Below are 288358 nucleotides of genomic sequence, written 5' to 3'. Positions count from 1 at the left end.
AGTGCTGGGATTACAGGCGTGAGCTACAGTGCTCGGCCTCTAAATTCCTTTTATGGAGCCCCATTTTCATGGCTAAAATGTCCTGAATTGACTGTGGCCTGTTGGGAGGTGGGATGGAGGAAGCTCCTTATGGAAAATAAGCAAGGAAGGGAAGCACACCGGAAGCAAGAAAGCGTCATCAATGTTTACATCAAACACTCCACGAAAAAGAGAAAGCACAAGTAGCCTGTTTTCATAACTGACCATCGGACTGCGGACTGCACCTGCATCTACCAGATTCTTCTGAACAGTCCCTATTTTAAATTTTTGACCTGATATTCCTGAACACAGTGCTACTGGGCAGACCTTTGTCCAGGTTTAAGCTTGAGAAAATAAGGTCTTCATCCAGTGGGAGGCCTGGTGAGGGTCATGATTCTGCCCTGGGGCATCTGCCGCTTCTGCCCTGGAGGTAAGTTGGCATCTGCTATTTACCTCCACACTTTAACAGCCAAGGACGGGCTGAGCATAGTGGCTCACACCTGTAACTCCGGCACTTTGAGAGGCCAAGGCAGGAGAATCACTTGAGGCCAGGAGTTCAAGACCAGCCTGGGCAGCATAGTGAGACCTTGTCTTTATAAAAACAAACAAAAAAACAAAATGGAGGATGGGTGGGTGGCAGGGAGCAGATTAACCTGGGAAACCATTAATCTGAGAGCTGGAAGGAACCTTAGACCAGCCCCTCATTAACAGATGAGACTCTCCCCTGGGACTATAGCCTAACGCAATGCATTGAGCTTCTCTAGAGATTTGAAAATAATCAATCCTGAAACCCCCAAGCATACTGCTACTGTTTGCTATCTAATGTTTTCTAAGCCAGGCGTGGTGGTTCACACCTGCAATCCCAGCACCTTGGGAGGCTGAGGTGAGCGGATCACCTGAGGTCAGGAGTTCAAGACCAGTCTAGCCTACATGGTGAAACCCCGTATCTACTAAAAATACAAAAAATTAGCCAGGCATGGTGGTGCACACCTGTAATCCCAGCTACTCAGGAGGCTGAGGCAGGAGAATCGTTTGAACCCGGGAGGTGGAGGTTGTAGTGAGCTGAGATAGCGCCATTGCACTCCAGTCTGGGCTACAAAAGTGAAATTCTATCTCAAAATAATAATGATAATAATAATGTTTTCCACAAGGAAGGGGTTACTTTGTACTGCGAACTGGTGTGAAGGGATCCACCACGTGTAAGCTTTTGGAGCTGATTTTATTATCTGTGTTGTCCCCAGTTGTGAAGGGAAGATGGGACACCAAAATGGGGGCATTGGTGCCAGTGCCTCAGGTAAACAGGCATCTACAGATCTGAGAACAGACTGCTACCATTCGTTATAATCAATGCTACAATAACCTTGTAGGTTTGGTCCTCCTCTTCAGAAATTACAATGTCTTCCCTACAGTTATGCATAAACATCTTTTATGTACAGGTGTTGGGAATTTTAATCTCCAGATACAAGGCCATGGAAAAGGTTTTAAATATGCTACATATTATTCAGCAAACATTTATTAAACTGTCCATGGGCCAACCACTGTTTTAGGCCTGTGGGACAGAAAGATCAATAAATACGAGGCCTTTGGCTAGAGAAACTCACAGTTCTTGGCCTGGAATGAACAACCAACAAATCATTGCAATTCTAGGTGATGTGCATTATAGTAGCATTATAACGATCTTTTCTTTTTTGTATTTTCCCCCAACTGACAATGGCTCAACAAAATGTAACTGGTGGTCACAGAGATCCAACATCTAAAACAATTCTTCTATGCTGCCTCTCCGGGTTCCCCTGCCAAGATGCAGGTACTCCAAGAAAGACAACGCCTTTATCAAATCCACTCTCTCTTACTTGAAGTCAGCCTGAGGTCGTAGGATGCAACTTTCCCCAGATAATTTTGCCCCATCCTTCATAAACCTTCAAATCTAGCCTGTGACAGGTTTCAAAGACAAAACAAAACAAACAAACAAAAAACCATTTTCCTGTTATTCACATTTTTAAAAACACCTGTGACTTCATCACTTTATTCTTTTTCCACCAGTGTAGAAACCACAAATTGGCTTTGAAAATAATATATAATTAATATCATCAAACATCAAAAATATCAGGCAGAAAAAATAACTTTGAAACTATAGAGTTTGTCTAAATAAGACATTTGAAAAGGCAAACTTTTAAAATATCCTAATAGAAAATTGTTCAAAATACGGTGAAGCAAACAGAAAAAAACTTAGCAACCAGTATCATGAAAAGAAAATAAATACAGTGAGCTGAGTTTTGGGTGTGTTTGTCATGAAAATGGAAAATGAGAAAGAGCCAGTATGCAGTGATCTGAATAAAATATGTTATTACTAACATATTTTAATAGTAAGCGAACTGAAATATATTCATCCATTCATCTACTTGATGACCAAAAGGAATAATGCTTTAGATTTGGGTAACTTTGGTTAAAAGGATGAAAAACCTTTTGAGCTATTTAAAAAGCAAGTAATTGGGCCAAGCGTGGTGGCTCATAATCCCAGCACTTTGGGAGGCCAAGGTAAGAGGATCACTTGAGCTCAAGTATTTGAGACCAGCTTGGGCAACGTGGTGAGCCCCCACCTCTACAAAAAAATTTTTTAATTAGCCAGGCATGGTGGCCACACCTGTAGTCCCAGCTACTTGGGAGACTGAGGTGGGAGCATCTCTTGAGCCCAGGACTTTGAGGCTGCCGTAAGCTATGGTTGCACCCCTACACTTCAGCCTGGGTGACAGAATGAGACCCTGTCTCAAAAAAAAAAAAAAGTAACTGAAATTAAATGACAACAACTGTAGGATTAATTTAATTTAATTTGGAGTAATTTAGGAAAACATGTTTCCTAAAGAAATGATAACCAAAGAATGACAGACACTTCCTTAAACATCTAAAAAACTTCTGATGTCTTTGTTTAGATAGCTGTCACTGATAAAGGACTGAAAATGATGGCTTTTACTTTTATAAAAAATGTAAGACTTCGGGGTAAAGATGGCGAAATGAAGTTAAATAACAAGCTCCACCTCTCTTAACACCTAAAGACAGCAGAAAAACACAAGTCACCTGGAGTAACCAGACACAGAAACAGGTCAGGCTGTAAACTTCAGAAGGAGACTATGGTCAGCAAAAGAGAAAGAAAATGTTGGCAAGGCCCACCCAGGTGCCAGACCCACTCCCACCAAAGAAAAGAGGTCTGGAGCCACTGGGCAGTACCCTACAGACAGTGTCTAGGGCCGCAAAGCCATAAGGACCTCCAAGGACATTTCAGATCTGAAAAAAATGCTATCCTACCAAAATAAAAAATATAAGAATAAAAATTAATTAAAATGTTAGGTCTGTACTATAAAAACCCTTTCAAAAATTTTATAGGAAAATTATATTTAGGCTGGGCGCAGTGACTTACACCTGTCATCCCAGCACTTTGGGAGGCCAAGGCAGCTGGATTGCTTGAGCCCAGAAGTTCCAGACCAGCCTGGGCAACATGGCGAAACCCCATCTCTACCAAAAACACAAAAATTAGCCGGGCATGGTGGCACACACCTGTAATCTCAGCTACTCAGGAGGCTGAGGCGCAAGAATTACTTGAACCCAGAGGCAGAAATTGCAGTGAGCTGGGATTGCACTACTACATTCTGATCTGGGTGACACAGCGAGACTGTCTCAAAAAAAAAGATTAGCATTGACTTCACTTTTACGGAAGTCATTTTTTTCTGTTAAATTCAAGTAAAATACAACCACCCAAGTAAAAAAAAAAAAAAAATCTTGTTGAATTAGCTCAACGGTAGAATGGAGATGATGAAGATGAGAATGGAAAACAGAAATGACTCAATCTGAACAGAGAGATATGGGCTGAAAAAAATGAATAGAGTCTCAGGAACCCTTGAAATAACAAAAGTTCTAGCGTTCATTTCACTGGAGTCACACAAGGAGAAAAGACATCATGAGAAGCTGAAAAAAAAGCATTTGGAGAAATAACAGCTGAAAACATCCCAAATTTAGTGAAAGACATAAGTCTTCAGATTCAAGAAAGTCTGGGTGAACCCCAAGTTAAATAAATCCAAAGCAGTCCCTACCGAGACATCATAATCAAACTTCCGAAAGCAAAAGGCCAAGAAAGCAATCTTAAAAGCAATCAGCAAGAAATGAAACGTTTCCTGCAAGGGAACAGCAACCCGAATAACAACAGAAATCATCCAAAATCATAGAGGCCAGAGGAGGTGACATGACAATTTGCAAGTGCTGAAAGAAAACATCAACTGTGCATTCTATATTCAAAGAAAATATTCTTCAGAATGGCAGGGGAAATAAATGAAAACACACCCACACCAAAGAAAACAAAGAGCATTTGTCACGAGCATGCCTACCACTAAAGAATAGCTGAAGTAATTTTTCCAGATAGAAAGGAAATGATAACAGAAGGCCAAGAACTTCAGAGGAAAGAACCATGGAATGAGTAAAAATAAAGATAAATATAATAGACTCGCCTTCTTCTTATGAATTTCTGAAATCATATTTGATGACTGAAGCAAAAATTGTAACAGCATATGTTGGAATGCTCAATATAAAAAAGGAAATATTTGAAAGAATTATACCTAAAAAGTACAGAGGATAAAGACCTAAATGAAAGTAAGTTTTCAATGCTCCACTGCAAGTAGTTAAATCTTGATAGCAATAGGCTAAGTTATAGATATATACTGCAATACCTAGAGCAACCACCAAGAGAACTATGTAAAGTGATATGCTCAAATACAGTATAAATTAAACAAGATGGATTTTAAAAGTGATCAAGTATCCCATGGGAGACTAGAACAGGGAAACAGGATAAAAACAGAAAACAAATAGTAAAATGGCAGAATTAAGCTCTAACACATTAAGAATTACTTTAAAGGTACATGGCCTAAGTACATCAATTTACCTTTGATGTAAAGGATGGAGATGGCAGTTTAAAGAAAATAAAACATAACCCAACTACGTGCCATCTACAAGAACCTCACTTCAAACACAGCATAGCTAAGTTGACACACACAAAAGAAAAAAAAGAAAGAAAAGAAAAGAAAAAAGATATATCATGCTAACATCAGTAATAAACAAGAGTTGACCAGGTGCGGTGGCTCACACCTGTAATTGCAGCACTTTGGGAGGCCAAGGCAGGTAGATCACCTGAGGTTGGGAGTTCGAGACCAGGCTGACCAACATGACGAGACGAAGCCCCGTCTCTACTAAAAATACAAAAATTAGCCGGGCGTGGTGGCACATGCCTGTAATCCCAGCTACTCAGGAGGCTGAGGCAGGAGAATCATCTGAACCTGGGAGGAAGAGGTTGCAGTGAACTGAGATTGTGCCACTGCACTCCAGCCTGGGCAACAAGAGCGAAACTCCGTCTCAAAAAAAAAAAAAAAAAAAAAAAAAAAAAAAAGCAAGAGTGCTTGTATTGATAACAGATAAAATAGATTTCCAAAAAAGGTTAATAAGGACATTACATAATGTAATGAGAAACATTACATTATAATTTAAAAATCATTATGTAAAGAGACACATTACATAATGATTTAAAAATTAGCAAGAAGACGTAGAGATACTAAATGTGTATGCATCCAACAACAGAGCTTCAAAATGCAAACAAATGCAAATTAATGCTTTTTATACAAATGAGCACTGTAGTAGTCTCATTTATGCAGAATTATTTTTGTCTATCCATCTTTCCTCGTCTATTTTTCTTTTTTCTTTTTCTTTTTTCTTTTTTTTTTTTTTTGAGACGGAGTCTCACTCTGTCGCCCAGGCTGGAGTGCAGTGGCCAGATCTCAGCTCACTGCAAGCTCCGCCTCGCGGGTTCACGCCATTCTCCTGCCTCAGCCTCCCCAGTAGCTGGGACTACAGGCGCCGCCACCTCGCCCGGCTAATTTTTTTGTATTTTTAGTAGAGATGGGGTTTCACCGTGTTGGCCAGGATGGTCTCGATCTCCTGACCTCGTGATCCGCCTGCCTCAGCCTCCCAAAGTGCTGGGATTACAGGCGTGAGCCACCGCGCCCGGCTGAATATTTAAACTTTTTATTGACATTTCAAATTAGATTCTAATTAGATTTTAGAACAGCATCTCATAGAAGCAGATGTACTCGATTATGTGAACTCTGCGGTTTCATTTCAGCAATCTGTTTTGTGAAGGGACACAAATCCAACCAGATTTTAACAGTGTATGAATACTTATTACTTAAATTACAATTACAGTACCCTCCACTTGCCATTTGAATAAAGGAGAGCATCCTGTCTCTGTTCTGGGGCACCGACTATTACAGGTGTGTGGAAATACCGATGCCCTCCTCGGCCGTGGGGCAGGCTCATTGGGACCTGGAATGCTGGAGCCCTTGGGCCATTCACCTCTGGTCACAAAAGCCATTGTCCGTTTACCCCCAACTGCTATAGAAATATTATTTTCAGCGGTTAAGATGCAAAAGAAGCAAAGCAGGGGGAGATTTGTTAATCCTTTACGTATAAGTTATGTTAGTAAACAAAGTGGACTTTCTGGCCAGGCGCAGTGGCTCACGCCTGTAATCTGAGCACTTTGGGAGGCCGAGACGGGTGGATCATGAGGTCAGGAGATCGAGACCATCCTGGCTAACATGGTGAAACCCTGTCTCTACTAAAAATACAAAAAATTAGCCAGGCGTGGTGGCGGCGCCTGTAGTCCCAGCTACTCGGAGGCTGAGCCAGGAGAATCGCTTAAACTCGGGAAGTGGAGGTTGCAGTGAGCCAAGATCATGCCACTACACTCTAGCCTGTGCGACAGAGCGAGACTCTGCCTCAAAAAACATATATAAATAAAATAAAATAAAAAATAAAGCAAACTTTCTCCTGGCTTAACTAAAAAACTATACTAGTATTTATGGCTTTTGGAAAATGGAGATGCTAATTTAAATATTATGAAGCAGAGCAACTGATTATTAGGTAAGAACCAATTACAACTGCAGAATTGTAGGGGTTATGGGTTACATGTATACAAATATTTCATAGCAATAATCTTTTAAGACTATGTGATGAGACTCCACAGTTAAACAGAAATTAGAACAGAATTAATACTACTGTGTATGCTCTCAGTTCACCAATTTATCAGAACTAGCTTTATGATTCAGGAGGGCATCTGTTCTTTTGCAATTGGAAGAAAAAAATATTTTATTTTTCTATTCTTTAGATTTTCTTCACTAAGAGTATTTCCAAGGCTAAGTGAGGGAGTTACAAGTAGCACCAAGAGAAAAAAGCAGGGTTGAGCAGCCTTTAAAACATGGTCTTAAAATATAGAAAATGGAGCCAGGTGTGGTAGCTCATGTTTGTAATCCCAGCACTTTGGGAGTCTGAGGTAGGAGGACTGGTTGAGGCCAAAAGTTTGAGACCAGCCTGGGCAGCACAGCAAGATCCCTATCTTTACAAAAAGAAATAATAATTCTTTTAAAAAATAGCTGGATGTGGTGATACATACCTAGAGTCCTAGTTACTTGGGAGGCTGAGGTAGGAGGAGCTCTTAAGCCCAGGAGTTCAAGTCTGCAGTGAGCTACGATTGCACCACTGTACTCCAGCCTGGGCAGCAGAGTGAGACCCTGTCTCTCTCTCTATTTTATATATATATATATATATATATATATATATATATATATATACACACACACACACACACACACACACACACGTATATAATATGGAAAAAGGAAAGGGCCAAGAATATCAAAGACATTATTGAAGAAGAGGAAAGATTTGTCCTGCCAAATATCAGAACTTTTATAAAGCTACAGCAATTAAGACAGTATGGTCTTAACTGAAAAACTGACCAATGAAGAAGAGAGCTCCCTAACAAATCTCCACAAATTTAATCTTTGATATGTGATGTTGGTGACACGGCAGATCAGCAAGGAAAAGAAGGACTTTTCTTTTATTTTTTTTTGAGACAGAGTCTCGCTCTGTCACCGAGGCTAGAGTGCAATGGCGGGATCTCAGCTCATTGCAAGCTCCGCCTCCTGGGTTCACACCTTTCTCCTGCCTCAGCCTCCCAAGTAGCTGGGACCACAGGCACCTGCCACCAGGCCCAGCTAATTTTTTTTTTTTTGTATTTTTAGTAGAGACGGGGTTTCACCGTGTTAGCCAGGATGGTCTTGATCTCCTGATCTCGTGATCTGCCCATCTCGGCCTCCCAAAGTGCTGGGATTACAGGCATGAGCCACCGCACCCAGCCGAGGACTTTTCAATAAATGGAATAGAAAAGTAATGGTTATTGATCTAGGAAACAAAATGAAATTATATTCCTACATCACTCTATATACAAACATTAAATTCCAGATGGACCAAAGACTTAAATGTCAGAAACAAAACTTTAAAACTTTTACTAGAAAATGTAAGTGAATGAGACACAAAAAGGCATTTAACCATTAAAAAAGATTAGAAATTTTGACTATCACAAAATTAAGAACTTGTTACATCAAAAAGTGAAAAGATAGGCTGGGCACAGTGGATCATACCTATAATCCCAAAACTTTGGGATGTTGAGTCAGGCGGATCACCTGAGGTCAGGAGTTTAAGACAAGCCTGGCCAACATAGTGAAACCCCATCTCTACTAAAAATACAAGAAATTAGCCAGGCATTGGTGGAAGACACCTGTAATCCCAGCTACTTGGGAGGCTGAGGCATGAGATTGTCTGAACTAGGGAAATGGAGGTTGCAGTGAGCCACTGCACTCCAGCCTGGGTGACAGAGCGAGACTCTGTCTCAAAAAAAAATAAAAATAAAAAATAAATAAAAAGAGTGAAAAGATAAACTATAAACTGGAAGAAAATATTTGCAGTACCTAAAACCTACACAAGATTAATACCATATCAACAAAGCATAGGGAGCTCCTGTGAATTCATTTTTAAAGTAGCAACCCAACAGAAAATTGGGAAAAGATATTAATAGGGATTTCACAAAAGAGAAAACAGCCTCCAAAACATAAAAATTTTCTCACCCTCATTGGTAATCAGGAAAATGCACAAGATACTGCATATCTATTCTCTCCACAAATATTAAGAACTCTAACAATACCAAATCTATTAGTCCATTTTCACCCTGCCGATAAAGACATACCCGAGACTAGGAAGGAAAAGAGGCTTAATTGGACTTATGGTTCCACAGGGCTGGGGAGGCCTCAGAGTCATGGCAGGGGATGAAAGGCACGTCTCACATGGCAGCGCCAAGAGAAAATGAGAAGGAAGCAAAAGCGGAAACCCTGATAAACCTATCAGATCTCATGAGACTTATTCACTATCACAAGAATAGCACACGAAAGACTGGCCCCCATGATTCGATTACCTCCCCCTGGACCCCTCCCACAACATGTGGGAATTCTGGGTGATAAAAAAATTTAAGTTAAGATTTGGGTGGGGACACAGACAAACCATATTATTCTGTCCCTGGCCTCTCAAAATCTCATGTCCTCACATTTCAAAACCAATCATGCCTTCCCAACAGTCCCCCAAAGTCTTAACTCATTTCAGCATTAACCTAAATGTCCACTGTCCGAAGTCTCATCTGAGACAAGGCAAGTCTCTTCTGCCTATGAGCCTGTAAACACAAAAGCAAGCTAGTTACTTTCTAAATACAATGGGGGTATAAGTAATTGAGTAAATACAGATGTTCCAAATGGGAGAAATTGGGCACAACAAAGGGGTCACAGGGCCCATGCAAGTCCAAAATCCAGCAGGGCAGTCAAATTTTAAAGCTCCAAAATGATCTCCTTTGACTCCATGTTTCACATCCAGATCACACTGATGCAAGAGGTGGGCTCCCACAGCCTTGGGTAGTTCTGCCCCTGTGGCTTTGCAGGGTACAGCCCCCCTCCCCAGCTGCTTTCATGGGCTGATGTTGAGTGTCTGCAGCTTTTCCAGGCTCACAGTGCAAGCTGTTGGTGAATCTACCATTCTAGGGTCTGAAGGATGGTGGCCCTCTTCTTACAGCTCCACTAGGCAGTGCCCCAGTAGGGACTCTGTGTAGGGGTTCCGACCCCACATTTCCCTTCTGCACTGCCCTAGCAGAGGTTCTCCATGAGTGCCCCACCCCTGCAGCAAACTTCTACTAGGACATCCAGGCATTTCTGTACATTCTCTGAAATCTAGGTGGAGGTTCCCAAACCTCAATTCTTGACTTCTGTGCATGTGCAGGCTCAACACCACATGGAAGCTGCCAAGGCTTGATGCTTGTACTCTCGAAGCCACAGCCTGAGCTCTATGTTGGTCCCTTTCAGCCATGGCTGGAGTGGCTGAAACGCAGAGCGCCAAGGCCCTAGGTTGCACACAGCACAGCAATCCTGGGCCCAGCCCACAAAACCATTTTTTTCCTCCCAGGCCTCCAGGCCTGTGATGGGAGGGGCTGCTGTGATGACCTCTGACATGCCCTGGAGACATTTTCCCCATTGTCTTGGGGATTAACATTCAGCTTCTCATTATTTATGCAACCAACTTGAATTTATCCTCAGAAAATGGGATTTTCTTTTCTGTCACATTATCAGGCTGCACATTTTCCAAACTTTTATGCTCTGCTTCTTTTATAAAACTGAATGCCTTTAACATCACCCAAGTCACCTCTTGAATGCTTTACTGCTTAGAAATTTCTTCCACCAGCTATCCTAAATCATCTCTCTCAAGTTCAAACTTCCACAAATCTCTAGGGCAGGGGCAAAATGCTGCCAATCTTTTTGCTAAAACATAACAAGAGTCACCTTTGCTCCAATTTCCAACAAATTCCTCATCTCCGTCTGAGACCAACCCAGCCTGAACCTTATTGTTCATATCACTATCAGCATTTTTGTCAAAGTCATTCAACAAGTCTCTAGTAGGTTCCAATCTTTCCCATATTTTCCTGGCTTCTTCTGAGCCCTCCAAACTCTTCCAACCTCTGCCTGTTGACCAGTTTCAAAGTCGCTCCACATTTTTGGGTATCTTTTCAGCAACACCCCACTCCACTGGTATCAATTTACTGTTTTAGTAGTCTGTTTTCACACTGCTGATAAAGACATACACCAGACTGGGAAGAAAAAGAGATTTAAGTGGATTTACAGTTTCACATGGCTGGGGAGGCCTCGAAGTCATGGCAGGAGGCAAAAGGCACTTCTTTCATGGTGGCAGCAAGGGAAAGTGAGGAGGAAGCCAAAGCAGAAACCCCTGATAAACCCATCAGATCTCATGAGACTTATTCACTATCATGAGAATAGCACAGGAAAGACTGGCCCCCATGATTCAATTACCTCACCCCGGGTCCCTCCCACAACATGTAGGAATTCTGGGAGATACAATTCAAGCTGATATTTGGGTGGGGACACAGCCAAACCGTATCACCAAATATGGAGAGACTGTGGATCAACAAGATTATCTCGAACTAATACAGGAGGTGAGAGTTTAAATTAGAACAACCACTTTGGAAAACAATTTGGATTATCTTATAAAGTTGAGCATTCTCACATGTTATGACACAGTAATTCCTCTACCATAAGCCCTGGAGAAACTCTTGCCCATGTGTACCAGAAGCAGTAAAAAAAGAAAAGAAACACTCATGTAATGCCATTCATAATACCAAATTTCTGGAAATAAGCCAAATGTTCATTAATAGGAGAATGAGTAAATTAATAAGAGAATGGGTAAATTAACAGGAGAATGGGTAAATAAATTATACACTTAAAAAACTGAATAATATGTTATTTAGGGCAATCATATATATACAATAAAACAATTTTATTTTTTAAGGAATGGAATCCTAAACATAAATTCAGGGTAGTAGTTACCCCTGGGGCTGAAGGGTGTGAATCAGGAAAAAGGACAGAAGAGGAGCAGATGTTAGGATCGGATCCTAGTTCTTGGGTTGTGTGGTGGGCTCACAAGTGATTACCATTTTATTCAAATATATTTACATAGAGGCTTAGGCACAGACAAGGATGAAATAGGAACCAAGGTATGCTATGAGCCAAGGATTATGATTAATCCAGTTTTTGCACTTTAAGTCATTTGAAAAACAGAAAAGCAAAACAACAAAATAATTTTATTTGTTTATTTATTTATTTATTTATTTTTGAGACAGAGTCTCACTGTTGGCCAGGCTGGAGTGCAGTGATGCAATCTCGGCTCACTGCAACCTCTGCCTCCCAGGCTCAAGTGATTCTCCTGCCTCAGCCTCCCGAGTAGCTGGGACTATAGGCATGCACCACCATGCCTGGCTAATTTTTTGTATTTTTAGTAGAGATGGAGTTTCACCTTGTTAACCAGGATGGTCTCGATCTCCTGACCTTGTGATCTGCCCGCCTCAGTCTCCCAAAGTGCTGGGATTACAGGCATGAGCCACCGCGCCCGGCCCAAATAATTTTTAAGAAATTGAATATAGGGTGCTATGGTCTGAATGAGTCCTTCTACAATTCATCACCAGTGTCATAGTATTAGGAAGTAGGGCCATTAAGAAGTGATTCAGTCATGAAGGGAGAGTCTTCGCGAGTGGATTTAGGGACCTTACACAAGGACTGGAGGGAGGGAGCTTCCTGTTTTGCCCTTCTGCCTTCTGCCATGTGAGGACACAGTGCTCAAGGCGCCATCTTGGATGCGGAGAGCAGGCCGTCACCAGACACCACTCCTGCTGGCACCTTGATCTTGGACTTCCAGCCTATGGAACTGTGGGAAATACATTTCTGTTGTTTAGAAATTACCCAGCCTAGTGTATTTTGTTATATAGTAGCACAAATGCACTAAGACATAGTGCTTCTTGTCGTTTTCTTATTCTACAATTTTCTTTGTGGCCTCTTTAGCAGTATGTCATTTTACATTTGATTCTTCATAATATCTCTTACTTTTGGTTTTTCACATTTCTGTTCCAAGTGTGTTCTTAGATATTGTTCACTGTTTGTTAGTAACCAGGTCAGAGAGTCCAGAATACATTCTTTTAAGGGTTCAGTTTCTGCAACAACATAAGTATCAATGCCTCCTGTAAACCAGGTATTTCCTTGCCAATTGCAACTGCCATCTGGAAGCAAAGTGGCATTATGGTCATGAGTGTGGGGTTGATTTTTAATGTCTCTGGGGTATGGTTAAATGCTGCTTTCTAATCACACAGACTCATCGATGGCTCGGCACACTCGGCACATCTCTATTTTTCCATGCTGTTAGAGAGGGAAAGTACAGACTGTGAAGTTGGACCAGCTGTCACAACCACAACATTTGGGGAGCTTTGTTTTTTTTTAACCTTTAGCTGCTTAACTGTCACACGTAGCAGCTCAGGTGAAAGGCTGGGGACTTTCCCTTGGTGCTCTGTGGCGCAGAAGAGCAGACCTACGTAGCAGCATTGAAGTATTTTGTGCATCAACAGGACATTTAAAGGAACAAATTTTTATTGTACCTTTTAGTTCCTGAAGACAAAACCACAGTGACAGTAACTAGGTCAAGGCATTGTACTCAAAGCGGGTCAGCCTTGGTCTTTGAGAGTGAGTCCCCTTCACCCCACTGTCAAGACTCATTGGCCAGACGGGAAAGTTCAGGTGCAACATGCAGTGAACAGCAAACACGGTGGTGGGCGCTTGCTGTCACATGCTGCCATGCCTGCCACGGTCAGCAGACCTGTCTTCTCATTGACAACAGGCAGGTAAACAGATGTTTATCAACCGAGAAACATCTTCTTGGAGAGTTTCTTGATTCTTCCCAGTCATGGCAGGATGGAGCTCAGGACGACTGTTGAACAAGACAGAAACACAGGTGGAATTGTACTCCTCAGCAGGCCTAGGTTAGAGCAGCAGGCCTATCATTGTTCCTTGAAGCTCAGCCACTCCTGGGACATAGCATAATGCCCCTAATGATTTGAAATGTGGTGGAGAGTGGGTTGCTAATCCCTGTGTCCAGGGACAAAAAGAGACATAAAGAGCAAAAAGTTATAAAATAAGTGGGACTAACATCTGCTTATAGTGGGAGGTAGGGATTCAAGATAGAAGAATTTGGCTGCATGTGGTAGCTCACACCTGTAACTTCAGCACTTGGGAAGGACAAGGCAGGAGGATCGCTTGAGCCCAGGAGTTTGATATGATCCAGGCAACATGGTGAGTCTCCATCTGTACAAAAATGTTTTTAAAGAAAAGTAGCTGAGTGTGGTGGCACGTGCCTGTAGTCCCAGCTACTTGGGAGGCTGAGGCAAGAGGATCACTTGAGCCTGGGAGATTGAGGCTGCAGTGAGCTGTGATCGCACCCCTACACTCCAGCCTGGGTGAGACCTTGTCTCAAGAAAACAAATAAACAAACAAAAGAACTCAGATTTGACACGAGGTACTAAGCAGTGAGGTTTTTTTGGGTTTTTTTAGAGACAGAGTCTCGCTCTGTCACCCAGGCTGGCGTGCAGTGGCGCAATCTCAGCTCACTGCAACCTCCATCTCCTGGGTTCAAGCAATTCTCCTGCCTCAGCCTCCCAAGTAGCTGGGATTACAGGCGCCCACTACCATGCCCAGTTAATTTTTGTATTTTTAGTAGAGATGCAGTTTCGCCATATTGACCAGGCTGGTCTCGAACTCCTGACTTTGTGATCCGCCCACCTCGGCTTCCCAAAGTGCTGGGATTATAGGTGTGAGCCACTGCACCCAGCCAGCAGTGAGATTTAAACAATGTTTTCCACTGATGGGCCCCAGTGTGAAACCATGTCATTTCATGAGTGTGCAAATAACTGGGTAGACCCTCTCTTATTTGCAAATGATAGGTCACATCTCATATATATTATAATCCATCGGTCGCCAACCTCCGGGCCACAAACTGGTACTGGTCCATAGCCTGTTAGGAACTGGGCTGCACAGCTGCACAGCTGGAGGTGAGTGGCAGGCAAGCGAGCAAAGCTTTTTCTGTATTTACAGCTGCTCTCCATCCTTCACATTATTAACTGAGCTCAGCCTCCTGTCAGATCAACAGCAGCATTAGATTCTCATAAGAACACAAACCCTACTGTGAACTGCACACGGGAGGGATCTAGGTTGCGCACTCCTTATGAGAATCTATTGTCTGATGATCTGAAGTGGAACGGTTTCATCCCAAAATTGTCCCCCACCCCTCCACCCGCTGTGGAAAACTTGTCTTTCACAAAACCAGTCCCTGGTGCCAAAAAGCTTGGGGACCACTGTTATAATCCATAATATGCCATTATGATCCAACGTAATATCATTTAGCTCCTGTATATTCTGCCAAAAGTATCTAGAAGACCCAAAGTCCTACAGATTAATGTTTCATGCAGGGAGAGTGCTTATTTTTTTTTTTTTTTTTTTTTTTTTGAGATGGAGTCTCACTCTGTCACCCAGGCTGGAGTCCAGTGGTGCGATCTCAGCTCATTGCAACTTCCACCTCCTAGGTTCAAGAGATTCTCCAGCCTCCGCCTCCTGAGTAGCTGGGATTACAGGTGCACACCACCACGCCCAGCTACTTTTTTGTATTTTTAGTAGAGACGGGGTTTCACCACGTTGGTTAGGCTGATCTCTAACTCCTGACCTCGTGATCCACCCACCTCAGCCTCCCAAGGTGCTGGAATTACAGGCGTGAGCCACTGTGCCCAGCCGAGAGTGCTAATCTTTAAAGCTGTAAATTTCATATTCACAAGAGCTGTAGGCAGGGCTGATCTGAAGACATATCATGGCAAGTTTCTTTCTCAAAATGCCATTTTGATATTTTCCTGGATGATGTGAGTAGTGGAAGCATTGTTGATGCTATAGGGCTTTAAAAACCCTGTTCACGGCCTGGCGCGGTGGCTCATGCCTGTAATCCCAGCACTCTGGGAGGCCAAGGCAGGTGGATCACCTGAGGTCAGGAGTTTGTGACTAGCCTGGCCAGTGTGGTGAAAGCCCTTCCCTACTAAAAATACAAAAACTAGCCGGGCATGGTGGCACACACTTGTAATCCCAGCTGCTCAGGAGGCTGAGGCAGGAGAATTGCTTGAGTCGGGGAGGCGGAGGTTGCAGTGAGCCGAGATCATGCCACTGCACTCCAGCCTGGGTGACAAGAGTGAAACTCAGTCTCAAAAATAAATAAATAAATGAATAAATAAATAAATAAATAAACCCTGTTTACATCATCCTATAAAGAGCCCCCCCGCCCTTTTTTTTTTTTTGGACACAGGGTCTCTGGAGTCTCCAGCCATCCTCCAGGCGTGCACAACCACGCCCAGCCTATTCACTCTTTTTTATTTCCTACTTTCTTTTCTTTTTCCTGGCCTATTCACTTTTAATGACAAGGTATTTCCAACACGGAATAGTCTTTGACAGTATTAACTGACAGATATTTGTGTATGAGTTGCTTCTGTTCATCCCGAAAAGACACAATTACTAAAGCATACATTTGCAACAATAACATTTTGATTTGAGTAGGTTAAATCTGAATAACTAGAAATATCCTTCAAGGAGAAGGATGAGCTGCATTCTTTGTCTTGAAAGTTTTTCTCACTCTGTGGATCTGAAAAATAGGGCAGCTGGCCCAGTACTGTCGGGCCACACCAGAAAAACTGTGGAGCTTCTGAATCATGTGAAATTATTCTCAGAATCCCATCTTCCTTCCTGTGTGCCAGGCCATGACTTAAATTAGTGAGAAGCACAAGTAAATCCTTTGGCATTGCCAAATGACCATCTAAGTAGTGCCAAACAGAATTTGGATACTAAGTTAGCCTGACAGTTTGCTAAGTATTTCCTCCTCTGAATTTGGGGTTGTCAGAGAAGACTGGTTATTTTTTTCTTTAAATCAAGGGTCCGGTCTGAGAATGTGGAACAGCAGAGACTTGGATCAGAGAGCTAGCAATATAGTCATTACAGAAGAAGTCTTATAAGGGCCATCTGGATATATTAGCTCCCCCAGAAGAGCTACCGTTTTATTATTGTCATTAGCCATGAATTACCCCAAAGCATAGCCAGTGTAACGGAAAAATGTTAAGTTTTTCTTAGAAAAAACAGTCCCCGCTTCAGGAAGAACAAGCTCTGTTGCTTGGGGTACCTTTGCTGACAGGGCAGAAGTGGAGCCAAGGGTTTTTTGTTTTTTGTTTTTTGTGGTGTTTGGCTGGAGTAGAGTGGTTATTGTCTAAAAGTTTTCCATCTTGCCAGGCTACCCGTTTCCTGGTCCTTAGCTAGACATAGCAGGCTTTCTTTGGCTTTTTATTTTTATTTTTTTAATCCATGCCCATTGGTGTTTCTGGGTTGCCAGCTTCTCCAGTGTGTGACCCACGATACGGGAGACTAAAAGAAAACTCAGTGACTCACTCACTGCCGTGTCGTGACCTGCGTTCCCAGGTCCCCACATAGCCTTCCTTGCTCCATCCACTTTCAGAGTCTTCTTATATTTGTCTTGCAAATAATGTCTAGGCTTTCTAGCTACACTTAGCAGGAGGAATACAGAGAAAAGCACACACTCCCTTTTGGTCTTGTAGTATTTTTATATCAATTAAATGGGAATTTCACTGGGGGTGAGAAACACAGCATCAATTTCAGTTGTCTCTAGAGACACAGAGTGATCTACTTCAGGGTTTTCTCCAGTGGAAACTCTGTATCTGGTTCATTTTTAAAAATCAACTTTACTGGGGTTTGATATTCATACAATAATGGATACTTTACATACAATAAAATGCACTCATTTAAGATTAGTTTCATGAGTTTTCACAAATGTTTACACCTGTGTAGCTATTACCACCACCAAGATATAGGACATTTCCCTGACCTCTCCAATCTCCCTGTGCCTCGTTGTAGCTGAGACACTCCTAATCCCTGCCCCAGGCAAGCATGCATCTGATTTCTCTTGCTTTGGCTTGGTTTTTGCCTTCATATAAATGAACTTCTAAATAAATGAAATAATAGAGTACGCACTCTTGGGTCTCTTTGATTCAGCAACGTAATTCTGATATCCATCCACATTCTGTGTGTTAGTAGCTCGTCCTTTTTGACTGGTGAATGCCATTCCATTGTATGACTATACCTCAATTTGTTTGTCCATTCTCCCCTGAGTGGACGTTTGTGTTGTTTTCTTTTTGTGCTGTTATGAATATGGTGCTTTAAACATTCATGTTCAAGCCTCGTAGATGTATACTTTTGTCTCTTTTGAATAGCTAGGAGTAGAGTGGCTGGCTCATTCGGTAAGTGTATGTTTAACTTCACAGCCAAACTGAATTCCCAAGCGGCTGCCCAATTTTGCATTCCCAAAAGCAGTGCATGAGAATTCTGATGGCTTCGTATCCTTGGGGTCTGGCTCTGGTCCCAGCACTGCTGAGAATCCCTCTGAAGCCAGCATGGTTCCAGTGCTCAGCTCAGCCAAAGGTACCACTTACTAAAACAAGTGCACACAAACACCATCTCACTCTTCATATTCCCACGCACTGGAGACCTGGGCTAGGACAGGCTATGGGATCTGCCCCGCACACGCCAAGAGCCACTCTTCCCATTTGACTTTTAAAATCTCGGTTTTTAATCCCACAATTCTTTCTCAAGTCTACTTAGTCATCACGGGGCGTCTTCCCTAACATAAAACTCACACTATCAAGTTTCACTAAAAAGCTTAGCCTAAAAGAGATATAGACATCATTTGGAGGGGTGAGGGTAGCGAGGAAAAGCAGAGCTATCTGATGTCAGTCATCTGCACAGAGAAAAATAAGGAAGATAATTTTGTAGCCGTTTTAATTCAAATAGACCTTGAGAGGCTTTGTAAGCTACTTACCTTCAAAATGTGGTGTGCCTCATGGAGGTTATTAATACAAATACAAAATCTATTTTTCTATTACAAATGAGAAAAAAGGGAGCTAGGTACAGTGGCTCACAGCATTTTGGGAGGCTGAGGCAGAAGGATCGTTTGAGCATGGGAGATCAAGACCAGCCAGGGCAACATAGTGAGGCCCCATCTCTACAAGTAATTTTTTAAAAAAAATAGCTAGGCGACCGGGTGCAGTGGCTCATGCCTGTAGTCCCAGCACTCTGGGAGGCCAAGGCGGGCAGATCACCTGAGGTCAGGAGTTCAAGACCAGCCTGGCCAACATGGTGAAACCCCATCTCTACTAAAAATACAAAAATTAGGTGGGTTTGTGGTGCGTGCCTATAACCCCAGCTACTCGGGAAGCTGAGGCAGGAGAATTGATTGAACCCAGGAGGCAGAAGTTGCAGTGAACTGAGATCATGCCAGTACCCTCTAGCCTGGGCGACAGAGCAAGACTCAGTTTCAAAAAAATAAATAAAATAGCCAAGGGTGCTGGCATGCACCTGTAGTTCCAGCTATTCGGGAGGCTGAGGCAGGAAGATCGCGTGAGTCTGGGAGGTTGAGGCTGTAGTGAGCTGTGATTGCATCACTGGACCCCAGCCTGGGTGACAGACGGACACCCTGTCTCAAAAAACAAAAAAAAAGTTTTTAAAGATTTTACACTAACGAAATTCTCCTCAATTCAACTAATTAATTCAACTTCAAGTAATTTGAAAACAGTTTTCACCAATGTCTCTTCACAGCTGTAGTCATTCAGGAATTTAAATGTTGGGTGGAAAATGTCCCAGCCATCCACACTAGATAGTCTGTTTCCCATTTTCTAGCTGTTGCCCAGTTGCTAGGAATCCTAATGAATTGATACTTCTCTCCTCTGACAGCCAGGCCCAACCAGCCCATGGAAATCTCAGCCAAGGCAGCACTACAAGAGACCCAGAGCAGGGGCTGCATGAGCTTGGTCCTTTCTGGGTCTCAGTTTCCCCATATTTAGATTGAGGGTATTTCCAAAATTAGATCTCAGGCCCTGTGCCCCGTGTTCCTCCGGCTGCACACTTAAGATGTTCTGTCGGGGCCGGGCACGGTGGCTCAAGCCTGTAATCCCAGCACTTTGGGAGGCCGAGACGGGCAGATCACGAGGTCAGGAGATCGAGACCATCCTGGCTAACACAGTGAAACCCTGTCTCTACTAAAAATACAAAAAACTAGCCGGATGAGGTGGCCGGCGCCTGTAGTCCCAGCTACTCAGGAGGCTGAGGCAGGAGAATGGCGTGAACCCGGGAGGCGGAGCTTGCAGTGAGCTGAGATCCGGCCACTGCACTCCAGCCTGGGTGACAGAGCGAGACTCTGTCTCAAAAAAAAAAAAAAGGCAAAAAAGATGTTCTGTGGGGCAGACAGCAGGGCAGGGTCTGGGATGGTGAGATGCTGTCTCAGGGTATGACGCGTCCCAGAAAGACGACATTCTCACAGTGTGTGACATCTGTTATTTTTGCCAGGATTTTGTAGAAAATGCAAATCTGGCAAGAAGAAAATTCACCTGGTGGATTTCCAAGTGAATCAGGAGCCGATTCCCAGGCATCTTCCTAGCGTCATGAAGGCGTGGCCCCCAGTCCTCTTGGAGCTGGGCATGGCTAAGCAGGTCTGGGAGGCAGAATTCGGAGGTGGCCCCCAAATCCCTGCCCCCTGGTGGGCATTCCTGGGGTGCTTGCCTCCCCCTGCAAGTGGGCAGGACCCTGGATCAGGGTAGAGGCTCTCTGGCAGAAATGAAGAGGTTTTGCAGATGTAACTAAGGTCTCTCATCAATTGACTTTGAGTTAATTTTTTAAAAAGGAAACGATCCTAAATGAGCTTGACCTGATCAGGTGAACTTTTTAAAAGAGTCCAGGCCTTCCTGGAAGGAAGCAGGTGTTTGAAGTGAGGAAGATCCTCCTGCTGAGCTTCAAGAAGCAAATTGCCTCATTGTGAACTGCCTGTGTGGGGCCAGGTGGCAAGGGTGAGGGCGACCTGCAGATGCTACGATGGGCCCTGTCCAACAGCCGTAAAAGAACAGAGGGACTTCAGTCCCACACTACAAGGAAATGAATTCTGCCAATAACCTTTATGAGCTTGGAAACAGTTTATTCTGGAGTCAAACCTCCAGATGAGAACACAGTCCCAAGGCCAGGCACAGTGGCTCACCTCTACAGGGCCCAGGCACAGTGGCCACCCCTGTAGGGCCCAGGCACAGTGGTCACCCCTGTACAATATGTAAGTCTGGCAAGAAGAAAACTCATTTGGTGAATTTCCAAGTGAATCAAGAGCTGATTCACAGGCTTTTGGGAGGCAGAGGTGAGAGGATTACTTGAGGCCAGGAGTTCAAGACCAGCCTGGACAACATAATGAGACTCCTTCTCTACAACACACACACACACACACACACACACACACACACACACACACACACACACACACACACAGAGCCCAGCCAGTACTTTGATTTTAGCTTGGTGAGACTGAACAGAGGATCCAGCTAAACTGTGCCTGGACTTCAGGCCACAAAAACTGTCAGAGGCTAAATTTGTTTTAAGTTTGTGGGGTAAATCATCACCCATCACTAGAAAATGAAACACAGCAAGGCTCTTTCAGTGCTAGCATTCCCCCAGTTCTCTGCAGCAATTGTTTGCACCTTGACCTCACAGCACTAGCACGTGGGAGGGCAGGGAATCCAACCTCTCATGAGCTCCAACGATCTGATGGAGACCACGGAGGATCCCGTGGGAAGTAAAGGAGCCTTAAAGCAGGACAGAACTGACTGCCTATTAAGTCCTAAATCATGTATTTCATACGCATATTTTATCTTCACAACTGCTCTGCAAGGATGGAAATGAGGTTAGTTATGATAATCATTTTAGAAGAAAACTGAGGTTAACTAAAATGCCCAAGGTCATGTAGCGAATGAGTGAAGTCAGGATTCACAGCTTGACCTTGCTGACTCCAAAGCCCTTGAACTTTCCAGGTTACAATGCTGCTTCCTATTTCTCTCCTCCACTTTGTTTCGGAGTCCCAGGCCACACCATACTCTACCCCGGAGTCCCCGTACCCAAGTCTGCTGTGTGCCTGTGTAGTTACTCCTTGCCTAGAGCTATGTGTGTGGCCAGAACTGTCCTTGCTAGAACTCTTGCTCCTGTTCTTTTGCTGATACCCACACCCAGCACCATGTGGTGAGCCCAGCTCAGCTCCCTCAGCTGTAGCAGCTGTTGCTTCTTTACTTTCTGCATCCTAAGGTGACGGATAAGTAAGAAAAGAATGGCATTGAATGGAAAATCAAGAAGAAAAGTACAAAAATATGATGTTTTAAATTTGTTGTCAAGCAATTCAGAGATTTAGTTAACAAATCAGTATATGCATCGAAGAATAGGGACCTGCCAATTTTCAACCAAAGTTGACTCTCCAACCTATAGCAGAGAGATGATGGACACTGACTCCCACACAGTGAAAAATCCACATATAACTTTTTTTTTTTGAGATGGAGTTTCACTCTTGTTGCCTAGGCTGGAGTGCAATGGCACGATCTCGGCTCACTGCAACCTCTGCCTCCCAGGTTCAAGTGATTCTCCTGCCCCAGCCTCCCAAGTAGCTGGGATTACAAGCATGTGCCACCACACTCAGGTAATTTTGTATTTTCAGTAGAGACAGGGTTTCTCCAGGTTGGTCAGGCTGGTCTGGAACTCCCAACCTCAGGTGATCCGCCTGCCTCAGCCTCCCAAAGTGCAGGAATTACAGGTGTGAGCCACCGCGCCTGGCCAAAATCCACATAGAACTTTTTGACTCCCCAAACTTAAACATTAATAGCCTACTGTTGACTAGAAGCCTTACTGAGAACATAACCCATTGATTAACCCATATTTTTTGTTATACATATTATATACTATATTCTTACAATAATATAAGCTAGAGAAAAGAAACTATTAAGAAAATCATGAGAAAGAGAAAACGCATTTACTGTCCATTAAGTGGAAGTCGATCATCTGAAAGGCCTTCATCCTTTTCATCTTCATATTGAGTGGGGCGAGGAGGAGGAGGAAGATGAGGGAATGGTCTTGCTGTCTCGGGGGTGGCAGAGGCAGACGAGAATCCATGTGTAAGGCCCTGTGCAGTTCAAACCCATGTGGTTTAAGGTTAGTGTTTAGTGCCATGGTTTGAGTATGTCCCAACCGACACTCATGTTGAAATTTGACTCCCAAGGTGGTGGTGTTGGGAAGTGGGAAGGTGTTGGGTTAGGGGGTAGATCCCTCATGAATAGATTACGTCCTCTCTTGGGAATAAGTGAGTTTTCACTCTTGCGGGACTGAGTTTCTGAAAGGCAGATTGTTATAAAGTGAGCTCCACCTCTCGTACCTGTCTCTTTTGCACACACCATGAGTTGAACAGCATGAGGCCCTCACTAGGTGTGCTGCTAGCCTCTAGAATTGTGCATGAGCCAAATACATTTCTTTTCTTTTCTTTTTTTTTGAGACAGAGTCTCGCTGTTGTTGCCCAGGCTGGAGTGCAATGGCACAATCTCGGCTCATTGCAACCTCCGCCTCCTGGGTTCCAGCAGTTCTCCTGTGTCAGCCTCCCAAGTAGCTGGGATTACAGGTGCCCACCACCATGCACGGCTAATTTTTGTATTTTTAGTAGAGATGGGGTTTCACCATGTTGGCCAGGATGGTCTTGAACTCCTGACCTCAGGCGATCCACCTGCCTCGGCCTCCCAAAGTGCTGGGATTACAGGCATGAGCCACCATGCCCGGCCAATTTCTTTTCTTTTTAAATCACTCAGTGTCAAGTATTCTATTACAGCAACACAAAGCAAATTAAGACAATAGCTTTCCCACTCTATCCTGGGACTAGGTTAACTTCCTTTTAATTCATTTATTTTTAAGTTCTAATAAAATTTAGTAATAAAAACTTTACCTATTTATCATGCACACAATATGTTTTCAAATATATGGTTTTGAAATATATATACATTGTGGAATGGTTTGATTGAGCTAATTAACATATGTATTACTTCACATATGTATCATTTTTTGTGGTAAGGACACTTAAAATGTACTGTCTTAGCAATTTTTAAGAACACAATACATTATTATTAACTGTAGTCACCATATTGCACAATAAATCTCTTGAACTTACTCCTCTTTGGCTCTCCTTTAAGTTGGTTTATTTAAAAGGTGGCCATATAGTTCTCTGGCCATCTTGAAGGCAGCCATTAGAAAACAGGGTCTCGGCTAGGCACGGTGGTTCACGCCTGTAATCCCAGCACTTTGGGAGGCCAAGGTGGGCGAATCCCTTGAGGTCAGGAGTTTGAGACCAGCCTGGCCAACATGGTGAGACCCTGTCTCTGCTAAAAATACAAAAAAGTAGTGGGGTGTGGTGGCATGCACCTATAATCCCAGCTAGTTGGGAGGCTGAGGTGGGAGAATTCCTTGAACCCAGGAGGCGGAGGTTGCAGTGAGCCGAGATGGCACCACTGCACTCCAGCCTGGGCAAAAGAGCGAGACTCTGTCTCAAAAGAAAACAGGAGAGGAGGGGAGGGGAGGGGAGGGGAGGGGAGGGAAAAGACGAGGTCCCTGACATTGATTCAGATGGTTCGTAAGGACCGGAGATCATCTGCTCTTCTGCTCTTTTGTCCAGCTCCTCTAAAGGAAGGGCCATTCTGCGGCCCAATCCTTCCTGACCTTCTATCTGCTTGGCTAATGCTTCCTACGCGGGCTGCTCACAAGGCCGGAACTCTAAGAACCGGATGTGAGTTGTACCCTCAGGCTGTTTTACAGGCGTCTGCTGTCTGCTAGACCCTGGCACATGCTTTGGCTTGTGTTTGTAATTTAGTGTCCTTTTTGGGAAGCGTGTAGTGGGGGACTAGTGAAAAGAGGAAAGCGATGGGAATCAGAAACATCTGGATTCATGTTCCAGCTCCACCACTTACAGCTGGGTGACCTTAGGAGTGTTCTTTAACCTCTGGGCATTCATTTCCTCAGTTATAAAATTGGGCTAATAATAGTTTATAAGACTCGAGTGAGAATTAAGGGAGATGATGTTTATAAAGTGCTTGGCATGGAGAAGAGTAACTACAATGACAAGCATGTGTGGCAAAACGATGTTAGCTGACATGCCCTCATCACCTGCATGCCCTCTTCCTTCTACTCTTCTTCCTACTCCCACGCTGCCAGTTTGGCTTTTAGGCATGAGACCTTCATGTCCCCCAGGAGAATTGTCTCAGCAGAACTAGAGGACAAGGGCATTCAGTTATTGGGTTTCATGTTTAACAGCCAGGTGTGGCACAGAAAGATAACACAGACCTGATTCTACCCACCCCTGCCCAGCCTGCCTCGGTAAACATGCTCCAAGCAGGAGAGGGAGAGGACCTGGGGACAGGAGCACTGGAGTGAGTCACTGGTGTGGGCCTCAGAGCTCAGTCCACGCTGAATGGACTGAGCTTGACCTGACTGACAAGTTTTCCACGAATGAGTCTCAGGTAACTTGACTGAGAAAATTGCATTTCTGGGATGCTGGAGCTGGTGGATCGAGAAATGCGTGCTCACCATGCAAAGAATGTTATCACCTCCTGCAGAGCAGGGATCACCTATAAAGATCTTAGACGCTGCTTTTTGGGCCATTTGCTGCCAAGAATGGGCAAATTTGGTAATGCAGGAAACCGTGCTGCTTCCCTTCAGGAATAATGCAGGGGACTGGCTGGGAGCTCCTTGCCTTTGATAATGTTTTCAAAACTTTCCCATCATATTATGAGACTGGGTCTACCTTGACAGGTGAAGGAAGAAAATATGAGTTGCCAGGTCCAAGGCGAGATGCTCGTCTCGTCTGATCTGTGTAAGATGGGGGAAAATACCCCATTAGACTTTTGAGAATAGTAGCAATAATAATAATGGCTTTCATTTATTAAGCACTTATAAGTCTACACTTTTCTTTTCTTTCTTTCTTTTTTTTTTTTTTTTTGAGACAGAGTTTCCCCTTGTTGCCCAGGCTGGAATATAGTGGTGCGATCTCGGCTCACTGCAACCTCCGCCTACTGGGTTCAAGAGATTCTCCTGCCTTAGCCTAGCAAGTAGCTGGGATTACAGGTGCCTGCCACCACACCCAGCTAATTTTTTGTATTTTTAGTAGGGACAGGGTTTTACCATGTTGGCCAGGCTAGTTTCAAACTCCTGACCTCAGGCAATCTGCCCGCCTTGGCCTCCCAAAGTGCTGGGATTACGGGCATGAGCCACTGCACCCAGCCACAGTCTACACTTTTTTTTTTTTTTTTTTTCTTGAGACGGAGTTTCACTCTCATTGCCCAGGCTAGAGTGCAATGGTGTGATCTTGACTCACTGCAACCTCTGCCTCTTGGGTTCAAGTGATTCTCCTGCCTCCGCCTCCTGAGTAGCCGAGATTACAGGAGCCCACCACTGTGGCTGGCTTATTTTTGTATTTTTTTAGTAGAGAAGGGGTTTCACCATGTCGGCCAGGCTGGTCTCGAACTCCTGACCTCAGGTAATCCACCTGCCTCGGCCTCCCAATGTGCTGGGATTACAGGCGTGAGCCACTGCACCTGGCCCTGTCTACACTTTTTAATGAGTAAACAAATATCCATTCTTTCTTCCACTAATGACATAAATTTAAGGGAATAAAAATCTATAATTGCCTTATTTTTTTATCCCTGACGGACTAGAATCCTGAAAGTAGGTGGCTGAACTGAACCTTTGAGTGAGTGTACACCCAGGCATATGCAAACGCATGCACATGTGCACACGCATGAGCATGTACATGCCAAGTCAGCCCACTGCCCCTCCTGGCCCTACCAGCCTCTGCCAGCACAGCCCTCTGTGCAGCCCCCATCAGCCCTTTCCTTCCTCACAGGACATGGTTCTTACACTTGAGTTAAAGGAGGTCTACAGCAAACTCATGTTCAAATGGCAGCTTAGTCTCTTTATATACACAATCCTATTTCAAAGCAATCTAAGAAATAGAAAGCATTGCTTTCGCTCTCATCTGTGATATTTGCCTCCTTCTGGAACGTACCTTTGCCCAACAAATTATCTAGCGTAAGTTAGGTCTGATAAGCTGCTAACTTTAGCTAGAGAAAAAGCTCATTTTGAAGACTTCAGGTGTGATTTTTTGAAAAAATTATTCATATTGACTATTTGGAAACTAAAACTACGTCCTTGCTGAAACTTTAGACAAATGCTCCTTGTTGACAAACAAGGATATGCTTGAGCTGAAGGTGATGTGACTGACGTATTTATCAGGGAGGCAGTGGCACTGAAACCACAGAGGACAGCGGCGGCTGCCTCAGGCTTTTCCTTGCAGGTTGTATCTTTGGTTACTTTTGCTGGAATAGTTCTAATACTGACCTTTTAGTTACAACTAGAAAATACACTGCTTTAACCTCCTCTCTGTCAACAGCTGAGCTGGAAAGAGCTGAGCGGCTCGGTGTCCAGATGGTGAATTAAAAGAGCACACCAAGACGAAAGTGACGATCCAGGCTTTCATCACCTCCGGTGGTGGCGTAAGCAGGAGGCAAGTGGCGAGAGTGTCGCCTCCTCCACATTTTCTTTTTCCCCCAGAACAGCACCAGGAGCAGGTCAGATGGATCAACAGGGGTCATCTCACCACTGAGGCAAGCGACCCCGGCAAAAGGCTCTTGCAGATTTGTTGGGGAGGAAGAGGAGGGTGAAGGACTAGGGGTGTTAAAATACTGAATGCTGAGTCAGAGTGATGAAAAATGTCTTCGTGGCCCCCAAGAGCATGGTCTCAGTAGAGACCCCAAGAAAGACCTCAGCTCATGGTCTGCAGATAAGGAAGTCTCTGAGTTGTGTGTCTGAGCTAGAAATGCAGACACGTGCAGCGTCACGGCTGGCCAGGGGGACCCATACTGTGGGTCGAGTCTGCGGTGAGGAGGGCAGCTCTCCCCGCCCAGGCCTACCAGAAAAAGCCTTTGGAATTGCCTCAGGTTGGGCCTGAAAAATCACATATAAGATTTTGGCTTCCTGGCCTTTTGGCCAGATGCCTTACTCCTCAGCTTGCCTCTCTTGGGTTGTAGAACCCAAGGTGTAACCGGATGTGGAAAGAGACTTATGACACCACACGAAGGAATCCAGAATGTCTTACTGAGTATCATTCTGAAACCACCTTTGCAAAAATTATAACTGAGAAAATGACGACAGTGAAAGAGATCTGACCTCACTGACTCCATCTTGCTTCTGACCTCCAGGCTGCCCTTGTTCATTCCCCGGCATAGGCTGAACTGACTTTGAGAGGAGTTTAGTTTATGGTTTGATGATAACACGATAACAGCCCTTTCCCAAAATAAGTCCCCCTCTTGCCTGGGGATTAAACTGTCCTTATAGGACTAACACATTAGCCATGAGATTAGAAATGATGGTTTAGGAGTCATTGTTGAAAACCCTCAGGTCAGTGCTTAAGATATTTTGCAGACCCTGCATTCCAGTGCACCAGCTGGCACCACCCAGATCAATAAACTAGCTCATCAGGTCTTGTGGCCACCTTCCAGGAACTGACTCAACTCAAGAGGACAGCGTGGACCCCCTATGATTTCATTTGTGAGTCAACCAATTAGCACTCCCCAATTTCTGATTCCCTACCCACCAAATTATCCTTCAAAACTCTGATCCCCCAGTTTTCGGGGAGACTGATTTGAGTAATAATAAAACTCTGGTCTCCCCTAGAGCCAGCTCTGGGTGAATTAAACTCTTTCTCAATTGCAATTCCCTAGTCTTGATAAATCAGCTCTGTCTGGGCAGTGGACAAAAAGAACCAGTTGGGTGGTTACAATTCTGTGTCCTAGACACACATTTACTCATCTGTTGATTTTTTCCGCAGATACTTCCTACAATAGAAGCGTTTCCCAAAATAAGTGTTTCCCATATGATCTTGATCTTTTTTACAAATACGATATTTTTCCTTAAAAAACAGGCTGGGAGATCTCTCAAGATGGCCGAATAGGAACAGCGCCAGTCTGCAGCTCCCAGCGAGATCAACGCAGAGGGCGGGTGATTTTTGCATGTCCAACTGAGGTACGCAGCTCATCTCATTGGGGCTGGTTAGACAGTGGGTGCAGCCCACAGAGGGTGAGCCAAAGCAGGATGGGGCGTTGTTTCACCCCAGAAGCGCAAAGGGTTAGGGAACTCTCTGTTCTAGCCAAGGGAAGCTGTGAGGGACTGTGTGGTGAGGGACAGTGCACTCTGCCCCCGATTCTACACTTTCCCATGATCTTTGCAACCTGTGGGCCAGGAGATTCCCTCCGTTACCTACGCCACCAGGGCCCTGCTTTTCAAGCACAAAACTGGGCGGCTGTTTTGACAGACACCGAGCTAGCTGCAGGAGTATTTTTTCTTACCCCAGTGGTGCCTGGAATGCCAGCAAGACAGAGCCATTCCCTTCCTGGAAAGGGGACTGAAGCCAGGGAGCCAAGTGGTCTAGCTCAGCGGATCCCACCTCCACGGAGCCAGGCAAGCTAAGATCCACTGGCTTGAAATTCTTGCTGCCAGCACAGCAGTCTGAAGTTGACCTGGCATATTGGAGCTTGGTGAGGAGAGGGGCGTCCGCCATTACTGAGGCTTGAGTAGGCAGTTTTCCCCTCACAGTGTAAACAAAGCTCAGGAAGTTCAAACTTGGAGGTGCACACTGCAGCTTGGCAAAGCCACTGCAGCCAGACTGCCTCTCTAGATTCCTCCTCTCTGGGCAGGGCATCTCTGAAAAAAAGGCAGCAGCCCCAGTCAGGGGCTTATAGATAAAACCCCCATCTCCCTGGGACAGAGCACCTGGGGAAAGTGGCAGTTGTGGGCACAGCTTCAGGAGACTTAAACATCCATGCCTGACAGCCCTGAAGAGGGCAGCGGCTCTCCCAGCACAGTGTTCGAGCTCTGCTAAGGAACAGACTGCCTTCTCAAGTGGGTCCCTGGTCCCTGTGTCTCCTGACTGGGAGGCATCCCCCAGCAGGGGTCAACAACCACCTCATACAGGAGAGCTCCAGCTGGCATCTGGCAGGTGCCCCTCTGGGACAAAGCTTCCAGAGGAAGGAACAGGCAGCAATCTTTGCTGTTCCACAGCCTCCGCTGGTGATACCCAGGCAGTCTGGAGTGGACCTCCAGCAAACTCCAGCAGACCTGCAGCAGAGGGGCCTGACTATTAGAAGAAAAACTAACAAACAAAAAGGAAAAGCATCAACATCAACAAAAAGGACAACCACTCAGAAATCCCACCTGAAGGTCACCAATATGAAAGACCAAAGGTAGATAAATCCATGAAGAGGGGGAGAAACCAGCACAAAAAAGCTGAAAATTCCAAAAACCAGAATGCCTCTTCTTCTCCAAAGGATCACAACTCCTCACAAGCAAGGAAACAAAACTAGACAGAAAATGAGTTTGACAAATTGACAGAAGTAGGCTTCAGAAGGTGGGTAATAACAAACTCCTCTGAGCTGAAGGAGCATGTTCTAACCCAACACAAGGAAGCTAAGAACCTTGAAAAAAGGTTAGAGGAATTGCTAACTAGAATAACCAGTTTAGAGAAGAACATAAATGACCTGATGGAGCTGAAAAACACAGCACGAGAACTTCGTGAAGCATACACAAGTATCAATAACCTAATCGATCAAGCGGAAGAAAGGATATCAGAGATTGAAGATCAACTTAATGAAATAAAGCATGAAGACAAGATTTAAAAAAAAGAGTGAAAAGGAATGAACAAAGCGTCCAAGAAATATAGGACTATGTGAAAAGACCAAACCTACATTTAATTGGTGTACCTGAAACTGATTGGGAGAATGGAAACAAGTTGGAAAACATTCTTCAGGATATTATCCAGGAGAACTTCCCCAACCTAGCAAAACAGGCCAACATTTGAATTCAGGAAATACAGAGAACACCACAAAGATTCTCCTCGAGTAAAGCAACCCCAAGACATTTAATCGACAGATTCACCATGGATGAAATGAAAGAAAAAATGTTAAGGGCATCCAGAGAGAAAGGTTGGGTTACCCACAAAGGGAAGCCCCTCAGACTAACGGCAGATCTCTCTGCAGAAACCCTACAAGCCAGAAAGTTTAACATTCTTAAAGAAAATAATTTTCAACCTAGAGTTTCACATCCAGCCAAGCTAAGCTTCCTAAGTGAAGGAGAAATAAAATCCTTTACAGACAATCAAATGCTAATAGATTTTGTTACCACCAGGCCTGCCTTACAAGAGCTCCTGAAGGAAGCACTAAACATGGAAAGGAACAATCGGTACCAGTGACTGCAAAACCATGCCAAATTTTAAAAACCATCAACACTGTGAAGAAACTGCATCAACTAACAGGCAAAATAGCCAGCTAGCATCATAACGACAGGATCAGATTCACACATAACAATATTAACCTTGAATATAAATGTGCTGAATGCCCCAATTAAAAAACACAGACTGGCAAATTGGATAAAGAGTCAAGAGCCATCGATGTGTTGTATTCAGGAGACCCATCTCATGTGCAAAGACACACATAGGCTCAAAATAAAGGGATGGAGGAATATTTACCAAGCAAATGAAAAAAAATATGCAGGGATTGCAATCCTAGTCTCTGATAAAATGGATTTTAAACCAACAAAGATCAAAAGAGACAAAGAAGGGCATTTCATAATGGTAAAGGGATCAATGCAACAAGAAGAGCTAACTATCCTAAATATTTATGCACCCAATACAGGAGTACCCAGATTCATAAAGCAAGTTCTTAGAGACCTACAAAGAAACTTAGACTCCCACACGATAATAGTGGGAGGCTTTAAAAGAGCCCACTGTCAATATCAGACAGACCAATGACACAGATAATTAACAAGGCTATCTAGGACTTGAACTCAGTTCTGGACCAAGCAGACCTAATAGACATCTACAGAACTCTCCACCCCAAATCAACAGAATATACATTCTTCTCAGCACCACATCGCACTTATTCTAAAATTGACCACATAATTGGAAGTAAAACACTCCCCAGCAAATACAAAAGAACAGAAATTATAACAAACAGTCTCTCAGACCACAGTGCAATCAAATTAGAACCAGGATTAAGAAACTCACTCAAAACCACACTACATAGAAACTGAACAACCTGCTCCTGAATGAGTACTGGGTAAATAACCAAATTAAGGCAGAAATAAATAAGTTCTTTGAAACCAATGAGAACAAAGACACAATGCACCAGAATCTCTGGGACATAGCTAAAGCAGTGTTTAGAGGGAAATATATAGCACTAAATGCCCAGAAGAGAAAGCAGAAAAGATCTAAAATTCACCCTAACATCACAATTAAAAGAACTAGAGAAATGGCCGGGTGTGGTGGCTCACACCTGTAATCCCAGCAATTTAGGAGGCTGAGGCGGGTGGATCACCTGAGGTCAGGCATTCCAGACAAGCCTGACCAACATGGTGACACCCCATCTCTACTAAATACAAAAAATTGGCCGGGTGTGGTCCTGCATGCCTGTGATCTTGGCTACTTGGGAGGCTGCGGCAGGAGAATTGCTTGAACCCAGGAGGGAGAAGTTGCAGTGAGTCAAGATTGAGCCATTGCACTCCAGCCTGGGCAACAAAGCAAAACTCCATCTCAGAAAAAAAAAAAAAAAAAAAGAAACAAGAGCAAACAAATTCAAGAGCTAGCAGAAGACAAGAAATAGCTAAGATTAGAGCAGACCTGAAGAAGATAGAGACATGAAAAACCCTTCAAAAAGTCAATGAATTCAGGAGCTGTTTTTTTTAAAAAGATCAACAAAATAGATAGATCCCTAGCCAAACTAACAAAGAAAAGAGAGAAGAATCAAGTAGACACAATAAAAAATGATAAAGGGGATATCACCAATGATCCCACAGAAATACAAACTACCTTCAGAGAATACTATAAACACCTCTACACAAATAAACTAGAAAATCTAGAAGAAATGGATAAATTCCTGGACACATACATCCTCCCAAGTCTAAACCAGGAAGAAGTTGAATCCCTGAATAGGCCAATAACAAGTTCTGAAAATGAGGCAGTAATTAATAGCCTACCAATCAAAAAAAGTCCAGGACCAGACGGATTCACAGCCAAATTCTACCAGAGGTACAAAAGGAGCTGGTACCATTCCTTCTGAAACTATTCCAAACAATAGAAAAATAGAGACTTCTCCCTAACTCATTTTATGAGGCCAGCATCATCCTGATACCAAAACCTGGCAGAGACACAACAAAAAAAAGAACATTTCAGGCCAATATCCCTGATGAATATTGATGCAAAAATCCTCAATAAAATACTGGCAAACTGAATCCAGCAGCACATCAAAAAGCTTATCCACCATGATCAAGTCAGCTTCATCCTTGGGATGCAATGCTGGTTCAACATATGCAAATCAATAGATGTAATCCATCCCATAAACAGAACCAATGACAAAAACCACATGACTATCTCAATAGATGCAGAAAAGGCCTTTGACAAAATTCAACACCCTTCATGCTAAAAACTCTCAATAAACTAGGTATTGATGGAACGTATCTCAAATTATGAGAGCCATTTATGATAAACCCACAGCCAATATCATACTGAATGGGCAAAAACTAGAAGTATTCCATTTGAAAACTGGCACAATACAAGGATGCCCTCTCTCACAACTCCTATTCAACATAGTATTAGAAGTTCTGGCCAGGATAATCAGGCAAGAGAAAGAAATAAAGGGTATTCAAATAGGAAAAAAGGAAGTCAAATTGTCTCTGTTTGCAGATGACATGATTGTATATTTAGAAAACCCCTTGGTCTCAGCCCAAAATCTCCTTAAGCTGATAAGCAGCTTCAGCAAAGTCTCAGGATACAAAAATCAATGTGCAAAAATCACAAGCATTCCTCTACATCAATAATAGACAAGCAGAGCCAAATAATGAATGAACTCTCATTCACAATTACTACAAAGAGAATACAGTATCTAAGAATACAACTTACAAGGGATGTGAAGGACCTCTTCAAGGAGAACTACAAACCACTGCTCAAGGAAATAGGAGAGGACACAAACAATTGAAAAAACATTCCATGCTCATGGATAGGAAAAATCAATATCGTGAAAATGGCCATACTGCCCAAGGTAATTTATAGATTCAATGCTGTCCCCATTAGGCTACCATTGACTTTCTTCACAGAATTGGAAAAAACTACTTTAAATTTCATATGGAATCAAAAAAGAGCCCACATAGCCAAGACAATCCTAAGCAAAAAGAACAAAGCTGGAGGCATCATGCTACCTGACTTCAAACTATACTACAAGGCTACAGTAACCAAAACAGCATGGTACTGGTATTAAAACAGATATACAGACCAATGGAACAGAACAGAGGTCTCAGAAATAACGCCACACATCTAAAGCCATCTGATCTTTGACAAATCTGACAAAAACAAGCAATAGGGAAAGGATTCCCTATTTATTAAATGGTGTTGGGAAAACTGGATAGCCATATGCAGAAAACTGAAACTGGACTCCTTCCTTGCACCTTATACAAAAATTAACTCAAGATGGATAAAGACTTAAACGTAAGGCCTAAAACCATAAAAACCCTAGAAGAAAACCTAGGCAATATCATTCAGGATATAGGCATAGACAAAGACTTCATGACTAAAACACCAAAAGCAATGGCAACAAAAGCCAAAATTGACAAATGGGATCTAATTAAACTAAAGAGCTTCTGCACAGTAAAAGAAACTAACATCAGAGTGAACAGGCAACCTACAGAATGGGAGAAAATTTTTGCAATCTATCCATCTGGGGCTAATATCCAGAATCTACAAAGAACTTCAACAAATTTACAAGAAAAAAACAACCTCATCAAAAAGTGGTTGAAGGATATGAACAGACACTTCTCAAAAGAAGACATGTATGCAGCCAACAAACATATGAAAAAAAGCTCATCATCACTGGTCATTAGAGAAATGCAAATCAAAACCACAATGAGATACCATCTCACACCAGTTAGAATGGCAGTCATTAAAAAGTCAGGAAACAACAGATGCTAGAGAGGATGTAGAGAAATAGGAGCGCTTGTACACTGTTGGTGGTAGTGTAAATTAGTTCAACCATTGTGGAAGACAGTGTGGCAATTCCTCAAGGATCTAGAACCAGAAATAACATTTGACCCAGCCATCCTGTTACTGGGTATATACCCAAAGGATTATAAATCATTCTACTTTAAAGACACATGCACACATATGTTTATTGCAACACTGTTCACAATAGCAAAGACTTGGAACCAACCCAAATGCCCATCAGTGATAGACTGGATAAAGAAGATGTGGCACATACATAACATGGAATACTATGCAGCCATAAAAAAAGGATGAGTTCATGTCCTTTGCAGGGACATGGATGAAGCTGGAAACCATCATTCTCAGCAAACTAACACAAGAACAGAAAACCAAACACCGCATGTTCTCACTCATAAGTGGGAGTTGAACAATGAGAACACATGGACACGGGGGGGAATATCACACACCGGGGCCTGTTAGTTAGTGGGGGGCTAGGGGAGGGATAGCATTACGAGAAATACCTAATGTAGATGACGGGTTAATGGGTGCAGCAAACCACCATGGCACGTGTATACCTATGCAACAAACCTGCACTTTCTGCACATGTACCCCAGAATAAAGAAAAAAAGTAAAATACAGGATGGGCACGGTGGCTCATGCCTGTAATCCCAGCACTTTGGGAGGCCAAGGCAGATGGATCACAAGGTCAGGAGTTCGAGACCAGCCTGGCCAATATGGTGAAACCCCACCTCTACTAAAAACACAAAAAATTTAGCCAGGTGTGGTGGCACAGGCCTGTAATCCCAGCTACTTGGGAAGCTGAGGCAGGAGGATTGCTTGAATCTGGGAGGCAGAGGTTGCAGTGAGCCGAGATCATGCCACCGCACTCCAGCTGGGCAACAGAGTGAGACTCCGTCTCACCAAAAAAAAAAAAAAAAAAAAAGTCTTTGAATTCACCTATAACCTGTAGGCCCATGCTTCCAGATGTCCTTCCTGCCTTTCCAGGTCAAACTGTTACCAATGCCCTGGGTTCCTGTAATGTCCCATGTTAGAAATCAAGACAGATCACCAGACATAGCAGCAAAGAGAAAGTTTACCTGAGCTTGTGCTCAAGGGAGCCAGCATTGAGAAACTGCGAAGAATGGGCCGCTCCCCGAGATCAGCGTGTGGGTTAGTTTTGGGGTCTTTGTAAAGGAAAGGGTTACTTCAGGGCACATATAGGAGGGGCTTTTCTCGTGCTTGCACCGTGGTTCAACATGCTTCTTCATATGTCGTATGTAGTTCAACATGCTTCTTCATACGTCGTATGTAGCCTTCGTGTTTTAAATCTCCACCCCTGAGTATGAATTTTAGTCTTAAAATGAGGAAGGAGTAATTGTATGTTGGAGTTTAACTTTACATGTAGGGCTCTGTGGAAGTCCCCAGCTCCCCTGAAATAAGAGCTTACAGTTAATCGCTCCTTGGGTCTTTTGTGGCTGACTGGCTGAGAGTTAGATAAGCTAGAGCTTGAGTGGGGGCCTCCTTATGCTTTTCCTCCAGACCATCTTAAAGTAGGAAACCAACCTGTCTGCCTGTCTCAAAACTGATGTTTATATGTATTGATTTACATATTTGCCTGTAACTCCTGTCTCCCTAAAATGTATAAAACCAAACTGTAACCTGACCACCTCAGGCATACTTTCCTAGGTCCTAATGAGAGCTCCCTGGGTCATGGTCACTCATAATGGCTCAGAATAAACTCCATTAACACTAAGGAATGAATTCCAAGCATAAAACTTTCACCCCAGATCTGTTTCTTTCTACCACTTACTCCACCATTGTGATAGTTCTTCCTCTCCACACCCTACTGCTTTGTAAATACCCAGCGGGGAAATCAGTGTTCCTTCCCAGAGCAAGGTCTAATCCAGGATCCCACATGGGTGTTAAGATCAGTCCCTAAAAAGCTGAGCTATGCTGGCTTAGCTTGGCCTGGTCCCTGTGTAGTCTGGGCGAAGCAGAATGTGCCATCTCCTTAAGACCTCCATTCCCCAGGGTGCTTGGGTCCAATTAAATGGAGTTGAACGTAGCCCTTACACTGACCTGCCTCGGGATTGACCAGAATCATGTATAATTTTTTAAGCTCTTGAGTCACCAAGATTTCTCTTTTTTTCCTTTTCCTTTTTTTTTTTTTTTTTTTTTGAGTCAAAGTCTCGCTCTGTTGCCTACGCTGGAGGGCAGTGGCATGATCTCAGCTCACTGCAGCCTCTGCCTCCCCGGTTCAAGCGATTCTCCTGCCTCAGCTTCCAGAGTAGCTGGGATTACAGGCGTATGCCACCACGCCCAGCTAATTTTTGTATTTATGGTAGAGATAGGGTTTCACCATGTTGGCCAGGCTGGTCTTGAACTCCTGACCTCGTGATCTGCCCTCCTGGGTCTCCCAAAGTGCTGGGATTACAGGCGTGAGCCACAGCTCCCAGTGAGTCACCTAGTTCTCTTTTGCTTTCCTTTTTGACAGATAAGTAGGTAGAGTTTAGGAGGCTGGCCAATTCATTATCTAGGATAAGGTAGAGTTTAGACTTCTCATTCTCTGGAATTTTCTTGGACTCAGTTTACTCCTCTTGACCTGGAATGAAGAGAAAGCATCTTACCAGGTTGAGTATGGAAAAACTCAAAAATATTTTTCCTCAGCTTTCCCGCAACACAGAATATTTCTGTGCCCAGATGTGTGAGGTTTCCCCTCGCACCAAGCAATTCTACAGCAGCCAATAGCAGCTGAGTGTCCACTAATTCAATTCTGACGCCATCCTCCTGGAAACAGCAGATGGATGTTGTGGGATCAGATCCCACAGGTCAAGGACTCAGTCCCCACGACTGTCCTCCCCGCCCCACTTCTGACGATAATCGGAAGCCGCAGTTTGTTTCGTCCGTGCTTCTGACTGACCTGCTACCAACTGGGGTTTGCACACCCCCTTGCTGGGCTCAATTAATTTGCTAGAGTGGCTCACAGGACACAGGGAAGCACCTACATTAACAGATTCATTATAAGGAATATTACAGAGGATACAGGTGAAGATATGCATAGGGTGAGGTATGAGGAAATTGGAGGGCAGCTTCCACGCCCTCCCTGGGCACCACCCTACAGGAACCTCCATGTGTTCAGCTCTCCAGAAGTTCCTCAAACCCTGTCCTTTTGGGTTTTTATGGAAGCTTCGTTACATAGATACAATTAATTCATTGTTAGCCATTGGTGATCAACTTAATCTCAGCCTCTCTCTCTTCCCAGGAGGTTGGCGGTGGGGCTGGAGGTCCCAACTCTCTAATCCTGCCTTGGTCTTTCTTGTGCCCAGCCCCTATACTGAAGCTACCTGGGTGCTGCCAGCCTTCAGTCAACTCATTAGCGTACACAAAGACAGCACTTTGGAGGTTCTAAGGGTTTTAGCTGTATGCCAAGAGGCCATGGAAGACCAAATATATATTTTACAGGATCATGTAGGTGTTCCTTGTTTGTCTCACCAACCATCTGACAGGTTCCTCGAGAGCCTGAGATGAGTCTCTCCACTCTATAGCCCCAGCACCTAGCACAATGCCTGGTAAACAAATTGTAAGCACTCTATAAGTGTTGAATGGAAACTTTAGATACCTCACGGATTGTCTGTACGTTTAGGGCTAAACCTGCTAACACGGCTGCCACAGTAACACAGGATCTCTCTCTCTAGATGGCTTAGCGTGGTGGCTCAGAGCACAGAGTCCACAGTAAGACTCTTAAGTTCAAATCCTGACCCTGCCATTTCATAATACACTGTGACCCTGGTCAGGTTACTTCAGTTTTCCCTCAGTGAATTAAGGATATCTCCTAAGGTTGATAAGAGGATTACATGAGTTAATGTTTAGAAACCACTCAGCATAGAGGCTGGCACAAAGCTGAGAGCTATATCAAGTGTTGATAAGTACATAGAACAGTTTTCTTAGCCTTACTGACATCTTTAATGGTGTCAAACTGTGGGGGATATTTAGAATAATTTACATGGTTCTATAGTACTTTAACTTCTTAGACATCTTTCCTGCTGTTATCTCTTTAAAAATTCTCATATCTCTTCTACTTCGAAGGAAGATTATTAAATGAGTTATGGGCGCTCACTGCCTTGGACTGAGCTCCTGCATCAGGCCCACCAGACCAGACCAAACCAAACCAGAATGGAGTTCCTCGTGCTAGGTGCCACATAATCAAACTGAACTTTGAATGGGCCAGTTTTCAAAAAACACAGGAGATTCACAGGAACCAATCAGAAGGGGCCTAGTTTCCCTGAGCCAGCATGGCAACAAGTTCCCTCTGTTTTCACTCTATAAGGAAAGTAACTTTGAAATGACCAATCCACTGTTTGTTCCCTGTTTCAGCCCCTTTTTGCCTTTAAAGCTGTAAATGAAAGGCAACTGAGGCAGGTCCCAATCAATTTAGAAAGTTTATTTTGCCAAGGTTTAGGATGTGACTGTGGCACAACCTCAGGAGGTCCTGACAACATGTGCTAATTTGGTGTGTGGGACACAGCTTGGTTTTATACTTTGCGGAGACGTGAGACATCAGTCGATACGTGTACGATGTATGTTGGTTTGGTCTGGAAAGCTGGGACAACTCAAAGTGGGGGTTTTCTGGTCACAGGTAGATTTAAAGATTTTCTGATTGGGGATTGGTTGAAAGAGTTATTAAATAGGAAGGATGTCTGGGTTACAATAAGGGGTTGTGGAGACCAAGGTTTTATCATACAGATGAAGCCTCCAGAGGACATGCTTCAGAGAGAATAGATTATAAATGTTTCTTATCAGACTTAAAGAGTCTGTTCTATCCGTAATTCCAAAAGGGAGGAAGGTATAATGAAGAATATCTGTTTCCCTCTTCCCATCATGGCCTGAATTAGTTTTTCAGGGTAACTTTGTAATGCCCTTGCCAAGAGGAGGGGCCTGTTCGGATAGTGGGAGGCTCAGAATTTTATTTTTGGTTGCTCAGCCCATCAGAGCACCTGTCTACTTTTACAGAGATGCTGTCTAATTCATGAATTGCTAATTAATCGAATTAGATCTTTATGCTAAATTTGTTGTAATTTTGTCTTTTGACAATATTAGTGTTTCTATTTTAGGGAAGCAGAAACTGGAGTTCAGATTGGGTGTGGCAGCCACCTAAAGGATCCCAGAGCCGTTATTAGCCAAACTACACAAAACCCAGTCGAGAAAAGGTGGAGATGGGAGCTGGGGCAGGGAGGGGAGGATTCTGAGTTGAAATGAACTGTGATTGCAGTTTGTGAAAAACATTTTTTCTTTTTTTTCCTTTTCGAGATGGAGTTTCACTCTTGTCACCCACGCTGGAGTGCACGGGTGTGATCTCCGTGATCTCTGCTTACTGCAGCATCTGCCTCCTGGGTTCAGGGATTCTCCTGTCTCAGCCTCCAAAGTAGCTGGGATTACAGGTACCTGCCACCATGCCCAGCTAATTTTTGTGTGTGTGTATATATATATATATATACACACACACACGCACACACACACACACATATATATATTTTTTTTTTGTAGAGATGGGGTTTCACCATGTTGGCCAGACTGGTCTCGAACTCCTGACCTCAGGTGATCCACCTGCCTTGGCCTCCCAAAATTCTGGGATTACAGGTGTGAGCCACCACACCCAGCCTGTGAAAAATATTTCTTAGTCATAGTTTGCCTGTGAGTTTCACATGCTGAAAAACGAGGTGCCCAAGAAACTCCAAAGAAAGTGCAGATGTCAACTTGGAATTTTCTGGAATTTACTTGACACAATTTTCAATTATGCCCCTCTCCATGGAGGTTTCATAGTTGGTATCAGTGCAGTGACATGAGGGACATTTACATCAGGGCTTGAACATAAAGTAGATGGGCCTATGGCTCACAGATAAATGTTCACAAGCTTCCATCAGTGACTTGGTTGGCAGTGGTGGGAATTTAGGAGAAATTTATGAAGAGAATTTTAAGAGAGCAGTCAGGGTGGTAGGAAAAATTATAGGAAAAGGATGCAAACCTTCTCGGAAGGCTGGGAGTTTGCATAGCTTCAGAAGAGAGTCTGGCTGAAGGCAGCTGAATTCGCTGAAGAGCTTAGGTTAGGTAAAAAGGGGATGTAAAGAAACTGATCTAGATAAGTTAGTTTACTTAGGCCTCAGAACCTGGCCTTTAATCATCCGCGTGGGACTACTCTCTCTGGGAAGGGTGACCATGTTAATTACCCACAAGTGTGTTGACCCAAAGCCTTTGTCATTAGATCTGTACTAAATAAATGCCTGCAGCACCAACTTGCCAGGGCCAGGGCTGCTGACTCCTTACAGCACCCTCTTCAGGGTCTGTGCACGGCCTAGTCCCCTAGCCCGCTCTTTCACTGGATACTGGTGTCTTGAGTGTATTCTTTCATCTGTCATTCAGCCAGCGTCTGTGGGTTGGACCTGGCAAGAATCCATATAAATCATGTTAATATTTTAGTAGGATAACGTTAGGGACACAAATGTATTAGAGTGGCCCTGAGTCTAGCCCATCTTTCTTTTTCATGAGTTCGTTGAATGAACCAAAATGTTACCAGAAAGGGGTCCCAATCCAGACCCCCAAGAGCGGGTTCTTGGATCTCGTGCAAGAAAGAAATCAAGGTAAGTCTATCAAGTAAAGTCAAAACAAGTTTATTAAGAAAGTAAAGGGGCCAGGCACCGTGGCTCACACCTGTAATCCCAGCACTTTGGGAGGCCGAGGAGGGCGAATCACAAGATCATGAGATCAAGACCATCCTGGCTAACACGGTGAAACCCCGTCTCTACTAAAAATACAAAAAAATTAGCCAGGTATGGTGGTGGGTGCCTGTAGTCCCAGTTACTCAGGAGGCTGAGGCAGGAGAATGGTGCGAACTCAGGAGGTGGAGCTTGCAGTGAGCCATGATCACGCAACTGCACTCCAGCCTCGGTGACAGAGTAAGACTCCATCTCAAAAAAAAAAAAAAAAAAGAAAGTAAAGGAATAGAGAATGCCTACTCCACAGGCAGAGCAGCCGCTTGAACTGCTTGACTAAGGATACTTATTGTTACATCTTGATTATATGCTAAACAAGAGGTGGCTTATTCATGAATTTTCCAGGAAGTGGGGGGAACTGAGGGTTCCTCCCCTTTTTAGACCATGTAGGGTAACTTTCTGACATTGCCATGGCATTTGTAAACTGTCGTGGTGCTGGTGGCAGTGTCTTTTAGCATGCTAATGTATTATAACTAGTACCTAATGAGCAATGAGGATAGCAAGAAGTCACTCTCGTCTCCGTCTTGGTTTTGGTGGGTTTAGCTGGCTTCTTTACCGCAATCTGTTTTATCATCAAGGTCTTTATGATCTGTATCTTGTGCCAACCTCCTGTCTCATCCTGTAACTTAGAATGCCTCATCTCCTGGGAATGCAGCCCAGTAGGTCTCAGCCTCATTTTACCCAGCCTCTATCCAAGGTGGAGTTGCTCTGGTTCAAACGCCTCTGACAAAAACACTGTTTGGTTCAACTATTTCAATGTTTCAATTCTGCTCTATATTTGAGGATGTGTGAGGGGCTGGACTGGGATAGGGAGAGAAGAGGGATAAATCAAGTTCCAATTTTGTATGATTTTTGTACTAATACTAGACATTCAAATAAAATATAAAGGATATTTAAATGGAGTGAATATCAGAGAGATATGCCTTGACAGTTCATAATGTCAATCTAAAGAAAAAAAAAAAAAAACAGAAGTAGCATTAATATAGAGTTTATTTGGTCCAGGGTGGACGACATCTGCACAAGACACACTTCCCATTTGCCCTGGAGAGTGCTTCGTTCAGCCTTTGTTACAAGCAGATTTTTCATTGTTGTTTGTTTTGTTTTTTGTGGGGGTCAAACCACTTTATTGAGGGGAATGGGGTGGCAAAGCAGCAAGGACGATGAGATCTGACGTCCTTGGCTGGGAGCTCCCGGGATCTTCAGGTGCTGAAAGCTACAAGCAGATATTTGAAAGGCAAAGGGGACAAGTTGTGGGCTGATACAAGTTGTATGACAGGAAGTCTCATTGGTTTACAAAAATAATATTAATGATTGGCTATACATTGTTAAGCTATAGTGTGTGGGTTATAGCGTCAAGTACATTATTATTAGGTTAATTTGTAGCTATTATGGCAACAGCAAGAAGTTTCAGAAGATGAATATATCACTCAAAGGGGAAGTACAACGTGATTGCTGGCTCATCTTAATGTCTCTCTGGGCCTCACGCAGTGCCTCAGGTCTATAATCCCAGCACTTTGGGGGGCTGAGGTGGGCAGATCACCTGAGGTCAGGAGTTTGAGACCGGCCTGTCCAACAATGGCGAAACCCCATCTCTACTAAAAATACAAAAATTATCCAGGTGTGGTGGCACGCCTGTAATCCCAGCTACTCGGGAGGCTGAGACAGGAGAATGGCTTGAATCCAGGAGGCAGAGGTTGCAGTGAGCCAAGATCGCGCCACTGCACTCCAGCCTGGGTGACAGAGCAAGATTATCTTAAAAAAAAAAAAAAAAAAAGTCTCTCTGGGCCTGATAATTTTAAAGGACTCACCTTCCTTGAATAAAAGCTATTTTCTTTCCTCATTTATAAAGACAAGATTTAAAAAAATTTTTTCAGACTACAAAGTTGATTAATAAAGTGACAGAAAGTAAATTAGAAAGAACAAATCTGTCCATTAAAAGCAGATACTTTTTATTTATTTATTTACTTACTTTTTTATTTGAGACAGAGTCTTGCTCTAAGCTCAGGCTGGAGTGCAGTCGGTCATGCAATCGTAGCTCACTGCAGCCTTTGATTACTGGGCTCAAGGGATCCTCCCACCTCAGCCTCCCAAGTAGATGGGACTGCAGGCAGCACCTGGCTGATTTTTAAATTTTTTTTGTAGAGATAGGGTCTTGCTATGTTGGCCAGGCTGGTCTCAAACTCCTGGGCTCAAGCAGTCCTCCTGCCCTGGCCTCCCAAAGTGCTGGGATTACAGGTGTGAGCCACTGTGCCCAGCAAAAGCAGATTTTAAAATATTTACATCATTTAATTTTTGTATCAGCCAGGTTTAGGGTAAAGGGATTGTAGAGGCCAAGGGAAAACTTCTTCACCCACGAAGGTTCACTGAAAAATCAGCTGACAAAAGGCAGATTAATAGGCGAAAGGGCATCTGAATGTATTAATATGTATGGGAGTCCTACAAAATAGAAGAGCTCAAAGAAATGGCCAGATGGTTGACCTTTCTATACCGTCTCGAGGTTAGGGAAAGAATGGGGCCTCAGAGCATGGCTAAAAACAGGTTATGGTGGTAAATCAGTTTCTAATGGCAAGACAGGTTACGGGAGGGAGAGAAGACGAGGCCTGGTCTGCAAAGGTGGTCTTGTTATGTAGATGAAAGCTGGCAGGTGGCAACCCTCAGAGAGAATAGATGGGAATGTTTCTTTCAGCTGTTTAGAGGTGTCACTCTCAGTTAATCTTTTCTAGATCCAGACAAGGGAGGAACTCAAAGCCTGACTGAACCACTGCTGATTTTCCCGGCAGATGCAAATCTCCCCCACCAGAGACCTTTGCAGGGCTGCCCATGCTCGCAGGCCCTCTGAACAGCCATCTCAAAATATGTCAAAGAAAGGTATTTTGGGGTGAAATATTTTGGTTTCTTTCAGGGTGATGAGTTAGACCACAGGTGACATGCACACGCCAGACAAATCTGAACTGTTTCTCATTCCAGGGTCTTGAGTTCATCGCAGGGGGCAGGTAGCCATGGGGGGCGAGCAAGAAATGGGGAGGGCAGGTAGGAGCTCAGCGAGGTTTTGGTACCCGCTGCTTCTCTCTCTCACCCCCTGCTGTAATGTAACTAATTCTCACAGACTTATAAACAATAGAAACTCTCAACAGAAACCACTTGCAAATTTTATTTCTCAGTCCTTTCTGTTTGAACTACATCAGCAACACTCTGGAGGCAAATGTTCAAAACAGAGACACAGCTGTATTGGCTGGAAACAGGGAACTATTTCTATATGGTGCTTTCGACTATATTATGTTCTGAAACAAAAACCCTATTTTTAGCTTTTTAGTAGAATCATCAGTTAATTTTGAAAGCCTTAAAAATGGGGAAGGACCTTGGAGAACTTAAAGGTCAAAAAATTAAATACTATTGTAAACTGAAGTGTGATGACATTTATAAATTGGGAAAGGGGAGCTTGCTTTCTCCTAGAGGGTTGCTGCCTGCAGGCAGCCATTCTGACAGGCTGGAAAGCGTAGCCTTGGGCCAGAAGCTGGAAACACACACTTCAAAAGTGGGGTAAAGGGAACAGGAATTTATGCTGAGCAGGTTTAAGTATACATATTCAACCGATTACAGGAGGAGCTATGAATATTCAGGAAGAGGAGGCCCCTGCATGTGTAGTAGGCTAACATGCATGCAACACGTGTCCCATGTTCACTTTGGGGTGGAGACTTAACATTTAAATGCATTACAATTAGGCCTTATACATCACAAGATAAAGCAGGGACACACAGGCTCTGTGTGTGCAGCCTCTGAAGACTGTCCGGAACCACGCTGGGTTGGGGGTCTCTTATCAGGAGGGAAGCTGGTTAATTGTTATGTGGACACTGCGAAAGGGTGGGGAAGCCTCAGGTAGTTGTTGATATCAGCACTGGAGTCTTTTGAAGGAGCCGGTTTTGGCTGGGTGCGGTGGTTCACGCCTGTAATCCTAGCACTTTGGGAGGCGGAGGCGGGCGGATTGCCTGAGCTCAGGAGTTCAAGACCAGCCTAGGCAACATGGTGAAAATCCATCTCTACTAAAAATACAAAAGAAATTAGCCGGGCATGGTGGCACGTGCTTGTAGTCGCAGCTACTCAGGAAGTTGAGGCGGGAGAATTGCTTGAACCTGGGAGGTGGTGGTTGCAGTGAGCCAAAATTGAACCACTGCACTCCAACCTGGGCGATAGAGCAAGACTCCTCTCCAAAAAAAAAAAAAAAAGGATAAGAAAAAAATATAAGGAAAGAGCTGGTTTCTGTTTATCCCCTAGGGAAGAAAGCCTAATGGGGTTAGCAAGGTGGGGATGTGCAGCAAGTTACATCTGACCTCTGACCTCCCATCCCCTCACAGCCTAGAAATTAGTTTTCAAAGTTACATGGGGAGTCCCCTTGACCAAAATAATGTGAACCCAGAAAATCTGAGACAGGTCTCAGTTAATTTAGAAAGTTTATTTTTTCAAGGTTGGGGAATGCGCCCATGACACAGCTTCATGAAATCCTGACGACACATGCCCGAGGTGGCTGGGGCACAGCTTGGTTTTATACGATTTAGGAAGACATGAGACCTCAATCAGTATTGGTAAGTACATTGGTGTGGTCTGGAAAGGCGGGACGGTTTGAAACAAAAGCAGGAAGACTCAGGCGGGGAGGGAGGGAGCTTCCAGGTCACACGTAGGTAGATACAAACTGTAGCATGATTTTGAGTTTCTGATGAGCCTTTCCAAAGGCGGCAATCAGATAGGCCTCTATCTCCGTGAGCAGAGGGATAACTTTGAAGAAAACGGGAGGCAGGTTTGCCCTAAGCAGTTTCCAGCTTGAATTTTCCTTAGTGATTTTGGAGGCTCAAGGTATTTTCCCTTCACAATGGGATCCATTTAATCAGTTGTGGGGGGCTTAAGATTTTATTTTTATTTCTCACTATAAGTGAACATAGGATATGGAAATATAATAAACTCCCATAGAAGACTGTTAGATTACAGATGTTTAACAGAGTATTAGATTTTGTCTCGTCTCTGGCATGTCCCTTGCTACCACCTTCCAAGACTTCAAATCTCCATCACTTCTCCAGCATGGGGTCCTCCTTCCCCCATTCTCCACCTTCACTAGGCTCTTCTGCACTGGCCAGTTACATTCAGCTACTGAACAAAATCCCTAATCCCAAACTTTCTGGAGACATGAACTTGAGGTTTCCTCCTGTCTTCTTGTTTGGTGGCCCTACGATTAAACCTCTTTCTCTGCGGTCGTCTTGGTGTGCTGATTTGATGCATGCATTGTAAATACTGCCTACAAGTAGAAAGACGAGTCCTTAGCTACAGGATATATATATTTTTATATATAGTCATTATCTTAAGCAAATTAATGCAGGAAGAGAAAATCAAAGATGGCATGTTCTCACTGATAAGTGCGAGCTAAACACTGGGTACTCATGGACATAAAGATGGCAACAGCGACACTGGGGACTCCTAGAGGGAGGAGAGAGGGAGGGGGCAGGGGTGGAAAAACTAACTGTTGGGAACTATGCTCACTCTTCGGATGACAGGATCAGTCACACTGCAAACCTCAGCATCATGCCATATATACCCATGTGGCAAACCTGCACATGTGCCCCCAAATCTAAAATAAAAGTTGAAATTATATTTTTAAAAAGCATATATATGTATCTGGTTTTTGTCCCTGTTCCTGGCACAGAGTTCCTGGCACAGAGTTTCCTAAATCCTTGGAATTGCCTAAGCGATGGGAGTCTTTTTTTCTTTTTTCTTTTTTTTTGAGACAGAGTCTTGCTCTGTCACCCAGGCTGGAGTGCAGAGGCGTGATCTCAGCTCACTGCAACCTCTGCCTCCCGGGTTCAAGCAATTCTCCTGCCTCAGCCTCCCGAGTAGCTGGGATTACAGATGCCTGCCACAACGCCTGGCTAATTTATTTTCGTATTTTTAGTAGAGATGAAGTTTCACTGTGTTGGCCAGGGTGGTCTGGCCTCAAGTGATCCGCCCGCCTCAGCCCGCCAAAGTGCTGGAATTACAGGTGTGAGCCACCATGCCAGGACTCATGGGAGTCTTTTGTTATTCATAATGAATTCCTTTTGATCACATCTGCATTTATGCTAATTAGGTGGTCTAGAGTGTGGCCCCTAGGTACTCAGGATGCGGCTGGTCATCAGAAAGACTAAATGTTTAAAAGGTTGGAATTTTCACTCTGCCCCTGACCTTTGCCTTATGCAAGGGAAAGGGGAAGCTGGAGATTGAGCTGTATAGAAACTCCAGGCTGGTGAATACATCGGTTTTGGAAGGCTGGTGCCTGAGAGGTGGCAGGGCTGCTCCATGCCCCTCCCCTACACCTGGTCCTATGCCTCTCTTCCATTTGGCTGTTCCTTAGTTGTATTGTTTATCTTAAGTTGGTAAATGTAAGTAAAGTGTGTTCCTGAGTTCTGTGACTCATTCTAACATGTTTTGAAACCTGAGGAGGAAGTTGTGATGAAGCCATCCCCACAGCATTAACAAGAATGAAACACGGTTATATTTCAGCATCTATCAGGCTGCGCTCTGGCCCCTTCCTCATTGCTTAAAGTCTCGTAGCACCTGCCACTGATCATTTGCATTCCCATTATTCCTATAGACAGGATCTCTGACATTAGAATCATAAGACTTTTGTTTGAGGATTGCTTAAGATGTTTTTCTCAGACCCTGAATTTCAGCGAAGCAGCTGAAACCAACCACTGTGAAGACCCCCACAGAGGAACCAAATCAGTGTGAGAATACAGCTTCTTCATCTTCCTGTCCCATGACTTCACACCGCACTACTCAGCCAATCCACCATCTACACACTTCTGCCCACTCCAAAACCCTTAAAAGCCAAACCCAGGCAGGGCGTGGTGACGCAGGCCAGTAATCCCAGCACTTTGGGAGGCTGAGGCAGGCAGGTGGATTACAAGGTCAGGAGATCGAGACCATCCTGGCCAACATGGTGAAACCCTGTCTCTACTGAAAATACAAAAATTCGCTGGGCATGGTAGCAGGCGCCTGTAATCCCAGCTAATCGGGAGGCTGAGGCAGGAGAATCGCTTGAACCTGGGAGGCAGAGATTGCAGTGAGCTGAGATCACACCACTGGACTCCAGCCTGGGGACAGAGTGAGACTCCGTCTGAAAAAAAAAAAAAAAAAAAAGAAAAAAAAGCCCACGCCCCAAACTCCTTGGGGAGATGGATTTGAAGGTTTCCTCCTGTCTTCTTGTTTGGTGGCCCCACAATAATACCTCTTTCTCTACGCAGCTGGGGGTCTGGTGTGCTGCCTTGATGCCTGCGTTGGGTGATGGACCTACTACAGTTTCAGCAGGAACCCCTGAATTATAGCCAGTGGGTCAGAGGTGCAGGCGGCCAGGCCTTGCAACGAGCATCTGAAGTTGTGGGGGTCTTGTGGGAACGAGCCCTTAACCTGTGGGGTCTGTGCTAACTCCAGGTAGACAGTATTAGAATTGAATGTAGGATATCCAGCTGGTGTCTGGAGAATCAGAGAATTGATTGTTGGCATTGAGAAAACATTCCAGACACCATGAAAGTAGGAGAGAGGCAGATGGAAGTTTAAAGTCCAGACCTGAGTTAAAGAGAAATAATAAAAACTGCTGGTCAATGCAGTCTTCTCACTTGGTTCATGGGTAAGACAGAAAGGACTGTGACATAGACATCAGCAGCGTTTCTTCAGGTGTGATCCTAGGAACAATGGCATGGGGATCACCTGAAGTGCTTGTTAGATCCTGAGGAAGATTCTCTCCCTCGCCGACCTCTAAGCAGGCACCTCTGAACTCTCTTCTCCACGAGGTTCTGACTTCTGGACTTCTTTGTTCACCTTTGCACTGTCCAATTATAGCCAGAAGCCTGCTAAGTCAGTTTAGCCAGAACGCCCCAACCTTGACATTCGATTGGGTTCCTCGTCCTCCACCAACCCCCAGGTGATGTCTGATCACTCTGGCCTGCCTTCAGCAAGAAGCCTGTTAAGAGTCGATTTAGCTGGAATCCCCCTGTATCCCTGATGTCTCCTCTGATCCTCCCGCCACCCCCACCAACTCCTCAGCTATAAATTCCCACTCTTCCTTGCTGTATTTGGAGTAGAGCCTAATTTCTTGCCCCAAATGACTGCAAAACCCCTTCGTGGCATTCTCTACAGCTATCGCAATCCTCCCCCTGAACAATGTCTGCCTTATCCTTCTTTATCAAGTGCCATGTACACTTTTTTTCTTTAACAACATGAAGATTCCTGAATCTCTGCATCTCTTTAACAACATGAAGAACCAGAATCCCAGAGTATGAAGACCTGGCATTGTCATTTTTAACATGATGACAATGATGTATGTTAAAGTTTGAAAACTATGGCCTGTCAAAATGAAGAGTTGCGGCCACGTGTGGTGGCCCACACCTGTAATCCCAGCACTTTGGGAGGCAGGAGGATATCGTGAACTAGGAGTTTGAAACTAGCTTGGACCAACATAGCAAGATCCTGTCTCTTCAAAAATTTTACAAAACTGGCAGGGTGTGGTAGCACACACTTGTGGTGCCAGCTACTTGGGAGGCTAAGGTGGGAGGATAAGTTGAGTTTGGGAGGTTGAGGCTACAGTCATCTGTGATTGCGCTCCTGCATTCTAGCCTGGGCAACAGCAAGACTCTGTCTCAAAAAAAAAGTACAGTTGTGAACAGTCTCTACACACTCAAAGTGCCTTTTACTTTTTTTTTTTTGAGATGGAGTCTCACTCTATTGCCCAGGCTAGAATGCAATGGCACAATGTTGGCTCACTGCAACCTCTGCCTCCGGGTTCAAGTGATTCTCCTGCTTCAGCCTCCTGAGTAGCTGGGACTACAGGCACCCGCCACCATGCCCGGCTAATTTTTGTATTTTAGAAGAGGTGGGGTTTCACCATGTTGGCCAGGCTGGTCTCGAACTCCTGACCTCATGATCCTCCTGCCTCGGCCTCCCAAAGTGCTGGGATTACGGGCGTGAGCCAGTGTGCCCAGCTGCCTTTTACTTTTATATACAATATTAGAGCTGAAAGGGCCTGAGTCTTCAAATGTGGACAACAGAAGTTGTAATTTGGCCAAGATCACTTTATCAGTGGCCTAACAGGCTAGAATCCAAATATCCTAGGCCACACACCCACATGCGTACTGCATTTGACTTGAATCTGTTATCCATTATTTCTTAATCGTCTATGCAATGGACCCACAGACTTTCACACGTGAACATTCATTTTTTCTTGCTCTGGATCAACTGAAATTCACACAAATCTGAAAAGAAATGAATTAACTTGGAGTGTTTATTTTATCTATGGAAAGTTCTGACATCTCACTGATAATGATGACACAATAATCGGCACAATGAACATGTTTTGTAAAAGGGTTTCTAAGGGACAGTTCAGTGCCATTTCTAGTCATGGCTGCTTCTCACTGCCTGAGTCTCACCAAGGAGGGAAATTTCTTGAGTTCAAGTTTATTTCAAGTGGTAAGTGAAATTTTATTTTAGTGGATTAGAGTATTGCTTCCCGAATGCGGTTTCAACCTGCAAAAGGTTAGATCCTGAGGAATGTGTGGGTGTGTGCATGTGTGATAAGCCTTTCCTTAGAAGTATTATCCTTTTTTTTTTTCTTTTTGAGACGGAGTCTCGCTCCGTCTGTCACCCAGGCTGGAGTGCAGTTGTGCGATGTCAGCTCACTGCAAGCTCCACCTCCCAGGTTCACACCATTCTCCTGCCTCAGCCTCTCGTGTAGCTGGGACTACAGGCGCCCACCACTACGCCTGGCTAAATTTTTGTATTTTTAGTAGAGACGGGGTTTCACCATGTTAGCCAGATTGGTCTCAATCTCCTGACCTCGTGATCCGCCCACCTCAGCCTCCCAAAGTGTTGGGATTACAGGCATGAGCCACCGCGCCCAGCGTATTATCCTTTAATCTGGGATTATGTCTCTACTTATTTGGGGGTTGAGAGGAAAATGAGGAGGTGGGAGTTAAAATGTCTTTCTTGTTATGAATAATGGTTGACTGCTTTAAAAAATGTTGTCTGGCAAAAATGAACAATGGATTTTTTTCAAATCCATAAAATCAAAAGTTTGTAAACACAACTAAGTTATATCACATTATCTTTTTTTTTTGAGATGAAGTCTCACTTTGTTGCCCAGGCTAGAGTGCAGTGGTGTGATCTCGGCTCACTGCAACCTCTGCCTCCCGGGTTCAAGCGATTCTCCTGCCTCAGGCTCTTGAGTAGCTGGGATTACACATGCCCACCAACACGCCCAGCTAATTTTTGTATTTTTAGTAGAGACAGGGTTTCACCATGTTGGCCAGGCTGTCTCAAACTCCTGACCTTGCTATCCGCCCTTGCTATCCGCCCGCCTCAGTCTTCCAAAGTGTTGGGATTATAGGCATGAGCCACCGCCCCTGGCAACATCATTTTATTACTATGTTCCCACATACTGAATCTCATTTTAGCATAAAATCAATGTCCATACAGAAGAGCACACACCCAACATCGTCACCCTTAGTTCACATCATTTCTATAATGGTCTCTTGATACCCCTTCATTCTTCTTAGTCCCACCATTTTCATGACCAAACGTGTGCCCCTCCAATTCAGACAACCTGTTTCTGACCACAGCCCCCATCATTTAGTGTTAGTGTTCCACTCCTCCCACAACAGTGGATCTTCACGTCCATCAGCGCTATCGGATCATGGATCACATGTCTTATTCCCTATTAGTCCCTTCATTTCTCTGTCTATCCAGCTTAGAGTCCATGGTTCATCAATTCAGAAAATCATTTTGCAGTACTCCAAAATCTGTGGCTCCTCTGTCTTTTTAAAATCAGTGTGGGCAAAAGCCCAAAGTTGGACAAAGCCAACACATGCGATATCCATGGCAGCACCCAAACAGCCGAGTGTCACCGGGTAGATTCACACAGCCGCACAGCCTGGAACCACTGCACATTTGTAACCGTTGGTTTCAACCGGGCCCCTACACATGGCCCAGCGACCTTACTAATCTCTGGTCAACTCCCATTCGTGACAATGATTGTTTCAAGCCTGCCTTACTTTTCTAGCCCTCGATCTATCATCTCCCTAACTTTGAACAGAGTTCTGTCTTCTGCTTCACAGAAAATACATAAGTTACACTAAGGGAACTTCCTGCCACAAAACTACAAATTTAACTTCACACCAGCCCATTAAAAAAAAAAAGGTTCTTTGCCTCTTTACACCCCACCCCCAGCTATGCTAGAATTTACTGCTTGGGGTTCTTAGGAACCCTGTACTGTCAGTTACCTTTCCCTCTAGTATTTTCAGTCTTAATCTCCTAACTGGATCCCCACCATCTGCATTAAACCTATTCAAATCTCTCACTTAAAACAAAACCCCCAAGTCTTTCAACTTACCTTCTCCTCCAGCTCCTTCCCTTTCTCCTGTGTGGAAGCTCCAGTGTATCTAACCTGTCTCCTTCATTATCCGGGCAAACCAGCCCCTGATATTTCATGTAGGTTCTTTTCTATTTCCCTAAGTGTCAGCCGGTCTGAGAAATAAAGGGAAAGAATACAAAAGAGAGAAATTTTAAAGCTGGGTTTAAAGAGGAATTGACAGCAAATTCCTCTGTCAAAATCCCAGCACCCAGAGAAGGCCATCAGTAAACATCAGCGGCTTGTTGTACAACCTCTTAGGTTGTTCTTCCCATTAGACACATTTAAAATTTATCTTGTGGAAAAAGTTTCAAATTCACAAATACGGTCACATGTAAGGCCTGAGATCTATGCAAACAAAGTATCTTCCTGGCATTGTGGTCATTTCAGGGTCAGGACCTTCTGCGAGGACTTGGGAAGCGTAAGTGATCTGTCGGCCCTGTTTAGTAACTGCCACCACCTCAAAAACTAGGCTAGAGTTCTGGTGCTTCCTCTTTGACTCTTCCAAATCATGCTTCTGATTAAAAACATGTTAACTTCCAATTAGTAGCACAACATCAAAAACAACAGCAACAAAAAACTCAAACACATTGGTAATTTTAAGTTTGAATGTGTATTTTGAAATAAAAATGGAAAATAGCAAATTTGTACAAAATTGTCACACAGGAACACACTTTAATGAGATACCATTACATGCTACGTGTATTTAGAAAAGTTACAGATCTAGTAAGAAAAACAGTCATTGACAAATGCGAGTTCATTTTTTGAGCAACAAGAAATCTCCCGTGAAATGTCAGACTGGAAGCCAGTGAGACTTGGTGAGTGACGGCTCAGCACATGTGAGGCCTGGAGCTTGCCTCCCAGGCTGGGTGCTCAGCTCTGGCCTGCGGCTGGATACCATCTAGAGTCCTATGTGGTCTTTTTCTTTCAGTAAACAGTATAAAATATACTATTTTCCTTTGATTGTAAACTTCAACAGAAAATAACATGCTTAAGAATTGTGCTACAAAGAGTACTATGATTTTTTATTGTAACTCACCACATTTAGAACATTTCCACTTCACAAGTTTCTGATTTGCTTCACTTTCTTACTTGGCAATGGTGCCCTGACGGCATCGTCCACACACACCAGTGTGTATGGAGAAGCGTGCTGCAGGCCCTTCCTGAAACCATGCTCCATGGCTCTGCCTTCACGGAACAGGCCGAGTCCTGTCTCTGCTCAAGATCAAACCATCTGCTCGCAAGTTAGAGGCAGCTCAGCCCATCCATTTATTGCTTTCCTTATATTCCATTTTTTATTATTTAAGTTGTATTTTCATATGTCCCTATATAATTTACTCACATTACCTGGCTAATAATCAACAGTTTGGGCTTTTTATATTACAGCTCTTCAGATACACTGCTGGTATGTGAAGCTCACCTGATCTGCATAGGGACAAATCAGAAGGTATTTTTGCTGGTAGATCAGCTGCACTGTAGCACCTTACAGTTAAAACTCCATCCTCTAGGAGTGTTATGTTTTAGTCTTAAAAGAGTCAAGTTTGTTCACACTTCCTCTCACATAAAATACTTAGTTTCTTTCTTAATATTAAACATTATTATTATTTTTTTTTTTTACAACAAAAGTGTTCAGGACAGACATCGCAAAACCATAATCCCAGATAAATGGTCTAAAAATGCAGTTCGGTCACCTTTGTATATCAATACTAAACAAAAGGTTTGAGCCTTTGACCATGCCCATAGACGCCTAAGTTCTTCCACATCATCATTTCTATAGTTTGACAAAACTAGAATACACAGTCTTAAGTGGGGGGAATATCATAAAAACTCATTACTTCAATGTTTAACTTTTTCACGATTACTTGAAAATTCATAGCACAGCATCACTGCAACTTGCTAATCATGAAAGCTGTAAATTAACAATCACTGCCTCTCATAATGACTGCACCAGTATCCATTTTTATTTATTCCTAATTTAATTCAATTGCAACTACCTGGCTCTAAGTTTGAGGTAGCTTCACAGTGGTTCCACCTGATGGAAGGAGTATGACTTAAAGTACCCTCTGCAGTATGAGACTAGGTCAAAATGAGAGGGAAATAAGTACCAAATATACCGTCTTCTCACTTGGCATACAAACTGAAAAAAACCACCAACCAACCATTTCTTTAGTGATAAAAATACAGTTCTTTTGTGAGCATGGAAACAATACATGGAATCTGTTTCTTTGCATGAAAAGTAGCATCAAGGGAAAAGGACTCAAATTCTGTTGCCACCTTTCGGTTAACCCGGGTAAGAATGTGCATAAATTCAAGCTTGTCGGCGTACTGTTTCAGCATGGCACAAAGCGACTGGATGAACCAGGAGCCATCCTTTGAATTTCGCCAAGAATAATAACCTAAAAGGCAAAATACAACGAAAATACCATGGATAGCTGATTTTAGTTGATTCTATAAATTATTATGTAGTCATAAAGGCAAGAATAAGCATAAACCCACAAGTCTTATTAGTCAAAGAAAAAAAAAAGACACCTTTGGTTTCAGAAGAAATGATGCTGAAGAAGGAAGAATGTGTGCTATGCGTACAGCCCCTGCTTTCAGCAAAGACAGGGGCCGGGACCAGCTTCACGAACACTGAATTATTCAAAGTTTTACTTTTTGGACTCCCCTTTCAATAGGCAAGAACAGCAAACACACAGAAGATGCAAAAGTAAAGATGTATAAAAAGGATCATTTTAAGTAGCACAGTGTTCCAATCAGATTTCACCTTATTTTAATACTGACTTAGTCTAGAAATAAATTGCTTTGAGTGTCCTGCTTGTCTACAGAGCATCTGAATAAAGTATAATAAACACACTACCGAGTATTCAAAAGTTCTAAAAAGGGAAAATAGTGTATTTATCATACTTTGTTTTCTAGGTTAAATGTTAGACCCACTGCTTTTAACTTAGAGGTACTTTGCTTGGAAAGATGCCTAGAGGATAAAATAAACCATATTGAGCATATTTTAAAATGCCACACTGCTTAAGAATACATTTACTTTAAGTTTCCAAACTCTGACACCCTGAGTTAGTTGTGTAAGTAAATGGTGGTATAATCAACAAATATTTATTTAGACGATGTGCAGCGGAACTGTAAAAAAGTGGAGGTTAACGGCATATTCATGTATCATTTTTTACCTTCTTTATTTTCTCCCACTCCACATCTATCCTCTTGTATACTAGTCATGTTTATCTTTTTTATTTACTACCTTTCAAATAATTCCTGAGAAACATACCTCTCTTCTTCTATAAGATGCAGCGGAAGCTCTGACTTGGCCTCTGTTGCCACATAAGTCCAATGAATGACATCGTGCTAGTCTACTCTATGTATGCATATTTTTTTTTCTTTTTTTGAGACGGAGTCTCGCTCTGTCGCCCAGGCTGGAGTGCAGTGGTGCAATCTCGGCTCACTGCAACCTTTGCCTCCCAGGTTCAAGCAATTCTTCTGCCTCAGCCTCCCAAGTAGCTGAGATTACAGGCATGTGCCACCACACCCAGCTAATTTTTTTGTATTTTTAGTAGCGACGAGGTTTCACCATGTTGGCCAGGCTGGTTGTGAACTCCTGACCTCAAGTGATCTGCCTGCCTTGGCCTCCCAAAGCACTAGGATTACAGGCGTGAGCCACTGTGCCTGGCTATGTATGCATATTTTCTAGCCAAACTTTTGGCTAAAGATAACTTTTTGAGACTTCTCTTTGATGAAGGTTCTCTAAAATATAAACAAGTTTTGATATCTTTAGGGATATCAAAATCTTGACAGTCTCTGAAACACACTCTTCATTGTATAATTCTGATTAGTCACAGTGTAATTCATTTAAAATCCACATGTAACATTCATTATGTGTAACTTTCTCACCAGGTGCTGTGGAGTATGCATACAAGAAGTCGGCCTCCACTGGGATTTTATGACACGCCATGTCATCCTCAACACCACTGTCTGTCTCAATGCCACAGTCCAGTTCTGTGCCACGGCAGGCCTGGGTGTTAGAAAATAAATATTTATTTATAAAAATTTGTGTGTGAACATGTAACTTATTCCTAAAAACGTTATGTAAAAATGGATGTTAATTATGCTGAGCCTTTTTGATATAAGTATAAAATTAAAATTTACTCTGTATCTTTTAAGTGGTAGTTTAAATAAATGAAAAATAACAATAGTTCATTAACTTCAGGAAAAAAACCACAAATCCTTTGGATAATTTCCAATTAAGAAAAGTAACCCCTGCTTAATCATCAACAACCAAATCACTCAGTTATACATTACCTGAATAATGAAAAGTTTGGGTTTTCCAGTTAGACTTCTACAACAATCCCCTCTGAAAAAGCTTGTAATTTTTTTCAGGTCAAGAGGTCCATTTGTTCCAAAAATTATTCCTTCTTCACCATGGCTCAGAAGCACACAAACAAAACTGCTCCTTTTGCTGTGATCTTCTTTAGAAACTGGAAAGACATTTGCAAATAAAAGGAAAAAAATCCATGACTTTATTCAACAACTTCAGATATACTGTATGGGAACATGATGAAGAAACTGAGAATAAAACTGAGAGATCATCTTAATCTAACCTGGGGCACAGCAACACATCTCAAACTATTTTAGGAAGTTGGCATAAATAACTTTTTTAAAATTTCTTACTAAAGTATGTAAGATTAGGGTTATGTACAGTATAATTCCACAATTCTCATATTATACATGTAATTATTGCTAGACCATAATATAAAATTGTACAATGAAGTTCACTCTTCTAATTGTTTCTTCTTACCATTACGCATCAATTCCACAATTTCTTCACGTGTAAGATCGTTTTTATTCCTGACTTCATATTTCAAGTTTATGAATGTTTCCCTGAGGTTTGCTGCATCAACATCTGTACCAGACCGAGATGCCATTCCTTGGAACAGAAAGAATTACTTTTAATTGTATTGAAAGCAAAGAATAACTACTTTGAAATGAAATTAACTACCTAGCAATTCAAAAGTCCACAATAAATTCTTCCTTTTAAATGGTAAGAGAACTCTAACTACTTTGAGTTTGGTGACACAAAATCTCTTCAACTTTGTAGCTTATATTTTATAATATAAGCTTATCAGTGTTATAGCCAAAATGATCTTTCACAGCTGTTTAGGCAGGTGAAAAACAGAAACAAATGTCTAACACTAGGGGCTTGGTTAGACAAGTTACACTCACTTATATAATGGGATATACTATGTTGTCATTTTCACAGATAAAATGTTGCCATGGGAAAATCATCATATTTAAAAAAAATAAAACTAGAAAACAATATGATCCTATAATACACACACACATCTGTTATACTCAGAGGAACTGCATGTCTCTGATTCTAACTTCCCAACAATTTTAAGATAGCATTACAACATTTATAGTGTCTTCAAGGAAAACCCCCAGACATTATTACGGTTCATCAGGTATTCTGCTACGGGTAATCTCTATCCTTCCAATCACCATGAGAGTTGTATTATTACTAGCTTCACTTGTGCAGATGTGGGACATGTACTAGGGTTAACAAACCAGTCTAAAGTGACAAAGCTATGCTGGGCCTGTAGCCAGGGCTCCTGGGCTTTCTACCACTCCACTAGAGAACCTTCTACATTAATATACAGATGGACTGCATGATGCACTCAGATTTCAAAATGCTAAACCTCGGTGGGAAACACCCCTCAGAATTGAGTGAATTTGATGGTATGAAGACTAAATATAAAAAGTCTACACATATCTCCAAAACGTTGTTGATTATCTCAGCTGTGTGACAAGGTCACTGGCTTCTGGTGCTGTATTGGCTGCCTTTTTATTTTTTATTTTATTTATTTTTTAGACAGGATCTCACTCTGCGGCCCAGGCTAGAGTACAGCAACCACAGCTTACTGCAGCCTCAACCTCCCAGATTCAAGCTATCTTCCCACCTCAGCCTCCTGAGTGGCTGGGACTATGGGTGCACACCACCACATCCTGCTACCTTTTTTTCTATTTTGTACAGATGGGATTTCCCTATGTTGCCAGATTGATCTTGAACTTTGGTGCTCAAGGATCCTCTTGCCTTGGCCTCCCAAAGTGTTGGGATTAGAGGGATTAGAGGCGTGAGCCACGGCAGCTGGCCCAACACCAGCCTGCCAGAGATCTCATGAGAACCCAACTTTTACATTGCAAAGTAGGAAAAGAGCTCACTGAGGGCAAAACCCAGACTGCTGGTCTAAATATGTGGGGGAGGTGCTAGTGGTAGTGGAATGATATACTTGTTTTTGGTTTTTTAAACAATAGAGCCAACAGTGCAAAATTCTATAGGAAGAAGGTATCCTAAAACTAGAAATGTGAGGCAGAATATCTGGAAGTAAATTTCCAAATATGCATAAAGCAAAAGTAAACAAGGTGCTGTGTTAATGGTCGAAGGTGGCATCTCAACTTATAGCCAAAAGCAATAAAAGTGGTGCCATTTAGAGCTCCATTTTCAACTATTCTCTCCTCACTCCTTATAACTAATCTGACACAAACCCTGCTATATTCCCAGTGTGATCTGGCTTCCTTCCCTTTCTTTCCACTACCACTCTGATAGGTACTGGCCCACATTAGATCTACTATAGCTTCTCTAATTAAAAATTAACTCTAATATGATTAATATGCCAATTCAAAGAATTATCACAGCATCAATTTAAAAGGGAAACAGCCATAATGTCCATTCATACAGTAAATTTTTGAAATTAAGTGAATGGTATTTTGGGGGATGCAGTATTATATAATCACAATAACAGATATGAAAATTATGCAGCCATATGAAAAATGCTATTACTTTAAGTGAAACAAGAAGAATACAACATTGCTTACATGTTATGAATAAAAGCAAGCTTTAAAAAGAACTGTCAAGAAAAAAATATCAATACACCAAATATTAATTAGCTTTTCTGGCACTGTGAAGGATTTTATTATCTATATTTCTGAAAAAAATTCTCAAATGTAGTACTACATTCAAGTTGTACCTAGTACAGAAGTCAAGAGGGGAATCTGGTGACAAGGCCATGGTAAGTTTAATGCGAGCAGTTTCAGCAGTAGAGATAGAAAATAGAAAAAGACTCAAGAAGGAACAGAAACAAGTGAAGAGTACAGGCTTAAACTACAGGTATTCAAAATTTAAGGAAGAAGGGAAGGAGATAAAATATCAAAGGAATTAAAAGGAGCAGAGTAAAAGAAAAGTCTCTCTAAGATGGTGAGCTTTGTAGGGTAAGGGAAGACAGGCAACAGAACACATGAAGATACAAGGAAGTGAAGCAGAACAGAAGACGGATTTAGATTTTGGGCTTTGGAGCCACACAGACCTAGCTCTGCCGCCATACTGTGTGACTGTGCAAGGTTTTTAACCTTTCAGAATTTCATCGTTACTTTCCAGGTTGTCATAAAATTAAATAAGGCAATGCTTGTGATATGTCTTGCAGTTTCTGGGGAAAAAAATAAATACTACCACTTAACTGTTTTTTGAGAAACTTACGGGTTCAAAGAGGGAGTAGAAAGAAGAAAAAGCAGCAAGGACTACAGAGAAGTCAGGGAAGCAGCAGCCAAGCATACAGATAGGAGGCCAGCTGATGGAAAAGGAGGCTGTGACGTTGAGCAGAAGAGGAAGCATTCACATGTATCACAGGACCTGTAGGTCCTGCCCAATCTCTACTTCACAACTAGTCTGTGTCACAGTTTACTGACCAATAATACCTCAATAATACTCCTTTTAGTATCAAATGTAAATGGCGCAAATATTTGAAAAGGATTAAAAATTACGTAAGATACGTACCAGTGCTTTTATGAAAATTCTTATTATTAATTATTATACATAAACCCATCTCAGGATAATCCATTTTATAACTGTTGTCCAGGGATATTCCAGAGTCCACTGATTTGCTTCCATGTATGATTTTTCTGTTTAGAAATCAAATAATAACTTCATAAAGGTAGAAATGACCACGCTTTCTGTTTACATTAGTGCAATTTTTATAACTCACAGTCACAGTTAACACTTGTTGAATGTTATAAAACAGGCTGGCTGTCTTCATTTCAATTTCACATCAACCATTATACAGATGAGAAAATGACCTGACATGAGGCTAAGAAATGTGCTAAAGGTTATGCAAATATTGTGTCACAGCCAAGAAGGAAGGAAAGTATCTGTTGGACTTCAAAGTTCAGGCTTCTTTTTTTTTTTTTGAGACTAAGTCTCACTCTGTTGCCCAGGCTGGAGTGCAGTGGTGCAATCTCGGCTCATTGCAAGCTCCGCTTCCAGGGTTCACACCATTCTCCTGCCTCAGCCTTCCGAGTAGCTGGAACTACAGGTGCCCGCCACCATACCTGGCTAATTTTTGTATTTTTAGTAGAGACGGGGGTTTCACCTTGTTAGCCAGGATGGTCTCGATCTCCTGACCTCATGATCCACCCACCTCGGCCTCCTAAAGTGTTGGGATTACAGGCATGAGCCACCGTGCCTAGCCGAGTTCAGGCTTTTAACTTCCATGTTTTACATTTTCCTCTAAATTCCATCAAATACCTTTATAATTTAAAAATTACTTATTAACTTTGTGAAATATTTTATCCTTTGAGGTAAAAGTAAAAATCTTAAAAATTACCCTGAAATGATCGGAAATCAACAAAATGCAAATATAACTCAAAGCACAATATTTATCACAATTCATAAATTATTCCTTAAACCCCATGAGCTTAACAAATTAGTAATTCATGAATATATAAAAGCATTATTGTAAATAATTGAAACTATCTGTCTGGAAGTCACTTATCTAAAAAAATCTCTGCTATCTAGATTAGGGATCAGTAAACTTTTTTTTTAATGGGCTAAATATTAAGTGTTTTAGGCTTGTGGCCATCTGGTCTCTGTTACAGCTACTCAATTCTATTTTTTTTTTTGAGACATGGTTTTACTCTGTCACCCAAGCTGGAGTGCAGTGGTGCCATCATAGTTCACTGCAGCTTTGAACTCCTGGGCTCCAGTGATCCTCCTTCCTCAGCCGTCCAAGTAGCTACAACTACAGACAGGCATGCCCCACAATGCCCAGCCAATTTCTGTATTTTTTTGTAGAGACAGGATCTCGCCATGTTGCCCAGGCTAATCTTGAACTCCTGGCCTCAAGTGATCCTCCTGCCTTGGCCTCCCAAAGTGCTGGGATTACAGTTGTGAGCCAATGCGCCCAGCCATAGCTACTCAATTCTGGTGAAATGGGCTTAGGACAACATGTCAGGGAATGGGTGTGCCTATATTCCAAAGAAATTTGATAAAAACAGGCGTCAAGCTTGATCCCAGATCTAGACTAAAAGTCAGGAAAAAACAGGTCTAGGAACTGCCAAACACTAACACCTACAGTCCATATACTCATGCACTTAGAGTATCTCACATTATACACAATTCCAAAAATACCGTTGGAAAAAGATTAAATGTAGTAAATTAAAGGAGTCAAGGTCAGAAAGCAGTTATTATTTTTAACTAGAAGTGAAGAGCTTCACATTTATAGATTAAATTTAAATCCTAAAAGCGTGACTTGACCTTTGTCATATAGATAATGGATCACAGAACTATAATTCCCAGCTCCCAACGTCTATTCCCCACTTGCTCTGGCTGCCTCCTAAGGAGGTAGGTACTTTACAAGCATATGATAGCTAGTCCAAGAGGGGATACTCCTAACAAATGGCAGAAGCTGTGAAAGCCGGGAATGTGAGGGCAACTTATCACAGAATCAAAACAACCCTAAACCTGTCTGGGGCTCCCGTACAACTCGTTATTGAAGTGGTGTTCTGTATGACATGAAAAGGGAGGGCCAGGCAGGGTGGTTCACGTCTGTAATCCCAGCACTTTGGGAGGCCAAGGCAGGAGGATCCCTTGAGGCCAGGAATTGGAGACTAGCCTGGGAGACACAGCAAGACCCCCATCTCTACAAAGACAAAAAACAAAAATAACCAGGCATGGTGGCACATGTCTGTAGTCCTAGCTACTTGGGAGGATTACTGGAGCTCAGGAGGACAGTGAGCCATAATCACATCACTGCACTCCAGCCTGGGTGATAGAGCAAGACCCTGTCTCAAAAAAGAAAGAAAGAAAAAAAGTAGTAGGAACATGTGTAAATCACTTTCAAAGGATTTTTTAAAAAGAGATGGGGTCTTACTCTGTTGCCCAGGCTAGGGTGCAGTGGTGCAATTATAGTTCACTGCAACCTCTGGCGTGTAGCTAAGACTGACTACAAGCACACATACCACGGTGGACTAATTGCTTTTGTTTTTTGTAGAGACAGGGTGTCATAATGTTGCCCAGGCTGGTTTCGAACTCTCCACCTAAAGTGATCCTCCTGCCACAGCTCCCAAGTAGCTGGGATTACAGGAGCAAACCATTACACTGGCTAAAATGATTTAAATAACAACAACAACTCTCTAAAATGGGACTGCATTTCAAAAGCTTACTTTCTAGAAAAATCCCTTTGCTAAACAAAAATTGTGAAATCTTTGCTGGTAACTTGTTAATAGTATTTCTGTAATTGTATTGTTTAGTAATAAATTAGTTTGTAATTTCCAGGGCAGCCGAGAATAATAATACTGGGTTTCAGAAATAAACTTTCAGAATTTAAAGTATTACAAGAGATTCCAAATAAATAATAACAGACATGAATTAAAAAGCGAATTTGAGTTTTATCTTTTCCCTTTTTCCATCTGCTAGTTATTGGAAGCATTAGTAAGCAGAATATTCCAAAAAGACACGGGGAAAAAAAAGGGTAAAATTCATCCATAACTAGGTAATTCCTTCCTGGACTGCAAATCGGCATTGGATTTTAGTCATAAAAACTCATAAACAAGAGGTCAAAAAACTCCTCCCAAACCCAAACCCTCTAATCCTATAGAGTGATTCAGGAGGGTAGAAAGCACCTGGGCTTGGGAGTCCTGCCTCTCCTGTAGTGTCCTTTTGGTTCCAGGACTAGGTTTCCAACTATGGGTCACACACCCTACTAGGCCTTTCCTTTCATCTTCCCTTCAGTTCTGTAAAAGCTTTAGCTCCATGTTAAAGACAAGGTTTAGAGAAGAGGTTAGTTTACGCAAAGCCACACAGCTGTCTGAGGTAGGAAGTCAGCTTGGTCTCTCTGGCCTGAAAGAGAGACCACTCTCTTTCTGCTTTTCCCACTCCTCAAGGTTTGCTGTATTACACATCCCCATCTTTGTCTGATTATAAAGAATTCCATTTAAATACTCACGGTTCCAAACTTTTAATGGATTTTGAATCCACTGAGTTTTCAGTGTTCTCCATGGATACCTTTATTAACTAGAATACAAAGAAAATAGAAGTTAATAAAAAAATCAGTCATAAAACCACTGCATTATATTAATTATCCCAGTGATTATTTTTCCAAATTAATGCCTCAGTTCCACCTCTACTGTTAAAGGTGTATGTGAGTCAGTTCTGGGGATAATGATTTCTTAGCAATGGTACATACAATTTAGCCTCTCTCTCTTTTCAACTGAGCTATGAATTATATATAGTGAATTACATAAAGCATATAGATAGTATACAGCTCGATTTTTTATATTTACATGTCCTCATCAGATTAAGATATAGATTACAGTTTATTTCTTTTGTAAGAAAACACAGCGGGTCATTTCTAAGAACTGCAACTCAACACAGTTAAAACAAAAATCAAACACTTCCCACCACAATGGTATAACTCACATAACACAATTCTACAATGCTTAGATTCCCAAGATAAAGTATCAAGATGTTTCAAATCTCCACCAATTTTTTTTTTTTTTCTTTTGAGGCAGGGTCTCACTCTGTCACCCAGGCTGGAGGGCAGCAGCGCAATCACGGCTCACTGCAGCTTCCACCTCCTGGACTCAAATCCTCCTGCCTCAGCCTCCCGAGTAGCTGGGATTACAGGCGTGCACCACCGTGTCTGGCTAATTTTTGTATTTTTTGTAGACATAGGGTCTTGTTGCATTGCCCAGGCTGGTCTCCAACTCCTGGGATCAAGCGATCTGCCCACCTAGGCCTCCTAAAGTGCTGGGATTATAGGCAAGAGCCACCGGACCTGGCCTAGTCTTTATTTTTAAACTGGGTTTTGGAAACCCAGCATCTCATTTAGGGTAGTAAAATGGCCCACGAAACGTAAAAGTAAAAACTACAGTTTCTGCTTTCATTCTTCCATCACACAATTATATCTCACAAGGTGAACCTGTTCTTATAAGCAAAGCAACGATCACTTATTGAGCACTTAATATACACCAGATGCTCTGCAAGGCACTCATTTTTAATCTTTTCAAAATTCTAAAGGTCAGAAAATCCAACTTCTGGTGGTTAAGTGACTTTGCCGACAGTCACAAGCTAAGTGACGGGGTCCTCTTCCCACTCTGCTATGCTGCCTCTGAAGAAGCCAGCTCCTTATACTTTTCTGCGGTTCTACCAGGCATTCTCTGGCTTTTCAGAAGCAAAGGTACTTCCCATGGCAATCCACCTCCCTAAATAGAGGAAAACAAGACCAAAGGCAAAACAAAAAACAAGAACAAAAAATATTGAATGACCATCTCCAGGCTCTAGAAACCCTGACAATGTTAAAAATTCCAGTCAAAATACAACTTTAACCTCACTCCTACGATACAATCAGAAATACCAAAATAATACACGATCCTCTAACAGGAATTGCTAACCCACAAAAGTCCTTCTAGAAAGTCCTAGGTAATGGCCGGGCGCGGTGGCTCAAGCCTGTAATCCCAGCACTTTGGGAGGCTGAGACGGGCGGATCACGAGGTCAGGAGATCGAGACCATCCTGGCTAACACGGTGAAACCCCGTCTCTACTACAAAATACAAAAAACTAGCCGGGCGAGGTGGCGGGCGCCGGTAGTCCCAGCTATTCGGGAGGCTGAGGCAGGAGAATGGCGTAAACCCGGGAGGCGGAGCTTGTAGTGAGCCCAGATCCGGCCACTGCACTCCAGCCTGGGCGACAGAGTGAGACTCCGTCTCAAAAAAAAAAAAAAAAAAAAAAAAGTCCTAGGTAACTTCCCCACTTTTAAAATTTTAATCTTTAAAACTGTGGTAAAATAGACTCAAAATTTACCATTTTTAAGTGTACAGTTCAGTGGCAGTGAGTACAGTTACATTGTTGGAATCCATCCCAGAACTTTATCTTTCCAAACCGAAACCATTACCAAGGTCCCCAATTTCAAGGTCTCTTGGAAAACGTAATTTCTTCCCTTCTATTAAGACAAAGCTAAGCTCCTTCCTCCCCTCTCTCCCAGTTTTGTGTGCACCCCTAGTGGGGAAAGGTGCGTTAATAATACAGAGGAGAGCCAGCGCCACCATCTCAATTTAAACACAGGAGACGGGGATGTTTGACCTTCTCCAAGAGCCAGTCTATGCTCTGCATTTCGACGAAGCCTTTGCTTTTCTACCGTCTTACCTCCTGTAGGCCTTCTGGAAAACCAAGGGAAGATGTGAGTGTAATTGGGATAAATAATCTTTCAGTTTGTCAGTCAACAAATACTTTATGCCAGATATCATCCTGGGAAATAGGAAGAGTGGAAGACAAGACAAAGTTCCTATCTTCCAGAAGTTCTTACTTTAGATAGAAGAATAATTAAACAGTAGTATACCTGCGGGGCAGGGGCGGGAGGTACCTCCCAAGTCCCCCAGTAGATGCTTGAAACCAAATACAGTACTGAACCCTACATGCAGCATGTTTTTTCCTACAGATACAGACCTATGAAAAAGTTTAGTTTATAAATTGGGCGAAGAAAGGGATTAACAACAAAAACTAATAAGGGTTATGTGAACATAAGCACTGCCATACCACGACAGTTGATCTGATAACCAAGACAGCTACTACGTGACCTGCCATTCGTCACTCAGTACATACTACATATTAACATATTTATTAATAGTGGCTGTCTGGGTGATGGCATTACTGACAACTACCTACTCCTAACATTCCTCTATATCTTCTATTTTTTTCTGTAACATCTGCATTTTTTAAGTCAGAAAATAGCAACAAATATTATTCTATAAAATAATATCAACAAAGGTCAGGATTGTTCTAGCCAATTTCAACTCTTGACCCTGTTTCAAGAGTGACAAAAATAAGGGTATTCTCCTATCAAAGTAACCACCCTTCCTTGCCTCTATCATGCTCAGTACCATGTTCCCGTCTATCTGCCTTTCTTTTTTTCTTTTATATGTACAATAAACATGTATTAGGTAGCAGGAAATCTCAAACTTCCTTGAACCATAAATATCATAGAGACCAACTTGTCCCATGCACATCAATTCAAAGCGGACAGACCACAGACAAAATCATTAGCCACCTGTGGTTGAGAAACAAATTGTGGTTGACTTGATTAACTGAGAGAATAGTACAGGGTAGCTAATAAGTCTGGAAACACAGGTGAACACATAATAGTTTACTGATATTGCATTATAATCCATGAGAAAATAGGTTTGTTTCAAGACTTTATGGCCAATCTATAGAAAATCTAAAGTGAAAATCCAGTGGGCCTCATCAAAGATACACAGATTGCACATAATGGGCAATGCGAATTAAAGCAACATTGAGATATCACCACACCCCTAGCAGAATGGTCAAAATCCAGAACACCACGAACACCAAATGCTGGCGAGGATGTGGAGCAACAGGGATGCTCAGTCAGTGCTCGTGGAAATGCAAGACGGTACAGCCAACTTGGAAAACAGTTTGGCAGTTTCCTACAAAACTAAACGTACTCTTACCATATGATCCAGCCATATGGTAAATACGCACTCTTTGGTTTTTACCCAAAGGAGCTGAAAACTTATGTTCACACAAGCCTGCACACAGATGTTTATAGCAGTTTTATTCGTAACTGTCAAAACTACAAGAAACTAAGATGTCCTTCAGTAGGTGAATGAATAAATAAACTATGGTATATCCAGAGAACAGAATATTATTCAGCGCTAAAAAGAAATGAGCCAGCAAGCCATGAAGACATGTAGGATACTTTAAATGCATTATTACTAAGTGAAAGAAGCCAGTTGGAAAAGTCCATATATACTGCATGAGTCCAACTATCTGACAATTTGGAAAAGGCAAAACTACGGAGACAGTAAAAAGATCAGTGGTTGTCAGTGGCTAGGAGGGAGGGAGACAGCACAGATAATTTTTGTTTTTTTTTTGAGATCGAATTTTGCTCTTGTTGCCCAGGCTGGAGTGCAGTGGCACGGTCTTGGCTCACTGCAACCTCCGCCTTCAGGTTTCAAGTGATTCTCCTGCCTCAGTCTCCCAAGTAACTGGGATTACAGTCGTATGCCACCATGCCTGGCTAATTTTTGTATTTTTAGTAGAGATGGATTTCACTATGTTGGCCAGGCTGGTCTCGAACTCCTGACCTCGTGATCCGCCCGCCTCAGCCTCCCAAAGTGCTGGGATTACAGGCTTGAGCCACTGTGCCCGGCTAGCACAGAGAATTTTTAAGGCAGTGAAACTACTCTGTGTGACACTATAATGGTGGATACACGTCCTTGTAAAATTGTCCAAACACACAGGACAAACACCACCAAGAGTGAACCTGATTGTGAACAATGGAGTGTGGGTGATGATGACCTGTCAGTGTGTGTCAGTGTACACACTGGTGCAGGATGTTGATAATGGGGGAGACTACGCATGTAGGCGGGGGGTGGGCAGGAGGGATATAGGATATCTCTGTACGTTCTTCTCAGTTTTGGTTTGAACCTAAAACTGCTCTGAAAAATGAAGTCTAATTTAACTTCTGAAGCTGAGCTTGGAGCTCCTGGCAGTATCCTTTCTAGCCCCCAGTCTGCCTCAGATTGGCTCTCTGAATGCATTTGCCAAATGCAGGGCTCACAGTCTGTGCTCAGGAACCCCCGAATGTGGACCAGCTTACAGACAACCAAGGCTCTGAAGATCTCTTTTCAACACTTCTGCAAACAGTCTAGTAATTCTCACACCGAAATACTGACTTTCAATAAACTTGTGTCTTTTGCCAGCAATAAAACTGTGGGATAAAATTATTCTCTCCTTGTGACTGGTAGTGGAAACTTTAAATAGTGACCAGCTTTTCAGAGTACTTATAATATTTGCTTCTTGGCTCAGACCAATCTAAGATCTCCTCTAAATATTAGGTGACTTAACTTCAAAGTCATTTTCTTTCTATACATCAAGTTAATAAAGTTAAAAAAGTCAGAGAGACCAATCAATACAAATAACTATAAATTAATCATTTCTGATATTAGACACAACAGATAATTTGTTTTAGTAAGAGAGCTGGTCACTGAAAGAAAAAACGAATTCTTCTACAACAGGATTTAAAATATTGTCTATTTGATAAAGATTTCTCAGGGACAAATACTACAGTGCACTTCATCAACTTCATCATTAGTATCTGAACAACCTACATTGCCTCAGTGATCAGTTTATTTTGATACACTTCTAAAAATTTATATGATGGTAAATGAAATCCTTACAGCATCAGACATGCGCACATTTGCTCTCTACGTGTCATCATCCGCTTTTTCCACATGAAAGCACCAAATCCACACTCCTGGGAGCAGAGCTTTGGTTCCCACAAGACTCACTAAAGTGCTGCTTAGCATGACATCACCTCCATTAGCTAGTGCCCAGTGGAGTACAAATTATTCTGAGGAAGGTGATCTCATCTTAGAAGGATAAAAAAATCATATCATATGGGACATATTCACTGCCTTAAATGAAAACAGAATTTAGGTTTTCAGAACATTCTTATTTGACAAAACATAAACAGGAAAAATAATTGGGATTTTAAAAGTTTATCCTGGCATAGCAATGGACTTAACATGAATTGTTTCTTACTGGGCTGATGTAATTCTTTTCATCAATTCAGGATGCTGCTGCTAAGAAAGGAAATTTCTGAACGCATATGTTTATGGCAAAGTTGTCAGTAGACCAACTGATATTACTTAGAAACCTGGAACTCAGGTCTCAGAATCACTTGTCTAGTTCCTGGATCCCTTAACACTTGCCACCAACGCTGTAACAGTCAGGTCTTCAAACACTAAAAAATACTGTCAGTATAAATTTATTTCACTCTAAAATAGATATTTAGATATTTCAAGCTGTGTTTTCCTACACAAGTAAAAAACTGGAATGTTCTCCCTATTTACATGGTGGCAAGCCAACTACTTATTACAACAATGAAGTAAAGCAGAATGCAACATCTACAGCATTAAGGCAGAGAAATAAAAATTAATTTCTAAAGTGAAATTTCTATATTAAGCTAAAAGTATTAACAATTTGAAACAACCTGTTATTGAAGAGTGAATGTGTGAAAGTGTGCCTGTGGTGGGGAATTCAAAAGGAGATGTTAAATTAGGATTGCCAGTCTCTAAAACAGTCTCTAAAACTGGCAATCCTAATTTAAATTTTAAATCTCTAGAATTCTTAATCAGCTCATCTGTTACCCATCATTAGGCTATTGCTGGTTCCTGTCCTACAGGGAAACTCTGAGGTAAGAAATAAAATCTGGTTTCTGCCCTAACGGTTTTTAAATCTCAAAATGAGACCTAAAAAACAACTCTGTTGGTTTCTGAATCATGTCCACGAATGTAAATGCTTTTAAGAAACATTTACTAGTAAAGATTTACCAAGACAGTAGCCAAAGGAAGAACAGTGCCGCATGTGACGTGAGAGGTGTGTGCAAAACGCTGTGTGATGACTGTCCCTCTTACTGCTGGCTCAGACAGGCTGGGTACTGAACTCAAAGTACAAGCGTATTATTCGTGAGTCCTCCCAATGACACTCTGAGGACTAAGGATCCCCACTGCAGAGTTCAGGTGACTGAGGCTAAGAGAGGTTAATGAACTTTAAAGCGGCACAGCCAGGATTCAAACTAGGATCTTCCCAACTCAAAGAGGGAAGACTCCCACTATTCTGTAGACAGTTTAGTACTATATGAGTGATAACACTTAATTTCAGGGAAGGAAACAAAAATCCATAATCTCAGAAGCTTTAAATAAGACAAAGAACATAAATAACATGATAGAAAGTTACTGCAGAGATACCAAAATAACACAATGCACTGAATTCTAATGAAGGAAAAAATGGCAAAAATGAGTATGGCATTTCTGATGCGACTAGGTAGTTTATTTTTATTTTTTCTTTCCTTCTTTTAAAAAAAAATTTAACAAACTCTGCATGTGGCATTCAATTTACTTCTAAAGTGAAATAGGCCAGACATGGTTCGCGCCTGTAATCCCAGTGCGATCCCACTTTGGGAGGCCAGAGAAACCCCATCTCTACAAAAAAGTTAAAACAAGTAGCCTGGCATGGTGGCACACACCTGTAGTCCCAGCTACTCAGGAGGCTGAGGCAAGAGGATCACTTGAGTGTAGGAATTGGAGGCTGCAGTGAGCTACGATCGCACCGCTGCACTTGAGCTTGGGTGACAGAGCAAGACTCTGTTTCTAAAAATAATAATAATAAAAGTAAAATAATTGGTTTTATGCTCAGCATTCCGTATAACTCATTAAAACATATTTCCTATATCTCTGTGTTCCTCGAAAGGAAAAGTGAAGCCTGTCCAATAGGACTTCTGGGGAGATTACACTTCTGTCAAACAACTTGAAAAGTATCAGGATTATATTTATTACCTGTAGAGAGGAAAAAGTCCCAAAAGCAGTCACGTTTCCAGATTTAGCAAATGAAACAGAAAGAACATCTGTTTCACAATAGTCTGGACAAGAAAAGACTTCAGTTGTAATGTACCAGAGGTTTTATCAAAATCTTTCCCCATCTGGTCTCTGAATTCATTTGGGTACATACAAGAATTATCAAACTGGCTATTGTCACTGGACCTGGTGACGTCAATCTTTTAATATTTACTACGTAATTAAGGTAAAAATATGAGAACAGGAATGTAAAATCAAATACAGAATAAACTGAAATAAGTTCCATTGTACTATACAAACAAACCATCCTTTCCTTTTCTCTGGCATGGGCCATGTGACCAGGAAGACAGTATAGAGCACTCCCCACTATTCAAAGCCTCCGAGTTTACGACACAAGTCAGAAAGAATGGCACTTACCATGTGCAAAAGGTCTGTCCTCCCTGTGCCAAGTGAAGTCCTAGGATAGTGTTTTTGGAGGGACAAAAGGAGAAAACGGGAAAGCCTTCACAGATCTAAATGATTTATATAAGTGTAAAATGGAGGATCTTGAATGCTTTTTTATAAAAATTACAGATAACATTAAAGGCTCACCACTCCCACCAAGAATGACTACTTTGCAGAATCAGATTCAGGTTTAAAACCGCTTGAAGAAACCCTACTGTCTGGAAGACTGAAACTGCCAAAAGTCAGATTCAGTAGCATCTATTCATTTGGTATTTGCACCATAACAATTTACTGAACACCAACTGTGTGCAGAGTACTATACTAGACCCTGAGTGTATCAAGCAGTGGACGAGACAAACCCTATCTCTATGCAGGGCTTATACCGATGCTCACTGGCATTCAAAAGTGGCTCAACAAAGCAGATGCCAGACGGTGTCCAATACATATCAGGTAGCTTGATTGCATTATTGTAATGCAAAGAAGCCCTACAGGCAACATGTGAAGGTAAGAACAAAACATGCAGAGAAAGAACATTATATAAATCTAAGAATTCTCACATCTTTTTTTAGGCCCAAATACCAGTGCTTCCTATCTTTGGGGCAGAGCTTAAACATCTAATAGTAGGCACCAGAAGCAATGTAATATATCATTCATGAAAATAAAGACTGCTTTGTAGGGGGATGAAGCAGTAGGAGATTGTGTTAAATGAGGTCTGAAAGCAAAACAGTGAAGAAGCATTATAATTGCCTATATCAGATGCCAGCCTCTTCAAAAGGCAAGAGGCAAGGCCTTTATTCAGGATAGCAAAAGCAAACCTGATTTAACTAGGTACAATGTCTAATGTCTCTTACTCTGAACAGGTTTTATTGCCATACTCCAATAAACTGTTCGTGCATTCACTAAAATATATTTTCACTTTCAAAAACCTTCTTTTACAAAAAGGCAAAGCAAAACCAAAGCCCAAGCATCGGGCTGTGATAGAGATGATTTAAGCTTTACATTTCACTTTTAGAGATGATGTAACCACAGCACGCACACTCACAGTGGCTGAGCCCATTTTGATACAGTCTAGTCTAACCACCTTTCCTGGCCCTCTTTCTGCTATCTTGCAGGTTTACATGGTTTCAGTGACTCCATGTCACCTCTACCATTTCTTTTCTAACTATTATTTGCTAAATAATCCTAAACCAGGTCTACTTTTTCTAGATAGAGCATAAAAGTAAAAACACAACGGATGGGCATTCACTGCGTTGTGCCAGGGCCCGCATTTGGTGAAAGACACTAAGGACACCAAGATAAACCAAGTCCATCCCTCCTGGAGTTTGCTTGCAAATCTAGCAGGGAAGACAGTAAACAAGCAACTGCAGAGGATATGACACATCTCTCTTAGGGAACGCTGGCTGCAGAAAGAACACAGTAGAGGAAGATTGAACCTTGAACTGTTTTAATGAAAACAGAAGTTTAAGTAGCAGCTCTTACTTCTAATCAAATGTGATGGCGGGAGAAGGGGAATGCAGAGGTGTGGCAGACACTAGCTATGAAGGTCAGCATTGCTGTGCAGAAAGTGAATCGGTGCTAAAGATAGGGAGGGGTGGGGGCACTCAGGACCCAACACGTACTGGGGTTTGTCAGCCGTACTGGGGTTTGTCAGCCGTATTAAGTGCTGGGTTTAACCTAAGGGCAAAGGACGCGCTTTCTAGACTTTCGTTTCATAAAGATCCCTCTGTGCTGTGAAAAGTGGACTACAAAGGAGCAGGCGGGTCTGGAGGTGGAGAGACCAGGGAAGAGGCTGCTGTGGAGACGGAGAGACGTGGACAGATCTGGCAGACGTTTACAAGGTCGACAAGGCTTGGTGACTAAGCGGGAAAAGAAGGAGGTGGGCGAGAGGGGGGCGAGAAGGATGTTTTCCGGTTTCCTGCTTGGGTGCCACTTACTGAGAATGGGGGAAAGACGCAGGTGCAGGGCACACCCACTGAAAACAACAGCGCCGAGCGTGAGCAGGGCTCGCTCACTCCTCACGGCCTGGGATTTCAAGGCGACGCCAATCAGCTGTGGCCACGGAGACACAGCCACAGGGATGAGCTGTGAGCACTCACGAAACTCTGCAGGGCCGAAAAGGAATTGGATTTTAAACCCTGCAACTAGCTCTCTGGAAGAGCTAAACCACACAGTCAACCCGGGATAGTCCAGGCCCCAGGCATGGAAGGCAGCAGAGACGGAAGCCTCGCCCAAAATTGGAAGGATCAGCCCCGAGGGCGAGTCCCTCACAGTCAGCACCCGGCCGCCCCAGCCCTCGCCGCACCGCTTCCCGGGGCCACTCCTCCGCCGGCGGTAGCACCGTCTGCTTTCCAGCTTGCCGCTGCCTCCCGCTGCCTGGCCCGGCCTCCTGGCCCCAGGCCCGGCCGCCAGGTCTCTGGCCCTCGGAGTTCGGTGCCCCGTGCCCGACCTCCCGGCCCCGACCTCGGTTCCCCCGGGCCGGCCTCCCGCTGCCTGGCCTCCCCGGCCCCAGGCAAGCCTCCCGCCCCCGGGTCAGGTCTCCCCTCCGATGACCTGAGGCCTTTCCTTAGGTTATTCCCAGGTCCCTCTCCCTAAATCAAAAGCCTTAACCCGCTGCCTGGCTGCCCCGGCCCCGGCCCCGGCCCAGCCTCCCGCCCCCGGGCCAGGTCTCTCGCTCCGCGGGCTTCACTGCTCGCTGCCGCCCCGGGTGAGGTGGCAAAACAAAGGCTCCGCCGCCCAGGTCCCCGGGCGGGCGCTGGGCCTGGGAGGACGCAGGGAGCGGGGACAGGGCTGACCGCCCGGAGCGAGCGCGGCACTCACCGCACAGCCTTCTCACACCTTCCACAACCGCCTCACAGCAGCAGCCACCCGTTACGATCCGCGTCTGCACCGCTTCAGCGGCCCGCCGCCGGGGTAAGTGCTCCAGCGCTAGCCCCGCCCCCGGCCCGCCCCTGTCGCCCCGCGCGCCCCCTCCCTGGGGCCCGTCCCCCAGCTCCCGCCCGCCCGAGAACCCAGGGCCGGGCTGGGCCCCAGGAGCCGCCAGCCCGCTGCAGCCCGCGCCCGCGCCCGCGCCCGCGCCCGCGCCCGCGCCCGCGCCCGCGCCCCGAGGCCCCGCGCCCGCGCCCCCGCCCCCGCGCCCCCGCGCCCCCGCCCCCGAGGCCCCGCCCCCGAGGCCCGCCCCCGAGGCCCGCCCCCGAGGCCCGCCCCCGAGGCCCGCCCCCGAGGCCCGGCTCCGCTCCCCCGCCCCGGATTTGAAAGCTGGGTCTTCCTGAGAGTCCGCGGGCTTCCGCTCCCAGCGCGGGATTCTGGAGGTAATTTGAGGAAGACTTGGAAACCGCGCCAGGCCCAACGGGGACCTAGAAGGGAGACAAGGCCAGGCCTGCTGCCCAGTGTGAGCTCTGAGAAGAAGAGGAGCGGGCCGGGACGCCCTCCGGTAATTTCCGTCCCCCCTCCGGTGACCTGAGGCCTTTCTTGGGGTTACCCCCAGGTCCCTCTCCCTAAATCAAAAGCCTTAGCCTCCTGTCGCCAGGGTGCCGGGCCAGTAATAAGCAGGTCCACGCATGCTGGACACACGGGCTCAAGCCACTCCGCGCATCAGTCAGTACTACAAACCGTACGCAGTAGTGTACTTAATCCATATATAAACGTTACAAGTTAAGCATCCCACAGCAAACAAAGTAGCATTTAACATCACGAGGAAAAAAAGAGATAGGACAAAGAGATGAACAACCAATCCAGAGGGAGTGAAGAAGAGAAAAAGAAGCCTGGTTTGGGCCCGAGAGGTCCTTCTGCAAACACAGCGTCAATTAAGACTGTTTGGAGCTGCCGAAGGCAGAGTCCTGGGTGAGAACTGACAGTGGAAGAGGGCGCTTGTTTGTGTCCTTATGGATGCGGACTAGTTTTTTACTTGTTTATTAAAGTATAGTATCCTTGTTGGCAAATGCCCTATGAAATATAAAATGGGGTCTTTTCCTAAGATGGAGTTATTAATAGTTACGTGAAGGGTGTGCTATACACTGCCGTACTGATCCCCTTCCTATTTTGGGTCATGAACTCATTTTAGACCCTGAAGCAAACTGTGAATCGTTTTCGCAGAAGAATTCTCCAACACGTGAGCACGACATTCTGCATCAGATTTCAAAAGGTTCTTGACATTCAGAAGTCAGATCAGGGACCCCATGGCAGAGCCTATTTCTAACGCTTGCGCCTATTCGACTATAGGGACTATATTCTGCACAGAAATATACTTAGTTTTATGTATCGTTACAACTTGCTGAGAGTTTATTGCATGCTTTTACATTTTCATAACACATTTGTTTGTTTCATCCTTTCAACAATCCCTCGGGGTAGGAATTACAATTTAAAGAGTTTAAGGCCAGGCGCGGTGGCTCATGCCTGTAATCCCAGGACTTTGGGAAGCCGAGGCAGGTGGATCAGGAGGTCAGGAGTGTGAGACCAGCCTGGCCAAGATGGTAAAACCCCGTCTCTACTAAAAATACAAAAAATAAAAATAATAATAAAAAAAAATTAGCCGGGTGCAGTGGTGGGTGCCTGTAATCCCAGTTACTTGGGAGGCTGAGGCAGGAGAATTGCTTGAACCCGGGAGGCAGAGGTTGCAGTGAGTCAAGATTGTGCCACTGCACTCTAGCCTGGGTGACGGAGCAACACTCCATCTCAAAAAAAAAAGTGTTAAGTAGTTTGCTGTTGCTGAAAAAAGAGTCACAGGAGTTAAACTCAGATCCCACAAATACGACTTAGGCCTTTCTTTATCCCTCCCGAATTGAGTGAACACAATATTTGACAGTCTTTTTCTGCCTCAATAAAACTCAGAAATAGGACCCACTCCCAACCCTAACAGTGGCTCTGCAGAGCAGTAATTTGCGAAGAGGGGACTAGTGTGGTTGAACTAGTCCTTATCCCATTGTGATACCCAAACCCCTTCCTGTGCTAAACTTTCTTGCCAAAATGAGCAAGCATCAGCAGCAGTTTTCTGGATTCCTGTAAATCATACTAATTTACTTAGTCTACGAACTTTTATTTTTGAGACAGAGTTTCACCCTTGTTGCCCAGGCTGGAGTGCAGTGGTGCAGTCTTGGCTCACTACAACCTTTGCCTCCCAGGTTCACATGATTTTCCTGCCTCAGCCTCCCAAGTAGCTGGGGATTACAGGTGCCTACCACTAGGCCCAGCTAATTTTTGTATTTTTAGTACAGATGGGGTTTCACCATGTTGGCCAGGCTGGTCTTGAACTCCTGACCTCAGGTGATCCACCCACCTCAGCCTCCCAAAGTGCTGGGATTACAGGCGTGAGCCACCGCCCCCAGCCAAACATTAATTATAGCAAAACAGTAGGCTGGAGGCAGTGGCTTCTGACTGAAGCCAGTAATTTCTCTTTACAGGGGTATCCCAGAGGTGACAGAACTTGATCTGGGCCTGGAAGGGGAAGAATTCGGGAAGGGCAACGTGGGGCATTCCAGGTAAGAGAAATGTGTGCCGGGTTGGGGAGGTTTCTGGAGTGGCTCAGGACAAAGGAGAGGTCATTATCAATTCATTTGGTGAGATGGTGGAAGAGTAAGAAATGAAATAGGTAAATGATTTAGGGCCAGATTCTGGAGGGGAGTTTAGACTTCATGACGTTGGTTTACCTGTGTGAGCTGAATGTTGCTATGAATCATTATCCCTGTGAAAAGTGATGAAAATGGTTTTAAGGGTGATTGGTCTGCCTGGCAGAGTTACGCTGTTTGGATGGGAGATCCTGTGGGGAGGATAGAAAGGAGGAACTGGGAAAAAAAAAAGCACAACATATCACTGTGTGTTTTCTTACTCCTTACAAGAGGATTTGGGGAAATTTAAATATGAGTTACTTTTGCTGAAGCGTAGAAAGGCAAAGTGACTGAAGCAGGAGAAAAAAAGAAAATCCAGTCACTTATACTTAATTTCTTAAGGTGTTATTCATCCAGAAAGTGAACTTATATAATAATATTTTTGTAAATGCTTTTTGATCACATACTTTATAATAAATACTTTAACAGTGGGAGAAATAGTACAAATGTATTCCAAGAGGCTAGAAAAGGGATTATATTAAGAAAATACTGTCAAATACCAAGATATTACCAAATCGTAGAACTAGAGTATTGGCAGACAACACAAAATACTGATGAATCTAATCTCAGGGTAGAGGGAGAAGTTGGAGTTGGGGAATAGGAATTGACCAGTGATGAGAGAAAAAGAAAAGAAAAGAAAAAAGGGAGGGAGGAAGGAAGGAAGGAAAGAAGGAAAGGAAGGGAGGGAGGGAGGGAGGGAGGGAAGGAGGGAGGAATAAAGATAAAGAAGGCAACTGAGAGAACTAGGCTAGGAAGAACCATGACCAGGCTGGCTTCAGGTCCCCCCAGAAACCAGTAAATATGAAGTATGTGCCCCCTCCTTCAGCTGCTCCTGGGATCCATGCCATCAAGTGTCACAGCTGGGCAAGTCTGGGCATAAACACGGGAAAGCTGGGGCTATTTAGGTCAGCGTCATCTCACCCCTTCCATCCCCGCTGCCTCTTCTCCCACTGTAGTTACTTGAAAAGGACTAACATAGCCTTTTTTCTAGCTCAACCACCTTCGGTTGAAAGATCGGTATCAACCACGCTTAAATAATCAAACATGGTTAAACAAACATTCTGTACAATGCTAAGAAGTAAATAATAGAAACTCTCTGAGCCCAATCTTTAATTTTATTTTATTATTTTTTTTTAGTAGAGATGGGGTTTCACCATGTTGGCCAGGCTGGTCTCGAACTCCTGACCTTGTGATCCGCCCGCCTAGACCTCCCAAAGTGCTGGGATTACAGGCGTGAGCCACCGCACCCGCCCTGGCAGAGCCCAAAATTTTAAAATACAATAAATGTTTTCCTTTGGAACTTGGAAACTATTACCAAAAACAGTTACAGTCCCGGAGTGGAAAGGAGCTTTGATACAAAATTATGTAAAAGAAAGACAACACTCTTTCACCACCGGGAATTAAAAGCATTTCTAATATGGTGACATATTCCCCCAGAGGGGAGGGATAAGGAATGTGATAGTCCCAAACCAGAATGCCAGATGCCTTCCTGTTCTCCATTTCCTTGGCTTTTTGTAATTCAACCCTCCTGCTGGGACTAGACCGAGCCCCAATTGTCTTCTGATCTCACCCCAGCTGTTAAAATTTTCAGACTGTGCAGACATGAAGGGGGCATGGTATGTACTGAACTTCTCTTTCTTCTTCTGTTGACGCTCATCGTTTCCCCAGTTCAGTGAGTCTTAAGCTGTTTTTTCATTGTGACTTCATGATGTTCATGTATGGCATACTCCCATGGTCCTAAGGGAGGAGACCACCCCTCATATTGCCTTATGCCCAATTTCTGCCTTCTAAGAAAGAAGAAGTAAAAACTAAAAGGCAGAAATGAAATCCACAGGCAGACAGCCCGGCGCCATGCCCTGGGCCTGGTAGTTAAAGACCGACCCCTGACCTAATTGGTTCTGTTTTCTATAGATTACAGACATTGCATAGAAAAGCACTGTGAAAATCCCTATCTTGTTTTGTTCCGATCTAATTACTGGTGCATGTGTTATGCCCAGACCGTTTATTCCCCGAAGAAGACCACCAGAGTCCAGAGTCAAAGCTAAGCAGCAAGGATCTTTATTACAGGTTCGAACCTGGAGCTCTCACTTGCTCGTGAAACGAGACGGGCAGGAGAGCTCCCCTACTGAGCTCCGAACAATGTTATATAGTCTAAGGAAAGTAGGCATAGAATCATTATACAAATTAGAGGTATGATTGGCTGGAGTTTGAACAAAGCGATTTGGCAAACTATGATTGGTTCCCGCCATTTCTGATATTTCAGTACAACCCTTGAGGCGGAAGAGCAGTTTTACACAAAGGCAATTAATTATATTGCATCAGGTTGCACGACCAGTTTATGGCTATCTTGCTTAAACACACCTTGTGACCTGGCTATCTTACTTAAACATTCCTTGTGACCTGGCCTCAGAAAGAAAAACATGTACTTACAGAACTTACGAAACCTTTGGTACGTGCAAAGATTAGAGAGCAGAACAAGGGTGTAGCGGGTGGGGGGCGGGTACACATCTATCTTTGTGTCCTTTCATTTCTCCCTTCTCATAAGTAACTGGATGTCCAATCTTGGATTTCCAGAGTCTTATAATATAGCCTCACTTTCTGGGTGCAGGAGAGGCTGGTGATGGCTACGGAGGACCATTAGTTGGATGGTATCAAACCTTTCTCTGACAAATTGTAAAATTTTATTTACCACACAGGGGCCTATAGTGAATAGAAGTAGTAAAGACATTAGGGGGCCTAAAAGGGGTGCCAGAAGGGAAAACATTGAAGAGCTCCACCAATTGTTAGCGGCTGTAGTGAATTGTTGCTTTTTCATTTCTAAGCTTAGTTCGTGTAGGCGTTGGACTCTTTCCTCAACTAACCCTGACTCATTTATATAGAAACAGCATTCTTCTTTGAGGAACATACAGGTACCTCCTTTCTCAGCCGTGAGTAAGTCTAAGGCTCTGCGGTTTTGAAGTGTGACCTGTGCTAGGGAGGTGAGCTGCCGCTGAAGCGAGGCTAGGGAATAGGCGGAGTCTTCCATAGCAACAGAGAATTGTTGTAACAGCTTGTCGTTTTCTATCATGGAGTGTTGTAGGGCCCCTCCTGCTAACCCCGCTGCGACGACAGAGGTGGTTAAGGATATTCCGGCAATTAGTGGTAGAAAAACTGCTCGTCTATGTCGCGCAGTTTTAGTTGGGGCGGTCCCTGCCCAGCCTATGAACTCTGCCGGGGTTAGCAGTGTCAGTCGGGGAACTAGGGTAACAGGGATACACAACTGTCCGTCAGAGATGCTTTTGGACAGAGTTTTTAACAGAGTCATATTACACCAGAAGAACACACCAGGGGGAGCATATATGGGACTATTAGGGTATGTAGCCGATTGGTTGCAGAGGCTGTTGCTAAATGCCGAATAACAATAGGGGTATTTCTCTTGGTATGGGTCACAGTACAGGGCTACATCGGGTATCGTGACTATCGATGAGTTAAAACCTGTATAGTTTGTGGGAGGGGAGGATAGAGGAACAGCCGTTAATGGTGGTCTTCCTAGGGTTGCACACATAAAGCAAGAGGACAGGTCGCCTAAACCAGTGAGGTTGGCGAATGCTAGCCCTTCCCGTAATAGAGTTAGCCAGGAGAAGGGCTGCAAGTCTTGTGATAGCTTGGTTTCTTGCCTGTGGATTTGTGTGTGGATTAAGGGTTGAATCTGGACTAGACTTCTCCACAGATATAAATGGCTACTGGGCCAGGTACTAGTTGATGAGTAATATACTCCCCCATGTTGTGGGGTTGTCCACCGAGAGTCCCATGGGTCTCTAATTATCCAAGTGTAAGTGACGGGAGACTCAGTTTTGTAAAAATACCACCCTTGTCGTTCTCTCCAGTATCAGACAGAGTGCGTCTTACAGTAGCTATATGGGCAACCTGCACTCTGGTGCCACCAATAATTTTTACAATTATATTCAGTTTGATCATATTCAAAACAGATCATGGGTATTGCTGGTTGGGCAATCTGGAACCTAGTGAAATTGAGGTAAACTATAGTATTACACCCTGAGGGGGGGCAGTCTGCGCTAGCTAGCAGTTTACCCGCTTGGGGGGTTTCCCCGGGGTGAGTTTTGTTCTCATAGAGCCAGAACCTCCAGACATAGGGATTAGACGGCGCAGCAGTGAGGAGAGTCAGATGCATAAGGCATAAAAGCATAGGTAAGCTAGACATGGTTACGGCTATGGGGATGACGGCGCAGGGTTAGCTTTAAGGGATTGTTCTTAGCTTTGTCTAAAGTCCATGTAACCGGTGCTCCAGATGGCTCGAGAAGGTCGGATGTTGGGTCCACTGGTTTGACGTGTGTGTAGTGGATCCACGAAGCGATGCCTTCTACTTTGAGAGCGGTGGGAGTAGTCAGGAGTACTTGCAGTGGTCCTTTCCACCTGGGTTGAAGAGTTTCTTGCCGGTGGCGCTTGACTAGGACCCACTCTCCCGGCTGGAACGGATGAGGCGTCGGCGGAGGTCCTGCCTCGTACAGTTCTCGTAGTCTGGGCCAAATTTCCTGGTGAATTTTCTGTAAGGCTTGTAAGGAGAACAGGAGCTCAGAGACATTTTCAGTTTCAGGTTTGAGTAAGTCATCTTTTAGACTGGGGACCAGGGGTGGGGGTCTGCCATACATGATTTCATATGGTGTGAGGCCCAGTCTCTAAGGGGTATTTCGGGCCCGGAACAGAGCGTAGGGGAGAAGTACTACCCAATTAGCGCCAGTCTCCATGGTCAATTTAGTTAAGGTCTCCTTCAGAGTCCGATTCATCCTTTCTACCTGTCCTGAGCTTTGGGGCCTATAAGCACAATGTAATTTCCAATTTGCCCCCAGAATGGAAGCCAAATCCTGACTTACCTTAGCAACGAAGGCTGGTCCATTGTCTGACCCTATTTGGACGGGAAAGCCATACCTGGGGAGGATTTCTTCCAAAATTTTCTTTGCTACAACCTGAGCAGTTTCTCTCTTAGTTGGGAACGCTTCTGTCCATCCTGAAAAAGTATTTACAAAGACGAGTAAGTACTGATACCCATATTTTCCAGGCTTTATCTCAGTAAAGTCTATTTCCCAATAGATACCAGGCCTAGTTCCTCTACACCTAATTCCTGTGGTGGTCTGGGTTTGGGGGCAAGCGTTGTTTAGTTGGCAGGCTTTGCAATTTGTTGTGACATCGCTGGCCAGTTCAGCTATGCGCCTGATTCTAAACTTGGCGTGCCTGATTAAGTCCATCATTCGCCGGGCACCCAGGTGGGTTGTCCGGTGGATGTGTTCCAACACCTGCCGTCCTAATTTTTCTGGTAGGATGGTTTGGTCATTTATATCAGTCCACCACCCATTTTTAACCTGTTTTAGGGGAAGCGTGTTCATCCATTCGCGATCCTGTTCGGTATAGTCGGGAAAACATAGCAAATTTCGTGGGCCAGGATCGGGGAGCTGGAGCGCGAGGAGCTGACTGGGAGCTTTTGCTATGCTCCTTGCGGTTTGGTCGGCTAAGAAGTTGCCTCGAGCAATTGGCGTAGTTGGTTTCTGATGCCCAGGGCAATGTACAATAGCCAATTTCTTTGGTTTCCACAAAGCAGTTAATAGAGCTAGGATCTCTTGCTTGTTTTTTATTTCTTTGCCTTCGGCTGTTAATAGTCCCCTTTCTCTGTAGATGGCCCCATGTATGTGCGCAGTAGCGAAAGCATAGCGGCTATCCGTGTATACTGTTAGTTTTTTCTCTGCCCCTAGGGTGAGGGCCTGTGTAAGGGCTATCAGTTCGGCTCTTTGGGCCGATGTCCCTGGAGGCAAGGGTTCCGCCCAGATTACCTCAGTCTCTGACGTTACAGCCGCTCCTGCATACCGCTGGCCTTGGTGGACATAGCTGCTGCCATCAGTGAACCAGGTGAGTTCTGTGTCGGGGAGCGGACGATCTTGCAGGTCCTCCCGCACCCCATGCACCTGAGCCAGTATCTCAGTGCACTCATGGGACGGGGCGTCCAAGTCTGGATTTGGCAGCAGTGAAGCAGGGTTTAAAGAGGTTGGGGGCAGAAAAGTTATTCTGAGGGGGTTTAACAGCAGTCCTTGATAGTGGGTGAGCCGGGCGTTACTCATCCATCGGTCCGGCGGCTGCCGGAGGACGCCTTCAATGGCATGCGGGGTTATAACGCGCAACTCTTGCCCCATGATAAGTTTATCAGCGTCTCGGACCATTAGGGCGGTCGCCGCGATTATCCGGAGGCAGGGTGGCCAGCCAGCAGCCACTGAATCTAATTTTTTTGACAAATAGGCAACTGGCCTCTGCCAGGGGCCTAGGTACTGTGTTAACACGGCTTTTGCAACACCCTTACTTTCATCCACGTATAAGTGGAAGGGCTTGGAGACATCAGGGAGCCCCAGCGCGGGGGCTGATAACAAGGCAGTTTTGATTTGCTGAAAGGCCAGCTCAGCCTCTTCCGTCCAATTGAAGGGCTGCCGTTCCTTTGTTGCCTGGTATAGGGGCTTGGCTAACTCAGCAAATCCGGGTATCCATAACCTACAGAACCCTGCCAACCCCAGGAATTCTCTCACTTGCCGTGTTGACTGGGGTCTAGGGATGCGTAGGACTGTTTCCTTTCGGGCTTTGGTTAGCCAGCGTTGCCCCCCTTTTAATAGGTACCCCAGATAAGTTACCTCCGACTTGCAGATCTGAGCCTTTGTTGCTGAGGCTCGGTAGCCTAGCTCCCCCAGAGTCTTCAGGAGGTTCTCAGTCCCTCGAACACAAGTTTCCGGGGACCTGGCTGCTATTAAGAGATCATCAACATATTGCAAAAGAGTTATTTCAGGGTGTTGCCGCCGGTACTCACCCAGATCTTCATGAAGGGCTTCATCGAACAGGGTTGGCGAGTTCTTGAACCCTTGTGGCAGTCTGGTCCGTGTTAGCTGACCGTTGATGCCCCTCTCAGGATCCGTCCATTGAAATGCAAAGAGTTCTTGACTTTTGGGAGCCAGAGGAAGGCTGAAGAAAGCGTCTTTTAGATCAAGAACGGTATACCACTGTTTTTTGGGATGTAAGGCACTCAGAAGGGTGTATGGATTGGGCACAGTGGGATGTATGTCCATGACCCTTTTATTAACTTCTCTTAAATCCTGTACTGGCCTGTAGTCTGTACTGTTGGGTTTACGAACAGGTAACAGTGGAGTATTCCAGGATGAGTGGCAAGCCCGTAGGACTCCCTGGTCTAGGAGTCGGCGGATATGGGGCGTAATTCCTTCTCTTGCCTCCAGGGGCATAGGATATTGCCGAACCCGAACCGGGTCCGTCCCTGGCTTAACTTCCACAAATATGGCAGGTCGATGTTTAGCTAGCCCCAAGCCCCCAGTTTCTGCCCACGCTTCAGGGAAACGCTGGAGCCAAGAGTCAATTCCCTGATCGGGGGGCTTTTGCTCTTGATGGAGTTGGTACTCATCTTCTAAGGTGACAGTCAGGATAGATATTGGCCTGTTTTGGGAATCAGTTATCTTGGGCCCTTCTGGCTCAAAGTGGATTTGGGCCCCCATCTTTGTCAGCAAGTCCCTCCCTAGTAGAGGGCCGGGGCTCTCTGGGATGACTAGGAAGGAATGGGAGACTTTTCCCGTTCCTAAGTCTACAGTCCTCTGGGTTGTCCAGGGGTATTTTTTGATGCCTGTGGCCCCGTGCACCCAGGATGTTTTCTTAGATATTTTTCCAATTGGTTTGGTTAGGACTGAGCGTTCCGCCCCAGTATCGACCAAGAAGCGAACTGGGGACCCCTCCACTTGCAAAGTTACCCTGGGTTCGGGGAGGGGGTCCGAACCCCGTCCTCCCTAGTCAGAGTCCTGGGTAACGAGTACGGAGGTAGGGTTAGCTGGTCTCCGTTTCTTTGGGCAGTCTTTAATCCAGTGGCCACGTTCCTTGCAATAAGCACACTGATCTTTTTCTAATCCTTGCCTAGGGCCTTGCTTTTTCTGCTTTCTGTTTTGGCCATTTCCTGCCTGGGGGAAAGCTGCTACTAAGACTTTGGTCATTTCTTTGGTTGCCTTGAACTGTTTTTCTTCTGGAGTATCCCTATTATTATAAACTCGCTGGGCCATCTGAAGGAGGTCCTGAATCTGCTTTCCCTCTAAACCTTCTAATTTCTGGAGTTTTCTTTTAATATCTGGTGTTGCCTGGTTTACAAAGGACATTACTACCGCTGCCTGATTTTCCGGTGCTTCCGGGTCCATAGGGGTAAACTGTCTAAAGGCTTCCATTAATCTCTCTAAATACACAGCGGGGCTTTCTGTCTTACCTTGTAACACAGAATATACTTTAGCCAAATTGGTGGGCTTGCAAGCTGCAGCCCGGAGACCCGCCATTAGAGTCTGGCGATAAATGAGCAGTCGCCCCTACCTTCTGCCGTGTTGTAGTCCCATCTGGGCCGGGTCAAAGGAAAAGCCGCGTTAATGAGGTCAGGATTTGCAGTTGGCTGGCCGTCATCTCCTGGAACCAGCTTTCTGGCCTCAACTTGGATTCTTTCCCACTCCTCCGTTGTGAACAGGATTCGGAGGAGCTGTTGACAGTCATCCCAGGTCGGCTGGTGAGTAAACATGACACTGTCTAACAACGAGGTTAGATCTTTGGGATTATCTGAGAACCGAGCATTTTGGGACTTACAATTGTATAAATCACTGGTGGAAAAAGGCCAATACATGAGACGGGAGAGCCCGGTATCATCGAGCGATCCTATTTCTCTGAGAGGCAGGGCTACAGTGGAGTCAGGGAGTCGGGAAGCTTGGTCCCGCTGTACGCGGCCTCGTGTTCGGCTGGCCGGCCCCCCCAGGTTACTTTCGCTCTCGGCTGCTTCCGCTTCTCGGTTTCCCTCTACGGAAGCACCACCCTGGGGGACTGGGTCCTGCGGGATAAGGTGCGGATATGGTGGGGGAAATGTGGGTTCTAATGTTAGGGGGTCCTGGCTGTCCAGCAGCACAGGGGCCGAGGGAGCAGAGGGAGTCTTTTGTCTTGTAGGTTGCGTTACTAGGACTTTGCAGGGCTCAGGGATGAATGGAGTTATCCAGGGTGGTGGGTTTTCCACAAGATCCTGCCACACTAGAATATAAGGAATTTGATCAGGATGTCCTGACTGCCCTGGCAGGAAAATCTTAGTTTTTACCTTAGTAATAATAGAGAGACAGAAAGTTCCTTCGGAGGGCCACCCTACGCCGAAAGAGGGCCACTCCGAACGGCAGAAAGTAACTAGCTTTCCCTTCTTTAGTTCTACGCTTAAGTTACGCCCCCGAGCCTTCACATCCTTAAAATTGGTAACAAGGAGTGAGAGCGGCGTGCTCTGGTTGTTGCCCATCTTTGGACTGCTCCTACAAAGAGAAGGGGGGACGAAAATGAGTGTGAAGCAGAGGGGAGTATCCGACAGGTCCGGTCCTGGAAGGGGAAGAAAAGGTTTTATGTTTCGTTTTGGGCTTACACTTAACACTTAACAATAACGGACAGACAGTAATAACGATGAGCATTCGCGAGCGCGTGTCGGACTTCCGACCTGAGTCAGACGGGGCAACCAAGGATGGAGGCCCCCAGATGGGCACTGGGGAACGTCTCCCACCAGTCCCGAGTGGCTGTCTTCTAGCACGTCCGCCAAGACCGTGCCACTTACAGAACAGACCAATACAGATTACAGATTACGGATTTCGCGAAATTTCAGGGAGACAGACAGAGACAAAGACAGAGACAGTGACAAAGCCGGCTTACCTACAGATTAAGATCCGTTGACTTGGGGGTCTGGTGGGCTTGGGGGAAATCCCGGACGAGCCCCCATTTGTTATGCCCAGACCGTTTATTCCCCGAAGAAGACCACCAGAGTCCAGAGTCAAAGCTAAGCAGCAAGGATCTTTATTACAGGTTCGAACCTGGAGCTCTCACTTGCTCGTGAAACGAGACGGGCAGGAGAGCTCCCCTACTGAGCTCCGAACAATGTTATATAGTCTAAGGAAAGTAGGCATAGAATCATTATACAAATTAGAGGTATGATTGGCTGGAGTTTGAACAAAGCGATTTGGCAAACTATGATTGGTTCCCGCCATTTCTGATATTTCAGTACAACCCTTGAGGCGGAAGAGCAGTTTTACACAAAGGCAGTTAATTATATTGCATCAGGTTGCACGACCAGTTTATGGCTATCTTGCTTAAACACACCTTGTGACCTGGCTATCTTACTTAAACATTCCTTGTGACCTGGCCTCAGAAAGAAAAACATGTACTTACAGAACTTACGAAACCTTTGGTACGTGCAAAGATTAGAGAGCAGAACAAGGGTGTAGCGGGTGGGGGGCGGGTACACATCTATCTTTGTGTCCTTTCACATGCAGCCCCCAGTCATGTACCCCCTGCTTGCTCAGTCATGACCCTCTCACACGCACCCCCTTAGAGTTGTGAGCCCTTAAAAGGGACAGGAATTGCTCACCTGGGGAGCTCGGCTCTTAAGACAGGAGTCTTGCCGATGTCCCCGGCCGAATAAACCCCTTCCTTCTTTAACTCGGCGTCTGAGGAGTTTTGTCTGCCGCTCATCCTGCAACAGTCCCACCAAGATTTTTACAAAATCAAACAATTTTTCATGATAAAATTTCAGTGTCACTAAGTACGAACATCCACATAGTCATTTGTAGTCAGTTATCGGTTAGATACTAGCTAAATTCAGATGTGATTACATTCTGTATTTATTTTCTTCACTAATAATCAGTGGACTTTGTTAAAAGTTAAATTTCATTATAGAAAGTCAGTTTCTCAATTAGGTTTATCTAAGGGTAGCAGATTTTTAGCTGTATGTGAAGCAGATCAAAGTAACTCAATACTCAGAATCTAGCAATAAGGAGCAATATCACTTTGTATTGACAAGTTAAAGCAGTTTTTTTTTTTGTTTTTTTTTTTTGAGACAGAGTCTCGCTCTGTCACCCAGGCTGGAGTGCAGTGGCACTATCTCAGCTCACTGCAAGCTCCGCCTCCCGGGTTCACGCTATTCCCCTGCCTCAGCTTCCTGAGTAGCTAGGACTACAGGCATCCGCCACCATGCCCGGCTAATTTTTTTTGTATTTTTATTAGAGACAGGGTTTTACGTGTTAGCCAGGATGGTCTCTATCTCTTGACCTTGTGATCTGCCTGTCTTGGCCTCCCAAAGTGCTGGGATTACAGGCGTGAGCCACCGCGCCCGGCCAAAGCAGTTTTTTAAAAAATTGCTTCATCTCCTCAATCCAGTTGAATTGATATTTTTCCTAAGCATACCTGTTATGAAATTTATGTTAGTACCTTTAGAATTATATTTCTGTTTCCTAGTTTATAATTTTTATGTGAATTAGGTAGAACTCTGAGAGAATAATCTTTCTTAGGTCTGTTATGATTGATGTCAGATTTGAAATCTGTGGATAATATGCGTTTTTTTTTTTTTTTTTTCTAACAAGGTCATGATGTTCTACCCCCGCCCTTTTTTTTTCTTTTCTTTTCTTTTGAGATGGAGTCTTGCTCTGTTGCCCAGGCTAGAGTGCGGTGTCATAATTTCAGCTCACTGCAATCTCTGCCTCCTGGGTTCAAGCAATTTTCCTTTTTCAGCCTCCCAAGTATTTGGGACTACAGGAGCCCGCCACCACGCCTGGCTAATTTTTGTATTTTTAGTAGAGACGGGGTTTCACCATATTGGTCAGGCTGGTCTCAAACTCCTGACCTCAGGTAATCCGCCTGCCTCTGCCTCCCAAAGTGCTGGGATTACAGGCATGAACCACCGTGCCCGGCCTACCCTCTCTTAATCTTTTTTTTTTTGAGATGGATTCTTGCCCTGTCACCCAGGCTGGAGTGCAGTGGTGCGATCTTGGCTCACTGGCACCTCCGCTCCCAGTTCAAACTATTCTCTTGCCTCAGCCTCCCAAGTAGCTGGAATTACAGGTGCCTACCACCACGCCCAGCTGATTTTTGTATTTTTAGTAGAGATGGAGTTTCACCATCTTGGCGAGGCTGGTCTCGAACTCCTGACCTGATGATCCACCCGGCTCAGTCTCCAAAGTGCTGGGATTACAGGCGTGAGCCACCGCGCCTGGCCCCCTCTCTTAATCTTTTAGGGAGATTCTGGTTTTCCTTCCAGGAAATACTCGTTTGCCAATGAGTTTGTGTTGCTGCAAAGTTTTCTGCTAAAATTCAAGACGATGTTTATCAACTCAATAAGCACAAACGTATTCTGTTAAATGATTTAGTACATATTATTTCACTTAAGCCCTAATATATCTATTTTCCACATAGGTAAATTATGGCAAAGATGATATTAATGAAGAGAGAAACTCTATTAATTACCTGTTTCTATGTCAAAGCCAGCCCCAAACTTACTGGCTTAAAAAAGACGAAACAACCAAATTTATTTTTTCTTATAGCTCTGTGGGTTGGCTGGGCAGTTTGGTAGGTCTCTGTGGGACTCAGGCTTACTAATGCATTGAATTCAGATGATGGCTGGATGTCTGGAATGGCCCAACTCATGTATCTGACTGCTTATGCTGGCTGTTGGCTGCAATTCCTTGGTTCTTTTCCATGTGGACTTTCATCCTCTATGAGGCTAGAGTTATGGCATGGCAATCTCAGGGCAGGATTTTAGGATAACCAAGTCTGCTGCAAAGGCACTCATTAAACCTCTACTTGCTTCACTTTTGTCAATGTGATGTTGGCCCAAAACAAGTCATATGTCCAAGCCGAGGGTCACTATGAGAGTGAGTTTAGGTGCAAGGAGTTTGTGGCAAGGAGTTTGTGGCTGATTTGGCTGTTTTTAATCTAGAGTGAAAGTTTTCCCACTCTTCTTCTAAAAACCTATTCTTTTTCTTTTGTAAATGAATTATAATCCCAAATTGGAAAATTATTGCCTGGCACCCTTACTCTGGTATGGTTGACATGGAAGTATTATATAGAAAGAAAAATCATCCATTACTATAGACATCCAAAACTAGCCAATATTGTAATTCCCGTTCATATTCCCAACTAAAAGTTGTGTTGAGAGAGAAGAGAAGACATGGACAGAAACAGAGGAAAAGGGAACGAAGAGCTGTACGTTGGTATCTAGAAATGAATTCTACCCCGAGAAATAATAGCACAAGAATGGTGGACAAGGTCATAGCATGTGATACAATAAAATGGGTATAGTAAAAACCATAATGATACAAAAAACACATATATTTACATGAGGCTTTGTAATTTAGAGATCATTTGCTTATGTCTTATGACCTTTCTATCTTCAAGGTAAGTATATAAAGTACTCAAGATAATATTGATTCCTATTTTTCAGTTGATTAAATAAGATTCAGGGAGCTTCATTAACCTGTCCAAGGTCATAATACCGTTAGAGGAAGAACCAGGTTCTAAGAATTTCTGATAACCATCCTTGCTCTCGTTCTGTGGTAAAACTTCATGCCAAGAATAAACAAGGAAATAAGTGTCAGGAAGTGAGTTTTGAAACTTTATCAAACAAAATATATTCTAAATAAAGAAATTAATGGCCTTTTTGTTTGTTGTTTGTTTTAGTAGTAATTGATAGAAATATTACATGGGATAGGATTTATTCTCTCCGTACTTCTGAACCAATGAACAGAAAATGGGAAGAAAAACTGAAGCAAATTGAAGAACGAGCATCTCATTATGAGAGGAAACCATTGTCCTCAGTGTATAGACCAAGACTGTCCAAGCCAGAGGAACCACCCTCCATTTGGAGACTATTTCATCGACAAGCTCAAGCTTTTAATTTTGTTAAAAGCTGTAAAGAAGTAATTTCCTCCTCCTCCTCTTCTTTGTCCTCCTCTTCCACTTCCTCCTCTTGTTTCTTCTTCTTCTTCATTATAATTTTTTTTTTTTAAATCTATTATTTGTCTTCATTTCAGGCCATGTATTCTACCAAGAGAATTTAATGGGAATCTTAATGGCATGTGATTTAGGAAAAATATCCCTGTGAATCATTTACCATTTAATTTATATTAGTAATGAAAAAGAATGACACGTCCAGTGCCCATTAGATTTTAAAAATTGTAATGACATTTAAATGAAGCTTTATGCTTAGAGGGCGGGGAACCATGTTTTTTTCAACACATTAAGCAAGTGGGAGAAAGGAGTGTCAGCCTTTCAAAGAACATGGTGCTCAAAAACAAAAATCACTAAATCAAGCAACAGATGTGTATTTCACATTCTTTTTTTCTTGGGCACTGTGGGGAATATAAAGAAATGTGAAAGAAAAGATAAGATGCATATATGATAGCAGAAATGTACTGTGAGTCTGATCACTGTTGCTGTCTAAAAGCTCCAAGTGCTGGAAGTTTTAGAAGGACCTCTTTTCTCTAGTCAGGATATGCTTACTCAAATCTCATGAGAATGGTTTAAGAAATACCTTTCTTAGTCATTTTGGGTAAACCTAATTCAAGCAGCAGCAATTAAAATACTGACAGATTCATCTGAACTTGAATTGTAAAAAGATATAGATAGGGGTGTGCTTGTTGGACTTGCTAATCACCAGTCTGTAAAATTTATTTCAAAAAGATTTTTGTTAGGGTTAAGTAACTGAGTCCTGTGATTTTTTCACTCATGAAAAGAAAAATATGCTCACCAGCTACCTTTAGCTAAGAGGAAACAAAAGAACTTGTGGATGTATTGCTCTATTAGAAGAAACTTTATGGCAGGAGGCATGGACAATTATATTTAAACCACTATCACAGTAATTAACCTTTAAAAAAATGGTTTCGGCTGGGTGTGATGGCTCACGCCCATAATCCTAGCACTTTAGGAGGCTGAGGCAGGCAGATCACTTTGAGGTCAGGAGTTCGAGGCCAGCCTGGCCAGCATGGTGAAACCTTGTCTCTACTAAAAATACAAAAAATTAATCAGGCATGGTGGTGGGCGCCTGTAATCCCAGCTCCTTGGGAGGCTGAGGCAGGAGAATTGCTTGAACCTGGGAGGCAGAGGTTGCAGTGAGTCAAGATTGTGCCACTGCACTCCAGCCTGGGCGACAGAGTAAGACTCTTGTTTCAAAAAAACAAAAAAAAAGTCTCCTACATACATTTTTATATGTACTAGGGAATTTACTAATTAATTTTAGCCCAAATCATTAAAAGATAAGTTTAATTTCATAAAACTATCATAGGAAATCAAATGAGTAATATTTTTAAGAGTGGTTTCTCTTCTTTTTTCTCTTCGGTCTGCATATTCTAATTGTTTTCACCTTTTATATGAATGATTAAAAAATAGGTATAATTAGATTTTGAATGGCATAAACCTAGTGACTATTTGTCTTGTATTTAATAATACAAATGTTCAAATTACAGTTTCTGAAAACTTGAATGAAAAATTCTTTATGAACATTCAATAGCTACAGTTGAATTTAGGTTTGCATTTTGTGAATTTTTCTAATCTTTTTTGATTTTATTTAGGACGTTCACGTATTTGCTTTGGAATACAAAGTAGGAGATGGACAACGTATTTACCTTGTGACAACCTATGCTGAATTTTGGTTTTACTATAAATCCAGGTAGGTGGCATGCAGCAGAACCACACATTAAGCTAGAGTTCCATTTCCTTTGCCTAGGAATTTTGGTGAAATTAGTTCAGGCTGAATTGGCCTCCACAGTTTGTGACCACACTATTAGTTGCTCCTTTACTCTCAGAATTGAAATCTGGAGTTTTCTTGTCATAGCAATGCTTGAGTATCTCACCAGGTGCTGGGAGAAAATAGTCATGCACGTACATAGTCATGCATGTACACGAATATATGTGTGTACTCAAAGGGAGTTTTGAAATCTCTCTTTTGCAAACAGGTATTAAATTATACTATTAATCACAAAGGAATATTTATGTTATTTACCTAGTAATAAAGAAATATCTGCTTTATCTTGACTTTATTATTACTATTTTAAATTGTTATTAGCTTTTTTATTTTTTTAAGACAGAATTTCACTCTTGTTGCCCAGACTGCAGTGCAGTGCCATGATTTGGCTCACTGCAGCCTCTGCCTCCCGAGTTGCTGGGATTACAGGTGTCTGCCACCATGTCCGGCTCATTTTTATGTTTTTAGAGATAGGGTTTCACCATGTCGACCAGGCTGGTCTCTAACTCCTGACCTCAGGTAATCCACCCACCTCGGCCTCCCAAAGTGTTGGGATTACAGGTGTGAGCCGCTGCACCTGGCTTATTAGCTTTATTTTAACTGAGTGATCTACTCAAGTATTTCTCTTTTTTTCTTTCTTTTTTTTTATTTTTTAAATATTTTTGAGATGGAGTTTCACTCTTGTTGCCCAGGCTGGAGTGCAATGGCATGATCTCGGCTCACTGCAACATCTGCCTCCTGAGTTCGAGTGATTCTCCTGTCTCAGCCTCCCAAGTAGCTGGGATTACAGGTGCCTGCCACCATGCCTGGCTAATTTTTGTATTTTTAGTAGAGACGGGGTTTCTTTATATTGGTCAGGCTGTCTCGAACTCCTGACCTCAGATGATCTGCCCGCCTCAGCCTCCCAAAGTGCTGGGATTACAGGTGTGAGCCACCGTGCCCAGCCGTATTCAAGTATTTCTCAGACTTGTGTAATGTATGGAAAAGGAGAGTAAATTGTTATGTATGCCCTATATTGATTTAGAATACTTTTATTCGAAAGTTGCTAAGTAGCTTCAAATATGAAACTGGATTTATTTATGTTTATATACATGCAACACCAGTTAGAGTTGAATGAAAATCATTAGGATAACGTGACAGATGTTTTGCTGAAACTGTCTCATCTTGCAATGTAAATATGGTACTGACTGCTCCAGGATGTGTATGGGTGTATGTGTATGTGTGTGTTGAGTTCCTCCACTACCTGTGCCACCTGATGATACAATTTTCACATAACTTTTCCCTCTTCAAATTACTACAAGTCCTTAATTTGTATAGGGTGCCATCTGAACTTTAGTCCAAATTATCATTTGCAAATTAAGTCAGCATCTCTCCCTATTTAACCCATGTCAAAATCATTCCTCTTAATGCCAGAAAGAATGTAACTGCAAACAGCCTTGAGAGCTTATCAAAGTCAGGTGATTCAGAATTTTTTAACCAATTTTTAAAATATTATCTTCCAATGAAAATACAGAATTTAAAAATTCTCATGGAAAATTAATGGAATCTGAAGAATATGGCATCCTGAAAAGAACATTTTTTTTTTCAAAGAAAATTTGTTTCATGGTGACACTAAAAACAAATATAGAGGTATTACACAATATCAAACTCATCTGTAAATAAATAGCACTGTAAGATTGACTGTATTTTCCAGTTAAATAATGTTACAGGATATAATTGTTGCATTTTGCTTGATGGAAACCCTTGATACGATGAGCCATAAACCTATGGTGAACAGTTCACTTTATCATGTTCTTATTTCATACTTGTATGTAGTGAAAGCACAGTTAACACAGTATTTGCAATGTAAGATAAACTGCCACGATTTAAAAGGAATAAGATAGAGGCTGGGCATAGTGGCTTACACCTGTAATCCCAGCACTTTGGGAGGCTGAGGCAGGTGGATCACCTGAAGCCAGGAGTTCAAGATCAGTCTGGCCAACTTGGCGTAAACCCTGTTTCTACTAAAAATGCAAAAATTAATCAAGTGTGGTGGCACGTGCCTGTAGTCCCAGCTACTCGGGAGCCTGAGGTAGGAGAATCGCTTGAACCCAGGAGGAGGAGGTTGCAGTGAGCTGAGATAACACCACTGCACTCCAGCCTGGGCAACAGAGCTGACTCAGTCTCAGTCAATTAATCAATAAAGGTATAAGATATCAATTTAACAATCTTGAATTATTCAATTTAGAAAAAATCTCTTACACTGCTATGAAGTTATTCCTGAAAATGCTGTGTGCAAGCTTTATTTTGATTTGGAATTTAACAAACCTGCCAACCCAGGAGCTGATGGGAAAAAGATGGTTGCATTACTCATCGAGGTAAATGGCCGACTCAAGTTTTCCTTATTTCTATCTATTCAGCTCTTCATTGGCTTATTCATTCAGTGAATTCAACCTACATAATATGTAAGTTCTGTATCTCTTCTTTTTCTTGCTACTGTTCCTTTTGACTTTGATTTTTTAATATTACTTCTATGAGTAAACTGTGAAAAGGAAGGAAAGTTCAATTTATGTTCATATAGTTTGCGATTTTACTGTCTGGTAAAAAAAAATGCTTTGAAAAAGATGTCAGTTTGGAAGTTTTCTATATATTAAAATTATATATTAATTGTCTGAATTCCATTACAAATAGCTGACTTTGGTAAAAGCCAGGCAAAATAATTTTTACTGTAAAAATTGGGTACTGAGATGAACCTCAAGAACACTGACTACAAACAGTATCAGATTTTTGGAGCTTGTAGGAATTTTGGAAATCATCTTATCTTGTCCTTTTCGAAATGAGGAAATTAAGGCCCAGACGAAACGAATTCCTATTCAAGGCCCTACAACCAGTATTGGTAAAACCTTGTCTATAAATATAGTTATCACTGTTTTTAACTAAGAGAAAAATATTGTAGCTCTTTATTTTTGATTTAGCTGTGTCAACCAGGAAGTTACTAATAAAAGGAATAGCATGGACCTGTGCAGCTAAGTTCTATTAGGATTATTTCAAAAAAATTTTCAGATTGTATCACAGGAAGTTGTGTTAAAATTGTACTGACTATTCTTCAGCCTAAGTGTAGGTGCTGACACTTATTGACTAGCTGTTTTTCTTTTAAATGTTAACTGAATAATAATGTTATAGATTACCCATTTTATAACTTTTAAAATATATCCAAATTAAAATGTTTTTGATAAAGAGTATCTGCTAGTATTCTGTGTTGGACCTCTACATGCTTGATTTTAAATCTTTTTGAAAATGTATGTGAATGCTATTTAAAAAATATACAGAATATTAGCTTTATCCTGGCTTTGAAGCAGAATAAATACATATAAATTCCCCCACCTCCCCCCAAAAAACCCCCAAATTATGTTTTTCTTAAAATAGCCATTGAACCCTTAAAAATAAATTTAGATGCTTATTTCATTACAGCTGGTAAATTCTGTTTAATTTTTAACCTAATCATTATTATCATTATTATTATTATTTTTGAGACAGAGTCTCTCTCTGTCACCCAGGCTGGGGTGCAGTGGTATAATCTCAGTTCACTGCAATCTCTGCCTCCCAGGTTCAAGCAATTCTCCTGCCTCAGCCTCCCGGGTAGCTGGAATTACAGGTGTGTGCCACCATACCTGGCTAATTTTTGTATTTTTAGTAGAGACAGGGTTTTGCCATGTTGACCAGGCTGGTCTTGAACTCCTGGCCTCAAGTGATACACCCATCTCGTCCTCCCAAAGTGCTGGGATTATAGGCGTGAGCCATGGTGCCTGGCCTAATTATGTTTTTAATAATTCATAAATATTGACTTTCTTCTAAAGTCTAAAGTAAGATTTCTTGTGTAGTTTCTCCGTGGGCTACAAGGAACCTCGATTCAGATATTTTCACTGCCACTTAACATTACATATTAACAAAGAAGTACCACATTGCATTAGAAACTAGAAATATTTATAATGAACACTGGAGGAAATTTCATTTGTAACACTATTAATAAACACTGGTATGGCAAAGACTATGTAGATGTTTAGAATTTTTTTCTCCTTATTCTTTATACCACTTTTTCCAAATGAGTCTTGAGTAGCTAATCTTTTGCATCAGCAAAACTGTTGGAAGAAACTGTATAAATCTAAGTTCAAAATTATACAGCAGTTTTATTTAACATGTTTACCATGTTGATAGAACTGTTCTCATTGGATTACTTAATATAATGCTTTTTATAATGATTGCATTGAAATTAATTTCATTTATTGGTTACTTTGTATGCAATAAGTTTATAATCCAGTAAGTACTTTTTCCTTTGAGTCTTACTGTGAGGAGGCATAATTAGGTTAGCTATTATGTTAATTTAGCAGATGGTTAATAATAATTAGTGATAATGTAAAATACCCTTTGGTTCAGTAGCTAAACTGGCACATTTCAATAAGCCACTTCTCCCCAGTTAGAATGAATTCTGGTGCTAATGTATTTTATTAGGACCACGTTTCGGGGCAACATTATCCAATCATATAAGTTTAACTCCTGGATTTTATAATTTAATTATTTAAGTAACTTAAAGTTTTAATTAAAGTTAATCTTGGGAAAGAGAATTTAGGAGTGTATGATTACTTGTCCTACCTAAAGTGTCACTGAATTTATTCTCTGTGGCTCCGAAAGTACAGAAGTCAACTTCATTCATCAGTTTTTAGTCTCTACTAAGTGTCAGGCACTGTGCCTAGGCACTAGGATTATCAAGTGGTAAGTCAAAGAGACATAATTTCTGATGGCATACACTTTGTAGTCTAATGGAGGATAATAAATTAGGATAGATTTAGCTGCCATAATAAAGACCCAAAATTAAAGTGGCTTAAACAAGACAGAAACCTGTTTCTCCCCCAAGTAATATCTAATGTGGCTCTGTACTGTTAGGGACTAGGCTTGTTGCTTTGCTGTCCCTAAGATGTTGCCCTTCTTCCATTGTCCAGGATGGCTCATACCACTGTGTCTGCATTCTAGACAGTACAAATGGAGAAGGGGAGGGCATGCCCTTTGCCTGTTAGAGGATCACTTAGAAATGGCATACTTTCCTTCTCACATCCCATTGGCCGACTTAGTGGCCATACCCTGCTGTAGAGGGACCTGGGAAATGTAGTCTTTGTTCTGGATGGCCTCCAATCTAGCTAAAAATCGGGATTCTGTTTCTACAGAGGGAGAGAACAAATATGGAGGAAGAACCTCTGTAATATAGATAAAACATGTCAAACTAATCACATAAATCAACCTAAAATTGTAGCTGTGTAAGTCTATAAAGAGAGAAAGAGTATATAGGGGGAATTTGATGTAGAGAGGGAAATCAAGGAAGCCCTTTCTGAGAAAGTGAGAATTTACAGAAGAGTAAAGCCAGAGAGCATGAGGGGAGTGTGGTGTTGTAAGAATGCCCGAACATTATTAAAAATACAATTTGTGGCCTAACTTTTAGGTATCCAAAGTGACGGCAGTTCATAAACATTTTTGCTCATGTCAAGATAATATTGCATGGTAGTTCTTAGTAGCTTCATTTTGCAAATGAGAAGATTGAAGCTTTAGGGACTTGTCCTAAGACTGCACAACCAAAACTTTTAAGCAGTTACATGTGCCAGGCACTGTGCTAAAAATTTCATTTTCTTGTTTGTTCCTTACAGCCAGTTACATGTGCCAGGCACTGTGCTAAAAATTTCATTTTCTTGTTTGTTCCTTACAGCAACTCCAAAAGGTAGCTGCTATTGTTATTCCGGTTTAGCAGCTGGGAAATGTTAAGGTTTAGATTTGACTAAAGTCATAGAGCTGGCAGATGGCAAAGCCCAAACTGAGACTGAGCTGTCTCTGACTCCAGCCCCGTGCTTGCTGCCTTTCTACTGTGCATGGCCTTCTTGCTCAGTGCCATGTAGTCTCAGAGGCTGTATTCTTAGAGCTGAATTCAGGCTCAGTATGAATTAGACACTTTCTGGTAAATAAAACCATTACAAAATAAATTAATGACTTTTTTTTTTTTTTTTTTTTGGAGACAGAGTCTCTCTCTGTCACCCAGACTGGAGTGCAGTGGCACCATCTTGGCTGACTGCAACCTCTGCCTCCTGGGTTCAAGTGATCTTCCTGCCTCAGCCTCCTGAGTAGCTGGGATTTACAGACACCCGCCACCACGCCTGGCTAATTTTTGTGTTTTTAGCAGAGACTGGGTTTTACCGTGTTGGCTAGGCTGGTCTCAAACTTCTGACTTCAAATAATCTGCCCGCCTTGGCCTCCCAAAGTGCTGGGATTACAGGCATGAGCCACTGTGCCTGATCAGAAATTAATGACTTTTTAACTCATAGATTATATTTAAAGAGATGCTTATTTGCTCATAGAAAAATTTTAAGACAAAAAATATAAATTATTTGCATTTTACTTGTGTTTTTAGTATGTGTGTAAAGCGCTTCGAGAGTTATATGGTGTTAATTGCTCAGCTGAAGATGTTTTGAACTTGGATTCTAGCACTGATGAGAAATTCAGCCGGCATTTAATATTTCAGCTCCATGATGTGGCATTTAAAGATAATATTCATGTTGGTAAGTATACTGCTTTTTAAAAACCATGGAGTTGTATTCAAAACTCATATGCTCTTGTTCCTCTTAAAATTTTGTGCATACATATCAACTTTTATGGTCATTAACTTATCCTAAAAAATGTGATGTGGGCTGAGTGCAGTGGCTCACGCCTGCAATTCCAGCACTTTGGGAGGCCAAGCTGGGCGCATCACTTGAGGCTAGGAGTTTGAGACCAGCCTGGCCAAGCTGGCAAAACCCTGTCTCTACTAATTAGCCGGGCATGATGGTGCATGCCTGTAGTCCCAGCTACTCGGGATGCTGAGGCACAAGGATTGCTTGAACCCAGGAGGCAGAGGCTGCAGTGAGCCAAGATGACACCACTGCACTCCAGCCTAGACAACAGAGTGAGACCCTGTCTCAAAAAAAAAAAAAAAAAAAAAAAAAAAAAATGGCAATGTGTTTCTTCATGTTTTCAAGATGTTCCTTTAGCTTTAGACCTGCTTTCTGTTCTAGACACATCAGCCTATTCAGGACTTCTTTGGTATTTGCATCTCTAATCATAGATACTGGGATGGCTATCCATGTCCAGATAGTGGTTTCTGCTCCAACAGGATTTATTTCAGTTTCCTGGAAAGTTCATGAGAGGCCTTTCCATTTCAAGCCTTATCTGCAATGTTGCTTCTGGATTTCTGACCTTTGCTTCGGCCTTGCTTTGGGGCTTCGGTCCCAGGTCGTATCAAAGATGACTTGTTTATTGTTCCAGGCAGAGCTTCAGGGTTGGGATAATTCTAGAGGTACAAGTCTGAAAGTGAAACTAGATTATTTATCTCAGGCCTGGGCATTTAGAGATGTAGGCCCAGGTGTTAAACATTAAGCCAGTCCAAAGGAGAAACACAGGTAGAATGGGAACTCCATAATGGAGGTCTGAGCAGAAGCCAAATCCTGAGAGCTTATCAAAGCAGGGATAGGGCAAGGGTCCAAACAGCAGATGATTGACTGAAGCTCAGGTAACAGGTAATTCGGTTCAGAGCTACTAGTGTCTTAGAGTTTCACAGCCACCTACAATAAAAGGTGTGGACATAGTCACTAAAGCACTGGCATGAAAGTCAAGAACCTGATTTCTGGCTTAGGGGAAGGTGGCCACAGAAACCCAGCGTGCTGTTTTCATAAGGCTCTCATCACCTGCCTGTTTCCTGTTAGCTCAGCTGGACGTTCCATCTCGGTCTCTCTCCCTAATCCTGTGAGAAACACACTCACCCATCCAAACCTAAAGAATGAACTTAGAGGCTCGGAGAACGGTGAAAGTGAGACTTTTTTTTTTTGAGACGGAGTCTCGCTCTGTTGCCCAGGCTGGAGTACAGTGGCACGTTCTTAGTTCAGTGCAACCTCTGCCACCTGGGTTCAAGTGATTCTCCTGCCTTAGCCTCCCGAGTAGCTGGGACCACAAGCGTATGCCACCATACTCAGCTAATTTTTTGTATTTTTAGTAGAGATGGAGTTTCACCATGTTAGCCAGGATGGTCTTGATCCCCTGACATTGTGGTCTGCCCGCCTCGGCCTCCCAAAGTGCTGGGATTACAGGGATGAGCCCCTGGCCTGTTAGGACTCTGTCGCCATCAAACTGTGTGAGAAGCTGTTTCTGTCACGTCTGAAACCCTAGGCCTTACTTAGATTAGTGTTCCTCTGGGTTGCAGAGAATGTCCAGAGTTATTGTGTCAAAGCATTTACCACTTCCTATGGTCATTTCCTGTTTTCTTTGTCATCTCCTCTATTCTACTTAATGTTTCTCTAGGGCAGGGACTGTTTCTTACTTTTGTATTTCCAGAGCTTAGCCCATAATAAAAATATCATTATCAATAGTATTACTAATATTATTAATATAAGAATAACAACAACAATAGTAAATACAAGTTGGCAGCCTCATCTCCCGCCACCCTGCCCTTTTCATTCAGCTCCTATCATGGGCCACATTTTCTGTAGTGCTTGGGCCTCTGCACTTGCTGATGCGGCTGTCTAACACGATGTGGTCTGTTCACCTGGTCCTCCTTACTGTTCGTGCATTCATCCAGAAGGTATTAATAAATACCTTTAGGGACTTGTCCTAAGGCTGCACAACCAAGGCTTTTAAGCAGTTACATGTGCCAGGCATTGTGCTAATTTCTTAATTTCATGTTCTTGTTTACTGCTTATAGCAACTCCAAAAGGTAGGTGCTGCTGTTATTCCTGTTAAGCAGCTGGGGAATGTTAAGGTTTAGATTTGACCAAAGTCACAGAGCTGGCAGATGGCAAAGCCAAAACAGAAACTGAGCTGTGTCTGACTCCAGCCCCCGTGCTTGCTGCCTTTCTGCAGTGTGTGGCCTTCTTGCTCAGTCGTATCTGAATAAATCCCTTCCGAATGAACGCGTGAATAGTGAGGAGGCACTGCTGTCAGGGTGTGGAGGCAGAGCACCAAACAGGCTATTTCTTTGCTTGCTGTTTACTGGTCATCATCTGCTCTATGACTACTAGCCACAGGCCGAAAGCTGAGAATCTCTTGCTCAGGAAGGAGAGAATAGAAATTTGTGAGGTACCAGCAGTTTTTGCTACAGGTATCTTCTGAAAGCAGATGGCATTCATCTGGGCTTTCAGTCAGATTTCATTGTATAGTCAAAGGTAAGAAAGGCTTTACAGTCAGAACAGCATAAGCAAAGCTATGGAGATAAGAGTGTGTGGCTAATAATGGGGGACAGTGAATGGTCTAGTGTGGCTGGAGAGATGTGATCAGGCCTGGTAACTGGGCTGTCACCTCAGCCCCTTTGCCCTAGAATTAGGAGCTGCCAGAGCCAGAGGTGCAGAGAATATGAAGTGATTCAGAATTTTCCCTTTTTTCTTCCCTTAGTGTATCTTTGGATGACATTTCTAGTTGCTGTTGTCAGCCTTTCAGAGAAGAGAATTCAGTTACATGTAAGAGATCCTAGCTCTTGATCTGCCTAAAACTACTCTTCTGCCAGTTTGCTGTCATAACTCAAATTTCTGACTGACTAGTCTTTTGAGTTATTTCCAGCAAATAAGATAGTTCCTGTCCTCATGAGGGTTGGGAGCAATAAGATCCTGGAAGGGAAGTAGAAAGCAGTGTGGTTTGCTGGGGCCAATGTGTTAGCATTGATGCTGGTGACAGGCCTCATGTCATGGTCCTGGCCATGGTTGCTCCATGCCAGGGTTCCAAGGCCTGTGGCCTCCCCAGCACTGCCATTGCCTCCGTTTCTGCAACCGTGCACTCTCTTCTCTTGTTGTGTGGGGTCAAGTAACTGCAATGTTAAGTTTTCAGGAAAATTAGCTTTATCAGTTTGGGTTTAGATTGCTTTGTTGTCCTTTGATGTGTTGTGATTTCTTTCCACTTGGTGTTTACTTTCTCTCCCTCATTCCAGAAGGAATCCATCCCATACCAGCATATCATTGCGAGACCAAATGCTTTCGCTTTGATTTTGACATTTAGTGCTTTGTAAGAAATTGGATTTGTTTCTTTGAGTAGGGAAGTAATTTTTTTTGTTGTTTTGTTTTTGTTTTTTTGTGAGACAGAGTCTCACTCTGTCACCTAGGCTGGAGTGCAGTGGCATGATCTTGACTCACTGCAACCTCCTCCTCCCAGGTTCAAGCAGTTCTCTTGCCTCAGCCTCCAAGTAGCTGGGATTACAGGTGTCCAGCACCACGTCCAACTTATTTTTATATTTTTAGTAGAGACGGGGTTTCACTATGTTGGCCAGGCTGGTTTCGAACTCTTGACCTCAAGTGATCCGCCCACCTCAGCCTCCCAAAATGCTGGGATTACAGGCATGAGCCACCACAGCTGGCTGAGTAGGCAAGTAATCTAATGTGAAGAAAGAAAATTTTGAATTTAGAGCATGCATTTGTTATAATGTAAGGACCCAAGCCTTTCTGGTAAATAAAGTGAAGAATGAATCTAAACAATAACAGTTCTACAGATTAAAATTAAATTTTTCTTACAATATTGCATTTCTTAAGTATTGGTATACGTGAAGCAACTTAATAGCCAAATTATTTGATTTCATGGTGTAAAATGTGAGAGTTCGAAGAAGTTCTGGATTTTCTTACCAACTTTTCATGGTACAGATAGGACTACTGTTACTCAGAGTTCTTAGAATAAATGTTGAAGTACAGTAAATGTATCGAATTGCTTTTGTTGTGGATGTTAGCTCCGAGGCCGTAGTCCATTTTGTGTCCAGTTTGAGGCAGAGGTAGGAGCAGCAGCCTGGGGGCTGACGGCTGTGAAAGCCAGGGTTTGCAGGGGCATGTCGTGGCAGGTAAAGGAGAGAAAATAAGCTCTTAAGAAATTTGCCAGCACCCCGACTCCCTGAGATTTCCTCAGTGCTTCTGTCTGTTAGCTGAGCAGCAGTTTCCTTATATAAACCTTCATTCTTCATTATTATTATTTTTATGATCCCTTAAGGGCACGAGGCCCTTCATTCTTTAATCATTGAATGTCCCAGTATGTGTTAATAAGTAGTGTTTTCTGGATGACAGCCTCTTAGGCTCAGGCCCCTACCGGCAGCATTGACACATCTTCTCAAATGAACTTTCCCTTCTAAGATGATTTGTTTACATCTGACACCAGGCTCCCAAGTCAATGGACTTGAAAAGGTAAACGATTTCACAAAAGGAAGGAAGTCACAGGACTGGCGTGTAACAATTTATAGCAACTTGGTTTTGAAACCAGAAATTAAAAAATGGTTTTCTGTATAAAATTGTCATGTGTGGATTCATGGCTAGACCTTAAGATATGGTGTGTGGAAAAGAAGAATCGGGTGAATCATAACAGCTTTTTTCCTCAGGTAATTTTTTGAGAAAAATTTTGCAGCCTGCTCTTGACTTGCTTGGCAGTGAAGATGATGATAGCGCTTCAGAGACAACAGGCCACGGATTTCCCCATTTTTTGGAAGCACCTGCAAGACAAGGATTTTCTTTCACAGAGAAGGCTACAGGGGAAAGCTGGACATTGAATTCAGAGAAACTGGAGATGCTGGGGTCAGCTGAGCAAAGCAGTCCTGACCTTTCGTTTCTAGTTGTGAAGAATAACGTGGGAGAGAAGCATCTTTTTGTGGATCTTGGTAAGTAAGATTGACAGCTGTCTCTATCAGACGGTCCTGGTGCTTTCGTGAGTGACAGGTTGGTGCCCACTCGTCACCGTGCTTGGGATTCTCGCTTCTTCCACTGCCCAAGTCCCCAGCAGGATGCAAGCAGCGAGTTCAGGTGCTGGGAATCTGTGAGGTTTTTCTCCAGAGATCTTAGAGGGGTCCAGGCCGGCCTGAGCTCCAGCAGAGGATGGCTGTGGCTGCCTTCTGCTCTGCGTGTCCAGAGGATTCCTGTTGAGGGAGTTTTACAGGAACAGTTGGACCAGCTTCTTCCAGGACTGCTGAGAGGTTAAGTCAGAGTACAGACATTTAAAAAACAGACCCAGTGTAAAAGCAGTACTCACGTGGCGCAGTGAGCCTGGCTGCTTTCCTCGCCGAAGATCTCAGTGGTCGTGGCAGGGCCCATTTCATCAGCTTTCGTGCTGTGTTGAAACCAGTGATTTCTTAACCCAGTGTGGCTTTGCTAGGCCTTGGTCTCAGAGCCTGAGGATGTCAGAAGCCCTGGGCTGACAGGACTTGAGCATAATTCAACAACAGGCCAATCAAGACCCTAACACAACAGCTCCCATTTGGTGAACTGCACCTCATTTTTATACTGAGGCTCTAGCTTGTGATTTCAAAAGCCATGACAGCAGCAGGTTTTTTCTTTTTCTTTCTTTCTTTCTTTTTTTTTTTTAAGACGGACTCTTGCTCTGTCGCCAGGCTGGAGTGCAGTGGCGCGGTCTCGGCTCACTGCAAGCTCCGCCTCCCGGGTTCAAATGATTTGCCTCCCTCAGCCTCCTGAGTAGCTGGGATTACAGGTGTGTACCACCACGCCCGGCTAATTTTTGTATTTTTAGTACAGACAGGGTTTCACCATGTTGGCCAGGCTGGTCTGAGACTACTGACCTCATGATCTGTCTGCCTCAGCCTCCCAAAGTGCTGGGATTACAGGTGTGAGCCATTGTACCGCCAGACAGCAACATTTTTGCTGCTGGCTTTGAACACCTCGGAGAGCTTCAGTGTGTAAAGGCTGAGGGAAGGTAGGTTTAAGGTATAGGTCAGAATCCCAGGCCAACAGTGTACCGAGATTAGGGACGTGTTCCTGCTAGACTTCATGTTTTTCTAGCACCCCTGGCAATCGAGCACCAGAACTTGGAAAGACAGAGGAGTGTGAGGTGGAGCAGTCACACAGGCAGAGGCTCCTCCTTCCAAGCCTGACAGGTTTTGCTTTATGAGCAGGATGTCGTCTCCGGGCGGGACTAGCCTGCAGTCAGTGAGGCCGAGTGCAGAACAGGAAGTTGATCCAGGGAGAGCAGCAGTGGCCAGCACCTGTCTCTACTTCTACCCCAGTATAACACAGTACCCCAGGTCACAGCACACCTAACCTTGGAAGTCAGGCTACCGGACTAGCAAGAAAATCTCCCTGGTCCTCTTGATACATACGCCTGGATTTACTCACATATCCAGAGAGGGTGGGGAAGTCGTTTCCTAAACCATCCTTGGAAAGTTCAGAGATTTCATAGTATATGCTGAAATCTTGTTAAGAAACTTTTTTGTTGAAGTATAACATTTATACAGAAAAATATATACTTGATTACAGAATAAACACCCCTTGTCACCACACTACCCAAGACAAGAGATAGATGACCAGGACCCCCAACTTCATCCCCCTTCCAGTCAGGACCCCTCCCTCTGTCCCAGGGTAACAACTATTCTGTCCTCTAACTGTGTGCGTTAGTTTTGCCTGTATTTTACTGTGTAATTGGAATCACATACAGTTGACTCTTCAACAATGCAGGGCTTGGGGAACCAACTTCTCTGTGTAGATCAAAATCCATGTATAACTTTTGACTTCCCAAAATCTTCATTACTGATACCCTACTCTTTTTTTTTTTTGAGACAGAGTCTTGCTCTGTCGCCCAGGCTGGAGTGCAGTGGCGCGATCTCGGCTCACTGCAAGCTCCGCCTCCTGGGTTCACGCCATTCTCCTGCCTCAGCCTCCCGAGCAGCTGGGACTACAGGCGCCCACCACACGCCCGGCTAATTTTTTGTATTTTTGGTAGAGACGGGGTTTCACCGTGTTGGCCAGGATGGTCTTGATCTCCTGACCTTGTGATCCACCCGTCTCAGCCTCCCAAAGTGTTGGGATTACAGGCGTGAGCCACCGCGCCTGGCCAAGGATCACTTTTGACTGTGAAACGCAATTGATTGGTGTAATGACCTGCTCAGATGGAGAGGACTGGCATCAGGCCGTCTTGTAGGCAGATACCTGAGCTCACTGCAATAGCAAGAGGAGGCGGCTAAGAAATTATTGTGGTAGTGTAGTATGTACTATGGTTAATCTTACGCAGTTATGATTTAATACTCTGTCTTTACATTTGTTTAGATTTTTCCCAACTGTGAATGGCATCATGTACAGTCTGCAAGGGTGTGCATATGTTTGGATAAATTTTAACTTTTTTATAACAGACTTATGTACATTTTATGGCAGTAAATGATAACTTAGACTAGCTATCTACATATATTTTATGCATTCATGAACACTTAACTTTTTCTAATTATTTTTAATTATTTTCTAACGTTTTCTAATTTTTTAGGCTATATGGTTCATCTGTGAGTTTTCTCAAATTGTTGTAAGTCCCCCCAAAAGTTTCCAGTATACTTATTGAAAAAAATTTGGCTCACGCCAGTAATCCCAACACTTTAGGAGGCCAAGGCAGGTGGATTGCTTGAGGTCAGGAGTTCAAGACCAGCCTGACCAACATGGTGAAACCCCATCTCTACTAAAAATACAAAAATTAGCCCGGAGTGGTGGTGCATGCCTGTAATTCCTGCTACTCGGGAGGCTGATACATGATAATCACTTGAACCTGGGAGGCAGAGGGTGCAGTGAACTAAGTTCGTACCACTGCACTCCAACCTGGGCAACAGAGCGAGACTCAGTATCAAAAAAAAAGAAAGAAGAAAAAAAAAATCACATATAAGTGGTGCTATTTAGCTGAAACCCTTGTTATTCAAGGGTAAACTGTAGTGTATGTTTGTGGTTGTCTTTGCACCCTTAGTCATGTCTTTGAGGAACATAAGTCATTAAATAGTAGTAGTAGTCTGATTTTATCAGTGTTTTCCTCTATGGTCAGTGTTTCTTGCATCCTGTTAAAAAAAACTTGGCCTATCCCAAAGCCATGAAGGTATTCTTTTGCTTTTCTTCTTTATCTTCTAAAAGCTTATTGTTTTGCCTTTTATGTTTATGTTTAATTCATTATTTTTTAGAGACAAGGTCTCATTCTGTTGCCCAGGCTGAAGTGCAGTGGTATGGTCCTGCAGCCTTGAACTCCTGGGCTCAAGCAATCCTCCTGCCTCAGCCTCAGCAGTAGCTAGAACTACAAGTGCATACGACCACATTTTTAAATCAATTTCTTCCCTCCCCTCCCTTCCTTTCTCTCCTCCTTTCCCTTCCCTCCTCCTTTCCGTTCCCCCTTCCCTTTCCTTCTCCCTTTCCCGTCCCCCTTCCCTTTCCTTCTCCCTTCCCTTCCCTTCTCCCTTCCCTTCCCTTCTCCCTTCCCTTATCTCTTCACTTCCTCTTCCCGTCGCTTCTCTTTCCTTCCCCTTTCCCTTCCTCCTTCCCCCTTCCCCCTTCCCTTCCCCCTTCGCATTTCCCTTCCCCCTTCCCCCTTCGCATTTCCCTTCCCCCTTCCCCCTTCGAATTTCTCTTACCCCTTCCCTTCCCTTTCCCCTTCCCTTTCCTTTCCCCTTCCCTTCCCCCTTCCCTACCACCTTCCCTTACCCTTCCCTTCCCCTTCCCTTCCCCCTTCCCTTCTGCCCCTCCCCTGCCCTTTTCCTTTCCTTTCACTGTCCCCCTCTCTGTCTCTTTCTCTCTCTCTCTCTCTCTAAGTATCATAGAGCAACACAATTTTTTTATTTGTTTATTTTTTGTAGAGACAGGGTCTGCTATGTTGCCCAGGCCTCAAGTGATCCTCCTGTCATGGCTTCCCATAATGTTGGGATTACAGGCACAAGCCACTGTACCTGGCATGGCTTTTATGTTTAGATTTACAGTCTACTTGGAAAGGATTTGCTTATTGAGTGAGGAGCAGTCAAGATTCATGTTTTCTTTTGTGAATATCCGGTTGGCTCAGCACTGTTTGTTGAAATGACTGTCCTTTACCTACTGCTCAGCAGTGCCACCTTTGCCATATACAGTGGCTGTATATATTTTGGTCTGTTTCTGGACCCTGTTCTGCTTCATTGTTCTATTGATCTATTCGTGTCTAATATAGTTTTATATATTAGATAGGCACCACACTGTCTAATATGGTTTTGTTGTAAGTCTTTATATCTAGGAAAAACAATTCCTCCAAATTTGTTCTTTGGAATTTCTTGGTTATTCTTGAGCTTTTGCACTTCTGTTTAAATTTTAGAGTCAGTTTGCCAGTTTATGCAAACAAATCCTGCTAGAATTTTTATTTGGATTGCCTCGACTCTACAGATCAACTTGGGGAGCGTTGACATTTTTATAATACTGAGTCTTCCAATCTATGCACATGGTAGGCCCATCTATTTACTTAGGGATTCTCTAATTTTTCTCTATAATGTTTTATAATTTACTGAATAGAAATCTTATCCATATGTTGTTAGATTTATTCTAGATATTTGTTTGATTTTGGTCCTTCCCTTTTCTCTGGGATTTGGCATGGCACAACCTCACTGTCTTAGAAGCTCTCTGGTTGTCTCAAACTTTCCAATACCTGCATCCAGCTTTTCCATTTGTTTCAGTTGCAGAATTGCTGCAGAATAATTGAGTTTGCTATTTCAGAATGTGGCATTCCTCCATGCTGACTGCAGTTTATTTTAATTTATATAGTGCTTTAATTTTGTTTATTTTGTTTACAGCTACATGTAGAAAATACTTATTTCTTTTATTAATGCTATATAAAAATTGAATATTTGCTGACTATAAAACTAATCACAGAAAACATGCTTTCATATTGTTTTATTACTTTTTGATGTAGGAGTTTATACAAGAAATAGAAACTTTCGGCTATATAAATCATCAAAAATAGGAAAGCGTGTGGCTTTGGAGGTTACTGAAGATAACACATTTTTTCCTATACCGTCAAAGGATGTTTCCGACGAATATCAGTATTTTCTCTCTTCTTTGGTCAGCAATGTCAGGTATGTAGTAGCAGCATGAAACCATTTTGTATTCATGAATATTTATTTATTAAACAGTGAATGGCATTGTGTATTACTAAAATGTAAATCATCTAAATTCATTCTACCTTAAGAAAAAGTCAGTTCTTACCGCTCTTTTTTTTGAATACAGAGTCTTGCTCTGTCGCCCAGGCTGGAGTGCCGTGGCATGATCTCGGCTCACTGCAAACTCCGCCTCCCAGGTTCATGCCTCAGCCTCCGGAGTAGCTGAGACTACAGGTGCCCGCCACCACACCCAGCTAATTTTTGTATTTTTAGTAGAGATGGGGTTTAACCATGTTAGCCAGGCTTGTCTCGAACTTCTGACCTCAGGTGATCTGCCCACCTCGGCCTCCCAAAGTGCTGGGATTACAGGCGTGAGCCACTGCGCCCAGCCAGTTCTTACAGTTCTAAGTTAACCTTTCTCTTTTCTCCATTAGCTAAAAGATAATAGTAAAACATATATTTGAACACTTAATTTTCTCTGTATATCTTTTTAGGATTATATTTAGTATATTTTCCAATTTTTCTAAAATGATTATCACTTCTGTAAAGAAGAAAACAGTACTACTGGTATTGCATTTGGAAATATTTTACTATTAAATGCCTCATTTTCTTTTCATGTATGCACATACATATAATTTGTATAGCTCCTTTATTCAAAAAATATTCTTGAGATTATTATTTAGATGATTGTCATTTGTTTTTTCTACTTGATGTTATGAATATTTGTTAAAAATTTGCCAACAATTAATTGTAAATAAAACTTCTAATGCCTGTGTAAAATTTCCATTATATTGACACTCTGGAATTTATTGTGAGTTCTATTGTTGAAACTTTAGGTTCCCATGTTTCGTTCATTTTTTAAAAGTATTTAAGTTGGCTGGGCACAGTAGCACATGCCTGTCGTCCCAGCTACTCAGGAGTCTGAGGTAGAAGGATCACTTGAGCCCAGGAGTTCAAGGCTGCAGTGAGCTATGAATGCACCACTGCACTGCAGTCTGGGTGACAGGGTGAGACCCCATTGCTAAAAACTAAAATAAATAAATAAAAAAAAAATAAAATCTGTGAAAGTCATCTTTCAACAGAAATACTGTAACAAGTCATCATTTGATGTTGATAAGTTATTGGAAACTGAACTTTAAACAAAGTGATGTATGATGAATCCAGTTGTTTTTTCTCATCCATGTTATAAGGCAGTGGTCGCCAGGCCACAGACCAGTGGTCTGTGGTTAGGAACTGGACCCTACAGCAGGAGGTGAGCAGTAGGCGAGCGAGTGAGCAGCCACCTTCCCACCTGAGCTCTGCCTCCTGCCAGATCCACAGTGGCATTAGATTCTTATAGGAGTGCAAACCCTGCTGGGAACTGTGCATGGGAGGGATCTAGGCTGCACGCTCCTTATGAGAATCTAATGCCTGATGGTCTGAGGTGAAACAGTTTCAGTCTGAAACAAGCCCATCTCGCCCCCGCCCCACCCGTGGAAAGATTGTCTTCCAGGAAACCGGTCCCTGGTGCCAGAAAGGTTGGGGACTGCCGTTATAAGGAAATGATGTTGAACAAAAGAACATTATTCAAAGACCTGCTAGATGTCATTTCTCTTAGAGTTGCAGTTTCCAAGAATCTATCCATGGCATTAAATGAGGACTTACTGTATTTGCCTTCATTCCCCATTTTTCTAGGCTGGCAACTTTTTCAGCCCAAAAAATGGTTAAGGTTCAGACTAAATTACCATCACCTTGCCGTAATTCTTTTCCTTTTGCCTTTCTAAATATAATTTTTTTTTTTGAGACAATCTTGCTCTCTGGCCCAGGCTGGAGTGCAGTGGTGTGATCTCAGCTCACTGCAACCTCTGCCTCACAGGTTCAAGCGATTCTCCTGCCTCAGCCTCCCAAGTAGCTGGGACTACAGGTGTGCACCACCACACCCAGATAATTTTTGTATTTTTAGTAGAGACAGGGTTTCCCCATGTTGGGCAGGCTGGTCTCAAACTCCTGACCTCAAGTGATCTGCCCACCTTGGTCTCTCACAAGTGCTGGGATTACAGGCGTGAGCCACTATGCCCGGCCACTTAAATATAATTTTAAGGAAAAGTTCTCTGGAAATTAATTTTAGTAATTGTCTAAAATACAGTGCTGTAGGGATAGTTGTATCAGGTTATACAGTTAACAGCCGTTACCCAGGAGGATGGAAGATGCATTGTTTTTCTTCATATATATATTTGTACTCTTTGAGTTCTTTTAATAACATGTCTCAGAAGTAAGGTCTGAGTTTCCTACTTTTAAATGGAAATGATACTAACACCTACCTTACAGAGTTGTCGAGAGCATTTAAAAAGTTAAAATTGTGCACATAAAACATATACAGCTGTGCCCAGCTCATGGCATCTGCTCAGTGAATGTTGTTGGTAGCGGTAGTAGTATCTGAGATTCTGAAAATGGGAAGTGCCATAGCAGGAGTGTACAAATTGTATATTTCCTGCCACCCCCTGTGGGCACCAGAATAAGGTCACATTCTTTCTACCACTTATGGAGAAGTGCGAAAAGCAACATTGTTAGTTCTAGCTCCTATGGGAAAAGCAACTACAGCCGGAAGTGCAGGTAATCTCCCGATTACCCAATCCCGTTTCTTTCGCAGTTTAAATACGAATCTTACAGAGGTGGAGGGTTCTTCTACTGAATACAGTCACCTTGTCTTTTGTGTATTCCAAGTCAGTACCAGGTATTTTACTTCTTGAAATAAAGGCTAAATCCTTTATGATTATGAATGTACCTTTTCTTTCCGTTAATTTTAATCTGTTTTTCCCTTTGCTCTCACCCCTCCTTCTTCCTTCATTTCTTCCTATAAGTCACACCTCTACAATTGTTGTAACAAAAAATTCAAAGGCTCTTTTATGTTTGGTGAATAGAGTTATATAGTCGTCACCTGGTGTCTGTGGGTGATTATTATCCCAAGACCCCTGTGGATACAAAAATCTGCATATATAAAAGGATGTACTATTTTCACGTAACCCACACACATCCTCCATATATAATACTGTAAATCCTGCTAGATTACCTATACCTAATACAGTACACATGCCATATAGTTGTTATACTATATTGTTTTTAATTTGTATTATTTTTATTGTTATTTTTATTTTTTATTTTCACTTATTTACTTATTTTTTTGAGACGGAATCTCACTCTGTCACCCAGGCTGGAGTGCAATGATACAATCTCAGCTCACTGCAACCTCTGCCTCCTAGGTTCAAGCAGTTCTCCTGCCTCAGCCTCCCATGTAGCTGGAATGACAGGTGCCTGCCACCACACCTGGCTAATTTTTGTATTTTTAGTAGATGGGTTTCACCATGTTGGCTAGGCTGGTCTCGAACTGTTGACCTCAGGTGATCAGCCCATCTCAGCCTCCCAAAGTCCTGGGATTATAGGCATGAACCACTGCATCTGGCCTATTTTTATTGTTTTTTAAAAAACATACTTTTGATCTGCAGTTGGTTAAATCTGCAGATGTGAAACCATAGACACAGGGCTTCAGCAGTCCTAGAGTCCCTGATCCATTCTGTAATTGAGGATAGTATTATAAGTAATCACCAACCTACTCTTTAAAAAATTATTTTCTTTAATTGACAAATCATATTTTTTATATGTGTGGGGTTCGTGGTTTTGTGGGCAAATGTGGAATAAATGTCCTGGAACAATTATCTGCTGAACAAAGGATTTTAATGAGAAACTATTAGGAATTCAGCATCCTTTCTGTAGCCAGGCCTTGTAGTTCCAGTGTAATGGTGCTTTGTTTCTTTTACCCATTTCTTCTTCAGGTTCTCAGATACTTTACGAATTCTTACATGTGACCCGTCTCAGAATAAACAAAAAGGAGTTGGATATTTTAACAGTATCGGCACTTCAGGTAAATTTTTTGATGTTTGTTTTCTTTTTAAGACAGCATGTCTTTGTCACCCAGGCTGGAGTGCAGTGGTGCCATCTCGGCTCACTGCAGCCTCCTCCTTCCAGGCTCAAGCCATCCTCCTGCCTCAGCTTCCAGAGTAGTTGGGTCTACAGGTGTGCACCACCACGCCCAGCTAATTTTTGTATTTTTAGTAGAGATGAGATTTCACCATGTTGCCCAACTGGTCTCAAACTCCTGGGCTCAAATGATCTGTCTGCCTCAGCCTCCCAAAATGCTGGGATTACAGGTACAAGCCACTGCACGCAGCTACTTCAGGTAATTAAAAAAAAAAAATTTCCTATCAAAATGTAAGGATACAGAATCTGTTTTGCCTTTAAAATCTTAAATGTTAAGTATTTATAATCACTGATCTTTCAAAAACTACCTCTAGCCAGGCACAGTGACTCCCACCTGTAATTCCAGCACTTTGGGAGACTGAGGCAGGAGGATCACTTGAGCCCAGGAGTTAGAGACAATCCTGAGCAACTTAGCAAAACCCTATCTCTACAAAAAAATCCAAAAATTAGCCAGGAGTTGTGGTGCATGCCTGTCGTCCCAGCCACTCAGGAGGCTGAGGCAGGAGGATCTCTTGAGGCCAGGAGGTTGAAGCTGCACTGAGTCTTAATGGTGCCATTGCACTCCAGCCTGGGCAGCAGAATCACACCCTGTCTCAGCCAGTCAGTTAATCAATCAATCACTCATCTACTTCAGGGTTTCCATCTCAAACGCAAAAAGTATGAAAAAGATGTTTATTAAGAAGTATTCGCGGCCGGGCGCGGTGGCTCACGCCTGTAATCCCAGCACTTTGGGAGGCCGAGACGGGCGGATCACTAGGTCAGGAGATCGAGACCATCCTGGCTAACACGGTGAAACCCCGTCTCTACTAAAAAATACAAAAAACTAGCCGGGCAAGGTGGCGGGCGCCTATAGTCCCAGCTACTCGGGAGGTTGAGGCAGGAGAATGGCGTGAACCCGGGGGGCGGAGCTTGCAGTGAGCTGAGATCCGGCCACTGCACTCCAGCCTGGGTGACAGAGCGAGACTCCGTCTCAAAAAAAAAAAAAAAAAAAGTATTCGCTGGGCGTGGTGGCTCATGCTCTAATCCGAGTACTTTGGGAGGCCGAGGTGGGTGGATCACCTGAGTTCAGGAGTTTGAGAATAGCCTGGCCAACATGGTGAAATCAGTAAAAATATAAAAATTACCCAGGCATGGTGACAGGTGCCTGTAATCCCAGCTACTCGGGAGACTGAGGCAAGAGAATCGCTTCAACCTGGGAGGCGGAGGTTGCAGTGAGCTGAGATCGTGCCACTGCACTCCAGCCTGGGCAACAAGAGTGAGACTCCATCTCAAAAAAAAAAAAAAAGTATTATTCACTAATTTTCATTTTATGGTGTTTTTCAAAAAACTACAAAAATAATGTAAGTTATTTGTATAAAATAAACACATAACAAAATGAAAACTTAAATTTCTTTTTCACCCTTCTGTCCACGATCAGTCAGGTAAATACTGCAGTCAATTTTCTATTTAACCTAGAAGAGCTTTTCCTATGTTTCCAATATATGTAGAGAGATCTTCCTCAGTCTTTTAATGGTTGTGTAGTTTTTCATGGTACAGCTCTGTCATAACTTACCCATTCCTCTATTGAAGAACATAGAGCGTTTTTTTCAAATATTTCTTACATAAACCCTCCAGTAAACATTTTTATACACATATTTTCGTATATTGTTGTTATTTATAATAGTGAAAAAATGAAAGCAATCTAAATGGACAGCAAAAGTGAGTTGGTTATATACTATGAAATCCTCTAGCTGTTTAATTTAAATTTATGAAGCCTGTATAATGTGGAAACACCCATTTGTGATGTTAAAAGAAAAAGTAGTCTCTAAAATTATGTGTATAGTATGATTACAAACTTACTTTAAAATATAGATAACATTTTCTTATGTTTATTTTCTTCTGTTTCATATGTATTTATAGACATTGATTTAGAGTCCACATCTCACATTTCCACATTAATATGTTTTCCAATATTTCTCCAATTATATATATCATTTTAGTAAGTGAAACATAAACTTCATTTAAAGCAAACTTGGATCACGAGGTCAGGAGATCCAGACCACGGTGAAACCCTGTCTCTACTAAAATTACAAAAAATCAGCCAGGCGCGGTGGCGGGCACCTGTAGTCCCAGCTACTCTGGAGGCTGAGGCAGAGAATAGTGTGAACCCTGGAGGCGGAGCTTGCAGTGAGCCGAGATCGCGCCACTGTACTCCAGCCTGGGTGACAGAGCAAGACTCCGTCTCAAAAAAAAAAAAAAAAAAAAAAAAAATTATACTGGCTGGGTTCGGTGGCCCATGCCTGTAATGCCAGCACTTTGGGAGGCCAAAGCAGGCGGATCATGAAGTCAGGAGTTTGAGACCAGCCTGACCAACGTAGGGAAACCCCATCTGTACTAAAAGTACAAAAATTAGCCAGGCGTGGTGGCGGGTGCCTGTAGTCCCAGCTACTCAGGAGACTGAGGCAGGAGAACTGCTTGAACCCGGGAGGCGGAGGTTGCAGTGAGCCGAGATCACGCCACTGCACTCCACAGAGCCAGACTCCGTCTCAAGAAAAAAAAAAAAAATTAAGCGATACTTAAAATAGGTCATTCTAAATTACTACAGTAGCTTTTTAGAAAATATAATTGGATTGTCAGTACCTGCCAGCTAAAGGCCTCAGGGCACACACCTGTAGCAGGTCAGCTGAGTGTATTGCCAGGGAAGCGATGGCCAGCACACACCACGGGGAACCTCAGTAAAGTGGGGCATCTCAGGAAGAGGGGTTGGAAAGGACCAGGAGGATTGGATTTGGGCTTGGAATGGGTGGGCGGGGGGAGCACACCAGGAACCCTGGGGTTTGTTCTGCGTTGGGTGTTGTCAGGCACAATTCTATGACTGGTTTTCTTAGTAAAGCTTAACTGAAGGGAAACCAGAATAGAAATTAACAGTGTAATTTGTTAAAAACAAACGAACAAACAAAAACCAGTTGCTTATGTTCACTGAGATCGGGGTGTTGGTCGTTTTTGTGGTTTGGAAGATGTTCCTGTTTTGGCTGTGTTGGGACATGATCACCCAGGGGTTATCTTCGTTCCTCGAGTCCTCATGACCACAGGGGCCTTATCTGTTGTTGACGTTCTGTGAGTGCCTGTGTTCACAGGACAATGCCCAGGCTGAGGTAGGCGTGCCAGGCTAGCGCATGGCAACACCAAGGCCTGGCTGATGGAGCTAGGCCTGTTCCGGATGTGAGGGACTGCCTTTCTGTTTGCCAAAATGAAGACAGCAGTTGAAATTATTTCAAGCGCTTTTTATGAAATTAGTTAACATTTGACCTAATTGAGAGGTTTGACTTTTACCTGCTTCCTTGTAGTATAACAAACATGAATTGACTGAAATTGCAAAAAGTGAGGGAAGGCCGAGAGATTGCAAAACCCATGATTGTACTCAACAGCATTTAATCAAAATGTAACTTCTCAGCTTTCAGCTATTGTAATTTATACATCATTCTCTCTGTTGCAGTAGAAACCATTGAAGGTTTTCAGTGCTCTCCCTATCCTGAAGTTGATCATTTTGTTCTTTCTTTGGTGAATAAAGATGGCATTAAAGGAGGTAAAGTTAATCTCATCCTTTGTTAACTGTTATATGATAGAGTGATAGTACCTTTAGAAACATTATTTGCATTTTAGGAATTCGGCGTTGGAACTACTTTTTCCCAGAAGAATTACTGGTTTATGATATTTGTAAATATCGGTGGTGTGAAAACATTGGAAGAGCCCATAAGAGTAATAATATAATGTAAGTAATATTAATGATTTGTGTGTATTTAACCAATATTATATTTTAAATGTTTATAACTTTAAAGTTGAGACTATGAAAACTATTTTGTTTTAAAAATAAATTTAGTTGTTTTAAATTTCTTTTTTTTTTCCCAAGACGAAGTCTTGCTCTGTTGCCCAGGCTGGAGTGCAGTGGTGTGATCGTGGCTCACTGCAACCCCTGCTTCCTGAGTTCCAGCAATTCTCCTGCCTCAGCCTCCTAAGTAGCTGGGATTACAGGTGCCTGCCACCACGCCCAGCTAATTTTTGTATTTTTAGTAGAGACGGGGTTTTACCATGTTGGCCAGGCTGGTCTCCAACTCCTGACCTTGTGATCCACCCGCCTCAGCCTCCCAAAGTGCTGGAATTACAGGCGTGAGCCACCGCGCCCGGCTGTTGTATTAAGTTTCTATTTGTTGTATATGGTTAGCATTACATAATATTTAATTTCAGTGTAATTATTGCATCGCTTCTAGCACATCAGCTTTATGTGTACTTTATTTGCTAAGATAATAACCGCTTAGTATATCTGGAAAGGACAAAGGTGGGGTTGAGTAGGGCTGGGAGAAGGCTGTGGGCGGGGTGCAGTGGGGATGGGAAGCGTGCCTCTCCTTCCTGTGGCCCTTGCCACATTATGGACTCTGTGTTGAAAGTGCGCAGGTTTAGGCAAGAAGGTATCTCCTCAGTTATTGTGAAGAACTGGAGCTAGGATTGTGTTAACTTGTTCAAGACACTGCGTGGTATTGAGGGAACTAGTATTTATTGAATGCTTGGTATATATGCCAGGCCCTGTTTGAGAGATTTTCTTTAAAATGCCCATGGGAAGAGGAGGGAAAGTAAGGGATGAAGTAAAGCCAGAAGTAGGACTTTAAAACATAAAAGGATGATTAGAATAGAGATAAATAGATACCCAGTAGTTATCAGTTATGATGTGAGAAATTTTGCTGTTTTTTATTTCATGTCAAACCAACTCCTGTATCATCGAGCATATGTGGCCTGTGTGCTGGAGGTGGGGAAAGGATCGGGACGCTCTTTCTGGGAAGCTGGAAACACATTGGGTAGCATGGTTCGGTGCCATACTTGATGTACTTAGATTAATTCAGTTTTAAAAAAGCTTGCAAAAACTGTAGGCTCAGTACACAAAGCTGTAACACAGAAAACACGAAGGAGATCAGTGCCACAGTCAGGACATAACCGCAACTATCAGTTGACATATCTTCTGTTCTTTTTTGTATGCATATTAACTTACCAAAAAATCATTATCACATGGTGATCATAACACCTTGTATTATGTCTCCATGATCTATTCTATTTTTTACCCGTAGAATGTATGTTACGTACAAAAGTATAGATAACACACTTTTTTTTTTGTTTTCTGAGACAGAATCTCGCTCTGTCGCCCAGGCTGGAGTGCAGTGGCATGATCTCAGCTCACTGCAACCTCCACTTCCTTGGTTCAAGTGATTCTCCTGCCTCAGCCTCCCAAGTAGCTGGGATTACAAGTGCGTGCTACCATGCCCAGTTACTTTTTGTAATTTTAGTAGAGACGGAGATTCACCACGTTGGCGAGGCTGGTCTCAAACTCCTGACCTCAAGTGATCTGCCTGCCCTGGCCTCCCAAAGTGCTGGGATTACAGGTGTGAGCCACCTCACCCAGCCGATAACACACTATACGCACATTTTAAAGACTAAAATGACCACCTGTTGTATCTGCTACCCACCTTAAGAACCAGAACCTGATCAAACCTCAGAAGCACCTGTGGGCCCCAATTTCCCTCTCTCCCTGGCCCTCCAAGATGGTGGCCAGCGTCCCTATTTGTGTTCATCTTTTCCTTGTTTTTATGATTTTTCCATGTATGTTCATATCGCTAAACAATATACTGTTTTCTTTTTTTTTTTTGAGACAGTTTCACTCTTGTTGCCCAGGCTGGGGTATAATCATGCGATCTCGGCTCACTGCAACCTCTGTCTCCCGGGTTCAAGCAATTCTCCTGCCTCAGCCTCCCGAGTAACTGGGATTACAGGCGCGCACCACTATGCCCAGCTAATGTTTTGTATTTTTAGTAGAGACAGGGTTTCTTCATGTTGGTCAGGCTGGTCTTGAACTCCCGACCTCAGGTGATCCGCCCGCCTCGGCCTCCCAAAGTGCTGGGATTACAGGGGTGAGCCGCCGCGCCCGGCCATAATTTTGAACTGCATCCTTTCCCTCGCTTTGCGGCAGCATGTCTGTGATTCTCACCCACGTTGCAGCGCGCGACTGTTGTTTATTCGGGTCATTGTTGTGCCGCATGCCATGTACGTAAATAGAAATATGCCACAGTTTATTTTCCCACAGTGGACATTTGGGTTGCTATTATAAACCATGAAGGTGGGAACCTTCTTGTACATAGCACCTAGGATACACGTGCAAGACTTTCTCAAAGTGGACTTGCTGTGTCATGGAATATGTACATATTTAATTTTACTAGATCATAAATTGTTTTCCCAAATGGATGTGCCAGTTTATAGTCCTGCCAGCAATGTTTTGAGATTTTTCTACTGTTCCATGTTCTCACCAACACTTTTGTATTGTTAGGATTAAAAAATTGGTTTTGCTCATCTGGCAAATATAAAACAATATTGTGGTTTTCCTGGGAATTTCCCTGATTAATGAAGTTGAGGACTGGGTAATCAAATTACATCCACGCACATCGGAAATCTTGCCCAGTGTCAAGCTTTACTAATAATGTCAGAATACAAGGAATGAAAAGGCACAAATGGGGCAGAGCAAGGCCCAGGGCATCTGCTCTTTCTGACTCACGCGGAAACCCGAGGCAGAAGTGCGCAACCCTGCGCACAGCGGAAGCGCCAAGGTTATGACTCACCTGCACTGTAGACTCCAGTCGCACAGCTGGGTGACATTTCCGGAAGGCGTGCCTCGTAATGCATCCATTCCAGACTGACTTACCGATGCAATTCTAAAATCAGAAACTTCCCGCAAAGAGCATTCTGTAGGTAAGGACTGAACGCCTAGCATTTGGTCCAGAAGTTCCCAGATTTTCTTGGTTCATGGTTCCCCTGGTGTCTTTGTTTTTTCACGTTTTCTCTGAGGCCGAAAGAAATACCTGAGCTCTGGTAATGAATTTCAAACAACTTGGTAAGTGTTTATGTCCTAACAGTTTAGTGGCAGTTTGAATAACAGTATCCATTAAACTAAAACAAACAAACAAAAAACCAAACTTTTATTTCATTCTTAAATACTATTACTTATTAATGGGATGTATACTCTCCTTTTTTTCATGTTTTTGAGACAGGGTCTCACCCTGTCACCCAGGCTTGAGTGCAGTGGCATGGCCCAGGCTTGAGGACAGAGTGCAATGGCTCACTGCAGCTTTCATCTCCTGGGCTTGAGCGATATTCCTGCTTCAGCCTCTCGAGTAGTTTAGACTACAGGTGTGCCACCATGGTTGGTTAATTTTTAAATTTTTTGTAGATGGGGTCTCTCTCTGTTGCCCAGGTTGGCCTCGAATTCCTGCCCTCAAGCTATCCTCCCACCTCAGCCTCCCAAAATGCTGGGATTACAGGTGTGAACCACCTCGCCAGGCCTATGTATGCACTCTTAAACTTTGGAATCAGATTAGACACCGGCCTCCCTAACTCATACCTTGTTCTCCGTTGATGTTAATGGTGCTTTTTTGAGACGGAGCCTTGCTCTGTCACCCAGGCTGGAGTGCAATGGCGCGATCTTGGCTCACTGCAACCTCTGCCTCCCGGGTTCAAGCAATTCTCCTGCCTCAGCCCCCTGAGTAGCTGGGATTACTGGTGCCCACCACCACGCCTGGCTAATTTTTTTTGTATTTTTATTAGAGATGGGGTTTCACCATGTTGGCCAGGCAGGTCTCAAACTCCTGACCTTGTGATCCACCCACCTTGGCCTCCCAAACAGGTGTGAGCCACGGCGCCTGGCCTGATGTTAATGGTGCTTTTTATTATAACCACACCCCAAAACCCCGCTCTACAAAGATGCAGCTGTATTTTTTGGTGAATACAGGTTGAGAATTGTTGTATCTTCCTGGGGGAACTTTTGTATCTACTTTTTGCCCTGCAGTTCATTTTGTGTGATTTTTGGCAACCACTGTTTTGGTTGATATATATTTTTATCCTTTCACTTTTTAATTTTTCTCCATCTTTGTAAGTTTTAGGAATATTTTTTTGGAACAGCATGCAGCTGGATTTTGTTTTCTACCCAGTCTGGGTATTAATATTACTTTTTTTTTTTTTTTTAAACAAAGGATTCTGGTTGATCTGAAAAATGAAGTTTGGTATCAAAAATGTCATGACCCTGTATGTAAAGCAGAAAACTTCAAATCTGACTGTGAGTTACTAATTTTTACATGTACCACAAAGTAAAAATTAGATAGCTATAATATGTAATAGCTTTGCTGTCTTTCTGATTCAGGTTTCCCATTGCCTGCTGAAGTATGTCTCCTGTTTCTTTTCAAAGAGGTAAGTACAGATTTTAGTCTTTCTCCTTACCAGGGAGTTATTGGTACAATAGTATACCTGAGCCATGAGTGTCCAAATAGCTTTGAAACCCATTTGGTACCTTGTTTTCACTTATGACTGTATTGTAGGAATATATTGTAGTGATTTTCCCGTTTCAGCACATACCTAATACACACCTTGTTTTTCACTGCTGCTTGAGAAGGTGTACAATTTCATCAGTCCCAGGCATTTAAGAAGTTTCCCATATTTTGCTTTTCAAAGTAACAAAATACCCATCTTTGTGTTTCTTTGAACATTTGTATCTGTAGGATGAATTTCTAGAAGTAGAATTGTGTCAAAGGGCATATTCAGTTTTAATTTTGGCAGGTATTACCAGAATGTCAAACCAACATTTTTCTCTTAAAGATTTTTATTTACCCAAATAATTAACATGCATTGTAGAATGAAATGAAAATACATAAAATTAGGTCAGGCACGGTGGCTCAGGCCTGTAATCCCAGCACTTTAAGAGGCCGAGGCAGGCGGATCACTTGAGATCATGAGTTTGAGACCAGCCTGGCCAACATGGAGAAACCCCATCTCTACTAAAAATACAAAAATTAGCCAGGTGTGGTGACCCATGCCTATAATCCCAGCTACTCAGGAGCCTGAGGCAGGAGAATCCCTTGAACCTGGTAGGCGGAGGTTGCAGTGAGCTGATATCATGCCACTATACTCCAGCCTGGCAGACAAGAGTGAGACTGCCTCAAAAAAGAAAAAAAAAAAAAAAACCATAAAATTAGGAAATACACAAAAAGCAAAAGAGGAATCTTCCTCACTCATTTGACCAGAGATAAATGATACAAATGTTTTGGCATGTACCTTTGAGAATTTATGTGTTCATTGTGATAGCACACATACTATTTCAGTTTTTTTTCTACTTGAAGTATCACAAATATCTTCAGTGGCACAAATTGCTTTCCATGCAAAGTATAGGATATTAGACCTCCACAAATAATTTGAGAGCACCTATTACCTCACACTTTGCCAACAGTGCTTGTATACCTCGAATCACTACTCATCTGGTAGGCAAAAATGCAGTACCTCAGTTTTAATTTGCATTTCTTTAATGAACTTTTTTCAGATTCACTATTAGTATTTCTGTAATGAAGTGTGTGTACCTGTCCTGTATCCATTTTTCTGTAACTTTTTTGCAATAACTTAAGTACTCTTTTTGACATATTTCTTTTACTTTTAGGTTTTAGTTTGTGTTTTTGTTTTTTTTGGTCACATCTATCAGCTTTTTCCTTTATAGTGTTATGGTTAGAATAAAGTTACCTGCTACAAGCAGAACAAGTGATTGGGTTTATAGTCTAGAAAATTCAATCTGGTATCTACTCAAGTTGTAACACATGTCCATCGAAAAAAACTCCATCCGTTTGAAATGGTGGAAATTCCATTCTTGGTCTGCAAGAGCTGGACATAAAATAACTGATAGCCAAATTCTCTGGCAAAATACCAGGTTAAAATGTGTGTTGAAATAAGAACAAAGTAAATTTTAAAAAATAAACTGTCTCCCAGAGGAGGAGGATTTTATCATCCTTGTTGGTCTGGATTGTGATTTAGGTATTTGTGGTTGCAGTGGATTTTTAAGCTTTTTCCGCTTATCCAGTAACGTGTCAAAAATGCCAAGTTGAAAGTACCATTGGGGTACAGTATTACTACTTGGACATAACTGTTTAAAATAATAAAAGATATATAATGAACACCCATGAACCTATCACTTGGTTTTCAGTTAACATTTTGCCTCGTGCTTCATCTGGTTTTTAAAAAAATATTTTAAACTAAATTACCAGTTGGTTTTATTTATACCTGCTTTTCTATTGCACTGATCATTTTATTTCATTGGTGACCTGATTTTAAATTTAATATAAAGGTCTGACCTACAGAAATGTACAAGAATAAGGAACTCTGCTGTCTGTCCTTCATTGAGATTTGCCATTTGTTAACATTTGGCAACATTCGTTTTCTCCTTCTACTGTATATACATATGCATTCTTATTTTTGATGACTCAAACTGCAGACATCAAAACCCTTCATCTCCTAATATTTAAGCACGTAGCTGAAGAATAAGACATTCTGTATATTTTTTAATGAGAGGGGGTATCATGTTGCCCGGGCTGGTCTCAAACTCCTGGCCTCAAGCAGTCGTCCTGTCTTAGCCTCCCAAGTAGCTGGGATTACAGGCACGTGCCACTGCACTGAATAAGGACATTCTTTACATAAATAATTTTTTGAGAGGATCAACTAAATGTCTATACTGATGACATTCTATGGTAAAATAATTGATACAATACTATTATGTAATATACAATCCAGTCATATTTTGGCAACTGTTTTTAATCTTTTTTCAATCCATGTTTATAATTTTCTAAATACTTTAAAATTTAGAGCATAGGTAGTTAAGTCCATTGTAAAGGTAGCAAATTTATCTTGATTTGTCTTCAGCTGGACTGTCCACTTGTTAAAAAATTAAATCTACTCTTGCTCTTCCTCCATTGGGGAATATTGAAAAGTATGTGTCACAGCACTGCAGGTAATTTCAAATTTGGAGTTTCAAGTGTGTCTGAGCTTCGGTGCAACAATGTTTGCCTCAGTGCACTCATTCCCACGGTGAGATACCGGAGACAGCATTCCTTCAGCATATTCACTTTAGTATCTGTCACTTAATACCTTACTTCAACATAGAGTATATGGTTAAATCACATATCCTGAGTAAATATTTTCCTGTCCCACTCTCTCACCCTTCCCCACTGAAATAAAGGAAGAAGAGTTGACAACAGATGAAGCAGATGAAACTAGGAGCAATGAAACCCAGAATCCTCATAAACCATCACCTAGCAAGCTGTCAACAGGTGCATCTGCTGATGCTGTCTGGGATAATGACATTGATGATGCTTATTTTTTAGAAGCTACTGAAGATGCTGAACTAGCTGAAGCTGCAGAGAACAGTCTTCTCAGTTATAACAATGAAGCGGATGAAATTCCTGATGAGCTAATTATAGAAGTATTACAAGAGTAGCTAATTCACTATGGACACTTTTGTCACCAGGCTATAATTTGCCTGATGTCTGTGAGATTTGATAAATATATCATTCAACCTGATAAGTTTTATCACTTTGCTTTCCAATTTTTGTTTTTTACTTCTATAAACCAATTTTATTAAAAATTACCTTTGATGTACTTAAATTCAATAGAAATCGCCTTAACTAATCAAAATTACATTCACATCAACTTAATTTTACAGGTTTATTACAGCTCATATCTGGGGCTGATTAAGGTGTCAACATTTTTAAATTACTCAAGATATTAACCAGAAAAGATGATTATGGCCTCTAAAACTATTGGACAAACTGATGCTATTTAACATTGTTCACAGCCATTTAATTTGAATAACAAATTTTAGATTCTGGCAAGTAGGCCATAACTTCTTTGCAAAACAATTTATTTATAAAAGTACAGTTTCAGACGGTAACAGCATGAGACTAGTCTTCCTATGGGCACATTTTAGTAGATTGCTCTTCTCATTCCTGGTCAAGGAGCTTCTCTAACTGATGGTTGATATTTCGCAGATGGCTTTCGGCTCCCAAAAGTGTTCTTGCTTTAAATAACAGGGCTGGAAGGCTGGATGAATCATACTGTTGAAAGAAAAAAACTTATATAATTAGCAATATCAAAAACTTACAACCTTGTCGTCACGTAGCCCAGTCTTAGGACCAATGCAAATTTTGATTGAGCTTTCCATTAACTACTCCTCCTCTCATTTTTAACTAGGACCATTAAGACAACTGGTTTTAATCCATTTCCTTAAAACATAATTGATCACGAAGTTGCTAGGGAGCTGCTCTGCAAAGCTTGAACTGATCTTCTTATCCCAGAAGACCAGCTGATTCAAAGAACTGTATCATCTCTATTACTGAAGACAGGAAATCATGCCTGGGACACGTCAAGGCTTGGTTTTGGCAAGTCTGCTCGTGCTGTGTAGGGTCTGCTTGATATCATGTCTATTTTAAAACACTGAAAACTGTAAGATAGGTTTTACTTTAACTAAAGAACTAATGGAATGAGGACACCAGATCCATAAAAGTTCTTAAGAAAAAAAAAAAAACCCAAATCATCTCAAGAAATTATTGGGAGAATCAATTAAATGTCTCAAAGGTTACCAATCCAAATGTTCTTAATGATTAAAGTTAAAATTAGAACACAAACCCAACATAAAATAAAACACAACATCCAACTCATGATTTTGAAATAATTAACATTTTGAGACGGAGTCTCACTCTGTCAGCAGGCTAGAGTATACAGTGGCGTGATCTTGGCTCACTGCAATCTCCGCCTCCTGGGTTCAAGCAATTCTCTGCCTCAGCCTCCCGGGTAGCTGGGATTACAGGCGCCAGGCCCGGCTTTTTTTCTTTTTTTTTTAATTTTTTAGTAGAGATGAGGTTTCACCATGTTGGCCAGGCTGGTCTTGAACTCCTGACCTTGTGATCCACCCGCCTCAGCCTCCCAAAGTGCTGGGATTATAGGCGTGAGCCACCATGCCCAGCCCCGATTTTGAAATAATTAACAAAGTCAAAATTCCAGTTGCAAATTGTATCTAAGGGTGCATGATTAAATTCCCCTTACAGAATTGTATCATACTTTGATAGTTTGCTGTTTAATATCATGTTTTCAAGATGACAGCAGAAAAGCTGTCATGCTGTGACTACCACACATGATAATGAAATTTTATACAAATATTTGACAAACTAATGTGTTCAAGCTCCCATGGGCACCTGCTCTAGAGAGGGATAAAGGGGAAGAAGTCACATTTGTCACTAAATGTTTAGAGTAAGACATATGCCCAAATATCTACACTCAATAAGGCAAAAGTGAGAGTTACTACAAGAGGAGTGCAAGAAGGCACTGAGGTCATGCCAAGAACAGGATGCTCATCCAGTGGTGTTTTCCAGACAAGGCAGAGACACTAAACCTCGCTTTTAACTAAAGTATTATGTTCAAGCTGAATCAATGCTACAGGTAACTTCCCCAAATTTAGTAACCAAACTCCACATCATAAGCTTTGGACTAGTGAGGTAATTTAAAAAAAATACCTTTAAAAGCATTCTATTTCCAGATCTCTAATATATAAACAAATCTTAGGCTCAGGAAAATTAACTTAGATCAGTGTCAAAACCTTAACATTGAATTTAGAAGTGAAGAATACAAATCTGGTCATAAAATATGTATATATTACATATAATTATACATATTTTATATAAAATTATATTAGGGTATACAAATTTTTTCCCTAGAACTTAAACATTTCTATTAATCTGAGGCAGATGGCCTAACAGTAGCAAAGTCTGCAGTAAAAATCCAGAAGCAGCTACAAAACGTATTAAAACAATAAATATGTTTTCCCATTATATTCCCTTTTAATGTTTCTTAACTTTTTTTTTTTTTTTTGAGACAAGGTCTTGCTCTGTCACCCAGGCTGGAGTGCAGTGGTGCGATCACAGCTCAGTGCAGCCTGGACCTCCAGGGCTCAAGTGATCTTCCCACCTCGGCCTCCTGAGTAGCTGGGACTACAAGCACGCACCACCACACCTGGCTAGTTTTTGTATTTTAGTAGAGAGGGTTTCACCATATCGCCCAAGGCTGGTCTTGAACTCCTGGGCTCAAGGGATCTACCTGCCTCAGCCTCCCAAAGTGCTGTGATTACAAGTGAGAGCCATCACACCCGGCCTGTTTCTTAGCTTCTAAAATCATACCTACCACTTATATGGAAAAACAGCTTGTTTTTCACATGTAAAAGACGCTGTGAACATGGGCTAGACAAAACAGAAAAGGTTGGTCTTTCAAACATGGCTGAGTGGTCTTATATGAATGAAAATTATAATACAGCAGAGTGTGATTTTTCAGTTGAGATTTATACACAGAATATAAACTTCCCTTGATGAAATTCAGCTGTCCGAGTGAAAATATCTTACACGAATCAGCAATTCTGGACATTACTTCTCCAGCCTTCATTAAGTAGCTAAGAAAAGTGCTGATATAATGAAGTTTCACTGGCTTACAGCGGTACTATTTTAGGTGGACTCTGTAATTCTGTCTCTGCACTTGTCTTTCCCCAAAGCTTCTGATACTCTAGCATGAAAATGCCCTCCCGCAATCATCTTCTGAAGCATGGTAAAAAGTAAAATTGGAATTACCGTTTCCTTTATGTTTGGTTCTTTTGCTTGAACATCCGAATAATCTTGATAAAGCTGTTTTAAATTAGATAAGAAATATGCTGCATTCCTAAGGGAAGACTTTCTCTCTCTAAGTTCATCATATTTTGTTTGTAGTTGTTTCAGCTGTGGCTCTAACCTAAAACAAAAATAAGTGACATATAATAAAATGTACCAGTCTATCGTGTGTGAAACTGAGGTTGTAAGTACACTGAGCGAGTGTGAAGAACCGGGGTTGGCCAACTAGATGATTTGCTTTGGCTCTGAAACTATGAATGTGTAAAAGATTCTGGGTTTCAGTTTAAAATGTAGGAAAAAAAAAATCTCTGAAATACAATGCACAATGAATAATTAGCAGTGACATTCACAGAAGAATATTCCTTATAAATGTTGAAATTCATCAAGCCATTCAAGTCTTCGGAACTACTGGATCAAATGTATGTTTGGCTAACATTCAGAGGCTCGTGCCGGAGGAGCCAGGCACTACAGTCTAACACAGAAACCACGGACAAAAAGCTTTCCCAGTGCTCCTTCCTCTTATCAAATCTTGTCCACTCTCCAAAGTCTAATAAAACCAGTGGAAGACGTTCAGTGCCTGGATGAAAACATGTGACCTTGGGCAAACTGTTTCATCTCAATGGCTGAGTTTCTTCACCTATAAAATAAAAAGGTATAACTTGGGTTTTATAGACCAACAAAAAAAATGAGGGGCAAAGGCGGCAAATTTTGTATTTTGCCAAATAAAGATTTAAAACACAACTATTCTCTAATATAATTTCATAAAAACGTCTTTTTTTTTTTTTTTTTTTTTTTTTTTTGAGACGGAGTCTTGTTCTGTCACCCAGGCTGGAGTGCAGGGGCATGATCTCAGCTCACTGCAACCTCCGCCTCCTGGGTTCAAGCGATTCCCCTGCCTCAGCCTCCCAAATAGCTGGGATTACAGGCGCCCACTACCACGCCCGGCTAATTTTTGTATTTTTAGTAGAGATGGGGTTTCAACATGTTGGCCAGGCTGGTCTCAAAACTCCTGACCTCACTGATCCACCCGCCTCAGCCTCCCAAAGTGCTGAGATTACCGGCATGAGTCACGAAAAGTCTTCCTTAACAATTCTTTACATTGAACAAATGCAGCACTGGGGAAAACTCACTACTGAGCTGGCAGTCGTGGTCAGGAGTGCTGAATTTGGAGTCAGTCAGCTGACAGTGAATCCTGGCTCCCCCACTACCTAGAGCTGCGCCTCTGGGCAAGTTACCTCCCTGTGCCTTAAGTTTTCATATGGCAAGTTAAAATAATGATATACCATAGTTTTTTTTATTACACCTTTTCAAAATACACTTCTCAACTTCTAAATTTATATCTAGAAAAGAAACAAAAGCCTGTGCTTTAGGTTTTCATATAGCAAGTTAAAATAATGATATACCATAGTTTTTCTTATTATGCCTTTTCAAAATATACTTCTCAACTTCTAAATTTATATCTGGAAAAGAAACAAAAGTCAGTCTTTAAAACATGTCTCAGGCCGGGTGCGGTGGCTCACATCTGTAATCCCAGCACTTTAGGAGGCCGAGGCGGGCGGATCACGAGGTCAGGAGATCCAGACCATCCTGGCTAACACAGTGAAACCCCGTCTCTATTAAAAATACCAAAAAAAATTAGCCGGGTGTGGTGGCGGGCGCCTGTAGTCCCAGCTACTTGAGAGGCTGAAGCAGGAGAATGGTATGAACCTGGGAGGCGGAGCTCGCGGCGAGCCCGAGATAGCGCCACTGAACTCCAGCCTGGGCGAGAGTGAGACTCTGGATCAAAAAAAAAAACACAAAAAAACTCATCTCAGTAGTCTCACACTGAAGACAAGTGTAACCAGGCACGGCCTGACTATAGCTATAACCACTTGTCTCATAGGACTGTGATGATGAGTTAGCATAGAAAGCGTTTAGGAAAGTGCCCTGCCACAGAGGAAGCTTGTAAATGTCAGCTTTCCTTGTTATATTTGCCTTTAGTTTTCTTATTTTGGCCTGGGTCAATGAAAACCTTACCATAGGCCAGCACCTGTCCAGAGACTCGATTTAGAAACCAACAGATTAGACAACTGCTTTCTCCCCCTTAAACTCCTGTGGCAGTCTCTCTTTTCTTTTTTTTTTTGAGACACAGTTTCACTCTGTCACCCAGGCTGGGGTGCACGGGCACGATCTTGGTTCCCTGTAACTTCTGCCTCCCAGGTTCAAGTGATTCTTGTGCTTCAACCTCCCCAGTAGCTCAGATTATAGGCGTGCGCCACCACACCCCGTTAATTTTTGTATTTTTGAGATGGGGTTTCACTATGTTGGCCAAGCTGGTCTTGAACTCCTGACCTCAAGTGATCCTCCCACCTTGACCTCCCAAAGTGCTGGGATTATAGGTGTGAGCCACTGTGCCTGACCTAGCAGGCTCTTTTTAAAAACTTAGTTTTGAATGAGTTTTTAAAAGTTTCAACTTTTAATTATACACATTATTTTCTGACAATATCACTTTCTTTCTCAAGCTATTTTTAAGCCCAGGAACAGACAGCACATCTAGCACTGTTTTATTACCAAGACTCTAACTCTCATGACAGCCATGGCCTCAAAACATACTTGTGGGCTGCCACCTGATGTGCGTTCCAGTCTTCCTAACCAGAAATTGGGGGCAGCCCTGGCCTGCAGGGCCTGGTAAGTTCACCTGGCCCACACTTGGGAGTGGATTCACATGCATGCCACTCCAAGGCATACCCTTCGACCGTAACAACATAAACAACAACTGTCAACACTTACACAGCACTTACTGCGTGCGCCTGTCCCTGTGGCGCACTTTCTATATATGTGCTCATCTAATTTCCACAGCACTTTCTATATATGTACTCATCTAATTTCCACAGCACTCTATGTTTTTCACATGTGAGCAAAAGTAACCAAAGACAGAGGCAGAATTTGAGAATACCGAAGTCTAGGTATGATAATGATGACGCCTATATACAAAAGAGGCAACTGAGACACTGGGACACCAAATAACTTGGTCAAGGTTGCGCAGCCAGTAAGTGGCAGAGCTTGGGTTCAACCCAAGCAGTTCAATGCGTAGATTCTAGAGTTCAACCCAGGCAGCTGAATTCTGGAATCTAGGCATTATATCTCTTAAGGCCAGAGCTGAGAAATCTGTGGAGATAGATCAGTGTGGAATTCTCCTTTGCCAAAAGGTGGGGCAACTAGGCAACATACCCTGCCTTCACTGAGTATCGGAGCTTGAAGATAACCTGGGCTTTAATACAACACAGCAGCAAGTGTCACTCCCCTAAATGACACACCATAATTACATCCTTTTAGGTAAGTGCTCAAACAGGATTTGATAGTATCTTACCGAAGCAGTTCATCCTGGACTTCAATCATACGCTGCCTTTTCTTTTCGATATCTGAAATCATCTAAGTAACACAATCATTTGTGTTAAAATTAATTTGTAACTGTTTGAGCACTGCCACATACGCTGCCAGGTAATGAAGTGCAGTGGAAAACAAGACAGACCCAATTCTTACCATCACAGACTTTGGTCTAATGGGGAAGACAGACATTACACAGAAACAATATGTATTTACAACCTGTGATATGTGCTATAAAGGAAAAGAAGAGAGAACTCTGGAAAAGAAAAGCAGGGGCCAGGTCTTTACTGGACCCTGTGACCTGTAAAGTGAGGAGATTTTATCTAGGTGCACTAGGAAACTATCAAAGCAGGGGAGTGTTGTGATCCACTCTGTATTTTAAAAGGAACATTTCAATGTATTTTATTATCTCAGTCATCGAGTCACTTTTAGTGACTACGTAATACTCCACTGTTAGACATTCATAATGTTCCCATTCAGTAATAAGTAATGCAGAAATGACCAATAAAAGATTAAAACTGAAAGAAAAACAAAAACATCCCAGAGCTTGCAATCACTGGAAGGAAAATGTATGTATTTCAAGTCTAGTTCTATTTTAAATGCAGAGGTGGTCTTCCACTCCTGGATTCACCTCTGACGCTCAGAGGCCATTTGGTCCAGCCGTTTCCAGGTAAGCAAAGGAGACTCTCGTGTTGGCTGGCTTGTCGCCCACTGCAGACCCAGTGGTGTATAGTTTATAGGTGGTATAGCAATGAAGCAGCAGAGCCAGGACTAGACATGAGGTCTCCTGACCCTTAACCCAGTATTCTTCCCAGGCTGTCCTACCTGGGACAGTTCTTTATTCTAAAAGGTTGTGCTTTTCGACGTCCGCAAAAGCAATAAATATATATTAATATTTATCCATATAAGTGGTCATCTTGGACTTGGTAGTCTTTTAAAAGCTAACTTTGTGACATTAATAAAAGGCTTAAATTTCTGTCTTTAATTATAAAAACAATTATTTTGACACTTGTGCAGCCTTAGGAAACAAAAGTGACTAGGATCCCCATTCCTTACCTTGCATTAATAATACCAACCATATCAACCATGAGATCAACCAAATAAAAGCCTGACAAGATTATGAAATCTACTCACACTCTAAAGGCTGTAAACCCAAAGTCAAGTCTTTACATAACTCTACATGTTAGTATTGACTCTATGACTCTAATCACATACATCATTTACCTTAGCATTCTTCCTTTTCAGATTTTTCAACATCTGGCTTTCTTTAAGCTACACAAAACAAAAAATACATATGTACATTATTTTCCAAAAGTAAATGTTAGTTTCACATGTATCACATTCAGTTAAAAACAGTTATGTTTTTATGAATAGTTATGAATAGTTCTAATGAGTTTATTACCATACTGCCAACAAATGCAAGCTTTTCTAAGACAACAATATGCTGCTTCAGGATTAGTGAAAAAAACCTTAGACCAACAAATTCATGTCAGTGAGCTTACCAATTTGATGACTTGTTCTTTAACATTAACGTAAAATGTGTCGATGGCTGCCCTACAAACTTTAGATTCTGTTCTTTCTCTGTAGAGGAATTAAAAAAAAAAGTCTAAGTACCATGATGGATTTTGAAAGGTGTTTCATTTGCTTAGCATATAAACAAACATGTACATACAATTTGGCATATACCTTTTTTATTTTAAAAATATCTTTAATCTCATTTTTTTATAATTTCAATTTTTTAGATTAAGGGATTTGTTATATGGGCATACTGCATGACACTGAAGTCTGGGGTACAACTGACCCCATCACTCAGGTAGCGAGCATGATACCCAACAGGTTGTTTTTCAGTCCTTGAATCCCTATTCCCTCTAGGAATCTCCAGGATCTACTGTTGCCATCTTTATGTCCATGTGTACCCAATGTTTAGCTCCCACTTATAAGCGAGAACACGCAGTATTTGGTTTTCCGTTCCTACAATAATTCACTTGGGATAATGACTTCCAGCTGCATCCATATTGCTACAAAGGACATGATTTTGTTCTTTTTTATAGCTGTGCAGTATTCCATGGTCTACATATACCATATTTTCTTTATCCAACCCACAGTTGATGGGCACCTAGGTTGATTCTGTCTTTGCTATCATGGATAGTGCTGTGATGAACATATGAGAACACCATTTTAACTAACTAAGATGGCAATGTTCAGCCTGAAAAAAATACTGGAAACACGTATCAGCAAAAGAAAAAGAACAAGTACATTTTTCTGTAAGCCCTCCGGTACGGGGCCATCTTAATTCCCTGATACTAAACAACCTCACAGGTGATACCAAGTAAGGAAATGCTTATGGCTAATCCCAGTCTTTTCCTACTACCTGAAAGACCCAGCAGACTTTATTCCCTCCCTCTCTGCCTGTTAGCAAAAGGAGGAGCAACTGTGTAACACATTTGGACTAGCCAAAAAGTAGCCATAAATCAGGTGATAGTTCTTCAGAAACTATAAAACTGACTAAAAGAAACTGCCTCAGGTCTCTGTCGCTGGGGAGAAGAGATCTGGTGGCCAGTCTCTGATTCTTCTGGCTTGGCTCACTCACCCATTAAGATGGCTATTATTTTAAAAAACAGAAAACAACAAGTGTTGGTGAGAAAGTACAGAAATAGGAACCCCTGTGTTGCTGGTGGAAATGTAAAACGATATAGTCACTGTGGAAAACAGTATTGGCAGTTCCCAAAAAAACAAAAAATAAAATAAAATAATTAAACATAGAACTACCACATGATCCAGCAATTCCTCTTCTAGGCATATACACAAAAGAATTGAAAGCATGGACTTGAATATCAATTGTACATCAATGTGTGTAGCAGCATTATTCACAATAGCCAAAAGGTGGGAACAACTCAAGTGTCCACTGATAGATAAGTGGGTAAAGAAAATGTGTTAAAATCATGACCATATAACAATGTCTCAGTCAACAATGGATGGCACACACAATGGTAGACCCATAAAACAATGGAGCTAAAAATATCTTATCACCTAGTGACACTGTTGCCATCAAAATGTCATAGCACAATGCATTATTCACATACTTTGCCGTGATGCTGGTGTAAACAAACCTATAGTGTTGCCTAGTTGTGTATATAGTTAGGTATACTGCATAAAACTTGATAATAAATTACCAAGTGCCCCAAACAGGCATAACATTTTTTATTATTTATTTATTTATTTATTTTTGAGATAAGGTCTTACTCTGTCACCCAAGTTGGACTGAGTAGTGCGATCATGGAGCACTGCAGCCTCAAACTCCTCGACTCCAGTGATCCTCCTGCCTCAGCCTCCCGTGTAGCTGGAATTACAGGCATATGCCACCATGCCTGCCTAATTTTTAACTTTTTTGTAGAAAATGGGTCTCATTATGTTGCCCAGGCTCATTTTTTATCTTTTATACCATATTTTTACTGTACCTTTTCTATGTTTAGATACACAATTTACCATCATGATACAATTACCTACAGTATTCAATACAGTGACACAGTATTGAATGAACTTGCTGTCCAAGTGTGTATCCTGGGAGGAACAGGCAACACATCATATAGCCACGGCATGTACTAGGCTACACCATCTAAGTTGGTGTAAGTACACTCTACGTTAACACAATGACAAAACTGCCTAAGGATGCAGTTCTCAGAACACATCCCTGTTGTTAAGAGACATGAATGGGTATTCATATGACTGAATATGATTCCACCTTAAAAAGTAAATTCTGACACATGCTATGACATGGGTGAGCCTTGAGGACATCATGCTGAGTGAAATAAGACAGTCACAAAAGGACAAATATTGTATGATTCCACTCATATGAGGTACCCAGAGCAGTGAGATTTACAGAGACAAAGTAGAATAGTGATTGCTGGGGGAGGGAGGAATGAGGAGTCATTGCTCAAACGGGTACAAAGCTACCGTTTCATAAGGCTTTAGTTCCAGAGATGGGTTGCTTAACAAAGTGCACACAGTTAACACACAATAAAGAGAAAATATTTCTACACTTCACACCTATCACAATGGCTAAAATAAAAATTAGTGAGAACACCAAATGCTGGCAAGGATGCAGAGAATCTGGATCATACACTGTGGAAAACAGTCTGTCCCTTACAAAACTGAACATGCAATTACCATATAACCCAACAACTGCACTCTTGGGCATTTATCCCAGAGAAATGGAAGCTCAGGTTCAAACAAAAAAATGTATACAAATGTTCACAGCACTGTGTGTGTAACAGCCCAAAACTAGAAACAACCCAAATTCCTTCAATGGGTGAATGTCAAACCATGGTATATCCATACCATGGAATGCTACCTAGCAATGTAGTGGAATGGAATCATACAACAGCTTGGATGAATCTCCAAGGCATTATGCTGAGTGGAAAAAAGCCAATCCCAAAAGGTTGCACACTATAGAGTTTCATTTATATAACATTCTTGAAATGATGAAATGACAGAAATGGAGAACAGGTTAGTGGTTTCCAGGGCTTGGGGCTGTGGGTGTAGCTATAAAAGGGCAACATGAGGACAGACGGGGCATGAGGACACAAGAATTCTGGCAGTGATGCAATACACAAACCTATACATATGATAAAATCCCTATATTATTCCTCACAACTGCATGTGATTCTACAATTATCTCAAAAGACATTTAATTAAAAAAAAAATAAAGTTGTAACTTGTTATTACACATTGAACTAAACAAAAAAATTCATGAATAATGAGGTATTTCTATAGATGCATGTTCATAGCAACATTATTCACAACAGCCAACAGGTGGAAGCAACCCAAGTGTCCGCTGATGAATGAATGGGTAAACAGTGAATGGAGGAATGGTCATCTGTGTACACACAAACACAGCCTTAACAAAGAAGGAAATTCTGATGCATGCTATCACACAGATGAGCCTTGAGGACATGCTAAGTGAAATAAGTCAGTCACAAAAAGACAAATACTGGATGGTTCCATTTATGTGAAGTATTCGAAGTAGTCAAATTCATAGAAACAGAAAGTAGAAGGGTGGTTGCCAAGCACTAGAGATGGGGTGAAGAATAGAACATTGTGATTTAATGGGTACAGAATGTCAGTTGTGCAAGATAAAGAAGTTCTGGAGACTGGTAGCACAACAACATGAATATACTTAACACTACTGACCTGTGCACTTAAAAACACTTAATGGCAAATTTTATGTTATGTGTATTTTAGCACAATTAAAAATTTACATAAGTCCCACTTAAAAAAAAAAAAAGAATTTCTAATGCAATATAACTATCAAATCATTATTTTCAGATGTTAGAATATTTTTTAAATATAGCCAGTCATCATGGCACATGCTTGTAATCTCAACTACTCTGAAGGCTGAGGTGGGAGGATCCCCTAAACCCAGGAGTTGGAGACCAGCCTGGGCAACACAGTGAGACCCCATCTAAAGAAATTTTTTTTTTTAAATAAGAAAAGCTGGTCAGGCCTCTCCGCATATGGCTTGTAATGATAAATCGATAGATTCTTTCAACCACAAAGGTGATGGTCTACACAAGACAGCTCTTCCAAATTCTAGCAACTTAAACATCTGGCAAAATTCAATTAATTGAATCAGCTATAGACTATTCTAAGCGTTTGTAATGTTGCATTTCATGGCATACTTCCCTACTTATACATAAACTGCTTATCGTCAGTTTATACTGATATAACAGTGAAGCTATTCAGGTCTGAGTGCTAGGTACAGGATATTAAAAACAGATCCTTAAATAGTTGTTGACTTAATTTTGAAAGAGTGAAGTGTTTCACGTGGCTGAGAACACCACATTGTCAAGGAAACAAAATGAGATCAGTGATTCACCAGAATTCTTATTTGGTATGACAAAAATACAAAGTTGTACTGCAATGTTATATAAGTCTAAGAAAAATACTATGCCTCTTCTAAATCATTTCTTATATCAAGAACTTACTACCCACTGCAGCAACTCAGACCTGTCCCTGTGTCCTTACTACCCACTGGGTAGTAAGTTCTTGACGTAAGAAATGATTTAGAAGGGGACAATGCCATTTTCCCTAAAACATCAGAAATCTATAATAAGCTTCCTATAAGAGATTTGTGAATAGGAAAAGGATAACACAAGCAAGATGGTCTTGGGTGTGTTAACTGTGCTAGTTTTAACAGGAAACTGGCTCTGGAATATACAGAAGAGTAAAACAGGTACTTCCCACAATGATGATGATGAATTGGCATGACAGGCTGGCTCCTTTCCCCAAGCTCACCCAGAACTACAGAGGGAATACCACAGAGAAAATGGAGAAAGCTGTGAAAACCCTGAGGGTGAGGTCATGTAGAGAGGATGACTGCTGTGAGGAGTGGCGCTGTGGCCAGGGCAGGAATAGACAGCTGTGGGAAACTGACTCCTGCCTCTTCCCATCACCGATCTCATCAACAGTGTGCCTGCTCCACCCCCGCTCCCCTGCCCCCTGCAGCAACTTAGACCTCGGTCCCTGTGTCCTCATCAAGACTGAAACGGGGGTTGGACTTGGGCCTAGAGAAAAACATGGGAGGCTGACTGACTTTGGGCAGCTATTTCCTCACCTGTCCCCGGTCAAACCCCCATGCTGGAGAATGATGACCCACAGAGTCCATCTTTTCTTCCTGCTGCTCCTCTCTGGAGGGTGAGGAGTGAAGTACTGACCTGACAGGCTGTTTTGTGAGATGAGTAGCTGAGGCTGCCCACCCTAGGGCTTACCCCACCCCCTGCACTCACAGGCACTAACAGAGACTGGAGTTTGGCCTTCTTCTGTACATACTGTCTGACAGAAAGGGACAGGCCCAGGGGAAAATAAACTCAGAGACTGGAATAACAAGATGCTGGAGGAACCCAACCATTTCAAAAGGAAAACACATATTATATCCGAAACCTTACCAGAGCAGGTATTTTAGAATAGCTGATCCAATAATTTGAAATTAGCTCAACAGATATTCTAAGGAAGATATTAGCAGCATAAAACACAAATACAAGACACAAAAAAAGCAGCAGAAATAGCTGGACATGATGGCTCACACCTGTAATCCCAGCACTTTGGGAGGCAACAGTAGGTGGATCACTTGAGGTCAGGAGTTAGAGACCAGACTGGCCAACATGGTGAAACCCCGTCTCTACTAAAAATACAAAAAATTAGCTGGGCGTGGTGGTGGGTGCCTGTAATCCCAGCTACTAGGGAGGCTGAGGCAGGTGAACTGCTTGAACCCGGGAGGTAGAGGTTGCAGGGACTGAGATTGCGCCACAGCACTCTAGCCTGGGTGACAGAGTGAGACTCCATCTCAAAAAAAAAAAAAAAAAAAAACCAGAAAACAAATATAATAGAGAACTCAACAGATGGGACAAACAGCAGACTGGATATTTCTAAGAATAAATTAGAAAATCTAATTTCTTAGATTGAGGAAATCTCCCAGTGAATGAAGCAAAGGATAATAAGATAACAAAAAAGAAAATTAGGATAAAAATATTTTAAATTCTTAGAATTAAAAAAAGTAATTTGTTCAGCAGCAATAGATTAAAAAAAATTTTTTTTAAACCTTGGAATGAAAAGGTCAGGCTCAATATAGTGAAATTTAAGAATATCAAAGAAACAAAGTAACAGTTGAGAGAGCTAAACAACAGATCACATTCAAAGAAATAAGAATTAGATAGACATCAAATTTTACAAAAGCAACACTCGATGTAAAAGAATATAAAGTTTCCAAAGTATTTAAGAAAATAATTTAGAACATAAAATATTATATCCAGCTAAGCTGTCATTCAAATTCAAGGGTATAATAAAAATAATCAGAAGGTTTAGAAGTTTTACAACATAAAGAGCCACACTGTGGTGTTGGATGAAATATTTAAATAAGAGAAAATACTTATCTACAGGATATTGCAAGAAAATATCTGAGATAAAAGTGATCAAATACCTAAGTAAATTTTGTTATTGTCTTAAAAAGAGACAAACACACACAACAGAAGGGGAAATTCTATCTACCTTAATTTAGAATTAAAGGTGGTGAGTTATAAATACAATTTTTTTAAGTTAAAAAAATTCAGAACATCAAAAAGTAGAATAAAAAAGTTAAAGAAGTAACAATATATTAACATATTGTTCAAGATATATCAATAATTACAATAAATGCTAATGGACTAAACTCGAGTTGAAATTCAAAGACTGATACACTGGATTTAAAAAGACGAATAAAGAAATTAAAATTTAAGGTAGCAAAAAGGTTGGAAGTAAAAGAAATTAAAAAGAATGTAAAATCTGGCCAGGCGCAGTGGCTCACGTCTATAATCCCAGCACTTTGGAAGGCCAAGGTGGGCAGATCACGAAGTCAGGAGATCGAGACCATCCTAGCCAACATGGTGAAACCCTGTCTCTACTAAAAATGCAAAAATTAGCTGGGCATGTTGGCACACATCTGTAGTCCCAGCTACTTAGGAGGCTGAGGCAGGAGAATTGCTTGAACCTGGGAGGTGGAGGTTGCAGTGAGCCGAGATCTCACCACTGTACTCCAGCCTGAGGACAGATCGAGACTCCATCTCAAACAAACAAACAAAAAAAATCTGGCAAATGCTAGCAAAAGAAAACTATGATGCATATTAGTATCAGGTAAAATAAATTTTAAGACAAAGTATGTTTAGGAATAGAGTGCGTGACCAACTAAAATGTTCAGTCTGCAAGACAGAGCAATTTTACACACGATTTTCCTAATAGTCTCTAAACATATACAGCACAAATGAATAGAAGTACCAAGAAATACTGAACATAGATCCAATAATTAGAGTCTATCTAGATCCAATGATTAGAAATTGCACACAGATCATGTACCAGGTCATAAAGAAAGCCTCAAAATTAAAAAAAAAAAAAAAAAAAATTATCACCAGACCATGATCTTTGACCACAACATATTTAAGATAGAAGGTTAATACACAAATATAAATTTAAAAGTCTACATATTTGGAACATTTAAAAACATATGAATTCTTCAAAGAATTAAAGAAACAATTATAATAAACGTAAAAATATCTAAAACAATGACAATGAAAATAGTACATAACAAAAACTGTATGATGAGCAAAAACAGTGCTTCAAGGGAAATTCATCAGGTAAATATACCACATCATCAAAAGACTTACTTATGCTCTAGGTGGGTTTTCTCAAATTCAGGCAAAACAATATTCAACTCTTTGATGTCACTGGTTTTCATTCCTTCTAGACACCAAATGTCCACAGTGTCAGAAGTATCTAGAATATTAAGATAAGTTAACATGCTGGTTATTCATATTTTGGCTGTAGGTCCAGGGTTCTGAAAGCCTGCCACAAAAATAGTCTCACCAAATTGTAAAAGATAGCTACAGCTGAACAATCAGACAGGAGGCGCCGTACTCACTTCTTACCCCTGTGCAGTCTTGCAAACCCCTACATATACTTTCACTTTAACTGCTATCTTGCTGGTTCTCCTACTTTTGCTAAAGCAACCAAAAGCATTGCTGCCTTTTAATCACCTTACTGTATCTTTATTTAGTAGTGTGCTGTTATTTAACATCACTGGGGATAAGCTCTTCATTGTTAGCTGTATTTTCTGAATTTTAATCTATCTGATAGGCCTTTAATAATCTTGTAGGATACAGCAAGATTATTCAGTGTATTAATTTAAATAATTGTAGTAATAAACAGTACTATCCCACACAGGGATCTGAAGACAGATCTTGGTTCTAGTTTGAGCTTCTTTCTTACTAGTCATAAGATCTCAAGCAAGTCAGTTAACCTTCCAGAGGCCATTTCCTCAATGATAAATGGAATAAAAGAATGCTCTCCTTTTTATTATGAGACTCAAGCAAGAAAATATCTGTGAATGCATTTATAAAAACTATAAAATACTATACATCTGTAAGGTGTTATTATCAATTTCCAAAGCATACCTCAATTTTTTTTCTTTAAAAAAATTTTTTTTGAGACAGGGTCTCACTCTGTTGTCCAAGCTGCAGTGCAGTAGCATGCTCAGCACTCATTACAGCCTTGAAGTCCTAGGTTCAAGTGATCCTCCCACCTCAGCCTCCCAAACAGCTGAGACTACAAGTGTATGCCACTATGCCTGGCTAGTTCTGAAAATTTTTTGTAAAGGTGGGGTCCCACTATGTTGCCCAGGCTGGTCTTGAACTCCTGGGCTCAAGCAGTCCTCTCACCTCAGCCTCCCAAAGTGCTGGGATTACAGGTGCACCCATCATTCTCAGCCCCCAGTTTTCCGTATGTTAACAGAAGCCATTGGCAGGAAAGTCTACTCTTCTTCCATAATTCTTTGTTTAATACTACAAAACTGACAAACATACTGAGAGTTTGTCTCCAGATTCACAATGACCTGAGTGTAACTCTTGGCTCTGGTGGATTAGTAACAGCCACCAATTCTTTCCCACTCTTCCCTACTTCCATTCCCTTGAATCTGGGATAGCCCCCTATAACCGGCTTGATCAACAGAGCATGAAGGAGTGAAAGGCCAGGTCTCAGGGTATCTGCAGCTTCTGCTTTACACCTCCTGCAATGCTCCCTCTTGGACATCAACTGTCACATGAAATTCTGACTACTGAACAACAGGCAAGCCCAAGCTAGCCACTTAAAAAGAGGCCACATGCAGGAGGAACAAGGCACCAGATAGATGAAAACAGTCATCTTAGACCTTCCACCCTAGCTCAGCCATTAAACGAACAGAATTGCCCAAAGCAAAACTGTAAGCAAATAAAACGATGGCCATTGTCAATCAGGGGCTGGCAAACTTCAGTGAAGTGCCAGAAGGTAACTACTGTTGGCTTCATGGGCCAACTGTTCAACTCTGCCATTGTAGTGTGAAGGCAGCCACAAACAATCCACAGAAGAGTGAATCTGGCTGTGATCCAATAAAAGTTCATTTTCAAAAACAGGCAATGGACTAAATTTGAATTGTAGATATAGATTTTTTTTTTTTTTTTTGAGACAGAGTTTTGCTTTTGTTGCCCAGGCTGAACTCTGCTTCCCAGGTTCAAGTGATTCGCTTATCTCGCCCTCCCGAGTAGCTGGGATTTACGGGCATGTGCCACCATGCCTGGCTAATTTTCGTATTTTCAGTAGAGACGGGGTTTCACCATGTTGGTCAAGCTGGTCTCGAACTCCTTACCTCAAGTGATCCACCCGCCTTGGCCTCCCAAAGTGCTGGGATTACAGGTGTGAGCCACCGTGCCCGGCCTACACATAGTTTTTAGATTAGTAAGTTTTAAGGTAGTTTGTTAGGCATTAATACACCCAAAACACTGGCTGAACCCACTTATGGCTGTGTAAGCTCAGACAAGTTTTTTAACCTAAGACCTCAATTTTCTCACCTGTAAAAATGGGGGAAATAATATCTATACTTCATAGGTTTATTATAAGAATGAGAGAGAAGATAACATTAAACACTCAGTATAATGACTGGCACATAGTAAATACTTTGCTGTCTTTGTTGCTACTAATTTATAAAATAGAAACAGTAGGAACAGAAGTTAGTAAAAAGTATTCCAATAATACTTCCAGGCCAGACCCATAACACTGTTACCCACAATTCTGCCACCACCCCAATATACATAAATCCTTACTCACCTAAACTCAGCTCACCATGATTTTTAGAAAAACCAGTAATCTGCAAAAAGTAGTTCTGCATTTATTTATTTATTTATTTATTTATTTATTTATTTATTTATTTATTGAGACAGAGTCTCGCTTTGCCGCCCAGGCTGGAGTGCAGTGGCACGATCTCAGCTCACTGCAAGCTCTGCCTCCTGGGTTCACGCCATTCTCCTGCCTCAGCCTCCCGAGTAGCTGGGACTACAGGCTCCCGCCACCACGCCCGGCTATTTTTGTATTTTTGGTAGAAACAGGGTTTCACAGTGTTAGCTAGGATGGTCTGGATCTCCTGACCTCGTGATCCGCCCGCCTCGGCCTCCCAAAGTGCTGTGATTACAGGCGTGAGCCACTGCACCTGGCCTAGTTCTGCTTTTATAAAAGACACAGTATCTAAAGGTCTTATTAGTTTAAATAAAATCTTCCTTAAGCTCTCAGGACCAACAGATTTTTTTTTTAAGTTTAATTAAGAACCGTATATCCAAGCTATCTACTCTTACTGAACATAACATTTATTTTGGCATCAGAATTGATCTATGATGAGTTATTTTATACACGACAACATTTATATATGCATAATATAAATATGCATAATAAAAGGGTTGCCCATAGGACCACAGTACAACTTAAGAAGGAGAGCACTGGTCAGGTGTGGTGGCTCACACCTATAATCCCAGCACTTTGGGAGGCTGAGGTGGATAGATCACCTGAGGTCAAGAGTTCAAGACCAGCCTAGCCAATATGGTGAAACCCCCTCTCTATTAAAAAAAAAAAAAAAAAAAAAAATCAAAAAATTAGCCAGGGAGTAGTGGCGGGCGCCTGTAATCCCAACTACTCAGGAGGCTCAGGCAGGAGAATCGCTTGAACCTGGGAGGCAGAGGTTGAAGGAAGCCGAGATTGTGCCACTTCACTGCAGCCTGGGCGACAAGAGCAAAACTCGGTCAAAAAAAAAAAGAGAGCATTAATAAGACACTGGAAGCACTCTGCGTACCTGACTCCAATGCCTTCTGAACTTTGTGTTTATCATATTACTCTTTGTTATAATTTTATTGTACACAAATATATTCCTAAACAATGTGGAGTTTAGAATGTTTTTGACCTTTTTACAATTGCTTATGCACCAGTAAAAGTTCTGCTTTTGTATTCCACTCCATACGTACACAGCAATTTATCTATCAATTCTAATGTGATAAGTTGTTTGCAGTACTTTGCTAGCATGAAAGACAATGCTAAGAGCACTCATACACATGATACAGACACGTTCAAGAATTCCTCTAGTAAATACACCCACCAGCAACTGCTAGGTTTCAAAGTCTGCATGTTTTTTCAACTTTGCCAGAGAATGGCCAAAATTATTTTCAAAGTGCTTATATCTCTTCATATCTGCAGTGATTAAGGATCTCTACTGGTGACATCCTCATTAAATATAGACTCTTGAGAGGCTAAAATATGTGTCAAACTAGGAGGTGCAAAGGAGTGTCTCACTGTAGCTGTGAATTTAAATTTCTGTGATTAGGAATGCACTCCCTCCAAATGTTTATTTTACTATTTCCTCTTCTGTAAAAATGTTGGTGTCATCTGCCCATTTTTCTACTAAGTTGTCTTTTTATTGATACTCCTTTATTTTCTCCAAAAATTGTCCAATTTTACCTGTCATATTTAAGCCTTCAATTCAGAACTGTTTTTGTGTGCTGCAAGTCAGAGGCAGTCTCATTTCATTTTTCTACAGGGAAAACACTGTCACAGAACCACCTTTCCCCACGGACCAGCAGCCAACATTTTTGTCATACATTCATCAAGTTTCCATACATGCAGGGTCTCTTTTCTGGTCTATCTTTTGGTGTCACGGTCCCTAAGATTAGAATTAAATGTCTGTTAGACCAGGGGTCCCCAAGCCCCCAGCCACAGACCGGTATCAGTTTGTGGCCTGTTAGGAACTGGGCCACACAGCAGGAGGTGAGTGGCAGGGTGGGGGGGCGAGTGAGCATGACCACCCGAGCTCCACCTCCTGTCAGAGTAGTGGTGGCATTAGACTCTCATGGGAGCACGAACCTCATTGTGAACTGCACATGCGAGGGATCTAGGTTGTGAGCTGCTTTTGGGAATCTAACGCCGATGATCTGAGGTGGAACAGTTTTATCCCAAAACCATCTCCAATCCTCGTCCACGCAAAAATTGTCTGCCATGAAACCAGTCCCTGGTGCGAAAAAGTTTGGGGACTGCTATATTAGACCTGCCTATAAAACTATATAGAATTGAGGAGTTTTTGTTAGTTTAATAGAAAAATTTTAAACTAGTGTTTGAATTTGATAGTTACAGGATTATTTCAGTTTTCTTCTTCAAAATCCAGCTTCATTAGCCTTGCATTTTTCTAGATATTTATGTGTTACAATATGGGGGAGAAGAGGATATCCCCTTTTCCTCTATTTTGGCGGGGTGGGTGGATTCACTTTTAAATTTTTGTTTTTAATTGACACATAGTAATTGTACATATTTATGAGTACAGTGTGATGTGTCAATACATATATGTATTGTCTAAAAAATCAAATTAGGGCATTCAGCATATCCATCACCTCATACATTTATCATTTGTTTGTGGTAAGAAGACTAAAAATCCTCTCTTCTAGCTGTTTTGAAATGTGTAACAGTGTTAACCATAGTCACCCTACTGTGCAAGAGAACACCTGAACTTATACCTATCTAACTGTAACTTTGTACCCGCTGACCAGCCTCTCCCTCTCCCCGCTCCCCACTAGCCTCCCCTATCTATTTTAAATTTATTCACATGAAGTTGTTCATTATATTCTTAGTAACATTTAAACTGTGCATTTAAACTTCTGGTAGGAGTATAAAATTATGTTATACAACCACTTTGGGAATGCAGTTTGCAAAGTTTGGCAGTTTCTTGTAAAATTAAACATATGCCTACCCTATGACTCAGCAACTTCACTCCTTTTTATTTACCCAAGAGAAATGAAAACATATGTTCACAAAGAAATGTGTATAAAAATGTTCACTGGCTGGTTGCAGTGGCTCACACCTGTAATCCCAGCACTTTGGGAGGCCAAGGCAGGTGGATCATGAGGTCAGGAGATTAAGACCATCCTGGCCAACATGGTGAAACCCCATCTCTACTAAAAATACAAAAAATTAGCCAGGCGTGGTGGTGTGGGCCTGTAGTCTCAGCTACTCAGGAGACTGAGGCAGGAGATTTGCTTGAACCTGGGAGGCGGAAGTTGCAGTGAGCTGAGATCAAGCCACTGCACTCCAGCCTGGCAACAGAGCAAGACTCAGTCTCAACAACAACAACAAAAAGTTCACGGCAGCTTTATTCAAATAGCCAAAACCTGAAAACAACTCAGCTGTCCATCAGTAAGAGACTGGATCAACTGTGGTGTAATCACACAGTGGAATAAGCTCAGTAATAAAAATGATACCAAACAACATAGATGGATTGCAAAAAAACTATGCTGAGTGAAAGAAGCCTTACACAAGAGAGTACACACTATGAGATTCCATCTACACAAAATCCCAGAACAGACAAAACTAATCCATAGCAGAAAAAACATCCCTGAAGCCACTGCCTCCGGAGATATGGGGTGGGGACTGACATGAAAGAACTTTCTGGAGTAAAGACTTCACATGTTGACAGCGGCTTGAGTTACACATTGTACTGCATGTACATTTTACATTCAAAGAAAAAACTGTAAACACACTGAACTCCAGTTAATCATGTACATAAGTATTCCAGAGGAAGTACTGATGTCTACATTATTTTAAAATGCCTTAAAAACTGCATTAATGGATTAATACTAACTTTACTACCTATCTAATAAAGTAAATAATAAAATGTTAACTGTAACATCTAAGTAGTGGGTATATAAATATATAAATTTTTTTTCCATCTTAGTTGTATGCTGAAAATTTTCATGACAAAATGTTAGAAAAAAATGTTACTTCAAAGTCACATATTCCTAATTTTTAAAAGTGGCAATTTTATGTACTTACAATTTACAACTATAACAAATTAAGAATAGGGTCTTATTTCTCTCATGAAATTCCTGAACGAGTGACAAAATATAAAACATCATTCTCTACCTGAGCCTACGGCTTTACTTCTTGATTTCTTCTTTTTGCCATGAGACATCTTCCCTTTTTTCTGAGTTTTCTACAAAAAAAAAAAAAAAAAGCATTAAGGTTTTAAGAAGTTTTCTTTCTCTTAAAACATAAGGATTAAGACTGTTACCAAACTGTCATTCAATATTTTAGCTGGGCATAGTGGCTCATGCCTGTAATCCTAGCACCTTGGGAGGCTGAGGCAGGCAGATCACTTGAGGTCAGGAGTTCCAGACCAGCCTGGCCAACATGGTAAAACCCCACCTCTACTAAAAATACAAAAATTGCCAGGGTGTGGTGGCGCACGCCTGTAGTCTCAGCTACTGGGGAGGCTGAGGCAGAAGAACTGCTTGAACCTGGGAGGAGTCAGAGGTTGCAGTGAGCTGAGATTGCACCACTGCACTCCAGCCTGGGTGACAGAGCGAGACTCCATCTCAAGAAGAAAAAAAACTTTAGCTATAATTCTCATTTAGTTGTAAAACAGATTAGTTATATAAATTATCTACATTAATATAAGGAAGCATTGCAAACAAAACCATCACAAAATAAGAGCAAATAAAACTTTCAGTTGACTTATAACAATTGTTGCCTTGATGGGAAAGTTGAACTTTTATTACTTAATAACATGTGGAATCAGCTCAAATTTCTGTTCCAGCTACGGTGAAGTAACAGCTTCCAAACTAGCTCTCTTGCCATAAACAACCATAAAATGGGGGAAAAGGGGTGGCAATTTTATTCAGGCATTGGACAACAGGCAATACAAGACTGAGTTCCAGGAGAAAGGGGAAACTTGGAAGGTGAACCCTATGACTACCACCCCCACTCCACGCACACAGAGTTTCTAAATGGGGTATAGTGAGCTGAAGTCTAAGCAGGGCATGACAATCCTACCCAGCTGAGAGGCACTTGGAATAAGCTGCTCAGGAGAGCACAGGTGCCTGTGGAGCGGGGGTCCTAAGAGGCCTTGTCTATGTACTGCCCATGTGCCGGGTGAGACCACATAAAGCCTGCTAGAAAACGCTATCGTGAGGATAACAACATAGTTGATAATGAAGGGCAAGCAGCATTGGGGGCACAGGACAAGGTAAATGTATGTGGGAAAGAGACAACTCACGGCTCATCAGAAACCATGGAGACCAGAAGACAACAGAATGGTATAAAGAGCTGGGGAATAAATCTGTCAACTCAGAATTCCACAGCCAGTGAAATATCCTTCAAAAACAGAGTTGAAATAAAAACACTTCCAGATAAACAAAATCTGAGAGAATTTGTCACCAGCAGACCTGCCATGAAAGAAATGCTAGAAGATATTCTGTAGGCTGATGGAAAAAGATAACAAATGGAAACTAGTATCTATAGGCAGGCAATCAGTGAACTGGAGAGAGGAACAGGTAGAAGACTACAGAGCTGCTGCTTCTCATATTTTTTTTTTAAAAAAACAACTCTTTCAAGCAGAAATGACAATACTGTAAGGTTAGATTTGTAACACAGAAGTAAAACAAGACAAAACAGCACAGAGGATGGGGATGGATAAATAGAATTATACATAATATTGTTACGTAATTACATTTATGTAGTGGGAGGTAGTTAATTGTCAAGTAGAATGTATGAAGTGATAACACACTGATTCTAAATAGACTTTGTTAATTTAAGGATGTACATTTTTAACCCAGGAGCAACCACTGAAAAAAATTTAAAAAGGTACAGCTAAGAAGTCAATAGAGAAAATAAAATAGAATACAAAAACAACGTTCAACTAATCCAAAATGAGTTCTAAGAGAGACAGAAAATAGGAGCAAATGGAAAACAGAGTATGGTAGATGTGAACCTCACCATATTTAAAATTACATCAAAAGTCAATGGACTTTTAGCAGAAGTTAAAAAAATACCTCCTCTAAGTAACTGATGGATCAAGCAGACCATCCCCCATCACCAAAAACAAGAGTAAGGAGACAAAATCTCTGAACTACACTTGACCTCAACTGACATTTACAGAACACAACTGCAAATTCAAGTGCACATGGGATGTTCACCAAGACAGATCAACAACAGAGATCATAGTTTGCTTCAATTTGTGTAAAGACAGGAAATAAAAATAAGAATATACATTCGTACTTGTTTACATGTACAAAAGGAAATTTGAAAGATATATAAGAAAGTATAAGGTTACCTGTGTGTATGTTTAGCAGGTGGAAAGGTGAAGAAGACAGGGTAGCAGGGACAATTTACTATACTTCAAAAAGTTTTCAAACATGAGCATAAATTATTTATTCAATTAAGTCCAAATGAATTAATCACATATTTAGAACTTGCCAAAAGATATTATATGTCAAGAATTTTAGAACCAATAAGACCCAGAGTTCTTTGTTTTTTGAGACTGAGTCTCACTCTATTGCCCAGTACAGTGGCACAGTCTCAGCTCACTCCAACCTCCGCCTCCTGGGTTCAAGTTGATTCTCTTGCTACAACCTTCTGAGTAGCTGGGATTACAGGAATGCACCACCACACCCGGCTAATTTTTGTATTTTTAGTAGAGAAGGGGTTTTGCCATGTTGGCCAGGCTGGTCTCGAACTCCTGACCTCAGGTGATCCACATGCCTTGGCCTCCCAAAGTGGTAGGATTACAGGCATGAGCCACCGCGCCTGGCCTAAGACCCAGAATTCTTATCAGTAGTTTTTTTCTAAGGAAATGATCTAAGGAATGCACGAATATTTAGCTACAACAAAATTCATCAAAGCACTTATAATTTTTTAAATAGCAATTCTTCATTAGTAAGAGATTAACTATGGCATGCCATGAATGGAATGTTACGCATTGTTGAATACTTAATAACAAGTATATGATCTCAGGGTAATTAAAGCTCACTGAAAGGACTGAACAGCATAGACCAAAAGACGTGGTTATTTTGGGTTATGGAATTATAGGTGATTTTATCTTCTTTTCCATACCCTCTAGTTTTTTTTTTTTTTTTTTTTTTTTTTTAAGACGGAGTCTTGCTCTGTCACCCAGGCTGGAGTGCAGTGGTGCAATCTCAGCTTACTGCAACCTCCGCCGCCTGGACTCAAGCGATTCTCCTGCCTCAGCCCCCTGAGTAGCTAGGATTACAGGCATGCGCCACTGCATCCAGCTAATTTTTGTACTTTTAGTAGAGACGGGGTTTCACCATGTTGCCCAGGCTGGTCTTGAACTCCTGACCTCAGGTGATCCCCCTGCCTCGGTCTCCCAAAGTGCTGGGATTACAGGCGTGAGCCACTGCACCCGGCCATACCATCTAGATTTTCTAAAACACACATTTTTATTACATTAAGGAAAATATAAAATTTATCTTTGAAAAGATATGAAGGAAAGAGAAAATGCTTCATTTTCTTCCCCAAAATTTTTCAATAAACCTTTTTTGCTCTCCTTGGGGATGGCTGACATTCTTACCGATTGACTTTCTAGTGCCAAGTTCTCTTTTTCAACAGAGGGCTGGGCACTAAGGGGTCCTGTCTTTTTAGAAGTGACCGACTCAGCTGGTTTCTCTGAAAGTTCTGAAGATGCTGTAGTTGGAATAACCTCATGACGCTGTATATTTGTTTTCTCTGCTGATTTAACTTTTCTTCTTGTATCACTTCCTTCAGTGCTTTCAGAGTCATCACTAATGGGCTTGAGCTTTCTTCCTGGCTGTGTAAAAGAAAAAAACAGCAGTACTTATTTAGAAAATAGAAATGCTTATAATTCTTACTGTAATAGTAGAAAACATATATACAGTCCACATTACTCACTTCTAAACTTCAAAACTGAACATAATAGGAAGACAGCAACATAATTAATGGATAGGACAGGAAACCTAAATCAAAGGTTACAATAAACACTCCCAACAATTCCCTCTGCCTTTTAAAATCACGACCTAACCACAGTACAAGAATGCTATGAAAATTGACAAAGTACATAGAGATGTGAGACCTCTTTAATGAAAAACACTTCAGATACAAAAATATTTTGCTTTTTACTATAAAAGTATATTCTAAAAATAGAACTTTATGAAAAATGTTGCTATGGAATATTTTCTCTATTTGCATCCAATCTAAAGAGGAAATGAAATATTTTACAGAACATTTTCTATTTGAATCCAATCAAACTATATTACAAATTAAAATAGAGCGAATACTCCTACATACCTTTTTTGCACTAATTTTTACAGATTCGATTGCACTTGCTTCATTTCCAGAAGTGTCTGAACTGTAAAAAGTACAAGTCATCAGTATCTTGTACACATTCCATTTATATTCGCATGTCTTCTCTAACTTGCTCATCCAACACGAAAACAGACTCAATTTAATGAGGAAATATCCTACTTGTCACATACAAGCCTGCCATGTTCCCAGGTTTACTGCTGCCTCCCACATCTTCCCATACCCAGGCCACATGAGTTTATCCCAGGCAAGCAAGTAACCTGTTCCATTATTGCAGCACCTGTGGTGATGTCTGAGGATTGCACTTTTCTCCAAGTTACCAGTCCCAGGCATATGGGCCATCATTTGTACTAAAAGCTAATCCACTAGGCCCATCCTTAGGTGATAGAAAAGGGAACACATTTTATCCTTTAAAAAGGAAAAAAATAGTCCTAACTTCTGATGGGCTATGAAAATTCATCTTTTCATTTTGTTCAATACAACAAATTTATTTAACACCAACCTCAAAATACAAAGTACAGTGAATAAAATTACTTCAAAATTGAGAGGTTTTCCTTCAAAGGGTTCACTGTCTAGTAGGAAGGCCAAAGATAGTGCAGAGTGATGACCTGGCAAGCACCTGACAGAGAAGATGATGTGGAGACATGGCTTGGGTATTAGGAAAGGCATCACAGTTATGACACTTGGCGGTGACTGGTAAAAAACTTTTTTCAGGAAAACAAGTGTGGAGAAGGACATTTAAAGCAGATGGAAAAGTTAATGTAAAAGCATGGTGGTATAAAACAGCCTGGCACGTTCAAGAAACGTGCAACAGAGCACGGATAAAATGTATTTTCTAAGAGAAGATAACAAACGCTCGGGAAAAGCCAAAGGCTATGACTGAAGGGCTGCAGGGTACCCACATGGGCATGCTGCATGGATCTCCTATGGTCAGCGCCAGCCTCCAGCTGCAGCGTCTTCTAGATCCACTGCAGCACCTTCTGGATCCACTGCAGCATCTGGGCAGAGACTATAGCTGTGGGCAGTCTCTAGCCAACAAGTAAGCACAGTGAGGGTCTGGGGCCTCGACGTTTCTGCCTAATACAGGTCAGGCCTCCTTTTAACAGCCCTCACTCCTCCAGAGCTCCGCAGTGGCTTGTTCAGAACTGTAGGCACTGCAGTGCAATTTGAGGCCATCTCTGCCCCATCCTGCTTCTTCCAACTTTACCCTTCACAGATATCACTAATAAGCCCCTTCCATTCCTAACTGCCTCAGTGTCTACTCACCCAAGGATCCAAACTGGCACAGGGGCCCTCTATGCCATGCATACAGACAAAGGAGAGCCCTAACAGGACGTGGACGTAGGAGTAAGACGAGACTGGGGTTTCAAAAGATCACTCTGGAAGGTGTATGGGAAGGTAGGCCAGAGGGAGCTGGCACGAGAGATAAGGACACCAGACAGGAAACTACCGCAGGAATGCTGGTAAGAGTGAAGTCCCCAAACCATGGCAGCCACAGGGAGGTGGCAGGGGTGTGGAAAGGAAAAACGGATTCTCAAGGCAGTCACAGGCCAGAAAAATAGGACTGGCCAGACAGAACATACCAGGACTGATTCCCAGATTGCTGGATTGGAGGGGACTGGGTGAATGGCAAGACTATTAACCTAGAGAATACCAAAAGAGTTCACTGACACTAGATGAGAAGGAAAAGGAGCTCAGTTTTGCCTTTGTTGAGTGAGGTGCCTATGGGCATCTAGAGAAATATGGCCAATGTGCAAGACATCTTGGAACTCAGGAGAGGGTCTGGACAAGAGACAAACTTGAGAAAAACGGTGGCACACAGGTAGTTAAAACCATGAGCGTGAACTGGGGTTAGATGGAGAAGAGAGGGCCAGAGAAGAGAGGGCTGAGAACAGAATCACCTACACATAAAGAAAAAAAAACAGGAGAGGAAACAGCCAGGAGCAAGATGGCTGAACAGAGGGCTCCACTGATTGTCCCCACAGGAACACCAAGTTTAACAACTATCTACGCAAAGGGAGCACCTTCACAGGAAACAAAAGTCAGCTGAGTACTCACAGCGCCTGTTCTTGACTTCCTATCGCTGAAAGACGCACTGAAGAGGGTAGGAAAGAGTCTACAATCGCTGACGCTACCCCTTCCCCATCTCCAACAGTGGCTGCGTGGCACAGAGAATCTGTGCTCTTAGGGGGAGAGCGCAGTGATTTTGCAGCTTTGCTTTGTAATCAACGCTGTCCTTTAACAGTGGAAAGCAGAACCAGGCTGAACTAAACTGATGCCCACACACAGAGGGAGCTTTTGGACTAGTCCTGGTGTGAGGGGAATTGCCCATCTTAGCAGTGGGAGGTAGAGCTCTGACAAGCCTTGCCACTGTGGGCTAAAGTGCTCTGCGGCCCCACGTGAGCCTGAGGGGCAGTCTAGGCCACAAGGATGGTAACTCCTAGTGCTGAGCTGGGCTTGGAGCCAGTGGACTGTGGGGGCATGAGACCTACTGAGACACCAACCAGTGTGGCTAAGGGTGTGCTGGCATCACCCCTCTCCCAGGCCCAGGCAGCACAGCCCATGGCTCCAAAAGAGACCTCTTTCTTCTGCGAGAGGAGAGGAGAGAGAAGAGTGGAGAGGACTTTGTTTTCCATCTTGGATACCAGCTCAGCCACAGTAGCACAGGGCACCAGTCAGGGTCATGAGACCCCCTAATGCAGATCACAACACCTAAGTCCTTTCAAATATCTGGAAAGCCTTCCCAAAAAGGATGGATCCAAACAAGCCCAGACTCCAATGACTACAATAAATACCTGACTCTTCAATGTCCAGACACTGATAAACATCCGTAAGCATCAAGACCATCCAGTAAAACATGACCTCATCAAATGAACTAACTAAGGCACCAGGGACCAATACTGGGGAAACAGCAGATACGTGACCTTCTAGACAGAGAATTCAAAATAGCTGTTTTGAGGAAACTCAAAGAAATTCAAGATAACACGGAGAAGGAATTCAGAATTCTATCAGATCACTTTAACAAAGAACTGAAATAATTTTTAAAAATCAAGCAGAAATTCAGTAGTTGAAAAATGTAGCTGACATATTAAAGAATACATCAGAGTCTCTTAATAGCAGAATCTATCAAGCAGAAGAAAGAATTAGTGAGCTTGAAGAAAGGCTATTTGAAAATACAGAGGAAAGAAAAGAAAAAAGAAAAAACAGTCATGAAGCATGCCTACAGGGTCTAGAAAAAGCTTCAAAGGGCAAATCAAAGAGTTACTGGCCTTTTAAGTTACTTTCTTTAGAAAGGTAGAGAAAGGCGGGTAGAAAGTTTATTCAAAAAGGTAGTAACAGAGAACTTTCTAAACCAAGAGAAAGGTATCAATATCCAAGTACAAGAAGGTTATACAACCAACACCAAGCAGCTTTAACCCAAAGAAGACTACCTCAAGGCATTTAATAATAAAACACCCAAAGGTCAAAGATAAAGAATCTAAAAGCAGCAAGAGAAAAGAAACAGGTAACTTACAATGGAGCTCCGATATGTCTGGCAGCAGACTTTCAGTGGACACCTTACAGGCCAGGAGAGACTGGCATGATATATTTAAAGTGTTGAAGGAAAAAAACTTTTACCCTATAAGAATATATCTGGTGAAAATATCCTTCAAACATGAAAAAGAAATAAAGACTTTCCCAAACAAAAGCTGAGAAATTTTATCAACTCCAGACCTGTCCCAAAAGAAATGCTAAAGGGAGTAATTCAAGCAGAAAGAAAAGGACATTAATGAGCAGTATAAATCACCTGAAGGTATAAAACTCACTGGTAATATTAAGTACACGGAAAAAGATAACACTGTAGCTGATGTGTGTAAACTACTCTCATTGTAAGTAGAAAGACTAAAAGATGAACCAATCAAAAATAACTTTTCAAAACATAAACAGTACAATAAAAGTAAAAACAAAAAGTTAAAAAGTGGGGGAGCAAAGTGAAAGTGTAGAGTTTTTATTAGTTTTTTTGTTTGTTTGTTTATGAAAGCAGGGTTAAGTTGTTAATGGCATAAAATAATGGGTTATATGGCAGTACCTGCTAGCCTCATGGTAACCTCAAATTAAAAAAAAAAAACAAATACATAAAAAGACCAAGAAATCACACTGCCAGAGAAAATCACCTTTACTAAAAGCAAGACAGGAAGGAAGAAAAGAAGAGAAGGCCACAAAACAATCAGAAAACAAAAAATAAAATGGCATGAGTAAGTCCCTGCTTAGCAATAGTAACACTGAATGTAAATGGACTAAACTCTCCAATCAAAAGACATAGAGTGGCTGGATTGGGGGGGAAAAAAAAGACCCAATGATTTGTTGCCTACAAGAAACACATTTCATCTATAAAGATACACACAGACTGAAAATAAAGGTATGGAAAAAGATATTCCATGCCAATGGAAACCAAAAAAAGGGCAGAATAGCTATACTTATTTCAGATAAACTAGATTTTTGAGACAGAAACTGTAAGAAGAGACAAAGAAGGTCACTACGTAATGACAAAAGAGGTCAAATTCAGCAAGAGGATACAACAATTTTAAATACACATGCACCCAACATTGGAACACCCAGATAGATGAAGCTAATATTATTAGAGCTAAAGGGAGAGACAGACCCCAATACATTAGCTGGAGACTTCAACACCCCACTTTCAGCACTGGAGAGATCTTCCAGACAGAAGATCGATAAAGAAACAGCAGACTTAATCTGCACTGTAGACCATATGAACCTAACAGATATTTATAGAACATTTCATCCAACAGCTGCAGAATACACATTCTTTTCCTCAGCACATGGATCATTCTCAAGTACAGACCATGTGATAGGTCACAAAACAAGTCTTAAAACATTTTTTAAAAACTGAAATATCAAGTATCTTCTCTGTGGAATAAAACTAGAAATCAATAACAAGAGGAATTTTGGAAGTTATACAAACACACAGAGAAAAAATGTTAATGAAGGACCAGTGGGTCAATTAAGAGATTAAGAAGGAAGCTGAACAATTTCTTGAGACAAATGATAATGGAAACACAACATACCAAAACCTATGGGATACCACAAAAGCAATACTAAGAGGGAAGTTCACAGCTATAAGTGCCTACATCAAAAAAGAAAATCTTTAAATAAATAACCTAATGATGCATCTTAAAGAACTAGAAAAGCAAGAACAAACCAAATCCAAAACTAATAAAGATCAGCTTTTATAAATAAATGTATAAATTTACCTCAACCCAATAAAGATTGTAACTTTGCTTTTAACTTAACAAGTAGCTCTTAAAAGTCATTTAAAAAAATGAGAAAACAATGAGAAAAGTTGCATTTATACCTCACAAGAATAGAAAAGATCAAGGATTTTAATACAAATCATACAAGTTCTAAAAGAAAACATGAAGGGAGACATCTTCCTAACTATGACTCAAAATCCCTAAATGCTAAGAGTGATAAATATATCACCGTATCTAAATAAAACTAAACATTTTCTATGTTGGAAAAAAAAACACCACCATTAGGTGTTTTGTCAAAAGACAGATGAACCAGTTAAAAAAAAAAAAACTGTAACATAGGGCTTATCTCACTAATGTTTAAATGAAGTCATGAAGAAAATGACCAACATCAACTATAGTAAAAAGGATATAAACAGTTTGCAGAAAGACAAATTCAAGAGCTTTTAAATAATTGCTGTTCAATCATTCCTAAGAAGAATACAAATTAGAACTAGGCTGGGATAGCATTTTTGACCTATCACATTGGCAAAAATCCAAGTTTGATCTCACTTTGGTGGCAATAACTATAAAAATGACAAACACATTTCATTTGACTCAGAATTTCACTTTTATGACTATATCCTATAGATACACAAGCACAAGTGTGAAATGGCACTCCCAGTGGCACTGGGAGTGAGAGCACAGACTGGAAACAGCCTGACTGCCCATTCATACAGGACTGGATAATCACACTAAGGAACACTCATGCTGTGGAAAGGGTAGAACAATGTGAAAGCTCCACGTGTATTGACATGTAAAGATCTCTAAGATGTAGTAAGTGAAAAAAGCTAGGTAGCAACCTATGCTGCCTTTTGTACACAAAAAAAGGGTTAAAATGTGTTTCATATTTACTTTTATATGCACCAAGAAATTCTGGAAGGACATATGAGAAAATAATAAGGGAGAGGGAAGAAGTGGGTTCTAGGAGCTAGATGGATAGTAGACATGATATGAAGACTTACTATACACCTTTTTATATTTTTAAACCATGTGAATGTTTACTCAAAGTATTCCTCTTTAAAAATTACATTCACCACTATTTAGAGTGCATGTTTTCCAAATGTATGACTTCTACTGATTTTCAGTAACATATAAAACTGGAGTCAGCCAGGAGCGGTGGTTAACACCTGTAATCCTAGCACTTTGGGAGGCCAAGGCGGGCAGATCACGAGGTCAGGAGATCAAGACCATCCTGGCCAACATGGTGAAACCCCATCTCTACTAAAAAATACAAAAATTAGCTGGGCATGGTGGCATGCGCCTGTAGTCCAAACTACTCGAGAGGTTGAGGCAGAAGAATTGCTTGAACTGAGGAGGTGGAGGTTGCAGTGAGCCGAGACAGCACCACTGCACTCCAGCCTGGTGACAGAGTGAGTCTCCAAAATAACCAAGTACTATAAAACTTCCATAGTATAGACAATCTCAAAATGACTTCTCAGATTTCTGCCCAACTGGAATATTTGTTTTAAAACTGCAGTTTTGGCCGGGCGCGGTGGCTCACGTCTGTAATCCCAGCACTTTGGGAGGCCAAGGTGGGCGGATCATGAGGTCAGGAGATCGAGACCAGCCTCGGTAACACGGTGAAACCAGTCTCTACTAAAAATACAAAAAAAATTAGCTGGGCGTGGTGGTGGGCGCCTGTAGTCCCAGCCACCCGGGAGGCGGAGCTTGCAGTGAACCCAGATCACGCCACTGCACTCCAGTGTGGGAGTCAGAGCAAGATTCCATCTCAAAAAAAACAAAGAAACAAACACTGCACTTTTGATACTTGCTAAATACATTTAGTAACTAGAACTGACCTATTACCCAATAGAGGTCCATAAGTCAAAGGGCTGCTCTAGATAACAACTTAAAATGCGTACTACAGTTATCGAAGAGTTCTGCATTATATAACTTGCTCCCAAGTTTTCTCTATGAAATCATTTTTATAGAGATTTTCCTGACCTATACGTTCACATAAATCTGAAAGACTCAAACCAATGCGCCTCAGGAACAATGCATCTGAAACAGGCTTTGTATTGCTTTGTAATCATCACCTACCATATACAAGGAAACATCTCATTTGTGATCATTAGTTTGTAAATGAAAGAGACCTCCCAAAAATCACCTAAAATTTTATGCTCATAAAATCTTTCCCTCCTTTCTTATTTGACTCAAAGCTAAACTATCTTCCTAGGCATGATTTCTAGGATAATCAGGTGTGAATTCTGTCAGTTATCACAGCTATTATAATTATCGTAATTGTCAATTATTAATAAAGTTTTTATGCCTCAGTTCTCTTGAGAAAAAGCATAACAAGTTGGCTCAAAGTATCTTAAAACGCTTTCTTTTTATTAGCTTCTATCTCAGAAATCCCATTAACCATGAATAAACAATTGCTTGAAATATACCAGTACCTTATTTTTGCTTCTTTTCCTGGAGGAGTTGAAGGGATAGATAGTCCACCAAGTTTGGAGAATTCTTCTTCATCAGCATATATAGCTGTGCTATGTAAAGGAGGATCTTTCAAAAGACAAAAAAGAAGACAACTTTAAAAGTCTGGCTATTTGGGCAATACTGAAGTTTATTCCCTTACAATGGAGTACAAAACAATCTTTGTTCAACTAACAAAACCAAAATCAATTAAACAGGCCACTTCCCAAATGTTTTTGATCTCACACCTCAACAATAAAAATTTTAAACCCTATCACCAACAAACACATGAATATTTATGAATAATAAACCTTTATTACCGCACTTATATGGAATTATTTTTGGTGTTTGAAACAGGGCCTCACGCTGTTGCCCAGGCTGGAATGCAGTAGTGCGATCTCAGCTCACTGCAGCCTGGAGCACCTAAGCTCAAGCGATCCTCCTGCCGCAGCCTCCTGAATAGCTGGGACTACAGGCACATGCCACCATGCCCAGGTAATTTTTAAATTATTTGTAGAGACAGGGTCTCACTATGTTGCCCAGGTTGGGGAAATTTTAATGAGATAAAAATATAAATCGGAAATCTAACATTTTCTTTCCTCATCCCTGTCAGGTGTCATACACTCTGCATTAGAGACCACTGCATTAAACTATAAACTCTACAGGCCTAGAGAGGTCACCTCACAAAGTGCCCTGCATATAGCGGTCATACAGTATTTTTGAATGAAAAGCCCTTTGGGGAGATTCCAGGCCTCCCTTACTTCCTCTCTGCTTTACTCTGGGATGCCAGAGCCTTTAGATAGCATATAAAGGTACCTTGAATGAGGAAGAAGATAAAAGAGAAGGAGAGCAAATGGACTTGGTGGAAAGGCATAGAAAAGAGATGCTAAGAGGAGAAAGATGCGCCTAGCGGGTGCTCAGGAAAGAGGAGTAACAGGAGAGATCCAGGACTTATCGCAGGGGTAGAGAGCTTGAAGAAGAGGTGGCCAGTGTGACAGAACTAAATTGCTGTAAGGGGGCCTGGTAAGAGCCAAGCAACCATTTCTTCATGCTCAAAGTTTAGCACGACAGTGCAAACTTCAACATTTTTTCAACTAAACAGCTGCTTAAATAATGAACATATCAACTGCACAATTTTTAAGTTAGTAGTATACTTTGTATTGCCTTCAACAAGGCAAAGGGATTTATTTACTTCATTGCTGTGAATAACAAGGGGGGGAAAAGAAATAGAACAATCCCAAATGTTCACAGATAACCACTCATATAAACTGGATTCTCACAACTTCACAATAAAAAGACAAATAATCCAATTTAAAAACGGGCAAAGGGTGAACAGAAACTTCTTCAAAGAATATGCAAATGGCCAGTAATCATGTATAAGAGGGTCAAAGGGGAAAAAAAAGCAAATGGTCAGCCATAAGCACACTGAAAAGGTGCTGAACACCATTAGTAATTAGGGAAATATGAATCAAAACCATAATGAGATAGTACTTCACACCCTAAGCTTAGGCTATTATTTAAAAAACAAAAACAAACACACACCCAGAAAATGACAAGTGTAGGCAAGGATGTGGAGAAACTGAAATCCTTGGGCACTGCTGGTGGGAATACAGGCACTGCGGAAATGGTGACTCCTGAAAATATAAAATATATATGATCCAGCAATCCCATTTCTGGGTAAACGCCCAAAAGAGGGGAAAGCAGGGACTCAAACAGCTATTGATACACTCATGTTAGTATTAATAGCAGCATTATTCACAGTCAAAAAGCAGAAGTAACCCAAGGGTCCATTAACAGATGAATAGATAAATAAAATGTGGTACATACAGACTGTTCTTCAAAGTAAAAAGGAAATTCTGGCTGGGCGCGGTGGCTCATGCCTGTAATCCCAGAAATTTGGGAGGCCGAGGTAGGTGGACCACCTGAGGTCAGGAGTTCAACGCCAGCCTGGCCAATATGGCAAAGCCCCATCTCTACTAAAAAAATAAAAAAATTAGCCAGGCATGGTGTGGAAGGGAGGGGAGCGCCTGGAATCCCAGCCACTCGGGACGCTGAGGCAGGGAGAATTGCTTGAACCTGGGAGGTGGAGGTTGCAGTGAGCCGAGATTGCGCCACTGCAGTTCAGCCTAGGTAAGAGAGCAAGTCTTTGCCTCCAAAAAAAAAAAAAAATATTCTGACTCAGGCTACAACACAGATGAACCTCAAAGACATTATGCTAAATGAAATAAGCCAGTTACCAAAGAACCAACTATTGTATGCTTCCTTTTACATCAGATTCCTAGAAAGCAGAATGATGGTTGCCAGGAGTTGAGGGGAGGGGAGAACGGGAAGTTGTTTAATAGATAGAGCGTTTCAGTTAGGAAAGATGAGAAAGTTCTGGAGATGGATGGTGATGATGGTTGCACAACAATGTGAATGTATTTATCTGCTACAGAGTTAATACACTTAAAAAAGGTTAAAATGGTAAACTATATTTTACTACCCATACCCCCACCAATACACTCACACCCACAATGAGGTGCAGGGATGGCTAGAATAAAAAACTCGGTAAGTTTCAGTGAAGCTGTGCAGAAACGACAACTCTCATACACTGCCATGGAATTATAAAGTCATGTAGCTGCTTTGTAAAACAGTTCCTTAAAAAGTTAAAAATAGAATTACCGTAGGACTCAGCAATTCTGCTCCCACTATATGCCCAAGTGAAAAAAGCCCACACAAAAACTCATACACAAATGTTCATAGCAGCATTATTCATAGTGGCCAAAAAATAGAAACCACCTAAATGTAACTGATAAATGGATAACAAGTTGTGGTATATTCAAACAATGGAGTATTGCTGATCTATAAAAACGTGTAGGAATGAAGCAGATACACACTACAACATGGATAAACCCTGAAAACACAAACTAAGTAAAAGAAGCCAGTCACAAAGGACCAGAGTCTAGGATTCCACTGATATGTACAGAAATGGCAAATCTGCAGAGACAGAAAGGAGATTCATGGCTGCCAGGGGCCTGAAGGGGGAAGAGGGAGTGACCACTCATGGGTACAGGGTTCTCTACAGGATGATAACAATTTTCTGGAACTAGATAATGCAGACAGTTGTACAACCTTGTGAATAAACTAAAAACCAATGATGTGTACAGTTTAAAAGGGTGAATTTTATGGTATGTGAATTCATTTCCATTTTTTAAATTATGGGGTTTTAGGTTCAGATCTTTTAGAGTTAGATTTTAGACAAACAGGACATTTTTATCAAGTCATAATAAAAGACATTATTCTGGTGAATATATTTCACCTTATAAAATGTGTAATATTTTCTTTTATTAACAAAAAATTAAACCAAAGCCTTCAAAATTCTCTTAAAACTTATTCCAGCAAAAATGCCTGACTACTACAGTTCTAGATGTGGGGGCACATGGCATTTTCTCTGTCATTTCTGGCCTCTGGAGTGCCCAGTGACACAAGCAGCCCACCCTGACAACTCACACACTCCTGGCCAGCCAGGTACTGACCTTTTAGCTCATACTCCAAAGGAACACAGGTGAAGCTCTCCCACTGGCTCTCCCAAAGCATCCCCTGCCTCCATGAGTTTAGGACAAAGGAAAATTACCCATACTCTTCTCCTCCCTAAATTAATGGCTCTATCAAACGGTAGAATGAAGTGAGAAATGTATTCTATGCTCCTCTTGTTACAGAGTACTATAGTAAGTGTCCTCATGTGACTGGATTGTTAACGAATACCACTAGAAGAGTGCCACCACTTTGATAATGTTCTTAGTTTCAATGTACCTAGACGTGAGAAAAATTAATTCAAATTATCAAGTACTCCCCAGAGAACATTATATTTACATGCAGGCAACTAATTTTTATATTTGAAGATATTTCTAATTTTTATTATATCTGGCCTAAATGTTGTTGCTTTAGAGTTATGTTAGGATAAAGATTTAAAGTACTAACCAAAGGTCTCATCAGGTTCTTCATCTTTCTCATTTTCACCCAGCCTGCCAATGCTTGAGACATCAGAATTATCAGGAAAGTCAAACACGTCAATAGGCTTGCACTTTTGACCAGCTTTCTAAAAGTGAATGAAGTTGAAGTTACTGAGTTGGCTCTCACAAAGAACAATAGGCTGATTTATGCAGCAAGAATATTCTTGTAATCACTGCTGCCTAAGGAAGCAATCCTTAAGCATGGGGTGATGGATTCACTACCTACCCCGATTGGGTCATTATACAACATAGACATGTATGGCAAGATCAAATCATACCCCACAAATGTGTACAGTTACAATGTTTCAGGTAAAATAAAAAGAAAGAAGCAAGCTAACACTTTTTGGGGACACAGACTCTTTTGATAACCTAAGGCAAGGATTGGCAAACTTTTTCTATAAAGGACCAGAAAGTAAATTATTTTAGGCTTTGCAGGCCATAAGGTTTCTCTTTTGACTACTAACTCAACCACTGTCATGTGAATGACGACAGTAACCACACAGAAAAGAATGAGCATGGCTGTGTTCCAATACAATTTGACTTTTGAACACTGCAATTTGAATTTAATATCATGTTCACATGTTATGACATAGTCTTTTCATTTCAACCATTAAAAAATGTAAAAACCATTCTTAGCTTGCAGGGATATACAAAAACAGGTGGCAGGCTAGATTTGGCCCATGGACCAGTTTGCCTACACCTCTGACCTAGGGAAAGTGATGGGTCCTATCTCCGGAAATATGCCCATATACTCAAAAGTTCATAAACAGTTTTAAGGGTACACATTGGTTAACAACTCCTGACTAAAGGACACCAGGGTTTACAGTTCAATATACTGATATGCCCATGAAGTCTGCTACCCCAAATCTAATGAAACATGGAAACATATATAAAATGAGAAAAACTTTCATGGTAGTTCCGGACAATGTGGAAGGGTAGTATTAACAGATACGAAAATAAGAAAATTCTGGCAGGTATAAAGGAGGTAAAATAAAATTGGCAAACCATATACAAACTTGACCATTCAGATGCCCCCAGTAAACGAATCATTCCTGGAGTGCTTGTGGGTGGAATGCAAAGAGAGCTGGCAGGTCTTCCAGCCCCTCCCAAGGCACAGGGGGCCTCCACATGTAAGGCACTGCCTTGCAGAGGGAAGGCCAGGAAAGCTGAATCCATTCCAGGAACTCTGGGCTTCCAGCTAAGGCTGGAGCTTAGATAAATCCCTCCGATGCACACTGGACTTTGGCTACTAATGGCAGGGGCAAGGCAGGACAACTGAGAGAAACCCACCCAAAGAACCCGCCAAGTAATGCTGGGGTGGGAGCAGAGCGCTGAGCAAAATCCTGCAGGGTGATCCCAGGGTTTCCCAGAGGGGAAGAGAGCTATCCTCTTCAGGCTGGGGTTAAGGACTATGCAGGACAAAGAAAGCCCAGGGCAGAACAAGCAGAAGTAACTCCTTCCAGGGTGCCTGGCACTGTCATACACTGTTAATGTGAGATTACAATGCCAATCACACAAGCCACTGGAAAAAATATTGGAATTAGCAATCAAGAACATTAAAGAAATGTACACACTTTTCACATACATTTATTCTAGGACTCTACTCTAAAGAAAAGTAAACCTGTAATGTGAACTAAGTGGAGTATCATGAAATCATAAACAATTCTTGAAAAGTACAACGAGAAATGGCTTTAAGTGAAAAAAGTTGACAGCAGTGTACAATTTTTACATGAAGCCAATTATCTAAACGAAAATAAAACCAACCTAGGCTCAGAAATAAAGGAAATTCTAAAACATTAACAGAAGTCATTTTATCCACTATACTGGAAAAAGTGTGAGGAAAATGAACACACTTTTTCACTACAAGAAACATTGAACTTGCCAAGTGAAGTCTACAAAACTGAGGTACTCAAAAAATGTTATTTTGTACTGTTAATTTTGAGAAAACTACAACACAAAAAGATAACTTACATCTTTCACGGAATGTGTTCTTTCTAAAGTGTTCTTCGAACGTCTTGCACTATTAAACAGTAAAAAAAAAACCACAAGAGTTATGAAATAGTTAAAATAACTGAGGAAACACCATAGTTATGATCCTTTCCACACATTTTTACAAAAAAAAAAAAAAGAACCCATATTCCACAAATTTATTTTTTATAGGTCAAATCCTATCACCAATGTTATAAAATAACATACCTCTCCCCCTCAGGGACATGGAAAAGTTGGAATCTTGCTGTTAACTTTTTCCCTGAGGCCTTAATCAATCAGCAGTAATTGACTTTCTCTGCAGAGCTGAACAAAGGGGAGGTAGGCTAATGCTAAGTCCGGACACCTGCTCCATCCTGTGCCTGGCTCTCGTATGTCCTTTTCTCATTTAATTCTAACAGTCCTATAAGGTAGAAGTGAATCCCATGTTACAGATGCATGCTTGCCCACAGCAACACGGAGCCAGGAGGGAGACAAGCCTGCATTAACATTTACATCAGTTCAAATCCAGGGCCTGCCCTCGACCTCCCTTCACACTCTCTCAGTTGGGCCATAGCTTCAAACGATAAAGTTGTATATATATCTTCAACAAGCTTCAAGGAAACAGATGTAACAATGGTGACTAGAATAAAAACGAGAAATAACAGTGGCAGGAATTATATATTATTATTACTAATAGTGCCAGGAGTCAGTGAATATGTACAGACTATCCTCCACCAACCAGGCATCATACAAGGGTACGGGGGGATACTCTGGAATAATACAGTACATAATTCCTGACTTTAAAATATGCCATGCAGATTGTAGCCATATTTTTCTCATTTGTAGATAGCAAAATCAGCTTAGTGAGTCTAAACCAATGTTTTAGTATCCTTTTATTTGATATCATTTCAAGCTCACAGAAAAGTTGCAAACAGTACAAGGACCTTCTGTATGCCCTTTACTCATTTGCTGTGTGCGTGCGTGCGTGCGTGCGTGTGTGTGTGTGACTGGAGACACTGTGCACCTCTACCCCTAAATACCATAATATGTCTTTCCTAGGAGGGCATTATCCTGCATATTCATGGTACAATTTCTAAAATCAAGGAATTTAACACTGATACCATAATCTAATCTACAGTCCATACCCAAATCACATCAATTGTCCTATAATGTCCTTTTAAGATTGCCAGGCCAGCATTTTAAAAAAACAAACAAAAAAAAGGAAAATATAAAATGAAACATTGCACTGGATATACTATGTTCATAAGCCTTTTGTTTTGTTATGTGTGGATGTGTGCGCATGTGTACTAAGTGTGATATAAAACATCATTACTGTGAATCACTGTTTAAAAAAAAAAAGTTAGAAAACTGTTCAGAGCAGTGGTTCCCAGACTGGAGTGTCATCAACATTCTCAGCAGGGCTTGTGAAACAGGTTGCTCAGCACCACCCCAGGAGTGTATGATTCAGTCCCTCTGGGGCATGGCCTGGGACTCTGCATTTCTAACAAGTTCATGATTTATTTACTTCATGAAACCTAAGGAAGAAGGTAGGACAAGTACTGGTTTGATGGCAATTTTATAGATGATGATTCCGGGGTTCCTAAAATTTAAGTGACTTATCAAGGGTCACAAAGCCAAGTAACAGAAACACAACAAAAACTAGACCACATAAACTTCTTCATCTAAACTCTTTGAGCTGTCTTGTCCTTTCTTGGGGGGGAAAAAAAGTCAAGGTTCCTCCTTGCCCTAGGTTGCAGTCAAGGTGGGGCTTCTGAGAGATAGAAACCTCTGTGACAACCCACAGGTAAAATTTCTGGGCCAGGTGCGGTGGCTCCCGCCTGTAATCCCAGCGCTCTGAGAAGTCAAGGCGGGCGGATCATGAGGTCAGGAAATCGAGACCATCCTGGCCAACATGGTGAAACCCCATTTCTACTAAAAATACACAAATGAGCTGGACGTGGTGGCTCACGCCTGTAATCCCAGCTACTGTGGAGGCTGAGGCAGGAGAATCGCTTGAACCTGGGAGGCGGAGGTTGCGCCACTGCACTCCAGCCTGGGCTAGAGTGAAATTCCGACTCAAAAAAAAAAAAAAAAAAAAAAAATTCTGTTGTATGTGCATTAGTGTGTTCTGGGAGGAGGCCTGAACAGATTTCATGAGTCTCAAACCCAAAAATGTTAAAAAAATAAAAATAAAGACAACAAAAACCACTAGCCTTTCGGATAAACTCTTTTCAGCTGATATTCAAGGCTGACATTCTTTTCTAATCCTCTTCTCCACTGGCCCCAGGAGTCTGGTCTCGGTTTCCCCACCTACCTGCGGTGTCCTGCTCCAGCTTTCCACCCTAACCCCGCATCTGCCAGCACCACCTTCTCCAGGCAGCCTTCCCCGCCGGGGAACTCCTGTTGTCTTCAGACCGTCTTGGCGCACGGTTTTGTGCACGGTCTGCAGCGAGCCGAGACCCTTCCCGCCAGATCCAGGCCGGGCCTTGGATGGCCCTTCGCCAACCAATCAGCGACCAGCATTCTAGAGCGCGTCTTGCAACCGACCAAACGCGCGCTGGCTTTGACGAACAACAACCGCTCCACCCACCCTGAAGAAAGCAGGCGGCAGCTCGCTCCCCCAGCCACACTTGTGCTCCGGTCTGTGGTTTGCAGTCCGAAAACACCAGCGTCTTCAAAATAAGAAAACTGATTCCCGGAGAGTAAACTCCACTCACATTAAAGTCTGCCAAATCGTAGGCAATAAGTATTTGCTGAATGTTTTGCTTTCAAGCTAACACTTCGACACTCACTACTCTGGACGGCACTACTGCCCCCTACAAAACGACACGACACTGGCTAACGTCTTCCCGCCCGCCAGGCAGGGTTAGGCCCGTGCGGGTGGGAATCACTCTTATCCCCACTAGTCTGACGAGAAAGCCGGGACCCGGGCGACTGGCCACTCGGGCGAGCTCCACAGTGGAACACGAACAGCGCCCGGAGGCGCAAACCGCGGCAGGCGAGGAAGCAGTTCAAGCTGGTCTCCGGCCTCGCGTTCTGAGGGTCGGCAGTACTTACCCCTCAGGCCTGTGAGGCCGCGACCGCCGACGCCTCCCCCGCGGAGCCATGATGTCGCCCTCCGCTCCCGAGCGACTGGAAGCTCCCGCCAAGCCCCTCGCCGCTCCGAGCAGCCAATCCGGCCCGAGCACGCGCGCGTGCGCAGAACTTCCTGAGCGGGCCCCGGGCTCCTCCCCGCCTTGGAGCGTGAGGGAAAACTGGGCCTGGCTATCACACCGCAACGGAACTGAAGTCCATGCCGCACAACCAGTTGCCTACGGTCCATGTCATGCCAAAGTTTTCCGGGCTTTCCTCCCACCCGCATCGCCAGTTTTCCAGAGCCCGAAAGCCCCGGAGCCACGTGGGACCGCCCCTGTGGGTGGGGAAAGGGGAGGAGCTAGTGTCCTTGAGCCTGTGGGCAGGTAAGTGGGTGGGCGCAGACCAGCGATCGCAGCTGGTGCCGCTGAGGCCACAGTCGTCTTGACAGACCCACAGGATTTGGCTTGCAGCCCCTGCTGCCTTTATCAGCTGTCTGAGCTTAGCACGTTACTTTACCTCTATCCCCGCACCTTCATTTGTAAATGGTCAGGGATCCTTTTGTTCTTTTATTTTGTTTCTGTTTAAAAATGTGTAATGCAGAAGAATGAAATTGAACCCTTACCTTACACCGCGTATAAAAATTAACGCAAAATGGATCAAACACCTATATATAAAGGCTAAAATTAAAATTAAAACTCTTAGAAGAAAACAGAGCAAAAGCTTCATAACATTGGACTTGGTGGTATAATTTCTTGGATATGATACCAACAGCAGTTTGGGATGATGAAAACGTTTTGGAAATAGTGGTGGATGGATGCACAAGATGAACGTACTTGATGCCACAGAACTGTAAACTTACGGTTAAAATGCTAAATTTTGTTGTGTATATTTTACTATGATAAAAAATTACGTTTCATGCATATAAAAGAATATAACATGTGTAATGTAAGGATAAAAACAAACATCCGTGTAACCAGCACTGGATGGGGATATGAATCATTATTATATATAACTCTTGGGTACCCCTCTGAATGGCACCCTCCTCCTCCAGAGAATAACCACTGTTCTAATTTTATGTGTATCATTCCTGTGGTTTTCTACCTTGATATAGCCCCAAATAATGTATTGATTATTGCATGTTTCTAAACTTTATATGATATTTGGTAGGTATTCTGCAAATGTCCTTTCTTACTAAAGCTATTGCTTTTATTTTTTATTTTATTTTTCCATAAATTATTGGGGTGCAGGTGCTATTTAGTTACATAAGTAAGTTCTTTTTTTTTTTTTTTTTTTTTTTTTTTTTTGAGACGGAGCCTTGCTCTGTCTCCCAGGCTGGAGTGCAGTGGCCCAATCTTGGCTCACTGCAAGCTCCACCTCCCGGGTTCATGCCATTCTCCTGCCTCAGCCTCCCGAGTAGCTGGGACTACAGGCGCCTGCCACCACGCCCAGCTATTTTTTTTTTTTTTTTTTTGTATTTTTAGTAGAGATGGGGTTTCACCATGTTAGACAGGATGGTCTTGATCTCCTGACCTCGGGATCCACCTGCCTCAGCCTCCCAAAGTGCTGGGATTACAGACGTGAGCCACTGCGCCCGGCCGAGTAAGTTCTTTAGTGGTGATTTGTAAGATCCTGGTGCATCCATCACCCCACTGCACCATATATGTTGTGTTTTATCCCTTGCCCCCATCCCACTCTTCCCCCTAAGTCCTCAAAGTCCATTGTATCATTCTTAATGCCTTTGCGTCCTCATATAAATCTGTTACTGTTAGATGTATCCGCAATTGCATCTAAATCTGCATGTAGCTGCAGTTCATTTATGTTCAGTCTTTGGAATGCATAAGTAAATACTCCATATTTTATTTATCTGTTCTCTTGTGTGTGGGTGTATCAGTTGTTTGCAGTACTTTGTTGTTACCAACAATACAGCACTGAACACTCTTATAGGAGGTTTGCAGGGGACATGTCTAAGAGCTTCTCTAGGGATAGATTCAGTAGGGATATTACTGCTATGTAGGATACAGAGTACAGCTTTCCATGATAATACCAGTGTTTACACATTGTAGATCGTACAGTTTACACCCCCCCACTGGCTTCAAATATTATCAATATTCAGCATTTTAAAGACTTTTACATTGTTTATCCAGTGAGTTAAAATGGGTTTCCATATGGGCATCCTGTTGGGTTTTGGTTTGCATTTCCCATAAGTTGATCATCTTTTTTACTGCTTATAGGCCATTCCTATTTCCTCTTCAGTGAAATGCTTGTTTACCTGGAAATCATGTGGGCAACTGCCATAGAAGGGAATCACCTGTAAGGTATTAAAGGTAGTTCCCTGTGGGTGGGTAGAAATAAGTTCCTGGAGCCACTAAAAGTAGTTGCCCTTAAGAGAGTGAGTGAGAAGCTCCGTTTTCTAGGAAAGGGGGTGTAGTCAAACCTTTTGTGCTTGCGGGTCTGAAAAAAGAAACTACCCAGTCAAAACAAGAAGGGGTTCAGCACTCTGGGTGGAAATAACAAATGCTCAACCCAAATACATGTAAATAATAAAGGAAAATCAGGAGCATGCATCACTGAAATGTCCAGGGTTAGAATGAGTGTGCAGCGGAGTTGGATGGAGAGGTTTGAGAAGCAGACAGGGCCCTGAGTCACTGAAACATCCAGAGGTAGAATGAGTGTCCAGCTGAGTTGGATGGAGAGGTTTGAGAAACCGTCAGGGCTCTGAGTCCTTTTGCTTGCCCACCTCGTACGTCGACTTTTCCAGGGGCCAGGTCTTCTGTTTTCCCTCTTCTTCTGGATTTACCGAGCACTTATGATGCAGGTGTTGTCCTGAGTGATTACTATCTGTTGACTCATGTAATCCTCTCAATTACCCTCTGCAGTAGGCACTGTAATCCCACGTCTCAGCGGAGGATCCCAGGGAGCGGTCCCACTAACAGCAAGTGGTGCTGCCTGAGTGAGCTCCTGGGAGCCTGGTCCAGAGCTTGAAACCCGGCACCATTCCGTGTCTGTCTGAATTCCACCATTCAGAGAAAGAGACTCCGTATCTCCCAGCCTTCCCAGAAAAAGGGCTGCCGCGCCTACCTGTATTAGGGCTCTCCAGAGAAGCAGAACCAATGTACATACGGGGACAGCAGGGAGAGATTTTAAGAACTGGCTCATGCGAATGTGGAAGCTGGCAAGTCTGCAATCTCTGGGAACAGGCGCACAGGCTAGAAACTCAGGTAAGAGTTGATGTTGCCATCATGAGTCCAAAATCCACAAAGCAGGTCAAACAGCCTGGAAACCCAGGCAGAGGGTCTGTGTGGCAGGATTGAGGAGAATTCCTTCTTCAGGAAATCTCAGTCTTAAGGCCTTCAACAGATTGTATGAGGCCCACCCACATTATGGAGGGTGATGTGCTTCAGTAAAAGCCTACTGATTTAAATAGTAATCACACCTAAAAAACGCCTTCATGGCAATACCTAGACTGGTGTTTGACCAAACAACTCGGCACCATAGCATAGCCAAGTTGACACCTAACATTAACCATCACACTGCCCCTGAACCAATCCCTGTGGCCGGGGAAATGGAATACACTCATTTGCTTCCTGGCACCACCTGGATTCCGGCTGGAACTGGAGTGGCGGGGAGCGGAGACAGATACATCCATGACAGAAACTTGCGCAGGGTTGTAGAGCTGTTCATAGGGAAGCTAGATTCCAACCCACTCCTGCCTTTGTTCCATGCCGCTTCCGCAGTTAGACTGTCAGCTTAGGGCAGTGATTCTCAGCTTGGGTGAGGGGAAGGCAGAGGGAAAGGGGTCTACTAGGATGCCTGGGGCGGGGTAACCTGATAAAGCCAGTGGATGCTATCACAGGAAGGAGACTCCTGGGGTGCTCTGAGCAGAGGTTGTGTGAGAGCCCTACCTACGATTCTGACCCAGAAGAGCCATCTTGGAGTTTCTGTAGTGATTTGTGTTGTTGAGGATGGAAACCACAGCATCTCTGCGAGTTTCTAGATATAGAAAGCCAGGTGGGGAGCCTGGTTTGGAGTGACAGGAAGAGAACACAAAGGCTCATCATAAGCCCTCGATATAAATGTGGGGGCTGCAGGCTGGTCATAGGGGAGAAGGGTGTGTAGATGGGAGAGGAGGTGCCCAGCAGATTCCAACCAATCAGGAAAGAAACTCCGCGCAAGGAGAAAGACGGGTTACTTTTTAGGGAAGTCATGGCCAGTATTTTCCATTTTAAGATGGTGCCTGTGTTGTGCTGGTCTCTTTCCACCAGTTAACCGTCAGTAAAGTTTGCTAAACTCCACAGCCTTCTGTGTCTAAGAAGACTGTGTCTAGGAGGGCGGTGAGGAAGGAAGGATCGTTAGCAAGGTAGTCGGAGCAGACGTGAGCAGGGCAGAAGAGGGCCTCTACAACCAGGAAAGCATCTGAAGCTGGTGATTAGCAGCTTCCCGATAAGATCCAAGGATTTGGGTGAGTGAGCTCAAGCAAACGCGGTGAGAGGCAAAATGATGGCGTTTAACTGGTAGACGGGAGAACGCCTCAACTGCGCATGTGCACAGCCTCGGTAACCACACTGCGTTTGTGGCCGCTCCCAAGTGCTGCAGGCCACTGCGCATCGGGACAGCCCTCCCCAAGGGAAGAATCTGGGGACAGGTAACATGCCCCCTCCCTCAAAGCATGCTAACGTATAAGACCCCAAGTCAAAGGCCACACAGCACTTGACTCTCTCCTGTCCCCGCTTGGCCCTCTTCCAAGTGTACTTCCTTTTGTTCCTGCTCTAAAACTTTTAAATAAACTTTCACTGGGCTCTAAAAGTTGCCTCTGTCTCTCACTCTGCCTTGTGCCCCTTGGTCAAATTCTTTCCTCGGAGGAAGCAAGAACTGAAGTTGCTGCAGACCTGTGTGGATGCACTGCCATTAACGAGCTAGTGTTCAGGGTGGGGTGAAGCATGCTTATTGGAATGGATGGGCTGAAAACGCAGGAGTGGAGGCAGCGGGGTCAGGAGTCCTAGAGGTGATCTGGAGCAATGTGAGCAACTGCAAGGAACTTCAGGGACACCAGAGGACCAGAGGCTTCAGGACACTGGAGGACATAGGTAGCAGGTCCTTAAGTTATATGCTTTCATATTTGGGAAATGGAAAAAAAAAAAAACTGTTGATTTTATTATACAAACTATAGAAAATAATGACAAAACTTTTGGGAGGCTTGGGATAAACTGAGTGCTTGGGCCCGGACACTTCCATGTGGAAATATATGTTCCCTGTGATGGAGGTTGATGTATATATGAGTTCCATGTTTTGGAATTGTTAGTTTGATTTTGATTGATTGATTGATTGGATTGAGACAAGGGTCTCACTCTGTTGTCCAAGCTGGAGTGCTGTGGTGACTTCATAGCTCACTACAGTCTCAAATTCCTGGGCTCAAGCGATCCTCCTGCCTGAGCCTCCTGAGTAGCTGGGATTACAGGCACATGCCACCACACCTGGCTAATTTTTGTGTTTTTCGTAGAGACAGGGTTTCGCCATGTTGCCCAGGCTGGTCCCAAACTCCTGGGCTCAAGAGATCCACCCACCTTGGCCTCCCAAGGTGCTGGGATGACAGGTGTCCGCCACCGTGCCTGGCCTCATTAGTTCGATTTTAAGTGAGAGTATTATTTTCTATCTTACAGGATACTCATGAAGAGAAGAGAAGAATGTGGAGGCCCCTGGATACACAGAGGACGCCGTTTCTTAATGGACTCAGCTTTTCTCCAGGGAGCTCTTCTGTTGAATTTTCTTTTCAGCACTGGGTCCACCAGGGGGCAGATGAAGAAAGGGCCCGGAGATTTGACGATGTCATTGGAGCACAGAGCTCCTTACTTTCAGACGTGGTAAATACTGCTTCAAAGTCAGTTCAAGAAGATGAATAAGACTATACATTTTAGCTGCCCTTGCTTAATCCTTTTCCCCTTTCACATAAATGATATTCTTCCACAATTTATTCGATCCATTCCTGTCCATTTCCCATAAGGCAAAGTATGATTTTCTGTGATGGAGAGGAAAAGAACTGATGTCTCAAATTTTCCCACTTTCTTATATAACTTCCTACAGCACTTACTAATTATTGGGTACAAAGGAACATCTCACTCAACTTGGCAGTTTAATGAAGTTGTTATCTGTTTTAAGCAGACCCATTGTTCAACCTCTGTAACTATGACACTGCAAAACAGACCTAACACATCCCAGGACGGCAGAGATGGGGGAGCAGAGGAAAATTCTTTCTCTTGGATGTTCTCTTTAAGAAAAAGAGGAAATAAAATCCAGAAAGGAAGTACTCCTCGCCTTTTACAGTTACAGGGCAGAAAGATTTTTTGTAGCAAACAACAATGACGTTAGATCTCTTCCTATGTCACATGCTTTTCAACATTTCCTGGGTGCTGTTACCCAGCTGCTGAACTTACTTGCTGTGTAACTAATGTTGTTTTACTTTTTCCAGAACTAACTGGCACTGCTCCTACCCAAGCTGCGATCACACGGCTAAATAGGTCTGGCCAGTACATCATGACCATGCAATGTCTCATGCGTCAGATTCCATTCTCAGCTCCCCAAAGGGCCAGGAGAGTCTGGTGCTGGGACTCTGGCAGGAGCATGCTAGCAAAATTCAGGATTTCTTTAGCCAAGGAATGGCAGACTTCCAACCTGCATAAGCAATAACTTTACAACGGAAACGGATGTAAAAAACCTGAGAAAGAGAAAATGGAAGGACATCCCAGAGAAAAAGTGTTTTTGTTTTTAAGGACATAAGGACAGAAAAATAAGAAAGAAAACGTCTACAGTAGAGTCTTATGTCTATAACTCTCCCTCAAGCTGTGGTTGGAAAAGAACTTTCTGAAAAAGGTTTTCACCTCTGTAATGAACATGCTCACTCTGACAGCACTTTTGGTTGACCTGAGAGTACACACAGCTGTGAGGCTGATCTTGTTCGGCCAGTGTCCTGACCTCAGCCGCCCTTACTGCTCAGGCAGGAATGGACTCAGCAGATGGTACCCGGCAGACATGCCTCCCAGGCGATGCAGGAACCTTCTTCATAGAACCTGCTCTAGAACGAAACCTCTGGCTGCTCCCCTGCACCTCACAGGCCAGCTGTCTCACCCCTTGTCATTGAGCATAAAGATCATTATCACCCAGGCCACAAACATGCCGTTTGTTTCCTGGGCTTAGAGAATCAGGGAAGGCTTCTAAGGGAAATGCCATCTCCAATCCTGTAGGAGCAGCCAGGCCAGGGTGAGAGTGCTCTGGGGAGGGAGGCCAGCCTGTTTGCGGTGAGCGAAAGTAGGATGCACTTTGGGAATTGGAATAACTGAAGCATGGCTGGAACAGAGTTAGGCAAGTGGCAAGAAATTAGACCAGGGCAAGCAGGTGCCCTCCAGTTCCCCACTCCTCAAAGTGTAGCACGAAGACCGGCAGCACTGGTGTTCCCGGGAAGCTTGTTAGAAATGCCGAATTGCGGCCGGGCGCGGTGGCTCAAGCCTGTAATCCCAGCACTTTGGGAGGCCGAGACGGGCGGATCACGAGGTCAGGAGATCGAGACCATCCTGGCTAACACAGTGAAACCCCGTCTCTACTAAAAAATACAGAAAACTAGCCGGGCGCGGTGGCGGCGCCTGTAGTCCCAGCTACTCGGGAGCTGAGGCAGGAGAATGGCGTGAACCCGGGAGGCGGAGCTTGCAGTGAGCTGAGATCCGGCCACTGCACTCCAGCCTGGGTGACAGAGCAAGACTCCGTCTCAAAAAAAAAAAAAAAAAAAAAAAAAGAAAAGCCGAATTGCAGATTGATTGAATCAGAATCTTCATGTTAAGATCCCCAGGTGGCTGGGCAAGGTGGTTCATGCCTGTAATCCTAGTACTTTAGGAGGCTGAGGCTGGAGTCTCACTTGAGCTCAGGGGTTTGAGACTAGCCTGGGCAACATGGTGAGACCTTGTTTCTACAAAAACAAATCAACAAATTAGCCCGGTTTGGTGGTGTACGCCTGTGGTCCCAGCTACTTGGGAGGCTGAGGCAGGAGAATCCTTGAGCCTGGGAGGTCAAGGCTGTAGTGAGCTGTGATCATACCACATACTGCAGCCTGGGCAACAGAGCAAGACCCTGTCTGAAAAAAACCAAAAAATTCTCAGATGACTGGATGTACAATCAATCTCGAGAAGCCCCTCTCTCACTCCATGAAGCCGTTCAGACTAGAGAATAGGAAGCCTCTGGACAATGAAGCAGGAGAATCACATGGTAAGACTTGTGATTTTGAAAAATCTTTCTTGCCGCAGAATGGGTAAGGGAGCAGGGACCCATATAGGCAGCAAGGGGGCCAACTAACACGCTGGTGCAATGGTCCTGGCAAGGCGTGGCCTCCGTCCTCAGGAGTGGGAATGGGGCATGGAGACAGATGGCCAGATTTGGTAGCCGATATGAGATGGCAGCAGCAGGAACTGGTGGCTGAGGCTGCCTGGAGCACCCCTGGAACTTCTCCCAAATGCACAGCCCACTGACAGCTGGGCCCGGGTGGGGTCCAGGCGCTGGCAGCAGCACAGCAGGGTGGGGAATGCAGTATCAGTGGGTGTGGGACTCCAAAACCAGTCCTTCTGTGTCTGCACACGTCGCCTGGTGCAGAATGTGAGCGAACTGGTTTTCACATATGCTCAGTGTGTGTCCCATTCAATGCGTGGTGCTTCGCTGTCCCTGCAGCTGGGCTCTGGGGTTGGCACTTCTGCTGCTCATTCTCCAATTTGAACAAGCCACATGCAAAGCAGGAAGTCTGCCTGGAGTTCTTGGGGAGAAATACTGCAGTGTTAGTTCGTATTGAGCAAGGACGATTTCAGCCAGAGAAATTTGACAGTCAAACAAATTTGACGGTCAAACCCACTCCCCTTGCCCGATAAAAGTCTCAATAAAAAAGAGTGACTAAGAACTTACATGCAAAATATGTTGATGAAAAAGAAATCCTGTTTTAGGCCAAGAACAGAATCCCTCTGCACCTGAAGAACACTGCTTAGAAGCAAAATTCCTTTAGCAAGACTGGTACCTTTGAAGCAAGTCAACCATGCAAAAGAGTTGATTGAGTCCAAAGGAAAACTCTAGATCGCTGTTCATGCCAAATACATGAATAATAAGATGGGAAAATTTCCCTAATCACTCTGGCTGAGTAAAGAAGTGAGTTTAATCTGAACCAACACATACCGAGGCATCTACTGCAGGGTACAGTGGTGAAGAGTCAGCCAGGGTAGGGCACTGGGTGGGGGGTCCCTTTGGCAGGCTCCAGACTAAGCTGGAGTGGAGGTTTCTCAGCACTGGGCACCAACACTGCTCTGCTGACAAGAGTTGGAAGGACTGTCCCTGTGCTGGGAGCCTAAGGAGAGTTCCCTCCAGTCAGATTCAGGGCTGCAACCATTTTCATAATAAAAGAAGAGGGGGCTGGAGGCTGAGGAAGGGGAGGGATGCTGTGGGCCTGACCAGTCTAACTGACCCGTGGCCCTTGCCTGTTCTGGTCCTACTGGGACCTTCTGCTCTTTCTCCACCTGCTGTGCACCGATGGGGGTCAGTGCCAGGTGTCTCTTCTGCCTAGGCTGCTGTGAAAGGAAACAGCAACTGGAAATATGAAAACATAAAAAGGAAATTCCAGAGTCCCTGGCATTTATCTTCCTTCCCCTTATGGCATGACTAACACAGAACGGCAAACAGGTACAATTACAATGGAAAGTTTAGCTGCACCCGAGGACTGGCTACTTAGGAGAACTTACTCAACAATGATTGGGCACTCAGGGTGCTCACAGCATTGGGCTTCGCATCAGAGGGGAAGGAACAGCAAAAAGGTGATCCAGACGCTTAGAGGCCTTGGAGTCAGCAAATCCAGCTCAGCCACTTAATAGGCATCTGGACTTGGACAAAATAGCTGATCCCTCCAAGTCGTTTCTCATCCATAACAAGGAGGTAATACTTAACTGAAAAAACAAAAACAAAAAAACAAACAAAACCACAGAAGTACCAGCCAGGTGCGGTGGCCCACGCCTGTAATCCCAGCACTTCGGAAGCCTGAGGCGGGTGGATCACGAGGTCAGGAGTACGAGACCAGCCTGGTCAATATGGTGAAACCCATCTCTACTAAAAATACAAAAATTAGCTGGGCGTGGTGGCAGGCGCCTGTAGTCCCAGCTACTTGGCAGGCTGAGGAAGGAGAATCGCTTGAACCCGGGAGGTGCAGGTTGCAGTGAGCCGAGATCGGGCCACTGCACTCCAGCCTGGGTGACAGAGCGAGACTCTGTCTCAAGAGAAAAAAAAAAAAAAACAACAAAAAAAAAAACAGAAAACAAAAACCCAGAAGTATTCAGATAGCTCCCTAATCTTTCCACCCCAATCACCATGGGTCTACCCGACATCTAACCCACATTGCCAAGTCTTCTCCTGTTGTAATGGAAGAGTCCTATCAAAGGCCAGTCTCGCCACTAACCTTCAGCTCTATCTAACCCTCCCCACCTGTCGAGCTAGCCCTTCCCTAAATCATTCTCTTTCTCTGCTGGATCACTCTCAGCAGCCTGTCATTCTACTCCAGTATCTCCCATCTTAGAAACCACCACTACCTGCGAGCAAAAGCGGACCTCTCAACCCCACCTCTCTGCAGTTGCTGTCCATTCATCTCCATTCTCTTCACAGCGAGCCAGAGCTACTTACCCTTTATCCTGACCTCCTGGGAGTTCATTCCTCAATGTGCTCCAGCAGGCTCCGTCCTCCCTATTCTGCTGCAGCAGTTATGCCAGGGTCACCACCACTGCTGAATGTAGTGGACTATCCCCACATTATTCTACCTTAAAAAAAAAAAAATTGTACAGACGGAGGTCTTGCTACGGTTGCCCAGACTGGCCTTGAACTCCTGGCCTCGAGCAATCTTCCAGCCTCAGCCTCTCAGTGCTGGGATTACAGGCATGAGTCACCGTGCCTGGCAACATATTTTGCTTTTAACAGCATATGCCTTAACCAGTGCCTCTTATGCCTTTCCCACAATGCCTTTCTGCCTTGGCTGCAGGGACCCCATACTCTTGGTTTTTGGTCGTTCCTGCAAGGCAGGTAATTCTCAATCACCCTTGCCGGCTCCTTCTTTAACCCTCTCGTCAGAGGGCCCCAGGACTCTGTTTTGGGTCCTCTACTGCACTTCCTATCTACACATCTTCCCTGGGTTACCTGATAAGGTCCCACAGCTCTAAATCCCTTCTCTGGCTGGTGGCTTTCTGAACCGTTCTCTCCAGCTGGAGCTGTCTCCTGAGCCTGAGCCGCAGATTCGTGTGTCTCTTCATGTGGTGGTCTGACAGGAACCTCAAGTGAAAACTTCCAGTCCAAGCTCTTGATCCCTCCTCCTAAACACATGCCTTGGCATCTTCCCCGTCTCAGTAAGCACAGCGCCACCATCTACCCTAGTATGCTCATACCCCCAGCCCTCTCTGCTCCTGGCTCCTCCCACGCAGTGGTTCTACCTCCAAACTGCTTTCAAATAAATTCCTTCTCCAGCCACTGCCACCCACTTGGCTCAAGCTGCCCTCGCACACTATACTGTCTCCACCTGTCTCTGTGCCTCTCTTCTTAGCCCTCGGCAGCTGTTCCCAAAAGGGGAATTCAAGGAATGTCACTGCTTGCCCCAAACCCTTTCCTCCTAAACCAGTGGAAAACTGAGATTCCCTGCAGGGCGGCAGGGCCTGGTAACCTGGCCCCGCATCATCAACTTCCTTCCAGTCCACTCTTGCCCTTGCTCATGATGCTTTAGACACGTCGGCTTCCTTTCAGTTCCTTGAATAGATCGAGCTCTTTCCCACCCCAGGGCCTCGCACCCACTACTTCTTTTGTTGGAAAACATTTCCCCCAGAGCTTTGTAAGGCTTTCAGTTCATTCTTTGGCTTATCCCCCCAAATGTCACTTCCTCAAAGGGACCTTTTTCTGACCACAACACTTAAAAATGGGCACCGTCAATACAACTTTCCTCAAAGCATCCATCACAATAGGCATTATTCATTTGTTTTCTTGTCAATTGCCTCCTTCTCTCTCTCCATGATGAAGTAAGCCTCCCAAGGGCAAGGATCTCGTCTGCCACACTCGCTGCTGCACCTCCACAGCATACAGTAGTGCCTGGCACTTAGTTGATAGTGAATACATCGTTATGGACTGACCACCCATCTAACAGGGGTTTTGTGAGAATTAAATGAGAGCATACGTGAAGAGCACAGCATGGCATACTGCCCGTTAGCAAATCCACAATACCTATGGCCATTATTATCTCCATTGTTGGTGATTCGTGGAAGTTCTGGGGAATCATGTGAACCTGCGTATCTGTGACTCATGCGTATTTTTTTCCTAATACAGGGTATCTGTTTTGTTTTTTTGAGATAGGTTATTGTTCTGTCACCCAGGCTGGAGTGCAGTAGCAGATCATAGCTCACCATACCCTTGACCTGGGCTCAAGGAATCCACCCACCTCAGCCTCCCAAGTAGCTGGGACTACAGGTGAACGCCACCATGCCTGGCTAATTGTTTTATTTTCTGTAGAGACAAGGTCTCACTGTATTGCCCTGCCTGGTCTCAAATTCCTGAGTGCAAGCAATCCTCCTGCCTCGGCCTTCCAAAGTGCTGCGATTACAGGCGTGTGCCACCACACCTGGTGAGTGGTGTTTCTATCAAGCTTTTGTTCTTGATGGGTTTGGGGTTTCATTTCTGCTAAGTTATAAAACCAGAATAAAACTCTGGGAAGTGGCATTCGCCTCTACTGGGGCAAAGAAAAGCCATTAGATGGGAATCAAAACCATTTGTTCTGAAGCTTGGAGGCAGAACTGTTGGCACCAAGCAGTCCAGGTCTTCTCAGGAGGCTCAGTGCCAAAAACACACAAGAAGGAACAGCGATCCACGGCATGAGGTTTCGAGTTCAGTCTCTGGAAGCAGATGGCTAGCTCTAATTCTGTCTGGGGGCATGACACTGATGAAATTATTGGTGTGCTTCCATTTCGTCATCTGTAAACTGGAATAATGGCGGCATTTGGCTCAAAAGTTTGTAAGTATAAAATGGGTAATCTACGTAAAATGTTCCTGGCGTGCAGCAACACATTTTAATTATTACAATAATCTACAAATAGGGAGTGGGACAAAAATATTTAACGACCACATGCCAAATAGACTTAAAAATAGATTGCTTTCCGAGTTTAGATGTAAAATGAGGGTATGGCAGGGCTGGGGCCTGGGAGGGGTCCCTGGGGAGCTCTGAGGGCAGCAGGGTTGCTCTTGCCAGACCCTCACTTCCCTACTTGGGCCTCCTGACTCAGGTCCTCCTGGAGACTTCAGCTCTCAGGGAAGTTGCAGAAAGAAGTATTAGCATGCCAGGGGCCTGGATGGAAGAAAGGACTGCCACACAGCCAGGCAAACAACTCTCTTGGAATCAATCGTATTTTTTCTTTTCTGTTCTGGCTGGAGAGAGACCACTGGGCTTTTGAGGTGGTTTTGATTTGAGGGAAGAAGCACCGTCACATCTCTAGTGCTGTTAAGGAGGCACTGAACCCTAGCAGGGCAGTGAAAATGAAGAATTAAAACCAGGTCTAGGGATTAATATCTAGAATATATAGAGAACTCAATAACATAAAAATCCCAAGCAACTCATTTTTTAAAAAGGGGTAGAGGATTTGAATAGACATTTCTCCAAAGAAGATATACCAGTGGTAATCAAGCATGTGAAAAGATGCTCAACATGACTGATCATCAGGGAAAGGCAAATCAAAACCAACATGAAACAACACTTCACATTCATTAGGATGGCTACTACTGAAAATAACAGAAAACAAGTATTCGTGAGGATGTGGAGAAATTGGAACCCTTGTGCGTTGCTGGTGGAAATGTAAAATGATATAGTTGATGTGGAAAATATGGCATTTCCTCAAAAAAAAACTAAACATAGAATTACCATATGATGCAGCAGTTCTACTTCAGGGCATATATACAAAAGAAGTGAAAGCAGGGACTCCACAGAATTGTACACGAGTGTTCACAGCAGCACAATTCACAATAGCCATAGGGTAAGAACAATTTGCGTGTCTATCGATGGATGAGTGGGTCAACAAAACGTGGCTTATACACACAATGGAATATTATTCAGCCTTGCAAAGGAAGGAAATTTCTGACACATGCTACAACATGGATGAGCCTTGGGGACATTATGCTGAGTGAAATAAGCCAGTCACAAAAGGACAAACACTGTATGATTCCACTTATATGAGGTACCTAGTCAATTTAACAGAAACAGAAAAGAAGTGGTGGCCGCCAGGAGTTTAATGGGAGAGGAGAACGGGGAGTTGTCATTTAACGTGTACAGAGTTTGTCTGGCAAGATGAAGAGCTTCTGCAGCTGGATGGTAGCGACGACAGCACAGCAGTATGAATGTCCTCAATGCCACGGAACTGTACACTGAGAAATGGTGACGATGCTAACTTTATGTGTATTTCACCATGATTTTAAAAGAGCCCAGTGTTTATTATCAACCTCATTGCAAGAGGAGCTTTGTTCAAAATTTCAGGTATTTGTTCAAAAGATTTATTTAATGAACATCTGTTAGTTTCTAAGCCCTATGTTTAGTGCTAAGGGAGAGGGGAGAAAGGAAAGGCCTTAAGAACCTCACACTTCATCAGGAGAGAAGGGGAGGAAGGTAAGCTGAGAAAAGACATGAGAAGGATCTGCATTAAAAAAATTCCTGCCAGGCACAGTGGCTCACGTCTGTAATCCCAGCACTTTGGGAGGCCAAGGCGGGCGGATCACCTGAGGCCAGGAGTTCGAGACCAGCCTAACCAATATGATGAAACCCCGTCTCTACTAAATATACAAACATTAGCCGGGCATGGTAGCATGCGCCTGTAATCCCAGCTACTCGGGAGGCTGAGGCAGGAGAATAGCTTGAACCCAGGAGGCAGAAGTGGTGGTGAGCTGAGATCGTGCCATTGCGCTCCAGCCTGGGCAACAAGAGCACAACTCTGTCTCAAAAATAATTCTTTTAAGGGGCAGGCTGGACTCGAACTCCTGGGCTCAAGGGATCCTCCTGCCTCAGCCTCCCATGTAGCTGGGACTATAGGTGCATGCCACTGCCCCCCGCTAAGATAAGGATCTTAATAAATAAAGGTGGAAGATGGATGAGAGAACATCTGCACAGGGCTTGATGTGCACATCATCACACCAAACAGAATTTAAGAGAGGAAACTAGATTTAAACACAACAGGCTTGGAAGAAATTGGGGGGTTGATTCATTAATACCTGTGGAAAAGAAAATCTTTAAAATTGTAACAGAAGGAATAGGGTAGAGATAGAAGAAAAGAAACAAGAAAAAGTTGGCTGCTATAAAGAGACATCTAAAATAATTCTACAGTAAGGGAATACTAAATACTGCTAAAATACAATAGTGGAATTAAATTCACCACAGAATCACCAGTTACAGCCAGCATCACCTGAAATCCATTTTCCAGCAAGGAAGCTGCATTTTCAGGACCTTCTCTGTTATTCACACCATGACTTTCTTTTCCACAACCAGTTAGGACTTTTGCCACAGACAACCTGGTGGGAGGCTCGGGTCAGTGTCAGTGTCTGAGGCCAGCTGAGTTAGAGGAGGGTGACTAAGAAGAAAAGGAGACAACTGGGAAGGATTCCAGGCCCAGGGCCATTCTTGCTCTCTGCTTGTGCACATTACAGGCTGTTCTGAATATTAAACGTGACATTAAAAAAGATGCCTCACTCCCTGAAATGCAGAAATATTTATTTTGGTTTCCTTCATTGTTTTTGGAAATTCTGTTTTGGTTTATAAAACATAGAAAGAGCCAACACTTAAAGCAAACATTCAAAACCCCAAGGTGACAAATTATTGACTTTTTGTGCAATTAAGAATACATATATGAAGTTAGGCTACCAAATAGTGTTATTACAATGACAATTCTTTAGTGCAAGCCCTGTTGTGCTTGTATATAATACATGTACTCGCACATACCCCAAAACAGCTGCTTTAAATGTACAAATGACAGCTCAATTCAGTCAAATGTGGCAAAGACTCACAAGAAAGTGAACTGCTGTTAATTTCCCAAATTAACTTAAAAAAATCCCTGGAGAAGTTAATCCCAGGAAATGAACTTTCCAGATTTCTACATCCTAGAATTTTGGCTTCTCAAACACATTTCACAGAAATCAGGTAGCATTATAAGAACATTTACTTATTACTGTCCATTTCAATAAGTACCCAAGTATATTTACTCCCTTAATATCTTTAAAGAAATGCTTGCCTGAGAGTTTATTTTTTGGGGAAAAAGGCAAGTTAGTCCCAACATGATCTTTTGATATGAAAATCACATTAAAAATCTGTTGGCCAGTACACAGAGTGAGTGGTTCAGTGAAGATAAAGTAGACAGTTATTCAGGCGTCATAGCTGAGCATGGCTGATCCAGGTAACTCTTTCTTGAAATGCTTGTCTTCACTAGAGAATCTAAGGCAGATTTTTAAATAACCCCTGAAAAAGGATGGAATGGGGGAATCAGGCCTGGAGAACAGAGTCCAAGAACATTCTGCCATGAATGAGAATCCATGCGTTCTGATGTGCACCCATTTGCCGGAGGCTCCTTATCTGCACGGTTCTGAGTTGGATCTGCCCTTCCGCTTACTGGAAACCTTATGCTCCAACAGAAACCACAGGGGACTGGAGAAGAACATGAGTTTCATAACCCTTATGAATCAGAAGGGTTCTGTGAATGCCTGTGAGAAGGGGCAGTAGCAGGGATTTTAAAAAATCTCTGGTCCGCTTGTGAGATTCTCCAGCCAGGACAGTTGTTCTTATTTTTAAAGGGAACGCTTCCCTCTAGTGCACTGTACTCTTTAGAGCAGCAGACGGCTGCAGAATTTGCAGCAAGTAGCAGACATCTCAGAGATAGCAAAGTCCTAACCCCTTGAATAGAAAAACAGGGAGACAGAAGATTTAAAACCCACCTTTTTAACTGAGGAAGTCTCAAATAACTTAGCACATTTATAGTTTCCCCTTTACAATTTTTAAGGCTCATTTGGGAAAGTGTGTATCACCATAAACATGGTCTGCAACATGAGGTGACTGTAAGGCAGTGTTCTGTTTCCTCTAACATTCCTATGAGAAGAGCCCCAAATGGACAAGTCAAACACGAACGCTTCCTTCCCTACACGTGCTGTATTCAAAATTACCAACATCAAGGCCATCAGCAGGAGAAGAGATTGTGGAACTGTGCCGTTTCCTCTGAGCTTTCTTCTTCACACTAAACCTTGATAGTGGAATAAAGTTCATCTATCTGCGACCTGAAATAGTTCCGCAGCTCTGGCCTTTTCGCCTTCATTGTTGGAGTCAGAAGGCCATTGTCGATAGAAAATAATTCAGGGTGCAGTGCAATGCCTTTGACCTGCCAATAAACAAGGCAGTTAAAAGAGGAAAGAAGACACAGGCCACCGGTCTAAAAAGCACGTAAGCCTTGGAGGGGATCAACATCCTCCCGCCATCCAATCTATCCTCTCATTTCAGCCAAGCTGCACTTTCTCCACAAAGGACAGGCATCCGACTCTTAGGAGAGGATTCGGGATCATATTCTGATGTCCAGGAAAAAAGAATACATGCTCTTGATTTAAAAACCTCTCCCCTGTCGAACCGCTCCATTATTTATTCCTCATGCATGTCTTTAGGTCACCCCATATGTTTATCTAATCTACCTGTAAAACATCTTCAAGTGGAAAATTTGTTTTACAGGAATTCATGCACTCAGATGCAGGTCATACCTGTTCAAATGGTTTTAGACCAGAATCCTTCCCAAGTCTCACCATGTCTTCAAGGATAGCTTTTTTGACATCCTAATTGGGTAAGAAAAATAAATTACTTCCTCTGTTGGAGGGCCCTGAATATCTACAGGTACATTTAATGCCAAGTTATGATGAGGACAGACTGGACGCTTCAGAACCTTACCTTATTTCTGCACAGTTCCTCAAAGGACCCATCAAATCCTCTCTTTTGGGCCCAGGGACGTAATGTCTCGACATCTGGTACCACAATTGCAATGAGAAATGCCTTTAACACAGACAAATGAGTCATTACATAGCTTGATCCAAATGCTCTAAAATAGGGGTTATTTTTCTGTCTTATGGCCCCCTGGGAGAATATGATCCAAGTTATGGTTCATCTCTTCAGAACATACTACCCCACTCCCCCAGGAGTTCATTCAGCCCAGATTAAGAACTCCTGGCTCTAAAATGTGGATGGTATCAGGAATTTTGCAATTAGTGTTTTTAAAAAACCACTGGAAATAACAATCTAACAAACCTCTAATTTGTATTTACTTCTGTGTACTTATTTTTTAGAAGCAGGGTCAAATAAACAACGTGATGGATATCAGAGGAACATGATGGATATCATGAGACAGGAAAAAAAGGGAGCCTGTCTCATGCTTGTAATCTTAGCACTCTGCTAAGCTGAGGAGGATCACTTGAGGCCAGGAGTTCGAGACCAGCCTGGGCAACATAGTGAGACTCCATCTCTACCAAAAATTTAAAAATCAGCTGGGTGTGGTGGCTTGCACCTGTAATCCCAGCTACTCAGGAGGCTGAGGTAGGAAGATCCCCTTGAACCCAGGAGTTTGAAGCTGTAGTGAGCTATGACTGCCACTGCACTCCAGCCTGGACAACAAAGTGAGCCTATCTTTAAGAAAATAAATAAATAAAATTTATATAGGTTCATTTTTAAGAAAAATCTCTAATATCCCATTCTTTATAATCTAGTAACAATAAAATTAAATAAAAATCAAAGAATGAGAAGATTCTAGATCAAAGGAAAATAGCTGCAATCTCAAAGAAAAATAAGTGCATTCTCTTATAAGAAAATATACTTCTAAAAAAAATAATTTTAAAATAATAAATTTAAAATAATTTTAAAATCTTACAACTTTTCAAAAGGTTAACTTTCAGGAAACCAGAGTCTCTCTCTTCTTTGGCATCATCTGTCCAACATTTTGGCAAATACCATACATGTTTCACTGCAATACTGATTTTGATTTTCAATTTTGAGTATTCTTGGTTCACAACCACCATTTACTCAAAAATGATTAGGAAGCATATCATCAATAGGCTGGGTTTAATATGTGTAAAAATTTTAAACTTTCTTATAACCCATGTCAATATTTTCTTTCATAATTGGAAACATATATTACCTACGCCCCCCTCCCCCAGTATGTTTATCCAACCTCCCTTGGTACATCAGACCTCTCTCAGTAAAATAAAAATGTAGAAATTAAAGAGAACAAATTTTTCTGAGTAGGAAATGCCAAGCAGCAAAAATCAGTAACAGGTCAATGATGCTCTAGTATATTAGACATGAAAGCCGATTTATAGGCATCTCAAACTTCCAATCACATTTAAAGCCCCTGGAGTACCAGGCAATGGCAACGTCTATGCAGCAAAACTGATGACCCAGAAAGCACATACCTGCAAGCTTTCTCCGTGGACAAACACCTGAGCAATAGCCTCACTTCGTATGTAGATATTTTCAATCTTTTCAGGTGCTATGTATTCTCCTTGTGCTAGCTTAAATATGTGCTTTTTCCTGTCGATAATCTTCAAGGTGCCATTCTGTTGATCAGAAGGGAGGGGGTTATGAATGGGCTGATGGCTAGTTTCCAACCAGGATGGATCCCAATAGAACAGTGAAAGGTATTTAATACACACTATTGATTCATTCTGATATCATCCCACAGAGGTCAGCTATGATCCCATTTTACAGAGAGGAAAACTAAGAATGAGCGAGACTGAGGAACTTGTCCAAGGCTATTCGGCCAAGTGCAGAGATGGAGAAGGGGTCCTAGAGCCTGTGCTCATTCAGCGTCACCACTTGGCACCACTGACTGGTCAACACTAGCAAGGCTGTGCTCGCTCACTACGCCCCCTGCCTGAATTAGGTGCGTAACACCTGGCTCACCAAGTGACTCAAGTTCCTTAACAGCAGGAGCACAACTTTTCCTTCCAAAGTGCTCTGCACAGAGTAAGAGTTCAAGAAATGTTTCCTACACAAAGGCCAAATTCCTGTTTTCTTCCTCAATGTCTGGAGGGGTGCTCTTGGCCCTCTGGGAAGAGTGAGTCAACTGTGGAAGTGTGCTAGCATCTCTGGACCAGACCAGTCACATCCCAGTAGTGCCGTAAGCAAAACACTAGTCTCACTTTCACCCCATCCCCACACCGGGGCCACTCTCACGCCTCCGAAATTGATCTGTAGAAAGTGTCTAGCATTCTTTTGTTCCACACCAGTTCTCCATTTTCAAAAGGAGCAAACCAAGGTCCAGAGAGACTATGGGATGTGTTTGTGAGTGCCACAGTAGAATTAGAACTGACATTTAATCTTTCTTGAACCGGAAGAGGGGGACTTAATTTATCTCTAAATAGTTTGGGTATGGCAAAATCTGAAGCCATTTTGGGAGGTATTTTTCTAATCAATACAAATTCGAGAGAAGTAAGCACCTAAAATCTACAAGAATCTGCCAATACATAATAATAAAAATTGTATTTGTAATTTTAGTGCTTGCAATCAGCATAGTAATAACTTTGAAACAATAGGTTACTGGTCAAACCAACAGGTGGGACAGGTCAGGCTTCTTGCACAAGCTTCTCACTCTTAAGATAGACTCTTCAGAATTTCTCCACAGTAAATGATTCTGAGACTAAATCCAACTAAATTCAAGGAGTTCGTCTAATATGTAAAACACCTTATTTTTAATGAGATGACAAACCCAAGAAACACATTTATTCCCAAATTCTTGCCCATCCTACATTGCTGGAAGTCTACCACAAACTCCCCCATATCTTATTTAACTGAGCCTCAACATCACAGCTCAGTACGGACACTGTAAAAAGCCACTGTCTCTTTGTGTTCCAGTTGAGAAGCAACAACCAGAATTGATGTTAAGCATCAAAACAGGCCGGGAGTGGTGGCTCCCGCCAATAATCTCAGCACTTTGGGAGGCCGAGGGGGGCGGATCACCTGAGGTCAGGAGTTCGAGACCAGCCTGGCCAACATGGTGAAACCTCGTCTCTACTAAAAATATAAAAATTAGCCGGGTGTGGTGGTGGGCACCTGTAATCGCAGCTACTCGGAGGCTGAGGCAGGAGAATCACTTGAACCCAGGAGGTGGAGGTTGCAGTGAGCCAAGATCGTGCCACTGCACTCCAGCCTGGGCGACAAGAACAAGACTCTGTCTCAAAAAAAACAAAACAAAACAAAAAAAACAAAAAAAACCACACACACACACAACAGACAAAAAAACCAACAAAACAAAACACATTTGCTAAAGTTAAAGTGAAAATCCAACCAAGGATGCTAAGTGTAAACCTGTCCCCTGCAGGAAATGGAACAGTCGACATCATACCACTCACCAAGGAGGAAGGGAAAGAGAAAATTCAGGGTGCCACTGCCACGTGGCAGCTGTACAGCAGACTAGATATTTTCTTCCCTACAGTGGAAGAGAACTGTTTGTGACCAGAGGAGGTGGCAACTTACTGGTAACCATTTTCCAATGTCCCCTGTGTGTAACCAGCCGTCTTTGTCCAAAGCTTCTGCTGTTTTCGCTGGGTCCTTCAGGTAGCCCTGAAATACATTTGGCCCCTTCACACACACCTAAAGAAAAGAAGATCATCAGTGAACAGCAGTTACTGGGGCTTCTCCAGAGAAAACTGGTGTGTGCATGTGTGTACGTGTGTGTCTGCCCCAACCTTTAGCTGGAAGCCCTAAACTCCAGGATACAGAGGGAGTTACCAGAGCCCCACTGGGATCTGCGAGGGATCTCCAGGGCCTCTACTTCCCTTCCTGAATCACCTCAGCTCTGGTCAATTTGGAGGGTGAATGCTTGCCCTGGGTTCTGGCTCAAAGCTGTTGGAAAACCCTGCAGGGGATGAAATGCCTTTTAAGTAATTAGGCTTCCCATCCAGCAGCCAGCAGCTCACTAATAGGAACCCAGGGCAATCCACAGGCAGGAGCTTCGTCCCTTTCTTTGCAGGCTCTGGAGCCCAAATCCCTATGAGGCCTGGCAGAGGAAGGCAGGCATCTTGTCCCTGCCGCCGAGTCCCCGAGAGCTGAACATAAATGTACCCTCGGAAAGAAGCCTGGCAGACTCCAGGATCACCAATGAAGTCAAGCTCAATGGCTTTATTGAGCTGCTGGGAAATACCACTGCATTTGCAAAGGCCAGCGATCACAGGAAACGGCAGTGAGGGGAAATGACTGACACTTTTCACTCACCTCGCCCTCGCCCTCAGCAGCCATGTAATTCATTTCTTCCACATCAACAAGTTTTATCAAATTGCACGGCATCGGGGCCCCAACATGGCCTGTATGTTAAAGAAGCAAAGGTCATTCCTAAGGGAACTAATTATAACCTCAGGTCACATTATTTTGATAGCGAACAGGATTCCACAAAAGAAAAACAGCTGGGATAAACTTCTGATTTCTGCAATTATAGCCATTCTCTTCCTAGTATAACTGAAGAGAATCTATTCTTAGACTAGGGCAGAACACATTTAGTCTCTTCAGGACCTTTTCCAAGTGTGATGCTCTGTTATTTATGAGTCATTTGGCCTCTATGTGAAGGTTCCTACAAACACCTGGAAGCAGGCTCTCTCAAACCTTCAGCCGGCTTCCACCCTCCAACCGCCCCCACCCATCACTTGCACTCATCTTACACAGACTTTTTTTCTTTTTTTGAGACGGAGTCTCGCTCTGTCGCCCAGGCTGGAGTGAGTGGCGCGATCTCGGCTCACTGCAAGCTCCGCCTCCCGGGTTCCCGCCATTCTCCTGCCTCAGCCTCCCGAGTAGCTGGGATTATAGGCGCCCGCCACCGCGCCCGGCTAGTTTTTTGTATTTTTTAGTAGAGACGGGGTTTCACGGTGGTCTGGATCTCCTGACCTTGTGACCCGCCCGCCTCGGCCTCCCCTTACACAGACTTCTTAGCATCCCTGTTCTTCGTAAGAAGAGAGAACATATGCAGCTTTGGCAAACCTGACACACCACCTGGTTCTCATCAACATGGCCTTTATTTCTTTGCATATGAAGAAGCATGTCTTACAGTTTTTACTAAGATGGGACAGTGCTTATTTCTACAGTTAACTTAACTCTCTTGCGAAAGGCCGTTCCGACTGGGTTGTCTTTTCCAAAAGCAGCAACATCAGACATTAGATATGTTAGATATTAGATATCACATTGGATATCACAAATAATTCTTCCTATGTTTTTATAATTTGAGCTTCTAGAGATCAGTATCCCAAATTCTCTGTTCAGGAAACTCAGGTTAAAAATTAAACAAATACCATAAAGAAGATTCACAGACTGTCTGTGTCGGTTCCAGTAGAATTATGTTACTAGACGGTGCTAGGTTCCAGAATCTACGTTACTAAATGGTGCTAATACTTATAATACTCCAAATAAGCCAGGGAAGTTTATTTATCACAGTATAGAATTTACTACTCAGGTGACACAGAGGAAGCACAGAAGTTCTGTAGTCAGGCCGGGGTTGAAATCCCAGCTCCAAAGCATAATGCTGTGTAAATTCTCAGATATTATTTATGTGTTACTTAAGCAACAATCTATCATTTCCTCTGAGAAGTACCAGAACTTATCTCACAGGGACGCTGTTGGGGTTACACGGACATCAGGTGCGTCCTAAGCACCCATCGTAGAGGCTCACCCATGACAGGTGCTCAATGATTTTTGTTTGTCCTCCTCCTTTTTCCTTTTGAGAAAAGACTCTTTGAGAAAAAGGACTTGTATTTATTCCTATTGGTAGTCCTAACACCTAGCACAGCACACAGTACAAATTTAATAACTATTTGTTGTTTAAAATGACCAAATAACGAGACCCTACTCAATTACTAGGAAGCTCTGTTGGGCCAGACATTCTCAATCTGGAACACAGGGCCCCCTCTCAGATGTCACTAGTGGGGTCTAGGCAAGTCCCTGCTGCCACCAGCTTTACAGTCAGATCCCCAATGCCACCCCTCAGTTGCAGGAGGCGTTTTCCCCACAGTGCCCTGATTTACAAGCAAACAGCACTTTTGTTTAAGATGGTTAATGAACCAATCGGTGATTAACCCAATTTCAGACATACCAATAACCCAGTATGAACAATATTCCCAAAAGAAGCCTCCCACAGTCATACCTGCGGTCCAGTCTCCAGGCATGCTCAGGCAGCACCCGGCAGTGCACTCGGTCTGTCCATAGCCTTCATAAAACTGGGGCACCAAGAGACGGGACATTATTAAGGACAGCACAATCACACCTTTGCTGGAAGTGCACAATGAAGTATCACTAACTCCCAAGTCATGGCTGACTAGTGAAATTTCGTTTCAAATGGTCTGTTCAGTAAATTCATTCAATGGTCCAGTGTGCTGTACGCCAACACCAGCCATCACCCAGGTGCACCCTCTACTTAACTTCCTGTTGCCAAGCAAGGGAGAACCCCTATGTGACTGGTCACCACCCAGCGGCAGTGAACTCCCTTGGCCAGTTCACAGGACGTGTACCCCACACATGTCCTGTCTGCCACCAAATCCTCCTTTCCCCCTTTACTACAGGTTGTCAGCATGGTGTGCGGGTAGGCTCATCACCTGTGACCCATTCCACACCCGCATGCTTGCTTCTAAAGGTTAGACAATCTGGTGCCTGATCCTGGAGAAAATTCAACAAATGGCAGACACACACGTTCCCCTGCCTAGGGTAAAAAATAGACATGTGGTTGCTTCTCCAAGCAACCTAGTAATAACATATCTTCCAAACAAAAGTAACACACACACACAAAGCAGGGGTGGGGAAGGACTGGGGTGATGTTGGTGAACGGACACAGTCTCCATCAGGAGGAGCGGGTTCAAGAGCTCCATAGCACCGCGGGGTGACTACAGCTAACAACAATGTATCATATCCTTGAAAACTGCCCAGAGAATAGATTCCAAGTGTTCTCACCATGGGGGGAGAAAAAAGCATGGGTGGTAAGACACATGTTAATGAGCTTGACTTAGCCATTCCACAATGTTTACATACATCAAAACATCATGTTGTATGCCATAAATACAGATACGCTTGCCAATGAAAAAAGACAGACGCGCACACACACACACACACACACACACAGAGTACAGATGACTTTTGGCGCAGAAGAGGACTGGGCGTCCCAGTGTGGGAGAATCAGGCGCCCTGACATCCACCTCACCTGACAGCCCAGGGCTGCTCTGAGGAACGTCAGCACAGTGGCAGACACCGGTGCGGCTCCCGTCACCATCAGCCGGACTTTTCCGCCCAGGCTCGACTTTCAGGGAGGGAGAGTAGGAGAAGGCAAGGGTTACACACCTGCAAGTCGGCGGCCTCTCCGCCAAGGAGGCCCGCTTGGGACCCCGTTCCCTAACCCACAGCTGAAGGCCACATGGAGAACTCAGTGTGCACGATGGCAACACAGGGCTCCAGTTTGTTTCCACCCGTGACTGCCCTGTTCCCTCCCAAAGGGGACGGAAGTCAGTCCCACCTCTGCAGAAGCTATTTCAGGAAACTAGAACACGACTGGGGGGATCTGTGGCAACTACCACAACTCTGGCCTTCTGGGGGGCACAATATTATTACACATTATCACTCATGCTTGAAAAATTACCTCAAGAGTGACATACTTGTTCTGGAAAAACGAAACAAAATGGAGAATGAGAAAAAAGGCCACACTACCCTGAATCCTTTTCCCCCTAGATGGTTGCAATACTGTTTATCTTAGAAACTGAGGCCTCCTTAATGGCTCTGCCTTAGTTTTTAAACGTGTGCCAGAATTAAACAAAAACATGTCATTCTCTCCCTTACCTTCATCTCTCCCTCTCACAAAAAAAGCCCTCCCAGAACTCTGAAAACCGGAGCTGGTTTCCATGGGAGCAGCGGCTGTGAGTCACGTGTTACCTGTACTTTGTGGAAGATCAGCCGGTCCCACAGGCTGTTGTTTCTGATGATGCCGCTGCGAAGCTCTGCTTCTTTCCTCTTGGAGGCAAAGTCCAAGAGCCATCGCTTCAGTGTGGTGTTTGCTTGTCCGAAAATCTAATGAGGCAAGACATGAGAAGGTTTTCACGCCTACTAGAAAGGCCAGAGTCAAAAAGTGTGGAGAAATCGGAACCCTCATACACGGCTGGGGAACACAAAATGGCACAGCCGCTCTGACAGCCTGGCCAGTCCTCTTAACAGTCCCGTGTGGTCAGCACAGGACCAGCAATTCCACACCTTGGTATACACCCAGGAGTAACGGACACATACATCCCCACATGCCCATCAAGCAGGAATGTGTAGGCCAGGTGCGGTGGCCTATGCTTATATTCCCAGCACTTTGGGAGGCTGAGGTGGGTGGATCTCCTGAGCTCAGGAGTTTGAGTCCAATGTGGCCAATGTGGTAAGACCCCATCTCTACAAAAAATACAAAAATTAGCCGGGCATGGTGGCATGTGCCTGTGGTCCCAGCTACTCAGGAGGCTAAGGTGGGAGGACTGCTTGAGCCCTGGAGGTGGAGGTTGCAGTGAGCCATGATACCACCACTGCACTCTAGCCTGGATGACAGAGAGAGATCCTGTCTCAAAAAAAAAAAAAAAAAAAAAAAAAAAAAGAATGGATAAATAAAATGCGTTCTATCCATACAGTGGAATATTATTTGGCCATTAAAAGGAATGAAGCAAATATGTGCTACATGGATGCTCGTGAAAGAAGCCAGTCACAAAAGGAGCATATACAGCATGATTCCATCCATAGAAAAGTCCAGAATACAGAAATACACAGATTGAGAACACAGATGAGTGGATGCTTAAGGGTGGAGGGGGTCTGGGAGATGACAGCTAAAGAATAGGTAAGTGGTGATGATGAAGGTGGTGGTGAAAATGTTCTAAAATTGATTGCAGTGATGGCTGCAGAACTCCGTGAAAGTACTCAAAACCTTTGAATTATACACTTTAAATCAGCAAATTATACAGAGAATTATATGTTGATAAAGTTGTTCTTTTAAAAAGAACCATTAAAAACATAAGAAGGTTCTGAGAGAGAACAGAAGTCCTGCCTCTAAGTGAAAACTCATTCTGGAGACTGCCTGCTCGTGCCCCACACGCCTGACCCTGGCTGTGTGGTCCACGCGATGATACCCACCACAGAGGGGCTGGTGTTCTCTTGGGCTCTGCTGTGGCTTAGTCACTTCCTTCAGTGTGGCCAATTAAGTAATGTTTTACATGTCCATGCAAGGAGCTTTACAATGAAGAAAACCATTTCATAGTTACTATCCTCATGTGATCCCATTAGCAACTTTTGGAGACAAACAGTAGGAGAGAAGAGGTAACAGTCCATGTTATACACGAGGAAGCAGAGGCTCAAGTGTTTATTGTAAAAATAAAATAACCTCCCACCTTACACTTGTATTGTGACCACGGTTTACAAAGTGTGTTCAAGTGTTTTCTCTTATAATCCTTATCAACAACTCTGGGAGGTAATGCATCCTAACTTTACAGATGAGTAAACTGAAGTTCTACAAGACTGAGAGGATTGTCCAGGGTCATGCACATGGCACATGGCACAACCCAATTCAAACCCAAGCCCCTGCGTCCAAGTCAGAGCTCAGTTCTGAGACTTTGCTGCTTGGAACTTACTCGGTCAAACATACGGTTCAGCAGTCTTGGAACCACAGGGAAGACAGTGGGTTGAAGCACCTTGAGGTCATCCATGAGCAGCCTGATATCTCCTTGGAAAAATCCGATTTTAGCTCCATGACACAGCATTACACACTACAGGGGCAATGGAAACAACAAACATTTTATCATCACAGCAGGGAGTACAAAACATGGACAACACCCAACACTTCAGTTTTAGCAGTTCAGGCCAGTTTCCAGAAATCTTAAATTTCCTAAATATAGGTAACTTAAAAAAAAATGTGCATTTACTAGTCATTGTACAACATGGAAATGTGGTATTTCTCTTGGTTATCCTGAAGATACAGGACTTAGTAAAAAACCAGGCTGTGTTGTTTTTAGTGATGACCACAGAGATTCTACTCTTTTAGTGTGGTGGTAAGTGGTAGTCTGTTGAATGAATGACATGGTATTACATATTCTAAGTATTTTTAGTGGCTGGGTACGGTGGCTCACGCCTGTAATCCCAGCACTTTGGAAGGCCAAGGCGGGCGGATCACTTGAGTTCAGGAGTTCCAGATGAGTCTGGCCATGTTAGAGTGAAACCCCACATCTACTAGAACAAAAATTAGCTGGGCGTGTGGCGGGTGCCTGTAGTCCCAGTCACTCGGGAGGCTGATGCTGGAGAATCACTTGAACCCAGGAGGCAGAGGTTGCAGTGGGCCAAGATCATGCCACTGCTCTCCAGCCTGGGCCACAGAGGGAGACTCTGTCTCAAATATATTTATATAGCTTTCCAGAAACTTTACGTTTAATTTATTCTCAGAATAAAAACTTAACCTCTTGCCTAGAGTTCAAGTTTGTGAAAGTCTCACTTTCTTTTGTTTGAATCTAACTAAAAGTTTCTGAAAGGCCACCAAGTATGATGAATTTGTGACACCAGGGTATCTAATACCAAAGTGGCTTGCGATTCAGCTAGAACACACTGCACGATCTTTCTCCTGTCTAGTACAAACCGTACTGGCAAGCCATATGGACCTGACAGTTTGCCTATTTTAAATTTTAAAAAGAAAAGATTCAAAAGATGACACAAGGGAAGTACAAACGTTCTCTGGCTTAAAAGCAGAAACCACAAGAAAGGCACACCATGGTTCACTGTTTAACAATTACAGCTCAGAAAGCTTTTGTTCAGTGTGGCCTGCCTTCTAGGCACCCCTCTAAAACTTGTTAGGTCCAGCAACTCATTTGAGATTGCTTCATAAACCCAGAAGATCCTGAGGTGTGCAGGACGTAGAAGGAACAGATGGCAGAAGGGATGTAATCGCCTTCGATCCTCTGGGGTGAGCAAATCCGACAGGGCAGCTGCCATCCAAAGCATTGGCTGTTAGTCACCTCTGTCTCCAACACAGCAGCGGGCACACAGCGAGAGCTCAGTAACTACTCACTAAATGAATGAATGGTGCTCATTGTTTTTTCCTACAGTATAAAATCCAAAATTGTCAAAGAAAGAAAAAAGGTGGTTCTTGGTCAGTTTTAAAATTAGTCACACAGTTGATTAAAGGGAGCCTAAGCAAAGGTCAACTGGAGGATCATTCTCTTTTTCCAAGGGCACTTAGAATATTGCTGAAAAAATTAGTCTCAAGCCAACTTGCCCATTATGAACAAGCACAATCAAAACTAGACTCTCCTTACAGAACAGAAGCCTCACTGGGCTTTGTAGAACTAAATTAATAATGACTTTTCTTTTACAGTTGATCTTTCTGGACTGATGTCCATATTAGTATCCTTCAAAAGTCTGAGCTCCTAATTTTAAAATGAGTGATTAAATTCAAGTATCCTGTTCATACTCAGAAAAAGAATTTATATTCTTTCAAATATTCTGTACCATTTCTAAAACGGGGCTGAGCAAAGAATTCTTTATAGGGATGACAGTTTGCACGTCACACTTACCTTCATGAGCTGTTCATACATGTGTGCAAGTGGTAAAAATGAAATGTGTGTGTCACTGGCATTCAAGGGAAGTACTTTCTGTAAAACACAACAACTTAGCAGAACATACACAACAAGCAAGCAAGGAAAACAAAACTAAATGCCTACCTCTACAACTCTCTCAAACATATGGGCGAGAGGCAAGAAAGATATCAAAGTATCATCTGGGCAAGGATTGACTGAATTCTGTAAGCAAAGACACCAGCAAGGCAGAAAAGCATTAAGACTCCCAGTAACTTTCCATTTTATTTCTGAGCACATAGTACCTCAACACTGAGGAGAAACAGCTTTTGCTTATGGTCTGCAATTTTTTCTCACCAAAGAATAAAATGAAAAGTAAGGGGCATGGTGGCTCACGCCTGTAATCCCAGCACTTTGGGAGGCCGAGGCAGGCAGATCACTTGAGGTCAGGGGTTCAAGACCAGCCTGGCCAACATGGTAAAACCCCATCCCTACTAAAAATACAAAAATTGGCCAAACATAATGTCACATGTCTGTAATTCTAGCTACTCAGGAGGCTGAGGCAGGAGAATCGCTTGAACCAGGGAGGTGGAGGTTGCAGTGAATCCAGATTGTACCACTGCACTCCAGCCTAGGTAACAGAGTGAGACTCTGACTCAAAAAAAAAAAAAAAAAGCAATATTTTCATTATTCAAATAAAGTGGAAGTCACTCCCAATGACAAAGTAAATTCACTTCAGGGCTTTAATCAAAACAAGGAAAATTTTGCCCAAATTGGAAGGTTAAGGGATTATGTGCTCTAATCAGTATTTCATCACTACAGTATCCCAGTACCCAGCAAGTTCAATTCTACCTTAAGAAATACAGGTCCCATTTCAACATAAAATTGCATTTTATGTTGCTAAGGAAAAGGAGGAAAGAAGATAAAAGAAGGTAGATTTCCAAGGTCCTTAGAGTATTTTGAGTTTGATCAATATACAAATACATAAAGCCCTACTTTACATAATTTGTTTAATGCAGCCTCAGATCCGGCACCCAGGAATTTGCTCTCCTATAAAATACTGATCATGATGATTAAACAGACAGATTACGTTTGGACATCTGGTTTCCCTCAGAGTGGGCCTTACTTAGGGCAGGCACAGTGAGGGTTTGTATAGAATATTCATGTTTTTAACATAAAGAATTCTGGCCAAAACAGGGGGTGTCCAACAGCAGCTGCTGTCACACCAACTAAGAAATGAGGGCATTGTCGTTACCTAGGGGATGATGTACCAAGTTCTGAGCCATGCCCTTTCCTTTCCTAAAGCTGGGTCACCCTTAATAATAACGTGACAATGGATGAAAGCATCGACCCTGAGCAAACACAGCAGCCTCAGAAGCACCGGATGTGGGCTGAGCATGCTGTAATCTCAGCTTGACTGTATTCAAGTCTGACAGGCATCCCAAGTCGTACTTCTCAGGATGAAATTGTTCTATTAGTATAATGAGAAATCAGACTCCATTCTACCTATACTTTTCAACATTCTGATTTAGAACAAAAATATTGTCCATTATCATGATTAGACATTTTACAAAGCTAAGAAGACAGATATTGTAACTGATATTGTAATCGATTTGATATTATAATTGACTTTAAACAAAGTTCTGTAATCATTTGCCTCAATGAACCCACCAATGCATTTTAAGTTTTCTTCGAAGGCCAATTACAACATTAAAATTTCACTTTGGTAAGGTACTAAATGTTGAACTCTGTTTAGAAAGTACACACCTTTATAAAGGGTATTTGGAAAGGGTGAGCCAAGTAAAATAAGTGCAAAATCCTTCAAAGATCAGTTTTCTGCAGCCACCAAACATGTCCATTCCCCAAAGCCATTAAGCTCAGGCTCCTGCTACAAAAATCAGAGCTACAGAATACTCCCAAAGAGACTGCAAAAGCCAATTATGTTAACTGTAAAAAAGAGTATGAGGAAAAGGCATTATATTGTTCAATAAGCACCTTTATAAAGGGCAAGTTTGGAATAGGCTCTTGGTGTTATGGACTGAATCACATCACCTCCTTCTAAATTCATATGTTGACGTCCTAACTCCCAATGTAGATAGGGCGCTGCTGTGACTGTATCTGGAGGCAGGCTCTGATCTGATAGGGCTACTGTCCTTATGAGAAGCGGGAGAGACACCACAGCGCTCTCTCTTCGCACATGTATGGAAGAAAGGCCATGTGAGGATACAGGAGAAGGAGACTGTCTGCAAGCCAGGAAGTCAGCCCTCACCAGAAGCCAAATTTGCCAGCAGCTGATCTTGGACTTCTAGCCTCCGGAACCGTGAGAAAATAAGTGTCTATTGTATAAGCCACCCAGTCTGTGGGTTTTTTTTTTTTTTTTTTTTTTTGTTATGGCAACCTGAATAGACTAAGACACTGGGTAGTAAACTTTAAAAGTAGGGAAAATTAGTTGAAGTGCAAGTCTTTAATACTTCTAGTGCAATGGAAGTCACACTGACCAAAACAGATAATAATAATTCAAAAACTTTTAGCATATCATTGCCAATTCAAAATAAATTATTTCCCAAATGCAGGGACACTGGATAAAAACACAAGACAGTCCATCTCTTCTCTGTCCTTTCTTGGACATATTTCTAGGGCAATCTCCAAATAGAGTTTCACTATATTAATGTTGCAGTGAACTTCATCTGTCAATTCACCTTAATTATCACAGAGAAGGGTTGGCGATTAGGTCCAAAGTGAAAAAAGAGAGAAGGTGGACTTGGGCCTAAAGTTCTGACCTTATCCATATGTCACCTCATTTCTAAATACCACACAGGCCTAACACAGTGGTGCCACCTTCAGCACTTTCATTCTCAAGGACTAATGTCAACCAGTGAGGAAAGATGACAACATCCCAAAAAGTTACCTCTGTTGCTTTCACAAAAGCTGAACAATCGCTCACTATGTTTCGATGAGTGATCAGTGCTCCTTTGGGGTTGCCTGTGGAGCACATATGAAGCAGAACAAAGTTAAAGAATGATAGAAATGAAGGAGGCCCAGAAACCCCGCATAATTAGGGCCTCGGACACCTCTACTGTTAAGATACATCGTGAAAGCCAAATGTTGAACACTAAATTCCTGAGCAACCTGCAATCCTTTCACTGACTTATCTTTAAAAACCTTTATTAATATGGGCAAATTTTAAAGGGTATACGTAGTCACAGGACAAGAAAAACCAGAAATCGTCTCCCTGGGAGCCACCGATCTAGTCTGTCCTAGGAAGACAGGTGAATCTAATATCACCCTCAATAAATGTTTGAGGAATTATCCGGCACTCTTGGACTCTGAGAAGATCTCACAGAGCAACAAGAAGATAGCACATGGCACAAGAAGACAGCACTGGAACAGCTTCCTTCTCTTCTGCTTTGGGTCCATCTACTGTTAGCTGATAAGTCATCCAAAAGAGGTGGGGGAGAGTACAGACCACTGGCTGCCACATGTAGAAGCAATTCTATCTCAAAACTCACCTGTAGTTCCACTTGTGAAACAAACTACTGCAAGATCTTCAGGTGCTGGAGGCTAAAGAAGATTTAAAAAAAAAAAAAAAAAGTTGGTATAAATCAGAACAGAAAAGAGAACTATAAACCACAAAGTACCAGGCTAGATACTGAAGACTACCAAGAGGACAGAGCAGGGTCTGACACAGTGTGCTTACCTTGGGCTTCCGTCTGTTGGCTCTTCCCAGGTCCTTAATTAGAAGAGAAAAAAAGTGGTTTTAAATGGAAATGTTTTCTAACTGTAAAGGATAAGGTCACATCAAGGCACTTAAAGCTGGCTTTACGGTGGACTTCGTTCACAGCTGGCTCGAAAACAGCATAATTTTCTAATTAAAGAAACTACGGCAGTTTTAATTAACCAGAACCAAAATATTTATTCATTGTTCTGAGAAGCCATTTTCCAGTTATCTCTTCTCTTACATAAAACTACATAAATGATATTAGGACTAGCCTTTGAAATAGGATGTATTAAAATACAGCAGTCAAAGTCTTTACAACGCATTTCTGGTCCCCACTTCCACTCCTTATCAGGGCCTTTAATAAAGCCCTGTTCTTAACCATAACTAGATACTGTAGATACTCTGCAGGCTCCTCAAATCAGAGCACAGTACGACCTCACCCCCGCATTCTGCACAACATCTGCAATCTGAGAAGAAAAATCAATCTCTGCTCGGTTGAAATGCTAGCCATTTTCGAGAGGCTCAAATATCTGCTCAAATATCTCCCCACGTAGAGTGGAGATAGGATTTGGGAGCCTCCAATGATAAAACAGGCCACAGCAGAACCTCAAAGACTATTTCCTGAATGGACTTACAGGTTAAGAATGACGCATTGCGTGGGCACAGCATTTCCCAGCGGCAGGCTTCCAGTCACTACCACTGATGGGGTTTGGTTGACTGCATGAGTGCAGTCTTGGTGGCCACTTTAATATCTATTAATTTTAACAAATGAACGATTTATATTCTTTTCCTATTAAAATGGAACAGCGTGAATGAGGATATGGAATGAACATGCCATTGAACATGTTCAATTCACATGGAAATTAGATGGATGTGCTCAGGGCTCGTTGAGTTTCTGCCCAGCATTTATTAAGTTTTCAATCTTAATTACATTTTAAATGATGTAAGTGGCAGACCACCGATTAAGAACAGGAACTAATATATCCAATTAGAGGTCAGCCAAAAGCTAAAGCAATAATTCTGTATATTTTTTTCAAAATAACCGTCATTAGCTCCAGATTTCTACTTGTCTATTAAAAATTCTTACATAACTTCGGGAGATGCCCAAGTTTTCAAAAATTGATGTTAAATAAAATAAAGCACCAGTTACATACAATTTGGCTCTTAATTTATTGGGAACAAACATTATCCAAATTAGTGCACTGTTGCCACGAAGTTTCACAGCCTTACATCTCTCTTACAGTATCACTTAGGAAAAATCCTGCAATTATTATTATTATTATTTGAGACAGAGTCTCGCTCTGTCGCCCAGGCTGCTGTGCAGTGGCACAATCTTGGCTCACTACAACCTCCACCTTCTGGGTTCAAGCGATTCTCCTGCCTCAGCCTCCCGAATAGCTGGGATTACAGGTGTGCGCCACCATGCCAGGCTAATTTTTTGTATTTCTAGTACGACGGTGTTTCACCATGCCGGCCAGGCTGGTCTCAACCTGACCTCATGATCCGCCCACCTCAGCCTCCCAAAGTGCTGGAATTACAGGAGTGAGCCACTGCGCCTGGCCAAATACTACAATTATTAAAAAAAAAAAAAAAAAAAAAAGTTGCCGTTTTTATGTTCCAAGAAAAAAAAAACCACCCATAAACAAAAACTGAATTCTAGTTAATGATAAACACACTGAAGTATTTAGAGGTAATAAAATCTGCAACTTACTAAAAATGCATCAAAAAAAATAAGATGGATGGATGAATGGAGGGATAAAGTGATGAAGTGATAAGTGATAAAGCAAATATACTAAAATGTCAATTGGTGGTGGGTATACAACTGTCTACTACGCAATTCTTTCAACTGGATGTTTAAAATTTTCATAATTAAAATACTGAAAAATGTAAACATTCCAAATACAATAATTCTATTTTTGATCCTGTAAAAATATACATTAATATAAATTCAACACAAGATCAACCATAATGCTAGTTTTAAATTCTTTTTTTTTAGACCTTCACCTTTCGCTCAGAATATTTTTAAAAACTAAGTATAAATCATATTAAGCAGGTAAGTGTAAAACAATGTCTTCTATAATTTAATATTTTAATATAAACTTTATATTATAATCTTCAATCATCTAAATAATTTTTAAATTTCAACATTACTTCTTTATCATACAGCAGTCAAAAAACACCAGAAAAATTCCTGCATCTATGGGGAGGGAGGGGAGAAAAAGGGAAAAAGGGAAGGTAAGGGAAAAAGAGATTACATTATAGTGAGAGGGGGTTAAAAGTGAAAAAAGGGAAGTGGGGAAAAACCAGGTAACAAGCTAACTAAAACCCCAATTCAACAAGGAAGCACGTGGCTCAGCACTTACGGAACCAGTTCCATGCTACTGAGAGAGCGAGTTGGGCAGGGGCGCACACATGCACAAGAGAGAAGGTTCTATTAGAACACACGTGCTTCCCTGTGCCTACTAGGTTCCTCAGGAAAGGTTTTATGAATCCTTACTTATAGCCTCAAATTCTTTGTAGAAGGAGGAAAATTACACATAAAAATTTAAAATCCTATTTATAACAGTTTCAGAAAAATATTTCTAACTCCTTCAGAAAGAGAATGACTGACTCTATTTTCCTATGACTTGCTATGATATGTATATAAAAAGATCCTCCTCTGGTCATGCTCCTTGGATGGAACTGTAATCCAAGTCCGGCTGACGGGGATCAACTTCTTGTATCATCTGACATCAAGCACCCACGCTGAGCATGGACCACACTCACTCTCCTGGATCGGCTGCCTTTAAAGTTGTGATGGGTATGACTCTTAAAAGAGTCAATACGAAAATAAACCAAATCAAACATGTATGTTGGAAACTCACCAGGACTCTCCACGAGCCACCCAGGGAAAAGAACGATGAGGCTGATTTCTATATTTGGCTTGGCATTAAAGAAAAATTAGTAAGTAAAAGGCATTAAAGCCAAAGAAGACACAGAAACTGAAACCTGCCTGAAGCTGTAATTCCCACTTCTGGCATTTCCCGGCACAGCTTGTCAGTACTCTGGAATAAATATTTGAGTGCTGAAAGCACTTGGGTAAGGTGTGATGTGTTAACACTGGGCACACATGTAGAATCCTTTCTCCAGCCATGAGACAGAAATTTCTGCTCTCTTTCATGGGTTGCGGAGGCGACCGGCCAGCGCTGGGACTGCACGATGGCACTAGATAGCACTGGATAGCACGTGTGAGCCAACATGCCCCCGGGAAAGCCTTCGGGGAAGGAGGCAGGGGAACTGCGAACTCACCTCCATCGCCTTCAGGCTGATGATTTCCACCCCACACTTCTGGCCTCGTTCTACCAGTTCACTGCCGTAGGCATCCATGAGAACTATGATTTTAAGGCTTGGTGTTAACTTATTTTCTACACCCTCTAGTAAGAGTTTGGCCTTCTCTGGCTTGTCAACAAAAACCAGAGAGAGTTCAGCTGTAAATGAAAAGATACAACGAAGAATAAGCTCTGGGATGTTAAAAGATTGACTCTGTCATATCCAGCACAAGGATACTTGAAGTACTACATTCTTTGGATAAAAAGGTAAATATACATTTACATGTAAAATCTTTGTCAAATCAAATGTAAGCAAATGTAAAGTCACTGATCCTGACCAATAACTATGCCAATAATCCAGGCAAAGATCACAGACATACCTTTGTTGACTATGTATGTTACGGCTTCGTTTCCAAGGGTATCATAAAGTGGAACGATCACCATCGAATAAGCAAAGCATCCTTGTTCAATAATCACCCACTAAACAAACAGTAAAGGTCAGGGAGAGGAAACAAGATGTCATCATGGAATCAATAAGGAGAACAATATTCAAGAGAGATTCAACGTGAAAACCTTTGACGCAGCAAAATTAACATTTGTGTTATCTACTACTCTGTGCCAGGTGCTATGAGGGATTCAGAATGAGAACAAAACACTTGCCCCATTCTTAAAAAGAAATTAAGGCCAGGCACACTGGTTCACACCAGGAATCCCAGCACTTTGGGAGGCCAAGGTGGGGGGAATCAGTTGAGCCAAGAGTTCAAGACCAGCCTGGGCAACATGGCAAAACCCTGCCTCTACAGAAGTTATCTGGACATGGTGGCACACACCTGCAGTCACGGCTACTTGAGAGGCTGAGGCGGGAGGACTGCTTGAACCCAGAAGGTTGAGGCTGCAGTGAGTTGTGATCACACCAATGCACTCCAGCCTGGGTGACAGAGTGAGATCCTGTATGTATGTATGTATGCACAAAGAGAGGGAGGGAAGGAGGGAAGGAGGAAAGAGAGAGAGAGAAAGAAAGAGGAGAGAGAGGACAGAGAGATAAAGATGAGAGATTGAGAAAGAAAAGAAAAAAGAAAGGAAAGGAAAAGGACAGAAAGAGAGAAAGAAAGAAAGAAAGAGAAATTAAAATCTGCCTGAAGAATTGAGGCAAATATGTTAAAAGATAATTAGCAATATCAGATAGTGACTGACTCAAGATAAGAAAGTCCACCATTGGCCAAGGTAGTTACAGATGCCACTGGGAGGGTGTAACTGAGATTGCCTTTGGAAAGAGAAAGAAAAAGAGAGAGAGAGAGAAAAAGACAGAGATGGAGGCAGGGAGATGCTAACAGAGGGGACAGCAGGATCAAAAGCAGGGGGTTAGAGCGATGTGACTGGCACAGACGGTTCTGGCTGGAGAGCAGGGGGCAGCCACTGAGAGTTTCTCACAAAACAGTGGCTGTGGGGCTCAAGGAAGATCCCTCTGGCAGCAGGGCACTGTATGCCCTGCAATAGGGGAAGAAGCACCTTGTCTAGCAGCAAAACTGTTTTGAGAACATCCCTCTAGAAAAGTGAAGGAAGGAAGTGAGACGATAACTGGCCACACTGCCACAGGGAAGACGCAGTAAGGTGTCTCTGACGGCACTGGCCACATAGCCACTGCCCTCCCTACTGGACTAAGGTGAAAGCCCACTCTCTCACTATCATACCCAAGGGCACCCCACTGCCTCCGGCTGCACTTTTCTAATGAAATCATCTGCAGAGCTCTGACACACAGGACAGACAAAGGCACAGCCGGGGGAAGGGGGCACAACCCACTCACATCCACTTGGCCTGGAAATGGGCTTCTGAGTTTCGGTGTTTTCCCGGAAGGAATTTTCAGCCAGCAACAGAGAGATCAGGTCCAAGCTCCTCAGGCACACGTGACGCTTAAGGAAGGCTCTCTTTCCTGCCACTCTGCCACATGAAAATGCTCCACTCCCAGACACAGGTGTGAACGTGGGCATTCCCTTGGCCTCCCCACCCCTATTTCCTTCGAGATTCTACTCAGGTGCCACCTCCAGGAAGCCTTCCTTGACAGAGCTCCCATAATCCTTCTGCCCTGCAACCACAGGTACCACATGACACAGAAAGCACCCGTGTTTAGGTCTTTCCTTATGAAGTACCTCAGAAGAGGGGCTGAGTTACTGTGCTTTGGCACCCCCACAGTGTCTGACATATAGTAGGTGCTCAGCAAACATTTGTTGAACAAACTCATAAATATAGGAAAGAACCTACTTCTTGAAGAGATTCGTTCTGCAGTTCTAGATTCATGATAAAATTCCATCAAAACAAGCATTTTGATGTGTTCATTTGGGATGAAAAAAACTAAATTCTACAAAGCCCAGTCATAGTCCAGCTGTGGAGAATGCTGCTTTCCCCTTGAAAGACCACAAAACTCTAAAGAAGTCACCTTTATTTATTAAAAAAAAAAAAGTCAGTAGCACAGGAATTGTGTCAACATGTCTTCTGGCCACAAGCAGGTATAAGAATAAATTCGATTTCTTCAAGCCAGATGCTTCCATTTTTCCAGGCCAGCTAGATCTACTAATCTGTTGAGTCACACCATAAGCTATACTTCCAAAAGAGCTGCTCATTTAAACTCAATTTCTGATATGTTTTGGCGGTGTCCCCACCCAAATCTCAACTTGAATTGTATCTCCCAGAATTCCCACGTGTTGTGGGAGGGAGCCAGGGGGAAGTAATTGAATCACGGGGGCTGGTCTTTCCCAGCTATTTTTGTGATAGTAAGTTTCATGAGATCTGATGGGTTTATCACGGGTTTCTGCTTTTGTTTCTTCCTCATTTTTCTCTTGCTGCCACCATGTAAGAAGTGCCTTTCACCTCCTGCCATGATTATGAGGCCTCTCCAGCCATGTGAAACTGCAAGTCCAATTAAACCTCTTTTTCTTCCCAGTCTCAGGTATGTCTTTATCAGCAGCGTGAACACAGACTAATACACTTTTACACACTGGTTTACGGAAACCGTGCTGGGCCCAGACCGCCAATGACAGACTGCGCAAATGAAGGCCGGCTAGCGCTGAGTACTGTCCCCATCACCCATGGTATTTTAAACTCTGGAAACCAACCAGAAGGAAAGCCTCATACCTTTCAGAAAGGAAAAAAAAAAAAAGAAGCCTGCTATTAACAAAAATGTATCTAAATCTCTCTATAACTTATTAATGCCATTTTTCTAACCACAGAGGTGACTCTTAAAGTAAAAAATCTCCTTTGTTAGTTATCTGTTCTAAGGATTTTGTTGGGGAACCTGGTTTAAAAAAACTAAAATAATCCCCCCCAGAAAAGTGATTTCTCTTTTCTCTTAAAGGCGATTAAAAGGCCCTGGTTCAGCTTTTCTTTTCTTTTCTTTTTTTTTTTGAGATGGGAGTTTTGCTCTTGTTGCCCGGACTGGTGGCTCACCACAACCTCTGCCTCCCAGATTCAAGCGATTCTCCTGCCTCAGCCTCCTGAGTAGCTGGGATTATAGATGTGTGCCACCAGGCCTGGCTAATTTTGTATTTTTAGTAGAGATGAGGTTTCTCCATGTTGGTCAGGCTAGTCCGGAACTCCTGACCTCTGGTAACCCACCCACCTCGGCCTCCCAAAGTGCTGGGATTACAGGTGTGAGCCACTGCGCCCAGCCCTGGTTCAGGTTTTTGTATGTGTAACTTTCTAAGGTGTAACGCAAAGCTGTACTTTTAGTAGCAATCAGACTACAAAATCTGGTCTCTAGCAGAAGTTAGGCTCTTACATTGGAGAATTCTCCAAATCATGCACAGCAAGTACCTACTGGGTCATACCTCAGGTCTATTTTGAGCAAAGATGCCAATGAACTGATCTGGGGTGGCTGTGAAGCCCTTCTGGATCAGCGCTGAGCCTAGGCACTCCGACATTTCTGCAACCTAAAATGGAGAGGAGAAAGTCAGAAACAGATTGTGCCCCAACTCCAGAACCAAAGCTGACCAGCGGACAGGCTTACATCTCAGCCAGCACGCAACGCTGCACACAGAAGGGGAGAGGGAGCACGCAGGCATTCCTTTATTGGTAGGTTTTTTGGTAAAGCACAAGGTTTTATTCCCAAGAAATCAGAATTAAGAGAACTGACCGCAGGGTTCCTTCTGCAAAGCAAATTAATCTTATCCCAACGGCTGCAGGTCGCAGATAATTACATGGCAAGGCTTCTTATACATTTTTTTCTATTTTAGTTTTATAAAATTATAAAAATAGTAGAGAGATGGATTTTTTTTAATTTATAAAGCAGCCAAAACTTGTTTGTTTGGTATAAACACAGAAACAGCAACTTTTGAGAGACCTATAAAAAATAAGAGCAAGCTATTATCCTGAAGTTCTACAATTCTGCTCTTAAGAACGTATTCTTAGGAAACAATTCAATCTCAGGAGGAGGTTTTTAAAAGCCTACATATAGGCTAGGCACGGTGGCTCACGCCTATAATCCCAGCACTTTGGGAGGCCGAGGCGGGTAGATCACTTGAGGGAGTTCGAGGCCAGCCTGGCCAACATGGTAAAACCCCGTCTCTACTGAAAATACAAAAATTAGCCAGACATGTGGCGTGCACCTGTAATCCCAGCTACTCAGGAGGCTGAGGTAGAAGAATTGCTTGAACGCAGGAGGTGGAGTCTGCAGTGCACTGAGATCATCCCACTGCACTCCAGCCTGGGTGACAGAGTGAGATTCCATCTCAAAAAAAAAAAAAAAAAAAAAAACCTACGTATAAACATATGCAAATATTTCAAAATTATTGCATCAAAAATCTCCAGGGTAAAAAACCTAATCATGGCTGGTGATTAAGTAAATGATGGTAAATCACTAAGAAAATGCTACATGGTTAGTTAATATTATAATTGTGAAAACTATATCAAACTTAGGACAATATTATAATGATAAGCAACACATGTAAATATAAAAATGCATATTATAATAACTAAGTAAAAATTGGTAGGTTTGCAAAATTCGGCAGGGTTATCCTATCCTCTCCCCGTTCCTATCCCAAATAAATTAAAATTTTTAAAAAATCTTAAACTTTGCAGTTCTTTTTTCTTTTCTTTCTTTTTTTTTTTTTTTGAGATGGAGTCTCACTCTGTTGCCCAGGCTGGAGTGCAGGGGCATGGTCTTGGCTCACTGCAACTTCTGCCTCAAGGGTTCAAGCAATTCTCCCTGCCTCAGCCTCCAGAGTAGCTGGGATTACAGCACCTGCCACCACATCGTATTTTTCAGTAAAGACAGGGTTTTGCCATGTTGGCCAGGTTGGTCTTGAACTCCTGACCTCAGGTGATCTGCCCCCCTCGGCCTCCCAAAGTGCTGGGATTATAGGCATGAGGCATACCGTGCTTGGCCTGGAGCTATTTTCTTTATTCTCAGTTGGCAAATTCTCAAGAGCACTCTTAAAGCACACCCATACCCATAGGAAGTAAGGCCACACCTACTCCTGGCCTGGAACCCTACTTTCTGGGCCTTGGCACCATCCTGGCCCTGCCTATGGGGAACAGAGTGATCATGGTAAGGTGACAATAGGATGACACAAACAGGTTCATTACTATCCTCTTCTTCACAGATGAGTTCAAAAGTCTTGGTTGCATTTAAGGAATCGGAACCTGAGAAATACCTGCAATTGGATGCTACATAGCTGGTAAATATGATTGAATAATACACGCACATTTATATTTCTAGATCGGTCATACATTCTTAAAAACAAAAAACAAAAAAAAAAACAAACCCCTTTAAGGCATTCCTAGTCACCAAAAGGTCATATTCATTGGATGATTGAAAAAGAAAAAAAAAAAGATTTGAATGTACAAATCCAAAGTTGGCTTTAGTTTTGTATCTTCACCCGCTTCCAAATGAAGCGTGCAAGGCATAGACTCACACCTTCAGAAACCCCAGTGATTTTCCATCTGCCTTGAAAAATGCCAATCTGCAATGGATGTGTCTTCTCTCTTCCAGCCAATAAACAACAGAAGTAACTCAGGAGACACAGAGGACTCCATGACGCCTCAGGATCATCACACACAACACACGCATGTTCAACACACACAGGCTGTTCTTACACTTGTGAAAATGAGGGATCCTGGAAACTAGTATTTACAGAGGAAACTTGGGCTCTGGTAGGACAGAATAAAAACGGGAAATCCTTCCAGTCATGTGAGCTACTGCTCCTAGCTCCTCCTACAGAGGAGGTGTGAGAAGTCGCTTCCCCATCTCTTGAGAGACAGACGAACACCTCTCAAGCAAAGCCTTCTGCATCCTGTCGACCCCAGAGGACGGACGGGGAGAATCACGCACTTCAGTCTGAGAGCAATCCACACACTCTGCAAACACACTCTGCAGCTGCAGAGAACAATCCCTTCCACAGACGCACCCCAAATACACCAGCCCCTGAACTGCCCTTCACACAAAACCCAGAAGCAGCAAGTGCATTTGTATTCAGGAATCCACATGATTACCTGCCCCTAGAGCAGGAGAGGGGGAGCCAGGGGCGGAAGCCTTTCCTGGACAGCTGTGTGGAAGCAGCAGGCAGCAAAGCAGAGCTGGCATGTCTGGGGCACCTGCCTGTCCCGGGGTGCCGTGTGCACTGGGGAAGAACCGTGGCATCCACATTCATTGTAATCATGACAAAAAAATAAATAAATAAACAGCAATGTCCTCCTACACTGCTACTGACACTCATGAACGGCTGTTTCGACAGTTGTAGCCATTGATGGGTGGGGACTAGAGACTGACAAGGGTCACCACACTCAGATCCCAGCTTCCTTTGTGCTTATACAGTAACACAAGTGTCTTCCCCGAACATCTGTGTTCCTCCCTGCGGCTGCCCTGGGGGTGTCACACAGGTGGTGAGTTGGCCAAGCACAGCTTTGAGGGTCAGTAGCACGCACTAGGAAAGCCCACACAAGAGGCTGCAGGCCTTGCTTCTGGTCCTGTTTCTGCCACTAACCAGCTATGACCTTGGGTGAGTCACCTCTCTTCCTGAGACAGGTCCTCCTCATCCGTAAAATGAGGACATGCTTCCACGTTCTGGCTTCTGAGTTTTTCTAGTACCCTTCAAGTGGAGAGGAATAATCCTATCCCGCCAGGGGAACTGGGAGAGGTTCTAAAATTTTATCTTAAAAATTATACTCGACTTCACAATGTATCCACATCAGCTTTGAAATACAGTGCTTTGAACCACTAGCTAAATTCCTTAACTTGTTCTCCCCAAACCTTTGTGTCAAGTTTCTCCTTGGACGCCCCATGCTTACAGCAAGGCTCTGAGCTGGTCCAGCACATACACTTTGGAGCAACCTTCTGGCTCCAAGAATTCACATACGGAAGCATCCCTGCTTGCAAGAGGAGTTCACAGAGCCTGTTTCATACAAACTCACCTGTTTGTATGAAAGCCATTCATAGGGTTGGTCTGGTTTCCGAGAGCCTAAACAAGGGCCATTATCTAAAAAACAGAGAAAAAACAATGGATGGGCTGAACATACATACATATTCCCAGATTTTAATTTGTATCCCAGCCCCACCCTACTAAACATCAGCTAGACTCTACTTTAGTCCTCAGATAAGTAGATGGTGGCTTCAGATTGGAAATGTTTTCTCCCTCAGTTTTGGTCTGATTTTTTCTTTGCTGGTTTATTTCTGTTTTGTTTAATTGGGGCAGGAGAGGGGGATGAGGGGAGAAATGGCAAAATCCAACTCTTAAGAGCACTTAATTTGTGATTCCTCTTTAACACCCTACTGCTTTAGACCAGGAGTCAGCAGATGAGTGGTGAAGAGATCCTGCTGTAGTGGTAAAGGGATACCTTCTCAGGAGAGGTCTTCATCAAAACTTTCCAAGAGGTCTAAAGCATTCTAACTCAGCATACGGAAAGGAAAATATAATTCTTCATGTGTCCAAATTTTGATGACCAAAGGTATCAAGAATTACCTGGAATCCTAGTTACATGGGTGAAGTCGTGATTGCAGAAGAACAAAAACAAAGAAAAGATGCAAAGTGAGGGGACGTGAAGTGCCATTTGTGAAGCAAAAGGAAATATCGAGATGTTTCCCGATTCCCATTGAGGTTTCGAAGAAGCAAAAGGGGACCATAGTGCATCTGGCTTTAGCACGTTAGGTCTGAGTGTTCGTGAGGAGGCTCTGATTTGACGTGAGGACCTAAGGAAGTAGGACGGAAGGCAGGGCTGGCCCCATCACACAGATCAGGCCGCAGACAACAGTGTGCGGCACACACAGATTCAGGAGTCAGCCGCGCGGCTGGGGAGGACGCAGGCCGGACACACTGACTTCTTTGCCATCCCTAAAAACAGTCCTGATGAAAACAGCGTTATTCTCGGACCCTCTCCAATTTACAGAGACTGTAACAAGGGCCATACAAGATGAGTTCAATCAGACGCTGTTTCCAGATGGGAAAAAAAAAAATTGCATTAGCCATATGAAATGATGCGATTTTATTCCTCAAAAACAGAGACCGGCACACTGCAGCCAAGGGTCAAATCAGGCCCACCACCTGTTTTTGTGGACACAGTGATAGTGGCACACAGCCACACTGATTCATTTTTGTTCTGTGTAAGGCTGCAGTTGAGTAGTTGCAACCAAGACCATATGGCACCAAAGCCAAAAATATTTACTATCAGACTTTTTACAGAAAACCTATGCCAACTCCAGCTTTAGAACTAGTCGGTTAAGCTGCAGGCTCACCGGGGGAACTTAATACTATACCCACGCTCTATTCTACCCAGGCTCTACAATTTTTTATTCAATTGAATAGGGATGGGGCCTGGGTCTCAGTATTTTCCAGGAGTTCCCCGATGGCACAAAAGTGCAGCTAGAGATGAGAGCCACTGAGAAGCAGGGAGCTCAATCTTTACAAATGGCTTCCTTGGTGCAATTTTAAAGTACGAGGTTTAAAACCTCTAGGTGGGCTTCTTCTATCATTCAACAAACTTCTGACCCCTTATCCAAATGCTGAGTCTTGCTCTTTTGTAGAAGTTTAACTCTACAGTAGCCTAAGAAAATCAAAGCTTAGAATAAAAAGATCTTCTGGAAAAATAAAAATAAAAAAGGCAGTAAATTGAGACCTGCAAAGCAGCTCCTTTCAATGAGTACAGATCAAGAAGACTGGACTCACTTTCCTTCACCTTCTCCGACACATCCATAGGACTTTCATTTTCCAGGGGGAGCAAGTGACCAAAGAAAAGTTATGTGACTTGTCTTCAGATCAGGGGAGAGTCAAAAGCATAACGTAAGTCACCACACTCCTCGATGAATGTATATACACTTACATATATACAGCAGGTCCTCAAATAACGGCATTTCATTTGCACGTTCTCCCCACATCTGTGTGGTTTTTCCTGGGAACTCTGGCTTCCTCCCACATCCCAAAGCTGTGCCTGTGAGGTGATCTGGTGCATCTCCACGGTCCTAGTGAGTGTGAGTGTGAGTGGGTGTGAGTATGAGTCTCCCTACGATGGGAGGGTGTCCTGGCCAGGGCAGTTCCCCCCTGACATCCTCAGCTGCCCAGATGGGCTCCAGTCACCCATGACCCTGAACTGGAATAAACAGGTAAATATTTATCTTACTTGTTTGTATTAATTGTTCCTAAATGTATGTAGCACTCACATTTATTTCAATGTTTAATATAAGAAGTGTGGTCTTTATTTAGAAGTTTGGTGATGTTTTTGTGACTAGAAATATGCTGTGGGAATTTAACTCTTGTTCATATCAATTAGCCTATGAGAAAATTGGTTTCATTATAGTCGTTTTCAAGTTGCAGTTTCCAAGAACTGCACATGCTCTGTGATGGTGGTAAAGAACACGAACACGAACACACACACACACTCTGCTTCATGTGCCACATGTTAGGCTGATCCACCTGATGGATATTTACTATCACAGACAAATCCTGACCTTGACACCAACTTTGAAAATGTTCATAAATTAAATAACACACAAGTAAGCTTGCTCTTCCTTTGTAATGGGCTTAATGCACCTGCTATGGGAACACTGGGACAAACTCGCCAAGCTGAGACATCCAGTTACCAGTGTTAAGCAAAAAACAATAGGCTTTTTTTTTTTTTTTTTTGAGATGGAGTCTCGCTGTGTCATCCAGGCTGGAGTGCAATGGTGCAATCTCGGCTCACTGCAACCTCCACCTCCCCAGTTAAAGCGATTCTCCTGCCTCAGCCTCCTGAGTAGCTGGGATTACGGACACGTGCCACCATGCCCAGCTATTTTTGTATTTTCAGTAGAGACGGAGTTTCACCATGTTGGTCAGGCTGGTCTTGAACTCCTGACCTCGTGATATGCCCGCGTCGGCCTTCCAAAATGCTGGGATTACAGGCGTGAGCCACCACACCCGGCCAATAGGCACTTCTTGAGTGCATATTACATGCAACATATCATGAGGGATAGAGCCAGCAATACCACATGGTTCCTGACCATAAAGGGATTACAATCTAGCTAGCAGTGGCCCAAATAAAAGCTAAGCATCAGAGGATTTAAATAACAAAGCACAGATTCCAAGACCATTTTTAGAGAAGTACTTGGTATAAGCAAAAATGAAGTGGCTAAAACAGAAAGAGGGGTGGAGAAACCAGAGGTACTCCCTCCTTCACTGAGGATGAATTAGTGGGGCGCTCACTGTATGCCAGGCACCGTCAATGCTGTGAAAAGAGATGACTGACAGCCACCCTGTTCTCAAGGAGCTCGGGCTAGGGGGGCAGAATGCCAGGCGAACACCTCTGCGCCATCAGGGTTTATGTGGAAGGAATATAACGTGCTGGAAGGAATATAACGTGCTGGAAGGAATATAACGTGCTGGAAGGAATATAACGTGCTGGAAGGAATACAACGTGCTGGAAGGGAAAAGGGAAGAAATACCTCACTGGGAGGTAGGGGATGGAAATGATAGACCAGGAAGGTTTTAGAGAAAAGGTGAAATGCAGAGAGTTTTAAAAGATTAAACAATACATCAAGCGTCCAGGCTGGGGGTAGGAAGAGGCTTTATGATCGAGAAAAAAAAGTGCATGGCTGGGCGCGGTGGCTCAGGCCTGTAATCCCAGTATTTTGGGAGGCCGAGGCGGGTGGATCACTGAGGTCAGGAGTTTGAGACCAGCCTGGCCAACATGTTGAAACTCCATCTCTACTAAAAATACAAAAATTAGCCAGGCGAGGTAGTGGGCGCCTGTAATCCCAGCTACTTGGGAGGCAGAGGCAGGAGAATCACTTGAACCTGGGAGGTGTAGGTTGCGGTGAGCCAAGATCACGCCATTGCACTGTAGCCTGGGCAACAAGAGCAAAACTCCGTCTCAAAAAAAAAAAAAAAAAAAAAAAAAAAAAAGTGCACAAGTCTGGGCACGGTGGCTCACACCTGTAGTCCCAGTACTTTGGGAGGCTGAGGCAGGAGGCTCACTTGAGGCCAGAAGTTTGAGTCCAGCCTGGGCAAGATAGCAAGACCCCATTTCTAAAAAACAAAATAAAACTGCACAAAGGCTCAGGGCTGGGGAGAGAGCAGAGGTAGTCGTGGCTCTGCAGGAAGTTCAGTATGACCTGAGAGCCATATACAGGAGGCCTGGGAGGGACAGAGGCTGGAAAGGAGGTATGCTGGATATCACAGGGTTTCTTACGCCACAGTTAATAATTAAGGGTAATCCCATGAGCCAACATTTCCCAAGTGTCTCTAACAGAACACTGCCATCCTGGGATGTCAGTATTTCTTTCTCAAAATATGGGTCTCTTGGTCAAGTAAGCATGAAAAATGCTGGATTGGAACCAGTTTAACAGACCTCTTTATTGCAGGAAACGTCAGAGCCTACTGTGCACTGGTGTAACATGTGACTCACCATAAAATACAGAATGTGACACTCACATATTTGACCATGGAGCCCCGGGGCCATAGGGAACATCTAGAGGGTCCAGTGAGCTTTGGGACAGACTCTGGGGAAGTTACAGTGGACACAGAGGGGCCTGAGTGATACTAAGGCGGCGAAAGATAGAGCAAATGTGCATTTCTGAAAGGCCACTCGTTCTTCATGAAACACAGCAAGCGGCAGCCACGCAAACGCAGGAAAATGCTTACTTGACACCTGTATTCCCCTCTGGAAACCTTCGTATAACGTTGTGACATCCTCATAGAAATACACCAAGGGCTCGTCGCTGTCAAGCAGTGCGGATCTTCGTGCACCACCACTGCCCTATCCAAGAAGAAAGGGGGCGTGTTAGAAGGCGATGAAATACGAACGTGCTGTGGAATGGCTAAATCAAGCTAATTAACATATCCATTCCTTTACATCCTTATCACTTACTTGCAGTGAGAACACTTAAAATCTATTCTCTTAGTAATTTCAGGTATACGGTACACTGTTATTAACTACAGTCACCAACTAATAATGCACATAGTCACCATTTTAATTAAAAATAGATGTCCCGAACTCGTTCCTCCTATTATACACCATAAATACATATAATTTGTATTTGTCCATTAAAAAAATAAATAAAATGCTTAAAAATTAAATACAAAGTCTAACACGCCCCTGTGGTACCCGCACCCCTCCAGGCGGCCCCCTGCGGAACAGCTGCTCAGTGAGCGAGTGCTGAAAGACTGTGGCAGAAGATGTGCTGAGGTAAACCCATCGTTCGCCTAGAGGTAAGCACAGGCTCCGGGGTACCACAGCTAAGACAACAGGGCTGTCAAAAAGATGCCTGAAGAAAGAAAACAGGTTCACAGACCTATAAGTGCTGGCCCTGCCAGATAAGGCCAAAGAGAGCAAGAGAAGAGCCAGAAACTGCCACCACTACACACATTGCCAGTTCTCAAGCCACTGCCATCCACAACACAGAGGACTGATCCTGCTCAGCCCTGGTGGAAATGAAACCCCACTTGGCTATACTTCTAAAATGTTTCCTATATTCTTTTTGAGACTATTTCCACTGTTTTATCTCCTCACCAAGCGCAATGTAATCTGTTAGAAACTTCACTTTCTTTCACAGCATCTCTAACAGTTAAAATAATCAGCTACAAAACATATGATTGTGCAGAGACAGGTCTTCACTAGTTTTAGGTGCAACATTTATAGGTGTGCAGACTTGACATCGCTGTGCACCCTTCTCTAAGTCGTCTTCATCTGTTGGCTTCCTGAGTATATTTGCTATGCACAAGAACTCCTAATGATGGATAAGGCGGCAGGGCCTAGCCTCCCACAGTAGCAGCAGTAGTCTTTAGAGGTAGCAGGTCTCCAATGGGAGCTGCTGAGTCCTCTGGGGCCAAAGGACACTGTAAGGCATCCAGACATCCACAGAAAGCCAAAAAGCACTTTTTAGAGACTGATAAAAAAAAGCTCAGTGACTGTGACGTTAGAGCCTGCCACTTGTTCTTTAAATTTCAGAGAGGGGCCTTCACTTTTACAACAGTCTGGAAACGCTTGGAGAAATTAGACTGTGATACGATAACTTCTGGTACCAACAGGAAAGAGCTGTCCAAAAGTGGAAGAGATCATTTCTGGCTTAAGGTGTGATGAAAGAAAACAGGAGACACCAGAAAGAAGTGGGGAAAAGCTAGGTCTCAGAGTAGGGTGGCAGCGCTGAGGAGGGCAGTGCGGAGGAGGAAATGGATGGGTGCCAGGGGATGAACTCACAGGGAGACCCCTTAGAAGGTGACGACTGCCTGATCTGTTTCCATGGACTCTTGTATTTTCATTAGGATTATCCATTCCTCTTCCTACAAGCTCTTTTGCTTTTTGTCCATCCTTAAGTTATTATGTATATACTGTTTAAAAAACATTTAAGTGATACAGAAGTATATCAAGGAAAAATGATTACTATTAGTAGTTTGGTAAATTCCTCCCAGTCTTTTTTCTATGCTTATACATTTACAGACATTCTGTCAATATCCACTGTGTGCTACATATGTGTATTTAACTCTTGATCCAAAACTGCAAATACTTTTCTGGAGTAAATATGACCCAATCATATCTTTTAATCATCACAATGTCTTCTCTCTCTTGGCAGAAACTTTCTAACACCTATGGCTGTGATTCCAAACACACTTACTAACTACAGCATGCTGCTTTGTAAAGCAAACACGTTATTCTTTGTGTGCACAAGAATGGGAGAGTATCTTCGCATCAGTGTCACGCATTATTGTTACTTAATTGCTGAGTCTGTTTTCTTTTCTGTAACATGGAGACATCATGAGTCCACTTCCAGGGTTATTTTTTGTTAAAGAGGAACTTTCCTGTAAAATATGATTGTGTAGAATATTACTTGTGCACCCGGTAATATGCTCTAACTACAGTACAAGTCCTCCATCACCTCAATCTTGACTCCAACAAATAGCCTGAAATTCAGAAGCAATTTTCTGGCTTGGTAGAGAGTATCAGAAGCCTCTTTAACCCATGAAGCCACCAAAAACACCTAAGGTACCAAGGCTAAGGCAGGAAGAGAAAGGGGGAACGGACAAAATGATAGAAAACAGGAAGACTGAGAGGGTGTGAAAAGAGAAAAGAAAAGCACCAAGCATGACGGTGAAGTGTGGTTGTCTCAGCATGGCCTGGAGATGCAGGCGGCCTGGCCGCCCACAGGGAGGTCCTCACGATGCTCTGCTCAGGACGGTGCCTTCTATACCTCTTGACACAACAGAAAAGCATTCACGGTCTTTTTCAGCACTATCTCCTCAACTGCACTCTGCAGAGGAACTCCCCTAGCTGTGAATGGGCAGATGGGGATAAGGTGAACAAGACATAAGCCTGTTCTGAAGGAGCCCAAGTCTTGTCCCTAAGTGACCAGAGGGACTTCAGGGAGCCCTGGCTGAGCAGAAGAGTGCAGGGAGAGTCAGGATGAACAGACAGAAGCAAGCCTGAAATCTCAGGTGCACAGGCTCATCCTAAAGCCAGGGTTCTCAAAGTGTGGTCTGCGGAACACCTGGCACTGGTTAGGAAAGCAAATCACAGCAGACCTGCCGAATCCAAAATTCTGGGGATGCAATCCAGCAATCTGCGCTTTCAGAAGCCTTCCAGGGGCCGCTAAGGTTTGACAAACACCTTGCTAGAGACACTGAGGTTTCCAGCAGGGAAGTGGTGAGGATAGGCGAACGGGTTAGAAAGAAATCTACAAGAAGTGGACACAGTGTGTGGAACAGGAGGGAGAGGAGAGACTGGAGAGAAACCAACTCCTACAGACCTGGAGAGGGCAGTGGGAGTTGGGAACCGGGAAGGACCAAGGCACTGGGCGTGCTGCAGCACTCAGGAACAGGATTTGACAGGTAATGGGGTGCAGGCAGAAAGAAGGATGGCTGAGAAGAAAAACTGTTCCCTTTAATCCAATAGAAGACTGGGCACTGGGGGTAGGCTTCAGAAAAGAGAAGTTTAGCTTTGGACATACAGAGACCATAACCCTTCGAGATAGGTCAACCACCTTGGTCAACGTCCCAAATTTTATTTTGAGAACCACTGCTCTAGAGGACCATTTTATAACAAATTTTTAGCTAAATAATTTTTTAGTTAGGTGTAAGGTTTTGGTGGTGTATAATCTTCTGGAATCCGAGAAACACGGAGGCAAACGAACTAAATCAAAGTTGAAGAAGTGAATGATATCCCCAATAAAGCAACATCGTGACATGTAACCTGGGGCAAGATACTTATTATTACCCTAATTAGCAATTAGAATAATGAGAAAAACCTGAACATGAAGCAGTAAATAAGACATCTGCCAAAAGGAGACACTAATTGAAGGCTCGATGATACTGGATAAAAGGTCACACTGTCACTCAGTTGTCAGACATAACTGTAATTTCAAGAAAGGGGGTTGAATAAGAAGGGGAAGGGCACAAAACATTAAGATCCGTGCTTCAAAATCTGTGGCTCTATGAAAGGACCACACATTCCAATAATGAATCTTTTTTTTTTTGAAACAGGGTCGTGCTCTGTTGCCCAGGCTGGAGTTCAGTGGCATCATCAGAGCTTGCTGCCATCTCGACCATCTGCACTCAAGCAGTCCTTCCACTTAACCTCCCGAGTAGCTGAAACCACAGACACATGCCACCTTGCTTGGCTAATTTTTTTATTATTTGTAGAGACAAGGTCTCACTATGCTGCCCAGGCTGGTCTCAAACTCCTGGGCTCAAGTGATCCTTCCTTCTAGGCCTCCCAAAGTATTGGGATTACAGGTGTGAGCCACTGCGCCTGGCCCAGTGTTGCTATTCTTTGAACAAAAATGCTATATTTAAAACTGGGTGTTAGCAACCTTAGTTTTATCTACATAAGGGGTTGCAAGCTGAGTGCTGGGAAGCGTAGCTGTAACAATTGGAGCCCAAATTTTCTGTAGGTTTTACAAGATAGCGTCACTTCAAAAGCTGGGGACTTAAATACTGTACTAGGTGAGTCCACGTAGCTATTTCTAGGGACACCTATTTAAATGAAAAATAGCTTAAATCTGGCCCTTATGGCCTTCTGACATAACCTACTGAGCAGGTGGCAGTGTGTGGGGGTCGCTTGGGCTCAAGAAACAGGGCAAGAGAAGCAGACAACCCCAGTTGAATGTGTAGGAAATCAGTCATAAGCCAGTGAGTCAGCAGGCATCATGGGTCTTCTACTGCTTCTGCTACAGATCTCTTTAATGTGGTTATATAGCTTTCCCAGTTTAAAAAAAAAAAAGATGGTGAGTCAAACCCACTACAGTGAAATCAGTGGTCATGAGTGTATTCCACAACATCTCTACAAGCTCAGGTTCCTCCTGAGGTCAATCTCCCCGCAAGGGCTGAAGTAGGAAGTAAGTCCAAGTTCCTCTTGGGGGCAGAAGAACATCTGCATATCAAGGGTTTCCAAGGCCAGAGCTCTCACCAATATGTGACTAACAGAAACCCAATGGCCAGTTATTTCGTACCACTCCCCTATTTAAGTGCAAAAGCAAATTATGCCCTTGAGGATTTCTTAGGTGTAGAGAAGCCCAAGCTTTACCACTCACAGCCTCATTCATCTCCATCTCCAAATGGGCATTTACAGGCCACAGCAGTTATATGCCCCTTGTGTTGCTATTGTTTATGCAGGTGAGGGATAGGGAGGTGGACGCAGGGCGAAAGGGAGAAGGGAGAGAAGGGAGAATGAGAGAGAGAAAGGAGTAGAAGGGGGAGAGGCAGAGCCAAGAGACTGCCAAAGACGTGGCTGGGTTCTAATGCGGAATCCATCTCTGGGGTGCAAAGGAGCACGTAGAACCATGGACCGGGGTAAAAGTGATTCCTTTTTGCTCCTTCTAATACCTAACACGTGGTCCACACAGCTGTTTCCCTTCAGGATACCCAAATCCAGATGCTCAAGTCCCTGATACAAAATGGCATAGTATTTGCATATAACCTATGCACATCTTTCTGTAGACTCTAAACGGTCTCTAGATTACTCACAATACCTAATGTGATGTAAATAAGTAGCTGTTAAACTGTATTGTTCAGGGAATAATGACAAGGAAAAAATGTCTGGCAATGTTCCATACAGACAAAACCATCCATTTATTTCCACAGAATATTTTTAATCCACGGACACAGAGCGCCAACCATATCCTTCCCAGCATTTACATTTTACACGCATCTTAGCCTGCTCAGAACTCCGTCATGTGCTTCTTTTTGTAAACAGACATAAAACTACTTTTCCATCCAGTGACCTTTCAGAGAGGAACTCTGGCCATCAATTCTCTTATCTAGCAGACTACACCTTTGATATATTACACTAGGTCTTTTAAAGGCCAGCCCCTGGGCAACTCCCCCTCCACAATAATTTCTAAATGACAATGGATAGATATTTGTAAAATTCCCAGATTTCCCCCAATACAGTGAACTGCAAATGTCACAAGGAGACAGTGAGGCCTCACGCTCACTATTCATACTCACTGTTGAACTGGCTGACTTCCCAAGATCCTTTCCTCCCAGCTGAGCACAGAAGGCAGAACTATCCTGACACTGGTGTGCAGGAAGGATGGAAGGTGAGTGAATGTGTACGGAGCCTGCTAAAGGCCAGCCCCTCTCCAGATGTGGAAGCTCAGACTCCGGGGGCCGCCTCCCTTCTTAGTCCCACGTCCACCACGTAGTGGAGCAGAGCTTCGAACCTAGCTCAATGAGACATCCAGATACGTCAAGGTTTGCTTGGCAGTTCACAGGCAGGTCCCAAACATGCCCACACCTCCTTTGTGCGTGTGTGGAGACATCCTTCATCCTTGAGGAGGTGGGGTCCAGGTCACCCGTGCCTGGCTGGGTTTTCTGATTTTTCAGCACTTGCTCATAACCCTCAGAACCTTTTTTCTTTTCATTCCTTGTTCATCTCCAGTTTCCAACTTCCCAGCTCCCCACTATCCCAACTAGAGGATTTGCTGAAGAGGGACGGGGGGATGGGGGCAGGAGGCTGACACGGTACTTTGCAAAATATCTCATCACCAGAAAAAAAAAAATCAGCCGACCACAAGAGGGGAAGTATCACCCTCCCGCCTCAATGAAAGGGAAGAAAATGTGAAGTCACAACGTCCAAATTCCTACAAATACACATTGTTCCAGGAAACAGGACTGCCAGTAGAATTTTTACATGCCAACCATTTGAATATACAAGGCATCTGTTTCACTTCTGCCTAGTTCAAAGGGAGCCACATTCCTATCTACTACCTTTGGTTGCTTTTGGACAATGGGTGCTGAAGGGGTTTTGTCAAGAAACACAGTCTATGCTGGTCATTTTTCATTTGGCACCAGTTGGTTCCATTTCGGGGAGGCTACTTTTAAACATAAGTAAATATTACAGCACGCATTTATGTCATTTATGCGTACACACGTTCTCTGTTTAATGAAGCTTGTGAGAAGCGACATCATTTGTACAAAATCAAATTGTGTTTTCAGACCTGCTTTATCATATTCCCTATATATATGTAGGGACCTTTAGCTTTTTCTTCCTAGGTAAAGGGAGCCCAGAAATAGTTTTTTAAATATAACAATCAACCTCTTTCTTTCTTTGAATTCCTAAGCCAGGCACTTAATACTCCTGTGGCCTGGTCTTGGCATAAAGATCAGAAACTCTGCCCTCGGTTCTCACTCTGCAGGCCACCCCACCCAGCCACTACTGCTCATTACCAGCGCTAACACTTTTCCCACCTAATTCAGCCACCTAAAAGCATCCCTAAGTCAGCAGACGTGTCTTACAGCCTCTCAGAGAGCAACTCAGTTGTTTCCTGTAATGTGAGTTTTGTAAGAACAAGTAATTTAGCAAGGTTTTTCATAACTTGTTATTAAGAAGCTCATTAAGTTTTAGAAAAGGTACTAAAGTTACCTCAAGGCATGAAAACGCTGATGTTTGCACCCTGCCAGAATAACATTTCTAAACAAAAACACCCCCTCTAAGCATACTCTCTCCATCCACCTATGCTTGTTAATACTGAGTGTCAACTTGATTGGATCGAAGGATATGAAGTATTGATCCTGGGTGTGTCTGTGAGGGTGTTGACAAAGGAGATTAACATTTGAGTCAGTGGGCTGGGAAAGGCAGACCCACCCTTAATCTGGTGGACACCATCTACTCAGCTGCCAGCATAGCCAGAATAAAAAGCAGGCAGAGGAATGTGAAAAGACTAGACTGGCTTAGCCTCCCAGCCTACATCTTTCTCCCATGCTGGATGCTTCCTGCCCTCGAACATCAGACTTCACATCCTTCGGCGTTGGGACTCGGACGGGCTTTCTTGCTCCTCAGTTTGCAGATGGCCTACTGTGGGTCCTTGTGATCATCTGCGTTAATACTCCTTAATAAACTCCTATATATCCATCCTATTAGCTCTGTCCCTCTAGAGAACCCTGACTAATGCACCACCTCACTGCCCCAACTGCCAGGATCACTTGCGGCAAATGTCCTCAAATGCTGGAATACTTTTCAGGAATTCTCTGAGTATCTAGTCAGCAAAGCTGCTACAGGTAGAATTAAAAGGGGAAATCTTTGCTCCCAGCTTCATTTGACCATTTGTACAATTATGTTGCTATCAAGACCATGGTATAACAGGCCATGGGGAATAGTGACCCAGAATCTGCAATCACACATGGTAATAAATGGAAGTTAATACCTAAAAACAGCCCAGATTTCCATAAGGATGAAGAATAGGATGAAGACAGAGCACCGGATCAGGAGATTCTTCTGAAGTCTCACACACACTTCTAGTTAAATATACGTCAGATAACTGATTTCTGTTTTAAAGCTTCCCAGAGATGAGAATTAGGTTTACATTTACAAATGACTGTGGAAACAGTATTTATTAGGTCATATTTACAAATGACTGCAGAAACAACCAGATGCTACTACTACTGTTCCTAATACTTGTCCCTTCCTCTCAATGTTCACCTGCTACCTCCCACTTGGTTCAAAATCATTCATCTATTGCCCCATCTTGCAACTGACTGTGACACTCCTTCTTCTGACCCACCAGGCTGGTGTCAGTGAGGGCGAGTGACACCACCATCCAACTCAACCCCAGCTGCCCTTCCTGGACAGCTCCCTTCCTGCCCTCTCCTGGCAGTTTCCATTTAGGTTTGTCTCTAAATGTTTGCCTCACAGACACGTGTAATCCTGCCCAGATCAACAACAGCTCCTGTTCAGAGTGGGCCCCAGCCACTCAAGTCCAGAAGGGTGTCTCGCCACCCTCAGCGTTTCCACTGGCATGATCCCCATAGGCCCACACTTGCTTTCCCTCCACAAATCCAGTGTGAGTCTTCATAAGAACTTATGAATCAATGAGTTACTCTCTTCTCCTGCAAAAATTACTTCTCCCAGATTGCAAGTGGGCCTTTACATGCATACATGTGAAGTATGGTTATGTGGAAATGAGGGATTCCACCAGCCACATGGGGAAATCCTACTTGGTAATATGTCCATATACACCCTCTAAACATGGATGAAGGATGCTAGTCCTTGTTGCAGTGTGCATGTGAGCTGGGAGGTCTGTGGTTTGTTCATGCAGATCATGACACTGAGAAGGCCTCTGGTGGGGTGTGACTTTTGAACTGTAAACCATGCTGTTGATTGAGCACTGGCTTCCACAGCCTGGATATGCCACCTTTAGTTTGTTCTTCCAAATCCTTACCTGAGAATGAACCCACAGCTTAGTTCTGTGGCATGAAAACAAGTCACTTGCATTGACTGCTCTAGTCTCAAGATGGCTCTCACCCTCTGCCAAGGACAAGGGGTCTGAGTGGTACTTCCTGCTGGCCTGGAGCTCCCTGGGGGCAGCAGCCTTCTCTGCCCTGGTACTGTGCGCATCGTGCCAGAAAAACTCAAGTCCTTGCTGAATGAATATAGATCTGATAACTATTCACTGTGACTAGTGGAGAATTAAACCCAAAGTGTCACATCCTATGTGGTAGGCTTTATGAAGCACAGGATTAAAATGCTAAAGCAAGTCGCTAACCATATACATGCCAACATATGGATGTATAAATTTCAATCTCTCATGCAAAAGGGCCACTGGCCAGCATGTGACCTGGAGGTCATGAGATCATTTGGTGTGGAATTTAGTCATCCACCTAGGAAACAAGATCAGTTATACCCAAGGAACTGGTTCTGTGTGTTATAAGAGGTGAACCCATGCTGGAACTGGTTCTGTGTATTATAAGACGTGAACCCATGCTGGAACTGGTTCTGTGTGTTATAAGATATGAACCCATGCTGGAACTGGTTCTGTGTATTACAAGACGTGAACCCATGCTGGAACTGGTTCTGTGTGTTATAAGATAAGAACCCATGCTGGAACTGGTTCTGTGTGTTATAAGATGTGAACCCATGCTGGAACTGGTTCTGTGTGTTATAAGATGTGAACCCATGCTGGAACTGGTTCTGTGTGTTATAAGACGTGAACCCATGCTGGAACTGGTTCTGCGTGTTATAAGACGTGAACCCATGCTGGAACTGGTTCTGCGTGTTATAAGACGTGAACCCATGCTGGAACTGGTTCTGTGTGTTATAAGATGTGAACCCATGCTGGAACTGGTTCTGTGTGTTATAAGATGTGAACCCGTGCTGGAACTGGTTCTGCGTGTTATAAGATGTGAACCCGTGCTGGAACTGGTTCTGTGTGTTATGTGAACCCATGCTGGAACTGGTTCTGTGTGTTATAAGATGTGAACCCATGCTGGAACTGGTTCTGTGTGTTATAGGATGTGAACCCATGCTGGAACTGGTTCTGTGTGTTATAAGATGTGAACCCATGCTGGAACTGGTTCTGTGTGTTATAAGACGTGAACCCATGCTGGAACTGGTTCTGTGTGTTATAAGACGTGAACCCATGCTGGAACTGGTTCTGTGTGTTATACGACGTGAACCCATGCTGGAACTGGTTCTGTGTGTTATAGGATGTGAACCCATGCTGGAACTGGTTCTGTGTGTTATAGGATGTGAACCCATGCTGGAACTGGTTCTGTGTGTTATAGGATGTGAACCCATGCTGGAACTGGTTCTGTGTGTTATAAGACGTGAACCCATGCTGGAACTGGTTCTGTGTGTTATAAGACGTGAACCCATGCTGGAACTGGTTCTGTGTGTTATAAGACGTGAACCCATGCTGGAACTGGTTCTGTGTGTTATAAGATGTGAACCCATGCTGGAACTGGTTCTGTGTGTTATAAGATGTGAACCCATGCTGGAACTGGTTCTGTGTGTTATAAGAGGTGAACCCATGCTGGAACTGGTTCTGTGTGTTATAAGAGGTGAACCCATGCTGGAACTGGTTCTGTGTGTTATAAGATGTGAACCCATGCTGGAACTGGTTCTGTGTGTTATGTGAACCCATGCTGGAACTGGTTCTGTGTGTTATAAGATGTGAACCCATGCTGGAACTGGTTCTGTGTATTATAGGATGTGAACCCATGCTGGAACTGGTTCTGTGTGTTATAAGACGTGAACCCATGCTGGAACTGGTTCTGTGTGTTACAAGATGTGAACCCATGCTGGAACTGGTTCTGTGTGTTATAAGACGTAAACCCATGCTGGAACTGGTTCTGTGTGTTATAAGATGTGAACCCATGCTGGAACTGGTTCTGTGTGTTATAAGATATGAACCCATGCTGGAACTGGTTCTGCGTGTTATAAGATGTGAACCCATGCTGGAACTGGTTCTGTGTGTTATAAGAGGTGAACCCATGCTGGAACTGGTTCTGTGTGTTATAAGATATGAACCCATGCTGGAACTGGTTCTGTGTGTTATAAGAGGTGAACCCATGCTGGAACTGGTTCTGTGTGTTATGTGAACCCATGCTGGAACTGGTTCTGTGTGTTATAAGATGTGAACCCATGCTGGAACGGGTTCTGTGTATTATAAGACGTGAACCCATGCTGTAACTGGTTCTGTGTGTTATAAGACGTGAACCCATGCTGGAACTGGTTCTGTGTGTTTTAAGAGGTGAACCCATGCTGGAACTGGTTCTGTGTGTTATAAGATGTGAACCCATGCTGGAACTGGTTCTGTGTGTTTTAAGAGGTGAACCCATGCTGGAACTGGTTCTGTGTGTTATAAGATGTGAACCCATGCTGGAACTGGTTCTGTGTGTTATAAGATGTGAACCCATGCTGGAACTGGTTCTGTGTGTTATAAGAGGTGAACCCATGCTGGAACTGGTTCTGTGTGTTATAAGAGGTGAACCCATGCTGGAACTGGTTCTGTGTGTTATAAGATGTGAACCCATGCTGGAACTGGTTCTGTGTGTTATGTGAACCCATGCTGGAACTGGTTCTGTGTGTTATAAGACGTGAACCCATGCTGGAACTGGTTCTGTGTGTTATAAGACGTGAACCCATGCTGGAACTGGTTCTGTGTGTTATAAGACGTGAACCCATGCTGGAACTGGTTCTGTGTGTTATAAGACGTGAACCCATGCTGGAACTGGTTCTGTGTGTTATAAGACGTGAACCCATGCTGGAACTGGTTCTGTGTGTTATAAGATGTGAACCCATGCTGGAACTGGTTCTGTGTGTTATAAGACGTGAACCCATGCTGGAACTGGTTCTGTGTGTTATGTGAACCCATGCTGGAACTGGTTCTGTGTGTTATAAGATGTGAACCCATGCTGGAACTGGTTCTGTGTGTTATAAGATGTGAACCCATGCTGGAACTGGTTCTGTGTGTTATAAGATGTGAACCCATGCTGGAACTGGTTCTGTGTGTTATAAGACGTGAACCCATGCTGGAACTGGTTCTGTGTGTTATAAGGCGTGAACCCATGCTGGAACCGAGGTCTGATAACAATCTAAACAGTGAATCTGTGATGGTCTAACTGGGTTAGTCACCAGAAGTAAACCTTAACCCAGGTTTTGATACTCTTAAAAGTCTTAGAAAAGACTTGAAGGCATAAAAAAGTTTTTACTTGCTAAAATGTATTCCCTTCTCTAATATTTAAAAACAAACAAATAACACATATCACAGGTTTTTGTTTAAGGACATTATGATCTTGTAGTAGTTGTCAAACATCTTTCCGAACTAATTTGACAAGTCAGTCATCTCAATGCCCGTACCACCTGTCTCACAAGGAGAGTAACTCACATACTCTCTCTGGAGGGTCTCCGTCTCACTGGCTCAGAAGGAGCAGGCGAAGGGCAGGTGCCACTTGCATGGGGCTCATCACCAACGGCCCCCTCTGGCAAACAGGGCCACACAACAGCCATTCCCATTCCCAAGTGACCCCAAGGCCCAGTATCCAAAATTCCAGGGGCTCCCTGCAGTCCAGCGAAACTGCTTCCACAGGAAGCAGCCCTTGAGGATGCCTCCAATCCAGAGCAGGGCCAGGCTGGCTGTGCCAGCGTAGCACTGAATGTGATCATTGGAGTTGTAGCTGCAGACGGAGATAAGGTAGCTTCCAGAGCATCTCAGACATTCTGAGCTTCTGTGAATGTCACAGGGGTCCGTACTAACTGGGAGCAGCAGGTCTTGCACACACTACCTCCTTCAGCAATTACACAGGTTCTCAACTATATTCATAATGGTTCATGGCCTAAATCTCGCAAACTCTGATAGGTGAACCTGAAGCCGCATCAACACCAAGTTCTGCTCTGACTCCACCTATGTCTGACCTGGTTCAGGGATAGAGGATGAGGGAAGGGCAGAACCACTCCAGTTTTCACAGTCCTGTGCCCCTTTCATACCAGTCCTCACCATTCCCGATTCTTTATTTTTTATTATTTATTTATTTATTTATTTTTTTTTTTGAGATGGAGTCTCGCTCTGTCGCCCAGGCTGGAGTACAGTGGCACAATCTCGGTTCACTGCAACCTCCACCTCCCAGGTTCAAGCAATTCCCCTGTCTCAGCCTCCCGAGTAGCTGGGATTACAGGCATGCCACCACACCTGGCTAATTTTTGTATTTTTAGTAGAGACAGGGTTTCACCATATTGGTCAGGCGGGTCTTGAACTCCTAACCCCAGGTGATCCACCCACCTTGGCCTCCCAAAGTGCTAGGATTACAGGCGTGAGCCACTGTGCCCAGCCCACTGCCCGATTCTTGATAATTTCTGATCCTATACCCAACAGAACCTAGACTCTGTTTTTATTTTACCTGTCCCTTTGGCTCCATCCATTTCCATCAATACCTTTAGACTCATTTGTCTGCATAGCCATTTTCAAAACAGACTGCTCTAGACCAGGTGCTGTGGCTCACACCTGTAATCCCAGCACTTTGGGAGGTCAAGGAGGAAGGCTTGCTTGAGCCCAGGAGTTTGAGACTAGCCTGGCACAAGCTAGTTAGTTTGCGTTAGTTTGAGACTAACACAACAAGACCTCATCTCTAAAAAAAAATTTTTTTAATTAGCCAGGCATGGTGTTGCATGCCTATAGTCCTAGCTACTCTGGAGTTAGAGGTGAGAGTATAGCTTGAGCCCAGGAGTTTGAGGCTGTAGTAAGCTATGACCACACCAATGCATTCCAGCCTGGACAACAGAGCAAGACCCTGTCTCCAAATAAACAAACAAGCCTGCTCCTGGGTTCAGAGGCTCAGTTCACTGACTCTTCACATTGATCTGGACAGATCCAAACTTTCCTTATTATCCTGGTTTACTGCCCCCTTCCCCAAAGCCCTAGTTACAATATACAACTTTCTACTACTATAATAAAGGCAGCAAAACAGAGTTCTGGACCTTCTACTAACTGTATGATACATTTTTACCTCTTTGGACTCAGTTTTCTTGTGTATAAAATATGAAGGGAAAAGAGAAAGGGAAAAAACAATTGCTACATACTTATTGTGGGCCAAGCAGACATTGCATAACTACTCAGTCCTCTTAGCAACACTGAAGGAGGAAAGGTACTGTTACTTCTGTTTTCCACATGAGGAATCTGAAGGTCAGAAAAGCCTGGTGAACTTGCCCAAGGCTGCCTGGTCTAAGTTGGAGTCCGGTCCCACGTCTGCCCCATCCCTCTTTTCCCTGGTCCCTTTCCACTCCAACATGCTCCTGTACTTTGCTTAACAGAACCACGTGTGTCTGGGCTCTGACCGATCCCAAAAGGTTTCCAGTCACTCCAGAGAAGACGGTTTTCACTAGGGAGCCATGGAGCTTCAATCTCGGAGAACAGGCTGACACATTTAGCCAGGCTAAACCGGAACACAGGCTAACCCCGGAAATCATGCATTATCTGTGACAGTGATGTAAAAACAAACCAAACCCACAAAATCTGCTTCCATCCACTGCTCAAAGTCACAGAGCAGCAGCAGCAAAATCCTTCAGAAGATGGAAGTTCTTCCTTGGCACGCAGGGAGTCACAGTTACGACTGTGAGCTGCCACTACAGACACAAGGACATGGTTCTGCAGACAGGGCCCTGATCAGTCCAGGCTCCAACACTTAGGAAACACTTTTTGGATTCTGTTCCTAACCCAGCTTGTCTGTCCTGTTCTCTAATTTAGGTCTTCATTAGAGATCACCAGCACGAGTGTTAACCTCTTCTTTACAACCCTGATTTTTATTTTTCTTAGAGACAAGGTCTCACTCTGTTGCCCAGGCTGGAGTACAGTGGCACAGTCATAGCTCACCGCAGCCTCCAACTCCTGGGTTCAAATGATTCGTCCACTTCAGTCACCTGAGTTGCGGGTTGCATGGTTACAGGCATGAGCCACCACACCCGACTAATTAAAATAAAACAATTTATAGAGATGAGGCCTTGCTATGTTGCCCAGGCTGGTCTCAAAATCCTGGCCTCAAGCAGTCCTCTCACCTCGGCCTCCCAAAGTGCTGGGATTACAGTCATGTGGCCTCTGCACCCAGCCCTACGATCCTGATTTTTAAAAGGAAATTTCAGAAGGTGTAACTCACAAAGAACCTTTGTGCTACTGCCTTAAAAATCAGTAGCTGGGAAACAGCCGGCGTGGACTGTGATGAGAAGTGGCCAAACCAAAAAGTGCAGATTCTTCTCATTTTATTATCCATGGAAACTCTACAGGACGAGGAGGGTGATAAAAACTGTGCGTGTGAGATGGGGGTGCGGAGTGAGGGTGGGAACTGCAAACCCTGCTTACTTGTTTTCAAAGTAGGAACACGGCCACAATATTCTGCTCCGGCCACCAGCCCCGCAGCAGTGCCAGCAGCACAGGCTCTTCACCGGTACCTCATGAAGTGAATCAAGTTCCTCTTTCCCTGCCCTAGATGTCCATAGGATGATGCTAGCGACATCAAAGCATCTGTAATTATTAAGCACCATAATTCCAGAGCTACTTTTAAATGTAAAATTTTAACTTCTTTTTTAAAAAGGCAAAGCAAGCTCAGTATCTATTTCTCAGCCCCACAAATTCTGAAAATCAGAGCTCAATCAATTTCTATAAACAGAGAAAAATCAGGAAGCCTCTATCCTGGGCAGTAAAATTATAGATTTTCATTTTTTGCTGCATATCTGAAGTTTTAAATTGTTCTATAGAGAACACAGGTAATTATTTTAAGAAGGCACAATGCCTTTATGCTAAGCTAAAGTCTTAAAACCATACGTAAGTGCCCCCACAATTTCTCATACAATAGGAATTACTCATTTCTTACAGTTATTGCTAAGTTATACATGTCTTAACACTGCACTTGCCAACAGTTCTTCATAGAGACGGCAGCGCTGCCGTGATACATCAGGTGCTCTGCCAGTAGAGAAGGAATGCCAGAACCTCACAGGAATCCCTTAGGAAAAGGGGGATTCCGCTCATTTCCCCAGCCTATGTGATCAACAGAGGTGAAATATTAATGTACCCTGACCTTCTAAATAGAAATCAAGCAGAAAGTTAACTTTTCTCAGCAGTAGTTCAGTCATTCTATATTTATATTTCAGTATGAATTAGACTGAAGAATCTTTTATATATTTTAAGAGTTTCACATTAATGAATCCAAGAACTTGTCTAAAACAAAACAAAGACTAGCATCCCATAAATAACAAAAAGGCTGGCTCCAGCCAGGGCTGTGTGTGGAAGGGCACGCGCTCCCTCTGCGGCGGTCGGCCCGGGAGGGTGGGGAAGGCCTTCCATCCCTTCCATCTGGAAGCAGTAACTGGGGGGATTCTGGGTTTCACAATGTTCTTCTGCATATCTGCTGAATGCGGGAAACACTGAAGGGTGACTGACTTGGGTAGAGGAAAGCAAGCGACCATAGAGAAAACCAAAGAACAGGTGAGGAGTGGAAGCACCAGTGAGCATGTGGCCTCTTCACCTTCTCCACACCCCGCCTTTCTCACTAGGGAAGGCAGGGAGAGCAGGAGCACTAAGAATCTTCCTGAAAGGATCCTAAGGTTTCCTTACACCATCCCACCTATTAAGCCCTCATCGCCTGCGTTCCAGTTTCATTTTCCTAACATGAGAGCACAGCCTCCAGTCCGCCCAAGTCACACACAACCACAGCACTCAGCGGCCCAGCCAGACGCGCCTCTTGAGGGTTGTTTCTTCATGTCCTGCCCTGAATTCTGCAGCCATGTTCTTCCGTCAAGTTCTTACTCCAGCCCTATTCTATCTGAAATCCCAAAGTCTCTCCCAGCAGCCTGGGGTTGTGTTCTAAGTGTCAGATGCACCACAAGCGCATTCTTTTGGTAACGTTTGTTTGAAAACTCTCATTCCTGCCAGAATCCAACCCCTGGGAGAACAGAGGTTCTGTGCTGTCTTTTTCCTTGTGGAATCCTCCAGGCTGACTACAATGCTTACTACAGGGTAGAAACTCAATGTGATTTCTAGAATGATCTTCCATGTGACTGAAGGTAGACACCCAACCAACACCCTCTCATCTCTCCCTGTGCCTACATTTTGCCCTGTACCTCTGGTTACCACCATTAGTAATTTGTTTGTTTGGCACATTTCCATTTATAAAGTGTACTTATAAACAGATATTTGATTGTGATTGTGATCTTGATCGATATAACATTCAACAGGGCTTAGCTCATCTGGGGAAATGCAGAGAAAACACACGAGGCAGGCTGGGCCCTCCACTCACCGCCACTTCCACCGACTGCATGGAGAGGTCACATGGTGGCTTCAGGGCTTTGGGTCTCGTGGCGTACCAGAAAGTGGTGAGTGCTGCAAAAGCTCCGAAGCCCATAAGCGTGTTGGTCGGAAGAGTACGCACGTACTGTCGGAAGTCAACCAGCTCTGGCATTCGAAAATACCGGAACAACTCGTGGGCCTGCATTGTCCTGTGTTGATAGTTCTCTAAGCTGAATTCTGTTGGAAGAGAAAAATGTCATGTTCATTCCAGGGAAGCAGGACTCCTCTCCAGAACTCCAGAATTCCCAAAGGCCAGCCATCTAATTGGGTAGCTGCTCGGCCAGTCCAGGCATTAAACCCACAATCTAATGGTCCAGGTCTTTTCCTGGCTGTCAAGTGTCATTTTTCTAAAAACACTTTAGGATTTCATTTTCATTCTATTTCTCCATTGTCTTGTCTTGAAAAAAAACCCCATTCTCTTCCTTTCATTAATCATATTAAAAAGATTTTACTCATGAAGAATTCTTCCCATAAAAACTCAAATACGTAGATTTAAGTTTCTATTTTCTTCTTTGCTATTATGTCTCTGCTCTTGTCCGTCCACCTAATCAAAAACACTCGACTCTCATTGTCAAGGCTCATGGGAATGTGAGTGAAGAGGAAGAACAAGCCCAAACCACCTAAGGGCCGTCAGTTTCTATTTCTTCCAACAATCTCAGAACAAGTTCCCAAACTGGTTAAACACACCAATCTAAATTTCACCTTCCTGTACGCCTCACACCACTACGGTGTCCATATAAATGCTGGGAAACCCATAGTTGCCTATTCTGGTAAGATCAGTTTCTTTTACACTCCCCAAGACATTATAGCCAAAAGAAACAACAGATAAATTGGTGTGCATAAACTTTAAACCGACCACCAGATGTCTAAAGAGGGAATACAGCACAGTGTTTGAGAGAAAGTAGAGAATAGTATTTAAGATCCTAGATGCAGCCGGGCGCGGTAGCTCATGCCTGTAATCCCAGCACTTTGGGAGGCTGAGGCGGGCAGATCACTCGAGGTCAAGAGTTCGAGATCAGCCTGGCCAACATGGTGAAACTCCATCTCTTCAAAAAATATAAAAATTAGCTGGGTGTGGTGGTGGGCACCTGTAATCTCAGCTACTCAGAAGGCTGAGGCAGGAGAATCGCTTGAACCCAGGAGACAGAGGGTTGCAGTGAGCTACTGCTCACCAATCTGGGCGACAAAGTGAGACTCCGTCTCAAAAAAGAAAAAAAAAAAAAAGACCCTAAATGCTAGATACTAGAGCCAAATTCTGCCTCCCCAGCCTATGAGCTGTATGATATGGGACAAATGACCTCACCTCCATGTGCCTCAGTTTCCTTATCTGTAAAAGGAGCTGGAAATAGCACCTTATCCCGTAGGGCTTTTCCGACTGCTAAATGACTCAAGTAAAGAGGTAAGAATGATCTCACACACGTTAGAAAGTGCTCAAAAATGTTAGATGTTATGATTATTTCCTCTACCAACGCTCTGTGGTTCATCCTGAGTGCAGAACAAGTAAGGCATGCAGGTAAAAACACTGCCTACAAGGAGTGTTCAGATAAAATTAAGAAGCTTCTGCACGGCAAAAGAAACTACCATCAGAGCGAACAGGCAACCTACAGAATGGGAGAAAGTTTTTGCAATCTACCCATCTGACAAAGGGCTAATATCCAGAATCTACAAAGAACCCAAACAAATTTACAAGAAAAAAACAACTCCATCAAAAAGTGGGCAAAGGATATGAACAGACACTTCTCAAAAGAAGACATTTATGCAGCTAACACATACATGAAAAAATGCTCATCATCACTGGTCATCAGAGAAATGCACTGTGGTTTTGATGCGCATTTCTTTTTCTTTGTTAAAATACAGAAATTTTCTGCTAAAATTTAAATTTAAATGAAATTAATTTTAAATTTAATAGTCCCTGTTTTACAGGCCATTAATACTACCAGGACCAACCTAATGTATTTGCTCTGCTCATTCAATCTTTGCTACAATGAATCTGTGTAAGTGTGTACACACACACACACACACACACACACACACACGAAATTTCAAGGTTTACCATGACAGCAAAGAAAGAACAGATAAGCAGAGTTCTTCAGGCCACGATTCTGGAAAGAAGGCACCAGCACTTCCAAAACCACTCACCATCTGTGCCACCAACAGCTGACTGCTAGGTGACACCCCACTGCAGACACAGAAGAGGGCAGTGAGCCTGGGGGTGGGGGGGGGGTTAGCAGGGCTCAGCCGCGCTCCCCCAGCCTGCCAAGGTCTCTCAGGGCATAAGTCACATGCCGAGCCCCACGTTGCTGCCCACTGGGCTAAAGGTAACTAGCAGACAAAATCCACACTTGACTTCTCAGGAGAGCAGAGGGCGGAGAATAGGCCAATGGGCAGCCAGCAGCAGAGTCACCCCACTGCTCCACCCATGGGCAGGGACAGGCATCAGTGAGCGTTGCTGCCAGGACCGGTTCTGAAAACAGACACTGTTTTCTTTCTGCTCAGCTTCCCAATAAGAGACAATGGGCATATATTTTTTAAACCACTGAAATGAAGGATAGGATGCTGGGGGGTATGTCCAACCAAGGTAAGGCATACCAAGAAAGAAACCGATTGCCCAGAGCCTGCCGACAGCAGATTTATTCTAGACGAATACATAGGAATTGAGCTACTCCTGTCACTCTGCATATCTGAGCACCTAGTGTGAGCCAGGCTTTGGCCAGGCGCTGGGAAGACAGTGCTGATGACCTGGTCTAGGCTTTCAATGGGCTAACCTTCTAGCAGGGAAGATAAAAATCAAACAGGCAATGTCTGCAAGGCACTGGGGAAGGCCTTTCTGAGGAAGCGATGTACACCAGGTGGGATAAGCAGACAAATCAAGTCCATGTCCGATTGACACTGAGTGGTCAGATTTCAGAAACAGTATTGCAGCCCCACAACCTCAAAGCAGCCTTAGGAATATAATGTGCAAACTTGCTTTGCCCTCAAATCCTTCCAGCTCTAGTTGTCTTCATCACCCTGCAGCACTCCAGGTCTGAAGAGGAAGTACTCACCCTTGAGACACACTGCCATGCCTTTCTCTCTTCTCTCCCCAGAGCTCCTACAGTAACTCCATAAAACCTAGATTGTGTGAATTTGCAGGTGCTGTTCAACAGAATCACATCCCTGAGTGAGAATATTAAATAATTCCTCTGTAAACAAATACGGTCAGACACAGGTGATCAATTCGTCTATTTTAAGCATCAGCAGTAGCCATGCTATACACTGCATTATACCAAGAAAGTGTATTAAATCTAAGAACACTTTTTAAAAAAAAAAAACTTGAGAAAATTATATATTTAGTAGCATGTATACAAGCGCATTTCATTAGATACTAATCTACAATACTAAGGGTTGAATCCAGCCAAATTCCTGTATTTAGTGGGTGATAATGACAAACTATAGCAGTCTAATTCATGCCTCTTAGATGGCAGCCAGGTAACAAGCTGCAAGCCAACTTCACTGAACCAACTGATTAATGCTACACACAGGAAAACTGTAGTCTATGCATAAAGAACTAAGACAATGGCTCATTTAGATCTGTGTGAAGAACAACGCTTAAACTGACACTGATAGCATTACAAATCTTTTTCCTTCTATTTAACTGCTATTAAGGAAAAGGCACTTGGGGTATTTGAAAATGGAGGCAGACTTACATCCAAGGAAAATCAGGCACAATAAATAGCCTTTCGATGCTGTATGTGAACATAAGCATTAGACTAAGGGGTCTCTAAGAAGGATTAAGACTCATACACTTGCTAACAAATGGTAAAACTCAGATTTTATTCTTATTCTAATAGTGTTCTGGTTTGAATATTTCTTTATTCTTTCAAAATCAAATTTCCACATAAACATCTGAGGAAATTTATAGCCTGGGCATATAAATCATGCTGCAGTTTGCCAAAAATATGATTCAATTGGCTTAAAGGCTTAAGGAGCCAGTATTTCCCAGCCAGGAACACACAAGGCTACCGACAGCCAGCTTCTCCTTCCTCCACAGCCACTCCTGTGCACCCTCCTCCCGACCCTTACAGCAGGTGGGTTTGCTCAGCTGGGTTTTCTGAATTTCCTACAAACCTGAAGTCTAAGACCACAGAAGGACAGGGAAGGTAACAATGGCCAAGGAAATCTGGGCACAAGCCCAGTGTAAAGATCCAGCACAGAAGATTCCTTTAAATAGACCTGGGCAGAGACAGGCACAGCGAGGCAGGGTGATGCATGACTGTCAGAAAACAGAAAGTCTACCCAAACTTCGGATAGGAGAACTAAAAATGCAATTAGCATTTCCTTAGTGTTTTGGAAAGGCTTTCATATCCAGTGTCTTATCTGAACATCACAGACGCAAACTGATGAGGAAGAAACCAAGGCCAGAGACTTATAAGGCTTCCCCAGGATGTTAGTCAAGAACGGGACACCAAACAGTGTGACTCCAAATCCCACCTATGCTAATAATTCTTAAACTATGCTAAGCCACTGACCCTCTCCCCCGAGAATACACATAATTACCACAAGTCTCCTTTAGCCCAACCCAGGTTAGGAACCATGAGGTCAGGTTTCTGAAGTCCTTCCAGTACTCACGCTCCCAGGTATTATGAGAGCTCTGTACTGAGGTCCATCTGAATGCTCAACATCTTACATAAACGTTAGCATGTATCCCATCACCCCGGCCTCCGAACACGTGGGTGCGAGGCCTACTATACACAAAGGTTCACCTCTTCACCTTTTTATTTGTACCATGAAAATAGTGGCTCAGGGCCAGAGGTGACTCACAAGGACATCATTTTCTCGAGGACACACACACACACACACACACACACACAACTCCTGCAATTCTGCAAACTTTTACTTACATTAACATTGTATTCTCTTCATGTCATTTAGAAACCAAAAACCGGGTGGTCTGAATGTTTCTCTCCTTCTAAAGTTCCTCAAGCTTTCATTAAGATGAATAATGGCAATCTGATGGAACACTTCACTAGGAATGTAGCCCTCAAACAAACCCACATAAACTGCACCCTTGCCCCGGCAGTGGCAAATTAAGAAAGCCTGACATCTTTCCTTAACGCAGCAACCCAAGCTGGCAAGATGCTGCCATTCCGTGCCCCGCCTCCTCCCCTTGTACAATAGGCTATTTACAGAGGCTGAAAGCACCCGCTTTGTCCTTCACTAGCTGGGCAGAGCTCAGGCTTCAGGGAGGAACAAGAGAGCAGCAGCCGGGCCATTTGCTGTTCTTTCAAAGCCCCACTCCAAACCCGTTGGATGTGTGCTCCTTAACCCTGGCTTGGCAAATTCCCTAAAGTTAGATTTGCTTAAGCCATTCCCTTTTGAACCAAAAGAGCAGTCAGGCTCTCCCTAGAGAGAGGGAGGTACAGCAGCTCAAAAGAGATGCCAGTCTCCCAGCTAGACAGGAAGGCAGAGGTCGCTGTCCAAACCCTATCTCACCGAGTCCTGACTGTGGTCACTGCCCTGGGCCCATCTCCTCACTCCGAGCATCAGGAGAAAGATTTGGGGTAACTTTGGGATCCCACACACAAACATGAAAGCGGCTCCACAGGGAGTTAGCTAGTCCCACCCCACTGCCTTGGGGCTTTTTCTTCCCAATTAAGTATAATAAATCTTAAACCCACTTAATCTTCATTAAAGTGATCTTATAGATCACCAATTGAATTTCCAACAGACTTAAAAAGGAGAAACAGAGTGGATGCCCTGATTTTATAAATCTTACTGAAATATCAAGCCCAGCTGAATACCTCTACACTTAAACCACTCCCTGCCCATCCCCTTATAAAGTTACCAGAGACAGAGTGAGACACAAAGCTTTTAAGTGTTAACCAGTAAAATGAGGACCATACCTCAACCATTCACATTGGTCACAAATATCATATATACCCCCCAAAATAAAGAGATCTCAAACACAACATGTCGAATTTGAACAGATAAATTTTTAGGATGCAGGGTCAAATATCGTATAGCAGTTTCTGTATTCATTAAACTACATCTATATTTAAGTCACATGAAGAACTAAATTACTTTAGAAATACTGTTTTAAATTCACATTTCATTAGGCCGGGCACAGTGGCTCACACCTGTAATCCCAGCACTTTGGGAGGCCAAGGTGGGAGGATCACGAGGTCAGGAGATCAAGGCCATCCTGGCTAACATGGTGAAACCCCGTTTCTACTAAAAATACAAAAAAAAAAATTAGCTGGGTGTGGTGGCGAGCGCCTGTAGTCCCAGCTACTAGGGAGGCTGAGGCAGGAGAACAGTGTGAACCCGGGAAGCGGAGCTTGCAGTGAGCTGAGATGGTGCCACTGCACTCCAGCCTGGGCAACAGAGTGAGACTCCGTCTCAAAAAAAAAAAAAAAAAAAAAATTCCCATTTCATTACTATGTTCTTTGAGTTCTTTGAACACGCGTCTTCAAATAGGGTTTGGGGCATCTCTACAGCCACTTTTTGAAGCATCGAACAGTTTTCTGCGGCATACGTTCACATTTTCCTCTTCCATTGAAATTGTTGAAGTTGAAGCAGTTTTTGAAGTCATATATGTGCTACTAGTGAAAAAATCCTCCCAAGTCACAAGAACACATTTGAATGATATTAGAACAGGAGAAATTTTGTCCTATGGGTCCACATTTATCTATCTAAACCTCATACTCTATTGCTTTTTAAATGGATTTTTAAATGTACTATTTACAGTAACAACCAACATTTGCTTTTGTAAGGTCAAACCCTAAGAAATAATTACCCAGCTAGCATTAAATTTGCCTTAGAAAAAGTCTAATTCAGCTAGTTGACCTGTACAAAGACCCATGACTAGGACTGGCAGAGATGGTTTCAGGACAATGTGCCTTCTCTCTCCCTGAGGCTGCTCCAAATACAGGGGCTGAGAGCACCTCATACTACAACAGCCTTGGTAAGACTTAAATAGGAAGACTGAAGGAGAATTTTGGGACACTTTCATCTTATATTGGGGCAGGTGAATTGTTTCATATTCAGATGGGGTATAAACTGAGGAAAAACTTGCAGACCTCACTAATGAGGCTTGGAATTAAAAGACATAACATAAATGTCTACACACAATAGTGGATAACAAAGTAGCAGTAAGTGCAAAAGGAATTCTGACAGGGAGCATTCTCTGCCGGGGAGACTTGCATGGAGAAGGCACAGCTGAGCTGGTCCCAACGAATGAGCATCGTCTAGGAAAATGAGCTATCCTTCACGCTACAGGGACAGAGACGAGGCTACTAGAAGTGCCTCCTGACCCCAGGGCTCGCATTTTTGCACATTAATCTGGAACCAACAATAGGGCTCAGGCGGATAGGAGAGGGGAAGGAAGATGTTTGGGGAAATCGGCTTAGCTATGATTTTGTAAGGAGCCACTGTGCTTACGCACTTGGTGTGTGTCAGGCGCTGTGCTAAGCGACGGCGCACAGGGCTAAATGCGTGCTCGTCACAGGCCTTACTGCACGGGGTTGTTACTGCCTTCAGCTCAAAGATCAGGAAACTATAGGAGTCAAATGTCCTGCCCTTGTTCCACATGAGAACAGGATGACTGCCTGGATCTGAAGTCAAAGCCCATGGACCTCAACAGCCAAGCACATCAGCCCAGGCATGCGTGGGTGTTCGAGTCTAGACAGAGGGCATAGGTGACACTGATAATGACCAGCCATGATGCACAAAGTTTTTTGTTTTTGTGTTTTTTTTTTTTTTGAGACGGAGTCTCACTCTGTCGCCCAGGCTGGAGTGCAGTGGCGCGGTCTCGGCTCACTGCAAGCTCCGCCTCCCCAGTTCACACCATTCTCCTGCCTCAGCCTCCCGAGTAGCTGGGACTACAGGTACTCGCCACTACGCCCAGCTAATGTTTTTTTTTTTTTCTTGTATTTTTAGTAGAGACAGGGTTTCACTGTGTTAGCCAGGATGGTCTTGATCTCCTGACCTCATGATCTGCCCGCCTTGGCCTCCCAAAATGCTGGGATTACAGGTGTGAGCCACCGTGCCCGGCTGCACAATGCTTTAAGAGCCCAGGATTCGAATCCAAATTTCCAACAACAGATGAATGGATCAACAAAATGTAGTCTATACAATGGAATATTACCCAACCTTTAAAAAGAAGGAAATTTGGATACACGCCATGACATGGATGAAGCAAAGGACAAATATTGCATGATCTCACTTCTAGGAGGTACCTAGAATCAGCAAATTTACAGAGACAGAAGGCAGCAGAGAGGTTACTGGGGGCTGGGCGGGGGGAGGAGGAATGAGCATTATTGCTTAACGGGTACAGAGTTTCAACTCGGGATGACGAAAAATTCTGGAACTAGATGGTGGTAATGGTTATACAACACTGTGAATGTACTTCAACCATTGTGTAACAGTATACTTAAAAGTGATCAGAATGACAAATTTTATGTTATATATAGTTTACCACAATAAAAAAGTTTCATTATTTTTAAAAACTGCTTCAGTGGATACAAATGGAAAAAAGAGAAGTAATTTTGAGCCTGCAAATGAACGGCAAAACCCTGAAGAGACACTGGGAGGAGGAGACAGGAGGGCGATTTGTGAGCAACCCGCCCAACTTTCCAGGGTCCTCAGGGCCCTCCTTCACGTGTGAGGAGGCGGCGGTTCCACAATCACCCCGAAATCTTACACAATCCCCTCCTCTCTATGACAGGCAATCAGTCCTTCCTCCGAACTCCAGGACTTCTTTATCTGTAACCCCTGTGTGGTACTTAGGACCTCCTGTCTTACACTTACAGCGAGTGGTACTTAGTACCGACGTAGCTGCTCCTTCCTCTCCCCCGCCAGGGTCTCCTCCCATCTGTCTTTATACGCCCTTGGTGCTTAACACAGTCCCAAGCCCAGGACAGGTGCTTAACAAACATCTGCCAAGTCATGAATGACCCTGTGTGATTCTGACCATGTCACACCCTCTGTGATTGTGACCGTGTCTCTGCGGCAGGTCCCTGGAGGATATATTCATAAATCAGTGATTCTCCAAAAAGAAAGGGGGTATTGAAAGCATTTTCCAACTTCAGTCATCTCCTTCTACTCCCACCAGACTCCTATACAGCGTACCAGAAAGGATTAGAGAACATCTCCTGGCTGACTGGGGGACAAAGAAAAGGGTGTGAGCCACTGATTTAAAGGGGACATAAGAATATTCTCTTGCTCTTATTTTGATCACGTTTTCTATTTCACTTACGTATAATGTCAGCCCAAGGCTGCCGTCAACTCTAAGGGCAAGTGCCTTTAGAAGACACTGAGATACACTGAGATTTGGACAGACGACTGATGATTCATTTAAAACAAATCAAGGCTGCCCACAGGGAAGGGAAGAGATCAAATAAGTACTTTTCTTAGGTAAAACAGCAAATGGTCAGAAAGGCTTGAGCCCAGAGCCCCATACCAGGGCTGGACTCCAACTTCTGTGAGCTTTCTATGATAGAAAAGAGAATCTTCCAAACCAGGGAAACAGACAAGACTCAAGCACAAGATCCAGAGTCCCGTGCGAGGGCTCCAATGAGCAGAACGCTCCAGAAACACGGAGCTAGTGGGCAGCCATCTGCGACGTAAGGAATGCTGACAACAGGACCTGCCCAACATTCTCCAGAGTAAAAAAAAAAAACAAAACATATAGCTCTCCTCCCTTCTCTCTTCACACACAGCGACAAATATCTGTCACGTACATCCACGTGAGAAAATGACGATTATAGTTAGGACATGCCCCGTGGAGATATCCAGGTCATGTACAGCCTTTGCATGGGACAGCAGGGCTAAATTTTGGCAGTACCTATTTAAGAGGGCAAGTTTCCATTCAAAAAATGTCCTGAGGAGCAAGATTATTCCACTTGTCTTCCAATACTGATTGAATAAGGCTAAGCAACTGTTGTAGATACATCACAACGAGACAGAAGTTTACTGGTAAGAGCTAGAGAAGCCAGCAGACTTGGGCAGATAGCCTAAGTCAACAGCTTTGTGGCAGTGGATGGAGACAGAAAGATCTGCTTGTTAGGCTGACGCAACCATTCTGCAAAGAGCAAGACAGATAAGGCTTGTGTAGATTAAACTTCTTACTCATGAACTGGATCAATACAGCACGTTATTTCAGTGGACGTTCAGCACAGGAAGAGTCAGAATTGTGTCTGTATGACTGCATGTTGAAGAACAGGGCAGTAGGTTCTAAGGGTATTAGGCAAGACAAGCACGGCCTGTTATTACAAAAGCTAAAGAAGGAAATAAATGGCTTTTTGCCACTGAAAGAATCCAGAAGACTCTTCACCTGACTGGACTCAGCTGAACCACAAAGTCAGCCCTGAAGCAAGGGACCATACCAGGAGAAGGGAGGACAACTTCACAGCAGAGAGGATCAAATGTCCTTTCACAACAGCCAGAGCTGGCCCCAAGCCCCAAACTAGGCAGGCACTCTCCTCCTCCGAGGGCCAGGGATGGAGAGGAAGCTCCACTTGTTTGAGAAACTGCTCGCAGAGAAGGTACCTACATCCTCGGGTCCTCTCAGGTGCTTTGCCCAAAGTCAGGATCTTCCCATCTTCCCGTGGTGACTATGGAAATAAACAGAATATGAACATGGAAAGAATCCTAGACCAAATGCAAGAAGATCACATTCTAGGTACTGGCTGTGCCTCCGATCAGCTGCAAAATCTTGAGCCAGCTCCTCTATCGGTGCCGGCTTCAGGGAGAATAAAGAAGAGAGTGGGAACAGAGGAGAGCTACGCCTCGTTCCATCACGAACACCATGGTAGCTTCTCCAAGACTATGTAAGAGAAGGGAAAAGACGGCCAGGCAATCCCGGCATACAGGAGTAAACAATGAAGTTTCCACCTATACCCAAAAGCCCCAGGGAACAGTGATGTGTGAACAAAAGAGTCAATGATAAAACCCTCAATTCTATGTGGCGAGTCTATGGATGCTTTTACTACTGTTGTTGTTCTTTGTATGTTGCTGTATTTTTTCCAATTTTTTACTGTGGTAAAATTAATACAATATAAAACTTGCCATCCTAACTATTAGCTGTATTTTTAAAGTTTCTCAAGATAAAGAAGCTATAAGTGAGTCAGGTCAGTTAATGTCCTCTTGTATTTATGTATTTCCCACCTGCTCCACAAAGGATTTAGGGTAGTGACCTGTCCTCAGAACAGAATGACAGATAGGATATAAACCCTTCCTGGAAAATACGTAGCTATGCTTTGCATCATCTGCCTGCGCTGGACCCAGCTCAGCTGCTGACCTGCTATGTGAGCCACTTCCACTTAAGTGCCTCTTTGAAAAAGGGGTCACACCACAAAAAAGAAGCAACACTCTGAACATTACAGGGGGATGAGGAACTCTCCTTAGTCCCTGACAAACAGAAAGCTTGAGGATAAAGCACTTACAAGGTTTTCTTTGCCTTCAGCAAGTTTAGGATATCAATGAAGATAAACACACCTGCAAGAGTTAACAGAGCCACCGAAGACAGATCTGATAACCACGGCAGGTAGAGCCCTGGTGCTCCAGGAATCTAGAGGAGGGAGAAAACAGTACGCATATGCACCAGGCATCTGAGGGAGGGCTGTCCAGAGAGCTGAAGGTGGAATCAGGCCAAGTCTGAACAGGCAGAGACAGGAGGGGGTGGAGAACAGCAACAGCCAGACAGTGCTGTGAGCAAAGAGGCAGGGAGGAGGCCCTGCAGGAGCAGCAGGTGGGCTGGGGACTCACAGCAACATTGTAAAGCAACCACCAGGAGCCTCTGCCTCTCTCTCCCATGACAGCATTCTTGTCAACCGGCTGAGTAAGAAACAGCTGGCTGCAGGAGGCTCGCCCTCGCCCAGTGGGTGTTTAGTTCATAAAGCCCTCCTGTCCCCGCCAGGACCCAGGCCTGGAGTGGGAGACTGGGAGAAGCAAGACTCAGTCCTTGTCTTCAAGGAGTCCACACCATCCCACGGCTCGCAGAGGTCACAGCTATCACATATCAGTGACCTGGATAAGAAGGCTAAAGAGGGCACAGGTTGGGTAGAGTTACTTACACCTCTTAAAATACATCAAGGTTTCAGAGACTGATAACCACAGAAATGGCTTAGCAGGACATGGGTGAGAAGACAGAACACAAAGACCTCTCTGCCCAGGGAGAGGAAGACCAGCCTCTCAAGAGTTTGGAGAAATCCACTTGAGTTTTTACACATTTCTTTTTTTTTTTTTTTTTTTTTTGAGACGGAGTCTCACGCTGTTGCCCAGGCTGGAGTGCAGTGGCGCGATCTCGGCTCACTGCAAGCTCCGCCTCCCGGGTTCACGCCATTCTCCTGCCTCAGCCTCCCGAGTAGCTGGGACTACAGGCGCCCACAACCGCGCCCGGCTAATTTTTTGTATTTTTAGTAGAGACGGGGTTTCACCGTGTTAGCCAGGATGGTCTCGATCCGCCCGCCTCGGCCTCCCAAAGTGCTGGGATTACAGGCGTGAGCCACCGCGCCCGGCCCGAGTTTTTACACATTTCAACAGGTACCTGCTGTGACTTTAAAAAGCAGAGATGAGGCCAAGTTTACAGGCTCATGCCTGTAATCCCAGCACTTTGGGAAGCAGAGGTGGGTGGATCATCTGAGGTCAAAAGTTCGAAACCAGCATGGCTGACATGGCGAAATTAGCCGGGCGTGATGGCAGGCGCCTGTAGTCCCAGCTACTCGGAGGCTGAGGCAGGAGAATCGATTGAACCTGGGAAGCGGGGGTGGCACTTAGCCAAGATGGCGCCACTGCACTCCAGCCTGGGCGACAGAGACTCCGTCAAAAAGAGAAAAAAAAAAAGCAGAGATGAATGGAATCTACAAGATAATCATAGGTTGTGGGTTCCCAGGACTGGACACAGCCTGCAAAAAACATGGGACCCTGTTCTGATCTCTAAATTGTGCCTGTTACACGGAAGACCTCAGTGGTGTCACAGGAAGCAACAAGTGAAATAGAGAAAAGGTTAACCAGGATTTAGCCCATCGTATGGGGAAGGAGAAGAAAGGTACGGGTGACAACCACGAGACAGGAGCTAAAATTACACAAAGAGCTCAGGTAACTATAAAAAGAGGCGACTGGCCCTGGGGAAGCCAAAATCAAAACAAACCTAACAAGTTGCAGAAGATTATAGAACAATGACCAGTGTTTAAAAGACAGAAAGAAAAAGAGACTGTACAGTTCGGCCATTACCTGCTCGGAATGGGTGATACTAGTTTGGGGTCTCTATACTCCCTTTATGTTTCACTTAAAATGTATTATGACAATTCAAATCTATTCAAAAGTAGACACAGTAGTATAATAAAACTGTATTTTATGTACCCATGACTCCAACTTCAGTTCCAGTAATGATCAACATTTTGCTACTACTGTTTCATTATACCCACTTCTTAAAAAATTATTTTAAGTTACATCCCAACACCCTGTCTCTCAGGTGACACTTCTGAGGCCTCCATGGCTCTATGGTTCCACCGCATGGGGGTATGATGTGTAGGACAGTAAAACTGACTGGCACGTAGGCTGCATCTCGCCAACTGCCCAACGGTTTAAACAAAAGGAGCCAACCTGAATATTGACTTGAAGCATCCAACTCAGCACAATACTTAATTATCATGCAATAAAAAGGCTCATATATTCAATTTGCAAATATTGAGGATATGCAAAGTCAGCTCCAGCCTCAGGGGATATGATAGTAAACAAAAGAGAAAAAAATAAAACCCCGATCCCAATGAGGCTTCCACATTGCTAAGCTCTGCGATTGAAGACAAAACATACTCTGGAGTTAACCCGACTCTCCTGAAGTCACAGGCCTATTTGACAAGAATCACAACCCAGCCAGAGAGCAGTTTCTATTCCCCTTTAACTGACAAATTCTTTCCTTTTGAAAAAATGGCATTCAGAGGTCTCCCATGATACTGGTGCTAGAGAAGGAGTTAACTTTCTGGTTCTCTAAACTTCTGATGATGTACCCTAATAAATACATGCACCCCTCACATGTAAATGCTTTTATCTATAAACTATATACATGTACATTCTGCAAATATTTTCTGAACATTAGAAAACACACAAATATGAATTTAAAAGATGGCCAAAAAATAACTATCCATAGAAGTTCTAATGTTTCTATTCTATCTACATCCTAATGGATGGGCTAGCCAGCCTCTATGGGGCACATACCCCACTCGAGACAGTCCTTCCATCTCCTGAGCAGCCCTACAGCCGCTCTGGCGTCTTGCCTGGCTAGTGTCTCCATCTGTTCCCCACCATGGGCAACAATGAATGAAGCTGCTAATGGAAGCACCTTGAAAGGCGTGCCACGCCTGGGAGGCAGAGGGACAGTGTCTGTGAAAGCCTGTAAAAAGGGACTGTCACATCAAGGAGGGAGGCAAAGACACTCAGCATCACCCAGTGATGGAGAGAAGCATGCCAGAGAGGGCAAGACGCTGCTGGTGACTGTCACTTGGCCTGCGAGAAAGGGTTAGTGCTGAGCCCGCCTTTGTGGAGGACAGAGACTTGAGGCTGAGACCCATGCCAGGCTCCAGGACTGGCCTCCTCTGAAGGTCTGTCCTGGAAACCCTGAAGCTTCAGCCCTGACCCCAAGGACAAGGATCTTCACCCTGCCTGAACTCCAGGGAGGTCCTGGCATCAGCAAAATTTGCCTCTGACTCACGTCAGAAGAGAAAAGCACAGACTGGCTGTCTTCAGAGTCTAACGTGAGAGTCTGGACTGCTCAGCCACCCCCTCGAGAACTCAGTTCCGTCCACTGTGAGGTGCCTGGCTGGGACGCTTGACAGACAAGGCCCCCGCCAGCTACCCATCCTGGGATGCCTCAGAAACTTGCCTGAGGCACAATGTAGGTAATTGTCCACCTATTACCTGTTCCTTGAAGGAACAATGAGCCATTTGACCATTTCACTAGTGGCACAGAAACAAGGGGCAATTTGAACGCAAGAATACCAGGTAAAGGAAGACTACAGTAGAGTTATGTAACATTAGCTGGGACTCAACACCAATCTCCTCCCCTCCCACACCCTGCAAAGACCACAGCCACCTGCTTCTCCACCACAACTCAAACTACACGGAAAGAAACACCTCAGACGTACTCTGAAACACAAACTTCACCCAGTGAAAGCACAGACTTAGGTCTAGAGACTTTCAGTGCCTTGATCTTAGCTATAAGATCTAAGTTTTGCACAGGATCAGAATAGACAAACCTGGAACATGACAATGTATACTCTTGTTAGGGACCACCTTCTATGGGACATCTGACCATTGGAACCTGCCCTACACTCAATCCATCATCAGATAATCATACATGCTTACTAGTGGTAAGGCCCTGTATTAAATGCTGCTGAAAACACAGAAATGACAGTGACTAGGTCTCCCATGTGCCCAGAGCTTAGAGTGTGGCTGGGGTGCCGGTCTGTGAAAGCCAGATATGTGCTCATGAAAAGATGCATGTGGGACAGAGGCTGGGATGCTCATCAAAATATTTAATACCCAGTATAGCCAGGCACCAACCAGTCAGGAAAGACACAGGCCAGGGCACCAGAACAGGGCTCCGAAGTTCCTCTGCTGCCCCATGTATGAACCCTTTAGTTTCCATATTAAGGGTGGGGCACTAGGGTAGCAGCTGTTCTCTAGCCAGGATGGGAGCGTTTCGATATTTTACCACTAGCGTGGTCGCTGGTGCCTCCCCAGCTGAACGACAGTGAGCGCAGCTGAGGAAGGGGAGAGTCACTCCAGGAAAAGTGTCTCTGAAGAGCAGGGCTCTGTGGGACAAGGAATGGCATTCCAAACAGGCCGAGGTGGGCATTGTACCATTTAGATGTACTTTTATTTTTGAAGACAGATTCTCACTCTATACCCCAGGCTGGAGTGCAGTGGCGCTATCTCAGCTTACTGCAACCTCCGCCTCCGAGGCTCAAGAGGTTCTCCTGCCTCAGCCTCCTGAGCAGTTGGGATTACAGGTGCCTGCCACCACACCCGGTTAATTTTTGTATTTTTAGTAGAGACAGGGTTTCACCATGTTGTCCAGGCTGCTCTCAAACTCCTGACCTCAGGTGATCCGCCTGCCTTGGCCTCCCAAAGTGCTAGGATTACAGGCGTGAGCCACCACACCAAGCCTAGATGTACTCAACACAAACTTTATCCCAGCAAAAACACAGGCTTGAGTCTAGAGACTTTTAGTGTCTCGAATCTTAGCTGTAAGATCAAAGACACCATTGGACCAGGACATAGGAAGGTCAGTCGGGCAGATGACAGCACCCAGGTACAGTGTCTTGAGTACACAGACCCATTAACCCCGTGCCACCAGAGTCTGCTTTCTAGAAGCCTCAGGATGTGGTGGTTTGGAGAAGCGTGGAGACAGCAGGTAAGAACCAAGCTGCAGAAGCCCTGACAGGTAAGGTAAACAAACACCCGGGGCCTTACAGAGGGGGGCCTGGAAGGCTTCTACTCAGGAGGGATTTGATCAGAGCCGTGATTTAGAAAAAGCAACCATTCCCCTCTGCACCCTGCCCCCGCTTCTAACAAAGGCCTTCACTGTTTAAACTGGAGGTGACAACTCTGGACCAGGATGGCAATACTGAGAAGGCAAGGAGAAAATGCATGTGCGTTGGGCAATACTGCAGAGAGTAGGTCAGAATAAGCAGAACTGCTGGCTGACTAGACTTCAGGGCAGAAATCAAGGGCAACACCAAGGTCCAGCCATTCTTTGAACAGGCACAGGATCCAGGAACAAACTCCACATGCGTGTATGGCCAGAGGGGCAGGCAGGTTGTGTCACCTTGGCCAAGTCACCCCCCTCCGAGCCCTGCAGTCACTGCACGGGTGCGATGAATAAGGTGGCTTACCTCAGTGTTGCTCTGAAGTCCCTCACAGGTGGCAAAGGGAGACAGAGGAAGCCCTTCAACCACCGCAGCCCTGCTTTTATGTATTTCATCTCTCAGGGTTCTGCCTAAAATCTCACTGGGAAAAAGAGATCCGCAACCACTAGGCGATGGTGCTGTGCCTTCATACCCCGAGAAGTCCCAATTTTATTCTCGTCTGTTGAAAGTGTTGAATATGATCTAGAATGCGCTGAGAGATCAAAGTACCCCACGACACAGAGCAGAAAGCAAACCTATGGGTGCAGTGAGGCCAGTCTCCTACATTAGTGGACGCTGCTCCACCACTGCTCGGCCTGAGTCCTGTTCCCAGCTGAAATGTGCTCTCTTCCTCCAGCACACTGCATGCATTCACTGTGCGCCTCAACTGTTCTCCAGCCTTACAAGACCAATGTCCAGGGCAGGCAAAGCCTTTTATTTTTTAATTCTCTACAAAGTCACAGCTACATAGCAAGTGATCTTACCACTCCCTGAGCCAAGCTGAATCAAAATGTGTGGTCTCTTTCAGCACTCTAGTGGTATAAAGAGATAATTCAAGGCAGACTATAAATGAGATGGGGGTAAAATCAAGGAGCAGCGACACCGAAGGAGACTCAGCTCTGTCCTTCCTGTCTTACTGCCAGGTGTATAACCTGGAACTTTCTTCCCTTTTTTTTTTTTGAGACGGGAGTCTCACTCTGTCGCCCAGGCTGGAGTGCTGTGGCGCAATCTGGGCTCACTGCAGCCTCCGCCTCCTGGGTTCATGCAGTTCTCCTGCCTCAACCTCCCGAGTAGCTGAGACTACAGGCACGCGCCACCACGCCTGGTTAATTTTTGTTATTTTTAGTAGAGACGGGGTTTCACCATATTGGTCAGGTTGATCCACCCGCCTGGGCCTCCCAAAATGCTGGGATTACAGACGTGAGCCACCACGCCTGGCCTAACCTGGAACTTTTTAGGCCCTCCTGGACTGAGAAACTTCTAGCTCTGGAGGGGCAGTAGAGTCAAGCAATTAGGAGCACAGACCCTGAAGCCAGACTGCCTAGGTTCAAATTCTGGTTTGAGCAACTTTATCTTTGCACCTGTTCCTTTATCTTGCGTACAGTAAGGCTAGCAGCAGGACTTACCTTACGGGGTTGCTGGGGGTACTAATGAGTTAACCCATCAGAAGCTTAGCAGCACCTGGCTCTGTCTGCTGCTATGGTCACTGCTTCGTTCCTAAACCTGGCTGTGTCCAGGCTGTGGCCACCACCTCGGTCAGCTACCACAGCCCTGCTTCGTGGCGGACACCTGGGCCCAGAAGGAGAAACTAGCTCCGGAAGCACTTTCTCATGACTCTGCTTAATAAAGGAATAAATAGTATTCAGAGTATTTCAGTCCTTCTAAGATGGACATTTCTCCCACAACAAACCTAAGGGGAAAGTGCCCATTTCTATAGCAGCCAAAGCTGTGCTAATGGACAGAGCCTACATTTATCAGAAGTCCCCTCCAGAATGAGGAAATGGTCTACAGGCAGGCCCCGTTTCCTCCTCTGATGCCCTAACTTCTTTCCATTTCTCTTTCCAAACCATGAAATCCCTATTTCAACCGCTTTTGACTGGAACACATGAACCCAAAAGTCCATCAAGCCTATTCATTAGTAAAAACACTTTTCAAATTATTGTTAATTTCAAGAGTTTTAAAGCAGAACATGCCCTATTTTTTAAAGACCTATTTAAACATATAACAAAGGTGGGTAAACTGTTCTGAAAAATATCCAGCAATAGGGGAGAAGCAACTAAATTATGGTCCATACAGCAAATAATGCAGTTGTCTTCAGAACTTAGTTTTTGAAGAATATGTAACGACATGGAAAAAAGCCCACAATATAACTTAGGTGATTAAATTGTCAAAATTTTAATCTTTAATTAACAATATATGCTTAAAATTTGTTTATTGTATAGGGAAAAAAGACCGGAAGGAAATACAACAAAATGTTAATAGTATTTAATCTCTGGAAGAGCTTCATTTTTCCTATTTCCCAAATTTTTTCCAATAAGCGTTCATGACTCTTGAAATATGAAAAATGAATATAGCTTTTCTGTGGTAAGTGGTTTTGGTTTAGATATTAGACAGCTTTCAGAATTTTATTTAAACTTGAAGACCAGCAAATATTTCATAAAGAGAATCAGCCCAGGCACCTATATGGAACCACCAGTTTTGAGATTTTATGTTATTGTTTTTACCTTTTTTCTCTAGAGATGGGGTCTTGCTGTGTTGCCCAGGCTGGTCTTGAACTCCTGGCCTCAAGCAACAAGCTATTTGCCTCCAGATGATCATATCCTTCTAAGGCTGGCAGCAAAGGGTAGCAGGGCCCTTACTCACCTCCACTTAAGTTTTTGTCCAAGGGTGACACCCTTGAAGCCAGCCACACTTCAAGGAGTCTCCAGTATTTCACCCACCCCTCTAGATTCCTCAAAGGTCATAAGTGAATGAATACTGTGTTGTTTCTAACACAGTCAAGAAAGTGAAAGTGGGCTGGATGCAGTGGCTCACGCCTGTAGTCCTAGCACTTTGGGGAGGCCAAGGAGGGCAAATCGCTTGAGCCCAGGAGTTCGAGACAAGCCTGGACAATATGGTAAAACCGCTTCACCACCACCCCAACAAAAAAAACAATTATTTGGGCATGGTGGTGTGCGCCTGTACTCTAAGCTACTGGAGACGCTGAGGTGGGAAGATCAACTGAGCCCAGGGAGGTGGAGGCTGCAGTGAGCCATGATTGTGCCTGTACTCCAACCTGGGCGACAGAGTGAGACTTTATCTGGGAGAAAAGAAAAAAAAAGAAAGCAAAAATGTCATGATGTGGAAAATGAACATCACTCAGATTATGTCATAGTTTTCTCTTCTTGCCGTTATATACAACCCAAGGCTTGCCACAAACTGAAATTTCTTATGCATTGACATTCAGCATTTGATGTAAAATGACAATCTTAGAGTTGCTGCCACAAACCCTGGTAAAACTGCCCCTGCCTTCTCTAGTTCACTAAGTTCAGCTACTCCTTCAGGGCTTGTGCTCCTTTAAAACTTTTCAGAAGCCCCTTGAAGTACCAGCATGTTGAAACTCAAACTCAACTCCCTGCAGCTTCAGATCAGCGCTGGCCACTGAGAATTCTTCTCCAGGCCCCAGTGTCGAAGGCACTTTTGACCGTCATGCGTTTGTCTGACTACCAAGTTGGACTGCCAGCCTTCACTAAGAACTCCGGCACCTTTATCTACCTCCTGTCAGATCACTGCCTGCCAGAGACTGAGGCCTAAAAAGGCTTTAGGATACCAACAGCTTTGAGCTGCCTTAAAGGAAATTCTCCTCTATTTTGTAGTACAGGAGTCTCATGCATTGCATCATCCAAACAAGACTGTCCACAAAACATTACTAATGGATTCGAATTTAACAGAGTTCGGTCATGAGAGACAGTAAACACAAATGGGCACGTTTTAAATGGCAAACTTACACAATAAATTCAATTGATCTTAAAAACGAAACATTCCTCTAAGGTTACTGACTATAAATATCTACAAATTACTATTCCTACAGTCTTGCTATTTCCAGAAAAGTGAAACTGGAAGGGAGAGAGGAGGAGAAATACCCAGCTCTAATGACAAGACAACCTCATCTTTTCTCAAAAGCCTCCCCAAACACACAACCATTTTCCACAAAACAGTTACATCAAAAAAGATGTAGCAAGACCTAGACATTAAGCATGCTAGAAGGTAGGGACAGTTTTACCAGTGTTTGTGGCAGCAACTCTGAGATAGTCATTTTACATCAAATGCCGAACGTCAATGCATAAGAAATTTGAGTTTGTGGTAAGCCCTGGGTTATATATAATGCCAAGAAGAGAAAACTATCACATAATCTGAATTATATTCACTTTTCTGCATACACCACAGCATGCTGGTACACTTCCAGTTAGCCTAAACTTCACCCAAAAGTAGAGGTGGCTATGAAAACTCTACCTGTATGGTATAAACAGACACCTGTCCCTACATGCGTGAGTCACATGTATCTACCTCCCAAATACCAAAAACTTAACAGCTCAGATTTCTTTTTGGTCAGGCTGCCTGCAATAATAATAAAAATACTGCAAAAATAGGAACAACAGAGACAGGAAGGAAATATGTCAAAATGCTTAAAATTGTGGGGGAAGGGTATTTTTTTTTTTGTCTTTGGACAGAGTCCTGCTCTGTCCCCAGTCTGGAGCGCAGTGGCGGGATCTTAGCTCATCACAACCTCTGCCTCCCGAATTCAAGCGATTCTTCTGCCTCAGCCTCCCGAGTAGCTGGGATTACAGGCGCGTGCCACCACGCCTGGCTAATCATTTATATTTTTAGTAGAGATAGGGTTTCTCCATGTTGGTCAGGCTGGTCTCGAACTCCTGACCTCAAGTGATCTGCCCGCCTTGGCCTCCCAAAGTGCTGGGATTACAGTGAGCCACCGCACCCGTCTGGGTAATTTTTTTTTTCCAAGTATTCTGTTTACAGTAAATTCAGAAAACGAAGTCTTTAATATGTCTATTATTTTAAAGTGAAGAGGTATAAGGTGTGCTGCTAACAAGTTTATTTTTCTAGTCACAGTATTTGGACTCATGAAATATTTTAGTCTAATGCAGTTTGTTCACAAACTGGAAGGGAGAGAGGAGGAGAAATACCCAGCTCTAACGACAAGACAACCTTATCTTTTCTCAAAAGCCTCCCCAAACACACAACCATTTTCCACAAAACAGTTACATCAAAAAAGATACAGCAAGACGTAGACATGAAGCATGCTAGAAGGTAGGGACAGTTTTACCAGTGTTTGTGGCAGCAACTCTGAGATAGTCTGAGGGGGCCTCAGACTAGGTAGGTGTTTTCCGAGTTGAGTCAGAACAAGAAAGTAAGTCTCCCAAGACCCGGTCCTTTTCCACTATATGGCACTGCACTGTCTAGCTCCAACCTGATGGCGAGCAATGGTTCCTTAAACAGCTCCATCTTCTCAAGCCTACGCAGCACACACCTACAACTCAAACTTTACGTTTTAGCCAACCTAACCTTCCCACATCCACTTGAAAAAAAAAAAAAAGAATCAACCAGAAGTTTTTGATTTTTTTGCTGGCATGAAGCCAATAACTGTTTTCCATGGGACAATCACAGGTTAAATTGTGAAATGTGTGGCAGAACCTGCAAGATTTAACCAGTTTCTCTCCAAGCTAATCAAAAGTCAAGAAATAATAAAAGGCAGGGAGGGCAGTGAGAGTCGCGGGACTTCAGATACTCCTGCACCAAGAAGCTTAAAAGTCTTAGCCAGGGCACTAGAGGACATTTTTAGAATGGTCACTCTTAACTACGCTCCATAACCTTGAAACTGGACGGAGTGGGGAAGGGGTTTCCACACTCTCACACGCACTGACTGGGGGAACGCCTGTCCCCAGACTCGAATCCACGTGTCCATTCAAGTCATCCACCGCCACTCTCTGTCTACGCTGCCAGGTGCCAGACGTTATCTTTGCTTCTCAATTTCAAAAAATGCCAGCACGCCTTAGATCAATGCTCCACGGTCAAGTGCAGGGGCCACGGGCACTCCTCTGGAGACACTGCGAGAATGTCGGCAACTGGCAGCGGCCTCTGAGCTGCCTGTGGGCCTCGTGCCGGCGCGCGGCGTGGGGCCGGCATCTCAGCGGGCGCGGGTGCAGTCCCGCCCCACGCGCGGTCCGAACGCCCGCGAACCCGGTCTCTGGGGCAGGCAGGGGCCGCGGCCGAGAGAAACGTCAGCGGTCTGGCGGGGCCACCTCCTCCCAACCGAAGCGCGGCGTCCGGCCGCTCCGCCGGGCCGGTCCCCGCCGCCGCACACACAGGGGTCTGTACCGCGTGCATCCCCCGCCGCGCACAAGCCCCGCGCCCGCGCCGCCCGCGGCTCAGACACAGGAAGCCGCGGCGGCACGGGCGCCCTGGAGGCCTCCGGCTGCCGAGGGAAGCGGGGCCGCGGCAGGAGGCCGGAAAGGCGGCGCGGCCCCACGAGCCTGAGGCGGCTCACGCGCCTCCGCGGCGGCCGCTGCTCCGGGCTCGGCCCTGAAGGGCAACCTCAGCCCGCGCCTCGGCCGGGGCCCAGGCACCGCCGCAGGAGCAGGCGCGGCTCCGCACGGCGGGCGCACTCACCTCCTCCGTGGACCGGCCGCTCCGCCGCCGGCTGTCACCGCAGCCCACTCCCTGCCCCGCGCCGGCTCTGGATGCTATTTAAGGCGCCGCTGGCGCCGCCGCCTCTGCCTGCTAGTTGCGCCCCCGCCACCGCCGCGGTTGAGCCAGGATGCTGCTGGTGCGCTCGCCGCGCCGGCCCCGCCCTCCCGCGGCCCCGCCCCCCAGCGGCCCCGCCCCATCCGCAGGCCCCCGCCCCCCGCAGGCCCCGCCCCGCCGCGCGTCGGCCGCCCTCCAGTCTGGGTGCGCGTGGCTGGCGGATGGCCGGCGGGGGAGAGGCGGCGGCGGGCGAACGCAGCTGGAGTCCCCCGGACTGCCTGGGATTTCATAATGAATCTGAGGAAGGACAAAGGGTACATTGGACCGCCTCACCTCAGAGGCCCCGCGGACCCTGGGCCCTGCGATGCCCGAGGGGCGGGCGGCGCCCTCCGGATCCTGCACCCTCAGCCCGTGCCCCGCTGGCCTCCTGGCAGGCCGGGCTTCTGCTGCGAGGGCCCTGGCGGCAAGGGCCTTCCTCTCCGTTTTTGCTTGACACCGACTTGCGCGGCCGCTTTGAGCCCTTTTTCACCGCGGCCCCACAGGGCTTCGCCACGCTGCCTGGCCGGAAGACCTTTTCTGTCTGGTGTCTGCAGAGCCTGAGGTGGGCAGCGCCTGCAGCTCACACCAGTGCAGGGGAGCTGAGGGACGACTGCGCGCTGCACCAGGGCGGCCACCTGCTGTGCGGTTCTCAGGGCTTCCGCGTCCCTGCCATGCCCGTCTGGGGGCTTCAGAAGCCAACACGATGGTTTTCGGGCTCACATTCCAAAGGCTACTCTTCCTTGTAGCACCTGGGACCGACCAGGAACCTCAACTTCTAACAACAGTGGTCCCGGTTACCGTGGGGTTTGCGCCCAGCGTTGGCTGGCGGGCCGTTTGAAGAATGATTGTTGTCATAAAGGCCTTTGATAATAACAGATACTGTTTACCCAGTGCTTGATGCGAGGCACTGCTACAAACATTGCATACACATTATTCTATTTAATCTTCATAATCCGGTGGGGTAGGTGCTGTCATTACTGTCCTTTCACCAAAGAGGAAGCGGGGCACAGAGGTTGAATGCTAGTGAGGGCAGTACCACACTTGGCACTTAGGTCGCCCCCAGAGTGTGGGCACAACCACCACAGGACTATGCCTGGGCTGCAGGCCGGGGAAACTGACCATGGGTTCGCCCCAGGCCTCAGGCACCCTGCAGTTCACTCCCACAAATATCTGAAGGACTTTCCCTGGGTCTCTCCCACAATGTGCTGGGCGCAGCGGTGCAGTGGGGTGAGGGCAACGCACACACCAGCAACCTCTCTGGCAGCTCAGTTCTTCTAGATCTAGAAAAAATGGACTCCACGTTCGTTTTCACTGCTTCCCACTTGGCTAATCCCTGGTTTTTCTGTCCAGATCTCGCCTCCCCACCCATGATTTTGTCATCTTTGCCTCTCCTTTTTCATCTTACTTCTGCAACCAGTCCCTCAGCCCCAGAGCCTCCGCAGGCACCTCCCAAGTTCTGTGGTCTATTTTTTTCAAGGGCTGCTGGAACAAAGTACCACACACTAAGTGGCTTCAACAATCGAAATGGTATGGTCTTTCCTGGTTCTGGAGACTAGAAGTACAAAATCACGGCGAGGGCAGGGCTGGCTGCCTTTGAGGGTCATGAAGAGCATCTGTGCCAGGCCTCTCTGGCTTGCAGATGTCCATCTTCTCCCTATGTCTCCTCACACCATCTTCCCTGTGGTGTGTGTGTGTGCAAATTCCCCCTTTCTATAAGGACACCAGTCATACTGGACGAGGGCCCATCCTAATTGCCTCATTTTAACTTGATGACCTCTGTAATCAAGAGATAATCTCCAAGTAAGGTCCCATTCTAAGATACCTGAACAGCCAGGCACGGTGGCTCACACCTGTAATCCCAGCACTCTGCGAGGCCGAGGCAGGCAGATCAACTGAGGTCAGGAGCTCAAGACCAGCCTGGCCAACATGGTGAAACCCAGTCTCTATTAAAAATGCAAAAATTAGCGGGGTGTGCTGGCGCATACCTGTAGTCCCAGCTACTCAGAAGGCTGAGGCAGAAGAATTGTTTGAACCCAGGGAGGTGGAGGCTGCTGTGAGCCAGTCAAAATTGCGCCACTGCACTCCAGCCTGGGAGACAGAGCAAGACTGTCTCAAAACAAACAAACAAACAAACAACAACAACAACAACAAAAAAACCCTGAACATGTGAACTTGGGGAATGTGGAGGGGACAATTCAACCTGTAACAAGTCGGTCATCTCTGGTTGTCTCACCTTATCTCTTCTCCTCAAGACGCTTTACTCTTAAACCGGGTGCCTCTCCCTGGGCTCTAGCCCTTAATGCAGGTGATTTCCAACTCAAGGGTGGGAAAGGCACACAACCCAGAATCAGACCTGAGTTCGCACTCCTTCTGGCAAGAACTTCTATGTGACATTGGGAAGCACCTTCATTCCTTAGAACCTAGATTTCTCCTCAGGATATAAGGGGGCTGGGCTAAATAATCTCTTAGGTCTCTTTCAGCACAAACACTTAAAAAAAAAAAAAAAACTTTTTGAGTCTAATCACTCCAAAAAGTTTTACAATGTATGGGGTTGTCTTGTGGCCTTGAGTAAAGACTTTGATGGGAAGCAGTATTGCATAGTGGTTAAGAACACAGGCTTTGGGGTCAGTGAATCTGCATCAAGCCTCATTGCATCCTCCTTAAATAAGGAATAATGCCTACCTCAGACAGGTGTCATAGGATTGACAACCATGCCCTTGGTGTTCTCATTAAATGAAGATTCCAGACTCTATATTTGGGAGTTTGTGACTTAGGTAAAAAAAAAACAGGTTTTGTTTTGTTTTGTTTTGTTTTGTTTGAGATGGAGTCTCGCCCTGTCACCCAGGCTGGAGTGCAGTGGCGCAATCTCAGCTCACTGCAAGCTCCGCCTCCCGGGTTCACGCCATTCTCCTGCCTCAGCCTCCTGAGTAGCTGGGACTACAGGCGCCCACCACCACGCCCAGCTAGTTTTTTGTATTTTTAGTAAAGACGGGGTTTCACCGGATTAGCCAGGATGGTCTCAATCTTCTGACCTCGTGATCCACCTGCCTCACCCTCCCAAAGTGCTGGGATTACAGATATGAGCCACCGTGCCTGGCCTTTTTTTTTTTTTAAATGAAGGACATAAACTTTTTTTTTTTTTTTTTAATTAGGCCAGGTGTGGTAGCTCACACCTGTAATCCTAGCACTCTGGGAGGCAAAAGCAGGAGGATTGCTTGAGTCCAGGAATTCAAGACCAGCCTAAGCAACATAGTGAGACCCTGTCTCTAAGAAAAAGTTTTTAAAAATTGTATCACAGTGATCACAATGACCACTATTCACATCATAATGGCTTTTCTTTTGGCTATTGATGCTGCAGTGTTTTTGTATACTGAAATATGTCAGTGGGACCAGCAACATTAAAGAATAAAGATCCTGGATGAAAATAAACACTAGTAATCCTGGTGTCCTCTCCAATAGAATTAAACTTCTTATGAATTAGTAGTATTATAATGCTATGTAGTTATGAGGAATGGAATTCTTTTAGAAGTAGGCAGCATGAATCTATACTTCCTTGTACTTACTTCTTTAAGAAATCAGTCTTAACCCTCCTTTCTACTTTCTTGTCTTTTCAAACATCTCTCTAGCCAAGAGAATAAGAGCCAATTGGATATTATAGTGGTGCAAATTTCCTAGTGGAAATTTGAGTCTTTTTTTGGTTGCTCCTGCTCTTGTTACATTTTGGCCTGATTAAAATGTTGTGGCTAGTTCTGGCTAGATTCACATTGATATCTGCCTACCACTGATTGATCAATCTCCTAGAGAAGCTAAAGAGAGTTGGGTTGGGTGCAGTGGCACATGCCTGTAATCCCAGCGTGTTGGGAGGCCAAGGTCAGCGGATCACTTCAGCCCAGGAGTTCGAGACCAGTGTGAGCAACATGGCGAGATCCTGTCTCTACAAAAAACACAAAAATTAGCCCGGCATAGTGGTGTGCACCTGTAGCCTGTAGTCCCAGCTACATGGGAGGCTGAGGTGGGAGGATCTTTTGAACCCAGGAGGTCGAGACTGCAGTGAACCGTGATTGCACCATTGCACTTTGGCATGGGCAACAGAGCAAGACCATGTCAACACAAAGAAAGAAAAAGGAAAAAAAGAATCAAAGTCTTTCTGGGACAAGCTGATGAGCAGGTTTACAGTGGTCTTGTCTCAAAAGTTCCCACTTGTGATTAGGAACCTAGGAAGTTGTAATTATTTTTAATCTTCTGTGTCTATTGCTTTTGGGCATGGCTATCTGAAGTACAGCCACATCAATTAATAATGGCCGATGTGCTTTTTAATTAGAGAGCCAATTACCAGCCAATTTGGTAATTGGCTGGTTAAAGGAAGATTGGCATCAGTAATTGAGTGCTTGTTGTTCAATCCATTTTGGGGCTGCAACTCTATTAGGCGTACATCCATGCCCCCATGAAACTGTAAGGGCCTGGAAGGAGGCAGTGTGTCCCGTGAATCCTCATGAACCATCCCAGTCTTTCTTACTCCCCTGCAAGTCCTCTGCATTTACATAGAGTAGGTATTCAATTGTTGAGTTGAACACATTTTTCTAACTACTCAGATGTGATCAACGTCAACCAAGGGTAGACCCATGTTCGGAGCCTTAAACTTACACAATTTAGGGAAACTCTTTAAGAAAATTACAAATACAAAGTTGGATATGAAAGTGAATGTTTCCTTCAGAATTAGAACAGAAATCACAGTAAAATACAAATTTTAAAAGTTTGGGCTTTCTTGGGCCTCCAGCAGTAAGGAAGGAAAAAAATGTTGCCTACATACATAATTGCAATCATAAATTTCACAAAATCCAGAAAAAATAACCAAAAAATTTTATTAATTATTTTTTGCTACCATTCTAATAAGTTTTTTTCCTATGTTTTGGGCTGCATACTCTTGAATGTTTTCTTCATGCAACATTTCAAATAAACTTGACAAAACAGCTTTTGATTTATAGAAAAATTGCCAAGTTCCATAAACCCCCCCACCCAATTTCCACTGATTAACATCTTAGATTAACATTTGTGATGCTGATTGAGCAAATAATGGCACATTATTATAACCAAAGCCCATCCATTGTTCAGATTTCATCTGTTTTTACCCAGTGTCCTTTTTCTGTCCCAGGATCCCAACCAGGATATGGCATTGCATTGGATCCCAGCCAGGATATGGCACTGCATTTACTCATCATGCCTCCTTAGGTTCCTCTCGGCTGTGACAGTTTCTCAGAGTATCCTTGTTTTTTAGGACCTTGACAGTTTTGAGGCATACTGGTGAGTGTTTTGTAAAACATACTTCTGTTGGGAGTTGTCTGATGTTTTTCTCATGATTAGACTGGGGCTATAGGTTTTTGGGAGGAAGGCCATGTGACATTTTTATAATATAATTTTCTACAGGAAGGAAATTTGGACTTTACCGTGATTGATGGGCTTTTCTTACATTGTTAGTTTTGACTCAAAATCAAAACTATGTTGATGAGTACCAAGTTCATTGCTTTTCGTTTTAAATGCCTGCTGATTGGAAGAATTTTCAGTGGTAAACCTACCGGCTATGTCCATTTCACTCCGTGTTTCTCTTCCCCTGCCCATGCCCTAAGATGCCTTAGGAGAGGGGAGATATGACCTCTGACCTTGAACCTCCTGCCAGGATGCTAGATAAGTTGACGGAGAGGATGGAGAAGTATCCCTGAAGGCATTCCTGTGCAGAGAAAGCTAGAGCTATACGAGCAAGTCACTGTGAATTCCATAACTACGTCTCCCCAGACCCAAAGAAATGTATGTCCAGCTCCAGCTCCTCTTAGTTGGGTTCCAAAGATGACCTTGGCCACTTCAGCACCATCATGGGATGAGGTGGTGACAGAAGAGACTTGGCATAGAGTGCACCAACTGTGCTATGTGCTGCATCAGCTGATTGCAGCTATGTGGTCTTACTTTTGCAAATTCTGTAGAAATGTTTATCCAAGTGACTAGGTTGCCAGAGCCCCTCCCAAGGTCTCACAAGGGGCTTCTATAAGTGAGAAGCCCTAAAAATTAAGCTATATGAGCCTCGCAATAAATCTACTCGTTGGCAATGCTTTTTGCACTGTTATTGTGCTACTGCTTGGATTTGATGGTACAACTCTCCTGGGCTTCAGCAGTAGTGAAGAAGAGGCCTTTCCACCAGGCGGACACTGTTCTAACACTACTGATAATTATCACATGGTCTTCAGTGGCCCTGATGAAGCCATAGTCCCTTTCTCCACAACCCTTTTAGTTTTAGCATGCACTTGATCCACCGGCTTCATCCACTCCATGAGGGAGAACAATCCACAGCTGCTTAGGCCACAGCTGCCCGGCGTTTCCCCTCTCTTTTCTGGGTCAGAGGCCTCCAGCTCTCCCAGACTCACTGCTCAGGCCCTCTCCCGGCATTGCAGTTCTGCCCCAACACACAGCTGACAAACCAGGGCTTCCAGACCCCACCCTGCATCCCCACAGCACTCTATTTTTTTTTTTTTTTTTTTGCTTCTGGAAGTGATATGAAGATTGTATGTAGTCAATGTCAAAAAGAAATGATAATTACTTCACCTTTCTCACTCAACTGGCCACTTATTCCCAACCAGTAAAATTCAACCTCTGCAAGGGTTTCTAAAGCATGCTTCATAACCCGACCCTGCTTTCCCCACCGACAAGTTCTTGTCATTTTCCTCTCCAGCTATCTGTAGGTCAAGAGTCAAAAGTCTGGAGTCACACTGCTTGGATCCAATTCCACTACTTATTAGTTCAGACCCAAGGCAAGCAACCGTCAAATCCCTATCTTTCTTATCTGCTGAGTGAATATTATACTTTGTATTGCATCAAATCTAAATCACCAATTGTAAGATGCACCATTAATTTATGTAGCCTTGATAAAGAAAAGAATTTCTGCTGACTTTAATTGCAAAACAATGTCCATTGGAAGATGCACCCTCTATCAATTAGCTTTTGCTATATGACAAATCACACCAAAACTTAATGGCTTAACACCACAATCATTCATTAGCTCATCATTCTGTGGGTTGGCACTTGGGCTAGATTCAGCTGGGTGGTTCCTCTGCTGGTCTCTCTTGGGCTCCATCCTGCAGCCACCAATAGTTGGTGATCAGCTGGGCCCAGGTGCTCTGGGATAGCCTCATTTACATGTTTGATGGTTGGCTATTTGCTGAGACTCCTCAGTTCTTCACATGGCCGCCCTAGCAAGCTAGCTCAAGCATGTTCACATAGTGGTGTCAGGGCTCCAAGCACAGCAAAGGGGACAAGCCTCAGGGTATAAATGCTTTTCAAACCGCGTGCATCATGTTTGTGTGCTCAAATCCAGGCAATCTGGCTCTAGACCCTTGGCTCTTAACCTGCAGAGAGTTCTGTCTTGCTGGAGAGGGGAATTACAGCAGGGATGGGTTCTGTGGCTAAAGCAAGCCACATGACCAAATCAAGACTCAGTACGGGAAAGGACTACTGAAGCACATGAGTATGAGGAGGAGAATTTTGCTGGCTATTTTGCAATCTACCCACATCCTGACTGTGTACATAATAAAGTCTGAAGAAATTTGTACTAAGAGTGCACAAGTACTAAGAGTAGTAGTGTTTACCTCAAAGAGTTGAGTAGTAGTGCTCTGTGAGATAATGTCAGTAATATCACTTAGTACAGTGTTTGGCCCCTGGTGAATGTTCTGTACATACTATTACTATCACATTTGTGTCTGTGTTTCTTTCTACACTGGTAAATTCATGTTTATCCTCCCAAACCTGACTCAGACATCACTCTCCCTAGAACACACACACAGTTTGTTGCTCCCAGGGCTGTGCCGCCCTGTACTTTACACACATTTCCTTTGTTGTAGCAGGTTGTCCTTCTTGTGCTTCCGTGGGCCTGGTTTTGGGCTCTTTGGTAGCAGATATTCTGTGTCTAGACACTTTCCATCCCCAAGCCAGTACAGTGCCTGGCACTTGGTATGTGTTTGTTTAATTGAAGTGACATATCACTTCCAACAGAACTGCTTCTCATTCCCCTGGGTATCATCCTCCTTTCCTCTGAGGGTGCTCCCACAGCACCCTGCCATCTTTCTAGTCTTGTCACACTGAACTGTGATGACTTGTTTGCTTAACATGCACACATAAAGAATTTTCCTTATTTCTTTATATTACACAGAGTTGCCCCAGTACCGTGACTAGTGGCAGCAGCAAATACTCTATAAATACCTGTTACATTTATGTATTTATTTATTTATGAGATTGAGTCTCACTCTGTCACCCAGGCTGGAGTGAAGTGGGGCAATCTCTGCTCACTGCAACCTCCACCTCCCAGTTCAAGTGATTCTCGTGCCTCAGCCTCCCGAGTACCTAGGATTACAGGCACCTGCCACCAGACCCGGCTAATTGTTGTATTTTTAATAGAGACAATGTTTCACCATGTTGGCTGGGCTGGTCTTGAACTCCTGACCTCAGGTGATCTGCTCGTCTTGGCCTCCCAAAGTGCTGGGATTACAGGCATGAGCCACTGTGCCTGGCCAACACCTGTTAAATTTAGGAAACAGAGTTTTCTATCTCTGTCTTATGCCCAAGAAGGCCTATGGCCCAGAGATCCAGAGTAAAATTAGATTTAGCATTTAATCTATCAATAGCTGTTTCTTACTGCATCCCTAGGGTATGAACTCTGCTGGCTTTTCTCTCCTTTTTAGATCACAACCCAGTGACATCACCACAACAGAGAGAATCATTGCAGGTCTTATCCATGTCCCCGTGGTCTTTCGGACCCCTCACCCCCACCCCAACACACACACACACACATGCTCACAAACATCAGTATTTTAAGTTTATGTGAGTAGAGTATGTCTATAAATGCCATGGGCAGTGGATGGGACTTGGATCAGGTCATTTGTCACCCTATGATACCCTATGGAGGCAGAACCCCAGGACCCCATAGAGTTGGCATATTGGCTCAGAGGGATGTTGAAACTGTGAGTGGAACAACATACCACCATGCTCCACTTCCATTTGCATCCTCTACTTCTCTCCTGCAGCAGGCTGATGCCGGCCCAGAGCCTGCATACAGCCAGGAGCTCACATCTCAGCCTTTTGGAAGCCATGCACCACCATGGGAATGCAATGGAAGATACAGACCCTCCTCATAAACATTTCCCACATGCTTTCTATGGGTTCCCTGGGGTCCCCAGTTAAGAGCCCCTGGGGGAATAGAAAGGGCACTGGATTTGTAGTTGTAGAGATCTAAGTTCAAGGTCTGATTCTACCTCTTACTAATTCTGTGGCTGATCTCTCTGAGCCTCAATGTCTACATCTGAAAATGAGGTAAGGCCAGCACTGCAGGTTGTAAGGGACCTGCTATGTGATAGGTCCTCAGTTTTGTCTTCCCTGTCTCAGCCTCCTAGATGCGTGGTTACCATTTGCAAGTCCCTGGAGCTAATAGGTGGAAGTTTCATGCCAACTTCATGAAGACTTTCCTGAAGAGGTCTTCATGCACTCACGTGAAACCATTTACTGAGCATTTATTATGTGCTAGCCACAGTGGCAGGTGCTGGAATACGCAAGTGTGTGTTTATACCTGACTGTGAAAGGATACAGAGTTGAACATAATGTGAGACCTCATGGAGCTCGCAGTATGATGACCTAGTACCCATCTATTCACAGAATGCAATTTGCCTAAAACTTTTAGCATAAAATGTTTTACCTGATTAACCCACTAAAAAGACATTTCATTATTGATACCGCCAGCATTTTGGCTATGGGATCAAAGTCTGGCCTATGTTTGACACCCATATATCTCTGTGAAAACACATTCTCTTCCTTGAGTCTGTTAAATTCAATGCCAAGAGCCTCCATTAGGGATATTCTTGTGCAGTCAAAATTGAGTGTGGTGTCTTTGGCATGAATATATTGAATGCGCAGCTTTTGAAATTAGTTCAATATGGTAAATATCAATGTTTTCACTGACTGAATAAAATTGATTATAATATTGCACTCTACACAGCTGAAGATTAACTTTTGGGGAAATGATTTTTTATCATGGCTAAAAATCCATTTTTAAGATGCTTGACAGGCTGTTCTTTTCAGCATAGTTCTCAACTGAAAATGTAAACAGCTCATGGCATTGTGGGCATTTGGCCTCACTGCTGAACACGTTCGAACACCTCTGCTCTCATGGTCTTTTCTTCAAGTCGAACAGTCTACGGGAATGCACTAAGCTCCCACTTTGCCAAGAACCTGGCTGTTTGGTAATAATCTGGAGAGATTCCTAAAGACTTCGATAATGGTAACATTTTGAAACCTCTGTCTCTTTGGTGTTGTTCCTACGGAGGCTCCTCATGCCATTCAGGTTCCATAATTTGGATGTTAAATGAAAACAAAAATGAAGCACAGTGGTCTAGTTTACAATTTAGGTTATTTGGCCTACTTCAATGTGTCTCCTTTTCAAGTCTTTTCACCTTTACTATTAACTCCTACTCACTGAGCACCTACTAATTTGTACAGTTCTGGGCCAGGAACTGCTGTGAGTATGAGACAGCTGCCTTCTTGATTGTAAGCAACAGAAATCCACCATGAGCAACGTGAGTAGATACAGAATTCACTGAAAGGAAATTGGAGACTTTCCGAGACTGAAAGACCTGAGCTGGTGTGTGGTCCAAGAAGCAGGAAGAATCACAGCCATCTCTTAACAAGAACAGGCTGCTCAGAAGGCTGCCAACCACCACAGCCACAGTAACTGCCACCAGGTTGGGTCCACTGCAGGCCACAGCTGCTGCACAAGGAGGTTCCAGCCCTCCTTTTATCTTTGCTGCACGCACCCAGTGGTCAGAATTCTAGGCAAGAGCTCCTGGTTGCCAGTCTTTGGTCCTGTGCCTGTGCCCTGGCTGCCAGGGGTGGAGTGAGGAAGAGGATCCCTTTGCTTTGTTGTCTGTAGTTGCAGACAGTGTGATGTGACCCCTCCAAGTAGGAAGAGGTTAAATACCGGGTAGTAAAAAATGACAAAACTCCACCACATTCCTTGATCAATGGTGAGAGAAGTACTAACATTACAATTAGTTCAGATGAGGGGAATTATTATTATTATTATTATTTGAGTCTCACTCTGTTGCCCAGGCTGGACTGCAGTGGTGTGGTCTCAGCTCACTGCAACCTCTGCCTCCCCAGTTCAAGCAATTCTCCTGCCTCAGCCTCCCAAGTAGCTAGGATTACAGACGCATGCCACCACACCCAGCTAATTTTTGTATTTTTAGTTGAGACGGGGTTTCACCATGTTGGTCAGGCTGGTCTCAAATGCCCGACCTCAAGCAATATGCCCACCTCGGCCTTCCAAGCATTGGATTACAGGCGTGAGCCACTACGCCCGGGGGGAATTAATTATTTACTGGAGAAATAGTGGTAGACCTTACAGTGGAGTACACTTATAAATAAAATTTTGAAGGAGGAATGGATAAGAATCACCATGCAGATAATGGTAAGCCCAGGCATAAATGCTGATGTATACAGAGGCCCAGATATATGAGACAGCATAGAGCGTGAGGTTGGAGGAGTACAGAAAGGAGACAGGGCAGAATTGGCTGCCCTTCTCAGCCAGCTTATACCATTGGACTATGAACAGAGAGACACTGAGCAGTTTTAGACAAAGGCAGGTCACATTCGCCTTTTAGAAAGCTCACCGTGGTCCCCCTACAGAGAGTGGATGGCAAGAACTGGTGTGGGCTGGGGTAAGCCAGGCCCGGAGAGACCAAGTTGTCTCATTCTGGCTTTTTCTCCAATTAGCTGTGTGATCTGGCCTCCAGCTTGATCTTTACCTGTCTAGGCCTCGTTATTTTCATCTTTTAAAGTGCTTTGATTGGATAAGACAATTCTAATGTAGTCCATTCTACCTTCAAAGTTTTAGACTTTGTTACTGTAAGGGCAGATTGGAGTACGACTATTAAAAAAAAACTTAAATTGCAGGATAAAGTATTTGAACTACTTGTTTACTTATTCAACAAATATATATTTTTTTATTTTATTTTATTTTTAGAATCACGGTCTCACTCTGTCATAGGCTGGAGCACAGTGTCGTGATCATAACTCACTATAGCATCGAACTCCTGGGTTCGAGCAGTCCTCCCCCTTGAGCCTCCAAAGTAGCTGGGATGACAGGCGCATGCCACCACATCCTGCTAAGTTATTATTATTATTATTTTTTTTTTTGGCAAGGGCGGGTAGACAAGGGTCTTGCTTTGTTGTTCAGGCTGGTCTCCAATTCCTGACCTCAAGTGATCCTCCCGCTTAGGTCTCCCAAAGCACTAGGATTACAGGCGTGAACCACTGCCCTGGCCTCAACAAACATTTACTATTATTTATGTCTCAAACACTCTTCTAGGCTTCAGAGAATTAGCAGTAAATAAGCAAAGTCCTTCCCACTACGTGAGGTCTTTTGAATGAGAGCTAGATTCTAGCAAGAGGAGTCGGGGGCAGTCAACAGTAAAGAAACAACTCTCTGATATAAGGTGGTGGTATGTGCTATAAAGAACAAAGCAGGTTGGGGGGATTTGGGAGTGACCAGAGAGAGGCAACTCTTCATAGGCTGGCAGGATGGCCTCTCAAAGAAGTGAAAGAGATTTTAAACAGATATTCAGATGAAGGGTGGAATCAAGTGAAGATAGGCAGGAAGAATTTTCCAAGCAGAAAGATCAAAGAAATGGCAAGTGGGAAAGTCTCCGCGCATGTGAGAGGAAGAGCAGGCGGGTCAGTGGGTGCAGAGCACAGAATGAGGGAAAAGCACACACAAAGGCTCCGGGTCACGTTGAAGAGAAGACAAGAATATCTACATGACGTTGTGGAGGGGCCAGAAAAGGGTGACGGGAGATGACTTCAGAGAATTGGCCAGGGGCCAACCTTCATTCATGCATTGTTGATTGTTTCATTCTTTCAGTGCGAGAGGCACTGTGCTAGGAACTGGGAACGCAACCATGAACTGGCCATGCCTTCAAGGAGCTTAAACCCCTTCTAAGGGGCTCAGAAGACATCAAATGTATCTTTTTTTTTTTTTTCTTTTTTAAGACAGAGTCTAGCTCTATCACCCAGGCTGGGGTGCAATGGCATGGTCTCGGCTCACTGCAACCTCCGCCTCTCAGGTTCAAGTAGTGAACCCTGCCTCAGCCTCCCGAGTAGCTGGGATTATAGGCACGTACCACCCACCACATCTGGCTAATTTTTGTATTTTTAGTAGAGATGAGGTTTCACTATGTTGGCCAGCCTGGTCTTGAACTCCTGACCTCGTGATCCACCCGCCTCGGCCTCCCGAAGTGCTGAGATTACAGGTGTGAGCCACTGTGCCTGGCCAAAAGACATCAAACGTACCTTCTCTCATCAATTTTTTTTCCATGTCTCCATAGCTTGCCAACTCTCCTGCAGTCACACTTTTCTGGCCCATTGAGCTTTTGCTCAGGATGTTGGCTTTGCCTGGGTTTGCCCTTGTTATCACCTCACACAGCTAAATCTTCCTTAGCCTGTAAGATTCAGCTCAAATGCCAGTTCCTTGAGGAAGTTTCTAATACCCCAGACTGGGAGAAATCTCTACTGCTCTATGTCACTCACCCATTTATCTGCCCATCTGTCTATTCAGGCATCCTTCCATCCATCCATCACCTTCACTGGTCTTTTCCCCTCCAGTCAGTAACAGGCCCGTCCTGGGTACCACTGATGCCACAGTGAACAAAACACAGTCTTGCCTTTGAGTAAGTCAGAAAGCAATGGCAAAGTCAGACAAGAAAATTAACCATTGAAATATAGGGAAATATTACAGTGAATTATTTTTAATGGGCACTTGCTGTTTGTTCAATGTCATATGGAGCACAAGAAATAATAAAGAACAGTGAAATATCAAATCCTGACTTTAAGCATGGCTCCTGTTTTACAAATGGAGTTTGTAAATAATTTTTCAATGTATAGGATGGATATTAAATATCGGCTTATTAAAGATTTAATATACAGTCTAAATGGTAGAAATTCAACTGGACAATTTGCTATGATGACAACAGTAAAATAATAGTCTTATTTTCTCCTTTATGGCTTTCACTGACATAATGTAGTCGATTCCTCAAACAAACAGTATATTTCTTTTTTTTTTTTTGAGACGGAGTTCCACTCTGTCACCCAGGCTAGAGTGCAGAGGCACGATCTCAGCTCACTGCAACCTCTGCCTCCCAGGTTCAAGTGATTTTCATGCCTCAGCCTCCCGAGCAGCTGGGATTACAGGCATATGCCACCACGCTGGCTAACTTTTGTATTTTTAGTGGAGACGGGATTTGGCCATGTTGACCAGGCTGGTCTCGAACTCCTGACCTTAAGCAATCCACCCACCTCGACCTCCCAAAGTGTTGGGATTGCAGACTTGAGCCATCATGCCTAACCCAAATAGTAAATTTCTATGTAGATAAAGTAATTAATCAAAAATTGGTATGAAACACTCTACCAACTAAAAATCTGTGGGGGAACTCTCCTCAAGACATTTATATTATATAATTGTGGGGATAAGACTCAGAAATGAAAAAGTAATTTCATTTGTGAAATGCATCTTTTAAAAGGCCGTAGAGGATAAGAACCAAATGAATGGTATATAGGAAGTCAGTGATACGAATTCACGGAAGTATTGAGGAGGGAGGCTTTGCATTGGTCCTTTCATGATGAGCAAAATTCAGAGGATAAAGTAAGGGGAGGAGAAACTTCACATTGGGGAAAGAATGAAAGCGAAGGCCTGATTGAGAGCTGGTGAAGGGCTGAAAATCATACAGAAGGGTGTGCAGTTCACTGGAATTTATGAAGTTGGTGCTAAATTGTCTTCTTTACTGTTATCCCCAGCACCTAGCATATAGCTTGTCATAACTATGTGTTGGATGAATGGATTTTTAGAAAATGAATGAATAAGCCATAGGGAGCTACTGCAGATTCTTATTTACAATGACTTAAAGAAAATGGTGCTTATGGGAGATTAACCTGGCAGCAGTGATCATGGTGAGCTGGACTGAACAGGGAAGATGGTGAAGAAAGGACCACCTCCTGGGAGGTCACATGAAGTATGGAGATATCTGCTCCAGGTGGTGCCTGCAGGTCTAAGAAACAGTTGAAGGAACACATAAGAGTTACCAACGGAGATGAGTGGTCAGGCAGAAGGAGGAGTCAAAGATGACTGGAAGAATGGCAGTGTGTTTATGGGGCCTATTGAGTTGTAAGAGAGGAGGATGTTTCAGGAGGATTGCCATAGGAGAAGGTGACGTTTAGGGGCAGGAAGAGGGAGGGCATGAAGGTGCGGAGTCCCTAGTCTGATCGCAGAGAGGAGCATCAGGGTCCTCTGCTCTTGTGGGCAAAGGTCTCACATGGAACGTTCAGGCTCCTAGTCCTTCGTCTTCTTATAAGCTAAGTTAATTTCCTCTGCAATTCTGTAGCAATACAAAATCATTAAATAACCAAATCAGGAAAGTGTGTCTGCGTGTAGTTCCATCATCTTTGATTTCTCCCTCATTTTTCGGTGATCCTGCAGATGAAGGCTGTTTTTTGTTTTGTATGTTCTAAGTGGGGGTGAGGGTTCTGCTTTGCTTGCTTCTGAACTGGAGGATGATGTTGGTGAGGTCCCCAAAGGCAGCAGGAAGAACACTGAGGTGGAAAGTGATGCTTGCTGTCGTTATTGTACCCGTTATTGTACCCACCCCATGGGGAAGGCTATTCAACCAATGAATGGTTGAGTCAAAGCCTAGGCCTGCCTGTCTCTGAACCTCACATCTGTGGAGGGCTTTATAAAGAGGGTAGATTGCTGTCTGGACCAGCCAAGTGAAGACTTGCCTGAAGGCAGTTGTATATGTAGATGACTGCCTCCAGTTTTTTCCCTCCCATGTGGCGTCTCTGTGGGTGGAAGCGCATCTGTTACATGCGGATCAAAGTCATCTTGCTGTACAGTTCATAGCATCCATGTTTTTGTCTTGTCAGAAGGATAATAATGGCTTACAGAATTCTGATAGCGGTGGCAGCAACACCTGGACAGTCAGAAATAATGCATGTGAGAGATGGAGGGGGCTTATCCCTAGGTGATAACAGTGACAGTGGAAAAAGTGGATGTAGTAGCAATGGATGTTGCAATAGAACCAATAGTTTCCTTTCTTTTCTTTCTTTCTTTCTTTCTTTCTTTCTTTCTTTCTTTCTTTCTTTCTTTCTTTCTTTCTTTCTTTCTTTCTTTCTTTCTTTCTTTTTTAAGACAGAGTCTCACTCTGTCACCCAGGCTGGAGTGCAGTGGCATGATCTCAGCTCACTGCAACCTCTGCCTCCCGGGTTCAAGCGATTCTCCTGCCTCAGCCTCCTGAGTAGCTGGGATTTCAGGCACACACAACCATGCCCAGCTCATTTTTATGTATTTTAGTAGAGACAGGGTTTCACCATGTTGACCAGGCTGGTCTTGAACTCCTGACCTCAAGTGATCCACCTGCCAAAGTGCTGGGATTACAGGCATAAGCAATAGGACTGTTTCTTGAATGGATGGGACTGGGTGGTGGTGATCATGGGGGAGAAGAGTAGGAAACTACAGGACTCAAGAATGACTTCTAGGTATTTGCCCTGAAAAAAACCAGATGGATCATGGCGCCATCTATTAAGATGAAAAAGACTTAGGTAGGAGCCAGTTTGAGGGGAAAATAAAAAATTCTGTTTTGGAAATGTGAAGTTTGAGATGTCTATTACTCGTCTAAGTGGAGTTTGCAAGTAAGCAGTCAGATATACACCTCAGGGGAGTTCAGGGCTGATGATTCAAATTTGGGAGATGGATTTTGCAAATCTCCTACCTCCTTCTCAGGTGTTAGGTTAAGATTAGGAGAGGGTAGAACTGCTTCTTGACCTACCAGAAATGAGTAGCAGATGCTATTTGTTCACTCATCCTTTTTTTTTTTTTTTTTTTTTTTTTGAGATGGATTCTCACTCTGTCGCCCAGGCTGGAGTGCAGTGGCGTGGTCTCGGCTCAGCTGTTATTTAACCCAATATATCAAAATTATATCAAAAATACTAATATCAAAAATTAGTATTATTTCAACATGTAACCAATATAAAATTACTGAGATATTTTACTTTCTTTTTCTCATGCTGTCTTCAAAATCTGTTGTGTCTCTTACACATGGCACATTTCAGTTCAGACTTAGCCGCATTTCAAATGCTCGATAGCCCGGATCTAGAGGATGCTATAGAACTTGGCTCCTTGATGTCTAAACCCCTCCCTTGTCTCCTGCCCGTTGGTTATCTCCGGACCTTGGGGGGCTGTTGGGAGCTCCAGTGTGCTGTAAGATAGTGAGGTGTAAACCCTGGGCACACAGCCCCAGAACAGAACCCCAGCCAGCAATGGCAGCCAGATGATAGAGGTGCCATCATCACACACATCAATATCTAGCTGTTCCTAGCCACACCTGGATTAATTAGTGACCACTGGAGGATAATTGCTGTGTTTTAAAACTGAGAGCATTGCCACCATGTACCATGGTAAATATGTTTGTTAACAAGGTAAAAAAAATGTCTTTTTAGTAAAAGCAACTTTAATCCTGGTGTCTGCCCCGACAACTCCCCTTGTCCTGTTTTCCTGGCACTGGGTGCTGACTGTTAGGCAGCATTTCTTCTCTGAATCCCACCGCCTGGGCACAGGGAGATCAGAATGTGTTTGGTGACTGAACGAGCTCGAGAATGGGAGGCTTACTCTGTGACTCACAGGAGCAGAACGTGTGGGATTTTTGACATTGATTCCTTCTTCGAATGACAGATACAGACAATGACGAATGCTCTCTCTTCTTATCAGGAGCGCTCACCATGGGCGCTTCTTTCTTTAACGAGTATGCGTCATGGCTGGCTGGCTCCTCCCCGTAACAAGCAGTTTAAAGGTGAACAAAAATAGGTCTTGACGATAGCAGCTTTTGGAAGCCTAGGCGCGGTGCAGAAGGCCAGACAGGAATGGCCTGTCTTCCACTGCAACATGCGGCTTCATCGGAAGCACCGCTGCTGGGGAGCAACCACCTCCTCCTGACCATCGCAAGCTGCCCAGGCCAACATGCTCATAGCAGCGTCTGTTTCCCTGCCTAACATTCTACCAGAAGTTTCCTCCGTGTCTACGGGCAGACCCAGGCCAATCTTGGCATGCATGTTCAAGTTTGTCTGACCTTTCTATCTTTCACCTTCCTCTTCACTAGAGAACCTGAGCACTAGGGTCTCCTTTATTATTTGTTTTATCTTATTCTTTTTTTTTTTTTTTGAGGCAGGGCCTTGCTCTGTCACTAAGGCTGAAGTGCAATGGTGTGGTCATAGCTCACTCCCGGGCTCAAGTGATCCTCCAGCCGTAGCCTCTAGAGTAGCTGGGATTACAGATGTGCAGCACCACAGCCAGCTAATTTCTTTTCTTTTTTTTTTTTTTTTGGTAGAGATGGGAGTCTTGCTGTATTGCCTAGGTTGGTCTCCAACTCCTGGGCTCAAGTGATCCTCTTGCCTCAGCCTCCCAAAATGCTGGGATCACAGGTGTGAGCCACCACATCTGGGCAGATTCTTCTTTAGGTTCCTGAGCCTGGAGAGATGGCTTGCCGGGGCATCTGTTGCAAAGGAATGAGATAAGCTGTGATAATCTGGGTCCCCCAAGAAGCAGAGGCCGTAGATTTTATCTATGGCCTGGAGAAAAGTGGGATGACCATTAGACTGCAATGCAAGTCTGACTCCAAATGTAGGAGAGGAAAGGTTGTATGGAGGCCTCCTTGGTTCTAGGGAAAGTTCAGCAAGGCAGAAGGGAAGTGCTGAGACAACATTCTAGGCAGAAGAACCCCATGTCTCTCAGGAAGGGGCCTGCTTAGTGTCCCCTGCCATGCCCCATCATGGGTGGGGAGCAGCCCACGGAAAGGGAGCCTCAGCATAGGCCAGGATGGATTCAGAGCGTGGAGTGGCAGCTGGTGCCTTGGGCCAGATGTGCTCCCAGCTGGAGGCACTTTCTCACAACTGCTGTGTAGGCCTGGGTCCACGTTGTTTCATGAGCAAAAGCCATGCGGGTGCTGCCTGGCACATATGTAGAGCAAGTGCCACATGATACGGTGGAAGGTGCCCTGGAATTGGCATCAATGTCCCAGGTCATGTCCCTGATCTGTTGCTTATTATTAGTTCATGATCTTAGGTGAGTCACTCACCTCTCAGAGCCTTGGTTTCTTGATCTTAAAATAATACCTGTCTTACAGTATGGTTGTAGAGTGAAACTAGCTCTTGTGATAAGGAGTGCTTTGTATAATGTTGACACAAATGCACACGTTGTAACAAAATCAACAAAGCACAACTATTAAAGACCAATGACAGGAGCTCTGGAATTTTGCTATAAGCAGTCTGTGGCAATGATAGAGATTTGTTTGTCTCTGTTGTTACACTTGCACGAAACTGCACACCATGCCAGTATACAAATTCTACAGGGTCTCAGTCACTTAGCAGATGTCAGTTGTCTTGACTGTTCTGGGCAGGTATTTATAAAAATAAAAAAACCAAAAAGCATTTCAGAAAAGCCTATTATTTTTTAAACAAAAGATGGCTATTCTGCAGCTGCTGAATTATTCAAAGTCAGCAGTAATTCATAGTGAGTCGGCGGTAGCTTCTTACTGCTTCCCACTGCTTTTTTTCCTTTTCTGCCTCTAAGACGAGGAAGACACTGGTGATGAAAGGGTCAAGGTGTTTTAATTCCCGGAAGTCCCTTGGTTTTGTGTGTGTGTGTGTGTGTGTGTGTGTGTGTGTGTGTGTGTGTGTTTTCTTTTGAGATGGAGTCTCTCTCTGTCACCCAGACTGGAGTGCAGTGGTGCGATCTCGGCTCACCACAACCTCCACCCCCAGGGTTCAAGCAATTCTCCTGCCTCAGCCTCCCGAGTAGCTGGGATTACAGGCACGTGCCACCATGCCCGGCTAATTTTGTATTTTTAGTAGAGATGGGGTTTCTCCATGTTGGCCAGGCTGGTCTCGAACTCCTGACCTCAAGCGATCCACCCACCTTGGCCTCCCAAAGTGCTGGGATTACAGGCATGAGCCACCGCGCCTGGCCCCTTGGGTTTTATGTTAGGGAAATATGGAGATCTGAAAGGCTGTGGAGCAACCTGTTAGCGATGATGGGTGAGCTCACAGGCACAGGCGGTGGCTCCAAGGCCTCAACCAGAGACCCAGATCCCAGCGCAGATTAATTCATTCTGTCAACGATTCTAGGGGACGGGGAGACGGGAGCTGGAAAAATAAACTAGAAAGACTTCATGGGTTTCTTTCTATATAGATGAAGGTTTCAGAACAAGGTAAATTTTATGCAGGAAAAACGGGTGGCAGTAGATGATCTAGTGTTAGAATCTCAGCATGGCCCTGGGGCTATGAGCAAGTGAAGTTAGAGGAGGGACTGGTGGGAATCTCAGCATGGCCCTGGGGCTGTGAGCAAGTGAAATTAGACAAGGGAGTGGTGGGAACGGGTAGCCAAGGTTGGAGGTCGAACCAGAGTTGAGTGATTCACACCATTAACAATGACTGACTGTGAAGAAACAGATCACCCCACCTGAGGACAGCCCCAAAGGAAGACATGCTTTTACCACCACCCAAGGATGAAAGGCAGTGATTTCTCCTTCAAATCCAGCCCCAGAGCTGTGGCTCTCCTCACCAGTTTTCCTTCTGCTCCATGGCCAGTTCAGAGGACACGTGACTCCTGCAGGAGGGGACAAACCAGTCACCATGCAGAAGCCTGACTAAACCGGGCTTCTGACACCGTGGGCCTCAGACTACCCACATCAGCGCCAGGTGGGCAGCTTGTTAAGGAGGCAACTGCATCAGCCCAGCCAGATCTGCCCATTCAGAATGTCTGGAAGGGAACTCCAGAACCTGCATGCCCCTCCCCCCTCTTCCTCAAGGGATCCTTTTGCACACAAAAATGTAAGAATCACTGGGCACGGTCACTCGCACCTGTAATCCCAGCACTTTGGGAGGCCGAGGCAGGCGTATCACCTGAGGTCAGGAGTTCGAGACCAGCCTGGCCTACATGATGAAACCCATCTCTACTAAAAATATAAAAATCAGCCGGCATGGTGGTGCGTGCCTGTAATCCCAGCTACTACGGAGGCTGAGGCAGGAGAATCGCTTGAACTCGGGAGGCAGAGGTTGCAGTAAGCTGAGATCACTCCAGCCTGGGCAATAAGAGCAAAACTCTGTCTCAAAAAAAAAAAAAAAAAAAAAATGCCAGATCAAAAATCCTGTGACTTCAGAATCCCAATTTGAGAAAAATGATCTTATTTCTCAGTAATTTATAGTATTAAAGGTTTAATCTACTTTCTCCCCTGTGAGTATTTTCTCTCCATCTTTAAGTCCCAACAAATTATTTATAAAATAATGTATGGGCTGGGTGCGGTGGCCCACACCTGTAATCCCAGCACTTTGGGAGGCCGAGGCGGGTGGATCACCTGAGGTCAGGAGTTTGAGACCAGCTTGGCCAACATGGAGAAACCCCGTCTCTACTAAAAATACAAAAATTAGCTGGGTGTGGTGGCATGTGCTTGTAGTCCCAGCTACTCGGGAGGCTGAGGCAGGAGAATTGCTTGAACCCTGGAGGCGGAGGTTACAGTGAGCCGAGACTGTGCCATTGCACTCCAGCCTGGGGGACAAGAGCAAGACTTTGTCTCAAAATAATATAATAATAATAATGTATGAAGTTTATTATGTGCAAGAACCTATGTTTTGCATGGAGGAAAAACATATGAGGCAGCCTGCCCTTAAGGTGCTTCTAGGCTAGAAGAGGAGGAGCTGAAAAGGTGTGGAACCAACTTTGCCACAAGGCAGAGGGCGCTCCCAGGACTGATAATCCAGGAAACTTCCCTTCTGGGTCAGTTGATAAATATCCTAAATATCAATCCTGGCAATAAGTACTGTATAAATGATAGAATCAAAGGCCTCCAAGATTTTTGAGGAGGGAGATAGGAAAACTGGCGGGGGCAGTGCGAGAAGCTTCAGAGAGGAAGTGCTATTTGAGAGAGGCCTTTAAGGACAAGTCGTATTTCAATGGGCAGAAAACATTCTGGAAGAGATGGCATGAGAAAGGCATATTGGGGGAAATGCAAAGTGTATTGCAGAACAGAAGTTCATTTTGGCGTGAGTGGAGAGGGCCTTCACTGGAAAGCTGGGATGGTGTTATCAGTTGCTGCATAATACACCACTCCAAAATCTAAAGGCTTAAAGCAACAACAGTCATTGCTTTTGCTCGTGAGTCTACAGCTTGTCTGTGTTCCACCCTGTGTCAGCTTAATGGGACCTGGAGAGACCACTTTCAAATGGGCTCCCTCGCATGACTGGAAGGTTGGAGGTAGCTGTCTGTTCTTTGTGTGGGCTTCTCTATGGTTTGAATTTCCTTACAGCAGTTTGATTTCAAGAGAGCCGGGTGAAAGCTGTATTGCCATTTATGACGTAGCTTTTGGAGTCATAGTGTCACTTCTGCTGTGGTCACAGGATGACATCCAAATTCAAAGAGAGGGAGCAAAGACCCAGGCTCTCAGTGGAGGAGTGTCAAAGTTATCATAGGAAAAGAATGTGGGAAGGGAAATATTGTCATAGCCAATGCTGGAAAATACATGTAAAACTCTAATGCATGAAATACACAAAAACTCTAATCAGGCATTAAATAATAATATAATTTTTTTTAAAAAAAAACCACAAATTTCATTATATATCACAATAACCTTTCAAATAGGCAAAGCAAATATTATTTGTATTTTGCAAATAAGGGAACACAACTCAGAATTGGAGTAGAAAGGCAGATTTGCAATGAATTTAATGAAGTTTTCACTTTTAGAGCCCCTCATTAGCACTGACACCTTCTTCTGAGCCCCAGAGGGGACCCAGAATTGTGTTCACATGGTCATATGTTTCGTAAATGTTCCGAGGTAAAGTATCTTTACTACAACTAGTTAAGTCTGCTGGACCTTCACTTCAGCCTCCCCTCCATCACATTTCCCCTTGCATCAGGTGTTACTGGGCATTTTGGAGACCCAATTAAGGGGAAATTGAGTTATCGATACATTTAGTTTTGGTGGAGTAGGTTATAATGATGTGGTTTCCAGTAACTTTAACATATGGTTAAGTTATTACTGGGCACCCCAGTGAGAAAATGACCTCCAGGAATACTCCTATGGCTTACTAACAGCACTGTGATACTAAAGTCCAGGACCAGAGGTCATACTGTGGTATGACTGTACCTTCTAGTACCCAGAATTCTCATGAAAATGTATGGGTAGTAGAGAAAAACAAGGTTTGAAAAGTACACCACCAGAAGCTAGTCTGTGGAGAATTCTTCCAATCAGACATAAAATTACAAGGACAATACCTTTGGGTATAGTTCTGTCTTTTAAAATCTTTTGAATGTTTCACATATTCAAAGAACAAACAAGATGAATAAGGTATGGCAAGGTTACAGGATTAAGAGCAATGTACAAATATTAATTGTATTGTACACAGTAGCAATGAGCAAACCAAAAATGAAATTAAGAAAGTAATTTCACTTAAGATAAAAAGACTAAAATACTTAGAATTAAATTTAACAAAGAAGTACAAAACTTATGCTGTGAAAACTACAAACCTTTGTTGAAATACATCAAAGAAGAAACCAAATAAATGAAAAACAGTCTATGTTCATGGATTGGAAGATTTAATATTCTCGAGATGTCAGTATTAACATAACAAGATGTATGTTATACTTTAGATTTTAAAAAATGGACAAAAAATGTGGTGGGATAGTTGAATATGATTCATCCTTCCCAGGCCCACATGACCCGAACACTATGATGCATTATAATGGCAGGGAGAGGAATTTTGGATTCAACCTGATCTGAATTGGAACCCTGGCTTTATTATTTACTAATGTATGTCTTTCCTCATTTTTTCTTGATGTTGCCAGTTCTGATTTTCTTCATTTGCTCAATAGGGATAATAAACAGCCACTCCTCAGGGTTGCTGCGGGGATCAGATGGGATATAAGTAAAGGGCTGGCACTACTGGTTTCCTAAACCCAACTCCCTTCCTTCTTGCCCACGTCCCATGCAGGTATTGGAAAACCCAAGCGTTGACTCTCTAGGCCAGCCTTGCACCTAAGAACACCGTGGGAAATGAGGTATCGTCTCACACCAGTTAAAACAGCAATCATTAAAAAGTCAGGGAACAACAGGTGCTGGAGAGGATGTGGAGAAATAGGAAAACTTTTACACTGTTGGTGGGACTGTAAACTAGTTCAACCATTGTGGAAGACAGTGTGGCGATTCCTCGAGGATCTAGAACTAGAAACACCATTTGACCCAGCCATCCCATTACTGGGTATATACCCAAAGGATTATAAATCATGCTGCTATAAAGACACATGCACACATATGTTTATTATGGCACTATTCACAATAGCAAAGACTTGGAACCAACCCAAATGTCCATCAGTGACAGACTGGATTAAGAAAATGTGGCACATATACACCATGGAATACTATGCAGTCATAAAAAAGGATGAGTTTGTGTCCTTTGTAGGGACATGGATGCAGCTGGAAACCATCATTCTCAGCAAACTATTGCAAGAACAGAAAACCAAACACCGCATGTTCTCACTCATAGTGGGAATTGAACAATGAGAACACTTGGACACAGGGTGGGGAACATCACACACCGGGGCCTGTTGTGGGGTGCGGGGAGCGGGGAGGGATAGCATTAGGAGATATACCTAATGTAAATGACGAGTTAATGGGTGCAGCACACCAACTTGGCACATGCATACATATGTAACAAACCTGCACGTTGTGCACATGTACCCTAGAACATTAAAGTATTAAAAAAAAAAAAAAAAAAAAAAGAACGCTGTGGGATGTGGTTACAGACAGTGAGAAATCTGCTAGGGATGCCTGGAAAAAGGCCATACCTGGCAGGGGCCACTCCATGGCCTTCTTGTTGCCTTGAATTTGGATATGAGCCTGGGTGGCAGCAGCCGTCTTGTGACTGAGAGGTGGCAAGCAGAAAGAAGAGGCTAACAGAGTAGAGACACTGTTGAGCTGCTGAAGCACAGCGAGCGCCACTTCTCCACGCGTCTTGCTATTTGACTGCTACTCTAGTGCAAGTTACTTTTCTGGTCAGAGTGCATTCATAACTGAAATACGCTTTAAAGTATGACTACTATTATTATGCAGCATAAGCTTTTCATAGCTGCTACATGATCACACCCCGTGCTGTGTCAGACTGACCAGTGGCCAACTAAACATGACAGCAAGTACTGTTGCCAGCCTCTGCCGTCTTGTACTTGTGGAGTTCGTTTAAATATAAATTCAGGACTCACCCTGTTAAATTTTATCTCCTTAGCTTTTCCCCTTCTTTTCAGAGATTTGCAATTCAAATTAGCATTTTAACCTCAGTTGACATACGGCTGTGGACCAGCCAGGAATCACTGAATCATCCCCCTCTTTGGAAAGCATAAGAGCCTATAATTGCATTTTATATCAACTCTCTCCTATCCCCTCCCCATCACCTGCGTCAACATCTCTTTTCTCTCAGAAAGACCTCATTTTATTTGAGGTGATATTTGAGTCCACAGTTCCTTTTAGGGTACTGGGGACCTTTTTGGTGGTAGGGTGGAGAGTGTGCACCACAGAGACTAGTCGCCAAGAGTCACTGCAGTTATGTCCATGTATCCTGTGCTGGTGAAGGGTGGGTGGGCTTCATACAAATCTCTGCTTGGCTGCAGAGTCTCCCAGTGAGATGAGCAAGGGTGCTTTGAAGTCAGTGTTGAAACCCCAGAAGAGCAGGAAATGATGCTGTTCCTGCCCAAAGGCGGAATGAAATGCAAGGGAAGGAGGAAAACATTATGATATAAGTATTAAGAAAGAGGCTGTTTATGGGAACTCTCTGGAAGACTGGAATTCAGAGCCACTGCCAATTAAGAAAGTTAATGATGACTGCAGTAGGTTTGCAGAAAATGAAAGGAAAGTGAGGCTATTTAATTGCCACCATAATAGAAGAACTTGTAGAAAATAGGAATAGGATCACAATCATTATTAACTCATAAAAAATTTATAGGGTGCCATTTTTAATATGACACTGTGCAGGGATACTGCAGTCTAGCGTTACCTCCAGTTTAGACAGGCTGAATTACATACAGTTTCTCATCTGTATGAGATAAGGTGATATAAATTGAAGCTGATGGGACTAGTTTATTGGATAAAACCAACAACAGAAGGGAAATAAGTAACTGTTTATACAACGTGGTATCTATCTACATTGTTCATTAGCAGACAATGTTTGTTAATGGAGATGAAATGCATTAAGCATGTTTGGGAAAGTAATAAATGGGATGTAACCATGGAAGTCCTATGCTTAACCGGGGTTGGTGGGGGGTGGGGGCGGGGATTTAGAGAACTTCAACTAGCCAGGCTTTGTGGAGAAAGAATTACTTGCAAGGTGGGCTGAGTCAGGGGTTTTGTTCCTGGTGCATGCTCCAAGATATGTTTGATAACAGTTGAGTACAACTCATGACAGAATTACACAACCCCAAGATACAGTTGGGTAGTTGGGTAACAGCTGAGTATAATCATAATGGAAGAGATGAAGAGACTTTTTGAATGTGTTTGAGAGGAGTGAAATGAATTCTACAATGATAATAATAATAATTGCTATTATTTTTTCAGACACGTGTTAAACCAGAAAAAATAAATCAGGTGAAAGAATCTTCATTCCTGGCGACACCTTAGAAGAAGAAACAGACAATCTTGGATGGATTTGTTAAAGATCAGAGGATCCATAATGTCATCCAAAATGGTGGGATTGGGGCAAACAGATCAAGTTGATGAGTGGGGTAGCAACAGTGAGACCTGAAAGAGAAAACAAGAGTTAACAGAACCCAGACTAAGTCCAGGAGTAACCTGCACCGTAAGAGGGTGCAGGCTCAGGGGCCAGTCGATGAAGAGTTGTGCCATAGTAAGGGGTAGGGATGAACTGAAGCTCGCGCAGGATTATCAGCAGTATTGGCCTCTCCAAGAACTAAAAATAACCTCCTTCTTTGTCTTGCTATTACTTCAAGCCACAGCCGAGTTCTCTCTGTATACTTACACCTCAGATGAATGGGCAGTGCCTGTGGCTGTGGCCAGTGTCTTTTACTCCTACCTGGTTCCTCCCAGTCTGTGTTCCACATTGTCACTGCCCCAACTGCAGAAGCCTTTTCCTAGTCCTTAATCTGCTCTCCCCATAGCACGCCTCGGCACAGTAGACCTCGTTCGCCCTTTGAGGAACCCCTTCCTGTTACCTGACTGCTGTGGTCTACGTGACCATCTTACCTCTTCCTCTGCATTTTCCTTGTGTCTGTCACTGACTCTCTCCCGTGTCCTGCTCCCCAACTGTGGACATCCCAGATGTGTCAATCCTCATTCTCCAATCTTCTCTCTTTATACTAGACTCTAATTCACCTTTATTCATCTGTATTTCCAGAGTCAAGTTTTGATTGTGTATATATAACCAAATGGCATATATCTCTATCTGCCTATCTATCATCTATCTATCTTTCTGTCTATCTATCTATCTATCTATCTATCTATCTATCTATCTATCTATGCCATCTCATTTCATGTCTTCAGGAAATATCTGTTAGCTGTTTTTCTCCAGATTATCATCCTTAAGCACGGTTGCAGCAGCAGTGGTGGTGGTAGTAGTAGTAACAGCAACAACATCTATCATATAGTAAATGCTAACTATATCTCAGGTACTTTAGTAAAATCTCACTTAAGCCTTTCAATGCTATACATTGATGTTCCTGTTGAACACATTTTACAGAGGAGGAAACAGAATCTCAGCAGGTTTAACTGTGGTTCCCAGTCACACAGCTAACACAGAACATGGCCTTGAACTCAGATTGTGTCTGATTAAAGTTTGCCGTTCTATTTCTGTGCTAAAACATCTACGGCAGTCCCTGTTGCTTACCAGGTGAGGCCCAGCATCCTCACTGACCATCCTGGATCTCCGTAACATAGCTCCACCGATCTGCCCCAGTGACTGCCTTCTGCTCCCAGAGCGGCACCTCCTTAACCACCTTCACCTTCCTACACGGTGAATGAAGTACAGACATGAAATCCTGATTCTGCCATTTAGTACTTCTCTAAAACTGACTTCTTGTATTTGTAAAATACCCACCTCATAATCTCAGGATTGCTGTGAGCATCAGATACAATGAATGCAAAGGGCCCGGCATGGTGCAAGGGTCAGGACAGGTGCATAACGAACAGGACCCACTGAGTCTGTTACTCGTATTTCTGCTTCTGTGCCTTTGTTCGTGTTATTCTCTGCATGTGAAACGTTTGTACTTCCTATTGCTCTAGCCTGACAGTGCTTAGGGGTTAAATTCCATCTTTACTAAATGTTTCCTTGGCTGTAGCACACATTGATCCCTCCCCTCTGCAGTTCTGAACGCACTTTCTGTACACGCCAGGTGACTGCTGTCATCTCTTGTCTTATTCTTGAATGGCTTCATGTAAGTGAGCCTCATAAGTTACTGGTGAGCTTGCTTGTATTTCTTCTGTTCTCCTCTCAAAGCTACTGGCACAGTGTACCAAAGTGATTTGTTCATTGACTGATAGAGAAATATAAACATTGGGACAAATGAGAGAGAAAAAAGGGCAAATTGGACATTATCTTGTTTGATTTCAGCTGGCAGTCAATGATTTGTGTTCAAATTATCCTGCAGAGGCTTGAACCAGGAGGGGAGGTTCAGAAAACAGATGGTGGGAAAGAGACACAGATCTCTGTATTATGGAGCTTTGACTTTAAAATTATTTCTCTTAAAGAAGAGATAGACCCAAAAGGAAATGATCTGAGATAAATTTCCAGGGAACAGTAGTGAAGGAGGCTCCTGAAGACAGAGGTACCACGGGATATGAAGAGGCAGTGGGCTGGGAATGATGAGAGAAGACCCGGGCAGTCACGCCTGTAAGTTACGGAGGTGAAAACAGGAAGCACATTTCAACAGAAAAGCCATACCTTACATTAAAGAAGTGAGATTGTGCCTGTCGCAAGAGCGAGCGGGAAAGCCTGCAATAGCTCAAGGACCCGGTGAATTAGGTCACGGGAAGCCGGGGGCCTCTTTTGCTAGCTGCTAATGAAGGGAATTAGATAACCATGTTATTTTGAAAGAAAACAGATTGTGTTTATTGATGATCTAAAAGAAGTGAAAAAGAATAGGTAAAGATGCCATGTTTTGGATTCTGATGTTGAGTCACACCAGGGTGTCCATTCTTCTGTATTCATGAAATGCCCAAACAGGGAGAGGTCTTGCCAGGCCCATGAACTCGCCACTGTGTGTGATCAGCAAAGGTACACTGAAAGGAAACGTGTGTGTTTGTGGCTTTGAGCCTTTTTTCCTATTCTGCTGAAGGTTAGGAAATTATAGGCTATATTATTCGAAATGAACACAGAGTAAATGGTAGGAGGGTTGTAAATCACCTGTGAAGTGCCGTCTTTTACCATGCCATACAGCAAGGCTACCCAGAACACTCCAGCCTCTAATTTGTTCAACTTAAAGAATAAGAGGGATGTGTCAGTCAGGGCCTGCTAACTGCTGTATCAGACAATCCCAGATCCGTAATGACTTACCTCACAGTCGTCAGCGGTTAGACAAGCAGTCTTCCACACGATAATTCAGAGGCACGGCTCCTTTCCTGCAGTTCTCCAGTCTTCAGTACAGGGTCTCAAGATCATCTAGCATCATCCAGTCAGCAAATGTCAGAAGAGGAAAGACAACTTCCTTAGTCCCTAAGAGACAGCATCTCGTTTTCACTACATTCCACTGGTGAGAACTACTCATGTGGCCCCACCTAGATGCAGTGGTGACTGGAAAGTTAATTTGATTGCGTTTCCAGGAAAAAGAGATAGGTTTGGTGAGTCAGTCTCTCTAGAGGAAAATACAGAATTGGGTTGGATTAAAAAAAAATCCAGGCTGGGCGCGGTGGCTCACGCCTGTAATCCCACCACTTTGGGAGGCTGAGGCAGGTGGATCACCAAAGGTCAGGAGTTCAAGGCTAGCGTAGCCAATATGGTGAAACTCTGTCTCAATTAAAAATTAAAAAAAAAAAAAATTAGCCGGGTGTGGTGGTGGGTGCCTGTAATACCAGCTATTCAGGAGACTGAGGCAGGAGAATCGCTTGAACCCGGGAGGCGGAGGTTGCAGTGAGCCGAGAT

General features: G+C 43.4%; 4 protein-coding genes and 2 long non-coding RNA genes across 41 annotated transcripts; 2 read left to right on the top strand and 4 right to left on the bottom strand.

The window, feature by feature from the left end:
* Positions 1 to 22738: 22738 nt before the first annotated feature.
* LOC139362140 (uncharacterized) lies at positions 22739 to 27840 on the bottom strand. The gene is made up of 3 exons (XR_011620469.1): positions 27126 to 27840; positions 25534 to 25598; positions 22739 to 22878 (listed from the first exon to the last, which is right to left on the bottom strand). It is a non-coding gene; the product is annotated as an uncharacterized lncRNA (long non-coding RNA).
* Positions 27841 to 46001: 18161 nt separating this feature from the next.
* On the bottom strand, positions 46002 to 75063 carry LOC105466747 (caspase 3). 7 transcript variants are annotated; one of them, XM_071092775.1, is made up of 9 exons: positions 74953 to 75057; positions 74070 to 74237; positions 71364 to 71487; positions 64263 to 64330; positions 60818 to 60942; positions 57788 to 57916; positions 57292 to 57467; positions 56884 to 57004; positions 53587 to 55385 (listed from the first exon to the last, which is right to left on the bottom strand). In XM_071092775.1, the coding sequence occupies exons 4-9, from the start codon at positions 64313 to 64315 to the stop codon at positions 55156 to 55158; spliced, it is 834 nt and encodes a 277-aa protein (XP_070948876.1). In that variant the 5' UTR covers positions 64316 to 64330; positions 71364 to 71487; positions 74070 to 74237; positions 74953 to 75057; the 3' UTR covers positions 53587 to 55155. The 7 variants fall into 7 exon arrangements, 5 of the variants coding, with proteins under 5 accessions (XP_070948879.1, XP_070948876.1, XP_070948877.1 ...); XR_011620756.1 differs by lacking the exons at positions 53587 to 55385; positions 71364 to 71487; positions 74070 to 74237 and adding exons at positions 46002 to 46854; positions 47097 to 53105 and having other exon boundaries at positions 74953 to 75063; XR_011620757.1 differs by lacking the exons at positions 53587 to 55385; positions 71364 to 71487; positions 74070 to 74237 and adding exons at positions 46002 to 47184; positions 52972 to 53105 and having other exon boundaries at positions 74953 to 75063.
* LOC105466578 (primase and DNA directed polymerase) lies at positions 75028 to 125677 on the top strand. 11 transcript variants are annotated; one of them, XM_071092767.1, is made up of 15 exons: positions 75028 to 75045; positions 75429 to 75565; positions 77532 to 77609; positions 91263 to 91501; positions 93152 to 93249; positions 95552 to 95681; positions 99752 to 99899; positions 104708 to 104983; positions 109999 to 110161; positions 113995 to 114083; positions 117675 to 117764; positions 117842 to 117950; positions 122242 to 122324; positions 122409 to 122455; positions 125259 to 125677. In XM_071092767.1, the coding sequence occupies exons 4-15, from the start codon at positions 91322 to 91324 to the stop codon at positions 125514 to 125516; spliced, it is 1671 nt and encodes a 556-aa protein (XP_070948868.1). In that variant the 5' UTR covers positions 75028 to 75045; positions 75429 to 75565; positions 77532 to 77609; positions 91263 to 91321; the 3' UTR covers positions 125517 to 125677. The 11 variants fall into 11 exon arrangements, 10 of the variants coding, with proteins under 10 accessions (XP_070948868.1, XP_070948870.1, XP_024643899.1 ...); XM_024788131.2 differs by lacking the exon at positions 75028 to 75045 and having other exon boundaries at positions 75382 to 75565; positions 91266 to 91501; positions 117678 to 117764; XM_011715632.3 differs by lacking the exon at positions 75028 to 75045 and having other exon boundaries at positions 75382 to 75565; positions 91266 to 91501.
* On the bottom strand, positions 125252 to 168938 carry LOC105466576 (centromere protein U). Of its 5 annotated transcripts, XM_071092771.1 has the most exons (13): positions 168785 to 168938; positions 165731 to 165779; positions 163728 to 163845; positions 159752 to 159857; positions 152050 to 152110; positions 151316 to 151552; positions 147871 to 147940; positions 141282 to 141390; positions 133593 to 133671; positions 133315 to 133362; positions 132074 to 132135; positions 128689 to 128845; positions 125252 to 126132 (listed from the first exon to the last, which is right to left on the bottom strand). In XM_071092771.1, exons 1-13 carry the CDS (start codon positions 168832 to 168834, stop codon positions 126019 to 126021), a joined length of 1260 nt encoding a protein of 419 aa, XP_070948872.1. In that variant the 5' UTR covers positions 168835 to 168938; the 3' UTR covers positions 125252 to 126018. The 5 variants fall into 5 exon arrangements, 4 of the variants coding, with proteins under 4 accessions (XP_070948872.1, XP_070948873.1, XP_070948874.1 ...); XR_011620755.1 differs by lacking the exon at positions 132074 to 132135 and having other exon boundaries at positions 168785 to 168937; XM_071092773.1 differs by lacking the exons at positions 125252 to 126132; positions 128689 to 128845 and adding an exon at positions 128856 to 129361.
* On the top strand, positions 131924 to 168099 carry LOC139362266 (uncharacterized). Its single transcript, XR_011620758.1, has 3 exons — positions 131924 to 132039; positions 160125 to 160262; positions 168015 to 168099. It is a non-coding gene; the product is annotated as an uncharacterized lncRNA (long non-coding RNA).
* A 15622-nt stretch (positions 168939 to 184560) lies between the features above and the next one.
* LOC105466575 (acyl-CoA synthetase long chain family member 1) lies at positions 184561 to 258424 on the bottom strand. Of its 16 annotated transcripts, none has more exons than XM_011715621.3 (21): positions 258404 to 258424; positions 234892 to 235118; positions 217543 to 217657; positions 212846 to 212910; positions 209266 to 209367; positions 205825 to 205924; positions 205425 to 205603; positions 202116 to 202148; positions 201928 to 201979; positions 201327 to 201400; positions 198566 to 198643; positions 196490 to 196624; positions 194775 to 194909; positions 194053 to 194148; positions 193006 to 193078; positions 191094 to 191182; positions 190356 to 190472; positions 188294 to 188437; positions 186783 to 186884; positions 186599 to 186670; positions 184561 to 186228 (listed from the first exon to the last, which is right to left on the bottom strand). In XM_011715621.3, exons 2-21 carry the CDS (start codon positions 235084 to 235086, stop codon positions 186088 to 186090), a joined length of 2097 nt encoding a protein of 698 aa, XP_011713923.1. In that variant the 5' UTR covers positions 235087 to 235118; positions 258404 to 258424; the 3' UTR covers positions 184561 to 186087. The 16 variants fall into 16 exon arrangements, with proteins under 16 accessions (XP_011713923.1, XP_011713916.1, XP_011713927.1 ...); XM_011715614.2 differs by lacking the exon at positions 258404 to 258424 and adding an exon at positions 257996 to 258131; XM_011715625.2 differs by lacking the exons at positions 198566 to 198643; positions 258404 to 258424 and adding exons at positions 198419 to 198496; positions 257996 to 258131.
* Positions 258425 to 288358: the final 29934 nt, after the last annotated feature.

Source organism: Macaca nemestrina, chromosome 3, assembly GCF_043159975.1.
Source record: "Macaca nemestrina isolate mMacNem1 chromosome 3, mMacNem.hap1, whole genome shotgun sequence".
Taxonomy (NCBI): Eukaryota; Metazoa; Chordata; class Mammalia; order Primates; family Cercopithecidae; genus Macaca; species Macaca nemestrina.
Note: the sequence above shows the minus strand (reverse complement) of the source record. Positions and strands in the feature narration are given on the sequence as shown.

What these genes read in the sequence shown, in the direction of transcription:
- LOC105466578 (XM_071092767.1), top strand. Translation starts at nt 91,322, where the DNA reads ATGAACAGAAAATGGGAAGAAAAACTGAAGCAAATTGAAGAACGAGCA. An exon ending in GCATCTTTTTGTGGATCTTG is followed by an intron (nt 104,984 to 109,998) that starts GTAAGTAAGATT and finishes TTTTTGATGTAG; the next exon opens with GAGTTTATACAAGAAATAGA. An exon ending in CATAAGAGTAATAATATAAT is followed by an intron (nt 117,951 to 122,241) that starts GTAAGTAATATT and finishes TTTTAAACAAAG; the next exon opens with GATTCTGGTTGATCTGAAAA.
- LOC105466575 (XM_071092766.1), bottom strand. Translation starts at nt 235,086, where the DNA reads ATGCAGGCCCACGAGTTGTTCCGGTATTTTCGAATGCCAGAGCTGGTT. An exon ending in TGAACCGTATGTTTGACCGA is followed by an intron (nt 194,910 to 196,489) that starts GTAAGTTCCAAG and finishes TTGCCTCATTAG; the next exon opens with ATTTTCGGACAAGCAAACAC. An exon ending in TGATCTTCCACAAAGTACAG is followed by an intron (nt 194,149 to 194,774) that starts GTAACACGTGAC and finishes CCTCCCTGAAAG; the next exon opens with TCGAGCCTGGGCGGAAAAGT.
- LOC105466576 (XM_071092771.1), bottom strand. Translation starts at nt 168,834, where the DNA reads ATGGCTCCGCGGGGGAGGCGTCGGCGGTCGCGGCCTCACAGGCCTGAG. An exon ending in GGAAAAGAAGCAAAAATAAG is followed by an intron (nt 152,111 to 159,751) that starts GTACTGGTATAT and finishes TACTTTTTACAG; the next exon opens with TTCAGACACTTCTGGAAATG. An exon ending in AAGTAAAGCCGTAGGCTCAG is followed by an intron (nt 141,391 to 147,870) that starts GTAGAGAATGAT and finishes TTAATATTCTAG; the next exon opens with ATACTTCTGACACTGTGGAC.
- LOC105466747 (XM_071092774.1), bottom strand. Translation starts at nt 64,315, where the DNA reads ATGGAGAACACTGAAAACTCAGTGGATTCAAAATCCATTAAAAGTTTG. An exon ending in TCCATTAAAAGTTTGGAACC is followed by an intron (nt 60,943 to 64,262) that starts GTGAGTATTTAA and finishes ATTTCTAAACAG; the next exon opens with AAAAATCATACATGGAAGCA. An exon ending in GAATTTTCATAAAAGCACTG is followed by an intron (nt 57,917 to 60,817) that starts GTACGTATCTTA and finishes TTCTGTTCCAAG; the next exon opens with GAATGGCATCTCGGTCTGGT.